This window comes from Anser brachyrhynchus (assembly GCF_964034855.1).
Source record: "Anser brachyrhynchus genome assembly, chromosome: 2".
In the NCBI taxonomy this organism is placed as follows: domain Eukaryota; kingdom Metazoa; phylum Chordata; class Aves; order Anseriformes; family Anatidae; genus Anser; species Anser brachyrhynchus.
In genome coordinates, this window is record NC_137695.1 from 126553547 (window position 1) to 126800502 (window position 246956).

The 246956-nt window shown below is 38.7% G+C and overlaps 1 protein-coding gene and 2 long non-coding RNA genes across 8 annotated transcripts; 2 read left to right on the plus strand and 1 right to left on the minus strand.

Annotated features, from left to right (window-relative positions):
• Positions 1-6505: 6505 nt before the first annotated feature.
• On the minus strand, positions 6506-204883 carry NCOA2 (nuclear receptor coactivator 2). 6 transcript variants are annotated; one of them, XM_080581611.1, is made up of 25 exons: positions 204648-204883; positions 194905-194984; positions 132665-132869; positions 103185-103282; positions 88037-88138; positions 86977-87149; positions 64995-65098; positions 59591-59768; positions 58020-58205; positions 57042-57143; positions 56795-56935; positions 53306-53453; positions 49839-51108; positions 40914-41124; positions 36952-37161; positions 34707-34922; positions 33930-34059; positions 29739-29904; positions 27397-27675; positions 25241-25318; positions 24463-24703; positions 22590-22767; positions 20063-20261; positions 15136-15225; positions 6506-10326 (listed from the first exon to the last, which is right to left on the minus strand). In XM_080581611.1, the coding sequence occupies exons 5-25, from the start codon at positions 88117-88119 to the stop codon at positions 10315-10317; spliced, it is 4395 nt and encodes a 1464-aa protein (XP_080437737.1). In that variant the 5' UTR covers positions 88120-88138; positions 103185-103282; positions 132665-132869; positions 194905-194984; positions 204648-204883; the 3' UTR covers positions 6506-10314. The 6 variants fall into 6 exon arrangements, with proteins under 6 accessions (XP_080437737.1, XP_080437735.1, XP_080437736.1 ...); XM_080581609.1 differs by lacking the exon at positions 103185-103282 and having other exon boundaries at positions 204648-204881; XM_080581610.1 differs by lacking the exon at positions 103185-103282 and having other exon boundaries at positions 204607-204881.
• Positions 10252-11921, plus strand: LOC308190341. The gene is made up of 2 exons (XR_013947115.1): positions 10252-10352; positions 10516-11921. It is a non-coding gene; the product is annotated as an uncharacterized lncRNA (long non-coding RNA).
• LOC308190338 lies at positions 154578-176221 on the plus strand. Its single transcript, XR_013947112.1, has 2 exons — positions 154578-161484; positions 161557-176221. It is a non-coding gene; the product is annotated as an uncharacterized lncRNA (long non-coding RNA).
• Positions 204884-246956: the final 42073 nt, after the last annotated feature.

The window sequence follows — 246956 nt, forward strand, 5'->3', positions numbered from 1 at the left end:
GGGGGGGACCCCCGGGCTGCCGGGCCCTCCTCTGCCCTCAGCCCCCCCGAGCTAGAGCCGTCGGACACGGTGGGGGCGATGCTGGCCTTGGTGCAGCCCAAAAAAGCACCCTCCCCCCCCCACCCCGGTCCTCTGCCGGCCCCGCAGCCCCGGCGGAGTGCGTCGGTGTGCGGGAGTGGGTTTGGGGTGGGAGGTCAGGGAGTGGGTTTGGGGTGGGAGGTCAGGGAACACCTCCAAAAACGGGTCCCCCCTCCCCGGGAAGGTCCCCGCCTCGTTCAGCCTGGGGGATGCTGCGTGGGCAGGCGCGGGGTGTGCTGCAGAGCCGGGGGGGCTTGCAGCCACAGGTCTGGCTCAGAGCAAAGCAGGACGTTTAAATGCCGTTTGCGTGGTTATCGTGCGCGAAAATAAATAAATAAATAAATAAATAAATAAATAAAAGCACCCAATAACTATGCATTCCTGGGTAAAACACTGCCTTCTTCCCGAAGAAGGGATTTATCAGGAATCACCTGAAGAAGCCACTGGCACAGAGACCGCGGCAGTCACTGACTGTGCTAACAGAAGGTGAAGCCATCCTCCAAGTCCTAATTTCTTGTCTGGGTGAAGTACTTTGAAATATAGAGTTTGAGAAAGAATAACCAAATTCCCAGGGGAACGAGGGTGTCCAGAGAGCAGGATCTTGGGCACCATAGTTCTTACCTACCAAAAACGATGGCTCCTACCTACCAAAATTGTTGGTTTTGAAGCTCCCCTCAACTTTTCCCTTAGCACATAAGCACTAAGCAAGCAAACACAACCACACAGCCCAGCTGAGGGGACCCAGCACTGCTCCATCCAGCTCCCAGGTCCTCTTCCGCAGTCAGCCCAGCCCAGCTTTCTCCCAGAACGTGAGCCTGAACGCTGCCGTGCTTTGCATTAAATGCATGGGGCTAATTCTCCCACCTACGACCGCATTCCCCATCCTAACTTTCTGTTTTGCAAGACAAAAGTAACCGAATACACCAGGGGCAGCCAATACGCACGCTAGGCTTAGGGAGGAGGTAAGAATGCAGCCTTCTGAAGCTTGCTTGAGATAGTTTCTTAGCCTGATTTTTTTGTTGTCCATGTTTTCTACTTTCTCCCTGTTGTTCCAGATTTCTGTTTATAAGGCAGAACTGATGCTGTGTTGCTTTAGGGAGTAGTTTTGGGCAGGCAATTTATCCTGTTTTTATTGATGCAGCACCAGTGGTATAAAAGAAGTGCCATAGTTAATCAGGTTTACAGGATGAAGCCTGTGAGCTCTGATGGCAGAGAAAAAGTTTGATTTCCCTTAGAAACAGAGTGCTGCCAGGTATTCTGGACTCCCCGGGCTCCCTTGTACCCAGATGTCACAGCATGGGAAGAAAATGGGCTTGGAGGGGAAGAAGGGGGTTTGCTTGCATCAAAGATTCATAGAAATGAAGACAAAAAAAATGTGACAACTTCAAATTCTCATCATCAGTTGAATTGGTTTCTTTGCCCAATTTCTGCTCTTGTAGACCTGCCCAGAGAGAAATTAAAATATTTCTTTTTGTAGAAGCCTGGTGACACAGAGCACAGAAGGAAAGGGTTTGCACCACAGTTAGGGCAATTTTGCAGTTAATTGCCGGTGACTTCCATTCCCAAAGAGGGTAAATGCACTACCATGAGGCTGGGGCTTGCTGTGACCTGCTGGGAGCGGCTCCCACGGCTGCTGGCACTTAGCGTCTGGCTCGGAGGCACCTCATGGCTGTCCCCCAGACCCACCCAGAGCCTGCAGCTCTCTCCAGCCTCCTGCCTTCACCCGCGCATCGGAGTCAACAGCAGTGACCTGCAACCCATGTGTGTCTGCGGCATATTTTGGCTACTAAAGTGCTGCACAGGTTTTCATTTGGGGCTGGTGTGGTCCAGAAAATATTCTCAGCAGGCTATCTGCCTCCCTCCCCTTAAAGATGTGAGAGGTATTCATTTTCCATGCTGATGCAGGGATGCGTAGTAAAGACAAGCACCAAGGGACAGCCCTGCAGGCTTGCCTGCACAGCACTCAGCATAAGTGGCCTAACACAGAAGTGATTTCCTGGGACTGATTGAGAATTCTTTATAAAAAATGGCATCCCCAGCACTCTGGTTCCCCTCTCTGCTCCCCAGACAAGGACACAAGCTCTTTTGCACAAGTCCAAGTGCAGGGTGCTGCACCTGGGTCAGGGCAATCCCAGACATGAGCACAGACTGGGAGAAGAACTCATTGAGAGCAGCCCTGCAGAGAAGGACTTGGGGGTTCTGGTGGACAGAAGGCTCAATGTGAGCCAGCAGTGTGCGCTTGCAGCCCAGAAGGCCAACTGTATCCTGGGCTGCATCACCAGAGGGGTGGCCAGCAGGGCGAGGGAGGTGACTGTCCCCCTCCTTTGTGAGGCCCCACCTGGAGTGCTGCATCCAGGTCTGGGGCCCCCAGCACAAGAAGGGTGTGGGGCTGTTAGAGTGGGCCCATAGGAGGGCTATAAAGCTGATCAGAGGGCTGGAGCACCTCTCCTGTGAAGAAAGGCTGAGAGAGCTGGGGATGCTCAGCCTGGAGAAGAGAAGGCTCCAGGGAGAACTCATTATGGCCTTTCAATACTTAAAGAGAGGGACTCTTTATTCGGGTAGATAATGATAGGACAAGGGGGAATGGTTTTAAACTAAAAGAGAATAGATTTAGATTAGACATTAGGAAATTATTCACTCAGAGAGTGGTGAGGCACTGGCACAAGTTACCCAGAGAAGCTGTGGATGCCCCATCCCTGGAGGTGTTCAAGGCCAGGCTGGATGGGGCTTTGGGCAACCTGGTCTGGTGGGAGGTGTCCCTGCCCATGGCAGAGGGGTTGAAATTAGATGATATTTAAGGTCTTTTCCAACCGAAGCCGTTCTGTGATTCTGATTCCACTGCTCTTACTCCCACTCGACCTCTTTTTTACTCCAGACTTGAGGTGCTGTGCCTCCCACACAGGTTACACCTGCAAGCAGACCCGCAACCCTCCAAATGCCACAGCATCCCAGACACCACCCACCTGCAGTTCTGCAGCAGCTCCCAGTGCCCAGCTGGGTACCAGTGGGCTCCCTGTGCCCCAGTGCTTATACTGACAACCGCTGCAGCATGGAAGTGGCTTGGTGCCGTATCACCTATTTCTTCTCTCACCCGCCCTCCTGCTTCACTGGGCTATGTGCCAGAAAGAACACCTCGTGTCACCTGTGATTCAGACCACTAGCTATGCTAGCTATGGCTTCCTGAAGGTGGAAAAGGCTGCTCATTTCTGCTCCTGGAGGCAAAGAGGCAAGAGAAGGATACTGCAGGGATATGCTTATCATGACACCTTCTGATGTGGAATAATGGGAACTGCAATTTATATCAGGTCAGAGCAGCAGCAGTGTATCACTATAGTTAGAGGAGAGGACACGGAGCAGCAAAGTGACAGCCTCTGCTGATGTGAACTGCAGCCCTGCAAAGTGCATGCAGGGTTTGTATACACTTGGAGACACTATGCCGAAGACAGCTAGCAGGATGTGAGTCGTGGGTACCTGCTACATGCATGTGGCCAGGCAGCCACTCGAGGCTGGTCTGAATTCTGCTTTCTTCAGCGCAAGAACTAATTCACTTTGGGGGTTACACCATGGCTATTGCTTCAGGAGACGGTGAGGCTGCAGACAAGATGCCCTGGACAGATCAAGACTCTGGACAGAGTGTTTCTTGACTTCCACACTCCCCCATTTGAGATCTTCTGTCTCTCAAAATTAATATTTTTAATCCAAGGATGTGGCAGAAGGACCCTAGTGCCTGACTGAACACAGATCACAGCTATACCTTCATCCGCTCTTGCCCCTTGTGTTTTACTTGATGATGATTTTGGCATGTTTTAGTAATTCTTTACTGGCTTCAGCAACTGAGCAGTAATTAATTTACCATAGCAAACCTCCCTAACTCTTCATTGGGTCTAATTCCAATTCTAAGGGCATTTGTTTTGCTTCATTGGTAGTTATTCTTTCAATTCCAGTTTCTAATTTCTTAAAGCTTAGTTTTAAACAGCACAAAAGCAATTTTACTATTACATAGACAACTACCTTAATTATTAAGAAAATAATAACCCTTTTTACTGTTGGCTTAAAATATTTCTAAACCATCCTCCAATGTTTGGTAACCAACCCCACCAATTAAAAGGCTTTTTTTTTTCCCCCCTCCAGCTGCCTTATGTAAACTGTGTAGGTGGTTTTATATTTGATTTACATCTTTCTCTGTCCATATAGTTGCATTACAGCTCAATTTCCCTATAAACCCACAAGTTGATGGTTGTTGAAAGGGTGTCCTAATGATATGAAGATTCAGGAATTAGAGCAGTACTTTACTTCCAGGCATGTATCTATTGCACCTGAATCTCTGACCAATAAATAAATAAATAAAATAAGCCTCTTCCTGGTCAAGCTATAATTAATTAAATTAATTAAAATTAATTAAATCAATTAATTTAACATGTATGTAAGTTATACAAACCCTAAATTTGTGTGGGCTATTAAAAAAAAAAAAGGAAATCACATATTAATGTGCTTTAACTTTCCATCTGCAGTATCAGCTGTATCTCCAGATATAGCAGCATTTTAATGATGCAGGCTCTAGCGTGGTGACTTCCCTAAAGCCCTTGCCCTCATCCCATTCCAAAATAATGTTGAGAACAAACAACTGAAAAATACACACTGAAGAAAAATTTAGAGCAAGTCAATTCTGTTGTATAGCTTCAGTCATCCCCCTCTTGCTGGTACAGGCCACTGAATGGCCAGATGAGGAAGGCAGGTGTATCTGTTACTCTTTCTGCTGTGCTCCCCGAGCCATTTTTTCCTGTAATTTTCAGGGACCAGAGTAAATTACTCCAGCCAGGTTCACTGCAGGTGCTCCCTGCCTCCTGGGTAATTGTGGTGCAATTAGCGTGCAGTGATGAAGTACACTATAGACTGAAACCAGGGTGGGAGAAGTTTTTTGAGCAATGGTAGAGTGTCCCTGGCTTCTCCTTTAATGTCTTCTCAGGATATTGCCCGTTGAGAAATACATGGGCATGACTCTGAATAACCAGCCCCACCCATGGTTAGGGGCTGTCTCCATTTCAGTTGTTTGACTTCACCTTCTTCATCTTTAAATACCTCAGTCAGTGGTGGTTGGGTCGTTAATCTAAAGTATGTTCTGTATGAAGTTATGGTTTGGTTCTAGCAGTCTGTCCCAAGGACCACCATTCATACAGGTTCATTCATACCATAATTCCAACCCTGACCTTTCCTGACTTAGCTCTCCCATAAGGACTTTATCAAATTGTGATCACTCTTCCCTCTTTTAGCCAACAGTTGGTCTCTGGACTGACCTTTATCAGAAGCTGGCATCCAGCAGTCCACACACACCACAGGAGCCCTTGAACAAAGCCCCAGTAGGAACTTCAAATAGTCCCATACCTTTCTGAGCAGCACCAAGGGGATGTGGCAGGGAGCAGCCTGTGGTCCTGCCAGGTAGAGCAGGATGAGATGCAAGAATCATAGTTACCTAGATAAGGATCTCCAAAAGGCAATATAACTTCTCTTTTTTGTCATTATGCTAGGATAGAGTAACTTGCTAGGCTCTTACTATACATTATACTATACATTTAAACTGATACCAGGAATTGTAGCTAAAAGTTTTGCCATAATCCTCATTCCTTTTTAATGTTAAAAAGTTATAAGGGTTAATCATGTCTATCTTTACAAAGGCAAAGTTCTAATAGGAAACATTTTTTCTCTTCCTATTCACAAGTGTTTTCTCTAGCATTTGTTTCTGACCTCGCTTTGGGAAGAAACATCCTCTTTCCTAGCTTTCCTTAGTGTGTCAATGTGCTTGTCATGTCCAGGGATCGCCATCGTTTTGCTGAAGCCAAACCAAGAGAATTGCAGGATAGGCCCCGTTATTTTGTTGGAATGGTGACAGGATGACAGTATTTGGAGGTCTTGAAAATAACAAATTAGTTTCTAAATTTTTTTATGTACGTAGCTTGTCTCAGTCATTTCCTAGAGAACAGCAGATCATTCTTGTCAACAGCCATTCCTATAGCCGCTTTTATACTTTTTAAAACAACCAACCATACATTTCCAACTGTCTTAAATTAACCTCGTGGCAGAACAAGGGGAACTAGCTCTTACCAATACTCAGTCCTACTTTGTGTCGTTCAAGATTTGCCTTGGCTGAAACCATCATGGAAGACACCCACTTAATGCTGTGATATAAAAAAGTACTCATCATGCATGGTTTTCACATTAAGCTACATGATAAACATTTTCAACAAATACAGAACTATTTAAAAAAAAAAAAGGAAAAAAAGATTTCTGACTTACAGCTAGTTGGAATATATAACATTAAATAGAGAAAGCTTCCTGTCTTTTTAAAAACAGCAGATTCATCTATCCTCTACTACTTTTGCATTACTTCCTACACACTTCTATGAATAAAAGAAGACACAACAGAAACACGTTGAAATCTCTAAAGCCATGTAAAACCCGAAGGCATTAAAATTTATTAAATGATGCAATAACAACAGAATTCTTTATTTACAATAGCATTATTTAACATCAAATAAGCAAATAGCATCAGCAAAGCAATATTAACTTGCATAAATGTATTTAAAATTTCTCTGAATATATCTACCTTTGCATAAACTGCTCACACTAGAAATACAAACATCAATGCAGGTGAACAAAGTGATGTTCAGAGTCAACTCCATTTTGAAAATAAATCACAACCTGAAACACTGTAAGCTTTCTCCTGAAGAACCATAGTTTATATATTGCTTAATTTTACCCTTGTATAATCTTTTCATATACACACATCTCAGATGCAACTTCATGATGAACTGTACAAATAAAACCCACAAATGACATAAAGGGAAAAATTAAATGACAGTAAATGTTTGAAGAAACGTGTCCATCATCTCTACTGAACAACATAAAGATTAAGTGATGATGCACTTATTCCAAAATTGTACACAATTCACTATACAAATATAATACATCAGACAGCTATGTAGGAATATACAAGACTTAAAAACAGATCTAAGGCATTATGCTAGATTTTAGCATTTTGAGGTTCTTGCACATAGCTTTTACCTGTAGTAAGAAACTTAAAAGATTTTGTTTTAGTCTACAAAGAAACACCAGGGAGAAAATTCTAATTAAAATCAAAGCCACTACAGTAAATTTTCTTTTGTGCAGAGAATGCTTTTGCTCTTAGGCAGCATACTACCATACAAATACTAGAAAACTTTTAAATTCACACCAACAATTAATGGCTTAAGTTGCATTTCAAAACTGATTGTGTATCTTTGGGTTCTGCAAGTGGAGCTGTGCCACCCATTTCATCTGTTAAGCCCATATGAATTTCATTTTTAAACAAAGATTAAAAAATGTATTGTATAAACTGCAAAAACATTGCTTTTAATTAATACAGGCCCAAAAGGATACCGGTGTGGGACAATATTTTAAAGATTGAGTACAAATTAATTCATTGTAGCAAAACAGCTCACTTCACTTTTTCAACTTACCACATTACATGAACACTTAACCAGGTCATATGACCATGTATATATGCTTATTTTTCACATTATGCGCCTTTCACATTTAGTAATGTAAATAGAACACTGATTACTTGTTCTGTTAAACATAATCCGAGTACTTTCTCCGACAAATTTACTGTATACAGGATGAAAAATACTGATAATGAAGGGAATTGATTTGGCTTTTTGTTTCTATAGTGATCAATATGATCAGAAGATTCCTTCACTCACATTTCTTTTTCGTTAGTCAGACGACAACTGAAGTCACAATGAACCTAAACTGAGCCAAAGTGATAGGTACAATCTCCTTTCTTCCAAAATGGCAATGGATGATGGAATATCATAATCACTGTGGATGGTAAGGGTTTGCAGGTCTGTCATGAACCAGGACAAATTTAGACTTGTCCACTGTGAAAAAGAATAATCTATTTGAAGAGGTTATGGTCAAGAACAGAAAAAGAAAATTATACAAACAGAATTATTTTAAAACTCATTTACAATTTGCGTTGCATGAAGTTAATTCCTTCAAATTTATACAATTCTTATATAAATAATTTTTTGTCAGATATATAACACAAGTTTAATGCAAATGTCATTGTAATAATGAGGCTGTGGAGCCCAGGGCTGATAGGTTTTTTTGTTGTTTTCCATCAGCACATAAAAGGATGGCTCAGCTGACTAAATAGTCTTTCTGAGTTTGATAGCAAAACAGTGATGGCTGAAAAGTGTTGTTTCCCCAGAATTGTGGCTCAGCCCTCCTTAGAAACCAACAGCACTGTGTATTTCCTTGACTTTCATCAAGGAAATAGACGCCTTTCATAGAAACAACTTATTTCATACCACCTTTATCATATTTCCCCCAGCCTTAATATAGAATAATTGGTATTTTCACTCCCACCTGAAAAACAAAACAAATTAAATGGCAACAGAACAAACCTTACACTCCCAAAGGCATGGCTGACGAGACATTATAAAATGCATTGCATTTTACATGACATCAAAAAATTTGTGTTCAGGTTAGAAAGTTTCTGATTTAGGGGTTAGAGGAAAGAAAACAGAGGTCAAAAACATCAATTTCTTAATATTTCAAGTCCTCAGAAACTGATGTCTACTTAGTAAAAGATTATTCCAACCACAGTGGGCAAGAAAAAAAACACCCTAACAGTGGCCTGCTTAGTAACAGTTAGTTTTTCTAAGACTTGTTACGAAAGAATATAAACATACAAAAATCAAGAATTGGTTCCTACAGTGGCTGCATATAATATATGTTAGATAAATGACATTATGAGCAGAATCACAAGGTTTAGAAAATGAGAAGTCTCAAGCCTACAAATTAGGTCTAATCAAGGCATTGTGATCCTTTACAAAACACTTTTCCAGGAGACACACACGGCTAAGAAGATATCTAATTTAATACTGAAGTACCTCATTTGGAATCAACTTCACAACATGTATATCTCACAAAAATTATACAAGTAAAACACTTAAGTTTTCAACTTAAATTATTGCTTGTTTACATATAAACTGGATTTTATGTACCTTACAAAACGTCCTTATAGTCCACACTGCTTTAAAATAATCAGAAACACACGATAGTGGTGAAGTCTGTAGTGATATCTGCTATTGGTATTACATGAATCGTTATTCTCCCAGCTAAGGGGATGGGAACCAGTAATTATCATGCCTTTAAAGCAGGTATCTTTAGCTCTTTGATATTATGCACCAATTCTGCCACTACCATAATCAGTACATGCATTATCATTGAACATTGCTGTTCAGCAACCGTAACTTGATGTCCAGACTGCTGGAAACACACCTAGGGAAATAAAGGGGTAACATGTTTTTTTATTCTGTTAGAAGAGGAAGATGACAGAAGGAGAGCCAGATAAAAAACACGATTAACTGACTGTTAGGAATTAAATTAAATAAGAACGTAACAAACTTGATTTTTTTTTTGGATTCATGACTTTGCATTATAAATGTTACCAAAAGAAAAACAAAAAACAAAAATCAAAACCACCAACCAAAGCACCCCTTATAAACATGGAAACTATCCTCTCAGGGGATAGTTCTCATCTCTTTTACAATGTTAATCCCATTCAAAATTGGTCTGTGTAGTTTGCTACATCGGTTCATCTTCTCTGACTTGCCGGAGTGGAACGGGCTCGTTAGAGGTCTACGTGTACCAGACGCCGCTTCTAAACCCTCCTCACTCATACTCGTCGCCCCAAAATGCAGGCCTTAGTCTAAAACACCAGTTTTCAGACGGAACTGAATCCTTTGCACCAGACTGAGTAGTAAGCCAGGGAAAACAAAGCCAAAAACCAAGGTCTAGAACTAAACAGAAACAGAACAAGAGCATGGTTGTTTTTTTTTTTTTTCCTTAAATACGTACATTTAAATACATTCAATCTGACATGGTTTATGAAAATTGCCTGTCAACATTTACTTCGCAGGAGAGATCTAAGTTGCACTAAGGTGAATGCAGTGAACAGACTGAGCGAGTGTCTGTACGCTAGCTTCAGACTGTCGAAGAAGAAAGAGGCTGCTCCTCCGGCGACGACCGCCCGAGGCCCCGTGGCGAGGCAGGGCTGCGGCCCACCGGCAGCGGGGAGCCAGGACGGCGGCTTCGCTGGGTCACGACAAACGGATGCAGCTCTTCCAACCGGGAAGGGGTCGGGGCCGTACGCCCGGTCAGCTGAAGAAAGGAGCAACCACAGCACCCTCAGGGTCAGCAATATTTCTGCCAAAAACGGAGAGTGGGGAAAGGTGAGTGAGTTCTTCCCCTCCTGGTTAGTGAAGAAACAGGTGAAGGAGAGCTGGGTGCTGTTCTGCGGCACACAACCTCCCTCCACAACATGCAGGACAGGCTGCAACATGGACACTTCTCTTCACCATCGCTTAATTTCTTATTTCTTTCCATTTTTTGCAGGTACTGTAACAACCCAGGGCCATCTACCACTTGTAGACTCTAGGTAAAGGCACAGCAATACGGTTTTAGAGAAGTCTCATACCTGGCGTGTCTACAAAATTTCTCTGTGTTACTGCTGTACACTCTCAAAGGAAACAACTGTCTTGCTTCACTTTCCCCTCCAAAAAACATAATAGAAAAAGGGAATAAGGAAGTTAAAAAAAACAAACCTTCAACTACCAATCCCTAGGGATGCTCTTTACTTCACATTTATTACAGTGTCCTTACACAAATAGAGTTTAAGCTGTTTTCAGTTGAGTTGATTATCTTGTACTTTCTTATTTAAAAATAAAAATAAAGCCTCAGGATGTGGTTTTCACAGTTGTTTTAAGGCTGTTTCTTCCAGTGACTGCAGTCTGTGCCTCTCTGCAAACTCCTGCTCCCATGTGGCTTTGTGGTCAGTCAGGTCAGAGAGCCAATCCAACTGGAAACCACTTCTTTTCTCCCTAGAGGCTGTTTTTGACTTGTATTCAGAGGCTCCTGCTGTGTAGGAGGACGGACTCACTGCACTGGCAGCTTCCTCACCACTCCATGTGCATGCCACTAGCCCAATCTTCTGGAAGGTGTCCAGGCAATCCTTTGGACTTCACCACCTTTTTCTTTGCAATCACAGAAGGGCTAGAAATGCGCCTTCACTGTCAAATTAAGCCAGCGTTGGAAAACATCCCACCATTCAGGAAAGCAAGGTGCTAGGCTTTGTACATTTACTCCTCCCAGCCTGGCTGGAGCAGCCGGAGCTCTCTGGGGTGGCCGTTCCTGAGCCCGATCTGCCAGCTAACGCATGAGTCCTGCTCCTGCTCCTCCTAACTTCGTCAGGGGACACGGACACCACACTTCCTCCCCTCAAACCCTGATTAACGTGAATGAGCCAAACTTTGGCTCCTCTTTTTGATATGTTGAGAGGCAGTTTGGGACCCTGCTAGTGCTTTCTGATCACAAAGTGCAGAACAGAAGAGAAAAATCAAAATTATTTCCAGAGTGCACACTGAGCAAATATTATCTCTACAGAGATTCTAAATAAATGCTTCCACTATACAGTGATCTGAATAAAATTTGCACACTCTAAATTTTTTAAAGGTCTATTTTGTAGGTGATAAGATATATAAAAGGAAGGAATAATACAAAGAAGGCACAAATGTACCTCTAGGAAAAACTTTTTTTCCTTTTTATTTAGATATAACAAAGACTAAGAGGACTTTAAATAATTTTGTCAAATTATTATTTCCAGGTGGATAAAGAATAGAGGAAAAATTGCTCAGAAACCCTTCCATGACTGATTTATGTAACTTTAACAATTAAAAAAAAAAAAGAAGAAGAAGATAAAACAACCGTTTGTAAAATTTTATAAAGAAGCAATCTGAAAAGCTCAGAGATCACTGTCTATAAGGTTACTGGTATACTGCATTAAGTTAAGATGAATGTCTGTCAAAAACTTCAGATACAAACAGTATTCTCCAGATATTCACTTCTAAATAGGAACAGGTTCAAATTTTTCTTTTACCACATTAAATTATTAAAAAAAGTTTATTTCAATAATCATGTAATAATAACATTGTAAATGTTCCAGTTGCAACTATAGTCAGCTCTGTACGTGAAGTGTACTTTGTGCTTTGAAAGAGACAGAAAATTCTGTCTTCTAGTTACACTAAAAACATATTCTCTGTTAAATATTAGTATCATCTTTGTATATCCTAAAAGCTTTACAAATTTCATCTGTAACATATTAAAACAAACTGAGATAGTATTAGGCAAACAAATTAGAATAGTAAATGTAGAAATTTGACAACTATAGTTGCACAGATTTCAGCAATAGCATGTTAGTTCCTGGTTACTCAGCTCTAAACAGAGCCAATTCCTTTAAATTACAGTTGCTGATATCAAATTTATGAAACAATGAAAAAGAATCTCCCAAATTTGTGTAATGATTTTCTCATTTTCTCATTTTTCAAATGAATTTCTCATCTTTTTTATGTTTATACTACAACTGCCAAGGAAGGAAGCACTTTAATCATCCTTTCAGCTTTCTAATTACACAGCTTGTGCTTTTTTTTTTTTTAAAGTATCTTACATAGGAGCAATTTATAGCACAGATGCACAAAAGTAGTCTCGACCTCTAAATTCAAAGTTCTGTAAAAGATATTTATAGTGCATATGAAACATTATTCATTTATATTTTTCTTGACAGTCAGAACTACATTAGTAGAATAAAACTCAGTGCCATCAGATGTACCCTTACAAAATAATTTAAGAAGTTGATTTTCTCCAGGTGAGACAAAACTGCTGTCATGTCTGGCCACTGTCCATTTCACTGTCAAGGCACTGACTCCGTTATTTTAATTTTAACCACTTCAGTGTCTCGTCTGAACTCCTGCCACTTGTTTCCTTCCACCCGCACTTCAAACCATCTTCCCCGACTTTTTTCCACCCTCTTTTGTACCTCTCCAGATATTTTCTGTCACATCCACTCTCTCTTCAGTCTCTTTTAAAACATTCTTTAGAATTTGCTTCATGTTTCCTCTTTAGCTTTCTTCCCCCTCAACAATTGTCTTCTCCTTTGTTTCCTCAGTGGTACCCTGAATTTTGTTCTCTGACAGCCTGGCTTCTCTTAATGCACAAAGTTTAACATTAGGCAATGTACTGGTGAGGCAATGTACTGGTTAGGGAAATTAAGAACATAACTCCTCAGTATATGATAGCTTCCACTAAGGCAGAACACATTACATCTGTTTGTTAATTACCAAAGTGACCCTGAAACTGCTGCAGAAAGGATTGTCTGTGCACAGATCCTCCATCCCAGAGACAGCCCCTTCTCATGTGAACCAAGGTGTGTCAAGAAGCGGCCTCTGGGAAGTTTCGAACACGTGTGCAAAAAGAGATAGATACAATCAAATACACTACAAATGGCTACTTCTTACTCAGTACTTTGACTTCCTTCATTTTTATTAATCTTAACATATTTGCAGTTAATGAATGATTGTTTTGCTTTACTCTATTATTCATTTTTCCCCCTAATAGTTGAAAACATTAAATTTTGCTTTTTTATTCAACATAAGGGGAAAAATTGTTTACTTAATTCCATCTTTCTGATTCCAGCACTGCTTATTAGAAGATGACAGGAAATAACAATGTAAAGGATGGACTTAAAGCAGGTTTTAAAATGACTTCTGTAGAAATAATAGGATAGATCTGCCACATTGTTTTTGAGGATAACATTTTGCATAGAATGTGGCAGACAGCAGTATAAAAAATAAAAGCAATTTTCCTTATGGTTCTTCTTGTTCAGATCTTTGCTTCTTGCTGCTGATAACCAGCTATTACTCTCCAGTCATTTCCCTTTTATTATCCTATCCGAATCAACTTTGAATAGAAGTTTCCCAACAGGAGAAAAAGGAGAGAATAAATAGATCAGGGCTCCCAGATTAAATATTTGCACAGCACTGTGCACCAAGGATTTCAGGAAATGGACACATTGAAATCAGTGTGTTTTAAAGCCTTACTATCACTTCCCTGAAATGAAGGAGCAGCTGGGGGAGAGGAGCAGGAGCAAGAGGCAGCAGCAAGGGAGCAGCAGCCACTAGATGGTGCTTCCCCCCATGCCCACACTGCTCAGCCCCAAATCCTGCCAGCACTCAGCCGTCTGCTTTGCTGGCACAGGCTCTTCATCCCAAGAATGATATGTATATTATTTTCCAGTGCACAGGTTTCTATGTGAGGCTGCCTCACTGTATAGAAAGGTCATCTTCTTATGTTTGGATGGGTTTGCACAGCTGCAATGCTTGGATCACGCAGGAAAAATATTGTACTCTAGTTTCAAATCACTTCAGGTCTCAAAATACCGTTTGTCACCAAAAAAAAAAATCAAAATCAGCGAAGGTTATTTCCATTAAACAACAAACAAAAAACTTCAACTGAGGAGGGGTACATAAAGAACACCTCGTTTACTTGGCCACCTGCCAAGAACTCTACAAGGTCTGTCCTTTAATACTCTTACTGTCTGGAATAAGAAACACTTTTGACCTGAGCAAAAGCTAATTACACTATTAGCTGGAGATTTGTGTGAAAATTAGTTCTGTATCGCCACTCTTCTCAGAACAAGCAGTGTATAGAAAGTAATAAATTAAATAATTCATAAATTTTTTGCCCTAAGTATAAAGCAACGAGAAGTGGAAAAATACTTAGGCAGGATGAAACATGAAATGGGTTAAACATGCAGCAGTGCAAATATAAATCAACAGTAAGTCTCTCCCATCATCAGCAAATAGTCATGTAATTGCTCTGTAAAAAGCAAATATAATTATAAATAAAAGTCTACTGAACGTGACTGTCTGTTAATTCAATAAAGTATTCTGTTAGTGTAAATATATTCTGTATTATTCACTTCAATTCTGCTAGTGGGATCTAAACAAGAACTTGGTATAGATGACACCTAAAGATGAATTCAAAAAATTAATTGCAAAATACTTTATTACTAGCACCCTGGGTACTTTCAACTTTCTAAGTAAAAAGATACTGTATCCATTCCTGACCACAGTATATTCATAGACCAGCAGCCTCTGTATGCCTCCCTATGTCATCTCTTACCCGTGTTGCATCTCCGTCCTGCTTTATCATATCCATTCCAGGCAGCTGGTTTGGAAATAGATTGCCTCCCCTCATAGCAGGATCATTAACCTATCGGTAACAAGATATTAAAGAGAATGAATTAAAAATGATGTTGGGAAAAGTAGTGGAAGTTAAAGCACTATAAACCACTAAGCTACTTGCATATACCACATTTGAAATGACACAGTCATCAGGAAAGCAGCTATATGGCTGAGCACCCTTCTTGCACAGCGTGTTTGATTTATATTATTCTGCTTTACAGTCAACAAACAAAGATTTAATTCCTGATACTATGACCCCTGTGCATATTTAACAAAACAGGCTCCATAAATTAGGTTGGTATTGTTGTAAGAGGACTTGCCTGCTATGAAAGTCATGAAAGCAGAAACATGTAAACACCTTCCTAACCTCAATGACACACAGCTTTTCTGCTTTTGCAAACCACTATGCAACTTTTCAAAGGCTGATGAGATAATATGCAGGCTGAACTGTATCGACTATTGATTTATTGTTAATGACTTTTTTTTTTTTTTCTCAAAAGCAATGAGAGGAAGATCTCATTAAACACGAAAACCTGCAGCTCCATCCTTTTCTAAGTGGACAGTCTCAAAATTTTTCTGAATGTAGCCGTAGGAAAGTATCCGCACAACCAAAGGGTCTGTCATGCTTAGTTATGTGGAAAGAGCGGCTTGCCAAATGTACAACATTGCTGTCTTAATCAAAGGATTAATCTTATCACGTAGGACCTGATGTAAAACACGAAACACAGCCCTTCAGCAAGGGACTGAAGTATTATAAAATCCTTCCCTTTTAAGTTTTACAGGGAAAAAAAAATCTCCCTAGAGAGTCTTGGCTAACTCAGTTCTCTTTCTTATTTCCCTCAGACTAGGTGTGTGTGATAATAGTGAAGACAGTCCCCTCTAGAATTTGCTGGAAGGAAAAAGCTGTTTTGTGTCACCTGCCCTTTAGGAGATCTTGGTTGCCAAGGAGAGGAGGTTCTGCCACTGCACTACCTCGCTTCAGCTACAGCAACCTGCTGCAGCAGGGGGAGAAGACTGCCTTGAGTTTACCACACCAAAGTCCTCTTGTTTCAGGTCTTCTTGACTGTTATTTCTGTTGCTACTCCCTGATTTTGCAGAGTTGCAAAGTTAAATGCAATAGCATGGCTACAAAGACAGTTTCAGCATGCTGCCAGAGACAAGACTGTGCGGTTCAACAGGAAAGGTTAAAAACTTAAACATTTTTGCCATGGAAATTTCAACTCTAAAGACATTGATTGCTGAAGCACTGCAAGTTTCCTAGTGATTCTTTCCACTTAAAGCAGATGCAGACTTTTTTTTTTTTTAATATTGAATCTGAACATTTAGATCAGAAAGGATGAGAACCACACTATTTTGATGTGAAAGAAAGAAAGCAAACAGTGTCACAGCTTTATCTACATGCATTTGACGAAGCAAAAGAATCCATGTTGTAAAAGTATATTCTGCTACAGATAACATTCATTGGAATGCACAGGCCCAAATGCCTTTTCTATTTTGTTCAGTAGATAAAGGAAGAGAGAGAAAAAAAAGGCAAAAATACGAAATTGTATTTTAGTGAATCAAAAGCAGTTTGGGAACAAAAAGAAGAGTGCATGATTTGCATCGTGGCAGAGTTAGGAGAGTCACGGAAAAGGAAGATGTCTCCCGGCTGCACACTGCAAGAGCAATAACGGCATCAGTGAAGTTCCAATCACTGAATCTCTTTGCAGTGATGATGCAAGAATCCTGACTTGCACAGTAGCAGATGCAAAGAAAATCTCCTGGTTTGCCACATGAAGACATTTGCTTCAGAAGTCCTTGAAACATAAAATATCCCACATGAACTCTTCTGTGGGCAATAACAATTCAATCAGAAAAATAAGAAAAAAGGACAAAGAAATTGATGAGTTTTTATAATTTTCCATGGGCAAGTGGTGTTATTATATATGAAATCTGACTAAAACAAGGCAGGACATGTATTACAACCCCTTTGAATGTAAACACATTACTACGGCTGCCTGCTAATAAAGTAGAATTATTAACAAGATGAATTAGAAGTTTTCTTCCCCTCTACAGCTCCCTTCATCCAGTATGCTGAAGAAAATCAAAATACTAACTCTCAGTAAATGCTATGATAATTTTGACCTCAGCATTACTGCACCTATGCAGATTAATAAACATCTCTTCTGAGTGGGCATCCAGATAGTGGTTTATTTCATATTCTGAAAGTTTCCTCTCTTGCACAGACTTCAAAATGCTTCTCTGACAGTCCAGTAAATCAGTCAGCAGAATTAAAGAAAATACAGTCATTCCGAAAATCACCAGTTACGAGCAAATTTTAGCACAGCCTAGGTAAACTGCTAAATACAGATGCCAAATTGTATAACACTATGTCCTTAAAACAGGAAAAAAACCCTATAAATTGTTAATATATTTATTTATCCCCATCTCTCAGAAAGGAAAATGTGAAGCAGCACGGCAAACATTCCTGAGGACTAGAAAGTAGTGTCTTGTGGCCCAGAAATGGCCCCTCAGCTGCCAGCTGGCCAAATCTGACCTAGATGAAACAAAAACATTAAAAATTTGCTAGCAGTTTGCAGATGACACAGTGCTGGGGTGGTAAATCAGGAGGAAAACAGGTTACTCTTACAGAATGAGACACTGTACCTTGGATAAATAGACTCAATTTAACAAATGCATCTGAATGTATGCAAAAGGAGCGGAATATGTTTGGGTACAAAGAACGCAGGTTTTATTTGTGTGGCACTGAGAAGGATATGGGTGTCATCCTATGGGTTTCAGTATGAGCCCACCAGTGCGACAGTGTCACAAACAGAGCCAAGGCAAATCCTCTTGAAAGAGAAATTACAAGCAAAATTTAACTCTCTAGACAGCTTTTGTGAAATCACTGTGCCCCGTTACTCTGTGCATACTTCTAGAACAATAATGGAGTTTAAAGTAGATTCACAACAGGGACCAAAGGGCTGAAAAACAAATATTGAGATGAATAAAGAAACTCAACCTATTCGGTTTACTGGAAGTTAGGTAAATGCTATCTTGAAACAAGATCTATTAGTTTAACAGGAAGGAAAAGCAGCGCAACAACTGTGCCAGTGGAAACAGTAGTCTGCATGGAAGTCTGAGATAAAATCAGATCTCTTTCTATAATGTATGTGTCTTAGTTCAGGTTCCTGGGGGAAACTGTGTAGCATGTGCATGCTGAGAAATCAGACTGGGCTGTCACCTTCCAATCCCTACTCTCTCTCTCTCTTTTTTTTTTTTTACTATTGTTTTGCTACATTAACATGTTTAACAGTATGTACTTGGAAACTACTACTACTACTAAATAAGTTTGCTGTAGCTGGGAGCTTAGCAACTGGAAATATCAGAGAAGGTGACAGATTTGGCAGTATCAGAATTACTTCAGGTCACCAGTACGCAGCAGCTGTAAAAGACAAATGTGATCTGGGGCTATATCTGTCAGCGTATTCCAAAAGAAATGGGGAAGAACTAGTGTTATGCACATGGCACTGGTGTTTAGGAAACTGTGATTCAAACAGGAACAGGTGCAGAAAAGGAAAAGGAATGCAAAGACTACAAGAAAAGACTGAAACAGCTTGTTTAACTTACCAGAAAACAAAACAACAACAAAAAACAAAGAAACCCAAAAGAAAGCAAAATGAAACAAAACTAAATCCCTGCCCACGGCAGTGGGGTTGGAACTAGATGATCTTAAAGGTCCCTTCCAACCAGAGCCATTCTATGATTCTATCATAAAACAGCAACAAAAAATCATGTTGACAGAATGGCTCTATTTAAAATACAGAAAAAGAGGAAAGAAAAAAATATTTAAACTAAAGGACTATATTGGAAAAGTAAATAGCCTGCTACCAAATTTAGGCTAGAAAAAAGACATTTATTAACAAGTAAATCATATGTCTGTCTTTAAACTCTAATTTTATAATCTCAAAAAAAAAAAAAAAAAAGATTTGCAATACTGTCAACCATAGCAGTAGAAACCGCCTGAAGACACAAGCAGCACTTTCCTGCCAATATTTCTTAGAAAGGTCCATAATTTGAAGTCTGTGCGTTAAATGTACCAAAGTTCAGCTCTCAAACAAACATACAAACCTGTTAATTAAGAGAACCTGTTTGTTAGATATTTTAATGCACTGAGTGATTTTAATGATGAGTCAATAAATGGAAATGTTATTTTCCTTTATCAGATGCTCTCTAATTAGCAGTCTCAAATGCAAACAAGTGTGTAAACCTCTTCTCAGCAGAAAAGAACAGGTTACTTACTTATTGATTTAGCAATCTATTTTATATGCCCTACTTTATGAAAACTGTGGACCTAGGGCTTGCAAAGGTGCCAGCTTGAGAGTTCTTGAAGTTGACTGCCTGGGATCTGATACTACAAGGACAGTGGCAGTAGAAGCATTTTCCACACTGCCCATGCCAGCATATTTCACTCTCACCTCTAGGAAACGGCTGCCTGCCATTCAGTCCTAGCCTCCGCTGCTGAAAACACTACCACAGACACTGGTGACCAACAGCTGTGTTGTGGAAACTTACCTACTGAGAACAGGAGCTAGATCGGCGCGCATTTTCCACCGAAGTCCAGGAGCAACTACACCTGCTAGCTACAGTGGTGCTAGGTCAAAATGGGAAGTGTAGTTGCAAATGGTGTTCTCTACCTAATTAATCACTGGTTATCTGAGTGCAGAGCTAAAAACAAAGCCTTTTAAACACAAACATTTCTTAAAAAATCTAATAGAAGAAACATAATGGCTTACAGCAGTTACAGCCCAACACGGCGGACCTGAAAAACTACTGAAAGTCAAAGAAAATCCTCTAGCTGTCATCTCAAGTCCTTAAATTCTCACCTGCTCAGGACCCATGGAGGACAACCCTGATGTAGGCACAGAGGTCGCTGAGGTCATGCTGATCTGCCCTGTCATCTGGTTCATGTTGTTCATACCACTTGTGTTGGTTGCCATGGATACACTGATGTTCATGTTATTATTGTACATGCTGGTGCTTGCTTGCTGCCCAAAATGTGGTGGGGACTGTTGTGAAAACATGCTATAGCAAGGAATGGAAAAAGCAATGTGTCAGACTCAGAATGCTGAAGCCACTAGGAAACTACTCTCTTTTTAATATATTTTAAGCTAGAACTTGTACATATTGTTGTTTATGCCAACTTCAAAGGAAAGACTAGTTTTCAGCTACATCAGTGTCTAAGGAATAGATTTTCAAAATTTCAGGTCCCATGTCTGTGCACAAAAATGCATGCCTTTGCGTGTGAAACTATGGCAGAGTACAAATCTGTTATGCGTGTGCAATAACAGCCAATTAGCCGCCTAAATATGTCTTCATTTATATTTTAAATATGTTTGGGAAAGTAATTTTTGGAGGGAAAAGAAAACACCTTTTTTCCCCTCATCATTATCAAAGCACAGGACTGTTAGGTTGGTAGTGGATCTGATCTAATAAGCTTTCTTTTTGCAAAAGAGGCCATTTGTACATCTGAATACCAGATTTGCACTTACAATTATGGCAAGCGGGCTCACAAATATAGACATGCAGCTGTGCAGAAATTTATTTACTAAATCTTAGCATCAGGTTTTGAAAATGTGACACTGTAAGAAACAACATAAAGTCTAAGACAATTGCCCTCTATGTTCCTTTAAGGCCATTTCAGAACAGCATAAGAAAAGGTAACTGGAAAATCTCATCCCAGATTTTATTCAAAGGCAAGTATTTTCTGGATAGCATCTTCCTTCCAGTTATATTAAAAGTCATATGACAGGGTTTTTATATTTCCTAAAACACACTCCATTATTTACACATCAGTCTTTTCCACTTTTTAAACATACCTCAACAGTCAATGAAGGAATTATTACTGAAGATGTGTCTGTTTAGAGGATTTGCATTAGAGACTGAAATACTGCGGAAGGACTGTTGCATGTCAGAGGGTACACAGCAGCCGTCTCTAAATCTGCAGCTGACTTTTACTCTTCTGTGAAGCGCTGCTCCCCCAGATGAGGAAATCTTTTCAAGGTTAACTCTCAGCCATGCACTTGGGTACTCCATTATGTTATTGCTGTGCACTGCCCATTGTGAGACTTTCTTTACAGAGGAATGCAACTGCATTCCGGGCTCAGGACCAAACTCTGAAAATCTCACAATCCTCTTGCTTCCATTCCAACTCTTTCCAGGCCACCTAACCCCATTTTTAAGTTGTTATCTGGATGGCTGAAACAGTACACTACAGATCATTGTGAATACTCAGTGGCTTGTGTAAACACATTTGACATGTTCTCCACTGTAGAGCTGCAGTTTAGCAAACCAACCATTAGTCTACCAAGCTGCCCTTGCTGTGGTTTCAGTAGAAGCTGTGGCAGCAGTAGCTATGCCTCCTGCAGATGCTTCACTAAGACAGTGAATAAGAGGCATGGACAAGGACTAGTATGAGGGAGAAATTGGTTGCTTTAAGAGGAACTTTACTTGGATCAGCCTCATCACAGAAATACTGTTTTTCTGGGTTTACTAAAACCATGTCGACAAGCAGGAAGATGATTTGTAGTTGGGCTGGGATAATAAATGCAACCTGAGAGCATCAGGACAACAAAAACACTGTGCTAGAGACCTGTGGGCACTCCAGTCTCAACTGATACAGCTTGGTTACACACCAACCTGACAGATCTACCTGTCTTGCACTGAAAAGCGTAGATCACTGCCATCTGTAAGCTCGTTGCTGCCTACAGACTGTGTTCAACATCCAACCCGTTCAATGTTGACAGACTGATTATTAGAGATACACTGACTGGGGCATAGGCTTCAACTGAAAAGGTGACTGCATGCATGAGGCATTCTACAATGCTCTCAGAGAATGATAGTTATATGCTGCCCCCCCATATATGTGCAAGCACTAATGGATCGAACCTGGTTGTGCTCCAGCATTTGAGGCAGGAGGTGTTATACAGTCACCGTAATTCCAGAGCAGTACAGAATGCACAGGCTACAGCTCAGCTGATCCAACCACGTGGAAAGCAGTGTGGGAGCACAACATTTAAATCATATGCAGAAGAAATGCATCCACACAAACGTTAGGAGCTGGAGCTCACTATGCAATACAGCTGCTTCTAAGGACATACAGTGTTTCATCAGTTATCACAGACAAAGCAATGCATTGTGTGGATGCACGTCTTTTAGCTATGCACTCACTTGGCCTTGTATGAAGACTGTATTTAAATCAATTCGTCAAGCCAAATTGAAAAGAAATCTCTCTTAGGATAGACAGTTAACAGCAAAGAAATACATATAAACAACCCCATAAATAAATGGAGACCATATGAGCACATAGACCCACTAGTCTGTGTGCTCATTTTTGTTTTGTTCTGGATTTACCTGTTTCCACCCATATTCCCTTGTGCCCACCCATTCATCTCCGTAGAGGACTGATAGGCAGGATTAGCCTGAGACTGCTGAATCATGGGGCTTTGAGTATGAGCTAGTCTTGGGGACATCAGTGGACTCTGAGGAGTGGTGGCCCCTGTGAAGCCTGGATCAGGCTGCTGACTAATACCTAAAGAACAAAAAGAGAAATTTAGCCTCTGTACATTCAAAGCTAAAAGATAAACAAACAAACAATAGCTCAAATGTGCAGACATTTCTGTACAGTTCTGCTTATATCACCTGGAACCTATATAACCTTGTGTCTTAATATAGGACCTAGATTAAAAGCAAGACATCATAAACTAAATACTACACATATAACTTTAACATTTTTTTAACTAAAGTATGTTGGCTACTTGTGTGTCATAACTATACGAGCAGTCTCTTCTCACTAAAGATCACAAAGAAAAACACTTAAGTGATATATAAATATATACATATATATTTAACAGAAACTGCATTCAAAGCAACAAACAAACAAACAGTTTGCTTCTGTCTATAAATCCATTTTTGCAAAAGAAGTCACCACCTTTTAACACTCAGGCTATAATATTCAAGTTTTTCTAAACTTCCTAGAGCCTTAGTATCTTGATTTCCATGTCCATGCAAAAACAGACAATGCCATTTTGTGCAAGGATTTAATCATTTTGTAACATAAAAAAAAATCTAGATATACAGAAAACAATTTAAGCTGTAAAATACCAACTACATGAAGAAATTTTGTTTTAAACCAAGTAATTTTGGTATCAACAATAGCATACTCCACAGCAACAATCCACTCTTAATGCTGGTGGTATGAATCAGTTTGTATGAAATCAATTCCTATATTTGCTGTCTGCATGACTTAACTTTTCTGTATTTCAGTCTATGTCATAAAAGGAGAATAATTTAATGTCCCTTTGTTTTCATAAAGCAATTACAAATATGTGGAGAGAAGGTGCTGTTACAACTTAGAATATGGTGTAAAGGATACCAGACCAGAATAGATAGCAAATTTAGAATTGAGTGGAAATAATTTGCTTTGGTTTTATCAGCAGAATTTCATATTATTCATATTTATCAACATTTCATGTTATTCAATATAATGTAACATAACTTTTATAATTCTTAGAAATAAAATCAAGAAGGTCTTTAAAAATAACTGTGTGGAGGTCTAACTTACAAAGCAGTATGCGGTTTTGTAAAGCATACAAACAAAATGGTATTAGCTATCATATTACAAACAGGTTTAAGGATGGTGAAGAAAGTTTCTTAACAGAAACGAATTTTTATTATTTAAGCTCAATAATTATTTGTTAATTTTATGTTAAAATGTACACCAAAGGACTGGCAAGAATTGGGAAGAATATATTTAAGCAATATTTTATTACTAAAATGCAAAAAAAATCCCTACCAACATAAGAATGATTTAAAAGGATCAGCTTGTCTTCTGATCACTTTATGTGGTTTGCCAATATCAGTTCACATTTTTTTCTTCATTTGCACTTTTACTTATATACTGATTTGTTTAGTCAAAATTCAGGGTCTATCAAGCTAGTACACGTATGTATATGTGTACATGTGTGCACATATCTATGCATATAAACAAACACACGTGTTGAACATTTCTGCTATTGCTGAAGAAAGAAGCAGTCCTCAGAGAATTCGTGGTACTTGAGCTAGGGAAGTGGAAAGTAACTTGTCACATTCAAGGACTCCCAAGAGGCCTAAACCTCCACGCTTCCCATCTTTCCTTGGGAGCCAGACAAAGGGCTGTGCGATTGGAGCCTTGGGGAGAAAGGACGGAAAGGACTGCCAAAATAACCAGGGAAGGTAGAACCAGTACCGTAGTTTGGAGGAAACGGAAACTGCTGTGCGTTTGCCTGTGGGATCCGCGGATTGCTCATGGTTGCTGGTATGCCACCGGCGGCCACCATGCTCGGGGTCATGCTCAAGCCCTGCCCTCGCATCATCAGTGTCCGCTGCTGCACCTGCTGCTGCTGCTGCTGCTGCATCTGCCGCTGCCGCAAGTGCTGGCTCAGGATCTCCCGCTGCCTCTGTGCCAGCATCTGCGCATTGATGGGGCCCTGGAGGGAGAAAACCACCGCCACCTATCAATAAATCCTGCAAAGGCAACCTGACCTGCAGAGGCATCACCACTGAAGCAATCGGGAAGATCTCAGCTTTTTTTTTTTCTTCCCCACCACACACCTAACAATAATATTAAATGGGGGAAAAGAATCCTGTTAATAATTCTGCTGGGAAAAATTTCCAACAGTGAAAGTGTCACTAACAGAAATAATAACAGCATTTAATGTTGTAGCAATTTTTAATTGCAAATAGAGTAGCTCATTTTAAAAAATGCATCTTTAGTAAATAAGAAGCCTGGTTAAAAATGCAGTTATATCCATTTCTAGTAAATAACTACCCACCTTATGTAAATATGAGACTCTCAGAAATAAAACAGCAAAATACTTATCATTTAGACTGCATTATTAGTATTCAAGCTTTAACATTTGTTGTATGTATTAACAATATCACATTACTACTGTAGTTTAGACTAATTTGAGGGAGAAACAGGAAAATAAAGTTTTTTTTTTTTTTTTAAGTACTGTTTTCCTCACCTGTGTGGGCACTCCAGGTCTCAATGACAGATTCATGTTGGAGACACTACTGATCTGATTTATCAGTGGCTGCCGATTCTAAAGAGATTTAAAAAAAAAAAAAAAAAAGGAGAGTTCTTAGCATAAACATCTTCCCAATCAGTAGGTTTGAGGACCTAGCTGTACAGATACAAGGAGGTACTAGTTTTCCTTCTGATCCTGTTGTCATTCACATAATCCTACTTCAGAAGGAGGCAATAAATGATACACAAACAACAACACAAACACTAAGCCATTTTCCAAATACCATCTTTATGATTCTTACCCTTTTTCAGTTTGGGACTGGACTGTTGAGGTTTACTCTGAATTAGACCTTATCCTTATGTTTAAGGCAGAAATCATGGAAGCCTAGAATATCCTGAGTTGGAAGGGACCCACAAGGATCATCAAAGTCCAACTCCTGGCTCTGCACAGGACCACCCAAAAAACAGACCATGTGTCTCTGCAAGCATTGTCCAAATGCTTCTTCAACTCCGGCAGCTCGGTGCTGTGACCACTGCCCTGGGGAGCCTGTCCCAGCGCCTGACCACCCTCTGGGTGCAGAACCTTTCCCTAACCCCCAGCCTGACCCTCCCCTGTCCCAGCCCCATGCCGTTCCCTCGGGTCCTGTCGCTGTCCCCAGAGAGCAGAGCTCAGCGCCTGCCCCACCGCTCCCCTCGTGAGGGAGCTGCAGGCCGCCATGAGGCCTCCCCTCAGCCTGCTCTGCTCGGGGCTGAGCAAACCAAGGGACCTCAGCTGCTCCTCACACATCTTGCCCTCTAAAGCCTTCACCATTTTTGTAGCCTTCATTTGGAAGCTCTCTTTTTCACCAGCCTGATGTAACCCCACTTATGGTAAGCCTTTGAGCCTGACCCATCGGCCAATTGTTCACCCACTGTATTGTTTTCATCTAGCTATATGCTGGACATTTTGTCCAGAAGGATACCGTGAGAAACAGTATTGAAAGCTTTACTGAAATCCAAAAAGATTACATCAACTGTCTTCCTTTGGTCAACTAGTTGGGTGACCTTGTCTTAAATGAAAATTAAGTTTATTAAGCAGAACTTCCCCTCGTGAACCTGTGTTGGCTAAGAACAGTGACCGCATTGTCCTTCAGGTGTTTTTCAATAACTCCCAGAATATTTTTCTCCATAAGTTTACCAGGCACTGAAGTGAGACTGAAGTGTGACTGTCAGACCTACAATTATCAGTCTTCTTTCTTGTTCTTCCAGAAAATTAGAACATTTGCCAGCTTCCAGTTAACTGGGACTGACTGAGCTTTGGCCACACAAAGTTTCTCCCTACAGAGGCGAGCAGCATCCCTGTAGTCCTCCCATGTCTCCTAACCTCACTTCCAGCGGCTGTACACTTTCCTTTTTTTTCCACTTAAGCTCTAGAAGAAGATCCCTGCTCAGCCAAGCTGACCTTCTGCCCCACCTGCTTGACTTATGACATTTTGGAATTGCTTGTTCATGTGCTCTTAGGAGGTGGTACTTCAAAATTGACCAGCACTGATGATTTTTCTTCACAGAATCACAGAATGTTAGGGATTGGAAGGGACCTTGAAAGATCATCTAGTCCAATCCTCCTGCTGGAGCAGGAACACCTAGACCTTCCTCCACTAAAAGCATTAGTATCTTTTTGTAACACTGCAAACCTATATATTTAAAAACGAAACAATAAAAATGATCCTCAAAAGTAGATCAAGAAAAAAAAAAAAAGAGACTGATAAAAAGAGAGAATGTATGTAATATCTTACCAACGTAGATAATACCAATGTATATGTACCAATAGATAATGAATGTAGATTACTGGAGGAGTCAAGATATAACAAACAGAAAAAGACCTATGCAACAAAAGGCTCAACAAAAGTGTCAGACAGGCTTAAATACTGGGCACAACCTTGTGCAATATTATAGACAGAGTAAAGGAAAGCAGCAAAAAAGATCAAAAAAGATAAAGTGAAAGGTCAAACCTCATCAAACCTCACTATGGCTAGTGTTTTTAGTTTAAAAGTGGAATTAGACTCTAATGAAGGAGTATACACTTGAACTATCCCGACCAAGCTGATGGTCAACATGTGTGACCCAAGCAAGGTGCCCTCACCCACATTTAGCCGTGCTGGGGTGGCGATGTACCTGCTGTGCCTGGAGCCTGTGTTGCAGCTGGAGCCGCAGCTGGTTGGGCTGGCTCTGGACGATGCTGGCAGGACGGAGGCCAGGACGGGGCTGCATGCGCAGGGCAGCATAGCTGGGACGCTGCCCCATGGGGTGGAAGCTGGGGTCCTGCATGGGTGCGTAGCTGCCCTGTGCCATCTGAGCCTGAGCTGCGTACTGCTGGGAGAAAACCGGAGCCTTCTGCTCCATCAGGATGCTCGACTCCTGGCCAGGGAAAGTCTCTGGATCGACAGCCTGGCTCTGCAGAAATACAGGAAGAACACAAGTGGTTGTTGGGACGTGATTTTTCATAGGATTATATGAGACTACTGCCACCCTGCAAAATCATCATTTCAGAATATGAACATTTTTACATAGAACATGATGTAAATTTTCTCTATTATTTTTTCTTTATATTATTACATTTTTTTATTCTTAAAAAAAAAAAAAAGTAGAATTGTATTTTGGAGTAATAAAACATTCATGAAGACAAATTCCCCTTCCCTTCCCTTCCCTTCCCTTCCCTTCCCTTCCCTTCCCTTCCCTTCCCTTCCCTTCCCTTCCCTTCCCTTCCCTTCCCTTCCCTTCCCTTCCCTTCCCTTCCCTTCCCTTCCCTCAAAGACCCACATTCTTTGTAGTGTTCTTAACATAGCCTTTTTATCATTGTTAACGAATACAAACCCGAAATGACAAATTCTGTAATAAAATCTATAAATAAAGTTTTGCCAGGATATTTTGCCATTGAATCAGAGACAAATTCAAAGACATTACAACTGAATCAGGATATGAAAGTAAATTTTTATCAATTTCTTTAAACAACATAATGACTTGAAATAAAGATGCCTAAAACCATTACAGAAGCTAATGTGAATAAAGTGCCTAATTCTTTCAGGGCACTTTTGCACAAACTGATTACTGTTAGCATAAAAAAGCTAACACAATTCTAAACTCTATTCTAGATGCCTCCTAATATTTGCTCTAGCCAGAATAACTTTATAGCTTATTGCACACTGACCTTGGAAATCAATTTAATCTAAATTTCAGTGCCCTCATGAAAGAAAGAATTTAAGCTCCTGTAAAATGTTTGATGGGTATTTTTAGAACGTTCTAAAATGTGACAGTTCTCTTATCTGCAAAACTCTTTAAATGTTCCCACTGAGATATTAATTAAGTAGAAATATATTTAACACTACGTTTGAAATAAAACATTATTCATTGGGGGATGGTATTCCAAAAGCTATATAATAGTGCACGGAAGTTTCACACTGCAAAATTGAAGTTCACCAATAAATTATATCTCCATCATAACACTTCACTGAGCTTTGTGTTGTACCAAATAGTCTTGGGGATAGTTTTCACATGTCCAGTATTTCATTGGTCCTATTTCATAGTTACAGATGGTGCATGGATGTGAAGAGATAAAAGTGGTGTCTAAAATGCAGAGCTAGTTCAGAAGTTATCCCCAGGATGCTGATGAGTGCCAGGAAATGAAATGAGTATTCTAGGCTTGTCTGAGAATATTAAATCATCATATAGGTGCATATGGCTGTTTTGGAAATACAATTCTGATGTCAGAAACATCAAGCACTAGCTTTTCTCCAAAACCTTTTCTATTTTTTTAAATACATTTTTGCACCATAAAGGACTGAAATGGACCAGAACCAAAGGAAAGCTAATAAAAAAGAATGGTGGTAGAAAAAAAATCAAACAAATTAATGCTGCTAAATATAGAAAAAATGTTTCTATTTAAAAAAATAAAAAATAAAAAAATAGTTTTAAGTGATTGGAATGAAACTCATTCTTTATCTCACATTAGTCAACAAAGAAAAACAACTGTGGGTGAAATTACAGTTTTACTTATCCGAAAGCTTGCTGCCACCATAATACAAAGGTCTTGTACAAAATCTTGCTCCTCTGTTCCTAGGTCTACATATTCTTTTTTTAATTCTTTCCTATGCCCTATTTCTGGCCAAGATCTTACCTTTCTCCCACACAAAGTTGTTCCTCTGATCACCAGATAAGGAGAAGCCTGTTCATTTTTCAGTTTTGGTCAGTTTAGTTGTATAAAGCAAACTGGCTCAGCAAAGGTCAGAAGAAGCAGAGCTAGGCGAGGGTGGCAGGGAAGGAAGTATAAAGCTGGGGCTGAAGCAAGATTTTCAGGTGACATCAAGCTGTTAGAATGACTCCCACTAAAATACATAACTCCATCTTAGCTTGTAAGAAGTGTATTGTAATTCTCTTCTTCAACACACATTAAACCTCCACTTAGACAACATGTCCTTTAACCACAATACCTAATATATGCAATGTAATGTCCACTATACCTGGCTAACCAGTTCTGGTATTCCCAGAGCTCTGTCGATTTCTTCTAAACCATCAAAATTCCTTAGTGCCATATAAAGCTGATCCAGGAGAGCACCCTCATCAGTTGGTGACTCTGATGAAGGATGATTACACAAGAGATCATCTGGTGAGCTGCCAAATGGTTGCCTGTGAAAACATGAATACAGCGATGGTAAACAGCTGTTGGAAAGCAAGAAATAATATCAGAGGATTAGTAGTCAAATTGAACTAACAAGTGGAGACAGAAATTACTTTAATAGCTGTCAATTTTGTTTAGAAACCTATTCTGGATGAAAGTTATGCTTCCCAAAGAAATAGTTAAATAGCATGATTAATGCCTGCCAAGACCCTTCAAGCACTGTGTATCTGACAAGCAAGCAAATATCCTGAAGACATGTCTGAGTACTGATTTCATATTACAGAGAGGAGCATATCAGCATGGAAGTCAGTATAGAATATATTCATTGAACACAGAAGATTAAACTTTTTTTTTTTTTTTAAAGCTAACCGTACCTTTGAATTGTAAATGTTAAATTAAGTATACTGTCACGAGTAGAGAAAGCATTCATTTTCATAGATACTCTTAACTGGTTGTCTAGTAAGCTAAGCAAACTTAAAGGGTCATATCAGGGTCCAAGGACTGCCTGAGCTCTCACAGGCTGAACATCTGGAAGAGCTATCCAGAAGCATGAAAGTGCAGGAAGAGAAGGACATTCCCCTTTTGGTTTGCAGCAAAACACTTTATCAACTCAGCACATCTGACAGAATTGTACACTTGGGTACCAGTTTATGTACTTGGTTATATGCCTCAGAAAAGCATCAGCAAGAATTTGGATACTGCCAGGCTGAGTGTGCTGCCCTAATAATGCTGCGTACCTCACCCCTGAATTCGTACGCAAAGCACACTCACTTTCAAAGGCAGAATAAAGGTTTATTCCAAACCCAAAGGACAAAACTTACCAAGAAATAAACTAAATCTGATGTGAAACCTTATCAGCAGACAAAGGACATGTTTTTGTTTTGCACAGTTCACACACAAGCCCTACTTCACATACAATACTACAAGACTACAAGAGAAAATATAGAGCAAAGCATTCTGCAAGCAAGGGCAGCTACTATGTGCGCATCATGGTAGAATTCCTTTCCAGATAATTACTCAGGGAAAACAAAAGCTGTCACACATGGAGGGAGGAAACAGCTCTATATGTGAACCCTTTTTATATGCCTGTTTGGAAAAACAAAAAAACATGTTTATGTAGTTAGCCTCCATAATGAGATATATGGTTGCCATGGAAGTAAAATCTCTATGCCAAAGCTCAGCAGAAGGGAGGAGATGCATCATTAGGCTATACACCTAAAAAGCCCCAAAAGACAGTAAACAAGAAAACTAATAAGATTATATTATTTTTAACTAGATCCCAGACAGTAAAATATAAGTATGTATATATATGATGTACCTTTAAGACACTGCAAAATTGTTAATCTGTCTCATATATAGAAAAGTTTCTACAACTCTCACGGACAGTATTATAAATCAGCACAGTGGAAGAGCAAAAACAATTCTTCAGTCAAATTGCTTAGAAACTTTAAAGATGACTTATAAATACGATCTGGAAACACAGACAATTAATGGGGCTAGCAAAACAAAACAAAACAAAATGACAAACAAACAAACAGAAAAACAACAACTTCCCAAAATTGTAAATGGGCATGAATAAATATAGTAAGAAAGTGTTTAAAGCATTTGTCAGGTTCTGTACATTAACCAATGACAATTACTTTTTCTTCTTTCTTTTCAATTTCCTTTATATACCGGAATGATAATGTTTAATTTTTGTCTAAACAAATTATTTTAACTCACATTTTGACTTTGTAACAAGTTACATTACATAATACTCAAGGAAACAATTAGATACCAGGCATTAATCCAAAAAGAAGCACCAAACAATTCATCACCTCTACTTGGGGGCTATCAGATGCAGTGCAATGGGATTTTTTTTTCTTTCCACCACCTCTAACTATAAGGAAATTATGAGAAATGCAGAAGTAACAAAACTGGAGAATTACCTGCCTCGCTTGTTGTATTGGGTTTACATGGCAAGGTTTTGGTAGCAGGTGGACTACAGGGGTGGTGTCTATGAGCAGAGCCCAGCAGCTGCCCCATGTCAGATCAGAGCCAGCTCCAGCCGGCTCCAAAAGGGACCTGCTGCTGGCCAGAGCCGAGCCAGGGAGCAATGCTGGCTGGGCCTCTGGGAGAGCAGACTGAAGGAAGAGGGGAAAAAAACCGCTGTGCAACAGCAGCTGGGAGAGAGGAGTGAGAAGCAGCCCTGCAGCCCCCCAGGTCAGTGCAGCAGGAGGGCAGGAGGTGCTCCAGGCATGCAGCAGCAGTTCCCCTGCGGCCTGTGGAGAGGCCCCTGGTGGAGCAGGCTGTCCCCCTGCAGCCCATGGGTCCCACACGGAGCAGATCTCCACGCTGCAGCCCGTGGAGGAGCCCCCGGTGGAGCAGGTGGATGTGGCCTGGAGGAGGCTGCGGCCCATGGAGAGCCCCCGCAGGAGCAGGCCCCGGGCCGGAGCTGCAGCCCGTGGAGAGGAGCCCACGCAGGAGCAGGGGTCTGGGGGGAGCTGCCGCCCGTGGGGGACCCGTGCTGGAGCAGTTTGCTCCTGGGGGATGGACCCCGTGGTACGGAGCCGTGTGGGAGCAGTTCTTGAGGAGCTGCTGCCTGTGGGCAGCCCACATACAATCAATGCTTGGGAGGAGGAGGTGGAAGAGCGTGGATGGGGGAAGGTGTTTGTAGTTTTTTGTTGTTGTTGTTTGCTTATCACTGTTCTAGCTTGTTGTTAGTAATAGGTCATAAATTTTATTAATCTTCCTATGCTGAGTCTGTTTTGCCCGTCACAGTAACTGTTGAGTGATCTCCGTGTCCTTATCACAACCCTTGAGCCTTTTACATTTTATTTTCTCCCCCTTTCCCTTTGAGGTGGAGGAGTGAGAGAGCAGTTGTAGTGGAGCTCGGCAACCCAGCACGGTAAAACCGCTACACTTGCTGATCACAATATGTGGTCCTGTATTTTATCTTAGGGTATCAGTATAAAAGTGAGTAAGGTATGTCTACAGTGCTTTCGGCATATGGACACCCTACCAGAGAGCAAATTAGCATTAAACATTTTGAAAAACTGGAAAAAATTAGAAAAGTAACAGAGAATATGCCACACAGTTAAATTTATGTATAATATTTTAGAACATCCTTTTGGAAAGAAAATTAAGATAACGTAGTCAGAAAATTAAACTTCCTTCAAACAAACTTTTTCCAGCTGCTTCCTCCTCATTTCCTTTTCAGCACTCCTATCTGCTACTGGAAAAGATATCCCAACTCACAAATTCAAAACATCTCAACATTTCCTCTTTATTTGTCTGTCCATTTTGTATTACATATACAGTATGTATCTCTCCAATTTAAGCTGCAAACTTTTTGAAGACATACGTGTCTTTTTAGACAAGCATGCACTGCTTCTCATAGGTGTGACATTATTTAAAAGGCATAATAATAAACAAAGTTAGCATTTTACATGTAGGCTAAAATAAAGTGTGATTAAACAGTGGTGGTTCTGGTTACCTGAGAAAGAACTAACCTCATGCAAGAGGCAGCCTCCATTTCACTTCATTTTTCTTCCCTCACCTTTTACAGAATTTAGGTCAATTAAAAAAACCCAAATAAGAGAGGCGTTGATGAAGTCCTGCACTACTAAAAACACTACCCCAAGGCAGGAAAAGACAGCTATGTTGTAAATACAAAGGCTCTGGCATTTTTCCACACTGAGTTTTAAATACTTTCTATGTACTTAACAGCACTATGCACTGTTAACAAGAACACCACCCAAACCAGACAGAATCATGCCCATATTCATGTATGAGAAGTGAAATTGATGAAACTATCTGCAGCACTGGCAGCATTCACTGTTACACAGAACTTTCAATTCCTCCAACACATTAAATGGCAAGGAGAGCATTTTTAAGTGTTACCAGAACACATATACATTTCATGAGCACAGAATACTACACGTGTTAAATTGATATGCATATGGTGAGTATTTTACATAGGACTTTACTTCCATGAGGCATATATACAGGCCTGTAATCTCTCTCCATGTTTTGATGCATCACTAAGACTTACCTGTTCTGACCACCAAAAGTTGCCTGGTCAATAGGCAAGATGCTGTCTGGCCATGGTGCGGTCTGATTTGGAGGGGCCTGTTGTTGGCTGTACTGAGGTCCTCCTATGTTCATCTCCAATTCGGATGGCCCTAACCAAGGAAAAATAATGACATAAATTTTTCTTCTTTCATGTTAATCCTTTCCATTGAATTATCTATGTTACAATAAAAACATCAAAAACATTAAGAGTTGAGTAACGTTACACTTAAAAGCATTGTGATTTTTGGGGGGTTAAATATCACTTTTAAAATTAGAACAAGTAATGTAAGAACTGTGAAAGGATTCAAAACCATAAAACAGCAAACATGACATCACAGATGCAAAAAAAATAGTAAGAAAAGCATTAAAAAAAGGCAGTAGATAAAGTCAGTGTCATAACAGGAATGTACTTGCTTTGGAACTGGTCAAGTACAATGACAATATTCACAACATTTCCTCTTTAAAAAATCCACAGTCTTTAATGAGCAAGAACAAATTCATATCCTCTTTCTTAGGAAATCCATACCACTATGGAGTTCAAGTGTATCAGGAACTGTTCCTAACAACACATGCATTAAAATTAACATTTTACACACCTTCCTTCCTAGTCCCACAGGAAGCTTTCACTGTGGAATAGAGTTCTCATCAAATCTATAATTGAAGTGAGACTTTTTTTTTTTCTTTCTGCCTTATCTTTGACAATGCAGTGCATGCAAAAAGTCCCAACTCCACAAACTCCGCATACGTGCAGACTTACCCATATTCATGACCTGAGATGGAAGCATCTGCCTTGGGCCAGGCTGGTTGCTGGGTCTCAAGGGGATGCTGGCTGTGGGGTTGCGGATCATGCCTGCTTGCACTGGCCTGTTCATGGCACTAGCTGTGGGTGCACAGGTTACCCTCACAGCAGAAGCCTGGCTTCCCCAGTCTCCAGATGTCATGGCAGGTCGTGGGGCATTGCCGCTGATCATTCCTGCACAAAAGCCAGACAGATTCAGGTGCAGGAACATGACTCAGAGCAGCTTTAGCATTGCAATTGGCTGATGAGCTGAATTTTTAGAGATGAAAATGCAGCAGTTTCACTCAAAGCACATTGTATCACAACTGCTTGTCCAGATGTGCAAGGCTACAGAATGATGCCTTACACTGCTTAGTCAAGGCAGTGGAGATTATTATACATTTTGCATGAGGAAGATCCTTTTATCATTTCTGAAACATTGTTGAGAGTAAGTGTTCCCACGTGTAGTCTGCAACAGGTGCTGAGGGTGTGTGGATAGCCCTAACTTCCTTCCTCAGGAAATGAATCACGTTTGCTGATGTGTGTGTCAGTGCTTTACTTTCCAAGTGCTAAGTGAGAATGAAGACTTGAGTACCAACATGTTATCACTACACATGCTTACAAGTTAGAAGGATTAAATTTAAATTTGCATTCTGCAAACATCTTTTGGTAAGTCCTTTCATTCATAGCCTACAGCCTTCTTAGCTTCAAGGCTTACCCAAGATAATCTTGAACCAATATACAGTGCAGGGAAATTACTCACAGGAACTTTCCGATAGATGCTGAAGTTCATTACCGTTATTTTAGGGGAAGTCCTCCTACATCTACTGTAAACAACTGATACAGTTTATTTACATTTGGAATATACACAGTACTACACTCTGACAGTATTAAAACAAACAAACAACAAACAAAAATCCACACATGTAAAAAACAATAAAACAATGCACACACCCACAGACATATATTCATACCATTTATACATTTTGATTTTATACAGTCTAGAGAGCAGATAAAACATGAATTTCAGATTGGATTACTGCTCTCTCCAGTTGCATTTTGCAACATCCTTAAATGAATGCTAAAAGCCAGCCAAATAATTATTATTCATTAGTTCATTTATTCGATATATAACCAAGGAGAAAAACCCTCTGAAGAGGGTAATTGTTTCATCCGCTGTGCAAAATTTGCTTCAATATTACATCCTCAGGTTTGTTCTGTTTGTGTACATATTCTATCAGCTGAAATATGTGGTGTGCTAGAGCAAATGGCAGGAACACAGATAATACTTGCTAACTTGTATACATAAGATGAATAACATCCTCAAATATGTATACAGAAGATGAAAGTAATAGGACATTTGAAAGACTGCAAGTTGACCTCTAAACTACTCAAATAAGATATTTCAGAGTCTGTCAGTACATCTTCCTTTTTTAACGTTGATGCAAACTAAATGTAAAATTTTGGGAGTGAGTAGCTAGCTGAAAGGACTTAATATACCCATTTACTCAGCTTTCTTAGCAGTTGTTTCACACTTGAACAGTCTTGGACTATGTACTAGTTGAAATAAGTCAGTCAGTCAGACTTATCTTATGAAACCCCCTCCAGTAGCTTCATACAGTATTAAGACAACATGAAGAAATCAATGCACTGCAGACCAGAGACAATCCAGGACAAGGGGTAATACCATTACGAGATCTGATGGTTCCTGAAAACTTTATGTTTCAGCAAATGACAAAAGCATTAGATTTTCTTTCAGTTAAAATGAGAATTAAGGCTACTAAGTGAAGGATAACTGAGGGCAACAGCAGGGTCAGATACACATCATAAGGGCAACAGTAGTGTCCACAATTTTGTTTTTGAAAGGACCTGCACAAAGAAGTGGAATGCTTCATTTATTTACTTTCTTGAGGCAGAAAGATTTGATTTTTACCTAAGCCTCAGCTGAATCTTGAACATTGATGTGAACAGACTCTAACTGCCAATACAATGTGTGCGTCTGGAAATATTAAGGGAAGTGAAAAGTAGTGCAAAAAGAGCATGCCTAAAAATATGCAGAAAGTTCAAAGTAGATATGCCAATAAGTAACAGCACACTACAAATAGGTTTTTTTCCAGACTCTTTGTACACATATGTTCTGTACTTGTTAATAACCCCAACATTAAGTTACTTGTGATGTAGTCTGTTATTCAAGCACATTAAAACAAACAGAAAGACTTCTTACCTGTGCTACTGTTTCCTAAAGTTCCTTGACTTCCTATCATCCCTTCGTTCCTGCCCATCAGTCCCGGCTGAGGTATTACTGAGTATGGGCTACTCGTCCTTATGGGTGGGAAAGCTCCTGCACCTGTTGGGTTCTGCAGTGTGATGTCAAGTGGTAAATTCTGGTTTGGTAATAACCTGCCCAGTTGCCCTGCTCGTGGGTTATTAAAAGCTAGACAGGAGGAGCAAACAAAAAGCAAAGTTACAAGAATGGAAACTTTACTCGTTAAAAAAAAAAAAAAAAAAAGGAACCCAAACACACTTTAAGCTCTTGGGCTGAGCTATTTATTTAATGCTCCATTCTACATCAGTCTGAGAAACATCCCTTCTTGACATTTTCATGTAACTTTCAAAATGGAACTTTCTGACACTGAAACAGTTATGACATATGTTTTTAAAAGCTTAAATGATGCAATTTAACTTACAGAAGAGACACTTCAGGAAAACATACCACTGTGTGATGCGCATACTACTGCCAGTTAATCTCATACCTAGTAGAACTGTAACTGTGTACAGATGTCGTCCTGAGGCAGATTGTAAGGAATTATCTCAGTCTTGAAAGTTATCTAGCATAAGCTGTGTCCTTGAAGAAGTTACCAAAATTAAAGACAGGTTGAGTCTATATCAGATCCTGTAGCACTGTTTCTACATCTCATTCCTATTTTTTAAAATATATTTTTGTCATTAATAGAAATAAATACTTTTAATGATTCAGCAACAAAGAATAAATGGTCCAGATTTAGATCTATAACACCATAATGTTCTGGTAAACAGAACTGTGCTTGATGGTTACTGTCATCTTTATATAACTATTTTCTTCTGTTGAGATGTTCTGTGCTCTTAAAATCAGTCTCTGTAAAGAAAACTGAAGACTGTCTTAGAAAAATGAACTTCAGGACTTGATTGGCAAACATCTGTTTCAGCTGGTCTTTGGAAAATGTTCAAATGCATGAAACTGTCTCCTGTATTCACAAGCAGTTCTCAAACGTCAGCTAAACACTGACCATGTGCCTGTATGACTCAATTTCCATTTATATCAAAAAATACATATATACACATTAACCATTTTTGTAAAGTTCTTATTTGCAATAATTTATGATAGCTTCCACTAGGAGAGTTTCTGACTGAACAGCAAGGCGACTTCTGCATTTTTAAGTTCACCACATTAGAAAGGATTCAAAGAACTTCTTTCTTATTTTAGATCAAAGTAGTAGTGATACTTCTGAATTTGAGAACTTAGACAAGGTTTATTAATCTTGTTTATAAGTACGGAAACATCTTTTTTACAAAGGTCTCTGTTTTTCTTCTTATTCTGTGAAACCAAATTATAGGAATTCTCTCTACATATATAAATTTTCTGTTAGGCGAATTTGCTTGTATGTACGTAGAAGGAATAAATTACATCACATACACCTAATTCCTAACCATGACATCAAAATTTTGTCTTCACTGTCTGTTCAGACAAGCAAAGAAAACTTACTTAGGAGACAAAAATGACTTTCCCAAGTTTAGGGGCACCCTAAAGTCTTGGATTTATCCAAAGCTTATCACTATAGATAATTTCAGAACAGTTTTCCCCAGTAGTTTGAAAAATCACATAGATGAGCAACTTATTGTTATAGGGGTAGCTTTGAAAGCAATCACTGACACTACAAAAAGGAAAGCTGGAAGTGCAGCACAAAATAACAACATGGATGATGAGACGTGATGGTGCTCTACTGTTGGTCAGGAGGCTTTCTTTCTGAAGGAGGCTCTCTGTCCCCCAGGCAACAAACTCTAAGAATCTGGTAAATCTAACAGCTTTCAACAATTAAAAAAATATCTTTGACGGGTCAAAGTATTTAAAGTATTTTCATGTAAAACCTTTACAAAATGAAAGGTAGTTATTTCCCTGGGGGAAAAAAAAAATAAAAAGAATGAAATTGTATATGATTTGACATTCATTCTACATCGCTTTTCTGTGAGCATACAAAAAGCCACTCACTATTTCTATACACCTGTTTTGTGTACGCTCTTCTACTGAAAACAAGGCAGAAAATCCCTATGGGAATTAGGCACAGACACAGGACTATGGAAGCTAGGGGAAAAATTTAATGATTTTAATTTACAAGGGAAACAGGATGCCTCTTTTTTAAAACTGCTGCTACCCACCAAGATGTTCTCATTTATAATCATGCTGTTACTGTATTGTCAGTAGCTTTGAAAGCAGATTTAAAGCCAAAGATGTGAAAATGATTCCAAAGTTCCTTCGTGCTATGTGATACACAGATATAGTCAATAATACTGTGTTTATAGGACAAAATGGAAAACAATTAAAACCAATATCCTATTTGACAGTACTGCACATTAAAAGTTTTGGTACTATGCATCATCTAAATGACTCAACAAAATTTAAAGATTTAGCCCAGCAAACCCTCTGACGAAAGTAGGATGGCAAAAGAGTTCTTTTACATTGTGGTAATAAAGACTGATAAAACATGAAAAAAGACCATCACTGGTCATAAATCTTACTACACGATACCTAAATACATATATATATATATATATATTAATGACAGACTGAGTCGTCTAAAATTCATTGTCTAGCAATGAAGATATTAACATTTTCCTGGGAGAAACTTTAGGAAATGAGCAGTTTACATCCTATTTAAAAAGGATGTGGATAAGAGAAAGGAATATCACAGAATGGCTTTGGTTGGAAATGACCTCCAAAGATCACCTGGTTCCAATCCCCCCGCCATGGACAGGGGCACCTCTTTCCCTGTACAAGTCCCAACTAACCTGCCATTGAACACTTATCAGCCAAAGGAAAGGCTTAACTCAGGAAAGCCAAAAGGAAACAACAGACCTCGCTTCAGAAAGAATACACTAAAGATTTCAGATGACTTATGTGCTGCTACTGTTAGTACTCCCATACTTGCATTCAGTTTCAACAAATAATAATTTAAGGATGTGAAATGGCTTTAGTGTAAATTTAAACATTAATATCTACTTAAACATTTCTAAGAAATAATTTGAGTTCATTTCAAGTGAACTGGTATTATTCTTCAAAGAAAAAATACTTTCATATAATCATATACTATATCATATAATCAAAAATACTTTCAGATAGTAAATTTTTATTAAAAAAATGTATTCTAAACACTTTTATTAAAAAAAAAAGCCAACAAAAAACACACCAGCACTATACATTTAAGGAAGTGAACAGATGCTGCCATCCTAGCCTACAGGGGAAAAAACAATGAAGCAGTGACCTTGTATGCTATTTTCTTCAACATTCATAGCTGATAACACTCTTACTTTGCTTGCTTGCCACTATTTTATGGTGGCATACTAACATTTCAATCCCGATTTGCAAGTTAATTGATAAAGTTAAGGAACACGGTCAGCTGGAAGTGACTCAATTAAAAGCCACAATTTCAGATTAAATTTATGCATTCATCTTAATCATATTTCTTTCTATTTATCCTGTGGTTTTAGAAGAATATTTTCTTTCATCCTTTGGAAAGCCTCACTTATCCCTTTTACCGAAAGAACTGCTGAAAAAGAGCAATCTACGTCAACACAAAAAGCAAATGCTCATGGGGCCAAGAACACTACAATAGCAGCATCACCCATAACCCATAACCCATGCGGCAGGGGAATTACGTTCCGACAGAAACATTTAATTTATTTTGAAATCATCCCTTATATCTCCTCAAAAGGGCACCAACTTGCAGAGCACCGTGTGAATTAGATGTAATCTCCAAACGTGTTTCAAAATGAGACGACCGCAGATGGCGCTAGGTCATCACACAAGACTAAGGAAAGGCTGAGAAACTGCCTTGGTTCCTTGCCTGGCTTGACAGGGGAGGAACAGACACCGCAGCCCCCGCGCTTTGGGGCTTCACAAGCTTTTCCTACACGCGCGCAAGCTGGACTCACTGCTCTGTGAAATCCTCATTGCTGGTTTCTGGGTGGCCACAGCCGCGCCGGGGCTGCCGTCACTGGTGAGCTGCATGAGGTCATTGATGATGGCTTGCTTGTCGACCGAGCCTGCTGGCGCGCCTGGGCGGCTATCTGGGAAAAGCTGTGGTAACTGGCTGTTCTGCAGGTCATCCAGAATCTCCTCCAAGTTATCCAGCTCACTGCCTGGCTGCAAGCAAAGAAAACATGGCACACGTTGCTGCTCGCCTGCTGTCGGTGTCCTGCTCACGCACTGTTGCACCTGCACGGGCTCGAGATGTTCCCTCCAAGAAGCCCAGTGCAAAGCTCACAAAGTTGTCAAAAAGGGACTGTGCAGGCTTCCCTGGGCTCATCTAGCTTGCTCTTGGAGAGCCTGGCATCGCAGGCATTACTGGCACCCCTTCAAGACCTTGGCATGGGTACATACAAAGAGCCACACGATACGTACCTCACGCCAAAGGGAACCAGGAGGCTTCTTGTCATGATCAGTGCAGGCAGTACATGTAATTTGGCAGCGAAAGAAATCCCACAGTGATGAAGATGGGGATTTATGTAGGTATAGCAAATATTTCTTTCAGCACAGTCGTATTTCTAGTCTCTTTATGATTTGATTAAAAGCATACGATGGAAAAGTTGCTTCATGGCTAAAACAATTCCCCGCATGTATTTTCTTTGTTAGATTAAAAACCATAACAATGAAGAAGTGTATAGAAGTTAACTGGCAAGAAACACACATTTCAATGAAGCTCTATAAATTAACAACCGTCAACTAGTTACTAGATTTAAAAACTTATTTTGATCACAACTTTTAAAATCTGTGAAAATAACCTCTCTACAGCAAGAAAAAAGAGAAATCTAGTTATGTACCCCTCAATAAAAATTTAACGTGAAATGAAGATGGCAAAAAAGATTAAGTTCATCCTATACTAACATAAATATTGACCCGCATATATTTTTCAAAGTTGATTTTCACCAGTAATGTTTTTCCCAACCTATTTGTCTGTAAACACTCAGAATTAAAATCTTTTGCTTACTGAAAGTTGGAAATTATTACAAGTATATATTGTCCAATTTTAAAACTTTAAATAGGCAAGGCTTTTCCAACTTTTTGGTGTAATAGTTACAAATAAGCAGTACAGTCTCGGTTACCACTAAGTTTCACAGGAAACATTTTTTGACAGTATTTATAACAAAAATCAACCCCAAATCAGTACCTTCTTTAAAAAACCTTCAAACATAGAAGAGAAGCAGTGAGCGAGCAGACAGACTCAACAGATGGGGACCAGAGAAACAACAATACAAACACGCACACGCTGTGATACCATTCTTCCTGTTCTTTTTTGTCTCACCACCACATCATGAACATGAACACTTATTCACAGCATGCTTGCACTGCAGTCACCAGGCAATAGAGAAATACCTGAGATGAAATACCTTCAAACTACCTACCAAGGCACTCAGCCTAGCTAAGATGCAGTGTGCTAATGCTGTATTAAACTGCTGCTGCCACCACTAACCTGCAGAGGTAGCTAAGATGTCACAAGGTTACATCTCTACATACCTTTTTTGGATGATTTGCTGCAAATAAACATGGTATTACACTTTACTCCTTCCACATGACCTTGTACACCTATAGATCAAGACATATAGTGCAGAGAGGGAAGAGTTTACTCTGTTAAAAAACAGCACGTGGGTGATTTGGAGGCTGGTGTTAGTGGAAAAGTGGTAGGAAATCACAGAACCAAGAGGACTGGAAGAAATGTAAAACCTCAAGGCAGAAAATCAGTGTCTGCCATTTCCAACAGAAGTTGATATAACCTCTTGTTAAAGACAGGCAGTGACAGAAAATCCACAGCTTCCCAAGGGAATTTCTTTCAGCACTCTGCCATCCCTACTGTTCAAGTTTTTTTTTTTTTCTTTTTTTCCTCAGTGTCAACACAAAACCTCCCCCACTGGAATTTAGTCCCTTCCTTCCTGTCGTATTTTGAATCTGGAGAACAAATTGTGTTCCCCTTTCTTTTAATCTTTTCTGTATTTGAAAGCTGCTTTGTACTTGTGTTTTGGGGTTTCAGGCTAAAATGAAGTAATCTCAACTTTTCAAATTTTCTTCATCGTATAGCCTATTTTCAAGACCTCTTACAATTCTTGATGCTCCTGTAGCCTGCCTTCAGATGGTCCACACTCTTGTTGCAGTGCATTGTCCAGAACAGTACTTAAGAGGAAGCCTTGCAACTGCTGAGTAAAGCAGAAAGTTTACACATTTGATGGAATGTTCCAGAAAAGCCTGTGATTTTTTTTTTTCATTACATGACATTAGTGATTCTCGTTTATCATTATTGCATTTGTTCATCCTGAATATTCTCCTAAGAATTTTCCAACATATCTCCTAGTTGCAAATAAGTTGAATTCCTCCAAATAAAGTTGTCCTCCAAAGTATTTGCAGGCATGCAAGTATCACCTGCAGCCTTACTAAGTGCACTAGTATTCTAGCATCAGGTCATTTAGGTTAACAAAAATACTGAATACCTCCAGATGCTGCCCAAACTTCTGCAGTACCTCCATTATGACAGTGAATCCTTAAATAACTACTTTGTGTGTAAGGATTTCCAGGCAGCTTCCTACCCACTCACAGCAGTTTCATCTTGACCATGCATCTCTGATCTGCTTACGAGAATACCACGTGTAACAGTGCCAAAAAGCTTTGCTAAAATCAAGACACATAGCATACACTGCTTCTCTTCAGCCAAAAAGCCTGTTACCCTGTTGCAGAAGGAAAATAAATGGGTCTGACATTGCCTGCTCTTGACAAATCCCTACGCTGCCTCGCTACCTTCCAGGCTTGCACAAGCAGTTTGGTTGACACAGCACACCAACAGAAAAGGTCGAGCCAGGAGGAATTGAATGTCATTAGAAGAAGCCTAAATCATTAAGCAGACAGGTGATAAGCAGATTCAAAAAGGCACTCCAAGAGACAGTCAAGAGATGTTTACAGAAGCTGCATTTTGAGCACTGGGAGAGCTGGTAAAAGAAGCTTGCAAGAGCCAGTAGAGGAGACTGATGTAGAGTATCATGAATTATAAAAGGATGATTCAATACTCTTTGGGGGAATTAAGACATATGGCCTTCATTAAACATATTTTAGAAAACAGTGAGGGAAGTTTTTATATGTTGCAGGGTTTTTTCCTTTGGTTATGTGCGGGACTTTGTGTCTCTTTTTTTTAAACATTCTGGCTACTGCATTTATTTCTTTAAACATCAGACATAAAAAAAAAAACAAACCAACAAACAAACAGAGAAGAACATATTGATCCAAATGTGTCAGAAAACTGCAATCCCCAAGATGCTTTTAATTCCCCTCAGGAAGTGCCAAAGAAAGGCCAAATAAAACAGATGTATTTTAACAATTTTAACAACAACAAAAAAACATAACTTTTTTTTTTACTTTAATATAATCAATATCAAATATTTTATTTATTTTTTGATGAGATGAGGGTTCTCAACAGTTGCAAAAGCTCCAAGTTAGTTTTAGCTATGATGTTAGCCTAAGACTTTCCAGACCCACCCTCAGATGGCACCATATGTGCAGAAACTAGTGCTAAAATCCGTACTTGGTTAGTTTCATGGGATTTTTCTTTTATTTATACACTATATTTATTTTGCTAATGGCCTAAATTGAACTTTATGTAAATAAAAGGCACACCCTAAACTCCCTCTAAAACAATTATTTGTCATGAATTAAAATATATATATATTTCTGATAAAGTGCAAAGGAGCACAAGAACGTTCTTGTGCTAACTCTAAGCAACACAATTATTACAATCTCAGTAGAACTGAGAAACTAAGTCCTAGAATACATTAGACAAATCGTGCTTGAAAATATTTTTCTATTTGAAAAATTGCCGACTTTTGAAGTGCTTATCACCATCACGGAGAGGAGGTGGAATCAAATATTAATAAAATTCTTTCAGCACTACTGACGTACAGTTACACCTAGGCATGAAGTTTGGTTTCCAAATGTTGCCATGTGAGAGTCTAGATTCCACTGAGGGGATCTTTCCATGGATTTAGGCCTGGATGTGTCCTAAACCCTGCACCCTCTGGAGAGCTCTTTTGCACCATGGGCAATGCCCAAGGCTTGCACCGAGGCTTTATTCCAAACTTCATACATGTATACACTTCCCTTAGAACCACACACGATAGAGGCCCCTTGGACTTTTTCCTTACAACTGGATGACTTTAGGTGGGGACACAAGTTGGGGATTATATAAGGCAAGTTGGGGATTATATAAGGCAAGTATAGTTTCAAATTAGCTCATTAGCTACCTCCTCGGCACGGGCAAAACATTTGGCCATGAAAGAAAAACAAAAACCTAATCTCTGCTCCCAATTGGCCACAAATTAAAGGATTAAAAAGAGGGAAATGTAAGTCAGAAGTGAAACCAATCTAGTCTCTTTCTCCCTGCTGACTGCAGTAAACATACAGTTGGCTAGACATCCTGTTTTATTATAAGGATAATCTACTTCTAACTTATGGAAACTGTTTTCTAGAACTCTAATTAGAAGCTATCCAGAAAATGAAAGCCCCGTTCTAGGGTTTTGATAGAATTTCAAGAAGAAACACGTGTCCATCATTAATACAATGTATTCTGGACATTAAGAAATAGCTTTTTGGATGATAAGGATGTGTGTAAAGAAAATATTTTAGTATTGGGAAGATACTAGTTTCCACATAAAACAAGAGGACTGCAGTGTTGACAAGATGCGTGAGGAACACCAGAACAGTTTCTGAATCTGGGGAGAAAAAGGTACATGCTTATGAAGATTTCTGGAATAGCACCGGTGGAGACAGTAGCGTTACAAAGTTCTTTTCAGACAAACAGGTTGTCTATATTGTCTGCTGGCTAAATGAGTGGCAAATACATTTAGAGATAAGGATTTAATTTTATGCTATGCCAAGTGCTTTCTCGGAGAGTAAGTCATGTCAAGTTTCTACGTCTTGGTTTCTTTATCTGAAACATGAATGTAAATGCACACCCAATTTTACAAAAGGGTTTTGCAGCACAAAATAATACAGCAAAGCAGAATGTTTCTTTTGCAAGGTAACACACAACATTGTCCAGTACGGGATATTTCTGTGATGCTCCCCTATGCTTTCACTCTGCTGCCCTCAGAGCTGTCAGCCAGTCCCAGCAGATCTGACAAAGAACAGCAGCCTCAGATAAACCAGGTTTCTCAACTGTTTCCTAAAGTCTGTGATGGAGTAGATGAAAGAGATCCAGTTATTGCGACCGCTAAGGTAAGGGGCAAGGAGAGCCCCTCGATAGCAGCAGTCCTGCTCCTGCCAGTGCCTCCCCGGCAGGTCTCTCTCTTGTCCTCTCTCCTCCACAGCGGCCTGAACTGGAATAACAATCAGCCTGATAGAGCTCGATAACCATCACCACTCCGAGGAAGGGAAAAAGGTGCAGAGGCACTGGAAATATTCTCTGCCATTTGAGAAAGGCTTCCTGTCAGTTGCTGGTCTCTGCAGAAGTGTATGTTTAAACACGCTACCTAGAAGGCTGCTATTTTTAGGTCGGTGGTGCACTTCAAAGCATTTCCTGTTCAGAAAGTCACACCAAAAGTAAAAGGAGAAAACGTAATGGCTCTTCTGCCCCCGAACGGCCCTTGCAGAGGCCATCCCAGTGCCGTTCCACGGCAGTTTCCAGAGAAACTGAACATTCAAGTGACTAATTACTTAAAAATACAACATTCCTCGGGGAGAAGAAGTCTTAAATAAACCTGCAAAATAGGTAACACAAGCACACAGCTAATTTTTACATATGGGAGGAAGAAGGGGGGGAGGGAAAAGGACACAGGAGGATGGAAGAATTTAGCACAAGAATCTGTGTTCTAGTCTTGTACTAAATAGTTCCAGCTTTGATCTAAATTTAGGCAATGAGCACTTCCTGTGGGAGACCGTCTTCCAAAGCCGAAGAGTTTTTGATGCTAAATATTTTCAGTGATTTTATAATTGGAGTAAAGTGGTTATTTGTTTAAAGGCCTGGCCTTCAGCTAGATAAATGCTTACATTATTTTATATTCCCCACCATTTCCTCTCCTACTCCATGTTGGATTTCTCTTGTTTATTCAGCTCCAGGTTTCACTGCATTTTAAGTAGGTTTAAAAACTCTATTTAAAACCAACAGGAACAACAAAAGCCCCTCTGTCATTATCCAGCAGCCTTACAAGGCAGCTGCGGAACTGGCTTCTCCTTGCCTCAACACTGGGGAAGCCCCAGCTCTCCAGCCCTCACCACTCCAGCGCGTCTCCTGCAGGGCTTCATGTTTTCCTTAACAGCTCTTGGCCCTTCCAGCACCTCCAGTCCCTTCTCTCCTGGGAGAAAACCTCGGTCTTCAGACTTTAAGAAAAGGCAATGCATCCACAGTCCATACTCCAGCCCCCTCAAATCCCTCCCTCGACCTCAGAAACACGAAGTCTAAAAATAAAAAAGGAACAGACTATTCATTTTAAAAAGTTCGTAAAGTTGGGCATCCAGTTTTCAAATGTTTGAGGTTGGCAATACTTGAAGAAACTGAAGCCTCTTTCTTTAAAGTTAGTCTTTACAGTTACCCGTTTACATTTAGGGTGAGACACAACCTGCCTGTCTTTGGTCACTAAAAAGTAAGGCAGCTCGTTTAAACCAGCTGTCTAGGCTACCAGTAGTAAATAGAAACGTCACTAGACAGCAGCTTACCTTCACTGTTTTAAATGCCTATCAGGAAAACATAATGCTGCCCCACCAAGTATTTATGTACTTTTTCACCAGCCATAAGAGAAGCTTGTAGGACTAGCTTAAACTAAATTGTAGATAGCTACTTTCCAGAGGGGATAAAACCTGCCCATTAGGAATGGGTTCACAGCTAAGCTATTGTTGGTCTACTCTACAGAGATCATGAGAGAGAAGATTGTAATTCTTTAAAAATTTTTATTTTATTTATTTATTTTATTTTATTTTATTTTATTTATTTTATTTTATTTATTTTATTTTATTTTTATTCTCAATTACTTAAATAGAAGTAATTTTTTTGGTGACTACTAAATTCTACATTCTCGTGCAGTATCAGACACTGAGGACTGTCTCAAAAGCTTATTCTAGCCAGTTTAGCTGTGAATTTCCTGATATCACTTTTTTCTAGCCTAGCAAAGTATAAATTCTCACTGAAAAGCTGTGCCCTCCCTCTGCAGGCAGCAACAAAATACTAGCTGTATTCAGAACTAAATTAATATCCAGGCTTGAGGATTAATCCCTGCAGAAATTACCGTAATTTGACTCATTTTCCCCCTAAAGCATAGGAAGAATTTAAAAACCACAATTGCTCCTACATAATGGCAATACCTGTTAAATTCTATAGAAAAGGAAGAATTAAAGCAACCTTAGAGAACGCTTGGATAACTAAAATTTTAACAATGCTTCGTCCACACTGCAGTGGCATGTTTGGCCTTTATGTTTTGTGATTATGAGCATTGTTGAAAGAACTGCCCACTGGTTAGAGACTGCTGCAAGGGAAAAGTAAAAACAAACAAAACCAACCAAACAGGCAAACAAAAACACCCCAGAAAATCCAATGCTGTGATATAGGGCTAAGAAAGTTTTGTATATCCCTCCTCAGCCTCAAGATGCAATATAGAAAATATTAACAATTAGGTATTTATATACACAAATAATAAAAATAAAATATATTCACAAAAATGTCCAAGCCCAGACCTATTCCGCACATTAAAAATACATAATATTTTAAAAGTGAAGGATGTGTCCACAAATGAGAGTCATGAAACGTTTACACAGTGTGTGATCTGATCATGATTTAAGAACGAAGGATTCATGCACGCGGCACTGCCTAGGGATTAATGACCAACTGGGAGTTGATAGTGTAGGACAAAGCTAAGGAACATTAATTCTAGCTAGTTATAAACTCCCCAGAAAATGCCTTATACTAAAATTGGTAATCTAATTACCCGTTTTATAAATAAAACAGCAATATTGAAGTGGCAAATTGCTTCTGCAGCGTCACTTTTCCCTGCAAAGCTCTGAAAACGGGAGCATTCCTGGTGACGTGAACATGGTGCTTTTTGGAAGTGAAGTCTGCACGGGCTATGAGATGACACATTTTAGAACAGGCCCTAACGACATACAGTTTATTATTATGTTGGTTGGCACAGTAGCAAGAAATCTTGCACAGAGCCCTAAAAAATTCTGGAAGCAACATGAAATATACTGAGAGACATGATACTGGCACTGAACAACTAACCATCCACGGGGGCTGGGGTTGAATATAAAACTTCTTAAGTAAACAAAACACACCACCATCACCACCACAAAAAAATTGGCATAGAAACAAGGGAAGCCTATTTCACTTGATTTTAATTTGCAGGTCAACTATAGTACAAGGACCAGGAATACGAAGGTGGTACCAGCCCTTTCAAACAGCTCCCTGCTTTGCATGGGAGATGTGTAGTTATTACGCTGGGCTTGGCCACGAGTGCATCTAGCTGTTCAACAACAGCCTGTGGGAAAAGCTGTCGATAATTTAGCATCAACCAACAATTGCCAGTATTTTCTCTTCGTATGACTACCAGCTGGGAAAAGTTGCCCAGTTTTCAGTGCCTGTGTCATCCGTCTCCTCCCAGGCATAGTCTGTCAATCACACAACTGGTCTGCTCTTTTAGACAGAGTAGTGACCACAACTTATTAACATAAATTGGAAAATGAAGTGAAGATCAGATTTCAAAAGACAGGTAGCAGTTTGCTTATCAACAGCCCTGAATGTCAAGAAATTACTGCCAGAGGAAGTCTGGAAAAAAATAAGATAGAAGGAACACAGACCATGAACACCTGATTTACACACAACACAAAGATTTGCTTACCTGTTCATTAGGCTCAAAGCTTATCTCTTCTTTTTCCGTCCTCATAGCTATCAACTTTGTGCTACCTGAAGGGTCCGTCTTACTGTCCAACCTCTCCAGTTTTGGGGGTATGTCTGGTAAACCAATATCTTTAGTATCATCTTTATCTAGCAAGTAGCGAAGTAGTGCATTATTATTCTTCTTAGGACTCGCTGGCTCCTGTTTAACAGTCACCTCTGAACCAGGAGCTGTGCTACTGGACTCCTGGTTCAGTTCTTTTCCTGTGGCCTCTGCTGTGAGCTTGGCCAAATCTACAGGAGAACTACTGTCCTGCAATAGTCTGTGCAAAATTTTATGCTTCTCCTTGAGCGAGGTTCCATGTGCCGAACCAGACCCAGGCAACCCTCCCGTGGAGTCCTTGTTGACATCTCCCATGGTACTGGACAAAGGCGAAGGCTCCATCTGATCCGATTTGGTGGTCAGCAACTGTAAGAGCTTTGTCTGGCTTTTCCCGTCATGCAGCTTATTCTGTCCATCAGGTCTCTCGCCACTGACAACCGGTGGCATGCTGCTCTCACTGTTATCCTTCTGTTCTCCTGAATGGCAGCTGCTCTCTGCTTGTCCAGTTGTACCTTCCGATTGCTCCCCATAGAGTCCAAAGCAGTCTTTAGAGTCCAGGCTTCCCATCTTGCTTAGCTGGGGAGGATTCATATTCACAGGGGAATTTTGTAAATTTCCCATTTTTAGGTCAGGTGAAGCCAACGATGATCCTAGAGAAACTCCATGGCCCTCACTGAGGGCCTGAAGCGCATTCAGGGAACTGTTGGTGTAGTTATGGCTATTTCCTGTGCTGCTGCAAACTCCCACGGGCGAATGCAAGCTTCCTGCAGGGGAGAACTGACTAGGTGGGATTCGAGGACTGCCTGCCACTCCAGGGCTCACACGATGCCTTGGGGAAAGCATTGAGTTTGGCTGCCCTGGGTTCATGCCGGGGCTGCTTTGTGAGGGGCTATTCATTTTTAGTGCATAGTTACTACCCTGAGGAGTGGATGCTTGTATGCTTGACACATGGTTCATTCCCCCTGAACCACCAAACCTGCCTGCTGGCATGCCCATTTGTTCCTTTGGGCCATTTATGGCAAAATTTATATTGCTACTGATGGTCATATCCTGACCTGGGTTCCCACTGCACATGGCCTGATGGGCAGGGCTGCTGGAGCTAATGGGGTTCAATATCTTTCCCATTCCTTGTCCAGTCAAATCCTGATTCATTCCACAGACATTCTGCTCTCTATGTGGCAAGGGGAAGAAAAACAACCCATTAGCTAAAATGACAGTGGCCAACTTGCAATTACATTACAGAAAAAGAAGCAAAACCCCAAACCTCACTTGAAAATAACACAACAAACCTACGATTAAAAACAAATTGACAATTTGACAAAAGTGATATGCAACTACTAACATGGCTGAGCATTAACAGTATGGTTTTTCAGTAGCTCATTAACAAATCAGTAGAATAGAGGAAAAACAAAATTAGATCTCATCTAAATGACAGTCATTAGAAATGCAGATAGGTTATAATTTCAGACTCTCTCCCTTTAATGTATATCTTTCCTCTACAATTCGGCAAGAGCTAACTTTCATAACAGAGAAATCTCATCTTAAACCCTAACAAATGTGTGTTTTACAAGACAGCTGTAGACAGCTGTTCAATGGAGCATTGAAAGTCTATGATCTAGCCCCACCACAAGAGTGGATTGGGCTATTTGTCCACCAAGCTCATAGCCAAAAGAAAGTTTAAAAAGTCACATTCCTATACTGCCAGAGTATTTTGATGATGCTCCAAAAAACTATGTGAGCCAAGAGAACTACTGGATACTACTCCAGAATGGGAATAATCTGTTAGCAATCCAGTCCTGCACAGACAGTTCGAAAAAGAGAAGAAAACCACCATACATATACAAGCTGAAACTCAGATCTTAGAGCTGAAGGCTGTAAGATGGAAGAAAAAAAAAGGCATATATACAGAAAAAAATCTTGCGAGAGCAGCTAGAGATCACTTCTCTTTTCCCCAGGAGATTTTAATCAGTGTATGGAAGGATGCAATATACTTTTTGCTTCTGTGCTAAAACTTAAATCAGAAAAATAAGGCATATTCCCAAATGCTAAAAGCTATAAAAGAGCCATAGTCAAGTAGATTAGGAAGAAAAAAAATTAGGTTCTGAGAAAAATCAAATCAACTCTGGACTTCCAAAAACAAATGCTAATGGAACATTCCTAATATATATTTTCGATTAGATTAAAAACATTCCTACTTGCACAAGATAAGTGCAGATAAAGCTTCCCATTTTGCTAAAGCATGACAAGTGGAAGAACTGAAGCACACCAAGTAGTGGAGCTTGTTACTCTGTATTTGTTAGCTTAGGTATAAAGGCAAAGATGAACAACGTTAACAGTAAATAGAGAGGTAGATCTTTAAAACCTTACTACAATTTAGATATTATCAGTGCCCTGTTAAAAAAAAAAAAAAAAAAAGAGCACAAGGAAGTCTATTTTATTTGTAAGTATAAGTTTTAACTTAATAGTGCATTTTTAAACTTCAAATTTAGCACTTCATGAAATATCATATATTTTCACTAATCCAGACTAAACAAATTTCAGGCAGCTTTTGGTTTTCCAAATATACAATCTCTGTAAAATGGTTTCAGTTTTAATTATGTTTAGAAATGTTTTCTTCCTTTTAAAAAAATTGATAGTGTGGATATAGGGAAACAGCATTGCAATTATAATCAGCAAATAAAATTTGAAATAAAATCTGACACAAGTGTACTGGTACATGCAATAACCTCATTTTACATTGAAATTCTGAGGTCTGTGATTACTTATCCTTGACTTTAACATATTATTGCCTGTGCTTTTTGTTTTTATTTTTTCTTATTTATTTTAACTGATAGTGGTGGCATTTCACAGAATTGTATGCGTGTACCAGAAAAGAGAAGGAATGAAGAGAGACAAGGAGTTAAAATATGCAGTTTGTCTAAAATGCAGTTTTAATAGTCATAATATATTCATTAAAGAGACCCAAGCCCAACATCTAACTGATTCTGAACTACAGGACTTTAATCCACCAAAGTTTTTGAGATTTAATTACATCCAGAAAATTTCTTGTGCCTACTATGAAAAATACAGGAAATTAAAATACTGAAATTAAGAACGTGAGATTAAAGAAAATTTTGTATGTTTAATGGAAGATCTTAATGTGAAAATCCAGCATGCTGCTTGTAATACTGAAATATTTTCCTGCTGTAGTACTGAAATAAGTCTTTTCCTGTGGTAAGCGTTGATTAAAAAAATTATTTTGTTTTCATGCTATCAGTTCTAGGTCAACTGAAACGTCCATCAGCCTAAACCAATCTATTTGCTTTGGCAATTTTGTACTTTTGTTCCACCCGCACTCTGCAGGAGGAGAAAGAGCTGGTGAGAATTACCTGTGAAGCATATGCAGGGAGATGACAAGCTGAGGTTCACTAGTAGTCTGGGAACGGATGAGCTTGCTCTTCGTTTGGGCAGAAACTATAGTGCCATCAGACAAGGAAAACCGATAAACAGGACTGAACGCTAGTCCCTGCCTCAGCACTGCAAGCAAGCAAAACAACAGAATTAATGAGAAACTCTAATACAGATAGCTTAGTCACTCAGTGTCTGATGTTCTAAATCCATCAGCACTGATACCACAGACACCGCACAATTTTTCAGAAAAACAGAAGAATAATTTTGGAAATAAATAGAGGTGATGATGCATATAAAATAAAGGAACTCACATACTGTAGGGTGATCAAAAGAAAACATATGAGAAGTGACAGTAATAATAGGGCAGATATTATGAAATACAAATTATTTCAGGAGTGGGTCAAGAAGCCCTTGATGTCCATATCACTTTTCATCTAACTCCTTTGTTGCTCATACATTTTTCATCTGTATCACCTACATCAAGATGATTAATATAAATGCCTTTAGTTTCTAGATCATCTTTTTCCATTAGTGTCTACCTTCTACTCCTTATTGCTTGCTTACATTATCTTATAGCAGTTACTCTCAATAACTCTTTAATTTAAAAAGTACATAAATCTCTTACATAGAAACAATTAGAAATAAGAACAGCTGGAGTAACAAATTACTACTTTTTAAAGAACAAATACAAAAATATACAGCTCAAACAAATTACCTAAACTAAAACTGTGTCTGTGCTACCTTCCTCCAGTATTAGATGTGACTGCATGTCAGGTTTGGGGCTTATTTCACTGCACATATTCTGCAGCCCTTAAGTTCTCAGTGTAAATCTGAACTTCACCAAATCGAGTTATTTAACTCCTGTAACCCCCAGCAACATTTCTTTCATTAAAATGGAAAATCATGTTAGGAAAAAGCTAATCTTCAAACGTTGATTCTACTGTTGAAACCTTGCCATCAGTGAAACAAGCCTGAACATTTTCAAAGTCCAAAGGCTATTACATTAGGACTGAAGGTATGGCAGGAGGCAAATACTTCATTTCAGAATGTCCATGTAATTGTTTAGGGGAAAAAATAGAAATAAAACACTACAAATACTTTTATTTTTCATGTTTCCTCTTTTTCTTTTTCTTTCTTTTTTTATTATTATTATTATCTGATCTTCATTTTGTTGCCTTTTCTGGTTTGTTTATGTTATTTTTTTCCTGTAATAATGAAATGACTGTTTTCCAAGCGTGGCTTTATTAAACAGCCTCCACTACTGAGCTACCAGATTTTTAGACTTGCAGGACTGGCTATGATTGCTTTCCTTCCCTGTCCCCCCACTGTTATATATTGTTCTGCAAGGTTTTAAAGTATTATTTAGGCAGTGAGAAAACAGGAAGCACAATTTAAACAACCAGAGGGGGTTTTCAGAGTAAAAATGTAAAGAAAAACAAAAACCTACAACTGTGAAACAATACAAAGCGAAATTTCACTGTTAGGTATGTCATTGTTTCAGTTTAACCTTTGGGCACCAGAAGGTCCAAAGCTCTTAACTTTAGCATATACCACATCAGGAAATTCCAATACTCAATGCCAACAGGATACAAGTGAAATCTCTACTTAAATCATTTTCCAAACTAATTCTTTAAGCAAACAAGAATGTTTCCGTATTCCTCTTGAGGAAATGCTATTTTTCTGACTGTGGCCAATAAAAACTTGCCATATATTTTGCACTTTATATGGAGAGTTAATTCAAAAGATTTGTTGTTGTTGTTGTTTTTTGTTTGTCAAGCTAACGCCATTTTTTTCCCACTGTATCACTGCATTACATGTAGGAGACTTCTACTTAATTTGCTTCTATTCCCAAACCATAATAAAAACCTAAGTGACTTAAAAAATGCAAGGGGTTCCTCTGTCAAATGCAAAGATGCTACTGCTCAAGATATGCCTTGTTTTTCTTCTCCATACCACAGGATGGAAACATTTCAGCCATTATTCATCTCTAGTACTGGATCCTTTGCAGCAAAGCAATTCCACAGGTTTTTCCTCATCCTCTTATCACTTACTCTCTTCACTTCCACAAGAAGAGCCCCCTCATTTCAACCAACTTCACAGTTTATATGCCTATCCTAAGCCTCTCCTGAAAAATGATACAGTTAAAACCTCCAAACATGTATATTTTTATCAGTTCACACATAGCTGAGAGAAGAGGCACTCAAGCCTCAGCACTGAGTGCAAGAGCTGCTAATTTGGTCAGGAATCCTTCGAAGAGGACTGAAGTAACACATGGCTGGATGCCACAACAGAAACACCTAAATCACACCTGTGCAGAACGATCCTTACCTGAAACTGCTCTCTCTCTAAATCCCTACTGCAACTTGAATTGCATACTACCCTCCTTCAGCTGTCTGAAATCACAGCATAAGGTTGTGAGCTTTTAGCACTGCTCCTGTATATACCCCAAAAGCTGTTATATTAAACACCACAGTACTTTTGTGCCCCCAAATTCCCAACATGAAGGTTTCATGAAGGCAGGATATATTAAAGAATTAAAAACATATTAACAAATATTGAACGAAAACTGCATGATTAAAGGTGTGTGTGTGCTTGTATGTATATTTGGCGGAATCCTTTGAGACTCCAACTACAATTTAGTATCCCAGACAGCATGCCAGTTGTTTAATGGCTGTTACAACCACCTGTAAATCCTGTTCTACAAATATGAACCAAAGACTAATGCTCCTTCACTGGAAATGTTCTGGTTATTCTCAACTGATTTTGAAAGTACTTTCCAGTGGTTTATAAAGGGTTATTTGTTTTTAGTAATTTGGACCTGTTTTATTAGAATTAACAGTAACAGGGGTTAATGAAAAGAAAAATCCCCACCCAGTCACTACCACAAAAACCTCATGGGGAACCTTTCACAATGCAGTAGTTTCCTACAGCTTACCTTCCATAATCTTGACTGAGTAGAAGTGCTTGTGGTGAATCCTATAACACTTATCTGCTAGATACAGTACAACAATGTAGGGTTGCTGATAGCATGAGTGCTGCATCTTTGATAATTCACAGAGAGTGTTTCTCACAGGAAATGTGACAGTAAAAGTCCATTCTTTTTGCAGAGAAATGGAATGCAGGTCAATGAACTCAATGTGTAAGCTGAGATTCTGAAGAATACCGTGTAATGAACGTATGGGGAGACAACATGCAAAGGTCTTGCTTTCTAAAATAACTGCAGTAATTTCAAGATTTAAAGCAACCTCCAATATAGCACAGTTATAACAAGAAGGCTAAAACAAACAGGGAGAATGGTGTAAAACCTCTCTAGAGAGACCCATCAGTGCGTTAGGGAAATCAGCTTAAAGAAGTGATTGTCAGTAGTCTGTAAGTGTTCCATGTAGACATAACAAAGAGAACACAACCAATAGATACAAATGACAAACAGTTTAAATATAGAAAGTGCTAAAAATATGAAACCTAACCTTCCTGGTGATGCCTCTTGGCAAAAGATATTTCTCCCTCATGCTGCGAATGGAACCTCTGAATACATCTTCTTACCAAATCCTCCCAGCCAGGTTTCATAGCTGCTCGCATGCTACTTGTGTCCAGTGAAGTTATTTTGCCTGAGATTAGATAAAACAGTTGTTACAGCAATTTCCCCCTTGGGGAAACAAGCAAACAAACAAAACCCAACAAAGGTATTAAAAAAAAAAATGTCTTTCACAATACCTTGTAGATCCTGGCGAGTAGTAAAGCTCTCTGATGAAGGAAGAAGTGGTCTTTCCTTCATTGGAGCTCTTCTTGCAACACAAATCAAGCAAGACTGCAAATCTTAAACAAAAATGTTACTTTAGTAATTTGTATAGATAAGGAAGGTTTTGTTTCCAAAAATAATTCAGAAATATTTTTAGTACACTGTTTAATTCTTTTTGGACCAAAAATAATACTTCATACCAATAAAAGGATACATAGAGCTCAGTGCTTTTACATCTTCACTATTTCCTATAACATTAAACATCACAGGAGAGATGTGTTTGTTTTCTTTCAAAGAGGAAAAATTATTCAAGGACTCCACCATGACCCATAGTTATTGGCATGTGTTTATGCGTATACCTGTAGTAGCTCAACCTCTTGAAAAATAAATAATAAAAAGGAATACAGTGCATGCACAGAGATCAAGTTTCTTCAACATTCACTGCTTTGTAACTTCTAAGCCACATTTCTTAAACATGACCCAAATGCTTGCTGTCCCTGGGGAAGCAGCTTCATAATAAACCATTTTTACTTATCTGAATGCTTGAAATACAATCTAAGGAAATTTACCTGCTGAAGTAGTAAAATGGTAAAGGAAATGGTGAATCACAATTGTCTTTGCATTCTCAGATTGCCAATTTAAACTTTTCTCCCAGTCTGTGACATTCTTCTTACAATTACAGGGGTATAAAATCAGGATATCTCATTTAGGTAAATGGAGTTACTCTCAAACCATTATAACAGAACAAATTGGGTATATGTTAGTGAATGTATTCATAATCCAACATGAAAACAAACTTCTACAGTCAAATGAAAAAGGGAAAACTTGCACCTTACACCTTTTTATTTTTTCAGAATTCAGAGGCCATTTTATCAACCAGAACTGCCATCATGTAACTATTTGAGATAGCAAGGAAAGAGAAAGTAATAACACAAACGGAAAGTGGTAATTACCTTCACCGTCCTCCTTGAAGGAATTTGGTTGAGAAACAGCAAAGCACTGCATAGTTTCATATTTCTGATGTGCTTCCTGGTTATCATGGCCTTCTTCAGAATCAGCAAGAGGTTTTACCAGCATCCGACAATTAAAGGTATGGCTGTTACGCCTAGGAGTGTCACCAGACCAAGATCCCCCATTCACTGAACAAAGCAAAGATCATACAGTGAGATAAATCTGGTAGCAATCATTTCTACGGCTCATCCATGGGAAATTAACCAAGGTGCTTTGCAAACTGATCAGAAATCAAGCTAATTTAATAACAACGATCTATTTTTAATATTAGAGCTCAAACCAGCACATAACAAGGTAATTTGTAACATTCTATGTTTTAAAAACATTGATGTCTAATTTGTTCAGCCACTGTGTCTTTTTTAAGCAACTTATAATGGCAGCAGTAGAAAAGCAGAGTAAAATTCTAAATATTGGTTTTATGTAAAGGTGATGGAGGTACAGTGAAAACCCTACTGGGTAGAGATAGGTTAACTTATGTGCCTAGAAGAAAAAAGGCAATATGTAGAATCTGTCCATTGAATTAAAAACTGATTAATACAAAAGAGACAACAACAGTGTGTAAAAGTCTGTGTCCAGATTAGAAATAGAAAGATAATAAACTGATATGGATTTTATAAAACAAAAAGCAATGCAATCAGGAATATATTGAAACACAGAGTCCCAGCTGCAATGGGAAAGACTGAAGGGATGACAATGACCTGGGTGGATAAAACTAAACCCTAACACAGTGCTTAAGATAAGTAAAAAAGGAAACAAAATCCTGCCATGCACAAATATAGGTAGTGGACATCAGTCAGAGCAAATTAATGTAACACCACATAAAGAAATAGAAGGGTCATATTTAAAATACTCTTCACTTGCCCTCTTCAGTCATAAAATGCAATAAAGGCAGTAAATTATGGGGCTTAGCCATTAAAAGTGTTACATTTTCAATTCTTCAGGGGTTTATACACAAAGTCATAAAATGCTAAAGTGAATTACATAATACTTTTTAAACTGCTGTGAGTAAATGAGGAGTTCTGTATTGACTTTCGTTTTCTTTGCACCTCTTCTAAAAATAATGACTTTAAAACCAGTATTAATATGAATGCAAAAATGGCTGCAACTAAAATGTTTTTTGAAAGAGAAGGGTAAATATTGGTAAGACAAAAAACACAGAAAAAAAATAGCATAAGGAGCTTTCTGATTTTGCATAAGATATCCCCATCCTTTTTAGACATTTTTAGAATAACCAGCCTAGAAGACTGACAGCTAACAGAGCTAAATGCTGTCTTTTACTGATTCACTCTAAAGATCCATTTAAAATATCAGTTAACAAATAAGACAAGACTGAAAAGTGGAGGATGCTTTTCAGAAAAATATAAATCATTCATACAGCTGATATAATGCATTAAAAATAAATAGAATATGATGAAACCATAAGCAGTGGAAGGGCTTTAACTAAAGTTATGGAAATGCTGATTTATGAAACCAAAGTTAAATAAATAAAGGTGTAAGAGGAAAACATATATACCTAAAGATTTTGGCAGCAGGATTTTGACAAATTCATTGTGGTCCCCTACATGCAGGATGCTATATATGCTTGTGTTCATCAGCTCTTCTTGGTTGTACCTTAGGTACTGTGTCACATTCTCAGAAACAAACATAACATTGCCTTCTGGGTTCACTACGAAGAAGAACCCATCCAGGGCCTGAGGGGAAAAACAAAAAGGCGATGGGGGGAGAAACAAAAAGATATCCAATAAATAAACTCACACTTCAGAAGTTATTTCTGAATCTTTCTGCATCCATTCCAGTTCTTATATTCTTGTCATAGCAAAGTCCACAATTCATATTGAACATCATATCTTACTTATATCAAACCAGTTTAAAAGCACAGAAAGATGCACACCTTGCAAAATGATGAAATCCGTAGATGGAAACAAACATAAAAATCCAGCACCAACAACAATAACAGTAATAAATTTTGAAAAGGGAAGAGGCTGCTACCTATCTGCCTGCCTATGAAGCAGGAAACCTGGACTAGAAGGCAGTTCTGCTAAACACAGAGCCTGTTCACTCCTCCTTTCACCACAGGGAGACTGATCCTGGAGCCCAGGAAAACATTATAGGATTTCCTACAAGAAAGGCTCTCTCTGCATCCCAGCATGCATCTTGACCCCATGCAGCCAGGAATGTGAGAACCTCAGGGTTACAAAGGAGGGAGGGGAAAGGCAGCCCAGCCTGCCCTAAGGCTGAGGGCAGGCAGCAAGCAGGGCAGCAGCGAGGTGTGCAGAGGATCCTGCAGCTTTAGTCCCTGCTCACAGGGCTGTTTTCATTTCCTTATTTGACACCAGTTTAATTTCACCTTTTCATCTCAGCTCCATGGTATTCTAAAGGACTTACAACTTTTGCAAGGAAGTATTTAAATTAGGCATTTCTTAAATTATGCTGATGGTTTCCCCTATTATCTCTTATGACAGAGACAACACGGCTAAAGGATTCTTTCAGCTACCTGCTGTACGCTATCTGAAACCTAAGCCAAATATTACACTACTTCTACGTGATCAGCATAAAGTAAAAATCTGAGCATCAGTAAAACTTCTCATGCAAACTTTCTTTTTCTTAAGATGTAAGCATGATTGTGCAAGCTAGAAATATTTCAGAGTACATCCCTCTGTCTATATGTCATATGAGCAGATAAGGAGGATTTAAACTTAAAGCACCAAAGCTTTTGATCTAACCATTCAATTAAGAATTAACCCCTGCAGACTTCTGCAGCTTTGCCTGATTTATTCACCTCTCTCCAAAGGGTGGTGGGAAATCACTGAAACAGTTGTTAGTTTGCATTTCAGTCTCAAACCAGAACCTACTATATTGTGCCTCCAGGAACAGAGGCAAATCAGAAAAACTGGTAACACATGATTTAACAGATTTAAAAGCGAATGGATCCGTACTAAGCCTGAACTCAAACAGCTTTACAAGGAGAAGCTGCCACAGCAAGCATATACAGGCACGTGGCATTTTTTGATATGACCAAACTTGCGTTCAATGCGACTTACATGTTGGTGTTAACAGGCAGCTGTCAAGGACTCAGGCTACAGATACATATTAAAAATGCTGCACACTACTGAGCAGTTGGCAGACCCAGACGGTGCAAAAGAGGAGGCCAAGCAGAGATGGTATTTCTCTCCTCGGCCACCTACCGGGGGCATAAAGAGAGGTTCACAGGGGAAGGACAAGACAGAACAGCCACAGGCTGCACCTCAGGAAACTTCATGGAGATCTAAGTTTAAAAAAAAATTAAAAATCGCCATGAAGGTGGTCACATGTGGGAAGGGGCTGCCCAAAGATGCTGTGAAATCTCCTCCCCTGGAGACATTCAAAACGGGGCTGGCCTCAACCCCGGGCCACCTGCTCGGGACCTGCTCTGCGTGGGAGGTGGGACCCCGCAATCCCCAGGAGTCCTCCCCAGGCTAAATCAGGTACCTTTGCTGTTCCAGGGAGCAGTGGTGGACACACAGCGTTAAGAGCAGAGTGCCTGGGCTAATGATTGCCAAATGCTCTGTGCGCGCTGTTTGTAAATTACAAAATAATAAAAGCATAAATAAATGCACAAGAACATACTTTTCATGACTGCCTTTAAACAAAGATAATCTAGATCATTTTTCTCCTGTTAATTATCACAAATTCTAATCCCTGGCTTTTCTTTTCTGTTTTCTTTTCTGTTTTCTTTTCTGTTTTCTTTTCTGTTTTCTTTTCTGTTTTCTTTTCTATTTTCTTTTCTGTTTTCTTTTCTTTTCTGTTTTCTTTTCTTTTCTGTTTTCTTTTCTTTTCTGTTTTCTTTTCTTTTCTTTTCTTTTCTTTTCTTTTCTTTTCTTTTCTTTTCTTTTCTTTTCTTTTCTTTTCTTTTCTTTTCTTTTCTTTTCTTTTCTTTTCTTTTCTTTTCTTTTCTTTTCTTTTCTTTTCTTTTCTGTTTTCTCTTCTCTTCTCTCCTCTTCTCTCCTCTCCTCTCTCCTCCTTCCTTCCTTCCTCTTTCTTTCTTTTTCTTCCTTTCTTCCTTTCTCTCTCTCTCTCTCTTTCTTTCTTATCATTGCTTCTTTTTGTTTCTGGTCATTCTTGGTTCCTCCTGCTAATTAATTACTGTAGCAAGCTCTCTCCTTCCCATGTGCTTTCAGGACATCCATGCCATTTTCCTGGTGACTAGTATTTAGTTTAACTAAGAACAATTTACAAGATTCAATTAATTGAGGCTCTCAAGTTAATTTCTATCAGCATCTCTGCTATGGATTGCTGTGTTAAACTGCATTTCACCACTGCTTGAAGCCAATGTAAGCACAGCCTCTTTGGTTTAGTCCCCTCCACACCACAACAACTCCCTCTTCTCAGCAGCATTTCTGAGGATATAAAGAGCTAGACCAGGCAGATGAGCTGACCGAAAACTAATGTAAGAAAAAAAATGAGATGCTAGCCACATCAGTCACCCGAACTGGCCTGCTGTGGAACCACAGGGCTTTTAAAGCTGGCAGAAGGGTGTGGGTTTGGCTGAACCGTTCTGTTTGGCCACAGTCCACGCTTACATCAATTCAAAGGGATTGCAAAACCAAAGCCATAGCAGATGTTTATCGCAGTCCTAAGAAGACTTTCAAAGGCAGAGAGGGCAGGCAAGAGATTATTAGCGTTACTGGCATCCCACAATAATCTTCAGTTTTCCCTACTGTTTCCTACTACAGCAACTTAATTTGGCAAGGAATAGCTCTGGGCTGCTTCCTCACAACTGCTTCTTGGGTTGACCACAGAAATGGTCATCTGAGCTTAGAGTAATACAGACAGAGGAACATGCCTTATAGGCCGGTCTCCCATTTCTTTCTATTCAGAGGCAAAAGCCATAATAAAATAGTATTTTAGGTAAGCAGAAGGCTTTTGAGCAAGTTAATGCACCAAGCCACTTAAATCTCTTAGAAGCTTCCACTTTTGCAATGATTTCTTAATTCTGTTCCCAGACGTATTCCACCACAATAAACAACTAGAACAATAATGAAGGCCTGCACACTTTTCCTCAGAGCTATTGGTACAATGGGGGAACAAATAATGGGCAACATGCTGAAAGAGTAAACAAGAACAGATATTATTTTTGATGATATATTGGAACAGAAAATAAATCTGTGTTCATTCTGAACTCTTGCCAGCTCTCTCTTGACTATTTTTTATGCTCCCTCTATATCTACTTTTCTGCTTTAACCAAGAAATATGTTAAAATATTCCTCAGAGGCAGCTGCATGATGAATTTTACTCAGTTTCTTCAGCTGGAAACACTTGCTAGTTTGAGGATTCTTCAGTTTTATTCTTTAATAAAAACAGACAATTACGTTTCTAAACCAAATCAAGTCAGAAAGCGTTCATCAGCATTGCCATTTTTATTACTATTTGGCAATGTAAAAAGAGTAGATTTTTTAAGAGGTTGTATAAAGGGCTTTTGTAAAGATGAAATAACTTAATTGCATTTCCTTAAAGAGATAAAGACACAAAGAAAGTATCTGTAGTCTTTTCACAGTAAATTTGTACCAACTTTCAGTCCTTTTAAGTTTCTTGTTGCAAGAGGACCACAGTTTATTAATTTAGTTCCACAATCTTTCATTGTTAATATGCAATGCTATTCATTTCTTCCATACTGTGAAGGAAAAATAAACTAAACGGAATAACGGAACAGACTGGTGATTTTACATGTCATGTTTGCTGCGGTGGCTAATCATCCAAGACAAGCTAGGAATAAAAAATCTTATCCTTATTTTCCCTGTGACTAAAATAGGTCCTTACAATTAAATTAATAGGAACTAAAAGATAAGTTTTAACATAGCCGTAAAAGAGGTGGATGTTTAACTTTGACAGCAAAAACAACAACATTCAATTCAGTGAGCATGTATAATAAATATTAAATTAAATCAATTAATTTGTTACCCCAGCTTTTCAAAGCAGAATGTTTTCACTCCAACCTGTCTAATCTTCCTTATGTTTAGTAGTATGCCTTTGGAGCCTTTATTTCATACATGGTACTGAAAATTATGTTTTCATTAATACTTAAAACTGATACAACATGCATCTTGTTACGGCAGCATTCAGAAATGACAGAATAGTTATGCTTCAGCCAAAGTTGGTTCCTTTAGCTAGATTTAGGGATTGTGTTTTATTTTGTCTGAAGCAACATTTATTCTTCCTTACAGGTAAAGCCCACTGCCAGAACAGGAATAAACAATTTGCAAGTGAGTTTATGCAGATAGAACAGTAGCGCCAAAGGACAGTAGCATACGACATCAGGATCCCAAATAAAATACCTACACAACATTACTATTACTGCATTTAGAAGCTAGGTTTTAATCATGCAGCCTTTCTGGATATCAGGATAACAGCTAGAATCAGGCAGAAACCTTAACTGAAAAAAATGAAATATGTATCTTGAAAAGCTCTGCTGGATTCCTTACATATTCTAGAGGGAAAAGAGTAAAGCTGGAAATGCTGAAATAATAAATCATTAAAACTGTATAGCAATGACACACAATTTTAAAGGAAGCATTATTCATGTGTGCACTACTGCATCTGTCAGTTAATTGTAAGGTACAGCAGCTCTTCCAAATCTGTCATGGTTTAACACAAATAAAACATGCACGTATAGACACACAAGACTGTGTAATAAAGCAGCTGAATTCTCTCTTCCTGTGTCTCTCTGTCTCCCCCCTCATCCCCCCTAAGATAAAGAGAGTTTCAACACCAAACCCAACAGAAATGTGCTGCCCACTCATAAATGCCATAATCCTAAATTGCCAGGGTGGCTTGTATTGCTTGACCATTCGCTTATAGAAACCTCCAACTGCACTTTTTCACTTCATTTCATCCATAGGGGCACAGAACTGGCTTAAATAAAGGAGTTTTGTGCTCTTCACCTCAAGCATCATTGGTCCAAGTGCGTCCTTGTCGATGACACTCTGACCCGTAGATGATACATCTGCCTTTTGCACTTCATCTTCATTAGCTGCTGCTGCTTTTTCTGCAGTAAAGAAAACTATGTATTAAATGACAGAGCAGTGCTCATTAAGTGACACAGTAAGAGATCACGGAGTATCGAGACTAGCTATGAAACAGTTACAGTGCAACAATACTGTAAATGAGATCAAAAAACCTCCCTTAATGACTCAACAGAAACATAACTAGTATATTTGCTTCTTGGTTGTGAAGTTTGAAGACACAAATGAAATCATTTCTGCTTTTTCTCTGCTAGACACTTTAATACACTACAAAACATATCTCTGGACAAAGACAAGGGACTCCTTACAAAGGTGCGGTGAGTAATGGCCAGGATCAAGGCGTGTGAAGAGACTGAGCTAACAGAGCACGCAAAGCTCACAGCTGCACAACTTTTCCATGATCTCTGTATTTAAAAGGAAAAACACAAGCCCGCAATCTGCTTGAAACAGTACTGAGAAACAGTGGGCTCGTTTCTGTTCCAAGGGCTCTGGGAGCACATTTTTACTATCACATGATTTTCATACTGTCTTATTTACCAGTAAATAAGATCATACAAATTAAAATAATTTGATAGAAATAAATACACTAGAAATACTGATAACCCCTTCCTCTGCCACTTCAACTATCAGTAAATTAAAAGTATATACAGTTTCAAGTGCTGTGTTTGAAAATTACAGGCAAGAATGATTTAAGGTTTCTGGAGTTACATATTGCAATATATTATAGCATAGAGTATCCCAGTATACACAACTCCAAAGGTAAGGGGCATTCACACATCCTGGAACTTTCAAATCAAGAGGGTTTACAATTCCTATCAGGTAATGGACTATATTATTTTTTCTATTCAGTGAATGATATTTGTGTTTAAGGAAGAACTAATGAAAATAATAATAACACTATATAAAATACATATTCTACATTTTAAGTTAATGAAACGAACAATTTTTTGTTACAAGTTCTATACAGAGAACAACATTCTTTAATTATTTTTCAAGTAAGTATGCAAATGTTGGGTCTATACTGCAATCTTTTTAAAAAAACTTTGAATATTACACAATAGATTATTTTAATAAACATGAAATCTCATTTCAATTATTATAACAGGAATTTGTTCCTTCTACAACGATAAATCAGAAGATGACTCATTGTAGGAATTAATGAAAGTACCACGTGCAGGTAGACCAACATGGTCTTGCAAATTCACTGTTAGTGAAAATTAAAGTATCAGTTGTAAAAATTAAAATGTACCCAAATGTACAGGATCTTCCACTGTCTGCAGATCTGCAATTCTGCAGTCAAATTTCCTCTGAACTCTTTCCTTGGTAGAGGTTATAAGGTCAATGATATTATACAGTGCTTAGACATAAAGCAAAGGAACTGCTCCTGAGAACCCCTGGGTGTTTTTCCTATCTGTGGCCACCCGCTGGCAATGAGCCTTTGGTCACTTGGACTGTCTCATCCTTGATTTCTGGCATTTCTTGCTTTCACGAGAAAAGAGTCAGGAAAATCTTAGGTGCCTTCTTATAGTGTGTTCGTACATGATATGACACCATTGTGAATAATGACGAAACAAAACTGTTCTGGAAAGGGACTGTTAAAGAGTATTGGATAGGTTAAATCATTTAGATTAAAATAATCTGATAGAAATAAATGCACTAGAAATATTGATAACCCCCTTTCCTCTGCCACTTAAACTCACCAGAATCTGTATTTCTGAGGACTGCAGTAGGCCTCCCCTCCCCACTCTATTCCACCCCCACCTTCTTTTTTCTTTTGGCAAACGGCAGAGATTAGGTGTAAGGAAAAAAAATAAGTAAAAAACAGTCCTTCACATATTACAGTGTAGCAGAGCTGGTACCACATGATGATACAGTACTGAAAACATAGTCTAAAAATTGTAAATGAATTCTAAAAATAGGGTTGAGCTTTTAATAAAGTCAGCAATGATACTCGTTTCCCATCTGTTCCTGGTATCATAAAGTGATCCCTGGTTTCACACTGCAAACTACTATAATGGGTACGGATACCATCTTCCTGCTTTCGTCCCCTCACTGCTGTAGCCAGTGATAGCATCTTGACTATCAGGGAACGTGGGATTACACTCCGTGCGCCAGAGCTGCAGGGACAGCAGATGCGCTACAGCGATGGCGTGCAAGCATGTTCACCGCATGACGTCCTGGTTTTATGGATTTACAAGGGCGACTTTTTCTGATTATTTCTCACATAATGCAGAAGATTTGCTGAAGATTTTTTTTTCAACTGTTACAGCCACGGAGTTCAGGCAAATCACCAATAACACATCGATATATCAAAAACCCCTCTCTCTCTAAAAAAAATAAAATAAAATAAATCAAGTGCTCTCTTTTATGCACAGAGATGCAAGGTTTTACTCATATAAAAATGAAAAAGGTTTTCATGACTATAATGGTAATTAACACAGAAACTGCAAGACCAGGTCAGACCAAGGATCCACCAAGCCTCATACCCAGTCTCTGAAAGCGGCTGCTTTCCCCTCCAGTTCCCCATTTCTTTGTTTTGACCTCTTGATCCCTGACCACTTCTGTTGTATCATCAGCTGTCCCTCAAAACCATTTGACTTCCCCATTTTCCTTTCCCTTCACCACCTTTTCCACAGAAGTCCCAACCCTAAATGATCAACAAACACACCACTTGCTATAGGAAATGCTACAACAAATGTAAAAATATGAAAATGCTATTTAGATATTATCTATTAGTGACAACGACAACACATACTCCATTACATTTGTTTAGGCATTACAGAAAGCATCATAAATCACAAGTGCTACCAAATGATGGACTTTATAATTGGATCTGTAACTTAATTGCGTAAGAAGTTAAGTGGCCAGAGAGCTTAGAATAGGCTACACATTCAGGCCACTGGTTCCTGTACATTTATTTAAGCAGCATTGTATAGGAAGCCATGGCCTCAGACAGCCTCATAAAAGCAGGTCCAGAGGTAACTTATGTTGATGTTATAAACTGCAGCTCCTGATAACGTTCAGCAGTGCAATAAATTAGCCAATTTTGACAGAAGTACAAAGCCCCTCTTGAAGACTCGATCAGCACGTACAGGAACAGTGCGTGCAAGGACTGTCAGCAGTGTGGCCCTGGTGGCAAGCACAAGGAAGAACTTGAAATGCAAATATTTTCTTCAGCAATACAGCACGTGGGGCTAATTGAGAACAAAAATTTATTGCAGGAAGGTTGGAAAAAAAATAAATGATGCGTGAATTTCTAGCGCTGAATATACTCGTGTTTAGTCACAAGTTTGTATTTTTTGCTTTTCTCAACAGTTCTAGCTTCTGGAGTTAAGTAGCAGTGTAAAAATGTAAAATTTGCTTTTCCGATTTTTACTCCTATCTTTTCTAGGTTCACTGGGGGCCCTACAAACAAACAAAAAAAAAGCGCAGAAAGTTTATTATTTCTGCACTAGATGAATGATTTTTGAATGCTAGGGGTTAGGAAAATAGCTGCAGAGGCCCAACCTTGCAAAGCCTCTTGGAAACCCTTTTTCCAGCTCCATGGGGATTGGTGGCATTACCCTGCGACTAGCCCTGGCCTCTATTTTTCCACTGCAGCCACGTAACGTGGAGAATGGGAGCTGGTTCCCTGATCGGGCACTGTCTGGCCATGCTGCCTGCTGCACCAGCTCTGCCCCTGTTGTAAAACACCGGGAAAACATTACCAGGCATCCCAGGAGCAAGGCAGCACAACAGAGTGGAGATTCGGTATGGAAAGAAATACAGCCTTAATGTCGGTAGAGGAAGAGAGAGGGGCAGCAAGGGGCTCCTCTGCAAAGGGACTTCTCTGCTGGAGGTTGAGCTGCAGCACCCACCCCGAGGGTTTCAGCAGAGAGGAAGTGTAAATTAGAAACAGGATCCATCCTTATGAATGCCGCTACCAGGGATCGAGTGTGTTTTATCTAAATTACAGCCGAATAAACTTCACGCACATGAAATAATTATTAGCTCCGCTCAGTTAAGAATTTAGCCTAGAGAGCAAAAGAAATTTAAATAAAATAGAAGTACCCTTGAGAGAGATACTACAAAGAATATATACATCCAATTATGTAGCATTTTAGCGATGTGTGTAATTTAGACTTTAAACTGTGGATATGTTTACAATTGTATAAGTAGTAATATACTAAAATATGTATTAATATCTTCAATTGGATATTTTCCTAGTTTTTTTTTTTTCTGTGTTATTATAGAGAAGGAAGATGTGAAAAAAAATCCAAAACCTTCACAAACATTTTCTGGCAAATTTATCAGCGGGAATGCCTGAAGCCTTATTTGAATCTCCTTCCAGATTCTGAAAGCAAACCTTTGTGAAATCACATTAGTTTAACAGAAATTCCTAACTCGGTGAAAGAGAAGCCAAAAGCAATAGTTTGAAATCTCCTGCTACATGTAAACTTAGGAAGCCTTCCTCATTTACTATCGTTCGGTTGCCTCCCAGCTGAGGCTCTCAGCTCCGTCTGCATTTCTGACAGCAGACTCTGAAGTGCTACTGATGGGCATCACCTCCTCTTGGTTGTGTTTCAAACCCTCCCTTCCTACAGGTGGGTAATCAGGCATGGCAGAACTACCCAAAAAGTTCTCTTTGTCTTTATCCATGCCCTGCTCCAACTTCCTTAATGAAACCAGCCACAGAAATATTTCCCCCTTGACACTCTGCAAAACCAAAACTCATTTTCAAAGTAAGAACAAAACTGTAGCCCCTTTAAGTACTGTGAAAAGACGAAGCGTACTCTGAAAGAGAGAATTTGCATCTACACATATTTGTCAGAGGAGAAACACTTCAGGTTCTTCACAGAACAAGAGGAGCAAAAGTGAAATGTCAGTGAAACATTGGAGAGGGCAGGACCCATGTTCTACAAACTGCTGAGGAAAGAGGTGAAGAGAAAAAAAAATGGAGTGGGCAGAAGCAAATTTATTATCCAATACTGTTTAAAACAGGTTTTCTCAGATGCCTCATATAATTCATGTTCTTCATAATTTTCTGGAATTACTATTGAAATGTCATACCCATCTAAAATTATATACTCTCCCTTTATAGTAATAGGTAAAAAATATAAGCAAAGAGATTTATTATAAGGGGTACTATAAAGTTCAGATCTGCACATTAGAAAATCACATGAATGAAAAAAGACCCTTATAATTTACAACGGTAACAGCAGCATCACTTGAAAGTGACTGTGTATGCTATATAATGTTTAAACATGCAATTAAATTTTACAGTGCGACTCTCTTGAAAACAACTCATCTTCGCCATTTTTTCTATGCATTAGCCAACTACTTTTGCCTCGCCTCATTCATGTTTGTGAACAGGTTTAGGCTGTGTGATCCTCCTGACCTCTCCTGAGCTGCTGGCAAAAACAAAATGCAAACAATCATGGAAACTGTAAAAGTATATAACTGGCCAAACACAAAGTCAGATACAGTATTAAAAAGTAATGTTAAAATAAGAAAGAAAGAATAATACTTGGGCAAACTGCTAAGTTTTAGTTGATGTTAACTTTGTAAATATTAGATTTAATAATGTCTATGATGATTGCTAAGGAATAATATTGACGGTGGTTGTGGACAGTCGGTTTTCCACAGGAATAGGGCTATACAAAAGTGAAAAAAACACAAAAACACACACACACACAAAGAACAAAAACAACAAACAAACGAAGAAAAGCAAGCTTGTATTTGGTAACGTGAGTGGTTTTGGATCATGACACGTGATGAAGCAAAGCAATGAAGGACGTGTAAGTTATTCTGATGCTTGGTTAACCACAGGGAAAGCAGCTCTGCCTCATAGCTGTGCAATTCACGCTGCTGCAGCCCATGGCTCACAAGGCACTCAATATCTGCGTGCACATTTCTTAGCTGGTTCCCATTGCCTCAACACAAGTTGTTTTTTCTTCCTGAAACCAAGCCATTTTTCAAAAGACCACTGTCTAAGAAACAGCAACTATTTCAGTAATCAATTTTAAGACCAGCTTATCCTATGCCTATGAATAAAGTTAGCTACTATTTTAGGGCAGTGATTATGCAGTGAGGTTGCTCTTTCATCACACAGCACACATCTGTCCAGAGCAAAGCCGCCATTAGACTCCCGAATACATTTTTCACTCTGAAACTATAGATCGAGTCTTACAGGAAAAACTATGCAACATCTCAGGAAGGTTTTAGGAGGTAAAACAAGGGAGAATTATGCATCTGCACCAAACTAAAATTAGAAAAGCTGCCATATGGCTCTGTGAAGCCAGCAGCACGTTCTTATTCATTAGGAAGCATTCTGCTAACATAAAAACACAAGGCCTTCCTGTGCTCTCCAAATGTGTTTATCTTTTCAACATTAATGCACGATATATCATCAGGCTGCTGAAATCTCCTGCAGTGCATATTAAAAAAGCACAGCTGCACTTTTTCTCAGCACATTTATTCAGCGCGAGCCATCTAAGAGCAGAGCTTTGCCCAGATCCCCGACACACAGCCCTCTTGTTACAGCGGGGCTCGGCTCCCCTTCGCGTGGACGGGGTCCAGCCCAGCGTGCCTCCCTGGGCCCCAGTCGTCACACCCACAGGGTTGAGCCTCACGGTTCCTACCGCTGGTGGAAGCAGGCTTACATGGCAAATGACCCTGCGGATTAAGCTGGAAGAGGCTGGGAAGCTGTAAGCTCAATTACTCGCTCAGGAGTAATAGCACTTACAGCGCCGTGCCTTGCCCTTTGCAGGATTTGCTGCAGACACCTGCCCTGTGTTCCCGTGGCAAAGAAGCATCAGGAAGACGCTGGCTCTGAGGAAAGCTTTGTGTTCCCTCAAAAACACCAAATATAGGAAAACGTTCCTGAAGCTTTTTAAGCTTTGAGTGAAGTCCGATCTTAGAAAACTTAGAAACAGCAGCCAGTGCCACAACACTGCCACAACACCAAAAGTAAATTAAGGACTGAAAAAGCACGATGGATTTAGGAATAGAAACAAACTGAACTAATAACACAGAAAGTCAGTAAGTTTTCTTTCTGCTGATAATTTTGACCATTCTCTATCATTCTTTTTTGTTCAAATCAGCATTTTTTTTTCACCCTGTACAACTTCCATTGGAAGTGCTGTCTGTGAAATAATCCCCCTCAGCTCAGTTAAACTTGGAGGTATTCAGGACATCAAGGACAAAAATCATGAAATTCAACTCACCAAGAACAATACTTAACTACTGGACAGAAAGAAGCCAAGTACCTCTGTATGTATTTTTGCTGAATACTTTAATGTGTATTTTACTACAATTACTTTTTTCTTCTCTTCGTTATTCTCAATCTGTCTCATTTATTTTCTGCCATCCCCTTACGATCCCTTTTTTCTCTCATTATTACAAAACTTAATGGACTACTTCTTGCAATTTGAAGAAAAAGAAAAAAAAAAAAAGCAGAAAAGCTTTTTTGCAATTCCAGGCATTACCTTGCAAGAGTAACTTGGTCCCCTGTCCACCCATCCAGGCAGGTGCGATTTGCTGGGGCAGCAGTTGCAGCGTCCCCCGGCTCTGCAGCCGGCTGCTGTGGTTGGGACACCGCAGTGCCACGCTCCCAGCACAGTGCTCGCTCTATTCAGAGCACTGAGCCTGAGTCTCACCCTCTATAAATACACTTAAATACCTTCTCTGAAGATCACTAACTCTTTGATTTAACAGCAAATACCATAAGTGACATTTTTTACAGAAATAGCATTATTTGCAAAAATACGCACCTACTATTCCCACGCTTGTCCACTGTTTAATGCAGCAGCAAGGATTATTAAAAATCTGGGATGATCAGGAGGTCACTGGTTTCAGTTAAGTGCTTCCAGGATTGGGAACTGAAGTAAAACCCAGAATTACAACCCACTTGCTGTTGCTAAAAGTGGAGTTGAAGAATAAACAGTCACAGCCAGGACCCCAAATCCTCAATGATTTGCTCCATCCCCAACACACAATAAAAATACAAAAGAACACAGCAAGTAAAATAATTTCGCTGCTGAAATTATTTCTAGTAAGCTTATTTATCAGTAAAGACACAGAAAGACAAAAGTCATCCTGCTATTTCCGTGAAATCTAAACCAAGCCTTAAAGTAGCCCTGGATTCAGAAGCTATTTCTCACCCAGCACCTCATTTTAAACTGTGATGATGTTTCAAACTACCACACGGTGAGTGGAAAGTTGTTTTGTTTTTCATAAAGATCTCTTGAATGTGGAATTAAGCTTCCATCACAACCTTCATCTGGATCTGCTGCAACATTGACCTTTTCCACTAAGTTTAAAAAAAAAAAAAGGGAATGCAACAGGATGCAGCTTTACTCTGCAGAATTTTCAGACAGTTCTTAGCTTATTAAAATATTTGTGTACTTTCAATATATGCTTTTAAATAACATCAAAAGGGTGTGCTTCACTCGCAAACTGACAAATCAAATGTGTGTGTGTATTCCTATGTTTTTAAGCAACATTCTTTCTCTTTTCTCCAAAAAGACCACTAACACTAACCTTCCAGCGCGTACTGTGTATCCAGAGAAAGAGCATAAATAAATTAATCATCAAAGGTGTTGTCTGCCCAGGAGACTTCCCTATCAAAAGGCCAAAATCCAGGATAGTGCTGAGGATTTATAATTTTTACTGGTTTAAAATGCTGTTTTAATTTTTTTTTTCCCTGAATTTACACTTCCTAGGAACATGAAGTAACTAGTGTAGGCTTGGATCCCTGATTGTTTGTGATGCAACTTTTGAATATTTTAGAAATGCCTAGAATACAGCACTTAGACAACTAAGGACTACACATCGTAGCCCAAATACATTGGCCATTAGTGCCTTACACCAAAGTGCCCTCACTTTAATCAGTCACTGATAAACTCTAGAATCATATAAGCAGATTCAAATACAAGTAGCCGTAGTTGTATACATAGACAAACTCATATATTCAGGAAACACTTTTGTCTCTTAGTATTTAGCTACTTCAAAACACTCATCTAAACTACTCGCCTGTACATACTAACAAATGCTGTGCATCCATCAATGTTGACTTATAATCTGTTACATTAATACGGATTAATTTCAAAAGAAAAGGCCTAGCCAAATGACCTATGCACTGAAATATCGGATACAAATATTTGGCATCACCCAGTTTAACAGAGTAATTATTTTCTTTGGTATACACTGAATTAGGACAGAAAATGTTACTGTACTTTTTGGCATTAAAATTTTTGTAAGGCTAGTTATTTACTTAATGAATAACCTCATCTTGTTTTGATAATTCATCTCTAAAAACAGTATTAATATGAAATATCTAAATGGTGGGAGCCCAATGTTCTTTAACATTTTGGCTGAGCTGATGTTTTGAAAGACAAGAAATATGGCAGGATCTGCAAATTTAGTTCAAAACAGGGCTCCATCGCTGTCTCAGAAACAATGTATTGCTTTCACAAAAGTTAACAGCCCTCCACTTAGCTATTGGAAACATAAAAACCACAGGCAAGATTTTGAAAACAGATATTCAAGGGTTAACACTCTTTAGACTAGAATATGCAGATATAATTGCCAAGCTAATTAAACCTATAGGTTTCCAAAACTTAGGCCAAAATAGCATACTGTTAAGGAATACTAATCTAGCCAGACTCCATTTCTCGAAGCCTTATTCTTACGTACTCAACCAACTGTTAAAAGGAAACAGATGACTCCCTTTCTTTGAATGCCACATCACCATGATTACAAAATATCTTCTTTATTTTAGGATGCTGATGATAAATCTTTGTGACATACCAGATCATTCGCAGTGACATGTAAAGAGTTTTTTGCTTTTATAAATTGCCATAGATGACTGCAAAAGTTTTCAAGAGACCCAATATGGCGCACCGAAAAAAAATATGAAGGATCTTGGGCTCCCTGTGATCTTTGTGAGGAAAAAAGTTTCCGTAATGAAGTGTAGGCCAAAATGGAGCACAGATAATTGAAGACAGCTAAGGAAGAACAGAAACAAGTTTAATTTAATGTGCCCATGCTAACATGGAGAACAAGGCTCCTACTGCTTCTAATAGTACAGATTATAGGAGATAAATCTTTTATGAAAAAGCTCTAAATCATTAAGGACAAGTAAAGTTTTCTTCCTATAATAGCTCAGTGTTCAGAAATAGACACTGGGGCCCCTTCTCTTGCTTGTCTTACCCATCATCACAGGCCTGAGCCAAATGTTTAAGTGAGTTTAGACAGCAACGTTCCTATAACCGCAAGGAAAGCATAAAGAAAAACAAAAGCTTCCTAAAAGAACCTCTTTTCTTCTGCATGATAGTTACTTAAAATTTAAAATCCAAATCCGTTATGAAACTGTGTGTAAGATTCATTTCATATATTTCAACATTGACTATATCGCTTCAGGTATGTCAATGGCATGGTTTTGGCTGGGATAGAGTTAATTTCCTTCAGAGAGGATCATATGATGCTGTGGTTTGGATTTTTTTATGAGACTAGTGGTGATAACGCACTGATGTTTTAGTTGCTGCAGAGCAGTGCTTACACAGAGCCAAGGACTCTTCCACTTCTCACGCTGCCCTGCCAGCGAGGAGGCTGGGGGTGCACGAGGGGCTGGGAGGGGACAGAACCAGGATGGGTGATGCCAATGACCAAAGGGATGGCCCACACCATGTGGCGTCATGCTTGCTCAGCAATAAAAGCTAGGGTAAAGAAAGAGGAAGCAGGGGGGCGTTCAGAGTGATGGTATTTGCCTTCCCAAGAAACCATTACATGTGATGAGCCCTGCTCTCCTGGGAATGGCTGAACACAGTATCATGTGAGATATTCTCTAAAATGATTCTTTTTTTTCCCATCATCCTAGAAAAGTTTGGCTTATCTTGTTGCTAAGATTTACATCCAGACAAAGTCACTTTTAATCTCAATGAATGTTCAATCTACATTAATTTGTTCTGTCAGATTTTAAAATGTCTGCTAATAGAACTGATAGTTACAAATGGGCTCCCTTCAATAGACGGAACCATTCTTACAACATAATTAATTAGACGTTATCATTTCTTGCTCTCTGTTTCACAGTCATGAAGGATCTGCACCCAGTCTTAACTGGCACTATAATCCAGTATATTAATTCAAAAACAGAAAAATAATTAAAACCAAGTAGTATTGCTTTCTCAGTTTTCTTAGAGAGCTTTGTCAACTCTCCTCTGAGAATAAATTTTGACCTGCCTTAAAAGCAAATGGTTCCCTTAACCATGGATAACCAGGAGCTCATGGAAAAGGATGCTCCATGTCATGGGTATGGATGGTACCATACCAGGCTGGGAGGGAGGTGCCTCCATTTGGTGACAGCATGCTGAACAAAACGAGGCATCAGCCAGGAAATGTTGAAGCGTTAGGTCTGACTCCACTCACAACCCTCCTTTACACCAAGGCTGGTAATGCTGGTCTACAGCAAAGCCCATGTATCAGATCAGAAGTCATAATCCCGAAACTTTTCCTCAAGTCAGCAATTTACTTACTGTCATGCAAAAGGAAACTTGGGTAGCTGCTCCTCACTTCACCCATGTATGCTCCAACAGGTGAGCCTTTTTAAATTTGTTACTTCCACAGGACACTGGGTCTGCCCCAGCTTAAACATTTAAGGATGATCTTTTTTAATCTGTAAATCTGAATTCTAAACACTTTTTTAGACCTGGGTTAAAGTCCTTATAAAAAACAACAACAACGACAACACAAATCTTTGGAAAGGTTTTAAGCTCTTAAGATAAAGGATATATGCCCCTTGTTTGAGCTTCAAAGAAAGAAAGAATGACAATGTCCCCGACCATTACGGAATCAGGCAAAGTTTTTTTTTACACTGCAACTCACAATGAACCTGAGTAAGCCAATATTCTCCCTCAATTATATTTAATAAAGGTTTTATGGATTGGCTTCTCAACCTGTATCACTGATACACAGCAAGCAAGAAAATAGCTTACTGGGCATCTTTACAGTTTAGATTGCCAACTGCAAACACATAATTATATTTTGAACATTAAGTATAACAGCCCAACAAGCTGTTTTATAAATGTCCAGTTAAAATCAGCATCTCTAGCAGTTAGACAGATGGTGACCACTTAGAAGCTTAATAGCAATTACAGTAATCCTTGGTATCGATCACTGTAACACTCAACAATTTATTAGTAAATTTTGTCACATTTCTTAAACTATTTAATATTTCTTACTGCAGCACTAAGAGAAAAAATACAACAATAAAAAAAAAAAAAACAAAAAAACAAATAAACCAAGAAAAACAGTGTCAGAGAGACAAAAGTGAAAGGAATAACGCCATCACAGGTATGGTAATGCTGGACCCCAAATTAAAACTACAGTGAAAGCATGAATCAGTGTAACCGGGGAAGAATTAAAAAGAAAATGCAGAATTATTAAAGATGAGAGAAAATAAAGCAACAAAAGCTGAAAAATAGAGCCTTTCAAGAGCAAAAGGGAGAAACAAGGATAGATGAAGAAAATCCATTCTACAAAAATACCGATTTTCTGTCAGCTAGTCACTGGCAGCATTGCATTCAGGAAAGTCATGGGAGATATATATAAAAAGGTAACTAAATATAGAAAAATAACATTCAAATATTTCCTCCAAGCTAAGGGGGTAAAAGGTTTTCTAGAAGTGAAGGAAGACAGGAAAAATATTGTGTTATTGGCACAAAATAGCTTTATATTTTTCCGCGCAACACCGAAACAAACAAAACAAGAAAAATCTAAATGAGGGTCCCTCTGAGTTTTCCAGTCTATAATTAGAATTTACAACCTTGACACCTCTTCCTCCTCTTTTTTCATTTCCAAGTGAATCAATTGTTATATTTAAGCACACTTCCTCTTCCATGTTGAACATAGGCCCAGACCTAATCTGACATAAAATAACCCGTCTCTGGAAGACGTCTCTCTCAGAAGGATCATGGGAACTGCAGGTTGTTCCAAGTCTTTCTAGGAAATTGTGCCTCAGAAGAAAAAATAACCAGTAAAAGGTTAGTTCTCTTCATACTCACACATCTTCAGATGACAAGGGACCACTATACCTGCCTAGCCAAATCTCCCTAATGCAACCCAAAATGTTTCACCATGCGATTATTGCATCATGCCAAGAACTTCCCTGTGTTACAATATGTATTTCAAAAGATATGCAAATCTGATTGGGAGGACTGATGAAACCCACCAAATTGTCCATTAAGTTGCTTCATATTTCAAATAACATTCTACTCAGAATCTGTGCCTCTTGTATGAGTTGACTTTGGCCACAGATTCCAGCTATTAGGCCATGTACTGCCTCTTGCCTGTTAAAGAGTCCTCTGTGGCAGGCAGAGCGCATAGCTCCATTTTGCCTTGTGTCAGTAACCAAGGCAAGGTTTGTAGGGAAATGCCTTTCTGCTTCAAGATGAATGGAGCCTAAATCAACAGAGGTACCATACTGCTGCTTGTTCTAGAGGGACACATGGATACTGTTTCAGATAATACAGCAATATCTGGAACACATCCAGGTCCAGAGTATCTGCAGTTATTTCTACTCTGAAATTTTTCAACTTCAGCAGAAGTTAAATTTATTTATGTACTCTCCTCTCTCCATCTCCTTATATTTGCTCTCAACTTAAAAGAGTTGTCATGAGTGGATTGCTTTCAGAGGGAAGAGAGAGAGTGTGTGTGTGTGCATGTGTGTAGTGCACACACTAGAGCACCCGTTGCCTTGTAAAATACATACAGATGTGCCAACACAGTTTAATGATAAAAGGAAACAGAAGGCATGTGTGTCTTGGCTCTCTAACCATCTGTCTAAGGACATTCACTAGGAGCTCAATGGTGTATATCACAGAACAAGTAAATGATCATTTGCCATATCATCTTTCAAATTTCAGTCTTTCTATATTTTTCCCCCATTGCACACTGTGGGTTTTCATAAAAGAAACTGAAACCTGAAGTGTTAGCTGTTTTTCATATCTTCAGTCATTTCATTTGCATGGACCCTTATTTCTAACTAACCGTGCAGTTGTCCATATACAGAATCTTTGCAGCAATATGAAAAGGCGTGACTTAGAACTGATGCAATTATCTTGGTTCCAGTTTGAACACAGAGCCTTTGATCAATACGTCTTTAATGTGCTGCGAATCCACAGGTTTTCAGGATTCAAACACTGTATGAAAGGCATTGCACCCTATTGTGAGTAAATATTATATTATCACTTTTCAGTCTGCATTCTTTAAAAATAAAAGATAAACGCTGTGTAACAAAAGCTAGGTTCCTTATAATAGATGATTTTATTTTGACTGAAGTATCATCACTACTCTCAGTAAATTAATTTGCTATTCCTTAAATTAAGCTCCACAGACAAAAATCAATGTAACGTGAAGCCTCCTCCTTCATTTACTTGCTTTACATGTTGCTGAGATTAGAACCTTGCACACACTAATCTAAAGCACGCAGCAAACCGTGGTGGCCTGGAGTCAGTACCTGTTACACTACATATTCCAGCAATAACAGAGACTACAAACACTAAGATCCTAATCAGCAGCTCCTAATTCTTTTTTACTGCCTAGAATTAGCGTTTCTTATTGACCAGGCACCTCTGAAGATTATGCAGCTGGTGGGTAACTCTAGGCTCAAAAACTTAGTTCAAATATGGAGTTCTGGATATGAGTCTAAATTTCTGTATTCTTTCCCAAATTTAAAATGCTAAAATACATTTATGTTGTGTATTCAGTTCATAAGAGATTGCAAGAAAAACTGTAAATGGAAAATTGTAAAGTTTTGAACTTTAAACTGCTCAGTGACTATTTATATTTAAAGTAACAAAACCAAAACTTTAATGAAAATACTCCTGCAAGAAACAAGAGGGAACACTTTAGCCATATCTCCCAAAGCATGTGAAATATAGCAGACCCACCTTAATCCTCTATAGCATTCCACAACATCAGTATTCTGGACCTGCAACCATCTCTGCAGATACAGAATATAAAATTAACAATAATGCTACACTAGTTTTGAATGATTTTCTACCTTGGTCACTTAAAAGTTATGAAAGAAAGCAAAATAAAGATCAAAGAAAAGCCACATTCAAGTAGGATGCAAAACAAACAAGTTTTCCCGTAACACCTGCCAGTGATTAATATTCCTACTTGAAAAAAGACCTGTTAGGATTGAACACCCAGTTCCTCTTCAACTTTGAGTCACACTCCTCCACAACTCGGAGTCAAAGCTGAGATTTCCGGTCTAAAACTTCAAGAAAATTATCCCTAGAACTGAAGTCATCCACCACGAACAAAGGTGAAGCCTATGGACAGGGCATACAGTTTGTTGTTAAGTGGAAGACATTGCCGACGGTCTGCAATGCCAACGCTTCAAAGACAGCTGTAGACAGACCATGGCTCAGTCACTGCAGGTTCTTGGTCTGTTGGCAGGCTTGTACCGGGGGTCCCACCAAGGCCTTGCTGGGAAACAGCTCCTCTCCTCCCTCAGCAGACCAGCCAAATCAAAAATGCTCCTCAAACTCACCACACAACTGCATAAATGCTAATGCCAGGGTAAGGGAGGGAATAGGAACTTGCAGCAAAGATGAGGGCTGACACGGGTGGAAAATGCACTTCCAACAGATGCCTCATTTCCCATGGATTGGTCTCCAGCCTGCACATCAGCATCCTCAGGACCACTCTATCATTGCTATTAGTAAAAATAAATAACAACAAATTTGACCTAAATCTCCTAATCAGATAACAAGTAAACAGTCTCATTAACTTGGGGGAACAAGGCTATGTTTATTCTAAACCAGCAGATACAACAACTTTAGTCATGACTAAGGGAGCAAAACCCAACAACAAACAACACTAAAATTCTTTTACGTGTGTAGATGTCACACAATTTCACTATTTTTATTAAATGTGGTGATTATTTTTGCCTGTTTTCCTGAAGCAATAGTTTGGGCCCACTGTCAACGAGCTATATCTCACAAAGGTGTTTTCAGCTACTCTAACATAAGTCATACTAGGGAAATTACAACACCACTTCCACAGAAAACTATCAGTTGAAATGTCGCAACTTGTGTGTAGATAAGGCTTATATCAACTAGTCTGCATGACATGCAACTCTGTTAAAATAAGCAAACCCCAGGAAATTTCACACTTGGTGAATCTGCTGTCTAATGACTACTTTTCATCAGAGCCAGAAAAGAAACTGACGTTCTGCATTACCTATAGATCTGCATTACCTAAATTCTTCACTGAATCAGCAGTTCTCTGGAGGCGTGCAAGTATTAAAGTCAACATAACTGGATATTTAGCCAAAACGCTTTACAATCTACAGAGGAAGATCAAAGCCATTTTCAGTGCATCACTCTCAGCCGTAGGAAGTAGAGACACCAAAACAAATTCTGTACTAGATTTTTTTTGTAAATGTTCTGCATAAATTGCTCAACTTCACAGTACAAATTCCTCTGACACTTAACACAGATTAAAACCCTATCAAGCTGGAAATAGAGCATATGTAAACAATAATAGCCATACAGAACTCCTTCAAAAAAAGATTCAAAAAGTATAAATTAATGTGTATGATGGCATCAGTTTTAAATCTCCTGACATCTCAAATGCAATTATTTACAGTAATTAAGAATTACAGTAAAATTGACCAGCTGAAATATTTGAACAAACAAACAAACAACAACAAACAAAACCCTGTACATACTGTCTGTATATACTCTCATAATGGCCTGATATGGCAAGATATTTATGCACATAACTTTAAACACACAAGCAGTTCCACTGACTTAACAAGGATTACTCATGTGCTTAAAGTTAGGTAGTTGCTTAAATACCTTGTGAAATATGAATCCAAATTCAGATCTGATAAATTCAAAGTAGCAGCAGCCAAAGTAACACCTCATTACACCTTTAAGATCATGCTGTTTTTCTTTAGCAAGAAATTTTACTTGCATGCTGGTGCTGGAGGCAACGAGAGAGTATCTGCTGGAGTGAACCTGTGATTACAAAGTAGTACTGCCATAGGGAAGTTAAAACTGTTTTTGCTATCAAATGTGAAACCAGAAAAAGAAGATATATGTGATTAACAACAAGCCTTCTTTTTTTGTATCATACAGATCCCATAGCTCTTGCATGTCTCTTTTCATTAACTACTATTCCTTCTCCCAATGTTGTTCAGCTTTCACATGGTGATTCATTCAGTCCAAGGTCTGTCTTGTAAGGCTAGTCTGAAAACAAGATTTGACAACTCAAAAGTACACATTAACAGCTAGACTGATAACCACCACCCTGATGCCCCTTCACTGTACTACTGAAAATCTGATACACAGAACACAAAACCTCTTCAGAAAATAGGGAAACATGAAAGCTGGGCTATGCGAGGAAATGGAGTTGACATATCAAAATTGCATTGGGGGATACTTTGGTACAGTAGGTTATATCCCACTGCACATGAATCTAAATAACACAAGTGGATGTCATCCTAAAAAAAAAGGCTGCTGAAAATAGAAAGGCATGGAGAGTAGAGGGAGAAAAATATGAGATGCAGACCTGGAATTTAATAAAAGCTACAAACGGGAATTGAGAAAAAAAAAAAGGCAAAACAAAAACATACATTGTACTCAATATCGGGACACATTCTCCAGCAATCCCACTGAAGGGGGCAGAGAAGACTACTTAGCTAGAGAAACTGCTGAGGAAGCTTGAGGTGGTCTTCAGTATCCTCTGGAACCTAGTGCACTTCGGATACCCAGAGGAGAGGGTAAAAGCACAACTAGATAATGAAGACAAGGAGGTTTCAAAGACTGAACCAGCAGATGCTCAAGCAGTGAAATGTAATGAATAGTCTCTGCTTGGAAATGTGAGCTATTTACCTCCTGCGAGTGAGGTTAGCATGATGGATAAAAAGAGCTTTAAACTAAGAACAAAGATTTAATTTTGATAGCCTGTTCAATAGGGAAAAAAATACCTAGAGGAGGATGTAGCAACTAAAAACAATAATGAGAAGGAAAAATGAGAGGAGAGAGTCAGAGGATACAATTCAAGGAAAAGGCCTGCTATAGGTATGAGATTTAATAAGACTGATGTGAAACAGTTCAACTGATTATAAACTAATGAAAGCTAATTATAGCTTCTAGGCTGTCTGGCATATAAAGGAACATTTATCCCCAGTGGTCTTTACTCTTCCCTAAAACAAGCTTCTTAAATTAAGCATGTTCAAATATGAACTTAATGTGCTTGTACACACACACTATGAACACATCTGCAACATATATAACTACTATTCTTTCAAAGTAATGTAGCATAGACTGCATATAGCAGGAGAAATTACACTTTCATGACCATATAACACAACTATAATACCTTTGCATATCAATTTTATGCTATAAAAGACAAAATGATATATTTTTTTTCCAAGCAAAAGTCTCAAATCTCTAGTAGAAATATCCTAAATCACCTAAGATTTACATTAATACAGCTTCTGTTTTATCCTTATATTAGAATCACAAGTTTTAATCTGCACTGGACAAGCACAAATGTCTATGAGATCACTGTAAGATAATATAGAAAGAGTCCCCTGAAGGAAATTAAGCTTTTTAAAGAAACTTCATTCTCCCAAGTACTTAAAACATTTCAAAACCCAGAGTAAAACCTCCATTCAATGGTTATATCTTCCAAATATCTTTAATTCATCTAATGAATTCAGTTACAAGCATGTACTCTTGCTTCCAAATTGTAATAAAATGAATTTCTAACATACCACACCTAAAGAATCTTTGAGTATATACTGTGAGAAATGATATAACGATAACAGATAAAGTATTGCAAACATATATTTGCATATAAAATATATCAGGATAATAATGTACTAAATTATATAGTATAACTGTGGAAAAAAAAAAATTATTATTTTTTTTCAGTTACCAGCCCAGCAAGCTTGACATAGGAAATGAATATCAGTCTGTACTCTTTCCTTCCTCATTTTCATTCCCAGAACTTAGAATAAAGTCTCCTTGTCAAATCTCAGTTGCAGCTATAAAACTTGTTGCTTTCAGTGGCTTTACAAGGTATTTATAAATGACTGTGCTTTGTAAGTAATTAGACCCTAATGCGTTATTCTATTCATAGACAGAGAAGAAAATTTGTGTTGAAGAATTTTTAGGATACATTTTTAAAAAAATCCAAAGTCTTTAGTAAAACTTCTATAAAATAAGTTTTCACAAATCTAATCAGTCTTTGAACAAATGCACAATAGACCCACTGTGCAAAAACTGAGCCACCTTAATTTGTCCAGATTAGTGTAGAATCACTCAGAACCTCCAATTTAAGTTTCCTGCTACAGGTATTCAGTGTAACCCTAAAAGTAATAAAATTAAAAACAAAATCAACAAAATAACTGTAAGAAAATATGATTTTTAACCTGAGTCTCATGGCACTTTATATAAGTATAGTATTATTTTTATTATTTTGTTTTAGAAATAGGTACTATTAAGATAATGGGAGTGTTTCACCATTGTAAAGGCACAGCATGCAGAAGATGTCATCAGACTGATTTGGAACAACATAAAACATGTATTTATATTCCTCATTTAAATACATTAAGAGCAGGATTTCAAATGTGAAGTGATAAAACCTCTGCAAAATATGAGGCAGTAATAATAACATTTTCATTATCTCTTCAATATGTTTTCCTTGATTAGGTCAGGCACAAGAGAAGTATAGGTACACTCTATTGTTAATGCCATTTGAATGTTTATTATATGTGAGTCATATTTGTTAACAAAATGTGTTAACAAGAACCTGTTTGAGAACAATGCTGCATTTCTGAATATGCTGTCATTTGAATTTTTATTAAAAGGAAAATCACCTTAAATTTGCTGTAACAGCAAACAGATGTAGCTTCTATATAGAAATTGGCATCAAACTGTCAATTAATTTAAGGGATTAACTTGAAGCTTCACAGTCTTTGTTTCTAGATGCTATTATAATGACCACCTTGAAAGTCTGAATGTTTTGCAATGCTCCTTAGAGAGGATTAAAGTCCAGTCTGTACCAGCTATAACTTATATGTAAAGATCCAAAGACTTATCAGTCTAATTGTTCTCAGCTGAAGAACCTTGTATAACAGATCAACATCATAAAGAGTAATTTAATATCTTTATGGCTCAAGGGTTGCAAACTACTTCTACTTGTTGAAATAAACTGCATTCGTAGCTTTTTTAGCTTACCTTTTGAATTTTACTTTCAATAGTTTTTGCAGTAAAACTTTATGAGCTTAGAAAATGAAGTGCACATTCAGCTTTGGTAAAATTCTGGCATTATTGTTAGCCCATGATGACTTAAATAATGTAAATGTAACCTAGTCTGATGAGTGTAAACATTTTATAACAATATGAAAACTGCTCTTAAGATACTGGTATTGAACAACAAAACCCTGCCTTTGCCAGAGTGAGCATGAGTTAGTGCCGAATTTTCACACTAGATTTTCTAGAGCTTTTTAGAGAATTATCAAGGGGACTAACAGATTTCTCTCTGTGCACTCACTTCCCAAGAAAACACAGTTTTGTTGTCATTAGGAAAAGCTTCTTCCTTATGCCATATCCATAAAGATAAGGGGAATGTGTCTCCTGATGACAGCAATAAATAAATAAATCCAAAATTGAAAGTGAGAAAAGGAAGAGCGAAAAAGATAAGGAAAAATTTAAATCCCAAGTCAGAAAGATGCAAAATTGATGGACACTGTGCCAGCATAAGAAGTATACTTTTATCATGAAGCATGGCAACTTGACCATCATTATCAGTTAAAAAAATATGGAAACATAATAGCATTAAGAAGAGAACTAAGGCATAGAAACATCCCTAATGATTAACCAAAACCAGACACTTTGGAGCCATTTGAAATAATTTGACACTTTACACTTTCCATTTAGTTTTGAACAGGCTAATGTCTGGAACTACACTACTTATCTATTTGTTTTAGAAATGTCTAAAGTATGCAATACATAAGCTCCAGTTTTATAAATTCACTTATGCAATACGGAAAAAGAAGCATTGCTTTGAAAAATAAAGGAATTATTCTAAACGCAGTTTATAAAGAAATTCCATTCTTCTTCTAAATGAAAGGAAAACTAATGCGTACACACTTTAAGACTTTGAATCTGCCCCAGACACCTTCAGTGCTATTCAGGCCTGTCCAGATAGATCCATAACATGAGAAAAAAACCTTCTAAAATTTTTAAGTTCTTAAAAGATTTTTTGCTTTAAATAAGAAATATATCAAAAGAAAAAAAAAGTAATCTTCTAGACAAAGAACAGGAAGAAAACTGTCACGTTCTCTGGTTTACATTTATAACAGGACCCTATCTGGAGATTAGAATAGCTCCAGATCTATTGTAGTTCAGGATGTGATGTCAGAATTTAGGGGACACAGATCATTTAGGCCACAATATCTATTCATATGAACAAAAGAAAGCAAGAGGGGGAATGAAGAATACTTTTGTACCCCATGCTCTCCTGGATTATTCCTGTTTTATGTGGAGTCATCATCCATGGAAGAGTATATAAGTACTCTTTTTTTTTTTTTTTCCCCAAACCATCCTGCTAGTTTAACTTTTGTAAAGGTGCAACTGATTACAATTCCATTAGATGCACACATCGGACTGATCGACTTTCCCTCACAGGCAATTCCTGAATTTTTTTGAAGGTTATTTTTAAAATGTTGAACATGATAATTAACACACTCCATACACATTGCATTACAATATCTTTCACTATTGATTAAAAAAAAAAAAGGAAACTTGCTAAAGAAAAGTTGAAGAGACTATTTGGGTTTGCCAAAAGTAATAATAAACCTGCAAAATATTCAAAGTCAATTAATTAGTCTTCTTACCTTGTTCTTTTATCTGACGAATTTGCTTCACAGTTTCTTTCAAGATTGCACATTTGTCAGGTTTAAAGTTAAAGTTGTCAATATCATTAAAATTTGCAAATATCAGCTCTGCAAGTTCCTCTATGTATTTATTCTCTTGCTCACGATTGCGTTTCTCAGTGCTTCGTTTAGGGCTGGAAAAGGAGTTTAAAAAAATGTTGTATTTAATGTCAGTTTGTTTGCCATCTGGTCAAAGATGATTTTTAAATGCTTTGAGAGAACTTTCCCCTCTTGCTACAAAGATATACTACAAGTTTCTCAAACAGAAAGGTTTCTTCTTGAACATGAAAAGTGTCATTAAAAAAAAAAAAAAAAGACATTATTTTTCCCAGTAGTCGTGTTTTGTTTCAAAAGAGATTTGGGATATGAAGTTCAAAACAGAGGATTAACTGGGGCGGTGGTGACATCTGAACATTTACAAGTCTGCTTCCTCATGTTGAGAATCCAAGGAATATCAAGCAGTGTACAAGGAAATAAAACAGCTTAGAAAGCTAAACCAAACAATCCAGACTCCTCATGCCGCCTTCTGAAATTGTGCAAGACAGTCATAAGAAAAAAATGCTGAATCAGCTGTTGCATTTTAAGAATTATTTCAGTGTTGGTCATGCAAATGTTATAAAACAGTAAAATATTTTTCAATTCTTTGATAATAATGTACAAGAGAGGTGGTAAAACAAACAAACAAACAAACAAACAGACTTGTAGACTGCCAGTATGAGTGTCCGAAGACTCTTTGCAATGATTGGCCAAAAAAGATTTTTACACAGCTGTCATATTGTCACCCAAATTGTATATTTTGCACTACAGAGGATTAAAAAAAAAAAAAGGCAAAAAAAATAATAAATCCCAATCCCTACTCTCTATCCACAACAACACAGAATTACCAAATCAGTTTAATACTGACTCCTCCTAGCTAGAATGTCAAGTTTGTCATTTCCTAAGATTCATGAAAAACACATGAACATTTAACATATTTTCTAAGTCTTTGTCTTTTGACATCCTCAGACTTAAGTGGTCTAACCTGGGTCCAAGCTGATCAGGATCCTTGCGCTTTCTTGACTCTGCCCTGGATGGGTCAGAGGTATTTTCTCCCATTCCACTCATCTTGAACACATATCAGCAACTGAAAGGAAGAAAGAGAAGGGAAAGGGTTATGGTGGAAAAGTTATGAATTCTTCTGTTTGTATTTCTAATTTTCTTGTTCCATACTCAACTCAGTTTTTACTGTGCAAATCCATCATTAGAAATAGAGTTTATTTGAAAGGCACCAATAAAAATACCATGTTTATGACCCCACAAAATGCTACACAAAACTCCTCCAGAACAAAATCTGTGATGGGCAAGCCAAGCATTCTCATCTCTTTCATTGTTACCAATTATGTAAGAACAGATAAGTACATTTTGTGCCTGGGTTGCTGAATTTTCATGGCAATCTTGCAAGGTTGAATGCAGAAAGACAAAGGAAAATCCATAATGCCACACAACAAGAAAAACACAACCGAACTGAAATACGTGAAATGAAAAGTATCCCAGCTACACAAAAAGGTAGCACATACAGCTTTACTTTAAAATCAAAACATGATGTTTGCACAAGTGCATGCACAACGTAGTAGAAGCAGAACATCTGTCAACACTAGAGATCACTGAGGAACTGATAAATATTTTGTATATTTAATCTACCTCATAAGGAAAATAACTTGTCAAGCTATCACGTGTTAAAACAAAACAGGCTTATTACAATTTGTGCAATAAACAGGCCAGGGAAATCCTGCCCCGCTCCTGGCCCCTATTGTCTTGTACACCTTATGAACACACATGGAAGTCATCTTACACACTCCTCAATAAATAGCAATATCCCAGAGACAGAAAACACTACAAAAAGGGCATAGCGAGGTGATGCAGGTGATCAAAAAGACCATCTAATGCAGGACAGTCCTCAGTCACCATCTGTCCAGTTGCTGCCAGCTTTGTGAATAAGATGGCAGAGGGGCACTTCCAGACATTTCAGAGAGACCCTGCATTGTTTGGGATGAGCAGAAAAATAAACAGGAGGGCCATCATGGAGGAGATGAGCATCTCCAGGATATGATTCAAACCATGTTAAAATGAGTGCTGGAGGCTAGTGCCACTTCATACTGTCATGAACTGGAAAACTTGGTCAGTTATCAAAACTGTGGGTCCACCACCTCCTCTGAGCCCCACATTTTTGCCAACTCCCTTCCCTTTGCTGACCCCATCAGCCACACACTGAACTCACAGAGGGAGCTGGTGTGGGTTAAAACTGCAGTCTCCTCCTTTTCATTTTATCTGTTCAAAATCTAGCAACCAGACTGTGTTGGTAATAAATGTGTTGGCTCATACTATAAATCTTAGTTTTCCCAATGAGCTGGCTGACTGAATATACTCGTGCAAACAGTCTGGAGACTGAGATCCAGGCAGTTCTGCAGAGATGTTGGGAAAGGCCACTTGCTTAAACTTGAGCAAGCAAATGAAAACACAGAGCCTTCTCAGATTCACAACTGAACATCATCTAAACATTTTTTCTGAGTTAAAAAAAAAAAAATCCTTTATTTTTAGTGAAAAAAAACCACACAAAAACAAAACAAAAAAACACACAAGATAACAGAGAGAAGAAAGCAGAGTAATTTTCCTTTTTCTAGGTATATGAACTGTATAGCTCCCAATCTTAAAAAACCTCACAGTCTTATATATGGATGGTACCAGATTCTGTTTGAAAAAAGTATTTGGATTATCTTTTTCTCTATTATGTCTATACATGCATAAGTATACATCCATGTACGCATATACTATCAACCTGTTGACCACAACCTGTCACCTTGCACTGCCTGGGGGGACTCCCAGGGGCTGTACTCAGGGCATTCCCAACGCCACACCAACGCTGACCTTGCTGCAGAGTACGAAGCATCTGCTGCAGCCTCCAATGTGTCCTGTGGCATAATGTCTGCTCCCTGACAACGACATGTCTTAGCTGACTGTAGACAGTCATTCACATCATCCTACTTACGTAAATATAAAAGTAGACATACACATTTGTCTAAATGGCTAAAAGCTAAGCACTTTCTTGAAAATGTGCAGTTTCACAAGTATGCAACAGTAGAGAGCCAAGGAAGAGGAAATACACTCTTAAGAAAATTGTGACAACGATTACAGAGAAGTTATGAGGAGACCGCAGTCCCACGTGTCTGGCAGTGGAGAGCTGGAGAGCTTCAGGCCATGCTTCAAAGACTAGACTTTTCACTGACCAGTAAAAAAAAATCATCAGCGTGATGAAAGCTGTACATTCCAGAGATCATCTCTGAGCAAGACTCAGATGGTGGCCTAAAGTTCAGAAGAAAAATTAGGCTGGGGAATCCCTTCCTTTCTTATGCTTCCTAAGTAATACCTGAGAAATGTAGATCAGTTGGGTGTTTTTCTAGAGAAAAGCAAGCACAGAGATCCATGAAAACCTATCAAATATTCAATCACGTTTAGGGGAAACATCTCCCTCCACTCCTCCTTCCTCCCTAGGAAAGGGTACAGGAATATATATTCATTTTTTCTACCCAATCGTTTGGGCTTACTTCAAAGCAAACTTTATTTTTGCAGGAACCAAAGTTTCACTGGTAGATCCACCAAGGCATAGCTCAATTCTCCTTCCATTCACACTGATGCTGTTCTGTAGGTATTCCCCTAGGATGCTTACTATCAACCTTCAGAGGATACATTAAAACTAACCTGCCACCATAAACATCTAAACTCCATCTTTCTGTATTTTAAGGGAACAAAATTGGTGCCATTACTATGAAATTAGTATCTTCTTCTCCCCATATTAAACACAGTAAATGGTTCCAAGCAGTTTTTATTATTTGTATTTTATTATTTCCTTTATTATTATTATTTGCATTTACGGGCCATAACATCTTTTTCTCAGCAGCATTGTCAGTTTGCTCTTAGAATGAATTACCTTTTCCTTTTTACTCATCATAAAGTTTTTCTGGAAATCTACCACCTACTACAATGTTTGTTTTCTCCTCTCCTGATGTCTACATTAAAAATCACATTCAATACCTCAAAGATAGGCTCTACAACGCCTGTATTTTAGATGCCTGTGCTCTGGAGCAGTGTGCAAAATCCAGAGTTATGTACCTTGGAAAGTGGAGAGCTAGATACTGATGATACTGGGCAGTCTAAAAAAAATCTCACAAGCCAAAATGAAAGTCACTTAGCACTATCCAGTACTAAAATCAAAGGGATGTGCACGCAAAACATACCTTCCTAGGGAGATTAGGGTCTGACTGAGATACACATATTTCTGCTGCTTTCTTGGTATTCAAAAATCAAAATCCTCTCTTGAGTTAGAACAAATGGGGAAGAATCGTCTTTTAAAAGCTGTGGATAGATAATCTGCTGCCTTGCTCGTCCATAATAGTTTGTACTGACTAGAACAGAGATGAAGATTCAGTTCCCTCTTTGCAGAGGGGTTTCAAGCCTCTATGTTTAATCATGCAGAACAGCCTCAGAGGTGGTAGCTTAACTGCTTGCTGAAGCTGGAAGCAAAGACGTTACTTAACTCTTAGGAATCTTTAGACATGTATTCAACTAAACTGACAGGTAAGTAGTACAAAGTTTGTCTTAATTAGCAAGGGACTGAAGTTTGAACCCCTTGGGCTGAGGAGGGTGGCCATCCTGTCTCCCTTCTCAAGAATGATGCTAACAAGTCAAGTAGAGCCAAAGAGATGAGCGCCCACCCAGATTCCTCACGTGTTTTGAAAAGAAAGCAGCTATTTCAGTTTTTTCTTCAAGAACTAATTCATATTCCATATCCATGCATACTACTAGATGAAGATCTCTGGAGGGTCTGGGTATCTCCATGACTTCAATGAAGTGTAAGCAAGGAACTCAACCCACATTTTCTGGGAGAGATTACTTCTGGGCACATGTAGAACCAGAAGAGAAGGCATCTAGGAAATTTTCAAGTGAAAAGGGAAAAAGTCTAAAGAATTTAAATATTAAGGGCCTAAACATACAAAAATATATATATATATCTGTGTATCAGGAACAGCTAAATTGCCTATAGTGGTTTTAATGTTCTGCTCCCTCTCCACACACATTAATTTACCCATCCTGAACTTTCTTGATTACTCATTATTAGAAATAGCATTGTAATAGACAAAAATTCATAACATTACATAACTTTAGACTTTAACAGCATGATTTAGTAACTTTTAAGGTTGTTCTAAACATTCTTAGTTTCCTGAACCACATGGAGAGTTTCTCGGACAGGAAAACAAACTCCCAAACTTGAAATCTAACCTTTTCCAGGAAACGTCTCAATTCAAAACTGAAGCTGCTGAGAGTAGAATGACAAGTTAAAGGCTCAAAGTTTTATTCCAGTATACCTCCCCTGTAGGGAACTACCTTGGACTGGAAAGCAACATTGATCACGCTCCTCTGATCTTTTTATACATCTCTGCAGGAATTTCCAGAAAGACGTAAAGAAATTGAATAGTTCAGTTCATCTAGTGTTTTAGAAGAAACTGAAATGAAATATCATCTCTTTCACATGTTTTCTGAAACAATTTGCAGCAAAAATGAAGAAAAAAAATGGTAAGGCTTATTTAGCTTGGTATAGACTAGGAAAAGAATTAACCAAACCAGATGAGTAAAAATAAAACCAACAGTAATCACTAAATTGAGGAGAGACAGACAGAGAAATCCTTTTGTTAAGGAAAAAAATGACAGGAAGGTATGTCAGATAATGAACTAAAACAATGTTTATTTGCAAGAAAATGTCTTACAAAGGTGAATTAAAATGAATGTCATGCAGAATTAACTGTCATGCAAGATCAGGCATTCCTTTTATTTTGTAAGTTATCTGGGAGTGGTACTGTACTCCAAGATGCAAACATAATATCCCACTGTGGGATTAGTATTTTGCCTTCAATGGTGGTAGCAACTATATATATATAGTTGAAAAATATGTATACACTTTTCCATTTGTGCTACCAAAAAAGACTGCAACAATAAGTAAGTAAGAGCTCAACTTCTAACACTGGCTCAGATGCCACTCAAGCTTCAATTCCACTGGGCATCAGTGAGGAACAACTGAGCAATGGAAAGATTGCACTCACTGCAGCATTTTTATAGAAGGAAGGAGATAATTAGAGAAACGGTACTGTTATTACTAAAAATAGCTAAAGAACTAATTCTAGGCTCCAGCAGATGCCCTGTACCAACAGGACATCTCAGGTAATTAATTTCTTACTTTGCATTTATATTTAAAAATAAAGATGTATTTTTCTGCTCTCTCTGTTTCACTAAGCATCCAAAATACCTGCGTATTTCTGCCTATTTTTTTTCCCAATTGTTAAATGTAAATCACAATTCAGAAAATTAAATGAATAATCTCTTGGACAGTGCACGTTAGTAATGACAGTCATTGAGACCTATTCAGTTACTACCAGATGTTGGGAGATTGAAAAGACAGAGCCTGAAAGAGGTTTCAATTCATTTTTTTCATGTTATCAGTAACAAAACAAAAATTTCTGCTCTCATTGTGACAGCACATCCGCCTTCACAACCCCCACCAGCAACTGCTCTAAGTTAGAAACACAGAGAGAATTTTTAACCTAACTATGAAGCAATAGCAAACATGGTATTTTACAAGACAGTTGTCTTTCAAGAGGAAAGAAATAAAACAATGTAAACCCCAAAATAAAACATGTGAGGCAATAAAATAAGTAGAGGCCTCATGAAGGACGAGACAAAGAAATCTAGCACAAATCGGTTGCATGAATTTGTAACGTCTCCTCCACTTCTCAAATGCCACCAAGGAACATGGTGTATTGGAGTAAACCTTCCAGCACTGATCCTCAGCATCAATGAATCCAGTTAATCATCCAGAGTTAATGCAGAATAAGATAATGTGCATTTTATCTCTTATCAGTGTAGGCCATCTTCCAAACAAGGCCTGTTAAACTGTCAGATTTATTATAAGCCCAACAAATGCAGTTAAAGAATAAATGTGGATTACACCTTCAAAGCTGCTATTTCAGTCTGAAAAGTAGCAAACAAAAGGTAACATACCATATAGCAGAGAATCAGGTAGCTGTACCACACTGCTACCCTTCCAGCACACACGCAGTTAGTGTAGGTACAAGTGCTAAATATAGAAGCAATATGTTCAAGTTACTGTTTTGGTGAGTAATAAACAGCAAAGAATTATCTGGTTTCCTTGAAAGAAAAAATATTACAATTTAATGAAAATTTTGGCTAAAATTTTCTCTAACCGCCCAGTTTACCAATATAAACAGCTCACATTTCTGTGGTTAATTACAAAGTCAAACATACATCCATTATAATTCATTTTTTTTTCCTGTGAAATTCTTATGATTAGAAGCTTTCAGTCTCAGTTTCAAAATTACTGAGGCACCCTGTGTAACACTAATTCTGGTACAAGCCAGAGTGAAGTTGGAAGTCACATGTAACTTGTGATTCTTCAAGTTTTTTCTTGCTTATGAACTCTTTTTCATTGGGTTCGTTTTTATATCTGAAAATATTTAACAGTGGTATATGCTGTAATCCACAGCTCCTTTGAAGAAGGCAATAATGGCAAGCACTTGATAGCAACTTTCCCAGGCCTGAAAAGGAAATCACTGTCAGAGACAGGATAAGATCCTATCCCAGAGACTGCGGCCACTGTAGCCTAAGGACTATCTGTTAGTCGTGACCAGCAGCAGTTCATGGAGATAGTTTGAAATACGCTTCAATTCCCAGCATTTGCCACTGAGAAAGTGTCAGAATTCCCAGAAGCTGAGGGATCCGGCCTGTGCCTGTGCAGCTCCCTGTGTGGCTGGGGATGCTCAGGTTCCTTGGGTTTCCCTTGCACTGGTGTTCGGACAAATCAAGGGACACATGGATAAGGGTTTGCAAATGAGTAAAAAGTAGAGTAGAAAATTCAGGAAACGAAAGGAGCAAATGAAAAGTGATTGCACTGTCTGCTAATATTAAACTAAGGCAAGATAAAGGCACCACTAAAAAGGTTGATGGGGAAAAAAATAGTGATATTAAACCATCATCCTGTATACACGCCCTGGTGTAAGTAAGGAACAAGCTCTACAACCAACTTCTTATATCTATCCATAATCACCCAACACATGGAGCTGGGACGTACCCCAAAAGAAACAAAATCATTCTGTCAAACAAGTAAAATGTCCAGCACCTAAGTTGGCAAAGTTAATCTCATATTAAAAATCCAAATTATGTTATCCAAGGGTATGTTCCTTTGTTTTCCTCAAATCCACCACTAATTTCACTGCAGATGAAACCGCCTAAAATCTTTGTCACCCTGCAATGGTCACACAGTATAAAGTGAAAACAGAAAACAAAGTTTCTATGAGGAAGGTAGCAGTAATAAGTTAAAAAAACTCTAAAGTCATCTTTAAAGGGCTTGTATTGAAATCTGATGTGCACCCATGGTTCATCTGGCAGTAGCCTTTTCTATCTGAAAATAGCACTCACTACTTCAAAGATACAATTTCATTTGAAAGTGAGACTATTAGAGGTAACATCAAAACAAGATTTATGGTAATTTTTACTAAATTCTACTTCATGCTTGAACTCCACAAACTAGAACTAAGAAAAGATACATAATTTATTAGAAAACATAACTATAAGAGAATTGAACACTGGCTCCGACACCTACCTCCCGCTCGTATTTTTGCTCTATCTACAAAAAGGCCTAATAGACTATAAACAAATGTTTAAACTGAAGGCTCCTTCCTCAACAATATCTTTTCTCTTACTTCTGTGTAATGGCTTTAGAGTGGTGTGTTAGACAGTAACAAGAAGACATATTCCATTTGCAGACTGAAAGCCAATAATGCTCATGAATTTTTTAGCTAAAAGACACTTCAAGATGCCACTGGGAAGACCGTCTAATAAACACATTAGGCTGCAAATGGGCAGCAGCAGCTCTTTAACACATGCTATAACAATCAAATAAATGGCTAACATTAACGTTCAGTGTTAGGCTGGTATTTCTTAGGACTTTTTAAAAAATCCACCTAAGTCTTAAAAAAATAAACTATTTATTTCTTTTTTTTTTTTTTCTTTTCTCAGATACTCAAAACCACAGGTTTGAGAAACCCACAGCTCTACTTTAGATGTTACCCAAAAACTCCTGGCTGACATCAGCACTGTAAGATGGCTCCTACCTTCTGTATTCCCATAGGCGAAGTCTCTTAATATAGCCAGTCACTGAGCTCCTTACAGATTAGCCTGCATCAGCCACCTCTAATATGCCCAGAAATAGCAAGTCTAGGCTTTAATAAGACAACAGAGAAAAATATCATAGGAAGAAAGTACCCTTTTTACCTAACGTACAAGAGTTTTACTCCATTTCCACTTTCAAAAAGGTCAGTTTTCACCTTTTTCACCAGTAGTACCATGTGATACAACTGAAGAAAAATTGTTCAAGACTCTGCATTGTAATTTCAGATCAGGGATTTTACTTCTCTCTCATTATCAAGAATTATTTCCAATTCTTAATATTTGACAACAAAAGAAATACAGCTAAATACCACCAAAGTTTCCATTAAAACATGGCATTAAACAACAACAAAAACACAATGCCAAAACGTTTTTGTAATATATGCTAGTCACTCTTGTATTCTTTTGTTTGTGGTGGGTAAATAAGGAAAACAAAACACAAGCCAACAAAACAAACAAACAAAAAAGCCCAAATTTTAATAAAACCATTTAACCTCCTAGGTTGCATTTGATACTAATCAAACAATGGCTATAAAAAATACTACAACTTGAAGCATGTTCTCTGGAAAAGGAAGTATCAAAATTCTTACATAAGATGTTTATTTAAGCTAAAGTTTTTCATGTATTTCACATCTATTAATAATTTTACTTAGCAAACTGATTTGGAAACAGTATTTCAAATGCACTACAATTTGAACTAAATATTTGTGAATATCAAAAGAAGCTGACAAATGAAGCAAATGTAACATCATAGAACACAATAATATTATAGGAAACCCAGTGTTTAAATAGTCTTCATTTCTACTTGAAGGCACTATTTTTAACAGTGAGTTAAGCATATTTTGACTCCTACTGAATCCTCTTTGCCAATCTCAGTTTCAAAACTGCTATTTTTCCACTTAAATTCCCACATCAACGTTCCCCAAAAAGCCATCAAGTAGCAAGTGGAAAAGCAGACAACTGCTCTCACAAGTTTAAGGCACTGTGTGAAAACTCAGATCCAGGAACACTTTGCAATTTCATAAATATTACTGATATGAAAGTATACACTACTTACAACACCAGTAAGCTTATACAGTTCAGTGTGATTTTCAAGATGCCTATCTTAATAGTGAGAAAAAGTTGACAGACCACAATAGACAAAGGCATTTACGTATCTCTGTGTCATGTGCATACCCTACATTAGGTTTTAACTCAAGTTAGCTGCCTGTCAAATATTAGATAAAATACATTCCATTAATAAAAAGCTCAGGAAACTGGGTTTCTTACAACTAAAAAGTGAAAAGCAGAGGGTGAAACAGAGAAAACAGCATGACTTTTCTGTATCAATTGTATGTAATAATATATGAAATTGTTCAACAGATCATATTTGAATTTGAGTTCTATCATTTATCAACCTCAATTTCAATGACTTTACACAGTGGTCCTCCTTGTCACTAGGGTCAGCTTAGCATCTCTACATGGCTCTATGACTCAAGAGCTACCACTCAGCTACTAAGCTAAGTATAAACCAAACTTGCCTCAGAAAGAGACGCTTATTCTGCATGCCACCTTTCATAGCTCTAACCTGGTCATCAAAATCATGTTCCTCCAGTCTCGGATCAGGTACTGTTACTGAAAATACATAATCTTACTGAAATTTTAGCTGCAGTTCAGAAAGTCTAGTTCTATACATCATCTCTTGTACCTAATGAAGAATTAAACTCATGGCTCAGACTTGCACTCAGCTGCAGCACTAGGAGAGTTTGTTTCTGTCATCCACCCAATTACCTATTAGTATGAAGCACACTGAAACTTCAGGTCATTCTTCTGAATGCCAAGATGCTAAATACCAAGCACTTAATTAAAACTCTGATTTGCAGGAAGCGTAGCTAAAACATTATCTAAAGTAGTTCCACATATTTTGGTGTTGTTATCATGGTAAAACAGTAACTTACCCTACACATACCTACAAGATACACCTATATACTAACACACTTCTTTTCCAAATAGCTATTGATAATCTCATATGCATGCATTTAGTTTAACAGTTTGTAAGAATATACTAGAACTTAACAGTGGACCAGTCAATGCATCTATATTCAATTTAAATATATCCTTGTACTCAGCTTCACAAATAGCCATGGGTATAGGAATGTTTACAGCTGCTTGAGAGGTAAATTCAGCTTCACGTCTGGACATGGTCCTGGGCAGCCTGCTCTGGATGACCCTGCCTGAGCAGGGGGTTGGACCAGGTGGCCCCCAGAGGTCCCTACCAACCTCAGCCATTCTGTGGTTTTATGATGCCCTCTGTCAGTCAGGAATGAAGTTGGTGCCCATATGAGGTTCAGAGCTCTGCACCACTTCTTGAAATTATACACCCAGGTCATCCTCTTCTGTACAATGACTGGATTGGCCATTGCCTCTGCCTCTGAAATGAACTTAGAGCAGGAAAATTCAGTGCCCTCCTCAGCTGAAGGTGGCTCGGCTTGCTTCAGCCCTGGTCCTGGGGAGTGTCCTGATGACAGGGATGCAGTCCTGGGTGGCACTGCCATGGGAGACAGCAGTCCTGGCTTTGCTCCCCTCAGCTGGTGCTTTCTGAATCACACCCAAAGCAGTATCCTCCACTTATACTGGAGCAGCAGCATAAGAGTTTGAAGTTAAAACAAACAAACAACTCTTATTATTTAAAGCTTGAAGAACAATCCGGTTAATATGCACTCTTGAGTGCATACTACCTTGATAGCATGTGCACTATTTGAGTGCTTACACTTGTATCAACTGCCAACATGCAGAAATACATATTTTTAATTTTAATATAGATGTATATTAAAGTCTTGTCAAAGATATTGAGAGCATTAACTGTACAAGTTGTGATTAAGCTCAGAAATACAAACTAATAAAATAAATGATGTCAGAGCCACACAAAAGTTTCTTGCAAACACATATGAAGTTCTAGATAAAAAAATAACTGGATAGAAATTTAACTGTCTATGGCAGTCTGTACACCCTAACCAGATACATTCTTAATAGACCCATAAGTTCAAAAACTGATCTGTGATGACAAATAACAATTATTAATGACTTCAAATTTCATGTTTATATCAGTCTTCATTCATACTCTTCTATTTGCCTCAGTGAAATACAGCAACTAGCAATAACAGAAGAAGAAAGTTTAACTGTCATCTTTAACCACCTAAAAAGAAAACATAACTCATAAAAACCTATTTACTTTAGTTAGTCAGCTGTCAGGGAATGTAACCTTGTGGGCACAAACTTCATATCCACAAATATATAGAGAGGAGTGCAGCCTATGACCAAATAAAACATATGTAAGAGTGGCTGTGCGCATCAAGTTAAGGACTAAAATTTATGTAGTGGTTTGTCTGACATGGAAGTTCACTTCACAGAAGATGTTTTGAGGACAAACTGCAAGACAACTGCAGAATGACCCTTTCCTCTGTTTCTGAAAATTGGAGGTTCATGAGCCATCTTGGCTCTGGTATTCTGCCCCTCTTCTTCCCTCCAAACCTATCTTCATTTGTGCCTAATTTATGCTTTAATCCATATGCATAACTTCGGTTTCCCCAGCACTTACAGGCAAAACCCTATAAGCTTGCTATAGCTCTGTTAACAGCAAAAATGGCATTTTGGAAAAAAATGGGGGTATATTATGACTCAATTGAAATAAATCAGAATTTTATCACTGACTTCACTGAGGCTTGGATTTTCCTCCTAGCCTACGGGAGGAAGATGTCAAACTGTTATTTCGCTCTTTTGTATAACATAAATCACTCCACGGGCCTGTCACAACTGTACTGGTATCCTGAAGCCCAAGGAAAACAAGGCTGCTCTAACACTAAAGCTGATTGTTACCACCCATTTTATTCTCTTCGTAAAAATAAACTGAAATTAATTTGCATTAACAATGAAACCATTTATGGTAAAGAAGAATAACACTGGTAAGAAAGAATGAGTGTATATTCCATGTATTTTAATTTTGGAATATAATTAAATATAGTTACTAAAGTGGAGAATAAATATCCACTGCATTAATAAAAGTGGTTGACCAGAAGGCTGCAATATACTGCCCCAAAGTGCAAAACAGCATGCATTTAAAGCTAGCTGGACTGAACTGAAAAAAAAAATAAATAATTTTATTACCATGGAGTTCTAACAGAAATTTCTTATTGACATCTAGTATTAGATGGTTGCTTAATCACAACATGACTGTGATTAAGAAATGAGGAATCATCATTTCTCACTCCTGAGTCCTGTGCTACCAGGAATGAGGAAAAAGAGCACCACAATATCTTATGGTTTGTTTGGGGACGGCATGCATAGTAGATAATGAACGTGAGGAATAAGATTTGAAGACCTAAAGCCTTATCTGTTTCGAATAATTTTTTAGTGCAATTCAGACACTTTTCTATGCCTGCCAGAGCCAAGTGGGTACGAGTCAGGAAAGCCAACCAGGAATCCAGCAGGATGCCCTCAGAGGTACAGCGATCACCAGCTCATGGGTGGTGTTCCCCTGCACTCCGTTCAGCCGGCTTGGCTCGTAGACCCATTTCCCAGTCCTTAGCTCAGCTTTGTCACAATAATTATGGGGCTATTTTACCGTAGTGCACTAACAAATTTATTCAATTTATTAATGAAGGAGGTTTTGATCATCAAGGCTATGTTCACACCTGTCCTTATTTCCCCCTGTCCCTGTTACTAGCACAACATAAATAAAATGGTGCTGCAAAAAATAACCAGCCAGCTGACTTCAGCGTAGCATTTCTTATTAAGTATCGTGGTTAGAGCTCTGGAGTGAAAAGCCATTTTCAAAGTAGTCACCCAGCTCAGATTTTCCAAGAAGTATTTTTGTTTGTTTGTTTTCTTATAACACTGTATGTTTTGCAGTGCACTAATGCATTCCCTCCTACCTTATACAAGAATGTTCCCTTACAGAGATGGCAAACAAACAATCAAACTAACTAAAGGAATGAAAGAAGACAGCCACATCTTTTGATTGTCACCAATGCAACCTTTTTGACTGTTAGCATACAGGAATTTTGAAGTGTGGGTAAAAGGCAAAATAATATTCCTCTGGTCAAAGACAGCGCTTGAAGTTTTAGATGAGCTACATATCATAGTTGAAGAATTAGTTATAAAGGAAATATTGGACTTTTGAGCTTTGTGAGAACCCAGAGCCATTTCAAAAGCACAGTCTATCCAAAAGGTTGATATTGTTCAAAGTTTTTTCCATTAACATGCCAAATACAGGCAAATACGAATGACTGCACCAGAGGTAAAGGTCTATTTTCCTCCAAAACATAGGTGCCACCCTTCCAGTTAGCGCTGCTCGGCCCCCGCTCTCTCGTGAGGTCTTCCGCAGCGAAATAAAGGAACCCCGGGCAGCAGGGAGAGGAAGTTTCATTGTTCTGGTGGCTTCTCCGTTTGCTGCCGGGAAGGCGAGGGGCTCGCCGGGCGCTGGCCAGCGGTGCCGCACGCTGGGCCCAGGCCCAGGCCCGCGCTCCGGCCTGCAGCGGGGCCGCGCTTCCAGCAGCCCGGCGGAGACAAAAGAGGGCAAGCAAATAAATAGCGCCGGCTTGTTTACGTTTCTGTCTCTGTCCTCGCAGTATGAAGTAAAGTAGCTTCAAACGCACGCTCCGTTAATCTGGGAGCCATAACATTTTCCTTCCCCCTCCTATCTCAAAGCAGCACGAGTTTTTCAAAGTCCTGAAGAAAATAAACTACGGCATTTCCTGTGTGCATTTAATTAATTATTAAAGGGATCCGACGCGTGATAGTCATCACCGCTATTGCAATAGGGATCCGGGAAAGCACACTTTTTAGCAAGCTGCCAGTGCACTGCAGTAATGACCTGTTATACCTATCCTTGCAAGCCTGCCCTTAACTTGGGAGGCAACACCGTAGAGAACTTACAATCAGTGCTCCCACGCAAATCCCAACATTTCATTTTATCATTTTTTTGTAGCGCAGGATCACTGTTATTGCTATGAGGTGAAGCACAATGCTGGGCTTAATGCCGGGTATGACAGGAAAATAAAACAAACAAGCTTTCAAGAACTTCCCAGGCAGGGGAGACAGCACACCATCTTCCCTTGATGCAAGTAACATTTTTTTCATGGGATATTATTATTAAATTCATCTGCAGAATTAAATGTTGCCCTCCCAAGGTTACCAGAAAAGTAAATACTGCCAAGGTATTCAATGACATCAGCACGCATAACCATGAGATAAATACGAGGTCTGAAGATTAACTGAATGTCATTCTGTTTGCGGGGTCACAGACTTGTAAAGAAAACTATTAAGATTAGAAAATAGAGAAAGTTATATAACTGCAAATGTTTCCGTGTGTTTTGTCTACTTAAGCTCTTGGTCAGAAAGAGAAAGCTTTAGAGCAAAAATGTCTCAGTCTGACTTCCTCTGTACTTTTTCATGTGCATAGAAATTACTGAATACTGAATGGTAATTACTGCAATGAAAAAGGCACTCGTGGGCTCCACCTCCTCTTGACAGTGGGAAAATATAGATGGGTTTGTGTATTATTCTGGACGCCAGAAAACTTGCTTACAAAAGTATTTCCTGCACACTGACTAAGATATATTTAGCCACATAAACCCATAAAACTGTCACAGGCAACCACAAGTTCACCTGTAGCCATTAAAAAGGGGGAAAACTACAGAAATTGGAGAACCAATTTTACATTATTTCTTTATATTTGTTACTTAGAAACAATAGCTTTAAACTCCCTTGCTCAAAAAGAAATTAACTGTTCCTCCCGCTCCCCAAAAGCAACCTCCCACCCCTAGCAAAATCCAGAAACCTCCGATGCACACGCAGGGGCACAGAGACGTGCAGAAAGAGAGCAGTAAGGACAATGAAGTCACAGCACTTCAGAAACACACCTTGTCGTCTTCCAGCCTTTGCAGTTCAAGGCAGATCCTACTAGTTTTCCTGCGTCTTCAGATCAAGATGTAGATAAATCCCCCATCCATCACACTTGCTTTTTATTAAAAACAGGAGGAAAAAAAAAAAAGGAAGGAAAAAAAAAAAAGCAATTACCAGTAAATTTACAGCCTTAAAAATATCAGCTCTGCATTATCCCAAACCAGTGTTATGTCTCGATGTAAACCAAAGCACATGCTGAGTGAGGACGTGCGCACACAGCAGCTTATCATCTCTGTCATCTGCTTCTAATGACAGCTGACAAACTGGCCGCACTAATCCTTCCCTAACTGCTGATCAGAGAGAGCTCCCTTTGACAATCCAGCATGGTGGAGTACTCGAAAATTCCTCCTGCTTCTGTTCTGTTGCTGCTCTAAAAAGCAGTTTCCTTTTCATTGAGATAATAGCTTTTTCTGCAGTCACGTGGTGCCCAGGCTACATTAGCAGCGCTTTATGATAATCGTCAGAGCAACTCCCCTCCCTCCGATCTTCCGATTTTTCAGGGTCCGACTCCTGAAGAAACCCGAACCCGCAACACTCGAGATCCTTTCTGCATCTGCCTCCATTGACAAGCAAATCGGGCTGCTGATGCAGAGGACGAATGCACGCGCCCTCTCCACTTCTTGCACCAAAACTAATTAACAAATACATTTTTAGGCACTGCCTTTGCTGGGGCATACACACTGGTCATAAACATGTCATATGGGACTAAACTGAATATTAAGTATGCTTAATACCAAATATCTGGCATGCTAGATTTACTCTTTTTCCCCTAGAGTACTTTATTATTTTTTTTTCCTGTAATTTTATTTCTGCTGCAATAAATACTCTTCTCTCAGCAACATCCTATGGCTTAACTCCTCCCGGCACTGAATTCTCATGCAAATACAAAAAAGCACAAATAACAATTTTTTGCTACAATCTCCAGCCTGAGTGCTTCCTTTTTTTTTTTTTTTTTTTTTTTTTTTTTAAACGCAACGTCATTTATCTTGCTTTAACTCAGTACCCTGACAAGCATCTTAAGCACTGCCCAACAGGGAAACCCACCTAAGCTTCAGCTTCTGAGTTCCCATCCCTCCTGTTTACATAGTGCCAGATCCCAGGTGGGCTTGCACCTGGAATTGCAACTGTTCAGGGGGTTTTCTACTTGTAAAAGGCAAAGCATATACACAAAAGGCAAAGTATATGCACAAACACCTCTGACATCACAGATCAGCAATCCTTCACCTTCTATTTCAGTGTTGGGATTTGCAAACTCTTTAAGAAAGCTTTGGATGAAGCATCTTAAAGTAATTTTCAAGCCTGCAAAACAACTTTTGCAGCTTTGCATCTACTCTGTTCAGATCTTAATGAGGAAACAATTATTTTCTTTTCTCCTTCTATTTCCATCACCTCCCATTATCCCACATTATTCTTCTTAAAGACAAGACTGATCATAAACTTATGGCTTCTCCAGACACCGAGAAGGTAAGTGTTAGGGACTGTGGTTGTACTCATAGGGGAATAAGGTGGACATTGTGAGGAACTAATGACTATCTCATGCAATCCAGCTTTGCCCCATCACCTTTTCTCTTCACTCCTCTCTCCAGGGACAAGCTTATTCAGGAGCAGGCCCTGTTCAAGACTCTGGGAGAACCCCACTCCCAGGCCATGGCCAAGTCAAGGGATGACCTTTCTGGGGCACAGGAGCTAGAAATGGAACAGGAATGTGAACGAAGACCCCTCTCTGCAGCAGGATGAATCCTTTTTTCCAATTTTTCCCAATCCTTTTTTCTTTTTTCTGTGCTTTAGAGATGATCTGTGAGAAAGACCCAAAGTCCAGGAGTAAAAAATCCGATTCAATAAGGAGACTACATATTACCCTACATTCACCAAACAAACATACATGCTAAACTGAATATTAATATTTTCATATTAAGTTTTCTCTTAGTATATCTTTCTATCCCAAAGTGCCACACTGTAAAAGGTAATGAAAATACGCATTATTTTGAGCTACATACACCAACAGAATAAGAACTGCTTTGCAATCTCTACTTTCTTTTCTCAAAGCAAATCGTCACCAGCATTTTTCATATTAATTAACTGAAAGAAGGAGCACCAACAATATTGTCTAAATTAGCAAATGTCACAAATGTGGGAAAAACTCTGAAAATTACTGACAGCTATTTGGTAATCAATAAAAAATATTAATAAACAAATTTTATAAGTAAAATCAGCTTTCCCAAGAATATACACAAAATACTGCAGCTGTGAACTACAGCCTAGGAAAAACGCAAAAACTGGGAGCACGCCAGTCACACACCAGAGCTCGAACTGTACTGCTGATATTTGCAGGAAACATGAGATAAAATTCAAAGACAACGCAATATGGCGAGCACAAACACAATAATGGCTGTGTTAGGGAAGGAATTACATGTAAATAAAAAGGAGGGAACAGAAGAGGATTGTTACAGCCAGAAAGTGTGAATTAAAGACCGAAAGAAGTGGAAGTATGCAGATGTTATTAAAAAGATTGCTTAGTGAAGAACAGAGAACAGATACAATGAATGGAGAAGAGGGAGTAAAGCACTGCAGTACATAGACTGATTCCAGACAAAAAGAGAAAGAAGAAACAAGCAAAAAATACTTCTATTAGAAAACACCAGTCTGCATATAAATAAGGAAACATGCAGCTGAGAAGGAGGAAAGGCTCTTTGGTTTTATCAAACAGTGAATAAATGCTTCCACTGGAAACCACAGAGTCTGTGTCTGCTTTTCAATACAGTTTCACATGAACAAGTCCTACAAATAATCTGGAGATGAGCAGGTGACCTTTAAAACAAATTCTGGTAACACAGATTTTTCCTATGAGGATAAGACAAACATCTTACACAGCAGAAGAGTTTCATCTAAAGTTTTCCCTTAGATATATATTTCATTAATACTTTGTTTTGTTTGCCCAAATATAAGTGATTTCACAGGAAAGCTGTCCCTTCACTAAAACATTTACAGATTATATTTAACATGATAAAATAATTGAAATTGATAAAGAGAACTGATTTCATTACAGGCATTTTATAGAAGTTCTATTGAGTTTGTAGTTCGTGTGTGTGTGTATGTGTTTTTTCCTCCCTTTCCTTTCCTTTCCTTTCCTTTCCTTTCCTTTCCTTTCCTTTCCTTTCCTTTCCTTTCCTTTCCTTTCCTTTCCTTTCCTTTCCTTTCCTTTCCTTTCCTTTCCTTTCCTTTCCTTTCCTTTCCTTTCCTTTCCTTTCCTTTCCTTTCCCTTCCCTTCCCTTCCTTTCCTTTCCTCTCCTCTGCAGAAGAAAGAGTGAATTGGATAGAGACGAGGACAGACCATGCCAGGGTCTGGCCTGTTGCTTGCCCTTCTTCCAACACACTTGCATCTCAGGCACAGACCGGCCAAGCAGTCCCAAAAGCTCTCATGTTTCTTTTAGTCCGTTCTCTCACTGCCTGTTCTCCACATCCTCCTGGAGAGTCTAATTCAAGCTTCATCAGCCTTTCAGTCCTCTCAATTCACCGTAGCAAATGGGGTGCAAAGATTGCCAGTTACAGCGATGGCAGCTGTTTACACTGCAGAGTAGTAAGACACTTGAAAACGTGTTGGAAAGATTACAAAGCTGACTCTCCAGGCTTTATTCAAGACAGGAGGCCACTGACTTTTAGGAAAGCTGACTAGCTTGTGTCAAGTGCTGTTTGTGAGAAAGACTGGAAGGGCAGAGACCTCCACCAGCACAGAAAATGAGAAGCAGAAATGACTAGAACTGACTTCCAGGAAGCACAACAAGCATATTACAGCTCAGATCAGGAATAAAAACAGTGCAATGATTTTTCACATGTTAAGTTTCCATAAATGTAGAAGCAAACATACAGCTTTCAAATATTAGGTCATAAAATTCCTATGTGAACGCTAACATAAATGTTAGGATTTTCAAGTCAAAACTGGAAACCTGTTGACTTACATGTCAATGACATTAACGTTTCTCCAGTTCAGGAACTCCTTATCCACCACTATTTGAACATGAAGTAGATTTTTCCTTTTCCTTTTACCAGCTGAAGAAAAAATTTTTTAAAAGTACTAGAGACAAAATCTAATTTTTCTGACCTTTGCACCTTCTCCTGAGGGCCAATGAACACCACAAACTCCTGCTGGAATCAAATTGAATGCACTTCTACTGCAATTTTAGTACTTGGCATTTCTGACAGTCTCAGTAACATGCTGCTAAGTACCTTGTGACTTCTGTCCATAACATGGCAAGGAAAAGACAGGAACCTCCTCCTCTCTTAATATCTCAGATATTCCTTTTAACTTCTCTTTATAGTATAAAAATGCCCATGCTTCTTAAACATGGCTTACCAAGGCTCTCATAACTTCATAACTGTGCACACTGCCACCCACACAGAGTATTCAGTGTGCAAGTTTCTGCAGTATCTGACTGGAGAACACAATATTGTGCCATGTGCTATATATAGCAAATAAGTTGTGTATAGGCATGTCCATTGGCAATTGTGCCTTTTTTTTTTTTAAATACAAGTTTGATGACTTCAGTTTACTGAGCTTTTTGAGTAATGGTTGGGATTTTTTTTTTTTTTTGTAATCTCTGCTTCTTCAACCTCTTACCTTTAATTAAGAAGACATATGAGAAAATGGTCAGATCCTGGCAAAGGATTTGTATTTCTTCTTCTAAACTAATAAAGGGCTAGATCCCCTGTACTAGGGTACTTGCCAGGGCTCTCTATGGGTTACACACAGAGGACTGCTCTCTGATGGAGCTAGGCCTCAGCCCACAGAGAGACAATCTCACGACGGCAGAGTGCTTCCACTGACACTGAAAACACACAAGAGGAACTAAACACAGGAAGTTGAGCAAGCGGAGAAAACCAGAACGAGAATGGAAATACTACAGAATAGAAGTAAATAGGTTGTACTAACATGATATAGTATATGAATGTAGTAACCTCTACTATTCCTTCTTACAGAGAATGCAGCTACATTATGAAGTCCAGAATAACTTCGTTAAAGAAATGACTATTAACTCTACTAAACGTGCCTCTTACCAGTGAGTATATTTTTAAAAACTGCTAGATATCTTTTTTTTTTTTTTTTTGAGAACTCGGAAGTCACCTCATCACAGAACAGAAGTACTGGTAGGGGGAAAGACTCCTGATCGTAAAAGGATCTTTAAACGTGCAGACCATCAGACGACAACATTCAGTGGCTGAAATTTTAAGTTAGATAAAAGTTTAAATTACACAAAAGACAGACTAAAAATGTTTACTTTTGATAATGGGACAAAAACATTCTAATTCACCTAAGGATAAGGTAGGTTTTCTTTGATGCAGTCTCAGCTGGAGACAAATACATCTATAAATGACATCCTATGGTTCAATCAAGGTAGAGGATTAAGGGAGAAATCATTAGGTGAAATGTTATGGTCTCGATAACCAGGCAAGGCAGCAGAGTGTAATGCTCCACCTGGCCATAAAAGCAACGCTGTGTGAACTCAGCAAGATTTGATACATTGCATGTGGTTTTCCTTGAAATAGAGAGTTGCTGTTGTGTTTAATGCAAGTGGGACCTCTACCTTTAGTTCAGGATACAGCAAATTACTCTACCATACCCAGCGGAGAATACGTGGGCCTCTGTGCCTAGACCTCTCTCCAAAGAGAAAGTTAATATTTCCCACTAAGTCATGAAAGTCTGGTGTCCCGTCTGCTCTCAGTAGTCTTTTTCTAACTGCCCGTGGCCTGCAGACATTGCTGTGCATTTGAACAGCCAGTTCCTGTAAGTGGCGAGAAGGGTACACAGAGGGACTGTATCTCGCAGATCCCCAAATTCTGGGCTTTCATGTCCCTCCAGTGGACCTCACTGAAAAAGGGAGATTCTACCAATATAACTGGGCTCACATGTGAGAAACTGAGAGACAGGGACAGCTGCTCATCGCAAATCTGAGAATAAATAAGAAGCTAATTTAATGCTGCATCATCCACTTGAGCTAAACCTTATGAACACATCAGAAAGCACTAAGTCAGTGTAAATGATGAACAACAAACAGAGGAGAACAGTAAACACTGAGGACAGACCTCTTGCCTTAATCATTAGGAATTTCATGCACAGTAACGTTGTGTTGCTAGAGCAGGACCATGCCAAATTTTGGTATAAAGCCTGACTATTAAGTATCTAGAACATCAGTGGATGATGAAAAATACAGAAGAGAAACTAAAGAAAGATAGCTTTTCTATTAAAAGTTTTAAGTGTTCTGGTAATAATTTCAATCAGCATCAGACAGAATCATGGGGAAAAAAACAAACAAACACAAAATCCACCAGTTTAACTGAACCCGAACACAAACACTCCTGAAAACGCCTGTCACAGAAAATTGTATCTGATGAGAAAACCAAGAGCTGAAGACTACAGCCTCCTAAGTAAACCAAAAGTGAAAGGAAAAGTACCAGCAGTCGGAATTCATCTGATTTGCAATCAAATAGTTAAATAATCTAATATGAAATAAAATCAACATTAGGCCAATTCCTAAACTGTTCCTTTTTTTAATGAGGCTAATGTGGCAAAATTGAAATTTAACTCAAATATTGTGAAAATTCAAAGCTTCAAATTTTATATGGTGAGAATAAAAGAGAAAAAAAAAGTGCTAATACAACAGCAATCACTGCATGTAGGATATTCAGGAATATTTAAAACAACAGCAGTTATGTGTTCAACAGAAACAGGACTTGTTTACTTCTCTCACAACAGTGCGGGTCTTCTACTAGTGCCAGTGTTAACAAATGGCAGCTCTAAATCACAGAGGATAATAGTCATTTTATCTGAATAAAGAAAGAGCAAAATTTAGGTATGCAGGTAATTATTCGCAGTCGAAATGAGACACAACAGTCTAACAGAGGCCTAATTTTAAACAAAAACGCTATACAATCTCAAATAACCTCCAGTGTTTAGAGTTGAATATTTAACTTGACGATAAGAGAGGAAGCATGTCAGTGCTTGAGTCTACTGCTAACTCCAGGAGAAAAGTTCAACACGCTGAACTCCAAAACAGAAATATAGTTCTCAACTTGTTTGTTCTGGGTTTTCCGTAAAATGAACTGCAGAGTACGTGCACGTTTATGACAGAAGGAAAAGGCTCAGAAACAGCATACAGCTCAGTCTTTTCATCTGAAATATTTAGAACATACAGAAAACACCGTCACATCATGAGAACACATCAGTGTTATACTGTACAGCAATATGAAAAGCTAAAGTCAGCCACAAGTTTTGAGAATAGATGGCAGGCACATTACAACTGCATATCATAGGGCTGATGGGTCTTTCCTCAAAGTAAAATTAGTAGCCCTGACCATGTTTACACTTTAAAAATTTTCCATGGTGCTATCTCGAAATCATTACTTTACACTAATATAACAAAGCTATCAACAACATAGACTGTGCTTTTCATTTTCTTGAAGACTGCGCTTGATCATGTTGTACTGAGGAACAAGATGATACAAGGTCAGTTAAACAGGGAGAAAATTCGTGTTTGGAAGAATACACTTATTTTGTTTATTTTATTTTGACAGACTGCCATCTTTTCCTTCCAAACATATGGTTGTCATGACTCTCTCATCTTTAAACTGTAGTACTTCACAGTTCAAGGAACAATTTCTTAAAACTTCACAAGTCGCCCTTAATAACGAGATTTATGAGTTATTTAGATGTTTACAAATAGTCTGTCCCAGGTTTTTAAGACCTCTTACTTTCAAAGCTTCAAGTTAACAATGTATTAATAAATACTATAGTAGAAGTCATTTGCCATCAGCAGGGCTTCCCTCCAAAAAGAGATCAGCCGAGCCCCTGAAATGAACTGTCCTTTCTCTTGTTCAGCCTCCTGCCCAATACTACCGAGAAAATAGGTGGAATATGTGACATTTCAGGACAAAAAAGCCGCACACAGTAGATTTCACTGGCAGCTTTAATAGCAGTATAACAAAGGAGGAAAGAAATCTCTCAAATAATCAGTATGTAAAGTCATTTATGGCTTTCAAAAGACAAAATTTCAACCACAAGCCAATAGACAACCAAAACAACTGCCAGAGAGCTGATGTGCTCTGTGCTTGCAAACTGCATTTCCACCTGAGAAGCAGGATGCCATGGAGGACCACCTCCAACACCAAGTGAACACCACTACCCCTGCCCAAGTGCAATTCAGCCTCACTCACTGAGCTGCATTTCCAAAGGAGAACATCTTGCAGCTTTGTTCTACGACATGCATTTGGATCAACTCATTTACATATGATGCTGTGATGCTAATTGTTATAGATAACACCATTTATGGTCCTCTGTGCTGGAAGGATTGGTTTTCCCTTTATTGCACATGATGGGAGTTGTGGATTTGGAATGCTCACATTTCAGAAATGGCTTCAAACTTAGCTTGGCAGAACTAAGATTCAGGAACAGTCACTTGTTCTCCCAGACAAAAGCCTAATGGGTAGATAGAATATAGTTTAAGTGAATTAATACTGTTAATATTTATTAAAGGGAGTTTTACTATCAAACAGGAGTAATTCTCTTGATAAACATATTTGACACTGCTGATGTTAACACTGGAAGCAAGTTCAAAGAAAGTTAAAGTATTAAGGGGCAGCTGAAGGGTTTTTGTTTTGTTTTAATTTATTTTAATTTGGATATCTTTGCTTACTGATTTGTAAGGGTTTGCATTTCTGGAAAGTCATCACTGTATGTTGCACACACTGTCATATAAGATTAAAAATAAAAGGCTTTGTAAAGAGGCCTATTTCAAGAAAAAACAAAAACCCTTCAGCTGCCCCTTAATACTTTAACTTTCTTTGAACTTGCTTCCAGTGTTAACATCAGCAGTGTCAAATATGTTTATCAAGAGAATTACTCCTGTTTGATAGTAAAACTCCCTTTAATAAATATTAACAGTATTAATTCACTTAAACTATATTCTATCTACCCATTAGGCTTTTGTCTGGGAGAACAAGTGACTGTTCCTGAATCTTAGTTCTGGACAGCAGCAAGAAGGGAGAGCCTCCAGTGGAAGCAATGAGCAGCGCACTGGGAATTAATAGGGTCAGTTAAAGTACCCCAATTTTAGAAAACCAGGCAACATGAGATTACAACTCCTGGCTGCAATGTTTTTCTTCTCTCCTACAAAAGCAGGGTTTTAAACCTTCTGTGGTTGCAATATCATTTTATGAGTTTAAATATTTCATAATACAAGGCGGAAAAACAGCAAAGGGAAGGTCAAGCTGGGTACCCCTACATAACACTTACACTAACATTTGTATTTACAATACAGATTATTAAGAAAGATGGAGGAAAGAAGAGGAAGTGATAAAGTACCCATTTATATGTTTTAGGTATTTAGAAAGCTTCCATGACATAGGATCCCTGCAATCTTTAATATATTGCACTCACTTAATATCTATGTTATATGTGAATTCATATAGATGTATTTACCTTAATTACTATATATCCTGCAGCATCTCCATCACTCTCAGAGCCAGAGCAGTGGGCAGATACATAAAAATCAGACCAGCAAAGTCCTCAAGCTCTACAGATGAGAAGAGTGCTAGATGAAATTATCAAATAAATGCAAAGAACAGACCAAATGATGCCTAAAGCATAATGGAAGAGGACCAAGATGGAAGGCAACATGAAGAGAAATATTTCAGAGGAGATGACAGCTTTTAATCAGACAATTTACTATGGCCTAAATATACAGTCTTCTAAACCAACTGTATTAAGACATGTAGAAGTAATTTTTCTTTGATTTTTTTTTAAACTGAAAAATCTCTTACATGGTCATAGCACTGCTTCTCTTCTGTATCACAATTTTCTTTCTAATAACATCTCCCCACAATCCTTTTAACTGAATGTGACTTCAGGTGTAAAGCTGCACTTCATCCAACAGTGCAGCAGAAAAAAAAAAAAAAAAAAGTGTTCCAGAAGTTTGTTATCCCCCAGGCAAGATTTAAAATTTGTGCAAGAACCTTCTTGCCTCTGTTGTCAGTATTAGAAAGCCTGGGCCTTTCCCAAATAGTTAAAGGCTTATTTGGATTTAGCTGGATATAATTCTGACCTAATATTTGGACTTGGATTAAAGGCCAAGCACTTTAAATTCATGCTAACGCTATGAAGGGTAGATAACCTATAAGTGTGTTCTGCTGAAGACCATTCCTTAAACCCATCCAGAAGCCAAAACTAATACACAGGAGAGAAACCCAATTATAAAGTAGCATATCTCAGCAGGAACATGTACACCAATCCTTCAAAACCTGTGTTAGATGCCTACTGATTTCCAGGTAGAGTTGAAGATGTTCACACTGAAGTACAAAGCCCTGAATGACTTGGACATGACTATTCTTGCTTTCAGTATCTTATATGTGTGTGTGTAGAAATATGTGTATATATAAAAGTATAAAATCTTGAATAACACTTACCCAATTGAATAAAATAATATATGTAGTAAGCACAGAACGCAATATTTTTCCGCTTCTGGATTTTGATGACAACAAACCCTAGGAATCATACTAAAAATATTAGTTCCTTTCAAACCATACAGCTGGCATTTCAAATATCAGAAAATGGACAATGGCTACTAGCATTAGTAATCAGCTGGAAGTCAAGTGATCCTTCACCCTGTGGTAAGTCTACAACAGTTTTGATCTCATGAAATTCTAGTCCTTGTAGTTCAAAACCCCAACTATTTTTGCTAATCTCTTTTTATTTGTTTTTTAGTTTTGAAGGTGTTTATTATTTTGAAAACTGCATTTGCACTCATCAGAGTAAGCTGGGGACTAAAGCTTGAACCAATTCCTTTGAGATACCGAAGTTTCAATATTATCACATACTCATACACACAAAGATTATATTAGATTTCATATAACAAATACTTCTTCTCTAAGTAGAGTTCTGAAGGTATGACTTCTATTCTCCAGGGAAAAGGGAACAGACAGAATTTCTATAACCCTACAGTCTGCATGCTGTGCATGTCATGTAGCAATAAATAATTCATATTTTGACCTTATGGGATACCTTTTACCCATGGATTTTCAAAGAGCTTTTGCAAAGGTGGATATATGTTTTATTATCTCCAGTTTATAGATCGCAGAACGAACAAAGAAATAAAATGACCTATTCAAGGTCATTCAGCGAGCCAGGTGTATTTAGGTGGGTAATATCAGGCATGCTGCTTTTTTACTTAGGTTGCAGCTTACAGCAACACTATGAAAACAGCCATATACCACCTTGAGCTTGAACAATACCCATGAGAAAGCACAATGGATGTTGGCCCTTTCACAAATTTATAAAACTAAACATACTCATGGGGAAAAAGGAGAAACAATTACTGATTCTAGGAACATGGTACTGGGAAAGGGCACAAGCTCCATGAGCAAAGTTGTCAGCATCTCCTGAACAGGGATCCACAATGCTGTCTCTATTCCACAGCGTGAATTTCTTGGAGATCACGTCAGATACTAGTCTGCACTTGGAAGAAGTACTAGTGATATGCTAATACATGAATTGTACAGAGAAGTATTTCAGCAGATTATTTTCTGATATAGATTTTATCACACCTTGTGAACAGTCCAACCTGAAAATAATTTATTTCAGAAAGACTGATTCTACCTACCAAAAGCTTACCAGAAGAAGGTATTCTACTAGGACCAAAGTTATTTCAAACAGAACTGGGGCCCATTAAATATTCTAGAAAACCTAAGACATTCTTTTATATTTTAATGAGCTATAAAAAATTGGTGGGTTTTGTGGTGTTAATATTCCTCTCTAACTCATGAAAAAAAAAAGTATTTTAAATGAAAAAACAAGCAACCAAACAAGACAAACAAACAAGAAGTGCTCTATATAAAACTGTATAATTGCAACCCCAAACTAATCCATAAATATGAGTATATTTATGAGACTATACCACCATGGGAAGACAGTTTATTTATTTGTTAACACCACAGCAGTGACGGTTCGGATTAAACACTTAATCTTGCAGTTCTCTGAATTGTCTTACCTAATGTTAAGTCCAAGGCTCCATTCATGTCCTTAACTGTAAAGATTATGTGTAAATGATTTGTTGGCTTCCGAACAGCCTACTCCTGACTTTTCAGGATGGAGTCTGTATGTTGTGTATGACTGCTGAGGACTTAAAAGCATTTAACATGCACAAATGAATCTGTTCAGCTGCCCTCTGAAGTGCAGAAGCAGTAGGACCCAAGGTCCATATGTGTTAGCCAAGAAAGATAACAAAGAAGTAAGCCTTGGGCTGTGTTTTTGTTTTGCTTTTGTTTGTTTCTTTTTCTTTACCTGAAGAAAGAACATATAATATTCTGCCACAGAGGACAGCTTACTCTGTTCACATGGCATGATATTTAAACAAGACAAAGATTTATATTTTACAAGGCAAAAAAAAAAAAATTATCACCACTGTTATCACCACTGGCATATAACAATTGGTAGTAAAACACTATTTCATAAAAGCACTTCAAGGCTAGATTTAACTAACATGACATTGGAATGCTTCCTTAACAGAAAACAAGTTTTTAAACAGAAAAGAAAATAAAAAAGGAAAAAAAGAAAAAAAAGAAAAAGAAATCACAAACCACACACTCTCCTTATTCTGCATGTGCTAAAATGAGGTAAACCCAATGTCTGGCTATTGACAAACCAAAGTATCATTGTGAAATGATTTTTTTTTATTATTATTATTTTTTTGTCTGTGCTATCAGAATGAAATGAAGCTAAAAGATATATACACCATGCATTAAGAAAAGATGAGATTTGCCAGAATTTTCCTGGGATTAATTAAGAATCATTATAAATCCCTCTCTTTTCTCCAAGCCTCTCCAAGCTAAATTTACTCCATTTAGGTAACAAATGCAAAGTAGGCATGGAGGTATTTTCCAATCAAGTCATCCACAACAAAGCAATCTGATGCTGTTTTAGAGAATTTTTTAAGCTTTCAAAATATAAAATTGTTCTGGCGACCAAATGATATATATATTCCTCTGTGCAAATGGCGTCCTCCAGACAGTAAAATGAAACGTGTGTATGTCATCAAAAAATTCCTGCATAGGTTTTACAAGAAGCTGTCAAAAGCCTTGATATTTACTCCCGGCTGCAAAAACAGTTGAATGTAATGAAGAGGTAAGTAATGCTTCTCAGTGGAATTGGGTCTTTGATTGCCATACAAGTGAAGTGTAAGCAGGAATATCAGCATCAAGGACAGAGATGAACACAAACAAGCCCCTGTGCGAACGTGCCAGGCAACTACCACTACCACACGCAGCATGTTTCACCACAATTCTCTCCATACCTTCTCTGCATTTAAGCTCCTTACCTTTTTTTTTTTTCCTTCCTACTACTTTCACCACCTGTGCTTAAGTAGATACTATGTAAATTATTATAATCTTATTAGCTTTAAGTGGTCACGTCTGCAAACATGGGCACTGCTTTCGCCAATCAGCTTTCCCTAATCTGCACACTAATATTGCTCTTGCTGTGCCTCGGGATTGACTGTCACGAGGTCAAAACTGTCACCTGAGCTAACACGGACCCCAGGAATCACACTCCAATTTTCCCCTCTTCTGCTAAATTAGCATCGAGCTAATTCCCACTTACATGGAAAGTAAGTGTCAAATCATCATTTTTTTCATTTTTGAGATGTTTGTTGTATCACGTACGTTGCCCAAAGGTGGTGACCTCTCCAGCTTACGTGAGCAGTTGGTTGAAGAGAAAATATCAGATCCCACACCTTCATGACTCAACATTTTCTGTGTTCCTACCTGGTTTACAAATGAAGGGAGCCAAATTCAGCAGTTCCTTCCTTGTAATAAGTATCTCACCTTATTTTTGGTGCTTTATGTGAAAAAAAAAAATAAAAAAAAATCTAAATCTGCACTTTGTCTACCTACTATTCCACTAATAAATTAAATCTATCAGGAACAAAAGTTCTTTTAGCTAGATTTAAATGGGCAAATTACTACTATTATCCTGAAGTTATTCAGCCAGAGCTTAGCTTGGTGTGCAGCACACAAATAGCATCTATGTGCTAATTTATTTGTAAAGATTTTTCAATGGTTAAATGACAGTTTAAAACCATTTCAATATCCAGAATATCCTTGTGAGAATAATTCACTTGTGGTGACCTAAATATTACTGATACAGCAGTGATAGTGCTCTTTTGCAGCACAACTTTAAAATCTGAATTAGACCAGGTAAGTACTGATGCAGGTAAGCTATGCTTCAGTACAGGACAATAAGGAAAATATTTCACCAGGTTGGGAAATTTATCTTTTGGGAGGAGAAAGGAGGAAAGCACATCATGCTTTATGCTATCTGTATGCAAGATGCAGTCTAAGAAATGATAGCTTTTGTAGGTTGTTTTTTCAGAGTGAGTATAAAGGAAAACTAAATTAGATATTTAGATAACAGTGAAAGGAAACTATGCTTACTAATACAGTACACAGGAGTTTCACCTACTTACCAAAGTGTAGATAAGAACTTTTTGTTCAACTTATAATGGAAACCTTCGTACTCAGACTTGAGTGATACTAGAAGAGTCATTTTAACTATTTTATTTCCATCAATGATTAAAAAATGTAAGCACCTCTGTTATACTGTGGAAATAATGATCAGAATTTAAAAAAAAACAAAAACAAGAACAAAAAAAAATGGCACTATAAAGCGTGTGTCACTTGTTAAAGGTTTAATATATCCCTTGGACTGGTCAATGTGCTAACATGTTTTACATTTTATAGAAGCACACAGCATATTTATTAAGTAGATGTAATTGTTGGAGATGTTTCAGTTACTGCAATATAAAACTGGTTAGTCTATTATTTACAAAATAGTTGTGTAAGTGTCCTTCATTTAGATTTCTGTTTTAATCAGTGAAACTATGGAAATAATCCCACAATATTTCTATAAAGTTTCAATAGTACAATTTCAGTAATAATGTTTCAATACCTTCTTGCGCTTCAAAAAGAAGATGAAAGAACATAAGTAGATAAAATAGCTTCCTTTCTCAAGTATGAAACCCATCTTCTTAATTAATTTTCCTTTCTACTCCATACATTAGGAACATTTTTCCCTATCAAGTTAGATTTCGGTTTTGCATCTCCAAAGCAGAACAAATCCAGAATACCTACCTGAAAATGGCATTTATTAGGTAGAAATCTGGCAATAATAGCCCCTATTTTCGGGTGGAATAGCTTCCATGCAAACAACAAATTCATCCAAGTCATTAACGCAACAGAGACACACATTGAAGAATTACGAATTACGCTACTACCTTTAAGATCAAGATTACTCATTGAATTTTTCGTTGAGGTCTGATGGGTAACTCCCAACAGACCCCAGGCTGTGCAGGAAGCACGGGGCAGCACTGATGTGCTCCAGCCTCCTCCGAGAGGTTGCTGCCTCAATGGCTCCGGGCAAATTTTGAGTGTGGCTCAAACCTGGATATCTGCCCATTGGCATAAGAGGAAAATATACGGGTGGGATTTTTAAATGCCCAAGTTCTTTGTTTTTTTTTTGGGGGGGAGGGAGAGGTTTGGAAGGGTTATTAAAAATCTGTAGAAAAATTAGTCTACAATAAGGTTTGCTGCTTGGCATTTGAGAAGAGTAGGATTCGTTACACTGTATTTTAACAAACTAGAAAGTTTCAAAATCTTGTGTGACCAAATCAATCAAACTCATGTGGTAGCAGTCACTGAGCCATTTAAGTGCCTTAAAGCTTTCATCAGCAGCTCTTTGCTGCAGGTACAGGCATGGCTGAAGTGAATACATTTGTCTCCAAAAAGAAATGGAATTAAACCCAGCAGTCAATGTACAGTGCAAGCTTCAACATGAAGAAAAAAAATAAAAATGAAGGAGAAAAAGAAACACCTTTATTTTATCTGTATTTGAAATTTCTTCCTTCCTCCAAAAAGCATATTTCATTACCTTATTTATCTTATTACCATATGCTTGCAATTTCCACTCTCCGTAAAAGTCATCCTGGAAAACCAAAGGCAAATTTTTTGTGAACCACAGTTATAATAAAATAACCCCCTCCATGAAATGGTCTAAAAGCTTGGAGTGCTCTCGCTCCACCTCCCCACATCTGGCACACGCATCGGATTACAGGCCAGGAGGCAAATCGAAGAGACGGAAAGGAAGATAGTGGCTGCATCACAAATATAGAAGCGTGCCTTCTACAAGTCGGACTTTTTTTTCTGACTGCCGATGTGTTGAAGTGTGACAAATAAAACCAAACACGGGAGAAGCCTGCACACAGACAGGCAAACAACCCCCCGCTTTGATCAGTTCCCTGAAAGGCACTGGGTTACACGAAATATGCTTGGATGACTTCATAACCAGTTCTCTGTGCCAAAAATGCAACCGGACTTCTGATTTTGTTAACTGACAAAGTTCACAGGAAAATGGCAATTGTTAGTCTCTAATTCACAAGACTCTTTTCACTTTATCTAATCTGTGATTTCACGGGCACAAAAGAAACCCAAACCTGCCAAATGGTCTAAATGCCTTATTTTTTTTGTCAGATGAATAAACACAGTTTATCCATTGGTCTTCTTGCTGTTTAGGTTTTGTAAACTCAAAACTCGAACGAGAAAATGCCTGCATTGAGAACAACAGGAGAACTGAATGAGCTTATTGGTAGTGCTGTTTCCCAGATCTCTCTCTGAAGTCGCACTTCCTCATCCCTTCATCCCCAAGTCAGCAGCAGAATGACATAAAACTTTCACCACGTCTTTAAGGCTCAGCAATAAATACCCTGCAGTCTGAATTATCAAAATTATTCAGAACGGTCAAATGATTTTTTTGTTCAAAACCAACTTGGCACGGTAGTCAGGAAATTAAGCCAAACAAGAACGACAAAAGTTGAATTCTTTTTGCTAAGCTAATTGATGGCTGTACCAAAATGAAACATGCAACTGCATATGCAAAACTTTCAAAGACGCACTGTGTTACAGTTACAAAGCGACTTCCCCTCTGTGCCCGGTGTAATATGATCGTAATTGCTGTGAAAGGGCGAGAGACCGACTATATGTTAAATCCTGCCATCTGTAGGTGCTTTACACAGTTCCATTTGCTGCTGCCGGGTCAAAAGTTTACAGTATTTTCACTTGTTCATAACCAATCACAGGAGTCTTTGCTATGTGTAATCTTTGACCCACTCTCAAAGCAATTTTTGTATTATACAGTCATATGATTACACCGAAGAAAAAACAACCCACACGTTTTATTAAGAATACACCTCTTGTTGGTTAGCTTAATAATTATTATTATTATTTCCATATTCAGTAAGCATACTGTATAGATATTGTTCTTCCCCGTGAACTCCCTTGGAGCACAGCAACTGTACTGAATTTTCCCCGTAAAACACTCTGGCATTTCTGGCTATTTGCAATTCGGAACCACATGCAAAACATGGCCGGAAAGCATTTATTGTACCTGTAGTTTTAAAAGGAGGGCAAAGCAACTGCTCAGTTTGTCCTAATGGGGAGAAGAAGCTCTGTGGACATTTCAACTAATATTCACAGTGAAAACAAAATCTGTCTTTGAAAATTAAGATTTTCACAAGAGGATTCCCGTCTATTTAACTTAAAAATTGAATATGCAAAAATAGATTGCATGAAGATATTTATGTTGGTGATATTATCATTATTAAAATATTTACATAAGTAGTCCCATGAGCAACAGAATTAATGAAGTCTCATCTCCCACAGATTTACAGCTCTTCGTTGGTTGACTTTGGTGTCTGGAACAGTGAAAGCTTTGAAAGAAACTTTTTCCACAGCTGGGACATCTATAAAAAAACTGTATTTACCCATTCCTAGGATTCATAGGCCACTAACAAGAGTATTTCATGCTATTTCCCTCTGTCAGGACACTTTTAGGTGCTCCCACCTATATTCAGCTACCTGTTTTCACAGAGCCTGTGGGTTCTGCATTTTGAGACCTCTACACTTTGCCGAAAGATTTGACCAAAATCACCAACAGGTTCAAAAGCTACTGAGGGAAGATGAAGGACCAACATGTGTGCATGTATACAAGTGCATGGTATGACCTTATGAGCCTTGTTTCCATAGGAAATGAGGCTAAAAATAAATATTTGACCTTATTATAATTTCACAGAAAGCTAATTTAGATGGCCCAAACCAGACAGCTGCTTATACTAACCAGCCTTTTATTGCCTAAAAGAAGCATCACAATATTTAAATGCACCTATGGTGGATTTTTCTAGACAGTTTTCAAAGGAAAACAGGCAAACAGACTGCATATATATTCTAGTAGGATATAAATGTAAAGAGATACATTTTCAAGGACATTTATTTTACTGTAGTCTATGAATTGTGATAGATTTGTGATCCTTTAATTTTTTCTTGTAATTGAGTATTTATTCAAGTGCATTCTATCTCCAAGGACAAGTCAACACTCATGAATAGTTGCATAGCTGTCTCATGTTTAACTCTTACATGCTAAACCCTTCGTAAATGTAACAGAGAACAAGAGCAAGCCCTTTCCACCGAAAATATCAATTAAGTAATATATAACAGTGAATAATCAAATTAATAACATTAAATCATTTCTAAGTCCATTTCAGTCCATAAGCTAAAATATGTTCACAAAGTTCAAATTGTTATGAAATCACAATCATTTACTTAAAATAAAACAAAACCAAACCAACCAAACAAAAGAATAAAAATTACCCCTATAAATAAACCAAAATAGAACGTAAGGCCAAAATGGTCTATCTTACCTCTTGTATAGCAAAGACCACAGGATTTTGCTTAGCAACTCCTAAAGCAAGGCTGATATGCTGGCATCCGTCAGCTAATTTTACTGGTTTTGTGCTTTGTTACCAACAATCTACTCAATTCAGAAATGACCACGTCTGGACATACACGTAGAATCAAAAGCAAAACGCACAAAGTATGTGCTTCTAAATCAGTGTCTGCACTTGGAGATTCTTACATGGCTCTGTTCTGCAAATACACTCAGAAAAGAAGTTGCTCGATTCTCAACAATCATCATTCCTGTCTAAAATCTTTAACTTCTAGACACAGTAGATCTTTGATCTATTTGTGCACTTAATACTTGAATAAATCCCCATGTCCTTAAAAATTTGCTGATTTTTTTTCTGACATTTTTTGTCCCTTATTAACAAGAATGACAGAATATTAATTTAAAATTTTTAAAATTTTAAAGTTTCACTACTTCTACTGAACTCTGTAATTTTTCTTACTGTAGGAAGATGAAAGAACTCTATCTAAAACAGAAAAGAGAATTGAAAGAAAAAAGGAAAGCTCTTACGACCAAAAGTTGGGAGAAGCCCTGAGAACACCACTTAATTACTGAAGAGAAGAACCAAAACATTGCAGTAACAAATATACAAGAATATTGCTAGGTAGGAGTCTCACCAGAGTAAAAATACACAAGATCTGAACCCAAGTAGTTACACATCCTTTCAAGAGGGACATCTCTTCACTGTAAAATACTATCCATCAAGTTATATACTATTTTCATAAGCTGAGTATTCTCAGTCAACAGCTGACAATGTTTCTCTGTTCAACAGGACACAGAAAAACCCACTGGGACTGTTGTATTTCTCCCAGATCTCCCCCCCCCCCCCCCCCCCCAAAAAAAAATTATAATAAAAATCAACATTTTAAAGCAATGAAACAGAGATACCCAACTGGAAAAATAATGGCAGATGTTATTTTATATAAAAATAAGAAATTATAAAATAATCAACACTAGATTACATTAGATATAATCTATTAGATACTATACAAACATATATGTGATTTATTTTATATAGTATATACCTAAATATGAAAGAATAAATAAAATGTGCACACGTACACATATAGCACTCAGTCATATGCTAACAGGGTTGGTGTCACCTATGACCCAGGCTAGGAACAAGCAAATAGTCTTTCATCCAGGAGCAAGAATCTGAGAAGAGCAAGATAGCTGATGTTTAGAGGAAATCCACTCAACTTATCAGCAGAATGGGCAAAGAACAGTGGGAAAACCCTGGTACAAAGAAAGCCAGATGACAGAACTAATTACTAAGAACAGAAACGTGAAGGCTGAAGGTACCCAAAGGTACATACATGTCTGAACAAAGGGCGATTTTTCACCCTGGCAGAAAAGTCTGATCAGGAGCAGAGCTCAAACAACTGCAACAGAAGACAAGAGCGAAGGAGAGAAGCTGGTAAGCCAAGAAATCTGAGTTGGACCCCAAGATGATCCAGTAGCATGGAAATGCTGTGTAGCCATTTGCCATTTCATCTAAGTTTGCACATCATTTCTAATTTTTCTACAATTAAAATAAGAAAGTTTGCAGCAAGAGAGCATGAGTTTATACTACTGTTTGTAGTACTGGGGAAATTTGGAGAGTTCAACACTGATCTTAGCAATTTGGTTAGCTGACCTGTGTGGGCCCCATTCCTGTCAAGGAGAAACAGCCTGTCCCCAGGAAACAGATCTTTCGTGCTAGAAACCATACAGGAGCCTGATGAGGCTCAATGGGATTTACAACTACGTGGATTTCATGTGGGTCCACAGAGCACCACCAAGGGGGAACTGCAATGCAGGAGAATCAGTGCTTCTATTCAAGTTAATTAAAGAACAATTCTGCAAAAAATACTAGAGGCTAGAGGAATTGCAAAAACTCTCTAAAGCAGTGCATATGGTTCTCTGTTTGTTTTTGAATTAAGCAATATAGATTATTTAAATAGACATACACAGCAGTAACTTAAAGATTCTTCTACCGTCAGCTGAAAGAGATAAACATAGCAAAACTAGAGTCTTCTTTGTACATGCTTTCCTATTATTTCATTTTTAATTGAATCATCTTCATCACTATAAGACCCTAAAGGTTCCCTAAGTGTGAAAATTCTTAAAACAGTCAATATGAAAAATGAAGAATTTAAAGAAAATATAAATAATATAAAATCTGAAATCTTCATTTAGCATTTAATCTTACAATAATCAGATTACACAACCAAGCATGGAGATAATTGTTAGAGAGGACCTTGTTTGGGATGACCTGCTTACATTAAGTAAGTACTCCGTGCTCTCGTGTAATGACTAAGTGTATTATCTCAGAATAATAAAATCTTTATAGGCTATGACAGCATACCAATTAAGAGCACATATGTAATAATATATTTTTATTATTATTATTTCACATACATAGACATATTCACATATACACACATTCACATATACAGAGCTTTCCAGCTTCTTATGATCTTTTCAGGTTTAATAGTTACTGTCTGAAATCAATTTTGAAATTCTCCTAAAAGCCAATATAAAACCATAGTATCAATGTCTCCTCAGAAAGTACTATTTGACTTCTCAAATGGCAATTAGAAGTTTGAAACTGAATTACTTCATATGCAAATAAGAGACTTTTTATATACCATGATAGTGTTTTTAATGAACGGTGTTGAAGGATGTGGTTTTTTATTAAAAGAGGTCACTTCTCACAAGGGCTTTGCAAATATATTTTGGTGGTTGGATATAGATCCTCCCACCACCTAATTCTCACTGACCTCTCCTCCAAGCCCTCACAGCAGTCACCAACCTGACCAACCTGTACATGCCACAAGCACCTGCCCTAGAAATGCTGCAAAGATGCATCAATGAAATGAGACTGAACCATAGGAGGAGGGAAGATCTTCTACTGAGCTCCTTCCACTCCACCTTCTCCACTCCCCTGGTGGCAGCCCTCTAACCTGGACCGTGGCAAGCTCTGAATAATGAATGTCCAGCTGCTGGGCAGCACCTGCTCCTTCAGAGCTGCTCACTATCTTCTTTGGCAAAAAGCAGAGATGCAAACTCCCTGCAGGCTGGTGGTGGCCCACAGGCCACCATTTGGACCCTACTACTCTACGAAATAAGAGCAACCCATTCATTTAATCGAACTGACCAGCCCTACTGTCTTCTTTTACAACACAACCCATTCCAATCCCTTAATTCAATGATAAAACACAGCACAATGTGAGCACATTTCATCACCTGGGCTTGGGTTGGGAACTGAGCCATGGAGGAAACTACAGCCATGTCATGCTAAGCAAAGAAACATGAGTAACTCTTGCAAGTGCCTAAGATAAGGCTCTTCTGAATGAATGATGATAATGTTATATTAATGTTATAATAAATTATTACCTACACACAGATACTGAGTATGGAGAAGCTCAAGTTTAAGCTGTGCAACCACTCCCCTTCAGAGCAGGAGCTGTATGTTCTCTTAAAATATTGGAAGACAAGAATAGGAAGGAGTCCTTTACACAGTTAAACATGTTATAACCCTTACTGTGTCTAAAAGTTTCCAAGTTGTATTTAGAATGAAAGAAACACCTCAATATATCAAACAACTGCGTTATTTTTTTCCACAGGACACAATGCAGTTCTCACTTCCCTTGGTCTTCCCTTGTCTCCCCCATTAAATTACAGCCAAAAATTCTGGGAAGCTTCAAGCAGAACTCTGTCCTGATTTCTGTCTCCTTCATAATTGTTAGATGTAACCTGCTTTTTTATGCAGAGGCTGTTAAGACTTCTTTTGCTTTTAAAATTCCATTCAGAGAGATAAATCAAGGCTCTCTTCCACTGATGCATCTCTTCTGGTTGTTCCAGCGACAACAAAATGGGTTAGCCATCCTCTCCCGAAGAATGGAAAACCTTGGGTAGTGCTGTATGAAATAGTTCTTAAATAAAGATGGTCACTATAAATGTATGATACTTCACAAGGCCTTGAGTGAGCACCCTCCACTATTTATCTGATAGTTGAAGAGGAAAGCTAGGAAAGGGAAGGAAAAGGAAAGCTAGGAAATTTCTTTGCCATCATATTATGTTTAGGACAGAGTAATGCTTGTTGAGCTCTGCCTGAGGGTTTCTTACAGGGCTATGCAAAATGTAGTGCCTCCTCTCATGTGAAGAAAGGCCTCTCCAAGACTGTCAGAACAAGAAATGTCCACTGGTGATCCTTGTATGTGGTGGGAACCTCACCCTCAGCAACCAAGCAGAGCTTCCTCAAAGAAGCTCTCCTGGAGAGCTGCCTGTCCCTGGACAGGCTCCTCGTCGGTTTTTCCAGTGAGCAGAGTAAGCAGGGAAAATTCAGGAGGTATTTGCTGCTCAAGTGCCTGATATCAGCAGAGGCAGAGAAGTGATGACAGGCCCTTTCTGGATGAGAAGTTAGAGCTCTCCTCAAAGGCCCCAAACAGCCTAAAACATTTGAAATGACCTGTGAGTGTACAGGAGCAGAAGAGGAACTCTTTCTTACCCTCTGTACTTGCTGTGCTTTTCTGCCGTACCCAGTGCATGAGCAGAGTCAAAGACAGGATGGGCGAATTAACTCAGAAAAAAAAAAAAAAAAAAAGCTGTCCAAAAAAGCTGAGCAATCAGTCCTCAAAAAATTAATGATAAAAGACTTTGAATAAAGCCAATTTGTAATGGAATGTAAGAAGGGAAGTCCCTGAAGAGAGAAACTGTCTACCAGCTCTGCAGCAGGTTTTGCTGCCCCATGCAGTTTAGCGTGGCGAGGAGCCAACTTGGCAGGGTGCTCCCTTCCACACGGAGCCTGGACGCACGCCAGGCACACTCGCAGGTCTCGGCGCTGCTGCCAAGCTTGAGGGGCGATCGAAGCTCCCGCTTTGCGAATCTGCAGGCCTGGTTACGGCCGAGAATATTTGGGTTTTAAAAATGTTCTTAAGCAAGTCGAGTTCCCTCTGTTTATCCAGGGACTGAACATGTGAAATAGAATACTTCACCCAGCTAGAGAAAATGAGCCACAGATTGTTAATTATATGGCTATTTGCACTTTGACTGGAAGAGGAAGTAAGCTGGTTATAACTACTTTGGGCTTTACTCCGGCAACTGCATTGAAACCACATTTATGACAGCTGAAACTATGCAATTTATATAATGTGGGCACTTCCTGTTTTTGAAACGAGTACTCCACTACTATTACTTAGCTCATGGTAACGTTTCTGGAACTGGAACGTAGCAAATGTGTGCACTTTTGAAGACCGGTCTTAAGATCTTAGTTTCCTATTTTTAAATGGGTAGATTAAAATGCATATATTGGACTGCTGCTGTCAAGCATCTCTATTTCCAGGACCTAAGCATATTCCTTGGGCGTCAGGAAGCACATATGCTGTCCACGTGTGAGCCCGAAACGCCCAGCTGTCACCCAGGGCATGCTCAGTTCCCAGTGACGTGGTCACAGTCCCTCTCGGGCACTTTGCCTTCCACCAAGCACGCAGCCTGCGCTCTGATTTACACCCACTGGCAGACCTACCTTTTTCCACTCAATGTGGAATATCTCAAGTAATTTGTAATAGCAGCTTTGTTATTCTGAACGGTACAGCATTCATTCTTAATCGTGGCAAGGATATGTTCAGTTTTATAAACACGGAGCATGTGGAATAACACAGTCCTTACAGCATAAATAATCATAAAAAAAATCATTATTTCACCCGAAGATAATTTTGAAAACACCATTTAATAACCCTAATAAGCAACAGGATGTTTCCTATGTCTTTCCTTTTACTCCAGTTATTTAAATGGATCTCACAAACCAAACGTCTGCAATGAATGCAGTTAGATAAATCAGCATTCTGCTTTTCCATTGACAAGTATTTTCCTAACAGATTATAGTGGGAAGGCATCTATAGAGAGATCAATTAAAAATCAAATGCATATTGATAAATTCCTGATGATAAACTGTGATGATAATCTTTAGTTACAAAAAAAAGGGGGGGAGGGAGGTTACGGAGGGGAATTTAGTTTACAATATATTGCTTCAGGTTTATTTCCTGACATAAAGCTTGAGATTCAAGCATCTTCCACAAATGTATTTACAGTGTAGGTCACCAAAAGCCTTAATACGGAGAAGAGCCAGCATTTCTATTACCTTTAAATGCTTTGCTGTCCAAGATCACAGCCCGTTACATCTGACCATTGGATCCAATCCTGTAACTGAAGTTTTGCAGTGCTAACAGAGAGTGAACTATTGCAGACCTCTACATCTCAGACTGGAAGAAGATTAAATAAAGGTTCAATTGAGAAGTTCTTATGCAAAAAAAACTCCAACCAAAAGAAACACTGAAGCTAAAACTTCAAATTCTATTACACCTGATGTAATAAATTCTCTTTACTTAACTTTCAAAGTAAACATGGTGAAAGGTTTAACTCGTGCACTTCTTTGAAAACACTTCTCGCGGTCGCCTTCTTCCTGCCTCAGTTGCAGGCATGGTTTCGAAGGGGCCCGCAAGCCCATTTGCCACCAAGAGCCTGGTCCCACCGCCCTTTCTCCCAAGCCATCTTCAGCACAGACACTGGTCCAGCCCACTGTTAGCAAGTTCAAGGAGCTGAAGAGCCAGCCAGCTAACCCAACCAAACATGTGGTTAGCTGACCGCTATTTCAGGTCCCTGAGCCAACTCACTCACGAGCTGTGGTGGCAGCAGCACTGGCATGAGGGAGATGGGGCAATACCTCAGCTGGAAGGCTGCAAACCACTCTTTGGGAAGCCATTAGACCAAGATTAGCTGCAATGACACCACAGCAGTGACACCCTCACAGGAACTGGCCCTGTGTTGAGCCTCTACCCTCCAAACAAGGGAGGACATAGACAAATCCAGTTCTCAGGGTGCAGTCTAAGGTCCCCAGTTACCCTAAGAGCTTCACTGAGCTAAAGACTCAAACTCAATGCCTCAAATAATTTTTTTTTAAACCTTCTTACTTTTTTTTTTTTTTTTTGGACTAGAATTTACTGTTTCTACATCGAAGAACTCATGTCCAGAGCTTCACAATCTTATCCCCCAAAAGACTGTGAGGATTTCTAATACGGAAAAAAAGAAGAAGAAGAAGAAAAAAAAAAGACTTCATGAAAGCAGCCCAGATTAGCTAAACGATACATCATAGTGGAACAATTCTGCTGTTAAAGATTATGCAGATGTTATGATGGAGGCAAAGAAAGACTTTCTTTAGCTACAGCACAGCTGCTGCAAACAACTTCAAAAAGACTTGGCACAGGACTTCAGCCACAAAACTTCCCCCTCGCTTCATTTCATGCATGTCATCTGAAACTACAGCAAGCTGCACCAAGGACAAAGCTAACACGAGGGGAGTTTGGAACATCTTATCAGTAGGGCAGTTCCTTGCACTGCCAATACTCAAATGCACCTTCACAAAACTCAGCTATACTTCTCCATTCCTTCTCAATTTAGCAATCTCTCATGAAAAAGAAGAAAAAAACAAAGCACAACACAACATTAATGGTATGGCAGACTGCTGTACCTCTTATTTATACTTGCATTACCTTCTACTTTAGAGATGGCAACCAAATTACCATATATTTAACATATATTAAATCTTCAAAAAATAGCCATAATAATAATAAAAAAGAAATTATCCATCGAAGTAAAATTAGAAAGTACTAGCAGTTTCAGTTCGCATTCTTTATTACCTATACACTGAGCTACTCCGAACAGTCAAGTACCCAGACCATGCAGCTGACTCTAACAGCTTACAATCACATTGAATGTTTGTGTTTAATGCCAGTCTTGTATTTTCTATGTCATGTATGCACCACAAAGAAAATGTATATTCATTGTCTAAATTCCAAGTTCAGCTTTTCCCTTTAAATCCTGAACAAAAAATGGGTCAAAGCATTACTACCCAAAAAGAACTTGCGCTGATTTTTTATATTTAACAGTAAAGCACGAACAATTTAATTTTGTTTGCATACTAACATTATACTTGTGATTTCCTTTCAATGATTACATTGGTAGGAAACATACCTGAGAAATATAAACTATTTTAAGATGTGTGCATGTGCATGAGATTAAATTAATGCATTTCTGATGCATATGAACAGAATCTTAGAAACTGTATTAAAATGTTCCCTTTTTCCTCTTTTATTAATTCATAGGATGTCAGCTCTTTGACACTTAAGATGCTCTCACTTCTATCACATGAGGTCATAAACTGATTTGTCATTTCTTCCTACAAATGTAAAGTCACATTCAAAAAATTAATACAAATGACAAAACAGCAGCAGGAGCAACTAAAATACTGTTAACACGCAAACTTTCTCTGTAAGCAAAACAGAGCAGAAAAAACTACAGAAACAAGGAAACAATCGGAAATTTAGTGTTTTTTTAATAGCTCAATTACTTCATTTCTAAGAACTTGATAAAAAGCTAGAAATCCGTGGTCTTATAAAGAGTATTAGTAATGTTGAATAAAAACAAAAGTGAAGAAAACTCATTAAAACAACGGTAAAACTTGAAATACTAGAAATACTAACTGTGGTATTACTATATTCATGAAAGCATAACATTTCAAAATGACCTACTTTAATAATAATAAAAAAATGAAAGGATATGGCCACTAAACCCCAGCCTCTACCAGCTTTATAAGGCACCATCTACTTCTCAGAATTAGGAACAGACTCATGAAACTGAACCAATTTGTTCAACAGATGTTTCAGTTAACCCAAAGGAATTTTTACTTTCCTATTGTAGAAATAAAGAGCCATGAATAAAATTCCACTGTTATTAGCAGCTTTCAAAATATATTAGCTCAAAATCAGCTTCCATCCCCATTATTTCTTCCACCTAACAGAGAACATTTTCCATGCCGGCCGAGACGTGTCGCTGAAATAAAGTAGGCGCATTGATAACACAACTCCCCCCTCCCGCCCCGTTTCATGGCACACACAGGAACGGTACAGTTTTTATTTTGCTTGGCATTCCTCTCTCCGCGTTAGCCGATAATCCTCCCCGCGTAGCCGTGCCAGCGCAGTGCCCCGCGGCTCCCCTGCTGCTCCGGCCCCCTGCCTTCCTCCAGCAGCCGCCGTGCGCTGGGCGAGCGTTTTGTAATAGGCGCTGTTGCATCAGTCTAATTGCAACATCATTCCCAATGCTCTAGGTAAGGCAAGTAATTTCATTTTCAGCTTCTGCTCATAAAACGCGGATCGCTTCAACCTCTCCCCCTCCTTTTTTTTTTGTTTATGTTTTAAGCGCTGGGATTTACAGAGACGCTCGCACTGCAGGGCAGCAGTCAGACAAAAATATCTCAGGTTTTCTTAGAAAGCAGCACTTGGAAATCCTGCTCTGTGCCTGAAGCATTGCTGCAGCCTTCCACAGAGCCAGATGCAGTGGATCCCCCATGAGCAGGCTAGAAGGGGAATGCACATTCTAACTCTGTGTATTTAATATAATATTTAGCTACTATTAAAGCTTCATGGCTTTTACTGTCTCCCTCTTCTGCAATAGAGAGTAACAGCTTATCTGGCAAGCACGCTCGCTATGTTTCCAGGCACCAAAGACATGCTCTTGGTTAATTCATAAAATCTGATCTAACGTTAGATATTTTGCATTCAGGTTAGCTAAGTTAAAACAATATTTAGCCTAACCATGCCTTGGCCAAAAATTCACTGCTATCTAGTGATTACAACACTATTGTAGCTGGCTATGGACATCACACTGGGAAAACACAAATCCTGAGGCTGAAGAAATGCAGCTGAAATTCTGACCTCAAGCCATTCTGATAGTGGGTATTACAAACACTGTGTACTTTGTACCTGATACAATAACCAGGCACAAGAGGCATGTGCCTGGGATGAACGATGAATTTACTTGTCATTTCAGTTTTGTGCACACACATTATCGGAGCTGACAGCATCGAAAAATGCCCTGCTTCTTACACCCCAAATCATACTACATGATATGAACATCCAGACTAAAATCCAACTGTAAAGGCAAGCACTGACAGGAGGAAATGTCAGAAGTATGTTTCAGAGAAACCTGAGCTTTGCCTTTGTTTGCTTATGTGGCATGGTACACACCGCAGTCGTGTCACCCAATTCCCACAGCATCTCTGCTTTTTGCTCAGTGTACAGAAGTACCGCGAATCAAAACAGCGATCTGTTTTCCTCTTGGTATTTGCCTTACAGACTGATTCCGTATTTACTGCGTGCTATTCAAACTTTTTTCAGAAGATGGAACAAGTAATTTCTTTGTGAATTCAACGGCGCAGCCGGGCACTCGACAAACATAATGGTTACTCCCTCTGTTACTCCGTCACTCCTAACTTAGAATTCTGTTAGTCCTAACTTCCTAACCAGAGCAGAGACAGCTTTAAGGTCAAAACGATTCCCCAACTCTGAAGACAACTTTGTCTCCAGCTTGGCACAACTCAGACCTCATTTTTTTGCAGTACTTAGCATTACAGTGTGCTTTATATAGCATTTTTGAAACTCAGCCCCCGCTGCCTCACTCGCAGCTATCAGTGCTCAGCACTTTTCCAGATCAGATCCGAAGATCTCAAGTCACCCGCAAGAAAGCCAGACGCACAAAGGCAGGAGAAAAAGGCCGGATTAAGCAACTTACCTAGCATCACAGCCAGGAAGAGAGTCCCGTTCCCCAGGGCAGCGTGCAGCTGCGCAGAGCATCAGCACAGCCCCTGCCCGCCGCGCGAGTCCCAGCTTCTGCTGTCACCGAGGCAGGGCTACTACGGAGAACTGCCTTCGCCACCGCATGCAGCAGGTTCATTCCCAGAGCAGGTCCATCCTGCGCACGTAACGAGGCAGGGGTCCTGTGGAAAAAACCAGGATGTCAGCACACGGGTAAGTAACATTCAGTTGTAACGCTTGCAAGGGGCCAAACTAAGGAGCTTTGCAAAGACACGCTCACTTGTGGCATATTTTGACTTGGACACTACGTACACCACTTCTGGCAAAACCAAATTGAGACAGCAGAAATTGTCAGTGCGAGGGTGGCACATGGGTACCTACACGAGCTAGCAGAGGAGTTGCAATCTTTATGTGTACCGTGCAGCTCTTGTGGTAAAGGAGTAAATGAGCAATGGTTAGCACCGGCAAAGCAATCTTCCCTCTGGGGACTAGCAATAGGTGGTGGTCAGCATATTCCCAAGGAGCTTCTACTGGAACCAAAAGTATTTACGGTTATTCCAAGATTTTTACAGAAAAGGCCTTTCCAGAGCTCCTCTGCCTGTTTTCCTCAAGCTACATCCTTTGGCCCGTGTTGATTCAAGTCCCAGCCGTTCTTCAGTCCTACCGTCAGGGTCTGGGTCTCTTCAAACCCCCCACTCCCTACTGCTTTTCACCTCTCCTCGCTCTGTCATTTCCAGTGCTGGCTGGCAGTGCCATGCTCTGCCCCTGCCTCCCCATGCTTTGTCCCTCCTCCACTCTGACAGACAGTCACACTGACTCGTACCCTTGCCCACAGCTCTCTTTTCCACCCCATCACACACTTCATCAGGACTCCCGCTGCCTCCTGGATTCGGTTTCTCAGTCCCTCTGCTCATCAGTTCTTGTGACCCTGTGTCTTATTATGTCCCACTCCCCTTCAACAGTCCCTTTCTTTCTTTCAGCCCAGATTTAGCCCTTTTAGTCCTAGTTCCTAACCTGCTGCCCACAAAAACACTACGGGGGACCACAGTGGCATAGGAGAGCCTCCCTGGGGGAAGACAGAGCAAGGATAAGGGAAAGACAGGGCCCTCGCACCCTGAGCCTGTCTCCCTGTTCACTGAGGGGGTTATCCGGGGGCTGGGACCACAGCGTGGCTCCACTCCTGGCTCTCAGGCACTGCCGTATCAGGTAGCTGGTTTGTCCTCCAGCCTAGCCTCTGCTCAGCTTCCATCCTCCCTGCCCAGCATGCACAGCTTGCTCTCCCTTATCCCAATTTTGTCAATCTTCTACCCCCTGGCTGAGTTTTCATGTCTCCAAATCAAGCAGTTTCTCTTCTGAAGCTGCCTGAGGAGAAATAATTGGGAATAAGAGAAGCAGGATTTTCTGCTCTCAGTTACAATGGCCAGTGGCATTCATTACCACCTGCTGAGAAGCTTGCCCAGGTGTATTTTAGCCCGTTCTTAGTGATGGGACACGTGCAATCCGTGCAGCATTAGAAGATGTGCAAATTTGCTCAGCAAGAAGGAAAACGCTGTCAATTGCAGCCATACAGCTCTAATGTGCTCAAGACGGCACGAGAGAACTGTGATTTCTTTAAAAGCTTACAGTTTGGTTAGATCTGAGATTCTCACAGTGCTGACAAAGGCAAAGATGTGACTCATAAGCCACTCTTCTTCCCCCAAAGCCTATCACCAGCACTTTCTGCGCTACCATGTAATTTCTAGTTTCTGCTTCAAAGGGAGGGACGTGAGCATTTGCAAAACAAAAAGGTTATTTTTTTAGGGATAATACATAAGAAATAGCTACTTTTCCATGCATTCTTATAAATAGGTAAATAATTTTGGTAGAAAAAAAAATGAAAAAGAAATTAAGTTAGAGGCAGCTACCCAGCTTCAAACATTTCAACCCCAAAAGCTAATGTTTTGCAAAGTTCTAATAAATAAATAACTAAACCCTGACAATATCAGGCAGCTTTCCTTATTGCAATTCCTGGCCTTTCCCTTTCAGCCCTTAGTAGCACAAGTCATTCAGCTCACTAAAACAAGAGCTGCACAAATATGAAAACCTGAGATCAGTGGTCAAGCTGCAAACGAGCTGCTGAGCTCGGGCAGTGCCTGGGAGAAGACCACGGAAGCCTCACTTGTCCACCACCAGTCCTGTTGCGTGCCTACAAGCAACGTGCAAACGCAGTACAGACAGGCAGCCACACGCAACCAAGCCAGTGTTTCTCAGCCGTGACCATTTCTATCCCAGAGTTACCAATGCTCAGCCGAAAAGCCATAAGTGCACATCAAACACTTCTAGGCCACAAGGACCTGACATAAAATGGGGTAGCTCAAATCACAAGGAGGGGCACACAGACCTAATAAAGATCATTTAAGCCAACCCATTTTGCTTCCCGTTTGCACTAAATCACAGCAGGCAGGTATCAGCTGCAAAGTCTCAGATGTGGAAGGGCAACTTTTTACAGTGCTATTGCTTGTGATCATCTGCCCCTGCCTGGAGGGGAAACAACCTTGTACGGAACTTGGGGTAACTTTTTCTTTCCTTTTCTCTATTTAGCAGCTATTTATGTCAACATGGGAGGAAAAAATATACAGAACCCAATGTCATTACATGTATGGTTAAGTAAAATACAGAAAGGGAAAAACCTCAAAATGGACAACACATTTCTTTTACAGTGAAATCCAATTTACGGATTTTTTTTTTTTTTTACTGAGCTCTTATGAGCAAACAAGACAACATTTTCATGATGGTTCTTGTAAATACGTCTGTATAAACATGATCCAGAAGAGCAGAACAAGAAAACAGAGAAACAGTGTCACATGTTCACAGCTGCATGCAAATTATAGCACAGACTAAATGCACCACAACAGTTATTTTTCAATAAGAAATAATTATTTCCAAGGAATGACTGACTATTCCTGTGAGACTGTATTTAGTCTAGAGACATCTGATGTACCTAATTTTCAAAAACCACTTACTAACTCCGGGAAAAAAAAAAAAGAAAGAAAGGAAAAAAAAAGAGTGACCTACATGCATTAAACATCAGTGTGTAAAATCATAATGAAGCATTAAACGCTTGTTTTCATTTGGATAAATGATTAATAAATACTTTTATTATATCTTAAATTTAATTTAAGTAATGCAACTGGCTATCGAGCATCCATAATAGCTAGGTTTTTCTTTAAAGGACAAAATAATTATCTGATCACTGGTTATAGTTAAGATGAAAAATATAATTAGGTTGAATTAAATTGCAGTGCTTTAATGTACAATCATGGGAACTACATAAATTTCTTCCTAGAAAAGAAATCAGAATTTTGTGCACTGTTTCATTAAGCAGAAGAACATATTGCTTGTCAGTAAAGGACTTTTTTCACTGAAGAGAAAGGAAAAGAAAGCACTTCCATTCATACAACCCTGCTCAACTGATTAGAAGTATCAGGCACTGGTAGTTGTCTCTCTGCTGTAAGCAATCAAGGCTGACTTAGATCCTACAGACCACTATAGAGTGTTCCTAAACACTCCTCTGAAATCCAGCAGACCCCCCAAAAATGGTATCTGTTTGTTTAACATAAACCAACCTAATTATTTTGTCATTGAAATCAATATTTATGGGCTAAAACACTAAATCAAGTAGGAAAGCTTTAATGTAAAACAAATCATAAAACACTGATAAAGGAAATGCTTGAAAAGGCTCTAGAACTGCAGGTATTTATATAAGATTTGTGAATATATAAACACTTGGCTATATACGTCAAGAAAAAGGTGAGGCTCAGTGCAGTGAACTAATCATCAAGAAGACTGATCTTCCTTAGCCAGCTGGCTGGAGTATAGTAGTGAACAGCTTGCCCCAGAGCCAAGATTCATCCAAGACCATTCATTCATTTTAAGGTAAGCCTTTTTTTTCCTTTTTCTTTTTTTTTAGTTTTTTCTTTTTCTTCTCTTTCAGCATTTTTAAAGTACAAGTTATTTCCTGAAAACCGTCATCAGTTCTCTCTTACCAATTACCACAAAAGCCACACTGCAATGCAAATAGTGTATTTGTTATGATCAACTTACTGGCATCATTTGATGAGCGATTACTCTCCATGTGGCAGAATGAATTATGTTAAGTTTGTTTAGGAAAGCTGTTCTTCAAATCTTAAGAAACACAGTTTCCTACAGTGCTAGAACTTTCATTCACCCCAAATCCACAAATCCTATTTTCCCTTTTAATTTCAAGAAGTATCTAAAACAAATTGACAAACGAAAATTGTCATATCCTAAATAAATACTGCTGCATTAGCATCAGCACAGAAACTGCTTCATGCATTGATCGAAACGTATGCTATAGTTCAAATTTTCTTTCAATCTGTTCAAATGACATGACACTGTAAGTTCAGTATAAAACATTATGGCTCCTATGCAAATAAGCAGGCTCCCAAATTAAGGTTGCTACTCCACAATACGTTGTGTGCAGCTGCTCGCAGCTTGTTCTCACACTGAAGAGTAGATTAAAATGGAATAGCAACCTTATACCTGTATCCCATTGATTTTATTGACTTGGCTCATATTAGTTTAATAATAATATTAATAATATCTGAAGAAACATAAGTCACCAATACTAATAACAGCAGCTACAGCTTCCTACTGATGTGGCACACTGTCCATAATTTCATGGCTCAGCGTCATATGAGAGGAAGCAAGCGTCTTGCAAGCCACATCTGACACAGGAAGCACCCACACCACCAACCCTCTGCTGCTAACTGCGTCCCATGCACCATCACGGTGAGTTTGAGGGAATTTAGCTTCAGTTAAATATTTCTAATGTCACTCGCCTCTTCCATTCCTTACCAAGCATCTAGGGAAACACAGGGTGCAAAATGAGACAAAGTATCATTGCTTTATGGACATCAACTTATATCCCCCATTGATTTTCTTAGGATTTACAGCAATTGCAGGCACTGCTCTTGCTGGCTAAGGGTGTTAGTTGGTCATCATTTCATAAATGCTTCTTTTAGACCAATATTTAATTAAGCTCACCTCACTTTATGTACTCTACAAGACGATTTGTTTTTCTTACGCCATGAATTACAGTGCCAAAAATGTCTACAGAGCAAATAGTAAAGGGTATATAGTAGTATGTTATCCATATGGTATCAACTACAATAAATTTACTTATAGCCTGTTAAGTTTCCAAAAGAATGCATTTGAGTTTCAGATCTGTGACAAATTTAAGTTATATACTTATGTGTGATTTAACATTTTTAAAATTAAATCAGAGTCATACTAACAAGACTGAGTAACAGCACAGATACAAGTATATCTTGCGTAGAAAACTCAACAGAAAGTGCTTAGAACAGGTGCAAACACACCTGTAATATTTACTGGCTCTTACAATATCTCTCAGAGTGAAGATGACTCCTGGCATATATTTGGCAGTACTGTACCAAAGCAAACCTTTTAAAGTTCTCCCCTTATTACAGTGTCTTGCAACAAGAATGCTCTGTGACCGTTTATTTTTGTCATGCCTTTTACTGATATAGGGACTTACTATAATTGTTAAACTATGCTTTGGTTTTCACCTAGGTATCTTCCAGAAACTGAAAAAGACACAAGAAAGTTCTCCAAAGGACAGAGAATTAAAAAATAAAAAAGGAGAACCGTGAAGTTTTATTGCTCCTAACCATACAAAAATGCACGTCACGTATAGGTTTCTTAATGAAACTGCTCATTAAACTCTATTACAATATTTGTGCCTAATTTGTGACTTTGCAATCGAAATGTCAGTTTTTACACCATCTTGCTATAGTGTGCTTAGCTCCAGAAATTGTAAGTTTTGAGCCTGAAAGATATGAGTAGAAGCAGAAATTATCTTCTAACAAAGTGAGCAATTGTGGTTTTTGTTGCTTCAGACCTTGACAGCTCTGTTTAAATATTTTCTCCACTACCTCCTGGGCTACATTTGCAAAATCTAGTAATCTTTTTGAGGTCTCTTACTTAAACCCACAAATCCTTCCTCTGATGAGAATACCCCAAAACACCACCTTACAAATTATGGTGGATCAAAATGCTTCCTTTAGTAAACGTATTCAGCTCACTAACCTGGCATAAAACTAATCGTGTTTTCTGTAGATTAGCAAATTGAATCACTTCACCAAGGGTTGAGAGAGGTTTTGCAGCCCGCGGGATGGGGGCCAACATGACAACCTGGATAAGACTGTGGAGAATAAGATGGGGAGAAGGGAAAGGTTGTTCATTTCTAGAAGCAGCCATTTTTTTCCCCTACCACTTTAGGTCAGTTTAGAGTACCATACCAAACCCTCCCTCACCTCTTGATGCTTCTCCTTTCTGCATACATAAATTAAGACTTACTAGCCCAAGGACTAGAAATCAGGTATGTGTGCTGCCAGGTGAGTGCCTGTCTAAGGTAGACAACCTCCCCAAACTGCACACCTCTTCCTCTGCATATTGTGTCTCCTGTCTCTCCTACGGGGACCGAAGAATCTCTGAATACCCCAAAACAGCAATTTCTAAGCCGCAATCCATGGTCAATAGAGACGGAGTATAGACTATAGGTAGTCGGGCAGAACAGTATCTTACACCGTAATTATAAATGCCTACATTTCACTGGGTTATACCAATAGCCAGTGAGAAAACCGAGTAGTAACAGCTTAGTATTAACATCCCCAAAACTTAGGGAATGACCTAGTGATGGAACTTGTTTGGCATGGGTCCTTGTGGAAGGAACAAAGAAAGCCCCCCATTCAGCTAGTGGCCAGAGCGAGCCCCATCCTGAACCTGTGGTGTCTCAGGCACCTCTCTCATCTCTAGTCGGTACGGACCCCATGGCCACCACGTACTTCATACAACTCAAACTGGGCAGTGCAGCAGTTATGGAAGTTTTTTGTAAGTCCTTCAGCAAAGAGGAAAAAACAACAACACTAAGTATTTTGGTTCAAATCGAGCTGCCTGGTTTCTATTATTTTTTTGATTTGTTTCCAAGAGTCTTTTTTTTTTTTCTTCTTTAAACCAACTCACCCGCAACTTACTATGGAACCTAGATTTATTAAACAAAGACAAAAAGAAAACAAACAAAAAACCAACCAATCAAACAACAAAAAATGTTACTTTACCACATAATGTCCCCAAATCTGAAATTATTTTAATGCCTACCTCCAGTGGCAGCTACAGCACAGAAACAAACAATTATTACATATTAATCCCATGAATTTCTGAGCAAAAATGAATGTATAACATTAAAATAAAAATGTAAAATGAGATAATTCTATTCAGTATACTAAAAAACAGGGAGCAGATGTTATGCATATGCATGTAGAGATATACATGCATGTGTACATAAAACCATAAAACATATATATTTATATACACGTACTTTCTAAGGCAGGTTAAAAAAATAATCTGCCAAAAGAAAAAAAGCTATTCAATTCTCCTAAAAACCAAAACAGCTTCAATTTTATGACTGAATGTTAGGACTAATTTTCTTTTTTGGTTCCAGGATCTTTCTGCAGACACCCAAAAGAAATGGGGAAACTGCTTTTGCTCCTGTGGAACACAAATGGAACACGCTGCATCTATCACAAGAGAGAAAATACTTCATTTCTAGTGTTCCCTAAGTGCAAGTGGAAGCAAATGGAAAAGCTGCCATAGCCACAGCTCAGTGCAGGCCATAGCTTTCACCAAGTTAATTCATGTTCTCAGGCAAGGTAGAGTGCGAAGAAATTTGGACTAATAAGTTAAAGCAGCTACAGAGAGCTTCACACTTGTCTACGACATTCAGTCACACTCATCGCACCTCTTTGGAGAGCCCACGCCATGTTTCCCATGTTTCCGTCCTGGTCCATTTCACAGACTATTTACCCACCTCATCAACTCCCTTGACTCACATGAGCATGACTCCTCCCTTCATCCACTTTTTTGGAAGCTAAGGGCCTTTTATATGTTTGCTACCTGACTGGTTTCTAACCAGGCAGGCCAGTTTTTACTGTTGTCTTAATGACTGTGGATGAGACAACTGAATTTTCCAGTTTTATGAGTAGCCACTCCACGGTGGGATGTGTCGAAATGCCTGTGTACAGGTCTGGCCGTGGCCGTGCGTGCTCCTGGCTTTTGCACCACATCTGGGCCGTCCCTTTGAAATGACTTGTACCCCTGCTCATGCCAGGGCATCTCGGCACGCACACCAAGCATTTTTGGATGCATATTACATATATGTTTTTTTAAATAACTGACCAGCTGGCAAGCCTCACTTTCTATTTTTCTCCTCTTGCATGTCAGCAGCACCATCAGTCTGCCATTCCACGCAAAAAAAAAAAAAAAAAAAAAAAGAGGTTTTGTACATCACCATTTGATGACACCAGGGATTCCTGTGTCACATTCCTTCTACCTCGCCTTTCACCTCACTTCCCAGGCACCTCAAATCCTCATTCCCAGCCTATTCAGGTCTTTCAGAGTGCCAGCCATGCTAGGAGGATGGGCAGAAAGTGAGCTGGGGAGATTCTGCTGGAAGGTGTTAACGGCTACCATCAAATGGCTCTTTGATCTGCAGACAATTATGGAGCTGGGCCTGCTCACCAGATGCAAGGGGCTCCTTCTTTCCCCCATTTCTTCCTTCTGCAGTACAGACGGACAGAAATGCCATCAACTGGAGTGCAAGGCCCTATAAACCAATTATGGGTTTATTCTGAATTTAAGAAGAAAAGGTCTACTTTGCTTTCACAGAGGGAGATGTCAGAAACAGTTTGCAAACCAACAGCTTAATTTGGAAAGGGACTCTTCTGTCACAATCCCTGTACGCTTGAGAGCTGTCTGAGTCTCACATGCAATCTGATTGCTGAGATTTAACAAAAGTTAGTTTACAAAAGTTCTTATCACAACCGTACATTAAAAAAGAAAATAATAATAAAAAGCTTTCAAATACAAGATGAAAAGCATATGGCATTGTTTTAGTGCTTTCTACTAATTAGTAGTGATTTCTTTAGATGGGGCAAGAAAATGACAACTTTTTTCCTCAACTGGCAGTGAACAGCCAATTCAGTAAGCTGCTTTTTTGTTTTCTGTGAGAGGGCAGTGGAAAAATCTCTTTCATTTATTAGGTCTACAGAGACCAAAACTGGCCGGGTGTCAAACCTGCTTTGTAAAAGCCCAAATTCATTCAGCCATGCACAGAGAGATTCCACAGTTTTTACAACCTGTTATCAGTATCAACTTAACAGAAGATGAACCTTTGGTGTCTTCCAACGAGTGTTACTGCAACTCCATAAAAGAGCGCAAAAAACTGAACTGACAATTCAACACAAAAGAAAAAAAGAAAGAGAAAAAAAAAAACAACTAATGGAACTGCCAAATTACATTAAAATCCTAAGATTTCATTCATGTTTTGCTGGATGAGTTTTGCATAAAGTCATAAAATGAGACCTCATACAATACCAGATGAGCATCCTGGATAACTATTAAGACTTTAATAACACTGACTGCTCCAAGCCACACCGTATGCAGCTATGATACTTAACGTGCCGGTTTCACCACCTCACTCGTGATTGCAGGGCATGCAGAAATTGTCATGGGGACAGACAGGGCAAGGCCTTAAGCTGAATGAGCACTGATGGCAACCTCAGATAGAAAGATGACTATTTATTTATTTATTTATAGAAGGATGGGGCTTTCAGGAAGAAAGGGGAAAAAAAAAAAAGGAAAGAAAAAAGAAAAAAAAAAAACTTCCAGAATGGAACAAGTGACTTGCTTTTAACTAGAATGAGGATAGATTCCTAGATGGCTTTGATGAGCTGATGTGCTGCCCTGTTAAAATGGTACTTATCACATTGAATCAAGCACACGACATATTAAATCCAGGGGAAAATATTAAACTTCAATTTCCAGTAAATACACCCAGTATCACAGTATATTAATGTACATTTTCTATAGCTGAAGTTATGAGTAACAGCACCCACAATACTTTTTAATCTCAGACTTTAAAACTGAATGGAATAATTGTTTAAAAATATATTATTTCCATTATAAGTTTTCTCTGTGTCTGTCCATACTGATAAAAAAGTGCTTGAATTGTCCCATTTTTTGTTTAGCAATGAATTCTGTTCATTCTTTAAGATAAAAGAACTGCAAACTAAATCAGAAATGTTTCCCACATTATTAAATATTGTAAACAACTATTTTTCTGTTAAACCAAGCAATTGTTATTAAGCATTCAGCATGCTTTGCACAAGCTGAAAGCCCAGCTCCTCATTCAGAACCAGGGCTCTGCAGTGCTGCAAACCTGCATCTGACACAGAAGTGAGCCTAAGCATTCTTACCACCACCCTTTTGTGCAAATTATATGGATTTATCAGTACAGATACACACACAAACACACGTGCTTTCTTTAAAGTTTAATAAAATCTGCAGGGTCTTCAGGGCTCCTGAAAGCACGTGTGACTTTTACCACCACCACATAAACAGGTCTCTTTAAGGCTCCTCTCCTTGCCATGCCGTTTGCAGATCACAGGAACACGGAGACTCTGAACTGAGTTTTATTTGCACAAGAGCACAGGAAACGTTACACAACACCAGTGCTCATATGGAGGAGGAGAGAATCTGTGCTCCTCACACACAGATTCGCCAGAATTCAACCTTCAGCCACTATTTGCTCAGAGCTTTGTGGTAAGGAGTAATTTATTTATTTTTTTAAGTAAACAAAATCAGCATTCCCAAATACAACACAGAAACAATTTACTGTCATTTGGGGAGTGGAATATACACCTGTGGCTCAGGTACTTTTTAGAAATCTGCTGCAAAACATTAAAACTCTCCTAATCTTTGTCCCTTGCTTGAAGCAAAACAGCTTTGTGTTGCCTCTAAAAATAGGAAGGGAGCAGGGGGAAGGGAAGGGGGTGGGATAAGAGGATAAGTGGGAGTGAGAACTGATACACCATACTGGCATTAATTTATAAAAAGACTAGCAAATTGTATTCTTAGACTATGGCTTTCCTAACAAAGTCAGGCACATTCTCAATTATCAAATAAAAAGAGTCATCCTGTACTTATTCTCTACATGCAAGGAAAAAAAGGAAAAGTTTTGTTTCATCTGTTACCAAAACCATCATTGTGTAGTCAACACTTTTAATGAAATACAGGCCAAAGGATTAGTCAGAGCAGATTCATGGAAAAAACAAAGGAAATCTGTATGCAAATACAAGACTATCACAGTAACTAAACCCAAGAATGAATCCTGCCCAAGCACCATCCTGCAAGGCACCCACACACCCCAGCTCTGTATCAATGAGAAACAACCTTAATGCAACCCACTGCCCCGAAAGATGGCAAATTATTCTAAAATCATAATTAAAGTGCTAACTTAAGCATTCTAAATACAAAATGTATAAGAAATACAGCCCCTATATATTAAAATCCTAAGAAGACTGTGTTCATTTCCATGAAGAAGGAGCAGGTAGGGATCTGGAGGGAAAGACTCTGTGCCCTTGCCTACAATTTGGCTGTTACCGCACAGAGGAAAGGCTGCTGCAGAGCAGCTTCCCAGACGGGAGGCAGAAGAGGAGTTATTTGAAAGCTTAGGGTGCTACAAACAACCAAACAAGCAAAGACAGTCGACTTATCATGCTCGCCTTGGGAAAAGCAGGCTGTGTTAAGGAGCCCCAGGTTGGCTGACAAGGCAGCGAACCACTAAAAGGCATCAATGCAGCTTTGCAGGCCAGATCCGGGAGAGGAGGAAGTGGCAACAAAACGCTTTTCATGTTTTAACATCAGCCCAATCTCAGCTGGGGTTTTGTGTGAGTAAATCGGGCTCTAGGAGTTTTTCTCAGAGGGTTATTTTTAAATACCTGACCATATGAGCTTCCTTGGAATAGGAAAAAAGGGGAGGCAAAACTAAACAGTCATTACATATATGTTTAAATATAACATTAAAAAAACCACAAGATATTTAAACTGACTAGAAATGTCCACTTTCATTTTAATTTTAAAGTTGGCAATGGACCTGGACCAAGAGAAGGCTATATTCTGACCGAGATGCAGCAACATGCAGTTTCCAAAACCAGTCTTTAAACCAGTTCAGAAGAGGGAAAAAGTACTTGCTCAAAATCTGTCACTTAGAAAAGGAGCAACTTGGAGTCCTTATTCAGATATGTGCTAACCACTTGGAGCTGAACGAGAAAGCTCAAGTAGCAAAGGCAACAGCAGCAAGTTCACAACCAGAATGCAGGGCTGCACAGAGTTCACTTGACAGCAGCAACATCAACAAATAAGGTCCGGAGAGCTGACCCTGAGTTTTCTCAATACTACTTTCCCTGCAAGAAGCATCTGCAACCAGTGCCAAAAAGGCTCTTGTGAGCCTTTATCTATTTCTCTTTCAAAATACAGAAATAAACACATCTAGGTCTATGTAAATCATCTCAAAAGATTCAGCAGGATGCTCAGAGAACGCATGATCAGAGAACGCATGATCAGAGGCACGGAGCATTACCAAAAGAAAGGGCTGAGACCAAGAAAGAGTCTACTGGTATCTCATGGCACATTCCTGGATACTGATGCTGCCTGACTGTCATTCTGTTAGGCAGGAACCTAACAACTGTATTTTGTTTCAGCACTACCTCTTAATATATTTAGAATCAAATCACATAATGCTACCTAAAATTACAAACAAAGCAAATGCTTCAAAAACAGGCTTTCAAGATAGAAGAGGCATATTTTTCTGCATAGAGGAAAGTATCCATATATCAATTAATCTCAAATCAACTGTCCCCATCTGTTTACTTGGGCTTTTTTGGGCTGTCACTATCAATAATATATGCAAAAAATTGCCTAGCTCTGCCAATACCGCTGGTTAATTGCCTGTTTACTGAAGTTCTTCTGAGCAAAATTATTTTGTCAAACCAACACGGTGTTTTTAATAGAGTGTTTTGACAATGGAATAGCAAAATTTAAATATTAAAATTATATTATATGATCTCAATGTATGACAGTGTTAGCTACTCAAAGAACAGAACTTCTGCCAGTGTGCATATTCCCTTTCCCAGCCTGTCACTGTTGTTGCTTACTCCCTCATCACCTCCTAGCTTTCTAACTTCAGACTTCTATATCATTAGAAGGAACTGTTTTTTTGGTTTCAAGGAAAATGCACTTGCCCTGTTTCTCACACTGCAAAACACAGAGTTATTAAGCCTTCTTTTGAGTAATAACCCAACAGAAATAACACTAACACCCAACCCCCCCCCCCAAAAAAAAAACCAAAACCACACAAAAACCACCAACAGAAGAAAAACACACACTAAAAAAATAAAAAGAAAACATTATCCAAAATGACATTGGTTAATACTTTGCTGGTTTACTTATTTAAATGTTTGGATATTCTATAAATTTTAATTTACTATGTGTACAGCTTGATTTCTGCGATTACAGAGCTTTCCTTCTCATGGAGAAACACAAAAATATCCTACTGTATCTGTATCAAACTCGTTTCCTTTCTGTAACATACACACCAATAGAGCTGAGATGATCTGATAACTCACTTCTGTTTGTCTGCAAGTACTACAGCTAATAAAGTTTTTTTATTGTTTATTAGAGGGGGAAGGAAGAGGTACATCAGCTTTTAATCAAACTGTATGACTCTGTGTATATCTTAAATTTCATTTCCATTCCAAAGCAACAGTTTTCTTTCTGAGCTTATAGTATTTCTCCCAAAGTATGAACAATAACAACAACAAATTTTAAAAGTATGAGCATTCACACCACATGTACAATGTGTGCACCAATCACCCAGACAGACAGAATAAAATCCCCCATTACATACAATTTTGAGTACCAACAAGATCTGTACTTGAATTTGCAATACCCCTAAGAGTCGTAGTCGTGTCCCGACCCCCTTTGTTTCAGGCAATGTGTTTTGGGTTCCCTTACCCCAAAGAGCCAACAAAATGCTTAAGGCAGTGAACTGATACTAACAGGGGAGTGAAACGAAACATTTAATATTTACAAGAGAAGATCTGGAGTTCCAACCATAAATTAGCATTCTTCAGAGTTGTTTTATTCCTCAGTATTTATAGCTAGTTACAAGATAATAGTTAATTTGGCGTGAGTGCAACTGAGTATCTGCAGGAGACTAAAGCCATTAAAACCATCTGCAGAAAGCAAGTGGAATTAAGTGATCCCAGGGCTACTTCTTTCTGCTAGTACCTTTGTATCTTGAAGAGGCACTGCTTCCTTCCTATCCATATAAATCTTTTCAGTATTCAACAAAGTTATAAAACCACAAAAGGAAAAAGGACAAGAGAAAAAAAAAAAAAAAAACAAGCACGAAAGGATCCCTTAATACCAACAAAAACTCATTTCACGTGAAAACAAGGTTTATCTCATTCACTCAGCGTCCATGTTGATAGCCGCCCCCCCCCCCAAAAAAAAAAAAAAGAAAGAAAAAAGAAAACCCACAAACAAATAGAGCACAGGAATAGAAAATCAATCTCTTGAGTTAGCGCCTAACTTAGCTTGCCTGAGCAAATCAATCTCCTCACACAGATGAATTATAACACAACATTTAACCACACACATGCCATTTTCCAACTGTGCTGCCCTCTATACTTCACTACAATATTCACTATATTCAGTATTTTGTCTTACTTCCACTGCCTATTGCACGACTCCATGCATCATTTCTTGCAAGTTTCAGAGCTGTTCGGTGGCAAGAATTATTTTCCTGAGAGAATATTCTACAAAGTTCATCAGTAAGTCGACGTGATTCACTTACAGCATCATTAGCGTTTAGGGTCAGCATTATGCCTGCTTCTAGCATGAGCAACAGGCAGCATATAAATATAGGTGGTTATTATGGAAACTTAGGCCCTTATTTTCCAGAGTACTTAGGAAATACATGTATTTAAATATTCAAAGCACATCATCTCCTGAGTCAAAGTACAGCTTCTCCTTGAGAAGACTGAGCACTCAGCATTTTTGCAAATCAGCCCAAAGCTGAGAGAGGCAAGCAAGGCACAGATTTCGTGACGACCTCCTAAAAAGCTAAGTGACACATGAGCATCACGCAGCAAACGGGCGGCGGAGCCCAGCGCAGAACTCAGCGCTTTCTGGCTGCCCCAGTCAAGAGGCAGCTCTTCTACTCTCACCATCCATTTTTTCCTACCACTAAGGCAGCAATCCAACAGCACTCCTATGAAGAACAGGTCCATCATATGTGCTAAATAAAACTGTAGTTAAATTGTATGCAGGGACCCAGCCAAGGTCTGTTGCCTGATGTATACATAGGCATGGAACTGAACTACGCAGTCTCCAGTGCTTCGAGCTCACAGGACCAGCAACAGCAAGCAAGCCAGCAAGCAAGTCATCGAATTTAGCTTACTTTCACAGATATTACGAAGAGAAGAAAAATAGCGAGTCTCTAATCTTTATTCTCATTTCTGAATAAACAGGTTTCTGAAATGATGCGCCCTCCTGTTTCCTCTTCAGCACAGCGAGCAGTGCCTCCCGCATGGTCTGCCGGACACACCACCTTCTCCTAATATTGCCCTCACCCTGCTCTGCCCTACACCATCCACCGGACCCCCCCAGCCAAGCACCACGACGCCATTGCGATAAGAAAAGTAAAATAAACGGGGCTGAGCGAGTCTATACAGATAATGCATTTGTTTTGCAAAAGATGCTGAGCAAAGTACAAGTGTACACAATAAGGACAACATCTGATGTTTCCTCTACTGAAATCACAGTATTTTAAAGCTTACGCCCTGCCCAAAATATTGATGTTTTTTTCATTGGGACAGATGAAAATGCATTATGAAATATATCCTTTTCTCCAAAAAATCTAAATTCTCATTCCAAAATACACATTCTACAGAACTGTTGAGAAAGGACACAATAAAGTTTTAAGCAGTCTCACCCACAAAAACAGCTAGACATTTTTGATTGAAAAACACTGAATAAGTATTTATTAATTCAGTTCTAGGTAGATGCCTACCATGAAAAACTGGTAAAGATGGATGCAACTGCAAATCAAATTTCTTATTCACATTGAATCCTGTCAACATAAGTTACAGATATTATATTAACACCCTGTTTAAAAACATTACTTTCTCCAACTCTGCCCCTTTTATGTAGACTGTCAGCTTTACAGGTTATGAATGTTCATGTATTGAATTTTATTTACATGATGTATTGAGTTTTATTTATATATGTTTATATAATTTAAGTATTTTATATAAAAAGAAGTTTCTATGTATTTATATATGACTATAGCCAAAATTTTATTTCAATATAAATGAGAGAGAGAGAGAGAGAGTTATGACTGAAGTAAATGAAATGTGAAAGAATAAAGCATCCATTTTGGAAGAATGAACATTTGATGAAAAACTATTCAAGTAAATGTGAAACACACTGCAAAGGCAACTCTAAGTTTGGTTCGTTGGCATCATATTTGTTTACAATTGTAATGTGTAAATAACACCACCCTACTCCAAGATGCCTGTGAACTAAAAATAATAAATTAATTCAAGTCTCCTATGAAGAGACAGATGTTTATCATGCTGGGAAACTGAGCTTCATACGATGAATATTTCCACCTTCCCTTTTGGGTTCCCTTAAAACAAGACTATCAACACGTACAGTAAGCACCTGATCACATCAGGGAGCACAGATTAGTAAACCACAAGATCCACTGTGATCACATAACCTTACTTTTCATGTATTACAGGCCACAAAGCTAAATTAATATTTGAATTAATACTTGAAATAATGCTCTTCTGTAGGGACAGACATCTGATCTTGATTAAAACTCACCGTGAAATTCACCCCATATATGGCAATGCAATGTTCTGCTGTTGTTATCCTTACTGAAAAAAACTTGCACCTTTAGTTTTGAATTAAATTTATCTAGTCTTCCTGCCCCTGAATCTGCTTATAGATTTGTTTGCTTAACTTACGGACCCGCTACCACAGAACAGTTCTTTGTGTAGGAGCACAGCGGCAGGCAAAGGTCATCTCTCCGAGCCTCAACCTCGTCTTTCTGAAGGGACCCAAGACCCAGGCTCTTCAGCTGTTTCTGATTCTTTAATCAAAAGATTGGGCTTGGAGCACTTATAATTTAACCCCACTTAGGGGTGCCAGCAGCAAACAAAATAATTAGCTTACCACAGAAATTATAACATCCTGACTACTTGTATATATCTTTGCTCTGTTTTCCATTTGCCCAGCCACATTTGTATTGGTCCTTTTTGCCACGATTATATCAGCAACTCCTGGATTCAGCTGATTATTCACCATCATCCTTCCAACAGCCACCTTTGTTTCTGGATGCAGGACTCCACATTTAATTGCATTCAAATGCATTTTGTCATCTTGCTACCACCTGCCAAGTGGTCCATATGGTTCTGAAGCAGCTGCTTGCTCTCTTCACTGTTCACCATTTCACAAACTTTTGTAACGTTTGCAGACTTTTTTCATGTATGAGGTTCTATTTCGTATTGTAAATATCAAAGTGCATAAGATCAAATAAGCCACTTGCAGTTTTCCACTGAAATAGTTACTCAGTGATTCCCCATTTACAGCTTATTAGCCATAATTAGTGTAAGTGGGTATAGAGCATTTTGATTATGCCCTATTCCAACTTCTTACAGCTCTGTGCAACACCAAGTCAGAACGTATGGACCACAGACCGTCTACAAATTTATCCAGGATAAATGGCAGTCACAGATCTAATTATTTATCTTAAGTCTCCGCAGTATCCAAATTCTCATCATCTGCTCTCTTTTTATATGTATTTCATTGTTCAGAATGACTGGAAGAAACATGGGCAAAATGTGACAGCCAACATTGTTTTTCGAGCCTAGAGTTAGAGAATTCTTCTCAGGAGAAAAAAATCCTGACTCCTACTCTTTGCTCCCAGGACTATCTCTGTTTTGTTTCCCAATATTTCTGGGGCTAAAACAAAACAAAAAATATTTTTAAAGACTGTAAGAGCTAGAACACCGTACCATGCTCACTCAGTACTGATGAGGAGAGGAAGGAGCTGTACAGCAATCTCAGCACTCAATTATTTAAACTTTATCTGAGCTCTGTTTCTGGAACGTATTGTATCTTAGTATATTTGCATGAAAACTACTAATCGTTTCCCCAGATAAAAATCAGAGCTGATCTTGTCAAATAAGTTATGTTGGCTAGCGTTAATTATACTGACCTCTTTTAATTCTTGGTTAATCAAGTCCTGGGTCAGTCTTATCCAAGACTGGCGTCAGGCTGTTAAGTCTGGAACTTCTTCCAAGTAAATCTTAATTTTCCACATGCAACAAGTTATTGAGGAAAGAAAATAATAATGAATATTATCAGTACAGAGAGCTCTGCAGATAATCCAAGAAGTTATTGGACAGGAGTTCGCTGATTTACCTAGTATGTCTAAATACTCTGCTCTTTCACAGACTCCTAAGCTAGTACTGGAAAGTGTTTCATAATCACATAATCATCTCTTATCACCACAATAGAGGCTTTTTGTGTTGTTGCTTTTTTTTTTTTAAACAAAATACAAGAGATAAATTTGTCATTTTCCACATTCTTACATGCAAAGTTACTGTTTTCTCCTTGGGTTTCCTTTGCTTTTTTTTGTTACTTCCTACAAGCACCAGCTTCAGATCATAGATTTGCCTTCTTTTTCCTCCTCCCTCATTTCTTTGTTACACTCAAACTGCCTTTGTCCCCTTCATAATATTGAACATTTTTAAACTACCATTTTTCATTTGCAGAGTGATGGCTTTTTTTCTAAAAAAAAAAAAAAAGATTTCACAAATCACATGGCTTTTAAGTGTTTTCTGCAGTGTGAAATACACAAATTTATGTGCATCTATCTTTAGGTATTTTTTATTTTTTTAAACAAAATCAGACAATCATCTTGAAACTTGTTTTTATTTATTAATTTATTTGATGTTTTGGGGGGAGGTATTTTTAATTTTAAAGTTTTATGCTCTGTCGTCATTTGTCTTGTCTTTTTTTTCAGCGTATGGTGCAAAACGTCTTCAACATCTACATTTAGAGCTTTCGAAGTTTGGGTACTGCTACAGCAAGACTTAAGATATAATCCTCAGCTTGAGGTCTTCCATGACCATCTCTCTCCTCATCTTCCTCAGCTCTGGGAGAGCCAACTAACCCATCTCTTCTAAAGGTGAGGCAGTTGCAATACAGCAAATCTTGATTTTATACTCTGATTTTCAGACAGCTGTGAGGGGAAATTTAAATCTGTTTCAACAGCACAGTTGATGACAGTGTTTCTGGCAAACTCAGATGTCCTCAATATGTCCAGCTCTGGTTCAGTTTTCTGGCTCTAAGTCTGCAAAGTAAGGTGGTGGGAGTTTTGTTTGTTTAGTTTGTTTTGAGCAGTAGTGTTCAGCCTACAGGTGGGTTTTTCCCCAAGCAAGGGGAAAAATTTACTTATGGAAGTGAATGTCCCTCCGCATAGATTTTGGGGTTAAAATATACATTTTTCACTCATGTTTTTCACACAAAATTATTCATTTCCCTTTGGATTAGAGATTCAGTCACACATTAAAGGGCTGACATGATCTCAAGTAGCCTACTGCCCCTGGATAGCAGGCCCCTCAGATTTCCTACCTATGGTTGGTGCATTACAAAGAATCCTCAATTAAAAGGACACTCAAAATCCACACCACAGCTGCATGCATTGCTGGTGGGTGCCACTGCCTCCAGGTGACAGGATTTGCAGCATTGCCCCTCTTTAGCACATGCCTTTTGTTTCCCTTCCGTTGAGGGGTGAATCTTCAAATCTTCTCTCACTCAGGAATTAAGAATGAGACAAATATTTTAATGGTCATGTTTTTTTCTAACTGTGGCAGTTTCCCCACATAGAAGAGAGATAAGGGTATCAACCAACAATCTAAAAAAGAAAAAACAATCTCATCGAGAGAGAGGTTGGATTTATGTGGAATATATATGGTTTATTTTTCTAACAAAAAAATTATCAGTGTTTGCATACATACAGTTTTTCTTCTTTGCTATATATTTATAAGCTGGATCAGATGTCTGTACACTGGAAACTCTACTCTAAGATGTTCGCAGTGATTTTCTGAAGGGGTGCCTTAACTTGATCCTTGGCTCATTTCCACCTAGCTGTCTTTTGGAGAAGAAAGTTTGCTTCCTTCACCACTATCTTCATTATTTTGGAATGGAAAGTGAAAGGAATGGAAACAGGAAGATCCCAACCACAACACAAAGAAAAAAAAAACCTTCAAATGAGAAGCAGAAAGAGACAAAACTGGGGACTACTTCAGTTTTTTTGCAGCACATGTTAATCACAGCTATCCTTAAATTAGCACAGCTACAGAACTGCTTAGTTTACTTAAATTATAAAGGCCAGCATCACTGAAGTCCCCCAAAATAATTTTATTTGGTTTTGAAGATATATTAAATCCATAAATTTTGTCAACATTCTCTGCACAACGTGGTCACATTTCACAAAAGCTTAGCTGTTTTGGTTTGCTGGAGACATCAGTTAGGAACAAGAGGGCTTTGGCTTGGGATGCTGGCAACCCTGCATCTCTGTTCACAGCACAACTTACCCACCCCAGTCAGCTTGCCTCACTGCTTATAAAACTAATTTAATAATGCCTTTCTACGCATGACAGACCTTTTATGCACATCAAGAGAAGTCTGACACACATCACTTTTTAGAAGAAACAACTTTATTTTCCTTAGTACTAAAGTGAATAAAACAGCAAAGCAGGACAATGAAATAATCTCAGCCCACAGAGATGTAAACAATAGGAACCATACTAATCCCTTTCATTAATCAAGCACAGAGGGGGAAAAAATAAATTGAAGCTGTGCTCTCACATTAAAAAATGATAATTCTTAGAAGATGGTTTACTGTAAAAGTTCAAAGACATTTTATACTTTTTATTAAAAATTTTAACAAAATTGTAACTAAAAGTAATCAACAGTCTATTGCTTCTGCATTTGACTGACACAAGAAATGCTTTTAATTAAAATCTTTCCAAGTCACTGACAATGTTAGAAGCAGATATCAGATCGCTCTGAGACTTGTCGAAAAGACTTTACCCCATCACACAATAAATGACTTTCTGAATTAACAGAAAAGACAACACATTTGCAGGCAAAGAAAATTCCACTTCTTCCTGATTATCTAAACAAGCAGATAACATTTCAAATATGAAGCAGTCTTCTTATGGGAAAAAGAAAACAAACTCCTCATTAAAAAATGCCCTTTGCTAAGCACTTTCACATACATTGGAAAAGTGACCAGCCTACTAATGTCATTATGCAACCCTTATGTACATATACAAGTTGATTTTTTTTTTTAATACAGTGGAGAGTGATAAGATACAGTCAATGATATAATCAGTGTCAAGACTCAGGGAAAGATCTTATGCAGATTCCCAAACAGGAAAAAAAAATTAATCAAGAAATCAAGTCACTCTGTAAAACAACTAGGATATGAAAGATTTGGATTAGTCACTTAGTTTCATATACTGTCTCTAACTGTAATCCCAGACTGATGTTTCCCAGAAAGCTAAAGCATCTTTCCCCTACAAATACACCTAAATATTTTCACATTGTTTCATTTGGTACAAAAAGTTTTCTGAGCTGACATCTTGACACAAATGACTTGAAAAAAGATAAAGCCATTCATATGGAGAAGTACACCCAAACAAGGTATATTTCATCATCCTACAGAATGGCTTTTAAAGAGTCCATAAAATAACATTAACAAATAAATGAATTTGCAAACATGTTCTGAATTAATTTTTCTCAATTTTTGTCCATCATCTCAGTCTTGGCTTTGGCTTTCCTAATGGCAATGCAATGCATCTTGGATGCAGCTCTGAAATCTAAATAAAGTTAATTTATCAGTTAATTCAATATGCACACAGCCAATAGCCACCTTGTTCAATATAGATTGCTTAAGATATGGCTATTTGTAAAGTAAATGCATGCTTGCTAAAAAAAATTCAAAAAGCACTGTGAGTAAAGTAACAAAGCTTACTTTCCTACAGATCTGTGTTATGTGGTTGATTGATTTTGGTCACATTAAAGCTCTTTCCATGGCTAAGACATTTATGAGATCACCCTTACCAATGCCAATTCCCTTGGGTCTAATGCCTTTTCTTCCTCAGTTCAGGTACTAATAAAGTCTCTCTCCTTTATTCAGCTTTCTGTTATAAAGGTTTTTGAGACGTTTACTCCTCCTCCCTTTGAGACATTTGCCAATTTTTATTGAAAAGAGCTAATAATGCAAAAGTAATAAGTGATGAAACCCTAAGACAGACAGACAGCATAATCATAATCATTGCTTTTAATGCAAAACAAGTTTAAACAGTGAACTTCTGAATTTCAAGTGGTCATTAAATCCTTTCTAAGTGAAGGGTATATCTTAGTATATAGGGAATGCATAATACCTTTCATCACATTTGTATTGTACTACCCACAACTCTCATAAGCTGATGAGAACAAAAATTACACTGAATCACAGCAAGCCTGAAATTCTGGGATTGCACAGGTAGGACATTGCCTTGCCTGGCAATTAAGAGCGATGTAGGATCTGTTACCTGCTCTGACCTAATTAACTCCTTACTAAAACTCTTGTCAAGACAAAGCAATTGTTCTTCAAAAAGTGCTAAACCTCACAAGTTAATGCTTAAGCTTCCCCCTAGGCTTTAACTCCATTAACTGGAGGTGTTAATTAGATCGAGCTAGGTAAATCAATCAGGATCACACCTTAAAAGCCTGGACTATGCAAGGCATAACCTTAATATATGGAGTCGATAGATTTATAAGCTTGCTTATTAGCATAACTGCCAAGCAAATATCCCACTAGGCTTGTAAACATCAGCACCTATAAGGTGCAACAATATAAACAGACTAAAGGTTTGCTGTAACGAAGAGAAGCGGGGACACTTACTAAGTTAATAGACACCAGTTAAGTACAACACACACACTTTTTCTGTAATTGGATACAGGCTACCATCTCCCAGCGTTACGTAAACAATAAAGGCCTAGCTCTAATATCTCCAGATGAAACATTTAGCAAGACATCACCTAAAGCGGTTTCGGTTCCGAAGTCAGGATCACAGCTCCATAGGGATCAAGGTCCCCGCGCTCAGCATGCACGCAGTCCTGGCACGTCGTGCTGCACCTCGTTCCAGCTGTGAGCCGGCCTGGCGTTTGGCTGAGGGATCAGCTGCCCTGTATGCTTACCGCGCACAGGGGCAAAGGGGACTGCATGCAACAGGGTAGTGGCACGCACAGGGAACAGGTACTGAGGTTTAGCTGACAAACAGCAACTTGCGCATACCATGTGAACATGCTCTTTTCCTCTGGATTAAGCATAACTTTAAAACAAATTCATAGGGGAAAAAAGGGGCTGCGGTTTCTTGGACGTACAAAGAATATGAGTGAGTAGTTCTGGAGAGGGGCAGAGTAGGTGCTGCGCAGGCATAACCTATATTTTTCTTTTCCTGTGGCTTCAGATGCAAAGATTACAGAACAGGAGGATAGAAGATCATCCATAATGAACAGGCTACTTCGTTGATGACTGGAAGATGGATTTATTCATTTCATATATATATATAAAAATCCAGATTACTTTATGCACCAAGACTCCTCCAGCTTTCTGACGCTGAGCATGTTTATTTGTGTTTATCACACAACTGGGAAATCCTGCTGCCCAAAATTTTAAGCAGACTAAAATACAGGGATTTTTCTAGAGCTATCTTGCTGGAAACAGTCCTTACATTCATACCCCTCTGAAGATGTTAAGCATGTGCCAAGTCTCCTATTTTAGGCTCATCTTTCATCCACCTCCCTTATAAGGGCAAAGTTTTCCAAGTTTAAATCAATCCAAAGCACTGATTATATATTAAAAACGTCATGCTACAACCTAATTAAATTATTGAACAATTATTTATTTTGCAAAAGCTAAGGGAAAATACTAGATGTAAATTATTTTTAAAAATACAAATAAAAAAAGGAACATTCCAATTTCAGTCTGTTGCAACCCGCAGTACAGTCTTTTTGAGTTTGAACCCAGAAATTAGTGCAGAGCTTAACAGATGTATACTCTAATAGTGATTTTCTATTTTTTTCCCCTCATGCAACAAGTAGTTCAAATACCTCACAGATTTTATAGAAGAAGAAATTTCAATAGAGTGCAGGAAAATTATGTCTTAATAGTTCTAAACTACATTTAAGGACAATTAGTATATACAATAATTTTCCTTCAAGTTTCCTTCAGTACTGAACTCATTAAACAAATGATATAGCACTATCCTAGCCCCCAACCAAAACAAACAAACAAAAAAAAAAACATTTCTACAGGCTGGACTTCTCTTAGGTGATTAAAGGCATGAGGCAAGAGACCCATTGTATGCACGGAGCTCCTAAGGAATGATGGCATAGCCAACAGCTGAATTCCAGTCTTATCAGAGACTTCAATGCTTTCCTGAAGACAATATACTCAACTTTTTCTATCTCCTGAATAATTCTTGCCTTGGCAAGTCATGGAACTTCAGCTCCAACCTCTTAAATACCTAGATTAGATTTGATAATGCTTGAAAATTGCCAGATTTTCTAACATTGGCTATAATTTCATGATTCTTAAGAAAGCATTAACTATAGTAATACTGAAACGAAACAGAGTAAGTAACAAAAAAAAAAAGGAAAATGAGTTTTAAAAGACACGGTATTCACCATCTTGCTACTTCTCAGATTTAACACCATTTTATTCCATCAGCAGGAGGCACTTATTTACAATTCTGAGTTATAATCCAAAACCTAGCAGAGTTAGGTGACTTTGTTTGTTTTGGGGGATGGGGGAATTTGTTTTGTTTGTTTGTTCAATACTTTAGTCTACAAAGTTGTGGAAAACACACCTTCAAAGCAAAATCCTCAAACACTAGCAATTTTCCATTCCTGCCTACGAGCTGAAATAACCTACCCTTATAGCTTCATCTTATTGAATACAAAGACATTGTTTGATGCTAAAAAAAAAAAGTGCTTTAGTCAACTGAAAACAAAACAAGTATTCTGTTGTATTTTCAGTTTTGCCATATTTTTAATCATCAAACTTTGCTTGCCACCATTACAAGTCAACTGTTTAGTGTAGATGGGAAATCAACGTGGTATTCATACAATGCAAAAAATACTATGTGTTTTAAGGCAATAACTGAATGACAGTTATGTTAGCAAGCACTTGTAAAGATCATATCAAAGATGACAAACAAAAAGACTTAAATCTGAATAAACAGTAGAATGATAGGAATCTTGACATTTTTAGAACAATTAGGAATATTCATTTCCCAATCTACTTCCAAAATCCAAGCGTCATCTTCTAATTGACCCACTTTTCCATTTCTTATCTGTAGTGAATTCACCCTTTCATCATCTGTAGCCTTCTCTCCAAATAAATAAATCTACTTAACAATTTAATGCACTGCTTCTATATGTATAACGTTGTTATATCTTTTATTGATGAAAGTTTGAGTTAGGATGTTGAGAGTTTTCAGGAATGGCACTTCCTCTGTATGTGAATGTAAATGGGAGAGCCGTAAATCCTTAGACTGCATCCATCACATTTTAGTATCCCAGCATGGTGGGAGGGGGAGGATTTGAATAAATTCCAGATTCCTTCTCACATTAAAAGTTAATTTGAAAGTTAATTTTGGAATCACTATGTATTTCCTCAGACCTCACTATTGTCTAGTAAGCCTGCAGAACATGAAGAAATTTTGCCACATATCTCAAAAGCAGAAAAATGCACATTTCTGGTTTGTTCTCAGTTCTTTGCAGGACTAGCTTCCACCTCTGGAAAGGAATGTGAAGGTAAGTTTGTTACAAGGGGTTGCCATTGCTCATCACTAATACTTAATACATTTGCTTTACAGTTGGGTCTTCATGAAAATTAAAACCATCAGTCTTTCTCGATAAGAAATTAATCCTGCTAGAATTAAGCAACTTTTTCTTGTGAAGAAGTGAGGAATGCACAATAGGTATCCCATGTACACACAGCATAATTATGATATTCTGTTCAGGCTTGCTTGAAAACATATAGGTTTTGACATCTTTCCATTTACATTTTTGCACCAAAAGACGTGGTTTCAAACATGGAACTGCATAATAGCTACTTAAGAGTCTACATGGGGAGACAGGAGTTTAACCATGATCTCTAGCATACAACCATGGTGTCCTCAATGAGATGAAATTCCTTTCAGCAGCACTGAACTATCTGCCTTATCCTCTGGCATCGTGGTTAAGGAACTGATCCTTAATGCACCTAGATAGAACAGGTCACTACATAATAAAGTTTCCAAATGATGCACACTGCTTAGTAGAGGGACCAGAGGTTGAGAAGGAAGCTAAGTTATGCTTTCATCCCTAACAGCAGCCCCAAGAGATACACTGGCAGTCGTTGTATTTCCATAGATGACTTTTCCTTCAGACAGCAAAATAGTGTAGGACCTTCCATAAACATCCAAGGTACTACACACGTATTTAATTTAGGAAAACTGACAACATCAATTCAATTTTTTTTTTTGTATAATTAAAGTCAAAATGAAATTTGTAAGAAACACAAGGATCCTAATATTTCAATGAAATTAATTGCTAATCCAGAAATCTTTCTCTTGTCTCCAATGCCAATTCTGCCCCACCCACACTTCACTGAAAACTTCGAAAAACAAGCCAAATGGGCAAGAAAGTCTCACAGCCTCTTCTCACAGTAAGAACACTTGAGCTTGGCATACATTAAATGCACTTTATGACAAACATTCCATTATGTAAACTTCCATGAATAATTTCCTTCTATTTAAATTAAAAATTCAAATTGAAATAAGGCTGCATACCACAAGGGATGTTTTATTCAGTATAACAAAATTAATTCATGTTAAATGTCAGCCAATTTAACCAACCAGAACCTAGATTCTGAATAGATAGATTCAATCAATTTTGAATAAAAATGCAATCAGACAGTACTTGTGATGGAAGCCAGACACCCCTACCGAGCACCCTAACAAATACGGAGTAGTCTTCTTAATAAAGAGATTTATAGGTTTAGAAGAAGTATTTTTTGCATGGGTGGACATGACATAGCAGCACTGCAAGTGAATAAATTCTTCTAAAAACAAAACTACTGACATCTACTATCAGCTATGCTGCATGCCAAGTTGTTCCAGCAACACTTTGCCATTTAAGACATAATATTTTCATACTCCAGCCATACAGATCCCAGAGGCTCAAACCCACATTTCCTGATTTCTACAACAAAGAGTGCCATTAACTACCAGCATCATCAGGAATGCAGTAGTACAGTAACCATACTTAAATGAACCTTTCATCTAGTTTGAGAAAAACAAAAGTATGGTGAGACTGGTATGACAAGTTAATCAACTTCTAAGCTATTAACCATTAGCTTCAAACAAGACAGCTCAACTAGTAAGCAAAGTCTTACACGTACAGAACCTGTGCTGAACTCAAGTTAATATGAGTATTAAATATTCAGTTTAGTCTCTGTATTCTGATTCTTGACTTCAGTTTAGTCTGCTTATTCTAATTCACTACTTTCTTTTGTTTTTATTTGATTAATGTATCAAACAATGCATAATTTGATAAGATTTAGCTGCTAAACTAAAGTCTCAAAGGAGGTTTTCCTTGCTACACAACTCTATCATTGGATTCTTACTAAAAGCACAGATTCAAGATATATTTTACTAATATATTGCTGCTTCAAAAATCTGTGCTATTTGTTCAGAGTTATGATTTTTCTAGGTCTTATCTTTTTTTTTCCTGCAACTTTTGACTGTTGACTTTTATTAAAACAATAATATATTAAAATGTTTTTCTATACTTAGACTCGGTCGAGTCTTACAGCTCTTGGTAATCTTATGACTTTTAATTCCTTACATTCTTGTATGCAATTTTGCTATGCCACAGTCGGTCTATTCACAACAGAAGCCAAGATCTTTACATACAGACCCTCTAACTATGCCTCTTGCTCTTACATCCTCTGCCATCTTAGTATGTTCTGCTAAAACAATACTACTGCCTGTGTTATTTTTACTTTAGCTTGTCCTTACCTTTCCTTTTTCGTAAGGTACATACCTTGAACAATGTGCAGAGATGAGGGACACATCTATGTAAACAAGCAAGTTCCTTAAGCTTCTTATGTAACACACACAAAAGTTGTCCAGTATTAAAACAAAAGTAAAAAAAAAACCACACACAACAACACAGAGCTGTTGAAGAATATCATTCCTGTTTCACCTGGCTGGGTGCAATGTAAGCTAGGGGAGTCCAGAAATGTCTTCCAGGAACCCCACAGGCAGCTTGCCTGGAACAGAACTTCACTTGCAACTCCGCTTTGACAACCAGCACTACTTCTCCTTGCATACCCCGGCAGGCTGTGGTACCGCCATCGATTTTTTGAGACACAAGTACACTGAGCTTCTAGAGATCACAGGTTAAATATTACAGATAATCCTCTTGTAGTTATCTCTAATTTGTTCACATAAATGTTGATTATATTGGCCAGGCTGGTGGCATAAAAATGCTTGCTCTTCCACTGCTCGACTGTGGAGCCCTGAGAGCAGTTCAGCCAGAAAATTAAGAGTTCTTGACCAGTAACACAGCGTCGGTTAATTCCTTTACCTGTAGTTCCTTCTGTTTTGTTTACCAGTTGCACTCACATGAATGGCTGCATCTGTAAAATCCACAGCCTTCAGGAACAATACTTTACTTAAAAGCTTTTCAGAAGTTTAAGATCAGCTACGAACATTTATATATCCACTCATTTAACTTCACAGAAATAGAAAAAATTACATGAAGAATCATTTATCTGAGTTACCATTCTCAGAAAACTTGATTTTTTAAAAACATATTTTTAAATTAAAACTGGAAAGTTCTGTAGTCTTCAATGGGACTCTTCTCATTATGTTGCTTTTTACCTGTTTGATTCTTAGACATCTGAGGAAGAGCCCCAGAAGTCAAGCCACAATAAATCTCTGAAGGTGCTTGCTATATGAGATTAACACAGTTCTAATCATGTCCTGATTAAGTCCACATACACTGAAGAAATCAGCTTCCATTGTAAAGTTATCAAGTGTATTTGCCTTTTACAATTATAATAAACTTTTTTTTTTCCCAAGAAGGGGGTAGAGGGAAGAAGGATGGAAACTATGATGAAAGACACAAGACAGGAAACAAAGGACAAAAATTTGTGGGAGAATCGCAATTTGTTAGTTCCAATGTTCACAGAACAAGCTATTTTTGTTAAACAACTTTGAGAACAACTGAAATAAAGACTCTACTTAGAATTAAAACCTAATTAATTTAAAATTAAAGAACTGCAAGCCACACAAAATGGCAGCCTCTGCCTTGCAAAGTTTACAATATAAATGCCGATCCTCTGGGAAAGTTAATGGCACACCCTGCAGGGATTTCCTATTATTCTCAAGATTACTGTCTGCAGGGTGGTAAGAATCTGGTTGGAATTTCTGTAGATTTGGAAAACACTACAATTTTCTAATACATGTCATAATTCTTTGATCAACATTTAAGTATATAATACTTAATTACACTAGAATTAATACCTCTAAACAGGAACAAATGCCTAAAACCAATGCATACATCACAGAACCTGTGATAATGCAAAGTCCTGTGATTTCAAGACCTGCTTTTTTTTTAAAAAAAAAAAAAAAGGAATTTCTGGCAAACAAATGTATTGAAATTACTGAAGTTGAATTTGGCCCAGCGTGAGCCAGGCCATTGAGGTGAAACTGACAGGCATACCCAAAAACATCAAATCACAGAATCTTTTCAACAGTCTCAATGTCAAACAGAAACAACAAGAAAGAAATAAAACAAAGACCTATTGAGGTCAATGGGACATTTCAAATAGCACTGCTATGTACTTTACAATGGAACTTGTTAGTAACCCTTATACTTCAACTGCCTAACTCCTTTCATCATAAAGGATCTTGAAACCTTTTCAAGCAGAAGTGCTTACACCTCAATGGTTTCCAGTATACCTTTGATATTCAGTAGAGGAAATCCCCACGGGCTGTATAACTGTTTTCATTTTGTCCCATGAAATTCCTTTCACTTTTGGATGATGTATAAGCTGTTAAAGTCAAATTTTCCTCGTCTCTTGCATTCCTGCAAAATTTTTGGCTGCTTACCATAGTCATAACCAGTGGTTATAAAGCCGAGCTCACTTCACCACCAAAGCAGCAATGGAATTGTCAGAATCACTTTAACTAGTCAGCAGAAAACTTTTTCCTCCTGTGTCCTCTCATTTACCTTCCAAAGTCATTACGCAGGCCAGAAGATCCCTTACCGCCAACCGTGACACTGTGATCCTAAAAAACAGGTTCAATACCTAGCTACAGCAGCTAATGTTCCACAAGTGGGTAACAAAGAGAATCATTTTCAAGTCTTGGACAAGGGAAAAGACCAGTCATGACCAGTATTTTTCCTGACCATCCAAACAACTTAAAAACCTAAAACCAAACTAACCATCCTACCAAAATCTGATGGCCCTGACAGTTTTGTATCTCAGTCAAATACTCCAAGACATTAGTACCGCAGTACAAAATTACAGCTTATTGTTTCCTACTAATTAAACCCAGGAAGGCTCCTGCACAAGTTATGAAAGAACACAATTTAGTTTACACACTCAAGACACTGAAACATGGGAAACAGTGGCTTGACAGTCATCAGTGCTGCTTTGGATATTCTACCACATCATGCAAATATATTTTGATTGATTTTTTTTTAGTTACATAATACCATTCTTTCATTAAGTTTATCTTCTTCACTATGAGGAAAAACAATATGCAAATATCCCCCCCCCCCCAAAAAAAAAGGTAAATAAGCAAACAAGTACAAGCAGGCCAAGACCATTATAGCAACTTTCAAATGAAAAAAAATACTCTCATTGCGAAAGAAAGGTTTCTCTTCTTCTGGTAATATGTTATTTTTTCCTCAAGTGTTGAATACTTTTTCAGTATTAATGAGGAAATGAAGCTTTGGTCTAAGAAACCTTGAATTCTGAATTCTCTTTTGATTTGTTTCCCCTCACACCACCACCCCATTTCAGAATAAAAACAAAGGTTTACACTACAGAGCTTACAAAATGGCAGTACACCAGAGTGACATGCAACATGTGTCCCTCCTGTTCCTCAAAAGCAAGGCTTCCATAGCTTCACCACCACCCTTTGAATGAAGAACAACATCTTGCTAATTTTACTTGGTGCCCTTAGTTCTTGGATTGGAAGGAAAAAGAAAAAAAATCAATTGGCAAGCATCCCTCTTTTAATCTCTCCATACCATTCATGAGTTTATCAATCTCTATCCTATCTCTTCTGGCAATAGGACAGACAACTATTTCTTCTTCAGACAGAAGAGTTCTATTTTCAGACCCAAAAGAACAGTTGATCATGCTTAGTGAAGTAAGACGAGTATAAGGTGGGAATCATCTATGGTCCTCATCCACAGCTGGCAGGTTTCAACTGATTCTAGCTCAAGAAGTCTCAGAGCCAAGTTGTTACCTAACCACGGAGGCAATTTCAAAGAGATCAATGTGTAATACTGCCTGAAACTTTTTTCTTGCTGCTTTTAATAGCATGGAGTTAACAATCATCACAACCTCACCCCCAAATGGTAAAAATTTTACACTGAAATCACTGTGACACTCTCACAAAATCATACAATGCATAAGGCTGGAAGGGATCACTGGAGGTCATCTGGTAAAACCTCCCTAATTAATCAGGGGCAGAGAGATGGCTGCACAGGACCATGTCCAAATGGATCTTGATTATCTCCAAGAATATCTCCACAACCTCTCTGGGCAAACTTTCAAGGCAATGACCACAGTTCTATCTAGCTTTTCATCTATGATGAGCCCAGCCAAACACTATTTGGTCATTCCTGCCCTGCTACTCCTCACAACATGAAAGATTCATCCAACTTTGGGACTGTACATGCCTCAAAGCCACTTGAAAGGAACAGGCTTTCCACAGCATCCTGATCACAGTCACAAGACTCTCCTTCAAGCAAACCTTCTTCCCTACTCTATTTATACTCACATAATCTAACGACAGGCTAGAGCTTAGTGGCTCTGTATTGTGTGGATGAAGCATTTACACCTTTTAAACAAGGATGTAAAGAAGATAGCTGCTATCTGCTCTTCTATGCAAATTTAGAAGGGAAATGAGTACCTGTTATATTTCGTGGTATGTACATTACCAAGAATAGATGAACAAGACTGAGTAGCTCAGTAAATCACTTGCAGAATATCAAAGAAAACTGTGAGATCTTCCCATACGATATCTGTGATATCTCAACAAGAACTTCCAGATAGCTTGAGGAAGTCCTGGCTACAGCAAACAGAGACATAGCCTCAACAAACAAGATGCTGGAGTCTGCATAGACTTCTCAAAGAAGTCTGTTCAGTTCTATCCAGAGAAAAATCAATAAGCCTAGAACAGCTGACTGTTCTGTGAAGCAAACCAGTTCAGTCCTGTGCTCCATCAACACTTCCTATGCAGTAACAAGAAAGCAGAGTAGGCTTCTCAAAGTAAAGAATCTTTGACAAGCAGATTTCTTCAAAGGATGCCTAAGTGAAGAAGTCTAAGAGGAAAAAGCCACTTTTTTTTTAAACTATAAATTGGTGAGATACAGGAAGAATAAAACTACCTTGGTAGAAGATTTCAGACGTGCACTGGACAGCAAGCAGCCTTGGTAGAAGAAAATGACGTCTTTACCACAAAGTACCAATACATCAACATTAACACCACAGAAACAGTCACACTTTGATTCACTCAGCAAAGATGAAGGATGCAGTACTGGCTCCAAGGTATGTAATCCTCTAGCTTTAACAACCTCACAGAAGTGATGTAATTTTGACACAGAAGGTGTGCCTGCTTAGAGAAATCCTCATGAAATCTCTTATCCCCCCTGTTTAGCCAGCTCTGCTAAAGCAAATAATGCTGTGCCACACCTGGAAATCTTTGATCTTTCATGCTTCAGGGAGACAGAGTAACCACCAGCCCAGGCAGATGGATGAAGTGGGTCAGAGCGTTTCTTCATAGCACGTAGATTCTTTCAGTCAACAGAGCTCCTGCCTCCTGGAGCTGCCTCTTGCAGTACATGACAGAGCCTACTTCAAAGCAGGAGTCAGCTACTGAGACAGCACCTCAGAGTCACACCAACTCTTCGTAAACTCTCCACAAAGAGTATTTTTAGGCAGGTATCACAAACTTCTCAGAAAGCATCACAGACTTACCACAGTCTCCGTCGAGAGTTTAGGAGAGCTGGAATGCTAGAAGACAGGCCATCCGATCGACTGTCAAACAGCAAGAGGCATCTCAAAGACCAAACACATCGGTTGTAACTACGCCACTACTTTTGGGCTGCCCCAAGGCCGCCCACAAGACCAGGCCTGCTCTCCATGCTGACGATAAGAAATCAGGTGCAGCCAGAGAGCACACACACCACCTCAGGCAGCCTAGCACTGGCTTGGCACGGCAAGACAGACAGAATGCGGGCAGCTCATAAGACAGCGGTACGCCAGGAAAGGGGAGTCTGCAGGGCAAACTGTACCTAGGGGCATTCTCAGGCCCGAGTACCTACTGATTGCCATCAAACGCAGACCTGGGTACCAAGAAACAAAACTGAAATAAAGCCCAGTGATTTATATCTTGTGTTAAAAACCAAAGAGCTTAACTAGAACTTACCTAGCAAAACAACAACTCGCTGCCTTCAGGGTGACGAGGAGAGCGTGGCTCTCTGTGACTGAGACAGCCGATGCTGCTTCATCTTGCTATACCTTTGTAGGAAGACGAAGCACACACGCCAGCTCTGCACGGTGCTGGTATCCTGCGTGCACACCTCCAGTGAGCAGCCTGGGTGCACACCCTGCGTGCCAGGTTTCAGCGCAACGCAAACACGACGAAATCATTACGTAACAAGAAATTGCCTTCAACAAAAACCAAAGCCAAAAGCCACGAGATTCAGCAGGACTGTTAATGTCACAGAAACAGCACTGCAGTTAGGCCAAAAATATCTTTTTATTCATTGCTGTTATTTTCAAGTATTTATAGTCTTCAAATAAGTACATGTAAGAAACCATCAACCGAAACCTAAAATCAACTCAAGTTTCATTCAACCACTTTTCAGCCTGAACACGAGAATAAATTTTACAATATTAACATTTTTTTCAGTTAGTGTTTGTGACTGTACTTCTATAATAACTAAGCTGATATATCCATAAAAATCAGTTACAAAGCTGGACTTGCTCACATTTCATGAGGACTGACTCAAGAACAAATTTTTAGCAAGATTAATTTCCAACTCAGGAAATACACCAATACACCTATTTAACAAAGCATATGATACTGTGTTAAATACTATGTAAATGTTTTCTAAAAAAAGCACATGTATTTAATCACTGTTCTGAATATCAGGGCCCATGAAAAGTTAATATGTAGAAATGTATTTATTATCGTTTTTAAATGATTCCACATGCACTCAAGTGTAATAACTTAAGTTTTCCAACACAGCAGATCAAATATGGAAAAAAAGAGAAAATGCAATAATAGTGGAAGATTTATCTAAGAAGAAAATCATGACAGTTAGCATTATGATTTTTATAGCACTAACACTTAAAATGCGTGTTCCTGCTGTGGCCAAAAGAGTTATATGATAGACTAATAAATAAATATTAAAAGGCAGCAGTTTCCAAGTGGTGGTCCAAAAGGCCGTGGTTGGCACATGGTCCTATTTACAATATTTTCCCTGTAAGTCTCTATTAGAAGCACATGGTGGTCTTGAATAGATTGAAGGATAAGAGCTGCTCCATTGCTAAAAACAATCTGGAACCCCCTGGGTCATTTTAAGTTAAATATATATATATATATATATATATATATATATAAAATCAAACGGTTAACTTCTTCTTCCATACTTATTTCAATATCTGTTAAAGGTCCTACAGAAATGGTATCACTCTCGAAACTAGTAATTATTTAATAGTGTTTTCAAACATATCCAAACAATTTTGGCAGAGGGGATGTTTTTGGAGCCATGTTACTTATTTGTAGTCTGAATGGCTCACACTTCTTCTCATACTATTCATTTATATGAGCCTTTTTCACACCTGAAAAACAAATGCAGGGTTTTTCAATACCTAAAAGCCCTCTCATTAATTGGGTTTCTAAGCCAAATAAAAGACGTGTTTTGAACATCATCACCCAGACAACATTTTGTTTAAATACCTCTTTAGGAAAAACATTCTATCAACATTTAAAATTATAGTTCCAACAACTCAGTGGAATTCTATACCAGAACTTACTACCATAGATAAACAAATCAAAAGTATTTCTTCATTCCTCAGACAACTACACTGAAGTGAGAATGTGAAGTAAGTAATTTTTCAGAAATGGGCCGGCCTTTATTTATCAAGTGACATGCAAGCACAGGACCCAAGCAGGAATTTATCCCTTAGCTTGAACCAAACCAAAAGCACATGGGTAATTGTTGCCCGTTGCTGAAACTCAGAAACCACCCAAATCTATACTGCACCATGTATTTTTATGCTCACCTTGCACACTAGCCTTCCAAGGTAGACATAATGCTCATTTGGATGTGGCATGGACCTATACCCTAGGGAACACGTAAATCTTCTGAATCACACCATGTTAAATTGTCCAACTACAGAAGCAGTAAAACAAGAATGCCTAAAATTCAGCATTCTCCACTAAAATTTCACACTGAAAGTCTACCGATGGCTAAAGTGGTGAGAATCCTAAGTCTTTTCTCCTAACAAGTTTTGAGCAGTGTGCAACAGAGGAGAGAGGGCCACTCCTTCTGGCCAAGCTCTGTACAAACAGAGCTTGTACAAAATCAACCCGTCCAGTTGGCTGGTCATCTTCAGCTGGTCCAGGAACACAACCTCTGGCATGATGTCAGCTGAAATCCCTTTCTTACCAAAGAACTAAACTTTTCAAGATGACCAAAAGTTACTAGAAATTGGTCACACCTCCTCTTCACCAATGAATTTGAGATGATGAGAGGACTGGAGTACCTCTCCTATGAAAACAGGCTGAGGGATTTGGGGTTTTCCAGCCTGGAGAAGAGAAGGCTCAAAGGCTCCGGGGTGACCTTATTGCAGCTTTTCAATACTTAGAGGGTGCTTATAGAAAAGAGGGAAACTTTTTTACATGGGCAGATAATGATAGGACAAGAGGTAATGGTTTTAAGCTAAAAGAGAGAAGATTTAGAGTAGATGTTAGGAAGAAATTCTTCACTCAGAGAGTGGTGAGACTGACACAGGTTGCCCAGAGAAGCTGTGGATACCCCATCCCTGGAGGTGTTCAAGGTGTTCAAGGCCAGGCTGGATGGGGCTTTGGGCAACCTGGTCTGGTGGGAGGTGGCCCTGCCCATGGCAGGGGGGTTGCGATGAGGGAATCTTTAAGGTTCCTTCCAAGCCATTCTATGATGAAGGGGTACATTGATCGCCTTAGGACTACTGAGGGGCAAAAATGCCTTGCTTGCAGCCCTATGTGCAGCCCCAGCCAGGATGTATAGTCTCAGACATTAAGGCAAGCTTGTTGCAAAGATACTTTCAGGGGCTATCAGGAGAGCACACCATTCATGTAATCTTACCCACCCCCGATGGGTTTAGGAGATTTCCAATCACTAACAACTTCACTATTGTTTTTGTTGTTGAACTTACTATGGTTTCATAGTAACTATATCCTGGCAATAATTCATTAGTCTAAAACTGAGCTTCTAGTCAGTCTTCCTAGTACCTATTGACTTTTTCATTCTGTCTGATAACAAGCCAACACGTTTTGACAAGACACACCCATACGATTGACAATAACCGGGTACATACATATGTTTCAGATGGTGTTTTGTCCAGAATAGTAAGATTTACATCATAGTGTGAAAATCTGATTTTCTTTTCTAAGTTGGTTGTATTTTAGGCTCACCTTTTTTGTTCTTCATAACCTGGATATCATGTGTAGTTTTACTACATATAAAATGCTGTGGCTGTGCTGCCCATTGCCCTGTATGACCAACATGATCAATAATTATACCAAGACAGAGGCAAAACCCTTGCATGTCCAGTCTACCCTGAAACAAAAACACACACAAAAGTTTTCTTATTCTTTTTCCTAGCAAGTTTGAGAATGTGTTTATTTTAGGTTAAATGATTATTTTCTTTCTGTAATAGCAACTTTTTCAAACTTGCTTAAAATGTTTGCTGTAACAATCTCTGCAGGTTGCCAAATGCTTCCAGGGTACAAAGTCACAAGTTCTGTGGAATGCTGGTCTGTGTACTCTGCCACTGCCAGCACACCTTCCCCAAGTAACACATACGACCTACGAACACCATCTATAGCTTGGAAGCTATATGTCTGTCTGTGCTTTTCAGTTTGTTAACAGAATACACTTTACCATGCACACCATTTTTTCCTGGGTTTCCTATAACCACGGCAAGTGCAAAGCCAGCGTGTCCCTTCTGTGCAACAAAAAAAGATTTAAAAGATAATCCAGGAAGAAAAGTCACAGGATTTGTGCAGAATTAAAGGCAGAACAGGATTTCCCTACTCCAAAATATAGTGAAACGGTATGTCAGCAATCCTTTTACCTTATCATATTTCACAAAAATGACGATTGCTAAAGGATGGATTTGTTTTTTCATACGTTCTTCCAAAGTGGGATTTTTCTACATATTACACTCCTATTAATTTATTCTATTAGTAAACAAGTATGTAATGGTAGTGTAGTGATTTAATTTGTTACACAAATGCAATTGATTTCAGTTCTTGAAGCAAGTGTCCTTGCAAACTAGGATTTCAAATAACAGCTGGAAACATTCAGGTTCATCTTATGTGTTAAAATATTAATACAACATAGATAAAATATAGATGACCAAGATTACAAGCTGAGCATTCCTACAAAACTGAAATCATGCTTCACAACATTCTGAAAAATCCAAAATCAGGGAACGCGGCCTCCTGGCAAATGAGCCCTCTTCTAGGGCAACATATCAAACATGCGGCAAAGCCTGAAACGTACACAGGGGCAACTGGCAGATTGCTAAATCTCAATGCTCGAGATCAATATCTTTGCACAAGCAACATGACCTAGGGAACTAAGGGCAGAACTGGTATACAGACAGCATTCAGTTTCATAGTGGTTCAGAAAAACAAGCACTTCCCTGGTTTCTTTTAAAAAAAAAAAAAGCTATTTGCTGATGCACAGTTTGTGTTCCAGAAGTGTTGTAAAGTTTTGTGTAGAAATGTATGAAGTAGAGTTTCTAAACTAACAAATCATTGCTGCATCCATTTTTAGGAACCTTTGTAGTAAAGAATTAAAAAAAAAGTGTATCACTATTTCAAAACAGAAAGCATTTCTCTAGTGCTTCTATTAGCACAGCAGAGAACACGTCTCCAAAAGGAAAGGGGGGGGAGGGGACGGACATAAGTCAGTATGCAAAAATAAATAAAAAGCTCACACAAAATGAGATAGCATAAGACACACATCAGAAACCTGGACAACTGGACCAGCTGCTACAGCAGTCTGATTTAATATTCTAATAAGATGACATGATTTTGTGAAATCTCCTGTGAAATGACTCCTGTGAAATCACAGTACAAAACATGCTTTTGAGTTCTCTAAACAGCTAATTCCATATAGAAAATTGAAGTAGTTAAAGATCATTTTCAGATTTTTCTTTCTGGCTTATCTTAGTATAGCTAATGAGCCTTTTTAGGAAACACATGTATAAGCAACATGAAGAAAGAACTACACAAACAAGTTTTAGAAATATTTCACCTTGCAGTCATTCAGAATACAAAAATCACAGATTACTTTACAAAAGTCACACCTAAAAAGCTCTTGCATATATATTGAAGGTGCTCTTGGAATTGATTACTTTTTCTAGCTTCCTCATTAATCTCAACAGGAATGAAAAGCCTTGATTGGCTGATAAGTTGTTCCCTCCCTCCTCTCCCCCTGACAGTACATTATTTTCACACCATAAAGAAATCCTATAAAATTTATTTCATAAAAAAATAATTAAATTTAAAAAAAATAAAAAAGACATATGTCAGTAGATCTGATCAAATCATCAACATTTTTAAACACTAACACACTTACAATTTATAATTAAATAAAATACTCTTTATACCTAATTCATACAAAGCAGTTAAAAAAACATAATTCAGCTGCAAAAGGAGCATCCTGAGCTCTCACCTCTAGGACCCTTATTCATTAATGGTTTCTGCAAAAAAAAAAATACAAAAGTAATAGTAACTTATGAAATAATAGTAATAAAAAACACTACAAAACAAACTAGCAGCTTGATCACACGTGGAAGTCATTTGTACAGTCCACCACCTTGTACTCACCTAAATGTGAAAGTTTCAAAAAATAAAATAAAAACAGTGAGTATTCAAGACTGTAGCTTTGAACACAGTTTTAATATGAAAAGAAAGTAGTATAGCTCAGAAGTACTTCTGACAGTAAGCAGGTACTTCCCACCCCATCAGTTTGAATATACACCTGGTTTGGATGAGCTCTTTCCCTCTGTGTCACTGACTTCTACCCAAGAATTAAAATAAACAGGTCATATCCATCAAAAATACAAAAACGTGTAACTATAGCTTAAACTGAAAACAGGTAAATTTGTATTGATTTACATAAGTAGGTCTTGTCTTTTACCCTGCAAAGAAATTAAGTGTTCTAATCATCAATACAAGGTAGATAATTCTCAAATTTGCACGTACCAAATACAGCAAATGGAAAGAAAGGAGATGTAGTAAAACCTGTTCCAACGTGCTGTACATCAGAAATATGACTCTCCTATTTCATAGGAGCCAAACTAAAACATACAACGAAAAGCTAGTTAAGAACAAAGTAGAACAGAAAACATACAGCTTACATGTACCATAGCATTGAAAAAACTCATTAAAACGCATTTTTGTAGTTGAAAAATGTCAAAAAAAGATCATTTTTTTAAAGTTTCTGCTTTTGAGCACACACGCACAGGCCCTTCACAAGTGTCCTTGGATCTTAAATTAAACATACCTTCCCTATATATCATTAAATTGGCTGTATCAGACAAAAATGTTTGGCTAAAGCAAGGTAACTAATCTAAACATCCATAATTCAGCAGAAAATGTTAGAATGTATGAAAATAAATGGATTTATGAGTACTAATAGTTTACCATGAGGATTATAAACCTTATGTATGTATGGTAGTCTTGTGAAGTTACAGAGCCAAAGGACGACAGCACAACAAAAAAAATCCAGCAAAAAGTAACTTCAAAGAAAACTACATGCACAAAAAATACTTGTATAGCTCTCCCTTTGTGCCCAGCCCATCCAAGGCTGGCTTTGCTTACCAAGTTCTGTTGCACTATTTGTAGGATGACAAGTAATTATTTGCGCACAACTTTTAGGAGCAAGCACGGACATAATATACAGCTAAGTAAAGCAAATTAAAGCCAGCTGAAGCCTGCACTGATACTCTCCAAAGCCTTCATGATGTGGAAAGCTTTTCGCAAAAATTCCAGCTAATTTACAACAGCAGAGGAATCATCCCCGGATGGTTGGACAGATTTTCCTCTGCTATTGGTTATATTGCATTCCTGGTGACAAAAGTTGTTGACATTAATGTTGAATTGTAGAGCTGGCACTGGAATAAAAACTGTCTTGCATATACTTCCAACATTTTTTCACTATTGAGAACACTTGAATGACCCAAGAACTCTGTTTAAAGGTTTAAGTACAAGACAAATTTCATAACACATGTTTGAGGAAATAAGTCTTCTACCTTGCCTTATATAAGCTTGATGTTTTATTGGCTTTTCATAGGTGTAGGCCAGTGATAGTTCATCACTGCCTTTGGAATTGCCCACCCATTTCTTCTTTACTTTCCAGTTACATAGGAAATGTCTAAACTCCAGACCCAGTTCTTTCAGGACTCATTTTCTCTGAAGGTTGTTCTCTAATGGGGCAAGCCAGCACATGTGGCCAGCTGCTGTATTAAGAGACTGGATTGGTATCTGAAAACCGATCAACATCTACATCACCATTGAATGGAATAATTGAAATTACTGCACTATCATTCATCAATAGGCCCACAATCAACTCCAAACATCGCTAACATTGTGTTCAAGAACAAGAACTGGGCTTTAAAAACTCAGTTGTTTTCCTAACAGGGTTGTCACTGCTGTAAGACGTGACTTGGAAAGCTCATGAGGTGCAACTGAGTACTTACTCAGCTGGAAGTAATAGAGTGATACTTTCACAAGAGCATTAAAAACCAAGCGTGCAAATGATGTAACACCAGTAGATAGAAAATGGACATGAAAACAAAACGAAGAGGGGAGGAATAAAAATACATTTCTGTGAAAAGTAAAATTTTTAAAAAAATCTTTGGAGTAACAACTCTTTTGCCCAGTAATAATGATGCATATTTTAGTAACATCTATTTGTACATTACACTTGGGAGACAGCTAAACACTCATTTAATTTGTAGAATAGCACTGTACGCAGAAGTCCAATCTTTCTGCTTCTGCCAGAGTTTATGACAATTTATTTACTTAGTTATTTAAGTCAAGAGAGGGCTGGACTTTTACTTGTTCTATTAACCATATCCTGAGATATACAGGAAGCACAAACAATTCTCATAATTATACTTAATTCCACAGATGTTTGTCTATACTAACACAAGCATGGAAATTCACAACCACATAAGTCACCAATTTAGATCTTGATTTGAGAAATCTGGGAGCAGAATCCTTAGAATATATTTACACATGAAAAATAAGAGTATATCTTCTAGCTAAAATAAAGAGTATATTTTCTAGCTATTAATGATGTAAACTGTGCAACAGATACTTATGCCCTTCTTTAAGGCTTTAATATTTTAAAATATGCTCTTAAAGGATAGTTATAAAAATATCTACTATTGTATTTGCAGTCAAATGTACAAATTAATGTATTTACAACTAAGAAGCCATAACAGTGTCTTTGCCAAAGATTTGTCACTTGAGTAGAATAAACAAGTATCTGAAGTTTTTAAAAGGCTTTTGCAGTTCAAATTTTTCATTTTGTTGCCCTTTCACAGCCATATATTTCTTTCACTTATTTCCATGACTAAGGTATTTTTTAGGATTAACATAATTCTGCATTTGGTAAAGGGAAGTGAGAGAAGAATTTTAATAAAACTAAAAATCTGAATGATAAGAGGTATGCACATAGTATTACCAAATTTGTAAATATGAGATAAATTAGGTCCTGTTCTTTTTGATGGTTTCTGTTACCGAAGGGAAAACAAAGAATGAGCACACTCCATTTGGTTTCTTAAACGCACAAAAATGAGAAGTATCTGAAGTGCAATTCAAATTGGTGCTCAGTTGAAAACTGAGGATGAATATTTTTGAAAAAGAGAAGTGCTAACATTTCAAACCATTATTTGAAAGCTCTTAGGGGAGAAGTTGAGGGACAGAAGGATGGGATTACAGCAACTATGTTATACACATAGTCTTGTAAAGAACAGTGGAGCAAAAACAAGTATATGTGTGGGGGTGGTACATTATGTAAAAGGAAATACATAAATGAGTCAACAATTATATTTATTGTTTTAAAAATACCCATGAAATTTTGTTCCAGCATGCTGAGCAGCTTATAGAGGATTCCCACACTATCTTGTTGCTGTAACCACCAGTCTTTTTTCCTACCATTTTGTTTTCTCCATAATCCGTGCTGTCAACACACTGGAGGGAATGGATGCCATCCAGAGGGACCCGAACAGGCTTGAGAGGTGGGCCTGTGTGAACCTCACGAAGTTCAACAAGGCCAAGTGCAAGGTCATGCATCTGGGCTGGGGGAATCCCAAGCACAAATGCAGGCTGGATGGACAATGGATTGAGAGCAGCTCTGAGGAGAAGAACCTGGGGGTCTTGGTGGATGAGAAGCTCAACATGAGCCGGCAATATGTGCTTGCAGACCAGAAAGCCAACCATGTCCTAAGCTGCATCAAAAGAAGCGTGTCGAGCAGGTCAAGGGACTCTCTCTTCTCCCTCCCTACTCTGCTCTTGTGACACCCCACCTGGAGTACTGTGGAGGGACTCTTTGTCAGGGGGGTGTAGTGATAGGACAAGGGGGAATGGCTTTAAACTAAAAAAAAAAAAAAAAAATAGGTAGATTTAGATTAGGTGCAAGGAGGAAGTTTTTCACTCAGAGGGTGGTGAGGCACTGGCACAGGCTGCCCAGAGAAGCTGTGGATGCCCCATCCCTGGAGGTGTTCAAGGCCAGGCTGGATGGGGCTTTGGGCAGCCTGGCCTGGTGGGAGGTGTCCCTGCCCATGGCAGGGGTAGGAACTAGAGGATCTTTAAGGTCTTTTCCAACCCAAACAATTCTGTGATTCTATGAACACAATCTTATTTATAAGAAAGCCATAAACATGTTAGAGCAAAAACTATGGTATTCAGTTTCTGTTGCTTCTGTTGCATTCCCCTTATTTTCCCACCATAACAGAGCAGGGAGAAGGGAGGGCACTTTTGCAGCTGCATAACACAATTTCAGATTAACAGCAAGCAGATTTTCCAAAATACAGCATTCAAAATACACTAACCAAGCAAAACCAGTTCCTTTGCAAGAATATTCTATCTTCAAGAATCTTGCTAGAAAAGATTCAAAATGAATCTTTGAGTGAACACTAGAACATCACCCCAAGATAACCCACTTAACTGTCCTAGTCCTTACTACAGATGTTTAAATTCCTGACTTGAATCAGACAAGTTGGCAATTTTGCAATCCAGGTCCCTGTCAACACAGGAAAATGCCATAATACTGGCTATTCATTATTTCTGTACCTCTCTTTCACCCACACAGTCTGTGAAAAAATTCTGAAACTTTACTCATCCTCATAGATAACAAGCACGTACCAGATATCTCACAATTTGGAAGAAAAGTAAAATAAAAACCTGGCTTTGCCCTACCCTGCTTAACTTCTGACACAGGTTAAAGTCTTAAGAAAATTTTCTTACCATTCACTCCCATTTCCTCAGATACACTTACGAAAAGGGGTTGACAGCTGGTGTGAATGCATACCAAGAGTTAAGAGACCATCGAAGGAACCTGTTATGTTTAGTTACTCCTTGGGAGATGCTTCCCAGATGCGTTTGGAAACCAAATGGCACAAGAGCCAAACCCAAGAGAGAACTCAAGCTTCAGTATTACCTTACTTGTTTGTCAAGGATTTAGAGACTGCCATAAAACAATGCGTATCATCAGAAACTAGCTAAGTCTCTGCAAAAATTTAAATTATACACTTGATTATGGATAGACAGGATTCTGTCTGCTCCTTAAAGCAGCATCACAAAAGTTCTTAAAGGCCACCAGAATAAGGCAATGAAATGAAAAATACAACAGTAAGCTCCTCAGGTGTTCAAAAGCATCTCTATCAGAATAAGATGCTTTTAACTCCTTTTACTATAAAGCCTGAAGAATGGTCAGACCTTTTTAGGTCATCTTCTAGGTAAGCTTTTACTTTCTGCACAGAAATTTAAATTATATTTTGTGGTTAAAAAAAAATAATCTACTGAAGTATAAATGTGGATAAAAGAAAGACAATTAAGCTTCATCTGCAAAAAAATATTAAAGCTGCCAATATAAAGCACACACATGAAAAATTAAGCCTATAAAAATATATAATGAAAGACATCTGGCACAAATGTCAGCCTTTGCATGCTTGTTTTGTCAGCTGTCAAATCATGATAATATACGATGGTAAAAGGCATGCTGACAGCAACATTCTTAGTATTTTAAAGAACAATCAAAAAATACATGCAGCTGTAAGAAAAATATCTGCATGACTACCAAACTAACTGAACAGGGCTCGTGGTCCTTAGATAAATATTAACACTTGACTCTCAAACAGAAGTCTTTGCAGGACAGGTCCCAAACTATTTCCTCCCCACACAAACCTTTTTGGAAAAGTTACATGGAATTCTAAGCAATTACACACACAATCCTTTATACAGATATTGTAGGTAAATACTGTTCCTAGGCAGCAAATGGAATAGGGTTGAGCAACGCCATCCATTACATACTTACCTTTGTCAATAAAAAAAGCCTTTTAAGAAAAAAATAAATCTTCCTAATAACTGATTTTATCTCCCCACCCCCCCCAATTATTTTGGTGTTGTTACACTAATTTAATAAGCCAAAGGCTTCCTCAATGTAGAACACAAGTTTGAGATACACTTTATACTTGTGCATATGAAACAGTAAAAATGGAAAAAACACACTCAGGATATAGTCCCATTACGGTCCTCCTACAGTCTGCCCAGACCAACAACAAAGAATTAGAAGGAAAATGAAACCATTGTATTAATAGTTTTTGATTTTAATAAGTTTCTTGATGAAATAATTGAGCAGTAATACTACGGGACAGAAAAGAAAATTGACTGAGATGATGCTTCATACATACCTCAAGATTTTATATAGCATTACAGTCATCAACTCCTGGAAACCAAGGGAGCAGTAGTAATGAGTTACTCATAAAGACTGCAGCCTAGCTTCCTGTTAAATATATAATCACGCTGCAACAAAAACACATTACTTTTAAATAACCATTCCTTAAAAAGCATGCCTGAATTTTTTCTGCTGTAGTCAGGAAGCTAAATCAGGCTTGCATTCATTCACATAGCAGGCCCGCTGTGCCACTTTACTTTTAGTGCTGAGGAAGGTGATTGAAGTTAGTTTTCCACTAGGAAGTTTACTGACAGTTTAATTTTTTGGTTCTTTCTTCCCTTTGAAAAGCAATTTCTACTTGGTATCATGAAGTTAAAAAGTTTTAGCCTCTCTTATACTGACTCTGCAGTGAGAAAGGACAGACAGGTGAGAAGAAAGGGATGAAACTAAGACCGCTGGCTAGCAGAGATGCTGCAGCAGGCACTGAATTTGATGATTCAGAGCTGACAAACTCCCTGAAACACCCGTCAGAGCATCAAAGCTCCTAGGGGACGGACTTCTCTGGGAAAACCTCATTACAGAAAATAAATAAATTATTAGGCATCATTTTGCAAGATACACTAAAGCAAAGTCATCAAACCACCGCATTCGGGAATTAAATAAGCCTAGGTTAAAGCTGGTTTGCAATCATGCTGAAAAGTCTCCGGGCAAGCAAGATAATGATGTACTTCCAGGTTTTCCTGAAGTATCACCGGACTTATCAGGGGCTTCAGACCTGAGCCACAAGCTTCTTCTACCTAGTAGAAATCTCTGATAAACATGAAACTGGACAGTAATACCTCGAGTCTGTTGCACTTGTGCATAACATGTTACTGTTCAGAGAACTTTTTCCTCAATGTATTTATTAAGTAACACTTCAAGTAAACTATACACATAAATCTCCCTGTTTTCACTCATGCAGATAGGAACTAGGCACATAAGAAAGTTCTCATAGTGATTTACATCTACAATCACTTGCACTAAAAGATATATAAATAAATAATTCCTCCTCTCTCTTTTTGCAGTAAGCTTTTGTTATCACCAAGACTATTAAAATGAAGCTTTCCACATGAGCAGTAGCTCAGTGAAATATCTCTGCCATTTCAAATGCTTTCTGTATAATATCAAATACTGCCAAGATACTTAATCAGATTGATTATCTGAGAATGAAACAAACAACTTGCAGCCCTGACAGCCAAAATCATTATGTTAGAAACTGGGAAGGATAAATGAAGGCCTGCAGTGCCCCACCACCATACAGCACTGTATATTTTCCTCCCGCCTCTACCTTGAAAATCAACAGAGACTTATAAAAAATAATGGATGTTAACACATGGCATTATTGCTAGCCAACAGATAAAACAAATGCAAACTAAAACTATCAGAAATAACTTTGTTTTAGTATAATTAAAGGATCTTTTGCAATCTACATATTCAAGCTGAATTTCTCTATGTAACGGTTTTCATGTTTTCTTTAAATAAAGAGAATTCTACATTTTAATGATCTATATGTATCTCAGAATATTATATCAGGATCGCACAAGTAAATGGCTTCTAACAACAGATTTTAAAACACGTAAAACAATGCCTTGGTATAAAATATCTTCTGATTTTTAAGATTTAAAAAAAAACCACGTTAAACCTCAAAATTCCTCTGCATCAAAAGATGTTTTAACCTCCAGTTGAGAAGCAGAAGAAGTAAGGCACATAAAAATGGATTTAGACAAACACACCAACACCTCTGCACTTGACCGACTTGGTGCCCTCACCCATCCATAATGGTTCTCACCCGTAATGACCTTCTGACACCGAATAAGGGTTGTCAACAGGTACAGTCTTTTTGCCACTAAATATCTACCTGACCACGGATTTTCTTGCAACCTGCAGAAGCACAATTTCTCCAGGGGCAGAGGAAGGAAGTGGCAAGCACACATGCAACCACACAAACGCACATCAACATGTTTTGTCTCAGTCATCATCACATGAGTTTCATTTCCTTCAGAAACCAGACTGAAGCAAAGAGGGTAGGGAAGATACATAAATATGCAGCTATCATATTCCCTTATTCTCACACTTTTTTTTTTTAATCTCTCATTCACTTTCTCAATGATTTTTGGTCATCCTTCCATGTTACATCGCACTGATCATCACAGAGAAGCTTGGGAAACACTTTGGCATCTATGTAATTCTTGTAAAAACACTGGGAAGTGTAATCCTCTCAAAACAAGGATTCTAGGGAACAAGGGAAGCTGTATTTTGGCTCTCTACCAACCATTTTATAGCAAAGGTAATTAGTAAGTTGCATACAATTGTAAGTAACACCAGCACAAAATCCAGCTTCCCTCGCCACTTGCTCTCTGCGCTAACTATGCCAAGATCGTGACAAGCTTACTTAGCATGGTTATTGTTTCCAATTTCAAACCCTTACACTTAAGTTATAGCTCTAGATGGTCTATCTTAAAGAGCCAAACAAACTAAAAAAAATACTCCAACCCCGTTACTTCACCTTTTCTTCCCTCTATAGCCACAATGTGCTAGACACACTTTAGAAAGACTTTGTTTATACTGAATGCCTAGGATTTGTTGAGTGTATGTGATACTTTACTTTTGAAATAAGTTATATAGAATACCATACATTCCAGACATTGGTCAATCTTTTCTTATCAGGAGAGAGTTCAGTATTTCAGAAGCAAAAGTCTGTGACAGAAATCATAAGAGGAAAGAAAATGATGGCAATGAGTTGAGTTTCACGCGTGTTAGGTACCTTATTCTATCACCTGACAAACTGAAAGAGCTGACCTTCTATTGCTTTTTTGGACTGAAAAACATCAGACATTGGTGACCACTCTTAAAATTTTATAAAATACATACTTACATGTGTTTGTGTATACATACACACAAATGGAACTCCCTGATTCAATTCAAATGCGAAAAGAAAAGCTAAAAAAATTGGGACAGTGATCAGAATCTCAATAGTCCTTTCAAGAAATCAACAGGAAATGATAACTAATGAGAAATTCCAAATATTATTAATACAAGAAAATATGTCCAGCTTTGACAACCAATGTAGTCATGGAATAAACACTTCCATCTTCAGTAGCTGCTAAAACAAACACTCTTTTACAGGCTTTGACAGAGAACAGAATTCATTTCCCCTTTACAGCTGCACTGCTTCAAAGTCAGTTAAACATCAATGTGACAGCCTTACTTGCTAGAGCTTAGACATTTACTGTATTATCTTAGCTGGACATGACCAGAAAGCAGAGACTGAAGACAGAAAAGGGGGGAAGAGAGGGAAAAATCAAGTTTGTTTTTCTTAAACACCTTATGAAGTATTTGTCTTACTTGTTGCCAGAGAGCTACTCTTCTTATTAACGTATTTAAGGGTATTTAAAATCTTGCTAAATACAAGCATAACACAGGTCTGAAGGCAAAATGTTCACTTCAGCAGAGTTTATTTACACAGAGAGCATTCAGGCACCAAACTCACTCTGCAATACAAAGTATTCATATAAATGAAACTTAGTAGACTGAGCTGTTATCAATAATTACAGATTAGACCATCTTATTTGCAACTAGACATCACCCTACTGCTTTCCTCATTAAAATCTAGACAGTTTTTGCTCTTACCCATGTTTCTGCCACTGTTTTTTCTGTACAATCCCTACTTTACAAGATCATGGTGAAGCTTAATATATATCATTTCACACAGAGCAGTAAGACAATAATAAGCATTTAATAGTAATCAGGAAGAAGTACTGGCCAGATGTCAAGTCAGCTCTGACAATGCGTACAGGCCACTAAATTTACTACCTTGAATGAAAAATAGACACCAGATAAGTGCAGCAGACATTTACAAAAAGCGGTCTACGGAGTATTTCCTGATATTGTGTAGAAAGCTGGCTGGTCACATGACGACGACTCTGCTTACTTCCAGATGTTTAATTGCAGTAAAGAAGATTCAGAATACATCAATCCATGTTCTTACTACTCATTTTCCATGAAAGCAGTTGTTGTGGCCATCAGAGGAAAATTACACGATCACAAAGAGAAGACGTCTTGTGCATTACTTACCAAAATACAACCCAAATTATTAGTGGAAAATTTGCCAAGTGACTAGTTCTTTCACGGTAAATGATCTCTCAAAACCAGCACTCAGAAAAAAATCTGTACCATACAATGACATTTTCCATTAGGACTTACAACATATTCTTCCTTTTTTACATATGCTATAAGCAAGTCTGATTTTTTTTTTTGCATATTTTCCTTTATTTTCATTAGTATTTTCTACCTAAATACAGAAAAGAAGTTGTATGTGAAAGATAGCCTAAATCACCAATTTCCTATTGAAGGAGTGGGGGGAGAGGGAGGGAGAGGGAGAAGGAGCACACAGTAGCTAATAAAGACAAAATGTTGTGACACAAAACAGTCTGCATAAATTATGTTATTAGGTGTTATCTTCCCCCCCCCCCCCCCCCCCCCCCCCCCCCCATCATTTGAGCCCTTACTTTTGGGCCAGGATGAAGTTCTAGAGAAAACTGATGATTTGTGGCCATATAATTTCGCATAACAAGTAAGTTTATACTCAGGAAATCTCCAGATCTCCGTGAATAGGAGTTTGAACTACCTTTCACCTTTTAAAGGGTCACATTAAGGTTAAAGGAATGAAAAAAAAATCGAGATGTGCTTCATCTACCAATAATAAAATCACTCTTCTTCACACACGGCCTGATTGGAAGATTTCTCCTTCCTTGTTTCACAACCATGATGCGCTAAATTTCATGGCATCCCTTCAGAGTACTCTACAGCTCCAGTTTGCAGTGTATTTGAGGTTTCTGCCTGGAACTCATCTGTGTGAACTCCCACACTCCCCTATTACAGCTGGAGTCAGAAAAGATACTTCTGTTTATATTTCCCCTCTAGAAAAAATAGAATAGAAGCGAATCAAGCATTCGCTACAAACACAAGAGCTTAAAACAAAAACACCCTGCATCTTTCCAAACAGCTCAAATCAATGACCCCCAGGGCATGCTGCAGAGGCTGTCCCTTCGGCTGGACTGAGATGATCTGGCCCTGCTTACAGTGGGGAGATAGTGTACTTTGTGCAAGTGTTTATACGTGTTTACCTGCTAAAGTGTTAGGGTTTTGGAGCTGTGTTTTTGTTTGTTGTGTTTTCTATGGGGGTGGGGTGTGGGGGTTGGATTGCTGCTGTTCTCTCCTTACTCCAGCAGCCCTATTTTTAGTAACTAACAAACGGGTAACTGCTGTTCCTCTCCTATCAACAGAAAGATATCCAGCTTGAAGTGGCAAAGCAGCCCAATTCGTACATGCTAGCAATTCTTCAGATAGAAGCTGGTGAGCCAGGCCCAGCTTGCTTGTGATGCAACTCACACTTCATTATGTTCATTTTAATGCAGAAGACAGAAGAAGGTGGCTTTGCATTTGAAAACAAGTCCTTGATGGAAATATTGTAAAATAAACGTATGATTTCTATCTGTATAATCCTTATTGAACTAAGGATATTTATATCTCCCTGTCAGCTACTAGAAAGCACAGAAAAAACTTTCATATCCTAAAAAACTTCCCTCCCCACACATGTACAAAAAAATGACTAGTGTTTTACTCAATGTTTCCCCTCAAAATCTTACAAAACTTACATTTCAGTAGCTATTGCCAACTTCAAAAACATGCCACAACCTATTATTAGAAATTGATATAAAATAAACTTTACAAGAACCAATACATCTGTGTACTTAAAAAAATAAAATACAGTCTCAGAAGCAACAATAAGGTAAATTCACATACGCAATTCAAAGCAAACATGCAAGTCAACTAATGTATAGCTACATTTACTAAAATCAGAAAGCTTGGGTGAAATAAAGGGACAAGGTTTGGGACAGAATGGCAATGGAAAGTTCTGCAGGAGAGGCTGCGCTCAGCAGCCCTGGAGTTGAGTCCATGAGAGTCATTTCAAAACTCATCAAAAAAAGTCCTCTGCTATTTCTCAATATATGCAATGTATGCTGCAGAGTTTGTATCCATTCAATAATCCTGAAGAAATACTAAGTGCAGTTAAAATGATTTATTCCACTGAGCTTTTTATTGTGTTAATTTATACCCTATGACATCACCAAGCATAGATGTTTAAAAATTCAATTTAATTTGTAAGACAAAGAAATACGTAACCTGCTAAAGTAGGCATGTTATATGGCTTTTAAAGGTGAACTGCAGCTGAAAAAAAAACCAGCAATATACACAGAATATCCAACACAGATCAAAAACTAAAATTTAAGATTGATTCCATTATTAACTGAAATCCTGCCCCCTCCCCCCAAATTCAGGTTACTAGTTAACTGCTAAAATTGCCCTTTATACATGACACAGAACAAAACATAGGAGTTCTTTATTTCAGTTCTTTGAAAGTTTATTTTCAAGGCTTTGGGCAGGCTAAACATTACATGCATGAACTTGCAAAATATTCAAGCTGCTTCTTTGTCTACTTGTAAAAAGCAGAACTTCTCCCTTAGGTTCCTGTCACGTGAATTTAACAATCAATTTTGTTATGGAAAAAAATAACGATTCCTCTTGTTGGGGGCATAAAACATGTATGCAAACAGGAGAAGCTGAAAAGACAAACTTGCCCATGCATAAATAATGCTGAAGACAAAAGAGACACTAAAACCCTAACCCCATCACCCTCTTAGGTGCATAAGATATTTTCACCTTCTCTCTCAATTATATCAATTTCCAATGATACATTTGATCATAACTAAAAAAATTAAAATAAATAAATAAAATTGCAGCTTTCAACCTCAAGGTAGATCTTAAAAATAAGACCCATTCATATAATTCCTTAGTCATCAGGTGACATTCCTAATTTAAAACAACCAATTCTCCCATGTGGCTCCATTATAAGGTGATAGCAAGCACCTCTTGTAATTTAAAGACATCCCATTTTCCTTGAGGTTAACCAGACAGCAAATCAAATAATCCCACAGAGGATTCAGAGAAAGCTTGACCCATTACTGAAGTGTTAAATTAGAATTTCAAACAGTAACTCCATCATCACCATTCACAGAGATAGCTTCATGTTTCACAGAGGAAGAATTAAAAACTAAGTCAATATTCAGTTTTATCTCCTAACATAAGCAGACAAAAATGCTGTAACTCAAAACAATTTAAGTTGATTTTTGTTTAATAAAATAGCAAAAGGCCATTGCTTCAACAGCAGTTCTTACAACTTCATTAATAAATCACAACACATGTAGATAGTAGACATTTTATTCATATGAGGAAATGAAAAACATTTTTATTTAGGCCACAAACAATGAACTTGCACATTCTGCATATGGAGAAAATATGGATCGAGCCCATTTTACAATAAGAAACTGAAGAGATGACACTTCACCTCAAGCTCAGTGACTTCTTTAGAGAACATCTCGTCAACATGACACTGAAGAGTAAATTCCCAGCTCTCTAGCACATGGCCAGGGAATAACTGCATTCCTGTTGTTACCCATACACCATAATTCCCATGGGCATGACTATCACAAAATTTCCATCACAGAACCTGTTCAAGGATGAAATGAAGCCCCCAGATTCTACAAATGGTTCCAGCTACCTTATGCACATCTGTTGATTAACTAAAAAAGTTGTTCAAAGTACGAAAATATTTTCATAGCTGATACTTGACTTGAATTAAAGATAAAATAAAAAGTTAACTATTCAATGCGATAAATAGAATAACAGATGCTTCACACAAAGAGCCCATCAGCATGGCGTAAGGATGGCTAAAGTTACCTGATATCCTGAACGAAGCAGCAAGACAGAATGAAAAACTGGTAATACAATCCGTACAAATTACAATATAGAAACAAACATGCAAACAAATGTTCAATTATTAAAATATTAATAAAAAAACGTGTTGCTCCAGGTATGCACTCACACAAAACCATGTTGCATTAATTCATTGTTTCTCCTCTGCTCCACAAGATGTTGTCCATACAAGAAAATAAGCTGCCTGTTACTGACTTCCTTCCCTGTCAGCAGTAAGCAAAATCAGTTAAAAAAAAAGAAACATGATATCTTCTGTACACTCAGCTCATGCCCTTTCCTTTTTTTTTTTCAGAAAAATCTTCAATTACCAGAAAAATGTTTTACCCAACATTGGATTTTACATTTTCATCTCCCATGTATTAGTAGTTGGCTCAATCTTTATGTAAGTCACCCTCATTTCCCCTTCTTAGATTGGAGGGAAAAAAAAAAAGTGCGCCTCCTTCCATGAGGAAATTCTATGGCTAAGGGATGCTACCTTTCTTTCACAGCGATTTCAATGTAACTGCAATAGAAATCATTTACATAAGTGTAACAGAACAGAACACAGATCACTATGAAAATTTTACCACAAACACTAAAGCTAAAGTCAGACAGTCCCAAAGTCACGTCAACACTAAGCAATATGATGGAATATGGCCTTTTCAACCATAATACAAAATAATCACTTAATGCTTTAAATTTTTAAGAGTGTATTTTTACCTTTGAGAGACATGCTGTACACAGTTCACATTTTCACTAATGCTAAGAGATATAAAAATGTTGCATTTTGATCTTTTCAGGTTTTCAAGAATTCATCAATTTTACATGGCAAAAATCCTTCACACTTGCCTAATCAAATAATTTGGAAAAAAGATGGCATAAGTAGTGACAACCATGGGAAAAGTTATTTTCTATTTTATGTTTATAGTCAAATGTATCCATTTACTTATGGACAAAGATCTCTCTGATATGAGAAACAGAGCTGTGCCTAGAATGGATTTTTCATTTTAGCCCCTGAACAGGAAAATGAAAGAAAAAAACAACACATTTTAAACTGTTTCAAGTTGCACAAATCCTCAATTCATCAGTAAAAATGCCCTTGTTTCAGAAAGCTTACTTCATGTCAAAGTAGGGTAAGCCATCTCAAAGCATTAATAGCAACCACAAGGGGATTTAATTGCTAAATATATCTGTAAATGTACACCTTAGCTTCCTTTGCAGTACCTTGCCTGAGAAGACAACCTGATAGGTAGCATATAAATAAATTAAATAAATGGAAGTGGGAAAGTGAAGAAACTTCTGTCTTTACTGCAAGGCACACGCAGCAGGCAGGGCGCTCCCAGCTGAAATCCAGTTCTTCAACAATGTATTTAAGCAACAGTAAAAAGCAAAATTGTTTCAGAGGCAGAGATAGAAAGCTCCACCCAATAAAATATTCAGCAGCCCGGAGGGGGAAGCAATCTCCCAGGAGGCTGGAGGCTCAAATGGGAATCAGGAGCATCGTGCCTCCATCTTGTTGTGTGCTCAGAACGAGGCAGCATGCAGCAGTTCGCCCTCCCGCCTCTCCCCCTTTGGCAACCGAGGACGAGCACAGCCCTGCACCCGGGCCTGTCGGTGCCCGTGTGTGCATGAGGGCACAGGACAGGGCTCCCCAGGCCCTGCAGCCTCGCCGGATAACACAGGTTGCACCAGGAGCCACCTCCCACAGCTGTAAAACGCTGGCTGCCGGCCAGAGCCTGGCCTGCTGCAACTGGACAGGGGAGCAGCACCTGGGGAACGGGGCCAGGCCGCAGGGAGCAGATGGACCATCCGCCTCCCCCCGAACCAGAGCACAGGCTATGTCAGATAGACAGATCAATAAATACACACACAAACACTCCAGCTCCTATTAGAGTGTTACATGGATCAAGCTCTCCTGGTCCACAGCATCCCTCCTCCTGCGCTGCTGCCTGGGAGCTTTGGCCAGACAAACGAGCATGGGCTATCCCAAAGCGTTACCATGCTATATCAGAAGATGACGTGCAAAACACTTCTCCGGGAAGCTGGGGGCAGAAGGAAACAGCTCAGAAATGGACTAAAGAGGCAGGTAAGAGGAAAACTAAGTAGGAGGCAGGTTTGTAAACTGATGTTACTGGAATCAAGTTTATCATCAGCAGGCTGCTACACTTCTTTTCTTTCTGTATTTTAAATAATACCCACAATACTTAAAACAGGACCTGAGCACCATGTATGTGATTCTATGCTGATATTCAGAAATAAATTAGTACTATACAGGTATGCTGTACACACAGCATATCTGACGCTAATCAGTGAAAGCAGAAAATTAACAGAACATAATTCATTTGACAATTCATGTTGTAGCACGTCACCTGTGGTATACAATAGTGGTGATAGCACACTCGGTGTATGACAGCAGCAGAATAGCATGGGCTGTTTCATATAAAATGGCCTATTGTGTTGTTTTTTTCTCCCCTTTTGTGTATTTGTGTCAAGTATGTTGTAAGTATGGCAATCATAAGTGTTATACAATAGACTCATATGTATTGATCCCCTAGATATTTCAGTGCAGCTCAGGATCTGCGAACTTGAATAACAACAAAAGGGCAGGCTCATACGGAATGCAAGACCAGAATCACAGTCATGGACGAGGAATATTTTAAACACTGGTAGTCATAAATGAAACTTCATGTATCATCAGACACACACAAAACTTATTCCACTGTAGGATATATTCAGGAAGTTACATACCACAATTCCTGACAGGAAAAGTTTTTTCATGAGTCTCTTCAGCTGTACCGAGCAATACAAATAGAGCTAAGCAGGATTTGTCAAGAGAAGCCAAGCAAAAAAAAAGAGTCTGAAAACTGGAAGGCCATAAAAATTAACCCAAGTGAAATTTAATACATGTTGGCCACCTACCTTCAGAGAAATACAGATGTTTCAATCCCATTTTAAAGTACTACTAACTTTGCCACCACACAGTACAGTTAGAGTCAAGCTTACACCCTGGACTAAAAAATAAAAATGAAGACATCTCACTCTTTTATGACTGTGAAATAAGTGCCTAGAGATTAAAGGACAAAGGAACCCGAAGCAAAAATGGATCTTCAGTTCAACGGGTTACTTGTAAAGATGATGATTCAAAGTTTACATGAAACTATCAGAATATAAGCAAAAGAAAAATATACTGGAAGAGCACGAATGGAAACATTTTAACTCAGTATGACATTACTGCAGTCTCCCTCAAGGATGAACTGATTTGCGATACCCACTATAAAACTAACTCTCTTCTCAATTCTAATTTTAAATGTTCCTAGATTGCCTATTGCTGTCACTTTGAAAGATATGGAGCTTGGTGTATACTGAACACTTTAGTTTATTGAACTGGGACTACTGAAGGAACAAAAGCACAGATAATGAAAAAGAGGAAGAATCTGGATCATAAGTTACTAGACACATATACTAAAATCTGATCTCTATGTAGCCAGGTAACCACAAATGGCTGTCCTTTCTGGGGGAGGAAAATATTCCAATAACTTTTCTCTTTCCAAATTGTTAAGATAAGGTGTCTTATCAAGCTATGCATAGTTTAAGAGATATTTCTAAACCAACTTAATAATATTAAACTTAAAATCTGTAACTTATCTGAGACTGAATTTTTCAACATCCGAAGTTTATTTAAAAATTACAATTTCTTGCCAATCCAGTTAATATAAAGGTAAATTAATCAGATAGAAACAGTGTGCCACACTTTATATTAACCAGCTGCAAATTTGCTTACTATTCTCGTCACATAAGTCTTCAGAATTTAACATCCCAGCATCATGGCATGATAAAAATTCACCCACTTTAATGTACAGAAATATCCATGAACCTCAAATTATTGTACTATAATGCTGTCAAATAAACAGACTACTGGAATTCAATTTCCAGAAAGCCAAGGCAAAATCTACTGGCCTTAATCCGAAATACCAGTGTCATTTTCAAGCCCTGTATTTAATTAATACTATTTGCTGTCAAGAGCTGAGCTGGGTAAATATTTCACTCTTCCCAATTCAGGGGCTAAAGGAAAGCCCAGAGGAAAATTTGACCAAGTAAATGCATCTCATCTTCTTTGATGATGCAAGTGCTCAGTTGTCCTGTTCTTGACCCCTTTAGAATTCTCAGGCTCCAATACCAGTGGTACAATGTCATCAATCTATATTTAAAATATATATTGATTTTCCACAGACAATAATGACAGCTATTCCTTCTGCAAATGCATATATACTATACCTTTGCCCACATAAAAACGTTCCTATCAAGGTAAGAAATGAAAAAAATCTTACCAAAGCCCATTACTAAGTCAAAACCAATATTTAAGAAGTGAATAAAATCGAGTTAGCAATCTCATTTCCTAAATATTTTTTATATATCTCACTGAAACTGAAGTGTTAGAAATAATCTTCCTGGATATAGCTAGAAAAGGCAAATTTCAATCAATTGAATGATAGTGTTTTCAACAGTCCTTGATATATGAAGTTTGGTTCTATCAGCTTAGTAAGAAGTTCATTGACAGAGCACTCCATTTAAGTCCATTCACAGCAATTAATGAGTTTTACATATTTAAGGACAGTTTACTTCAGACTTAAAATGAATTTGAACATTGTGGCCTCAAAACTATTAGAGTACTTTTAATCTGCTTTCATTATTAACAAATCTAGATCTGCTAGTTGCAAGGATGATGAGATTTCTCTATAATCCTGTTTTCACTAATTTTAAAGGAAATGCAATATAGTGTATTTGTGTAAATTTCAACTCTCCCACACAATAAAAACCAAGGATTTCCATAATCTCCATTTGTAATTCAAGGAAGGAGTTAATAATAATATATGGGTCAATTTAATAAATCTTAATAGATGCTCATTTCTCTACATCTGTGGAACATTCTCACTGTACCACCCACACAGAAAGTTTGCTCTCAGATTAGCAGTATCATTTTAACCCTGACTGCATTAAATTCACTATAATCAAGCATCTACTTTTACAGGCATCTTTATAGGCAATTCATGTTAACTGTCGCTACTGAGCAGGAGTGACTGAAAACAGAAAAATCTGATCATATTTCATGCAAAACAGAGTTCCTCAGTTTTGAGGTCTAAGAAATGTGACCACATTCTCTTTATTTAGCACAAACCAATTCAAACTAGGTTAAAACTGCCTCATAGATTCCCCTTCAAATGAGAAGACCTAAGTCAAAAAAATTTCTATTCCTGTGATCAATAACTATTTTACTTCAAGTATTTCAGAAATACAGACCCTATAGGAGTTAAGGTGTTGTGAACTCACTCCTGAGCTCTTGGTGGGCTCTATCCCAGCACAACTTTGCATTTTGATAGAAGTGATCTCTCTCTCTCTCTCTCACACTTTTATTTATATTTCATACATGGAACCTACTGTAATCTTGCCTCACATGCATCTTCAAGCTAACAGTGAACGCTCTTAAAACTTGCTTCAACATAAGGTACTTTTATTTTCAGTCTTACACTGTGTTTTCTGACAGCACTCCCTTTACACATATTAGGAGGACACAGTCAAAAGTGGGACATCTGTCAGAATTTTATCGATGACTGCTGTGAGCAAGAAGGAGTACTACAACTCATAACAAACAGAAATATTTTCCATGCATCACACTTGACACTAACTACAACACAAATGCCAATGAAATCACTACAAAGTTGGATTGAAACAGACTCTCATCAAGAGTGACAGAAAAGTGAGATTCCTCTACTCTGCATTCTTTTTTTTCTTTTTTTCCCCCTGAGAAACATTCACTGCAAAAGAAACCATTTCAAGCAGAAAGAAAAGGAGAAAGAGACAGAAGACGTTTTCTGTCAGAAAACCTTTAAATTAGGAACTAAGGTTAGTATTTTTATCTGGGTGGTTTGTTTAAAAACTAAAGTCTGACTGTCTCTAACTGCACACCCTTCTGGTAGGGCACAGCAGCTATCTTGTATGACCCTAACCACCAGATTTCCAAGGGTGTAGTCACAAATTCTAGCATTTACATTATTTCTACATGCTTATGTATATATACTCTAAAGCTGTTGAACCAGTCCAGGACTCAAACTCTTATGCGCTACATTATATTCAGAATATATCCATCCAGTATTAAGCAGTAGTTTCACTTGATGCAAAGCTTACTGCAGCGGCAGAGAGGCTGAATGCACGCAATCGTGTTACAGTCCCACAACACACAGTCAAACACAACATTTATTCCACAGGCAGCTCATATCAAAAGCTGAGGACAGAATTTCTCAGGAGATTCCAGCTGGTATATCTTTTCACAGAATCACAGAGTTGTAGGGGTTGGAAGGGACCTCAATAGATCGAGTCCAACCCTCCTGCCAAAGCAGGTTCCCTAGAGCAGGCTGCCCAGGTAGGCACCCAGACGGGCCTTAAATATCTCCAGAGAAGGAGACTCCACAACCTCCCTGGGCAGCCTGTTCCAGTGCTCCGTCACCATGAAGAATTTCTTTCACATGTTGGTGCGGAACTGCCTGTGCTCCATTTTGTGGCCATTGCCCCTTGTCCTGTCCCCACAAACCACTGAAAAGAGGTTGGCCAAATCCCTCTGTCTCCCACACTTAAGATACTTGTAAACATTTTCTAAGTTCAGACATTAATAGTTAATATAAATTAATATAATTTCTCTCTGATATTGCACCGGAGAATGTGAAACTCTGAATAAATCAAAAAATAGGACTGAGATCCCAGGAATTCAGAAGTCAATGTTAACACTTCTGAGGACTCAAAGGAACCAAAGTTTGAAGATATTCCATATCTTATGCAATTCTCTTTCCCTTAACTATCGTGTGAACACGTGGGTAACTATCCATTTTAGGACATTAGGATATTATTTTTGGAGAGCTGCCTCTCTATTTCCAGGTTCATCCTTGGCTTCAAATCCTTTCATGGAACTTTTTTTTTTTTTTTTAACACTGTTTTCTTCCTCACTGTTATAACCACAGGCTTCACATACAAATATTTATCTCTTAGTTACTCATATTAAAAGCTTTGAGCTTTTCATACACAGCAACTATGTTTTATTTAGTATCTGCAAAAGTACCATATTACTTTCTGTCACTGTATCAAATAAATGAATTTGGAATTTTGGTGCAGAATTTAGCAGCACTGAGCAAAAGAAAGTTTTTTTTTCCCCACTCACGGTAATTAATTAGGAAAAAAGGCAATTATATGTAAATTGCTTTTTATTTGAATATTTACCTTTTTCAGTCTTAACCTAATGCATTCTCTGTTTGAAAGAAAATTGCAATCAAGACAACTGAAATGAAAACAAACATGCTATCAATTTGACAACAAAATTTCATGTTCTCTACGGGGAATTTTGGCAGTGACATTTTTCTTTCTTTATTATTCATACCTAACTCATTCTATTATGAGTCTTTTACTCAATAGAAAAAGAAAAAATCAACAACATATTTTGAGATTCTTACTTACTTCTTTTTAATAAATTAATTTAAATGGTCACAAAAATAGCTTATTATTGAGAAAACCTGCATGTACACATTGTGATCATTGTGCATCTCAAGTAAGTAGTGTAAATAAATATAGTGTAAGCAATAAGTGTAACTAAGTAATAAATAACATCTACATGGCACAACATTTTCAAGTTAATATATAAACAAACTATTCAACCAGTATTATGAAGTCTATTGAATGCAATGAACTGCAAATTCTTATTATTAGAACAGCCAAGGAAAAAGGCAGAAAAACAGAAGCACTGAAAAGCTTCTTAAATCTCATTTCAGTTTAAAGAAAAGCATTGTTACTTTGCAAGAAAAAAAATCTCAATGTAATTAACGAAAGAGGAAATGATACTTGATGTAGACATACATAATTTTACCCGTAAATGGCTGGCATTGTATAAACAGCTATGCCCAAAAAAACCCAAACCCTTCTTAGTTGGCTCATTCCCCACCTCTATATTTAGTGTGCAAGCCTCAAAAATACATATTTCTGACCTTAATAAGTCACTCTATGTGCTAAAAGACAACATTTATTCATGAGTACCCTGAAAAGGTTCTCACATAAAATCTCAAATGCGTATTTGTAAAAGATTTATACCAAGTGAGTATATTGATATATTAAACATACCTAAAATAAAAACACAGCATTTATATTCTACTTTCTTTCACTGCACTACCAAACTATTATTAGTCTGCATTTAAACAATCCACAGGGGTCCTGTTTTCTAATTCTCAGTGGTATTATCCCTTCTTGTGAGCAGAGTTAAACAGGCACAGCACTGCCTGATGGAGCCATCAGACAGTAATTCTTGAGCAACAAGCAGTTTAAGTCATCAGTGTCATTATACCTATTTCAGCCCTCAATTTAAGTAATTTATTAGTGCAGATAGTTGGATGGAAAAGCTTGTATTACTTCATACTCAACCTTCACAGAAAGACAGACCATAATCAGCACATTGGAAAAACACCAGTTCCTTAGTAAAAGGATGAAGTATCAAACAAACTTCATGTGCAGAAGCATCACATTTTCCCCTTCAGCCTTCGCAGAACAGAGTCCCATTCCTGGTCCTGGAGCTAAAGCAAGCTCCCTGCTTTCATAACCAGTTTGAGCATAATTGTTGAAAGTCTCTAAAATGTTCATATTTCCTCTGACTGTAACATCACACATTACTTAAAACCAGGGTTTGTTCTGCTGTATCCACACAATCACTTTAAGATGTCTCACATCAAATTCCTCAGCAACGGAGATAAAACTGTAAGGCGGTCTAATTAAACATGACGGAGAACTCACCGAGACTCAGCGAGGCAGGCAGGGAGTTCTAGATGCTGTGTGCGTGAGGGACCCCAACACTCAGATGTATCTCAAGTACGCTGTGAACAAAATTATGAGAAAAATATTAGGTTTTTTTGTTTTTAGACAGGCAAAGAAAAATGAAAATATAATGGTTAGCACATCTCACTTTAAGCATAACATCGTGAGGGAAACATTATGTATGTTGCAGAACATTATCTCTTTTTCCAGACATAACAACAATCTCCTTCTAGTTACACAATCACTCCAGGCACACAGCTTCCTCTTTACCTGCTACCTCCTGCAAATTTGCAGTGATAGCAACTAAGATGTTTAAATTAATTTACATGGTATGTAGTCCTTGTTTTCACAAAAGAATCTGTGGGAACTCTCTGTGAAAGTGGTTGGTTCCTTTTTTGGTTGACTGCTTGGCTGGCTGACTTTGTAACTTATGAGTTTCAAATCTCTAAAAAGGAGAAACTGATATTTTTATAAAATGCTTCTCAAACATTTTTAAAAATTGTATGTGTAGAAGCATGTTTCTTCTCTGAATCTCCACCTACAAGACCTCTGACTTGAATGATGAGTATCTGTGGACAACCAACAAACAACAACAAATCTCTCTTCATTAGTACCGAACTTAAGATGCCAGAAGAGCAGAAGACAAGCATCACAAAGTAACGTGCATTTCTTCAAGAAAGAAGAGGAGGTGGGCAATATTAAAATGACACTGTCCACAAAAATATTATACCTGGACTTTTGTTTTTAAGTCAGACAAGTACTTTATGTCAAATGTATCCAAGCAAGCTACCAAAAAGTTCTCTAATTTCTCTTTCTGACTAACAAAAGGGCAGAACATAAAGATAATGGAAGATAAGCTACGTGTCATCAACAAAAAGCACTAATTACACCTTGAGAAAAGTGGGATTTCTAGACAACTATATGATTTCTGTCAATATCACCATCTCACAAGAAAACTTCAAATAAGACCTGCTGAATTTTTTCTAGTTCAGGCAGGATATCACTACAGTAACAGACTATTCAGAGGACCCACTAATAAAAAAAGTATTTTTGTATAAAATACATACACAGAAGATCTGAAAACATTACTCTCTCAGGAATACCTAAGAATTATACAAGGTCTACAAACCACTTTTTTTTTTTTTATTAATTTTAATTTTGGCCTTGGAGTTGGCCCTCATTCATGCAAAACACGGTCATGTCTTGGAGTGAAATTATAAAGTAAAACACCAGATCATTTAGCATTTTAGCAGGAATTACAATTTCTGCCAGACACCTGCAGTTCAGAGGGATTCAGTAAGGAGAAGCCACTGCCCAAGCAGATGATGAGGCATAGCCACTGGGTGCCCTTTGGGCCAAAGGCAGAGAGTGAGGGCTTCAGCCCCAGCCATGGTGGGATGGCCCTTTGCCATAGGATTGCAATAACAACAAGAATGTCTGTGTAGACAGAATTGTTTTCCATTCATCTCCCAACTCTAGAAGGGCTGAATCCTCCTCATCATGCCTGTCTTTTCAACTGCTGCACACCAGCAAAGGAGAATGGGCACCACTCAAGTACCATCTTGTCTCAACAAGCACAGCTGGTGTGTTCCTCCTGCTAATTTATTTTGGGGTCCTCACCTCCTGATCTATGTGGCCTTCCAATATCACTGCTCAGTGTCTGCACATGAGTAACGCGATTCCCAATGGCTACTCTACAGCTCACTGGGCACAGTGCCACAATGATGAAAGATCAGCAAAACTTGCCATTTTCATTTTTTTTCTATCTGTATAACATTTTAAATGATAACGATAGGGCTGTCTGAAAACCAAGACAATACATGATAGTTTCATAGGTTAAATACTATCTTCAAAAAACTGCTAACAAAGTGTTTCTTTTTAAGTAAAAGTCTTAAATTGTACATAAACCAGTGATAAGCTTGATGTACCCAAACACATGGTATATTCCAGATTTATACTTCTAATTAAACTGGATTATCAGTAAGGAAAACTGATGAACACTGCACACTGAAGTTATCTATTAGTCCTTATTTTCCTTTCTCAAAGCCCTTTCTGAAATACAAAGTAAAAGCAACACTGGAACAAGGCACTGCTAGTACCTATTCCACGCAAATCATACCCACAAGAATCAGAAGGTTCTTGCGATGCCCCTGAAAACCGAAGAGAAACCACCCTTGCACAAAGCCAGCTTTCACAGTAATATACTTTTAACAGTGGTGCTCAAAGGCCTGCATATAGGCCTCAAACAAAGACCTACATGATGAAAGAGCCTCTGCCTTAAAATGTGTACAAATTATAAGCATTAGCTATGATATAAAAATGGAATATTATAGTTTCTATTCTTCACACTTGTAGCTTTCCAACACCACCGTTCAATCTTTCATAGACTGAAGAGTAAAAGAAAACTTTTAAAAGGCAAACATAATAACTAAGTGCAACTGATAGGGCCCAAAATAACGTCCTGACTTCAAGACACTTCGCATGTTTATTTTCCATTCATTCACAATAATTTCTTTCTTCTACAGTGCAAATGGACATCTGTATTCCAGCTACCTGTAGCAGTGTAAGATATGTTAACTCCTTGCCCCATAAAGACTCTAAGTTGTGAAGAGAACAAAATATCAACGCTACAAACTACAGTTTAGCTAAAAAGAAGGGAGTGCAAGACAACCACTTTCAGACATATGTAGAATAGACCTTTATTTAATACATGCAAGCCTAGTGAATGTATTTTTTGATCACATACATAAAATCTTCAGATTCCCTCACTCTTATGTTAAGAAATGGTCTTTAAAGTGACGTCATTGTCAGTTAACATTAATTTCATGAAAAACCATAGCAAGAAAACATTCTGAGGCCTCACTAGAAACGCAGTATCTTGGTATCAAAGCAAGCTGTGATCCTTAAAAAAAAAAAAGCTTTAAACTATGTTATTAGAGCTGCATTTTAGAGCCAGTAAAGTATCAACAGGTTGACTTACAAAAAAAATAAATAAATAAAATAAAGGCAACAAGTATCCTAGTCCTACTAAAACGAAATCACATAATCCTGGTTTTAAATTCTGATTTCTTAAAAAAAGAATATGAAGACTTGACTTGAAGAAGAAGTATTCTCCTTGAAACTGCAATTGAAATTAGGTAAAGTAAATAATGTATTCACCTGTATAAGCTCACAATCTTCCTACTCTATGAAACTGTTCTAAGAAATTGATAGGAAAGGAAGAGGACATCACTCGTATCTCTGGAGACCAAGGTACAAATTTGTATAAGGGCCGCAAGTGAAATTAGTTGAAGATAATTGCATTTATTTCCGGGAATAACCTCAGTGGTTGGTCTGCAAGCCCTGACATTACTGTAGAAACACTAAAGGATGGAAACCAAAGAGCTACCTGGCAAACTCAAAACAGGATGGAAGGACTGTGATGGAAAGTAATCTCCAGTGTAAACCAGGTGATGTCTGAACTCTCATTTGCACAGGTACGAAAAGCATATGACCTTAACTTTATTTATTTTTAAATTTGATTCTGTCACACAGGTGTGTGATGAATTTGTAAGTTCATAAACTAGCTGTAATAAAAGTTTCAGTATATACTATCAAATTTATTCATAGGCAGAACTTCCTCCTCCCTCATAAAGTTTTCTTTTTAAATGCAATTTAGTACTTCCTACATAATCTGTGAGGTACAAATAAGTGACAAACTACATTGTTTTTAATTGGAGTAATTTTCTTCAAAATCCATTTGTAAGGCTCGTTAGAGATCAATACTGACAGCAATGAAAAACTAAATCTGTTCACACACAGATGAATTACCACATGGACAGAATAAGATTCCATAATAATCCTGACCTAACAAGTAAAATGTTATTTCACTTTCCATCCCCATTCTTCAATCCCAGACTTTTCCACTGAGGCAGCCAATAAAGCAGCCAATTGTGATATGTCCACTATAAATCCTACCAAAGAGCAACAATATGTCTTACATAGCTCACTAAAAAAGCATCAAAATAGCAACACTCAGTCATCACTACATCAGATATATGATCTCACTATATCCAAGGATCCCCCCCCCCGTAGAAGCTCACGTGACCTGTACTACCTGAGATTTATGGATAAATTAACATCTTCAGTAGATGTCTTTAATTTGTCGCCTAAACTCCCTGCCCTTTCATTAATACATTAATAGTTTCCATATATTTTGCTAAAATAGCCCATGTTACGTTATCCTTTCTAAACAAGGAGTAACTTCAAGTTAAAAAAGAAAAAAATGTAATTAGGATTTGCAGAGAGGGCGCTGCATGTTACCTGCAAAAAGCAGAAGCATATTACAAAAAGGCTCCTGAAAACTCTAATCAGAGCACACTCACAGAAAGAGTGAGATTTACTATCAGTTATAGCTGTGAAAATGAGAGCAAAGAAAGAATAATATATGCCAGTAACTGTATTAATGGGAGATTGTTATGGAAGCCATTTAAGGAAATGCAAGACTTCAAATGGTATAATGATGCAGCTGCAGAAGAAAAAAAAAGTGTATTGTTAATGTGTTGTTGTATAGCTTTAGACATTTAAATTAATGAACTAATTTCAAACTTCAAAAAGCCAAGCACCCCAGTGACCATACACTTTCCATAGGAATCGTGCCTGTATTATTTCCATAAAACTAAGTAAAATTTCTATTACACTTAACTTGAATAACATCTTATTTCCATAGAACAAGATTGAAAAATCATAAATATTAACAAAATGTAATGCAGTGAATCCACCACATTCAAGATGTATTTTTTGAGCTATTCATCAACCCCAAGTAATTTTATAAAGCAGCAGAAGTATTCTAAATGCTCAGGAAAGGAAACACTGTTCTAGGTAATAAGTAAATGTAGGACTGAGCAGAAGAAAATGAATTTCTTCCACTCAGTTTTTTTCATTATGTAAATTAATGTTAATACTATTTCTGAATACTCACATCACTACACTGACAAAAATGTTTTGTTTGGGATTTTTTGTTTGTTTGCTTAAGCCCTTATTTAAAAATACACCATGATGATTTGTGGTGTTGTTTTTTGTTTGTTTGTTTTAGCTTGGATTTTTTATTTTATTAAATGCTGCACCCTAAATTGATTAAACTATGCAAGCTGTCATTTTCCATGTCCCATTTCTACTTGGTATATTTTGAAGAGGCTAAGCTATTGAATCATTAAAAATAGGGAGTGTTTGCATAATGCAAATACTGCTGACAAACTATTAGCCTCAGAACTGGTAAGCTGCTTTAGTAATATGTAACCACTGATGTAACATTACAAATTATTCTTACTACTCAAAGTTACCATTTCACCTATATGCACGCCTGCTCAAACTGCAACTCCAACACAGAGCAGGATTCCTTGTGTTTCACGTTTCCCCTGAAATCTTACAAATATTATCAAAATACTATCTATAATAAACATGTGAAGCGCACGTTATCTAAGCTCGATTACCCTGACGGGTAAAAGTCAAAGAATACTTCTGTAAGGTTTAAATTCCCAGGAGAAGAAAAGCTCAGCTCCTGTCTGCAAGCACACAATGGAATCACAGCTGACGATGCACATCTTTTTCTGGATGTCTCCATATGCTCAGGAGGGTTCCCCCCCCCCAGTCCCTCCCTGTTTCTCCCTCTCCGCCTCCCTTGCTCTCAGCATTACATTGACAGATTTGTCTTTATCTGCCACCAGGAGCATGAGAATGTTTTAACAACTAACACAAATAAAGTAGTGCACTGAACTTCACCTTATTTAAAAATAAAAATAAGGGATCCTGCCAGAGTAGCCATCTGTAACTAAATTAGCTAACAGTAGAAAACGAGTGCATGAATGGATGCTGTAATACACCTTCTACAAAAGTAAATATCAACATTACTCTGTCCTTAGTTTAAAATGCTAAGTCACACACAAGGGTATATACCGTGTAACAACACATCTCACCTTTGGCCTCAGAAGCCAGAAGCCAAACACAGAAATAAATGAATACTGAACATTTTAATGTAGGTAAGAATTCTAAAGAAAACGCGTGGAATTTGTTAAATACTTTATACGTACTTGAATACAAATTGCATTGTTTAGAGAGGCTAAGCACAGCAAACATACAAAAAATGAATTTGGCAGAAACAGCATTAGCTCAGTATTGCCTTTCTTCAGCGCACAATTAGTACTGAGCAGACAAAGAGAGTTACATTTATACTTGAATTTGGCACCAGTCTCACGCTCAGCTTTTTCTCTTCAATGAGCTGACAGCATCCTCAAGGCTTTAAGTCTCACAAGCCTCTGCAATTTCCACAATTCTCATTTCAGGTGCTACCAAAACTCAGGCTCAACGCTGAGCCCCAGATTTTGCCAATAAGACAGTGACATCAGCAACAAAGGGAAAGACCAGAAGACTGTGGGCATTGTAGCAGCAGCTGTCTTTCCCAATGACTTTGTTCTTCCTGCTGAAAAACCTGTGCTCTCTGCAGATGGACTAGCTCTTACTCTCTTTCAGCGATGGAGGGAAGTGTCAACACTTTCATTCTCATGACAGAGTCTTGCAGACTTACAGTGAGCAAGCTGCATCCTAAAGGATTATAAAAACACAAATATTCCTAAATAGTTAATCTTGACTTCATGGCTTCAGTTTAATACAATACGCTACTTCCTACGTGAACAAATCCCTAATACTTTCCCATTTTTGTCCAAGGGGAACGATCTTTGAACATTTTCACTCTCAAATTATGTAGCTATGGTTTAAGAACTTAAAACTGAACTGTCTTATTCCAACAGTATCATTCTTGATAGGAATAACGTATTCCTTCCTCAAATGTCTTGAGTTTCGAATATAGCACTGACACCACCAGGACACACAAAGAGGAACACAAGAAGAGCTACACATCTTGCAAAAAAAGCATCTTCAGAAACTACAGAGATACTCATGAAGTATCAGTGTAGTATATGGATCCTTTTGCTAGTAAAGACCACAAGCTTGAGAAAATATGAAGTTGAGAAACCTTCAGCTTTTACGTGAAATAAAAGAACTTGCCGGCTGAAAAAAGAAAGACATAATTACACCACCTTTGTCAGGCATTTATTACATAATGCTCACCAAAATGAGATACAAACATACTGAAAATTACATGATTCTTCAAATATTTGTATGACATTTAAGATCAACCATTCTTTTTAAAGCTGTTCTGAATATTTCTGAGGGTTGATTCCATGACTGAGTATTTTGCTCAAGACCCCGGATCACAAATGGACATTAAGCTTACCACAGCACCTCTTGTAAACTTGGGGAATAACCTAGGGAGAGCAGGGGGGCAAATTTACATCTTTATCTCCCATGACAGACTGCAGCCAACTTCTGTGTTCCAGTGTAATACAGCTACTTGAAGGCTATATTAGAAATGTCAAAGTAAGGAACACAAATTCATGGGTGTCCACACGTGCCTGCAAACACATGTATGTGCAAATTTGCATGAGCCTGATGTACCCTATTTATGACACCACTGCTGACGTCAACAAGCAAATGTTCTGAAAACTACGTAGGAGGTGCAGGACCTACACAATCTGTGGTAAAACGGCCAGTTTTCATTCACAGGGGTCTTACACTGTTCATAAGGGAACAAGAACGCCGCTTTGGGGAATAACAGCTTCAGTATGAGGTTCTCGAGGGCACCCAACGCTGCCATTTCTCTGCGAGCGCCCAGCACAGTGGATCAGCAGCTCCCCCTGCCCAGGCGGCCTCTTGGAGGGATCCCCCACGAGAGGAGCCCACCAGGTGGCCCAACGCCACTATCAGGTTGTAAGAAGCGAGGAAATTAACCGGCCAGAGTTGATTTCATACTTCAGCACATAAAAACCCAACGGGATGAAAACAAATGACTGCCGTCAGCCACAATGGCAGCGAAGTAAGAACAACAACCAAAAAAAAAATGCTTTAAGTAAAAAGAGTGGCAGCCTTAAACTGCCTACTTATTTACAGTGGCAATAGAGCTTTGCTGTAACTGTCATAGGCAGACACAATACGCTGAGCTCAAACTATTCTTAAACAGCATAAAAATATTGCAGGAAGCAGGTGAATAGGCTTTACAACCGAACCGACTACCCCGAAATAAAATACACGCATATGAAGAAAACCCAGCAATCGATTATTGCCCAACAAGCAAGCCGGCCTCCCTTCACAAGGAGGCTGTTTCCTGGCTAAATTACAAGTGCGTTCAGACAGCGGGCTGCACACACGCACTTCGGAGGCGAGTAGCGAGGGTGAGACCAGCTCGGACCCCGCGGCTCCGGTTACACCGCGGTTACACCGCGGTTACTCCGCGGTTACTCCGCGCCCGGCGGCCCCCGAGGAGCGCGGCGGCAGCGGGGGGCCCGCAGCGCCCCCGCGGCGCGGGGAGGGGCGCAACAACCGCGCTGCGCGGGGGGAGGAGGGCTTGGGGCACCTCTCCCCCCCCCCCTCCCCCCCCGCCCCAAAAGCGTGGGGCCCCGCTCCCGGCGCTGCCACCACCGCCGCGGCCCCCCCGTCCTTGCAGCCCCGCGGTGAGCGCGGCGCCGCCCGCCCCGCCCGCACGGGGACCCCGCGCCCAGCCGGCTGCCATCCCTCCTCCTCCTCCTCCTCGTCCTCGTCCTCCCCGCCCCGCGCACACACGCAGCCACACGGCACTGCGGCGGCCGGGCCCCCACCCCACCCACCCCTCCCGGGAGGCGGCGGCCGCCCCGGGGCTGCGCGAACGCGGAGCCTCCGCGGCTCGGCTCGGCCCGGCCCGGCCCCGGTTCGGCCCGGCCCGGCCCGGCCCGGCGCTGCGCGCACACGCAGGCGCAGCCCCCGCGCAGAAAGTTCGCAGAAGTTGCCCGCTTTGCCCCCTCCTTCCCCCCGCGCTCCCCGGCCCACCGGGAAGGGCAGAGGGCACCTGGAGGAGCCGAGCAGAGCCCAGCCGGGATGGGGAAGGGAAAAGGGAAGGGGGCGGCCGGCTCGGCCCCGAGCCGTTGTCAGCCGGGGGAAGGGGAGGGGGCGAACACCGCCCTGCTCCCCAAATCAGCCCTTTTGTCAGCGGGGACGGAGAGACCCTCCCTGCAAGTTTCCCGTGTGTGTGTGTGGGGGGGGGGGGGGGGATCCTCAACACCCCTCTGAAATCCCCCCCCTCGCCCCGCTCTGCCCCATGCCCTCCGCCGACGGATGCCCGCGCCCCCCCGCGGCGCCCCCTGCCTTCCCCCCACTTTCTCCCCCCGGCAGCCGCGGAGAGGCGGCTCCCCACCTCCGGCCGGCCTGGCCGCAGCGAAGCGACCCCCCCCGGCCCGGCGGCGGCAGGGTGCGGTGCAAGCACCCCTCGACCCCCCCCACAACGGGGGGGGGGGCGTCCCGGGGCACTACCTCCCCCCCCCTAAAAAAAAGGGGGTGTGCGCGCGCGATGCCCCCACGAGGGGCGGCCCCGCAGCCCCTCTTCCCCTTCACCTCCCCGCCGAGGGGGCCGCGACCCCCGCCCGGTTTTCCCCCCCCCCCCATAACCCCCCCGCTCCCCTCGGCCGGCGTCAGCGCGGGGGAAGCCGCCCGCCACCGCCGTCCCTCCGCGGCCCCGGGCGGCCCCCGGTGCCCGTCGGGGAGGCGTTGGGGGGGGGGGCCGGGGCACACCCCCCCCCTGCCGAGCCGGGGCCGAGGGGGGCGTGCGGGAGCCGGTACCGGGGTCAGCGGCGTCCCCCGCGGCCGCCGGCGGCGCTGACCTTCGCTTTGTAAGCCGAAGCTGAAGCTGGGGCTGCGGCCGCCATGTTCCCGTTTTAATAACTGCCTGCTTGTTTATTTCAATGCAGAGACCCTCCCACCACTCGCCCTCCTCCTCCTCCTCCTCCTCCCCTTCTACCCAGAGGAGGGCTGGACGGGGAGGAGGCGGGGGGAGGCACAAGGCACTCCCCCCCCCTGCCCCCGGGCACGGCGGCAGCGGCCGGGCCCCGAGCTGGGGGAGGCCGAGCCGGGCCGGGCCGAGCCGGGCGGCACCGAGGCGCCGCCACCCCCGGCCGATGTCCCCCCGGGCCGCGGGGCTGTCCCGCTGCCCGCCCCCGGGGACAATGGCAGCCCCGCTCCCCCCAGCCCTGCACCCACCGGGGGGGGGGGGGAAGGGGAAAAAGGGGAGGGAGGGGGGAAGAAAGGAAAAGAGGAGGAAAAAAAAAAAAAAAAGTGCTTCGCCCTCACAGGGCGAGTCTTTAAATGCAGCCCGCTGCGGGACTGGGGCGCTTCCCTTTTAGGGGCCCATCTTCACCAAAAAGAAGGGGGCGGTCTTATTTCCCCCCCACTCCCCCAAACAAAATAAAAATAAAAATAAAAAAAAAAAAAAAAGGAAAACACGTTGCGTGCAAATTGTGGCACCGCCGCGCAACCGCGCAGCAGCACCGACTCTCGCAGGATGGGGAGATGCGAGTTAAAAATTATTGAGGGCCGAAGGATGGCTGTTAAACATTGCCCTTTAGTTCTGCAGGCTAAGCCGTTATGCAGAAATCCTATCTTAAAAGACCAGCCTTACGTTTTCACAAGTATCACTAATGGCGAGTTATACTCTGCAGGCTCTAACAATTGTTATTTCTAATGTTTTCTCACATGAATGTGTAGCCCTAAGTTTTTCTGCAGTTATCCAGGCATTATACATTGTTACTGATAGTATGGCTAACTCAGCAGATACTCTGATACTTTTTTTTATCATAATCCTTGTTTTTCAGGTGGTTACATTTTGCTGTAGTACCTGTGCTGCCGATGTTTCCCTATGCTCGTCTGACTCATTTTTGTGTTTGTTTGTTTTGCTTTTTTTCTTTCATTTAGTAACAATTGTTCAGCTGTGTCTCAAAACAAATTTAAGGCAAACCTTCTGCCCTGCTTGTCTCCTCAGTCCACTGAAAACTTCTAATATTTTCCTTTTCTGGAGAACGAACTTGGGTATGGTGGGGATGGCCATCAGAAGTCTGCTTGAATTTAGTCATTAGAAAGCTGGGGGGATGGAGGGGATAATTCACATATGCTTAGCTTTGCTGCTAAATTAATGAGAGATCCTACCTACCCTAAATGCCACCCTCTTAGGGGAGTGCTTTTGGCATCACCCCAAGTGGGCATGTTCCAGTGCTGGGCTGCTGCAGCTGGAGAGGACAACCCTTGGGAATGTCCCTGCCCATCAGTCATGCTCAGGCAGAGAAACTCTTGTGTTTGCAGAAAGCTCTTCCACCGTGCCCGTAGACAGGCAGGCAGCAAAGAGATCGAAGGGCTGTTCTGGCTGAAGTGCAGAGAAGTCAGAATATTACCTTGAAATAACATGGCAAATGAGAGCAGCTTGTATGTGGAAGAAAACCTGGGGCAAAGAGACAGAGCTTTTCCTCTGGTCTCATTTGTTATATCTGTGCAAATTTCTGTAGCAAATAAGCTAACTGTTATACAGGCAATAATCTCATTTACCTCACGGTCATGATTCATTCATTCCCCTATGCGAAATGAAGCAGTGGTCCGCTGGGAAAAAAATAGTGTCTTTGATATTATGACCATAAGCAGTCCAATTTAGAATTGCGCAGGTAATTTTAATTTTTTTTTTAATTTTTTTTAATTTTAATTTTTCCCAACCCCACACATCCTTCAACGTAACCAAAAGTCCTCATTAAATTATTACCTGAATCCACCAGGAAGAGCAAGGGAGGCCTTTTACCTTGCTGTGATACAAATACAACAGATTGCCCACCTACCACAAAGTTTATGGGCTCAGCATTGAGAAAACCCCTGAGTCTGAAGCAGCTAAGAGTCTTTGTCAAACTGGGTGAGAGAGGGGATTTAACTACATACACACATGTTCAGATCCTCTGAAATTTGTTATAAGCTGCTAACTCATGAGCAAACACGTTTTGTCATCTAAGGCCAGAATACAAAACCCTGGTCACAAATATCACTGTGTGCAAAGGCCAGGAATTATGTTATTCCTAATTGCTGTTCTTTAAAGGGAAAGCGTCATCTTCCAGAGGAAAATGGATTCACTAAACACAATTCAGTGCTGGATTTTATTCAGCTTTATGGCTCTTCTTTGAATCTCCTCCAATGTATTGCACCAGTGCTGCATTAAGCTGAGTGGAGATGGGTTTCGCTTTTCACAAGAAGCTTCTCCAGTTTTAAACAAGAGCAATATATGCATTCTGTCATCCTCCCATGTTCATCCTCCTCCCACTTAGACTTCTAACCTTGCTGGCTATTTTGTTCACAGCATCACATTGTACAGTCACTTGATTATTCACTGTGATCTGCAAACCTTTCCTGGTGTGAAACTTAACACAGACAGAAGCTTTTAATTCCTTTGAATTTTCAGTGAAGTTTGCTTAAATTCCCTCATCATAACTTTTTTTTCCCCCAGATCAATAAGAAAAAAAAAAAAAAGAATCTCAGTGTAGTAGTGTTTCACTGATCAGAATAAACATATGTTTTCATTTTTTTTAATTATTCCCCCCCTCCTTCCCCCGGTGAATTTCTACAAAATTTGGCACCCAGGGTACTGTGAGTAAAACTAACATACACAGAAATGTTCTTGCCTGCTTTTCAAATAAGCTAGAAAGTTACTCTTCCATCAGGTGAAAGGCAATTAACAATTTGTTGAATGCTCATGAAATTGGTAAGCCACTTAGGTATGGCTGCTGTCTCATAAAGCTCCATCTCCAGCTTTAACACGTAACAAAGAGGGGTTTATGTGCACCTGCTGGCATCAGGGCTATATGTAGAGCAGCTGTTGGTGTACAATTTTTTTTTTCCATGAGCAGCTGCATTTACCCTGTATATTCACTCTGCCCACCTTTATGGAGAACTGAGTCCCCACTTATTAACATTCCCAAGACGACTTAGATATGGTCTTTATGACATCAATATATATATAGAGAGAGAAATACTGTATATACCTAACTCAAATCCACAAAGAAATTAAAATGAAATTTTAAATCAGGTAAATCTACTATATGATCTTCACCCTCTTTAGGGTGAGGGGGACCTGTCAAGATCTTTTGGCTGAACCCTCAGCTCCACGTAGGGCCAATTTTGAAGTTATACCAGCTTTCCCAGTGTCATATCCAGCCAAGTTTTTCTGTCTCTAAGGAAGGAGATTGCACAGCGCCTCTAAGCAACCTGTTCCAGTGTTTGACCACACTTGTGAGGTTTCTGTGGTTTTTTGTTTGTTTGTTTTTGTTATTGGCGGTGGTAGTTGGTTTTTGTTTTGTTTTGTTTGTTTTTCCTTTATATCTAACAAGTATTTTCCAGCTTGTGTCTGTTACCTCTCACAGTTAAAAGGCAACTGTGACCTTCCAAGAAGGCTCCATCTTCTTTATACCTGCCCATTAGATAACTGAAGAGAACAACAAAATTCCCATCTGCATTCCCTCCATAAGACCGAACAACCCAACCCTCTCAATTGCTACTTGCATGCCATTTGCTCCAGCCACCTCACCACCTTGGCAGCACTTTGCTGGATTTGCCTTTTTATGTCAATGCCTTTTATGTACTCAAGACCTCAAAGGAGGACGCAGTAGTCCAGATGCAATCTCACACATACTCCACGGATGGGAATATTGCTCGTTATTATGGCCATTGGCCTTTGTTGCAAGCGCACACTGTTGGCTGGGTTGTTGCTCACCTACAAATCCCTTTCTGCAAAGCTGTTTTCTACCTACTCAGTCCCCCAGCTCATAACGTGGACACTTACTCCATCCCAGTTTGAGGATGCTGTACCACCATTTGTCAGAATTTGAGAAGTTCCTGCCAGCCCTTTTCTCCAGTCTGCTGATGTCCCTCCAGTGTGCTCACCACACCTCCCCAGTCTGTCGTCATCTGCAAACTTGCCATGGGTACACTTCATCTCATCACTGAGGTCGCTGACAATGATGTCACACAGTTTCAGCCCCAAGATTCCAGCCAACAGCTGGATTTGCTACTGGATCACAACCCTTGAGCCTAAGGGTCCAGCCAATTTACACCAAATCTTCCTCTCGTCTAATTCATACCTTTCCAGTGTCGTTAAATAAGGTCTGCAAGTGATTGTGGCAAAAATCTTACTGAAGCCAAGGTAAATGACATCCCCTGCTCTCCCCTTCTCCGCATAAAACGTCCATCCCTTCTTGTTACAGAAAGCAGTCGGGTTGGTCAGGCAGATTTTGGCTTACTGCCTGTCCCCTATCACCTGCCTAATCCTCCCACAGACTAAGGTCAGGCTGTCTGGCAGTCCCCTACATCTTCCTCCTTGTAGATGGAGGCAACATTTGCCTTTTTTGAGCCACTAAGTGCTTCTCCCAGTCACCATGACCATGGAAAGGTATGCTGTACGCGCACCTGGCATGGTACTCATACCTTATGGTTACAGTCACTGTGACACTCTGACCTGGCATCCCATCCCCAAACCACCTCTGATTATGCTCCTTCCATCATCCCTTTACCAAAAGCTCCCCTTTCAAAGTCACACATCGATTTAAATGGTGCTATGTTCTTTTAAAGCATCTACGCTCAGCTTCCCTAATGAGACTTGGGATTTATTTTCATTTGATGCATTGAAACACTGACTTAATTACGAGGTTGTAGTGAGGAACTTATCATAGGTGCATAGTCCTTATGTGTTAAAATTAAAAATAAGACTTTTTTTCTCTTAGAAAAACTTTAGACATCATCTTCCCACATCAAATAATAAAAATGTAATTTTTAAAAGTGTTTAATCAAATATTTTGTTGCCTTTTGAGGTGTTGTTAATACAGAAGTTTGTTTCATATTTGTATTTTTTCATCAGATAATCTTGAAAATCTCCAAACTTTTTCAAACAATAAATCAATCAAGATCAATTTTATCTTATAAAGTGTCCTGAATTTGTTAAGCCAACACTCTTTGAAGAGAGGTATTATAAAAAAAAATCTGGGTTAGCTAGTCTACCTATGAAAGTTATAAATGTGTAGTGTATTAGAATTTTAATCAATATTTATACAAATATTTTTGTACTAGAATAAATTACTCTTGTTTTATTCATACTACTTTTTTTTTTAGTAGTTTTGACTAAGACAAAATAATATTCACCTGAGGGAAATATACATGTATAACTAAAGCTCAACTGCTATGGCAAGTGTATATATCATCCTTGTATTGTAATATCATACAAAAAAACCAACCTCATACTTTTACATTGCTGGACCTGCATTTACCTAGCCCATTTGTTTGCGTCTCTTTCCTTCAGCTACACATAGCAATCATGACCGCAATAAGAGCTGGACCAAACAAAATCTGCCCCTAGATTTCTTCTTGTGCGTTGTGATGGGATCGCTGAGCAGTTGGTACAAAATCCCAGCCATGAAAAAAGGGGTTGCTTTTCTCTGTTGGCTGGGCACTCCTGGACACACAGCTCGGGGTGACCCTGCTCGTGTGGGAGACACCCCTAGATGTCCCTTCCAGCCTTGGGAATTCTGTGACTCTGTGATACTTTTTGTGGGAAACAATTATTTCTGCTTCTATGCTTTATTTCACACTTCTCTCCTAACTTTTCCAGATAATATTCTCTAATATTTTTCCTTTTGCCCTTATTTTCCCTTTTATCTTTGTTTTTTCTAGTCTTTTATTCTCAGTCTCTCCCATCCTGCAACATGTGCTCAACAATACAGATGCCCTGACATATTCTGCATATTCATGTAGTCTATTCAAAAGATGTTGCCTTTCTTTCTAGTGAGAATGAAAAAAAGCCCAGCTCACCCCTATAGTCAGACTTTAATCAAGAAAGTAAACAGCTGTCAAGCACCCACACTAAGGGGTATAACTGAGCTACACATAAGAAATAAAGCTACAAGTGTTTCATTATGTTTTTGCTGCTTAGAGAGCAAGGTCCTCTTCCCCTTGTAATTACATGGCTGAACATGTTAATTTATCTTTTATTTAGAATTGTGTAACACTGCCTTCCTCCCTTGCATTCCTGTGCTTTAATATATACAATTTCCTATTTTCACAAGAACTTGATAATAAAATACATTGCCGAGGAAAGGCAGAACTAAAACTTCTTAAAAGACACCCAAACATTAACAAGGTGACATGAACGCTTGAACATTCATGTCACCCCTAGACACACCCTTTGTTGGCTCTATTTTGGATGTCCTCAGAAAACTTATTCTAAGGTAACTTTATTAATTCATATTTAACTATTACTTCTCATCACTGATCAAACACATTATAATGTTTTCCTTCTAAACTACAACTATCATGCATGTAGGGTCTAAGTAACCCTACATCTTTGATGTTGAACGCACTTTCTAAATTCACTATTAAGCTGATTACACACTGAGGATGATCTATCTATGTTCTCCATTGGTCACTTACTGTGTAAACCTGGAGATATGTACACATGTAAGTTTACTAGCTCATGTAATTAGACTGCAGAAGACATAAAAAAACAGAGGGGTGGTGAAGTATGTTTTTAACTGGCAAAAACTCAGCATGTCTGTACAAGTAGCACATTTCATGCAGCAGACTTAAGATCTGCCTCTCTGTACTGCAGTTCTTAATGCCATTATGAAAGAGATTAAATCAAGATGGAGATGACAGTGATTTAGTCACAGAACCAGTTAAATGGCTTTCCAAACTTGAGACCACAAATAACATTTTGATTTACAGATAGCATGGAAGTTTGATCTTACAAACACTTAACTGAAATAAAGTCCAGAAAGTATAAAGAAGGAAATATAAAGAGCCTGGCACAACTCCCTAGCTCGACTCCTAGTTTGATTTCCAACCCTAAACTCCAGAATAACCAAGTTTTAGCATGGAATTGTTTTAATCTAACAAAAAATTAGGGGGAAAAAAATGTCCCTGAGTTTCTCATACTACGTAGCAGTATGTAGTCCCATTTCCTGAACTACCTCCATTTCAGCCTAATGGCTTGCCCTCTTGAAAGCTGGTTAGCATCAGCCTCATCTGACTCACCAGATGAAGGCATCAGGGATGGGAAACAGTCATTCCTAAAGAGTGAGACAGAGAGTGCAGACCAACAAGTTGAAGATTTCCGTGACTGGTTTTGGACATCCTTCCTTTCCTTCCCGAGGCAGCTCTTTGGATTTGCTGACTTTTGTGTGTCTGACAGCTCTGGTGGTCTCCTTAAACTGGCTTCCTCCACTTACGGGCTTCAGGAGCAGATACTACTACCACGTAATTCCTCCACCTGTAGGATGAAGATGACACATTGCTCACAGTATAACAAGCAGTTCTATGATTTTCCTTCTGCTTTCTTTTATCAGGAAGAAAATTTAATAGGATTGGCTTTTAAATAATCACTGGTCGTCAGAATTAACATCTCACAAGAACTAGTCTCAGAGCTATTGCTCTAGCCTTCCTATGCATTTAAGTAGGCACCTCTTGATCAGTATAAGATAGTTCACATTTCTGAAGCTGCTACACTGCTATAGTACATGCTCACATCTGTTTGTTTTTGTAGTTAGAGGTATTGCTTTTGTTGTTATTACATGTGGCTGTTAGGTACCTCTTAAGTAGGGTCCATCAGGAAACAGTAAGGTTAGCAAAGGCAAAAATGAAGGTGGAAGATTATTCCCTGTTAAGTTCTCAAATATATTTTAGTACTCATCATAATATATGAAAAAAAAAAAGAACCTTAAATTGTTTCATAAAAATAAATTAAAAAGAGAAAAAGAGCTAAGATAAATGGATAAATAACTTACTGCTTGTACCTGCAGTAAGGTAATTCATGCTTGATTAGCTGCTTGAAAGATGATGCAAATGCACTGAAAAAAAATAAATAGAAAAGCACAATTTGTAACAATGCGCATACTTACATGTAACTTAACCAACTCAACCTTACAATTGTTTAGTGACTCCAATCTGACAGCTAAGGTAATGGGCTCTATCAATAGTTCTGCTTGCAGTGTTTAAATCAACAAATATTTCGCAAGAGCCACTGTAGCCCTAACATTAGGAGGACAAGTAGCATAAAGCTCTCTCCCATCTTTTGCTGTCCTTTCCATGCTATCCGTTTCAGAAAACCAGCTGCACCCTAAGCTTTCCACTCTGCATTTTGATTCTCATAATTAAGAAAGATCCTGCAGTGGAGAAGTAAAGCACATTTGACGAGACGGTTACATTTGCTGTGCTTCCTGGGATGCAGGCTTCCAAAACCAATTGTCCTTAGTACATTCTAAGTACATTCAACTGCCTCACCCTTATGCTTACCAAAGCAGGGAAGAAAAAAAAAAAAGACAGACTGAGCTGAGCCAAAGGTGTTCATTTTTTTACATCAGAGAGTACCAAAGTATGAGGAGGAATTTTATTTCTATATAGAAAACTATCACATTCCCTCTTAGTTTAAATGCAGCCCGTTGGGTTAAATATATACCCTGTATCCAGAAAAAAAGAGAAACAAGATCATGAGGCAGAAAGAGGTCGAGAGGTCATCTTTGTCCACCCCCTCCTTTAAAGCAGGACTATCAACACCTATCTCACTGCTAAGACATTGGTCTAACCTGTTCTTGATGACCTGTGATGAAGACATCGCAGCCTCCCAGCTACTGCATTGCTCTGCTCCACACAACTAGTTTTTCTAAAGCTTCGACTTGGTTTCTCCTGCTGCTTGTTAAGCCTTTATCTTCAGCTCCTATCTACCATAGGTATGGAGATGAGATTTTTTTCCACATCTCTTTACTTACTGGTTCTCACCTGTATGCAGGACTGCTGCTGTGTTTCTTTCTAAGTCTTTTTCTAGGCTGAGAATCCCAGCTCCTTCCAGCTCTCATTTCTGTGGGTCCCTGGGCATTCAAGCTGCAGTCCTATGGACTTTTTACAGTTGGTGCAGAGAAGACACATTTCTTGACAGTGAACATCCCACTTGGTCCGAGACCTTACTGGCACTGCAAGCATTATTCCATTTGCCATGCAGGCTGTATGTTTTTTTGCACATCTCTGGATGCTTTTGTTCTGTCCAAGTCCCTGAGAACATGGCATTGCTGACTCTTGTTCAGAGATCAGACCTATCATCCTAACCCCCAAATTTAAAAACGTGGTTTAATACATTATTACGGAGATTATATTGATAAATGGCACTCCGACTGAAGACCTCATCAAGTTATTTAAAAAATATCTTAAAGGAAAACCTAACAGAGGCTTTTTGAGCACAACTGTCTGTACTTTTCAGCAAAATCCAAACTCTAAATCAAAGCATAATAAGCAAATAACATTGGTATAGTTTGTGCATACTGAATCTGCCTGAATTTTTCAAAGACAAGTGCACATGCATTTGTTTCTCTTTTAGTAGTATTTCTACAGATCAGCATCATGGATATCAGAGAATCATTCTTTACTTTTAACTACAAACAAGTCTCAGTACTGTCTTATGATAGCCTTATGTAACACAGTATGATTTGTAGGAAACAAACAAACAAAAAAACTCCAACACAGGAGAAAGATTCTATTTATGCTTATGAAACTGAGACGGTCACATTTGGTCAGGTATTTCATTTTAGTTTATTTAACAGGCCATGCTCAATTAACTATAAGTTAAAACTGGGAACTAAACTTGTGCTGTTGTAGGGATTGGGAGAGTCAGCTGTTGAATGAGATCCCATTTTGCAAAAGGACTGTACAAATTTGTTGCAAACAGTTCTTACCTGACCAAACATTACAAGCTAAATACAAGATAAGAAATGGGTGGATTGAAGAAAAAAAAAAGTATTATTATTATTATTTATAGCTACAGTAATAATAATAACAAAAATAACCTACAAACCCCATCCCTACCCCGCACCTAGAAACCAAAGCTAAAAGGAACAATGAAAACTTGGCCAAGTACAGGTTTTGGTATGATAGAGAGGTGTCATACTATACCAGCTGTTTAACTGTTGTTGAGTCACTCTTGGGAGAAACTAGAGCAGGGTAAACAACGCAACAATTCAAAAAATTCAGGAGACACCCTTAGGTAAGTGATTTGGCAAATATATTTAGCTTTGCCGGGGATACTCACTGAGACTACTTGCATGCCTAAGTACCTTGCTAATCGGGAGTCTATTTAAGATATTCGGAGATAGAAATTGAAATGTGTTTGTGTAAAGCTGTTGAGCCTGGTTCTAGCTAGTTTTTACAAGAGAGAATCATGCACAATACAACATGCCTTGCAAACATGCCTTCAGTTGAACTAGCTGCTACCTATATATATATTTAAAGACCATTTTCTTCATGCTTGTTTTTGTAGATCCTTCTAATCTTTCTTTTGTTGCTAAAATGAAAGCCATCAATGAAAAAAAACAAATCCATCCAACACTTTGGCATTTATACAATACTTCTAATTTTGAGGGAAACGTATTTGAAATAGAAAAAGCTTTTTCAGAAATCCCTAAAATCATATCCCCTACTGCTTTGATAAAGTCTTTAATTTTATTCTAACAATAGCGTTAAAGAAGTAACCTTATATTGTGATACATTGAATGAGTACTAATCAGGGAAAGCATTGTGTATAACTTGTGTATAAATTTGATTGCATCAGTATTTGCAAATATAGCATTTCCTTTTGTTATATACTTATTGATAAATACAGAGCACATTGTTTTCAGTACTGTCTTACATTCATGCAGTTTTATGACAAAATGTATTTTAGTTTATAAACTACCTATAATAACTGAGTAAAATATTACATATACCTTATTAAAAGTTTTATATCCCTTTTCTATGGAAGAATTGCTCATTATAATATTAATTACTTTAAATGGTATTAAATTCCTCAGTGCCTGTTTCTTAGCACTTCACTGATACCTTATTTGTAAAGACTCACAAATTTTTGTAGAACAAGAAAATATGGTGGTTAGAGAAGTAATGCATTTCTGTTTAAAGGCCAGGTAGCCTATGCAACTATTTAGAAATAAATTGCAGTTTGATTGTTATATGAGAACAGACGAATGTAAACAGTCCTTGATACAACCCATAGTCACCATTCTTATATTCCAGCTTATGTTCAGCTTATTTCCCAAGTACTATCCCACTACTCTGTCTAATAGTAGAAAAAGCCAACGACAACCGAGGATACCACGGACAGCATGAGCAAGGAGTAGGCTTGCCTACTTCAAGTAAGGCTTCCTAATTCACATGACTCAAACAAGAAAATCAAGTAAGCCTGCAAACCCCAAACTATGGAATGAAGAAGTAATGTAAGAATCTTTCCCAAATAACACTATTTATTTTCTAGAAGCAGACTATTTAAACACTTGGAATTCATCTGACCACCACAACTCAGAATTGCTTTAAAAACCTATATTAATTAGTTGTAATATAATGCATTATATCTAGAGATGTGCCTATATACAAATTGTAGACATGTCATCTATAAAATCACCAGCTGTAATTATTTGTACTCATTGGAATTAAACATGCTGAAGTCAAAGCAATAGAAACTAAATGAGGAAAAGATAAAGCTATGCATACTTCTGTGAAGATAAAATTCTAATAAACAAGAATACTTTCAAGAGATAATTTCTCCTCTTTACATACAAAATGCCAGTTTGGTGAATGGAGTAAGAAAATCTGGAAATTAAATGCAAATAGAGGTGAAACTGAAAATCAGGTTGTTTCTTAAACACGGAAATGTACATACTTGATATCCCTTAATCTATAACCAAATCATGACTGAATTGCTACTTCAGAGCAAGTGAAAAGGGTTCTTGCTAAAAATAAATGAAGCTCCTGAATAGTAAAGGCATGGAAATATCTCTTTACCTGCAGCAATGACATCCCAAAGTTTGTACGTTCCTCCAAGACCAAATAAAAAAAAACATTAGAAAATACTGTGCAGATTGCAATGAGGATAGAATCTATATTGAAATATTGCATGATTTAAAGTAAAAAAAAAAATGCTAGGAGAAACAATATTCTGAAGATTCAACTCTATATTGTGTTTTGTAAATACAAACATTATTCTAAATGCAAGCAGAAAGGGACCTCGCCCTACCTCAAATCACAGCTACCACTTAGGGGGAAAAAAAAAAAAAAGAACATTGTAGTTCTGGTGTAACTGGTTCACACACAGGTGGGTAGAAATCTGCATCAAAACACCACGTCAGCTCCTTTTTATATAGATGCCTTATGTTCTCCTCTTCTTTCCTCATTCATAAGTATGGATCTGCAACACTGACATCGATTATATAAAGCAAGAAGAGTCATAAACTGTTAAAACAAGACCACAGACAACCTTTCCCTGGCTATACTCTGTGCTTTTTCCAGCTGATATCATTCCTCTTTCTGCATTGCAAGCTGTTCCTATTGATACTGCTACTTTTTGCTGGCTTTAAATATAAATAATACACTAGAGAAAATGCTTCTCCAAGCAAAGTAATGGAGACCAAACAGCTTGCAATGTATCAGTTCCAAACTGAAGGCTTAAAACTCTGTAAACAGACTAAGTTTTCAACTTTATTAAAAAACCTGTTACATCTGTACTATTTGATAGTTTCTTGGTACATTTTGTACACCAGAAATGAAGACCTGCCCTCACATCCAAACGCCCACGCACTGGAGGGTTCCCGACGCAGGTGTAAGTCAGGCACATCCGTAGCTACTGAGGAAAAGGACTTTTCAAATTTGTGAAGAAAAATATGATGTAAAACAAATATTCCAAGTGGACATAAACTATAATTCCCAGTGCAATTTTAATGGTGAGCAAAAGCAATGCAGACACTTGACTTCCAGAGAGCAAATTGACTGCTTTGGACTGCTCAGCCAGAATAGCAAGATCTCATTTACCGCTGGGGTGAGGGGGTCAGGAGAGGCACAAGCTGACACCTCCTAGGTTTGCAGCAGGAGACCTGCGTGGTTTCTAGCAGCACGTGCCTTCTGCGCATAGCCCTTTGCCCCAGATGCTCTTCTTGCCTGCAACTGATCTTCTCTTGCTCTTTGTTTCCTCTTTCATTGCCTTTTTTTTTTTTTTAAAAAAAAAAAAAAGCAAGCCTCCCTTTTCCACAGAGAAGTTTCTTTTTCTCCCATCTTAAACAAGAGTGGCCAGGAGGAGGTGTTGGCTTCCCAGGACAACTGGGAAAGGAAGCACAGGAGGCCTGGGGGGTTTCTGGTACTGCTGAGCCCCGTCCTGTGCTGCACAGTGTGGCAGAGCCCACCAGGGTCAGCCCGCAGCCTCCAACCAGAAAAAAAAAAAAAAAAAAAACACAAAATAATAGCTTTTGCTCTACTGACACTTGAAAACAACAGTACAGTGAAGGAACAACCCCAAAATAACACAAACTCCGAATATTTTTGCAAAAGACATTCTTCCATGGAAATTTTCTTGGGCATCAAACAGGTGTGAGGAAAAAGGAAAGAAAAAACCCCAGCTGATGGCAACAAAAGAACAAAAAACCTGCTTCCCATGGGCAGCACAGCTTATCGGGAGCCAGACAGCTTCAGATAACAGGCAGCACGCCCAGGAGGTGCAGGCTGGGAGTCAGCACCAACAGGCCCCATTTTGAGTTTTTGTAGAAAAAGAGAACAGGCTCAAAGCGAGCCTGAGGGAAGCAGGTCTGTGACTGCCAGGCCCCAGGCAGTAGGACAGGGCCTGCAGCTGCAAAGCCCAATTTGTAATTTCCTGATATCTCAACAGAATAGCTTCCATAGGCAATTAATTCACTGACAAGCTAATTAGAAGAGGTTCAGCACCTTTAAAAATTAGGCCTTCAATGTTCTAAAAAAAAAATAAAATTAACAAAATACTAATCCTGTTTGTAGGAGTGAGTTTTCCACAAAGTAATAGCTGTTTTCTCTAAACTTTAATTCCTTAATTAATTTGATTGCATGGATTAAGACATAGATGTTTCACTAAGAATAGAGTTAGTTAAGTCTCTTCAGTTTTATTAAGAGATACAAAAATTTGTGTTTATGTAGGTTTGTTCGGGAACCTAACATTTACTAAGATAAATGGTAAGGTAATTTTATTCAATGTTACTGAAAGAAAATGACAGAGAACATTATGTAATCATTCTATTTCTGCAAATCCACATTTTTTGATGCTAGGCTGCAATCTGTATTTTACCCAGTCGTATCCCAATTTCCTCCCTAAGACAAGCTGCAAATTGAGTATATAGTTTATTTTAATATTTCCTGCCTTCAAATTATATGGATAAGAAATCCTGTATACTCGTGCCATAATCCCATTTCTGATGAAGAGAAGAATATACAAGCCTGTAGTATAATATTGTCATGCAAACAGATTTGTGTCTCCCTATCTTAACTTGTCCAGACTTTGAAATCTTTTAAAGTAAACAACACATTTTTCTTATGTTAGTTGGGGAAGGAATATAGAAACTTCACATGGAAAGCTGAGATATCCTTCAAGATGGACAAAACGATGGAGGGAAAAAAAAATAAATCTAAGCGTGGGTTTACTTACATCAAGAAACAAAAAATAGTTCTGCAAGCACTTCACTAAAATACTACAATATATCTGGAGACACAAAACAGATCTTTATTTTTCCTAAGCAAAAATTTTGTGATATGTATGTTTCATTTCAGTCGAAATTGATCAAGAAACCATTTCTCCAAGGATGAAAGTCAAAGAAAGAATTGTACCTACTTTAAATACTTTTCAAAAAGCAAACCACCCCCCACCCCCACTAATAAAAAAAAAAAAGGCACTGTGTAGAAAGCAGTAGAGGAGGAAGGCAAGTTCTCTTTGGGGGATTAGTGAAAATATTTTGATTTCCTATGAAAAATAAAAAAAAGTTGATATGAACAAGTGAATGTAAGAGGAAACATAGTGGGACCATAACAACTCCGGTTTCTCCACAAGAATACCAAGGAAATCATAAAAACAAAGTGGCAAATAATAGATTACAATAAACAGAAAAGAAAATCATTTGAGGGAGGGATTTAAAATTGATGTCTACATATTTTTAATGCAGTTGAAATTGTTATAAATCCAGTAAAACAAAGGAATTATAAATCAGTTGAAATTCCTTAAATTAAATCTTTCTACAGCAAATATATAGCAAGAAAAAATGTTTACTATTTTTATGATAGATTATATGCAAAGTACAGAGTATGATCTAGGGAAATGAATCTAGTAATGTCCAAGATTTAACAGCTGGTAATTTCAGAATAGTTGAAACTTTAATGTGGTCTGTTCTGCTGTCCTCAATGCCTTCTGAAAATCAGGTCCCCTCCAATGTTTCCACAAAAACTGGGGCACATAGAATAACTGGCAATCTGATAAAACTGTGGCCTGAAAGTACCTTCAGGAAATAGATAACCTCACAAAGTCTGATGCATATTCTGGCTGACTCCAGTGAAAATTTTGAGCAAACACAGAATACTGCACAATGTCCAAAAATGACTATTAACAGATAGGTCACACATCCTCAAAATACAAACTAAAATGCAGCATCCTGTCTGATAAAGTTCTGAAGAAAAATATCCAACTTATTTATGAAAATGAGAAACAACCTCCCCAGTGCATCAATTGGCAGAATAACTACTGACAAACCAAACAGTGTCAAACATATTAACTGTTTCAGGAAAGGACCAAACTAAAAGTCAGAAATGCCCAACAGATCTAAATCCAACAATCTAACCGTATCTCTGTGTAACACTGAGGAAGTTCTGTCTTGGTGCTATTCATACTAATAGCACAGGGCATAGTGGGGTTTTAATTTCTCTAGAACACTCTAAAACTAGAAAGTGCTAAATGTTATACTTTTATTGCTACCATTACAAAGCTCTTTATTTTTCAGCCAGAAAAGTGTAGGTAATCCTTTGAGAAGCTTTAAAAGTACCTGGTAATGTAGGAAAGACACAATAAGAAAATGCTTCAAGCATGCTGATAAAATAACATAAAAACCAAACCAAAACAACAAACAAACAAAAAAAAAATAATTTCAAGGCTATTTTCCAGAAGAAAAAAAAAAAAGAAAAGAAAAAAAAAAAAGAGAAAAAAGTAAGTTATTTTGGGTCTGGCCCTGTGGTCCTGTGGATGCCTGTTTTCTAAACTAAAAGTCAGGAATAACTGAAGTGTATTCTGAAGAACTTTTACCCTTTAAAGTACCTTTGTGATACTTGTCATGAGTAACCTCACACAGGAAATGCTTAGGTGCTTTGATTTTCCTTGCAAGGTATCAGATCAGAAGAGAAAATGATTTTTTCTGAATAAGATGTAGCAAGAGGCCTAATAAACATGAAAGAAATTATTTAAACAAAATTGATGATACAGTCTCATTTAAAATGCTTCAAAAATGGAAGGAACAGCTGTAGTGCCTAAACAAGTTGTCTTCCTGCAATAGCAGATTCGCATGAAGGTCAGTAATGTATCTTCTCAGTCTTGCTTAAAGAATGACTTCAAACTGCTTTGCAGGGCTTGAAAGTCATCCAAAGCCATCTTTTAAAATCAGAAAGGTAAGCAGTGATTATTTGAGTGTATTTAGATCTCTCTAAGCTTCAGGAGGTTTATGAAATTGGTTTAATCTCTTTTAGTATCTTCATTAACAAAACTGCAGAACATGTTGTTAATCCTATCAGGTAATACTAAAATAGGAGGTTCTGATATTATAAGGAACAGAGATAGTGGGGGGGGGGAGGGGAGAGAGGACAAAAACACTCAAAGAAAATGCAATATCAATCTTTGAAAATTATTGCAGGGAGAACACAGGCAAAGTCCTGTGAGGGGAGGGTAAAAGCTGGTGAAGGCAGGCATACCAGGGCACCCCTTTTGATGACAGTAGGCAGCAGTTTGGAGAAGACTTCACAACTGGATGCAGCATCACATACAAGAATGTGAAACTCAGGCTGCTGCTGTGGAGTTTGTCTTCTAACAGAGCAGCAAAAGCTACTTTCCCTAGCTAAATCTGGTTCAGTTCTCACTCCCAGAAGACAGCAGCACACTGGCATAGATTGGAATGAACTGGAATGAAGGGTAGAAAAAGAAAAAAAAGGTTGCAAGGAAAGCATGTCAACAAGTTTTGAATTTCCCCTTCAAAAATGTTATGAGAGTGAATGTTTGGAAACATTAAATAAAACACGATACTGGAAAATGGAGAAGGGGCTTGGCAATGGGGACATTTCTTGATTGAGTCAATTCATTCTGGCCAGAAGCAATTCAAAGCCTCTTGTAGAATAAGAGTAGTAAATTAGAAATGAGTTGTGGTTCTCTGTGCTGGTCCCAGTGAGAAAGGCTTCATTTTGCAAAAGCCTCCTGCCACATGATATCTTCATCAGTCACAACAACAGAGCCCAGGTCTGAAAGAAGAAGGCAGGCAGCTTCCTTTCAGAAATATGTGCTCTCAATAATTCTCAAATTATTTCATGAACTGTATTCATCACGAGGACTGAGGAACTCATTATCTGCATATTTCACAAGAATTCTGACCAACATTTTAAAAATGTGTCAGTCCAAAAGCTGATACTCAAATCAGGTTAAATCATCTGAAGTAGAAAGCCACAAACTTCACTGTTTAACAGAGAGCACTGCTACCAGTAGACGTTGGTACTTCCTCATCCCACAAAAGCTTCCTTTAAATTGCACTGTCCCTATCTCTGTTTCAAGGCTTTCCATCTCTTCTCTTTCAACCAGTGCTTAAAGTAATGGATGCTACTGACAACTTCCTTGATCACTGATAATTTCTGGCCTGGTTTGTAATAAATATTAGAGCAACAACTGGTAAAGTCTTCGTAAGATCTGTGTGCAGTTTTTCCTTACAAAAGTGATTGCTTCTTCTGTTATTCTCTGAAACTTTATAGTCATGATGTGAAGTGAACCAGTCTTCTTTATACATAAGAAACATAAAACTTCATCAGTAACTGATTCTTTTTTATTTCTGAAGTGCTAAAAACAAAACAGCATGCTTCTCATTCTTAATTTTACACACTCAGATTTGAAAACCATGAATCATAAGAATTAATCAAAAGGCAATGCAACTCTGTCTTTTGATCCAAGACTGAAAGACTTGCATGCCCTGTAAATCTTTGGCTCCAACTACAGAACAAAGTAAAGCTGTGACTGGGTGTGCTCTATCTGGCCTGCACACAAAGCAGTATCAGAGAAGATTCGGCATCACACATCCAGCATCGTTCACTCCTTGTAACCTCTTCCTCTGGCTGTTGTCAGTGATATGCAAAATCAGTACATTTACTTGGCTGGTTCCTACAACTGCACCTTCAGCTGCTGCTCACTGCTGAACAGCACCTCTAGGACTCCCCCCTGCCAGCCTGCAGCCAGGAGAATTTCTTTTGAGTTGTATTTTTGAGCTGTATTTAATGAGTATGGCCCCAAAACAGCAGTAGAATAACCAGAGCTTTGGCACCATGGGCGACAGCATGGTCCTCTGACTCTGAAGCAGTAAGAAGGCAGGGAGGCACTCCACCTACTTGCAGCATCCTGATATCTGAGCATGCACCCATACATTCAAATACCCCCATGTATGTACACAAAGTACGGCAGTTGTTGAAAATCACACATGCACGACAGTGATGTGTGGGTTTTATTAGTTCTGATCCTTTTCCTCTCACAAAATGACCACCTCGTGCACTGTTATATACACTGCATCGATAGAATCAGTGGCAAGCTCCACTGTGTTTATAAATCAAAGCAAGATTGTTTTCCTAATTGTGTACACTTACATCACTTTGTTCTTTAAACTTTTATCATAACCAGCGCACATATTTAGGAATGATGACTTTACCATGCACTGTTCAATGACATAGAAAATACTCAGTTATCTCTGCAGCGACGTTGACCTTTATTTTGCTGCTGTGCAATAAAAAAGTTCTTTTTTTTCATCAGGATTCTGAACACAGAAGATTCCAAAACATCATGGGAAGCAACAAGAACTTGTTTATGAACTGTAATTCTATATTCATAATCAGAAAAAAAAAGCAGAAAACTAAATAAAATCTGACTTTAACTCATGATCTTTACTTCGCTTCTAAGCTTTTCTGACACTGGCTCAGCCTCCCCCACGCTGCCTCTCATTGCACTGAATGCTGCCTGATCACATGGCCACAATTCAAAATGAGACCAAATGACGCAGAAAACTAAAATTGAACTTTAACCCCATCTCCTCCCCCCAACTATTTCCCCCTGCACTGACAGCATAAATATATATATAAATAAATAATAATTTAAAAAAAATCCCAAGCAAGTCATTCCCCCCAAATGCTGAAGACAAACAACAACATAGAACCTCGTGCATTAAATTTGACACAAAGACTTTTCTTTTTTGCACAGTTCTGCCAGGCATATTATCTGCAACTGGAAATAGAGCATTTAGAATGAAGAGCAGAAATAGAAATGTAGGGGTGGGGACTGTGAGCTCAGAAGAGCCTTTTGTCTGGCGATACTGTGACTAAAGATAATCTTTGTTTATCTTGTATGTTTAACTTGTGTCTTGTATATCCAAAGTGTTGGAAAAAAATGTGGAATTGCAAGTGAGTAACTGAACAAACCCATAACACAGGGTATAATTTCTAGGCATGGTGAAGGCAGGAAAAACAAACTCAGCAGTTATTATACTGTATTTTTTTCCCCCTCTATAATCTCTCCCAGACTTGTGGTACAATAATGTTACAATTAAAGTATACTTTGAGTAAGGATTTTACAGCAGAAAGAAACAAAATTATGTCACATTTACTAATGCAGAAAAGCACGGCTGCAATGTACCCTGGCTACGAAGTACAGTTAGAGATAAAACTTTACTGAGAAGAATGAGCAAGCTCAAGGCTGCAGAAAACTGAATAGGATTTAAGTATTTAATGTCATCCAATCAGTGAAATATGATTAATGAGTCTGGAGGAGTACACTGCTTTTTAGTCTGCAAAGTAAGGCAAGCATGGGGGGAAACGTATTTGAGCTCTTCAGTGATAAAAGAGGCAGCAAAATTCTGCACAGCTAAACTCCACGTTATATCACAGTAGCTTATTTCTCCTCAGTGTGATTAGAGCCTCCCATTTCCCTCATTACAGGCTTGATATTATTGAAGCAAAGCCAACAGCAAGTTAGCAAGCCAGCAGGGGAGCAAATTGATTATACAGTTAGCTGTGGAAAAACTGAAATTCTTTATTAAGGGGAAATGAAATACAGTTAATTTATGCTTCAGCTGAACCCCTCCCACACTACACTTACTCTGCTGGTACTCTGAATTTTCTCTGAAGCTATAAGACAGCCAAGAAATTACAGAAGCTTTATTGATATAAAAATAAGTCAGGCCTTCAGGATTCTTTTAAAGGGTTTTTCTATTTCTAATTACCATAACTCACTCACTATATTAGACAACATAGCATTAAAACTAGAAAGAAAGAAAGGTAGAAAGCATTCGGGTTTATGTACACTTGAAGACTTGTCTATCTTTATGAGGCATTACAAAGGCCATCCACAAACAAATGTACACACCAACTCATCCATAAAACAGCAACTTAAATTTTGCGGTATCTCAATTACAAATCTTCTTCCCAAATGAAGGAAGTAATCCTTCGGGACCAGAAGTCATTTTCTGAGAGTAACATTGGGCCGATTACTTTATTTCTGAGAAGGACAGTGGGTTAAGCAGACCGTGAGATAAAGTGCTTTTCTGAAATGAGACCCTGCAGAAGGCATCACACGGCATCCCCCTCACCCTGTCCCAAGGGCTTGTGTCGGAGCAGCTCACAGATTCCTTATAAAACAGGAAAGCACCAAAACCTCTCGAGCAGGCTGCACCTGAAGACGACGGTGCAGACAACTCCTCCTGCCCCTCTGGTCTCCAACCTGAAAAGTTCACCCTTGGCGAAGTCCTGGTAAGTAGGGCTCTCGAAGGGACCCCAGCGAGGAATGCCCCCCTCCCTGAATGTCTGTCCTGTCTGATTGTTCTCAGCTGGTCCGAGGCCGCTGACCGGCCTTCCTGAAGACAGCCACTGCTTCTTTTAATCTATTTTTCATCTTCCCTTTTCGTCCCCTGACAGGACAAGGGATACATCATCTTCAGAGGGCACCTTGGCTTCAGTCCCACAAGGCATGAAGGATGCAGTAACTTTTCGAAGATGAGCATCTTACCAGGAGACAGCCCACACAAGAGACCCACAGAGGGAAATGTTTAACGAGAGCATTCCGTAGGAAGGAAAAAAACAACAACCGTACAACACGTCTTTAATCAAAAGTGTGAATTAGTCAGGATTCACACGCATGAACACAACCTTAATCAGAGCTGCGAGGAGGGGCAGCACTAATTGCTGACACGCCTCAGGTACACCCTTCTGTACTTCAGCTTGTTTGCATTAGCTTTTCTTCTGCCTTCTCTGCATTTCTGATGCTTCAGTTGTGATGCAATGTGCCTGTAACATATTTCTTCTCCAAGTTACCAACGAGTGCTTTGAGATTTCCCCCTCATTTTCAGACAAAACTTCTACCCATGCTCTACACCTGTCAGTGTCTTTTTGGCTGAAAACATACATTGAAAGTATTAGTATAAAAGCAATCAAGCCCAATTTGCACTACCCACTATATGAATAATATTAGTCCTAAAACAGAAGTAAAAATACGCATTAAGCTTTAATTTCCTGTTGTTCCTCCCTTCCCCCAAGTACTGGAGAAAATAAACACCTCATTTCTTACTTTCTGTTATAATATCTACTGACTAATCCAGGGAAGTGATAACAAATGCAAGTGAAAGCTTGCATACAACATAGAGTGCAGAACAGCTTATTTCACTGAAAACTGGATGTTCACCATGAAACAAGAATGGCTCCAACCACCCTTGTGACTGCATAAGATATATTATTTTTAAAGATACTATTGAGGTAATGTGCAGGAGGAAACAAATTGTTTAAAGGATAGTGCCAAGACTGGCAAATCTAAAATTTCCTACACAGTCATACTGCAGCTATTTTGGGAGCCACAATCACCTCTTGGAAAAATAAATACATTTCCACAGAACAGCAATTCTGCATGTTGCACTTGGCCATCTTGACTGAAGCCAATAGGGTAATGACTTTTACAAGTTGCAAAAAACAGTCCCTTGGCAAAAGCAGCCCCTTATCTCAAGAAATACAGAGCTATTTTGTTAAAAGAAAAAAGTATATGTATTTAAATATGTTTTACCTAAATTTATACCTAAACATACTTACAGATACTTGTTGTTTATAAGAAAATTTCTACTAGGCTAAAGATAGTAAATCTGCAGTATATAAAATACAATGTAAACAATCATTAATGGGAAAATGGTGCTTTTGTTCTGATAAGCATTTTTTCAAAAAGAAACAAAACCTGATGGCTTCACAAAAAAATTATCAATGAGACATTTCAGAGAAATTCTCTGCATCATTCTGAACAAAATCTTTCCTGATTCATAGCTGCAATGTCTTTTAAATAGTACTATTCATATGTGATGCAAAAGCTTCATAAAGAAACCAAGCAAACAAACCAAACCCCAAAATTACATCATAACTCTGACTTGGATGTATCCAAAAAGGACCCAGAAAGCAGTGGGTACATATATAGAACCATACAATAACCCGAGTGTGTTTGTGTATAAAATGTGTAATATACGAAAATATAAAAACAGACCCATCACAAACGAAAAGCAAAATGAAACACTACAAAACGTAGGATGAAAGCAAAATAAAAACAAACAAACAAGCAACACTTTTGAATGAAAGCATGGCATAGGACTGTAGAAGAGCTATGGTTCTTCTCAGTTAGCAGCATAACTGAGGCAAGGGCCATGAAGTCCTGCTGTGAAAATTAGCCCTAGCACGGCTATGTACGCTCCTTAGCTAAGCAGTGCCATCTTAAGGAGAAGGTTTGTTGGAATCTAGAGCCCAGGCACCAATTCAAAGAGAGTGGTCATCCATAATAGGCCTTCCAGACATAGCAAATATTACATGATTTCACAGTACGTGACCAAAATGTTATGACACATGGAAAGCATAGAGGATAGAGGTTTCCTGTATTAGCAACAGGTTGCTTTTGTAGGGAAGGGGTTGGATGCATGTAGGTGAATTACACTACTAAACATATCCGTCCATATGCAACAAATCTGACACTGCACTCTGTGAAAAGTGTGAACCTCCATCTTTGGCATAATGAATACAACCTGATCCACTCACTGTGGATGGTCTTTTAACATCTGGGGTCACAGATGCCCCCAGACTCCAGTCAAGTATAAGTTGGTCAAAGGTCGCTGAAGTCCATTGGGTGACCCTGTTACTAGTCTTAAATTAAAAAATATATATAATCTCTGATACCTTGAAGGAGTGAAAAATCCCTATTTTGTACAGTAGGTAACAAAAAGAAAGGTGACTGAGAACATATACCAAGTGAATGGCACAGCTAGAATCTCTACCCTAGCCAAATGCTTTGTATTTTACACAATACTGTTTCCTAATACTTTCACAGTTGCTTCTACTGCTTTTCTGCTAATGAGCTCCAAATGCTTTGCAAAGATTCAAACATTTCAAAAATCATTACTGATTTTGACTGCATTTTTCTGTGAATCCAAGTTGAAGCCCTAAAAGAAACAATAAAGAAGCTCTCTTGGCATTTAGTATAACAGACAGGCAACTCAAAGGCAGCTGGTGTCAAGAATTGTGACAAAAATGAAGACATTCAAAAGTTCTCTGCAAGTTTCTGAAGTCTGTGGCCTGTGAGTCCCATTTCCAGCATCTTTAAGACATAACATGTCATTGTTCAGCATCAGAGAACACCCAATTGCAGCTGGGAGCAATAGGCATCACTGTTACCAACTACAGCTTTGTCAGGTATAGGAACATATAATTAAATAATTTTTATGCATAGGTCATTCTTCGAGTCAGATGCAGTGCAGAGGACAAGTGCCTTTCCATCACCTTGCTGACAGCTGGACTCTGAAGAGGTACAAAGCCCTCATCTGCCTCTCTACCAAAAGTTAAAACACTCATCAGCTTGAAATTTCATTATTGTGACTAAACAGGACTGTTTTATTCAGTTTAATACAGTTTGAAAGGTCATATCAGTCTACTTTTCTCAATATTCTTGACATTCTGGAATGTAAGTTGATCAACAGAAATTAAAAAGAACCTAAAGTGAAAGAGAGAGAATAATATTTTACCCCCTTGTATCTCTATTTATTAACATCTCCTCTTGAGTGAGGCTGATGCAGAGCACAGAAATGTGGGCTGTTTTACTATAAGTGAAAAGTTACCTAAGTAGGGTGTCTCTGCAGAAATGAAGGATGCAGCAAAAAGGTGGAGGTTTAAAAAGCTGGATCTGGTTCTCAAAAAGAATACAACAATGCGAGAACAAGTATAAGAATTTGTGGAAATGTTTCAGCTTTGCACTAAGTGCTTTGAGATGCTAAGAAGGAATTTTTTTTTTTTTTTGGTAAATTTGTATTCTGTATAGAGTAAACTTTTCATCATTTTGAACTTTAGAAGATCTGGGAAACCTTATAAAACTGGAAAACTCCAGAAAAAAAATATTATCTTGAAGCAATGTAGCTATACTGATTTCCTAAGGAATCCCAGGTAAAGAATCCCATCAAATATAAGATCTCATATGGGGACTCAAACTGAGACCCAACAGGGAAGGAAATAAAGATAGAAGGAAAGAGAAGGACAAGAAGGAAGTTTACTGTAGTGATAAAACGTAAGTCTTTGTTAAATTCCCAGATATATCCTGGGTAAGTTGCATTTTGAGGTACTACAGGTTCTTCATGTGTGGAAGAAGTTCAATCTCCAAGCCAATGGGGATATTCTGAGGCCTATCAGCAATTATTTGTTGCTTTGTGTTGTAAACACATAGAGTAAGATTATATACTTGGGAACGTAGAAGTCTGGAACAAGGATAAAACGGACAAAACTATCAAACATTCATACAATTTCTTAAAGCTTTTCCTTGTCTAGGAACAGAGATAAAGACGACTTCATTTGATGTGCTTTTGAACAGTAACTGGAGATCAGTTAGGATCATCACAGTACTAAAGCAGATAAATAATGGAGTGGGCAAAATTTCGAACTGGCACTTGAACAACATGTCTAAAGTGTCCAGAAGTATCTACTGGCTGGGAAAAAGTAAATTAAAAAAAGTCACTTTTTTTTTTTATTACAAGCACTATTTTTAGATCAATGGTATTTTAAAAAATAGTTTCAAGTAAAGTGTTTTAGAAACAGAATTTACAGAAGGAGACCAAGAAGTGAGATACTGGATGACTTCTGGGTGAAGGGAAAAAAAAAAAAAGAAAGAAAGAAAGGGAGTTATTGGCACACACATCTCTGAAAGATAGCCTAGCCTGAATCCCTGGCCAGATTCCAGTTTGGGTAACTATGCTCTGCTTCCTCCAAGATGGCTATTGGCTCCGCTTCCTGCTCGAAGCTGTTGTGCAAGAGAGCTCTGAGTTGTCAAACTGATACTGCTCTTTCGAGCAGAAGTGGCTGTGATTCAGTCAGCAGTGGAATAACCCTTCTGAGACTAAAGATCCCCATGCTCTGTTGGAATTAGAAGTGCTATTGTAAATACAAAGAATTTGTTTTTCTAAGCTTTTCAGCAAACATTGGTTTGTTATTATCTTTATGTGTGTGATGTCTCATTAGCAGCAACTAACCAAGCACTGCTGAAAATCTTTCACTACGAAAAGGAATAAGGTTGTGCACTTCAGAGCAGCATATTAGTAACACGGGGAATATTATGAAATAAGTTTTTAATCTATTTGTTATGTCATCTCACACAAACAAGAGAAAAGAGGATGTCTAGGCCCAACAGAAACACTTACAGTCACGGGACTGGCAAAGCTTAGCTTGAAAGATCCCCTCCTCCACCAAGGCACTGCTCTGATCATGCTAATCAGCATCTCCAAAGCAAACCAGAATTTCCTCTGAGTACTAACATAAGCTCTCTCTTGCCTGTCACTCATTTTTTTTTTTTTCCAGGGGGGTCAAATGCTGCACCTGCAATATTTGATTTTCCTAACCAAATTCAAACTTAGTTATCATTACCTGTACCTCAGCATTGATTTCTTCTTGCTCTGTTTCTTGACTCGCATACTAGAAACAGTCCTCACTTATATTTGCTAAAATGCTTAAACATTTCTAAAACAGCTTTCCACCTTTCCACATTCTCCAAATAACACTGTTATGAAATTTCTAGTTGTGTGTTTGTGAATCAAAGCTAGTATTTTGTAGAGAAAAACATGAATGTTAAGGTCTAGCCTGCCTTTAACTTTTTAGAAACCAGCATATTCATTCAACAAACATTACTATAATACTGTAATAGTCAATTAGGAGAGCTGCTTCACTTCTTTTTTTCTCCTTACCACTGCCTTTGTTATGAGAATGAAAGCCACAATATGATGCCTCTAACAATGATGGAGGGAATCTGTGTTTTCAGAAAAATCTATGGGACAATTTGCCAGTACAATTTAGTTTCTTACAAATGGTTTGAAAAAGAGAGAACAGCAACAGAAGTAACCTCATGTCTGTTAAGCCACCACATTTCCATGAGAAATGATGCAGGGAAAATAACTAATCAGCAAAACAGCTAGTAATAGAAATAAAAAATGGCTTTTGTACAAAGCTTTTTTTTTAAAAAAAACTAACGCCAAGTTTCTCTACCATATCTATGTAAAGACAAACAGACCCAAACTGCACACTCCTTCCGATTTAAAGCACATTTCTGGTTGTATTACAAAAGAGACTTCTCCGGGATACACCCATTGGTAGGTTCCAAATTTTTGGTCATGTTGGCTGTCAAAAATGCACATAGAGCTTTGTTCATGGGAAAGGTCCATTTTATGTTTCCAGGCTCATACTCTTATTATAGCAGAGATCAAACCCTGTAATAAAACTCTCTACAGCCGCCAATTTTATCATACGCAAATACTTAAACTTCCACTGAATCCTCTAGCCTAATCTACCATCTACAGCTTCACTTACCCCATGAATATTGCCAAAGGTGCATTTTTTCCTCATCATTTCATATTCCAAACATGGCTAAAGTATAAAATTCAGTCATTGTGTTCGTCTTTTATAGCAGGAAAGCAGCAGCCTTAATACCACAAGCTCACAAACAACAAATTGAGATATGTTGTTATAGTTAAAACCCAGCTTTCAGACAAATATACCCTCATGGTTTCTTTAGACGCTCCCCTACAAACCAACCGACCAACCACCCAAACAAAAAACACCACTTCCCCCATAATGAAGAAATAACCTGTGGCCAACTTCTGTCCTTATATGCCTATGCAACCTTTGAAATCTTGGGAGGAGCGTAGAGCACTGTTAGGCATACACATAAGAACCCACAAAACAAAAAGCCCTAAGCCAAGATGCCTGGGCCCTTCTCTCTACCCTTCAAGAAAGACCCAGTACCTCCCAAGGAAGAGGACGCTACTGTGTGTCCCCAGGCAGCACCATGCCAGCAGGAGCTGCTGCAGCTATAGGGCTGCAAACATGTTGTTTCTCATTTCTAGTGGAGAAGAGAACCCATTAACAGTGACAAGGATGATATTAAGTGAGCAATATTTAAGTATTACAGACCAGATCTCAGCAGAAAAAGCAATCCAACAAAACAAACAAACAAAACCCAACCAACCAAAAATCTGATAGCCTCTGCATGAAAACAAAACGCAAAATGGCCTAGAAAGAAAAATGAAGCACAAGAATGCCATACTCAGTCATTTGTAACACACCTTTAAACTTTACTTAAACCTTTTTCACTTGATAAGTCAAGCATTGAACCATTTAGGTGGAACTGGGATGGGTACACAGTGACAACAAAGAGGTTTCTGTTAAACCATATCCCTATCTGCTGCCAGACCACATAGATTTTTGTATTAAGCAGCTAGCGAGTGGTCACCTAACCCAGACCTGTAGCAGCCATTTATAGTCAAAAAGGCATAATCACAGAATGGTTTGGGTTGGAAGGGACCTTAAAGGCCACCCAGTTCCAACCCCACTGCCATGGGCAGGGACACCTCCCACCAGACCAGGTTGCCCAAAGCCCCACCCAGCCTGGCCTTGAACACCTCCAGGGATGGGGCATCCACAGCTTCTCTGGGCAGCCTGTGCCAGTGCCTCACCACCCTCTGAGTGAAAGACTTCCTCCTACCACCTAGTCTAAATCTACTTTTTTTTAGTTTAAAGCCATTCCCCCTTGTCCTATCACTACAGCCCCTGACACAGAGTCCCTCTCCCCAGCTTTCCTGTAGGCCCCCTTTAGGTACTGGAAGGCTGCTGTAAGGTCTCCCTGGAGCCTTCTCCAGGCTGAACAACCCCAACTCCCTCAGCCTGTCTTCATAGGATAGGTGTCCCAGCATTTTGATCATCCTCGTGGCCCTCCTCTGGACTTGCCCTAATATGTCCATGTCCTTCTTGTGCTGGGGGCCCCAGAGCTGAACGCAGCACTCCAGGTAAGGTCTCACAAGAGCAGAGCAGAGGGAGACAATCACCTCCCTCAACCTGCTGGCCATGCCTCTTGTGATAAAGCCCAGAATACGGTTGGCTCTCTGGGCTGCAAATGCACATTGTCATTGGGTCATACCTTCAAGATGTGAGGATTCTGGGACCAGCTTGAGCTCACTTCCCACTTCCCAACCCTCATGGCTCACCTCTTCTCCCTGCAACAGCGATGCTGGTGGGGACATGAGACCTCCCAGCCGGGTTCTCACCATGGGACCTTGAAATGAACAACAAAAGACTTCTATCTAACCGTTGGCTATTCCATTCTCCTCTCCACTCCTTTCTCCATTGGTCTTGCCTTTTCTTTTCCAAGGTTTACATCTCCAACAGCTCTCCACAGCAACCAGCTGCTTTTGACCTGAGGCTCCAATTTTGCATTATTTTGTAACTTTTTTTCTACAACTGAATGTGGATTCATTGGTTTGTAGCCGGTGTGGGTAAGCTGACACCTTCATTACTCCTTTCAGCACCTCTGTAACTGTTTGTATCTCAGTTCAGGAGACACCTAGTAAGATGGCCTGTGTACAGGACTTAAACTTTGTAGTAGATTAACTAGAATATTTTAGGGGTAAAAAAACATGGAAAAAAATGCACCAGAAGCCTGGAGCAGCAAGAGGCAATCATTTCCTTTCTGAACTCATTTGCTGCTGAGTAAATTATAAAATAAAATTATATTTCCAATTGCTGCCTCCAAGACAGCAGAAGAGAATTGGAAAGAAAAGCATAGCACTGGAGAATGGGGAGATGTGACTACAGTTTCCAACTCTGCTGCAGGAATACTCTGTCAGAAGTGGTATGTCATGCAGGCTACAGGTTAGGCACAGATTAACCAAGGTACAATGGATACATCCTGTTCAAGAACACTTTGCAATTTTCAGGTGAAAGTCGACATAGTTGGAGGTTCATCATCAACTACATTACATTTCATGCTTTTTACTTAACATTCTCTTTTTCAGGCATTTTGCCAAGAGACATAGAAAAATGAAGATAGAATAACGATAGGAACTGAAAATGAAGACTTTTAACCTTGTAAATAAATGCTAACCCCTTCTAGTTAAAGCCATGTTGCTAAACATCACTCCCTCTTGTGGTTATAACTAACTACTGCTAACTTAGGGGTACTTTAAATCTTTTCAAGAAAGTTCATTAAAAAATAATTCTTCACCTAAACTTGCATCCTAATGCACACTCACGGCATGTTCACACATGCAAAGTATCAGTAAAATAATACACCATGCACAAAGCTTATATTGGATATACAATTTCATCCATTTTCTCTGTTAAAAGGCTACAGAAATTTATCTCCCTCAAAGAGATGATACAACCAGAAAAGAAAACTTACCAGGGATCTGATATTCATAAATGTACAGCTCCAAACAACAGGGGCAAGCTCATCATATACAAACTCATACTGAATTGCTGTGCTTTAGGTAACAAAGAGTTAAACTGACAGACTTACTTGGAAATTAAAGATGTGAAACTACTGGATTCCTTCACAAGATCAAACACACACCCATAAACCTCTCTTCTGAGGTTGTGCACAATTCTATACAAAACTTTTTCTGTGGTCATTTCAAGATTTCAGTTGCTAGATAGACTCAACAATTTATTTTTTGGCACACTTGAATAGCCATTGTAAGTCCAACATACAACAGAATGACACAGTCCTTACAAAGCGCAAGTAGAGATGGGATGTGTTACTAGTGTTGTTTAACAGAGACGTGCCAATGCACTATAATGGCACTATAATGGCTTGAAGCCCACTCCCCTTTCCTGGTTTCTAGCTTGATAGCAAACCAGAGGATGCCTTTTGTTTTGTTTCAATGCAGTGGACCCTTGTTTAAGCATATGTGCACAATAAACTTGCATAAATGGGTCCCTCAGAGGGGACAAAAACAAGAATAAAATAAACAGTACTACTTTGTAGTGAAGTTGCAATTTCATCAACAGAAAAATGAATTATTGTCTGTGCTTCCATTGCTAACAAATAAAAATTTATATAAAGCACCAAGTATATTAGCATTTCTATATGAAATATTATTGTACAATAAATTCCCCCCAAAATATTGCAGTATGAAGATGGGAATAGAAGACTATGGAATTACTAATATTTACATTCTCTTTTAACTCAATAGTAATTTATTTGAACAAGAGAGTATTATTTCATCGTATAGAGTGAGTAATATGGTTATTCACAGGACTAACAGCTAACTCAGATATTTCCAGCTGATATCAGGAAACATTCAAATTTATCTAGAATACATAGCTACTGTTATATTTGTTGCAAAGAATGGTTAGAGACCAAGAAAGAAAATACCTTGAACATAGGACATACAATGTCATTTAATCACAGACAAAAAAAGCAAACATGCATTCTGGGATTTTTCCACCCCACCTTCTGCAAACCTTTTTCAAAACATTTGTAGTATTTGAGGTGCCAATGTCCTTGAAACAAAAAATAGAGCATAAAGTTGATATTTTGGAAACTAAATATAAGGATGTAAGTCCATACTTTCCAGGAACTTGCAGCTGCTTTTTTTCCTCAGTAGTGGCTGTAGCTGATTTTGTTCAAGCCATTATGTTCTTTTAAGAAAACTAGAACAATCGCTTCAGGAGTTCCTTTCAACTTGTCTCCCTGCCCTCCCCCATTATTAAGAAACTATAATTCAAGCTCAGATACTTTGGAAAGAAACTCATTTTATTGCAGCAAAGGAAGACTGATGCACAAACATTGGAAGAATCTAATTTTAGATCCTTCAGACAATACGCTGGATCCTTGCGTGCATTTATTTAAGCCTATTTATAGTCCTCCAGACACTGCTGGAAGCATAGTCATCCATTGTGGAGTTACTCAACTGTGCTCGTGTTTGGGAGGGAGGAAGAGGCAATCAAGAGTCTGACTGTTCTGTGGAACGCAGGTATTCAGGTTTTAGATGAAATTTTCATTTGCAGTCTGAACTGAGATCAAAAGAGCCAGCTGCTTGGCAACTGTGCTGCTGCCAAAAACTGTAGGGTTTCTGTAGAACTTGGAAGTCCCAAACCACACCAAATTACAGGCCCAGATACAAACATCGCTCAGAGCTGCAGGCAAGGAAGAGTGACCGTGTGCCAGGGTGGGGGGAAAAAATAAAAAAGTAAAAGTATTCGTTCCTCTGGGGACACTTTCTGGAGTGGTATAAATGGCTATACTGTACCTCGGAGGCTGAGCTGAAAAGTCAGCAGCTCCCTCGTAGGCATGTGACCTCCAGAACAAAGTTCTTCTTTCTGTTGTAGTCTCTTGCAAGCTCATCTAAAAGCTGGCACTCCACAGTCTCAATGGCTTGGTTATCAGAAGGCCTCTCAAACCCCAGGCCTTCTTCAGTTCTCCTTTTTAGTTCTTTATTTTATTTTATTTTTTTAATAAATATAAGTATCAACATATCTTCTGACTACAGACAAATTTTAGCAATGCTTCTACTGCAGCGCTTCCAACGTACACAGGCAGTGGTCGGAGGAGGAAAGGTCCAACAATTTCACACATTGAACTGGAATTCAGGCTTGACTCCCCATGGTACCACGGAAACATTTGGACCATCAGCTCCAGTTCTTCTGCTGTAAGAAGAGAACTGTATTTCCCCTACAGCCCTCCCTGTCTCTAATACATGGATCATCTTCTGTAACATCTTGCTTAGTTAGGAGTCCTGAGCCTTTAGCTATTCTGAAGTATACATGCTGTTTTAAGCTATTTTTAGATATCCAGGTCAAAGGACTTTGAGTTGGAAGCATGGAAAATCCAAAGCACTATGGCACAGCAGCTTGTTGTCATCATACAGTGTGTTTGGAGTAGAAAAATAAGCAAAACTGCTTTTGAAGTTACAGACAGTCTTTTATGAGGAAACAGCCTTCCCCACGAAACTGAATCACCTGGCCATGAAGAGCCCAAGACATCACCATTTCTCTTTAAAACAGCAACTGCAAGGCACAGCAGATAAAACACATTTGTAGGTCACTGAGATCCTTGGATGGAAGGCATACATAAGTGATTGAGTCAGCATCCCAGTACCTATGTGAGCTAAATACGATCCACTGTTTAAAGAGAAGCAGATAGGACGTTTAAAATAGCTACCCCGAGGATCACAAAAAAGACAGATTCAGGAACAGAAGTTAACTCATCACTGTTTTCAAGTTAACTTCGTAACTATGCAGCAACTATTTGATATGAAATTATAAGTTGTCCTCAGAAGCTGAAGTCATTAGAAAACCAATGTTGGGGTGATCAAACCATAGTGCTGAGAGCTCCAGGAGACAGCTCCACACTGCAAGAGAACAACTTTGCTTTCTGTGAAATTACCATGGACAAAGATAAGCTACTAATAATATGGAATAAAGGGTGCAACAAAATGGCTGTCATGGTTTTGGCTGGAATTGAGGCTTATATGATGCTGTGTTTGGGATTTTTGATTAAAATAGTGGTGATAACACTGATGTTTTAGTTGCTGCTGAGCAGTGCTTACACAGAGCCAAGGACTTTTCATCTCCTTGTGGTGCCCTGCCAGCGAGGAGGCTGGGGGTGCACAGGGAGCTGGGAGGGGACACAGCCAGGAGAGCTGACTGCAGTGACCAAAGGGATGTCCAACACCATGTGACATAGTGTTCAGGAAAAAAAAAAAAAATCTAGGGTAAATAAGAAGGAATGGGGGGACATTCAGAGTGATGGCGTTTGTCTTCCCAAGAAACCATTGCATGTGCTGAGCCCTGCTCTCCTGGAAGTGGCTGAACACCTGCCTGCCGATGGGTAGCAGCGAATGGATTCCTGCCTTGGCTTTGCTTGTGTGCATGGCTTTTGCTTTGCCTAATGAACTGTCTTTACCTCAGCCCATGAGCTCTTGCACTTTTACTTTCCCAATTCTCTCCCCCATCCCACATGGTGACAGTGAGCAGGCAGCTGGGTGGTGCTCAGCTGCCTGCTGGGTTAAACCACAACAATGGCATAACAATTGGTAAAGTAGGTCTATCTTGAAGATTTCTCTTTCTAAAATTACGGCTTGTGATTAGTTATGACTCTTTAAGAATAAGCTGACCTCCACTGAAAGAAACCCAAGCTACTCCTGGCAACCAGGGCAAGCTAGCAGCATTCCTGCCAGTAGGGTTAATTTGTTCCACCGTCTTTTCTCAGAACTCATGATCACAGACCTTTGACTCTTCCACTGTTTGCTATTGAAATACTGCAGAACTAAGGTTTTTATGACCGTCTTAAGACTCTTTCCTTTTGTAATTCAAGTATCTGATCCTAAGTTTTTCAGGAATACACACTTTCTTGATTCTTGTCTTTGAGGGTCATATTTTTCTTTCAAATATTTGTAGGTTGTACAATTGGTGTCAGGTTCTAGATGAACACACACAAAACATCATGGTTGAGAGGCTTATTCTGAGAGCAGAACTTAAAATAAAAAGAGTGGTATGACAGACCTTTGATTTGATTCCTTCTGGCCTAAAGCAGGATGAAACTCAGCTCTGATGATGCTTATAAAGAAGTCAGGAATGCAATATTCAATCACATATTTGCATACAAAGGCTGTGTTTACAAGCATTTTCCTGAATCATTCGAAAAATGTTTTAATAGCACCAGGAATAACAGCAACAGAGAACAACCCCTGTCCAGGCACTAAGCTACAAACAAAACCAACATGCCAGCAGGGAGGGAACATGGCCAAGGAAGACCAGGCTGTGTTCAGGAGTAAGCGTCTTTCTTCAAAGTTGACAAGTTACTGTTTAATTTCCTTGTTAGGCACTATCATATCACTGATCAATGTCCTAAAATGAAACTCTTAATGTCTAATTGGTCTAGGAATATAACCGTGCAACTAACATGCAAACATATGTAACAAAAACAGCAAAGAAATGTAAAATACTTATCATAAAAATGCAGTTAAAGTTATATATATATCTACGAGGGGATGAACTGTTAGGAGCTATTTCCCCCCAAAATTCAAATAAGATAAAAGCAGGGGTGGGGCTGGGGAGGGGAGAAGCATTTAGGTGATCTAGGAAACCTACACAAATGTAGCACAGATAGATAATCAGATGTATAAAATAGTTGTGACTCCACACAAAAAAAAATCCCCACCAACTCACTCTATAGATTGGGAACCCTCAGACTTCAAACAGAGAGGTCTCTGAAGTCATGTGTAGTATGAGAGAGATGAAGAGGGAATGATTATTCACTACTTGAGACTCACACAAGGAAATCATCAGGTTTAAAAACCAAGCCAAAGGAAATACATTTTCCAAACAAGGCATGGTTAAATTGTGTAACTTATTGAGTGTTGTGGATGCCAAGTGTTTAAATGGGTTCAAGAGGGATTATACAAATGCATGTAGAATTCTTCCATTGGTGGCTATAAAAACAAGAAATAATAGAAGTCTTGATGCAACCGGATGCTTCAGAAGTCCCTGAGCTGATGACTGCCAGAAACTGGGTGGATGAAAAAGGATGACAGTGCTCTCAGTATTACGCTCCTTCCCTAAAGAACCATGAAGGCAAGACCCCAGAGCACGTGGGCTTCTGGGTTTGTTCGGGACTGCGACTCTCTGCAAAGGAGCTTTACAGCTGTGGAGACAAGAAGTCTGCGGGGCCCCCCCGTAAGAGGAACCTCCAGGGTTAACCGTAGTTTCTCTCAGCCTCGCAGCAGCTCCTTCTCATGACTTCACTGGCTTCCGGGGCAGAGAAGGGGAAGAGGGGAGAGCAAGAAAGCAAGAGCAAAGAGGGTCATGAGGAATATGGCACTGTTCATGTCACATCTAAAAACTATACTTTGCCTTCTAAAAATTTTCCTCTAGAAAGCTGAGCTGTCTTGACAGCACAGTTTACAATGTCTGATTTTTTTTTTTTATTATTATTTTTATGGCATGCTATGAACAAAATTTAAATACCGGTGCCAAGAATTAGGATGATTTACATCATTCTCTCCAGGGTGGGGCATACTCTGTTCAGTTAGAGGCTCATAATAGCCCCCATGCTGCTGAGCTGTGTTTATCACTATAAATTAAAACGTTTCCATTTCAAATCCTTTCGGCTCTTGAAGTGGGGATGGCTTGGGGGTTAGGAAGTGGGGTAGGGGTTCAAGTCCCGAGGGAATCAACTGTTTCCAGCATAACCACAGCTCCTGGCTCCCGCTTCATTCCAGCGAGCCTGAATGCAGACATTCATCTAAAAAGCAATAGCCAGAGTAAAAGGAGAGTGCTTGACATCCTACCTTCTCCGTGTAAGCACTGCCTGTCTTGCGACCCATTTTCCAATGCGTTTACCTTGAAGTAGAGCCACACAAATGGACTTTTTGCACTTCTGTCTTGGAGGGCAGTGTAGCAGTACCGAGCTGGGGATCAGGCTGGTCACTCAACCTGTCGCTGGCAATTTAATGAATTTCAAATCAAAGCACGCTCGCAGCTAATAACATGATTCAGCTAGTTTGCCATCTCTTACCAGGACTTCCCAAATCCAGATGTTCAGGAAAGTTTTGCCCAGACTCCACCAAAATCCCAAGACATTCCTGAAGGAGAGCCATATTTCTTATTATTCTTCCAAGGCTAAATTATCCTGCTCTGCAACAGTTTCCAGCAGCAAAAGCAATCCTACCAGGGCCCAGAACAGCTAAAGCCAGTGCATTATTTATTGCATTTTTTTTTTTTTTTAGCAGACTAGGGTAAAACTACCCAAAAGGTACTAACAAAAATGAATATATTGCATACATTTTGCCAATATCACCCCAAGCTCCTTTCTTCTACATGAAAGGGGCATACGCTGAAGAAACAAGACCTTTCTGTATGACCAAAGTCAAAAGCTATAAGCTGCAATGTTTAATGCATTTTTTTCTCTGAAGTTACTTTAACTGCTGCAGGCAGAGTTCTCATATGGCTCCTGCAGCATCTAAAAGGAGATGTCCACAAGCAATGCTCTCACAAAACAAGGGTCTCCTATCAGCAGATAAAAACAGAAAGTTCAATGCAGGAAACAATTTTATAAAATCCTCTAACAATAATGTGTTGGAAGCATCAAAAATTCCTGGAGAACAGGTCTTCTGTTATTTATTTTACACAAGCATTAAGCAAAGGAATCAGCATATGCCACAGCACTGTGTGCTTGCCTGCAAAACTACCCACAGCCAGCAGATCTAACTTAAGGTTTGCAGTGCATTCTCAACGTTGTTTTTAATCGAAGATGTTGAAGCTTTGGAATAAAATAAAGCTTTGATACTGAAGAGCTATACCTTGCTCTCTCAAACATAAGCCATGAAATAGCTTCCATCCATATTAGGTTATCTTCTAAGGCCTGCAGAATTTTAGCATTATTATTACTACTACTATTACATCAGCAGCAAGATCCAGAGCTACAAGGAGTTGTGTCTAATTTAGAAAACAGAACGTTGAACTAAGTTACAGCAGAGATGCTACTTAAAAGAAGAAAAAAGTATTTTTTGCTGAAAAGGCAGCAAAAACATGGGCCTTCAGTTATTTTTTTTTGCTGGCTACTGGATACCCAAGTTTAAACACAGCTGCCAGAAAGATTGTGGTGGCCTCTAGTGGCTGTTTTTTCCCAACATCCCAAACTCATTACATGATTTGGCTCCTAAGACTGCATCTGCTCCACTTCCCATCAGTGTTTGCTAGATCATCCTGAGAGGGGCAAGACGATGATATTGCAGAGCAGCGGGGGAAAGGCAGGACTTGTTAGTCTTCTTAGCTGCCATTTATGTACGTTATCTGCCAGTCCTCACCAAGTGTGGTTGAATTAGTGATCTTACAGCTACATCCATCCCTATAGTAGCTGTGGTTCTTAAAATTATGTGGTTTTTTTCCATTGATTTTCTAACACAATTTCTTTTTAAGCTACAAGTGTGTCAATTATAATTGACCTAATTGTAATGAACCCAAGAACCAGATGTGTCTTCATCGATGACTAATCTCCAATTAACATTTTCTTTCAATTAATTAGAGGATTTACAAGTTACAAATGCAGGATTTAAAAATAGCTAAACAGTTCTTCAGGAGAAAATCTCTGATTTATCTTGATTTGAATCAGAGTTCCTTGACTCTGGACTCCACCATGTAAGGATCAAACCCATTCAAAGGTAACATTTGTGGCACGCATTTTCTCCAAGCACTTTGACTTTCCCTTCACTCAGGTTAAGGTACTCAGTTCCCTACCACCTTGCCTAGACCACCAATGGGGTGAACGTAGAGGCTATTTTTAGGATTGGATGAAATTTTATTCTTCCATATCAGTGAACCTGAAGCCTACAAAGGCTTTAGAATTTGCTTAGCTGAAGAGAGCGGAGACATTTGAATTTGACTTGTAAGCTCCCAGACCACAATGGAAACTTCCCAGAACAGCTGTTGGTGTTCTCTCCCTAAGTTCGTGGTTCCCTTCCCAAGGTTGGAAGTGCTACTCAGAGGACACAAAGCCCTGCACAAGCATTACAGCAAACAAGCTGCACCTTCCTATGAGGGAGGACCAATGCAGTTTCTCAAGTCGACAAAGGTGAGAAATTCAACCTTGAATGCCTGATACACTTTGTGCAAGCTCCAGCCTGAGCTATGGGACAGTCCATGGTTTCCTGGCTGTGTTCATTGGTTGAAGTGAGTATCCTCACAAAGAACACTGTCTTTGTCTTTGACCATAAGTCTCTTTCTGGTACTGATGCTGCTTGACTGCCAGCAAGCCTCCATTTCTGGAACAGACTATTCGAGCACAGTTTTAATTAGATACTTTTTATTATGATATCCAGGAAAACGATAACAAGGTGATTGCTTATTACAGCTTCCACAGATTGGGGCCCCAGACCTTATCGGCCTGGGTACACACGCACACACACACAAAAGACAACCCTTGCCACAAAGAACTTACAATCTAAATAAACAAAACAAAGGTAATGATGAATCTAAGAAACAAAGAGGAGGAATCACCTGCGTGAGAACACAAGATAGTTTTGGCTTGGCTTCTTGCCTGAAGTTCAAGAGCTGAAATTCCTACCCTGTTACAGTATTCCCATCACCACCGACTGATTTTTTTAAGCTGTTCATTACAATGCAAGATACATTCTTCAACATTTATAATCGACATAAGAAGTCACAGACAAAGATCAACGTCCTTGACCATAATTTCCCAATATCTTTGTTGTGTACAGCAAAACTACAATCTAGAAATACTAAGTGCCATGAGACACAACAATAGTGAATGGCAATAAGGAAAACTTTGAGACTAACGAAAACATCCAGGAATATCAATTTCTCCTAGAACAGTCAGGACTCAGCAACCCTCCACCCCCAGTATATCAAATTGCATAACATTCTTGTGTGGGGAACGAAGAAATGACAACTGCATTGTGCTGTGTGATTGTGCCTGACCTTAAACATTAACCACAATAAATAAGGAGAAAAAATGAATACTGACGAGCTATCAAATTATACAGCTACACCTTAGATGCTCCGATTCTGCAAAAAAGTTTCAAGCATAAGAAGGAAAGGAGTTGTCATTTCTGGCACTCACATCACAAGTTTGCCAGTCTCGAGACGGATAAAAATAAAGTATTTGCAGGTACCCAAAATAAAAGTGACAGGACACATAGCAAGAGATCAAGAGCAAATGTCTTAGATTCAAAACTAGGTAGCACATTGTTTTTTTCTTTTTAAACCTGAAAAAGGAGTTGTTGACTTTCTTCTTGTCAACATCAAAAGAACTTCTCTAAGAGGCAGACAGAAGCCTACTGCAGCTGCAGCCCAGGACTCCTCATCCATCATTCACAGAAGGGGAACCGGCAGTTGTGAATGCTAACAGCAGTTCCGTTTCACTCACAGAAAGGCACTTGCTAGCTGAATGTGAGCTATATTCAAACACCTCACTTGAAATACAAGTTGTATCAAAATGTATTCATCTTAAAGAGTTTCAGGTCCCATTAAATGGGTTCTGGTGACACCCTATATATTGCTTTGATGTGCTGCTTTCTCCTTGCATGTCTGCTCCAGAAATACTCAGGCACTGCTTCTATTTTAGTTCTGAAAAGTACGCCAAATTCCTTAATGTGTACAGAACTAGGATCCAAAATTGAGTAGTTCAGGGAGCAGTGAAAGAAGGGGACAGCAATGAGAAGAGGGTATATCCCCTCCCAGAGATCCATCACAACAACCTACAGGGGAACAAACAAATCAAACAAAAAAACCCCAACAACAACCAAAACAAACAAGCACAAACTAATCTAGTGATCTAAAGATAATCCATGTCTAACAGTGTGAGAAAGTCATATACAATGAACAGACGATAGCAGATGTCAGTCCTTCGAAGAGTCCTATTCTTTCCAAAGGATCTCTCCTAAGTTTTCCCCCAAAGCCTTAATTTTGTTGGACGTTGTTATACCCAGCCCAAGGAATAATCTAAGCACTTGCATAACAAGATGACTAGTAAGTCACCACAGCCTGCAGGCGTTAAACTACCATCCACCGGAATGCAGCGTGCCCTGCATGCAGACTCTCAGCGTGCCTGTAAATGTTACAGATGTAATGACCGTCTCTACCTGGTGGTGTTCAAGTCCCTTTAATACCGAAGTTTTCCACACAGATCATTAGGCCAGCAACGACCAACATGGACAAGAGTGCCTATTGATCCTGCTGATCCCTACCGTCTACAATGCAGGTCCAAAGGGCTGAGTCACAAATGGAACAAAACCGAAGTACGACCTAAAAATCGGCTAGCCAACTTTTTGAGAACAGAAAAATAAACCCAGAGAAACTGAATAACCCTCCCTCCCACATACCTACGTAGAAATACAATGCAATTCTTGCAAAGCTCTCTGGAAGACCTACTTCAATACATAAAGCGTTCACGTAAACAGAAGCTGTAGCTTCCGGGCTGTTAAGGAAAGCAATCTTGGTCCTTGATCCGAGAGAAACTACGTTTTCAGAATTCCTATTTCTACATTACCAGTACCACCTTCTGCTGCTTGGAAAAACAGAAGCTGAGACAGATAAAAAGCATTTCAACAGAGAATACTGATTATTTCCCCCTCGCCACAATACCTGGCAAAAGAGCCCATAAATACTTTAACAGTTTGGCATGCCAGAGCTACCAGATGGCCCAGTTTCCTTCTAGTACTGAAAACTGGAAGGCCTTCAATAAGGTCTCCCATCTTTTACACATAGTGTAATCTACTGTCATTTTCAACCACCAAAAGTGCAGTTGAAAGGGGTGTAGTTGCCTTGATGCACGTATTCCCGGCATCTTTTCTTCTTGCTTATATATAAATACTCGTGTACCTCCAGGATTACTATCAGGCAACTAATCCAGTAGAGAAGCAACCAAGCAAAAATGTCAGGTTTCAGCTGCACCAGCTCCCTGATCAAGCTGACTGTGCAACCAGACGGGCTTGTGCTAGAAAAAGGGAAGGGACAGGATCCCGTTTTTTGGCAGCAACCTACGTTATTTTCAGTTTAGCGCAGCCATGAGAATGGCTCCCTTCCCTCCAACATCAAATTTTGCCCTCAACAAAACCGCTTCAGGAGCGGTTACTTGGATATTTGCGAGGAGCAAAAGGACTGGAGATGTACATTAACCCTTTTTACAGAAGTCTTATTATTTGTATCTTATTACTTGTACACACTACTTACTAGAATTCTGGATAATGCAATTCTATTAACACAACTAAAATTTTCAAAGAAACTAAGTATTTAGGAAAAATATCAAATGCTTAATAGCTACCGAATTTCCAAATACATAATCCCAACATACATCATTTACTTTCAGCATATTGTAACAACATAGCCTATGCATTTTCTCTGCACAATAAACCTCTTGATTGTTCCTAAGTTTGAGCATGGGATCACCCAAAAGGCAGTATTTGTAAAGTGCCATCTTCCTGAATAATTTACATGAGAAATCCATTTACTTATTTATTTATTTTAAACTAGCCACAAGGAGAAAATGTCCAGATAAGAGCAAAACCTGAAAACTAATTTCAGCTGCTCTGCATTCCCTGTTTGTACTTGGAAGTTGTATATAATTACTTAGTAAAATCCTGGCTTTGATAACCAATCCTGCCTGGCACATAATCTGAACATACATTTAGGGCCAAAAAAAGAGTCTTGAAATCATCTATTGCAAGTCTTGAAAGCATTCTGACAAGGCAGGGGGCCCTTAAGAAAATAGAATAAAAACCCTAACCACAGTCTCTATGAATCACTCAGTTCAAATCCATTGAACATGGACAAAGCCTTCTTTTTTTGTGGGACCTAGTAATTCACCAGGATAAATAACTACAGCCTAAGCACAATTTTTATTAGGCATAGGAATATTATAATGAGTTCTTCAGTCATTTCAATTTCTAAACTTCCTGATTTCATAATCATGAAAACATGATTAGCCAACTAATCTTCCAGCTTACTGAACCCCAGATTACAAGCAAAGAGCCAAAATGCAGTAAGATTTGAAAATCAGAATTTTAAGCAACTCAAAAGCAGTTGTCCAGGTAAACAAAAATGATCTTATGCCAAAGCAGATAATAACAAATTGAAAATATAAGTCCCAAAATCTTCTAAATTCACGAGGGTTTCCATCCCAAGGAAGAAAATTTAAAAATTATTGCTTCTGCAGGAAGTCAGGAATGCCTTCTCCCAAACTCTAAATAGGG

Excerpts from the sequence above, each read along its gene's own strand:
- NCOA2 (XM_080581613.1), bottom strand. The coding sequence starts at position 88,119 with ATGAGTGGAATGGGAGAAAATACCTCTGACCCATCCAGGGCAGAGTCA. Across the intron at positions 87,150-88,036 it reads CCTGATCAGCTTGGACCCAG|CCCTAAACGAAGCACTGAGA; the intron begins GTTAGACCACTT and ends CTCCTTTTCCAG. Across the intron at positions 15,226-20,062 it reads CCTCCATGGGTCCTGAGCAG|GTTAATGATCCTGCTATGAG; the intron begins GTGAGAATTTAA and ends TGTTACCGATAG.